Raw genomic sequence first — 286,787 nt, 5'->3', positions numbered from 1 at the left:
CCCCGCGCCCGGGCTCTGCTCTCTGCCATCCCTCCTGGACCGCCCTTCCCCAGGCGGAGCCCCAGGCGTCCCCTGTGTGCTTCCTGTCTCTGTTTAGTTGTCGTGTCCCCGGGAGAATGCTCTAGAGACCCTGATTAATAGCATTCTGTCACTCTCTAGCCCCTTACCACAATTTATTTTTTTAAAGACACTTGTCACTGCCTAGCATTGTATTATGTATGTCTTTGTCTACTTGATTACTTTCTGTCTCCGCCACTAAAATATTGGCTTTCTGAGAGCAGAGGGTGTGCCTAATTGTGTTCATCACCTGGTCGCTAGAGCCCAGAGCTGTGCCTGGCAGGATAGGAATGTGTTAGATAGTTTTTGAAAGAATGAGTGAGTGATTTAAACACTTGAGGGGGGGGGCTGGGATACAAAAGGTAATCTCTTAGAGGGGACCTCCTTCCACCCTCCTGACCACAAACTCAAACCACTGCAGCTGTGCGTCCCTCCCAGGTGACCGTGACCACCTGCTTAGCAGAACATCCGCCCTGACCAGCCTCCCCTGGGCGGGGCGAGCAGGCTTGCCCCAGGAGGCAGAGGCGGCCTCGGAGAGCTACACGAGTCACGGACTGCTTCTGCGCTGCAGGAACGGCTGTGGCACAAAAATGCTATATATTTTTTATTTTTTAAAAATTTTATTTACGTATTTTCAGAGAGAAAGGAGGGAAGGAGAGAGGGAAATATCGATGTGTGAAAGAAATAGCGACTGGCTGCCTCTTGCACGCCCCCAAGTCGGGGCCTGCCCTGCAACCCAGGCATGTGCCCTGACAGGGAACTGAACGGGCAACCTTGCGTTTGGTAGGCCTACTATGCTCAGTTCACTGAGCCACACCAGCCAGGGAGCTATATGGTGGTGTTTTTTTTTTTAAAGTAAGAGTTACGTATTGCGATTCTCTGTAAGCGGTTAGCAAAAAGAACTTCACCTGATGCCCTCCCTGGGCAGCAACTGAAAGAATGCAGCCACGCTGTGTGTGCTGCCCAGGCCCTGGCGGGGCGCCCGTGGGGTGCAGGCCCCGCACAGGCCTGCCTTCCACCTCAGACACTGCTCCACCAGCACAACCACCCCCTGGGGGAAACCCCCATCAACTAGAGACTCAATATAACATGTTAATAAACAAGGAAAAGTTCAGTGGTGAGCTTCAGTTTGAATTCCCAGTGTCTACGGCTGGCTGGGTATTCTTGGGGAGTCACGTATCGGAACTGTTCCCTTATCCATAAAATCAAATGTCTGTCCCCTGCCCCATTCTCGATTTTTCCTCCTTCCATCCATTACAGCCTGTGACCACCAAACTTGCTGCTCCCTGCTGCCTCCCAGCAGAACACTTCAGCCAGGTGGCCATGGCCTGTTGAGGAAAATGTTTCCTGGAGGGGACACACGGGCCACCTGCGAGGTCAGCCTGAGGACCCTGAGCCTGCGTGGCCGCTGAGGTACCCAAGGCCGGGCATTTGCAGGGCTTCCGATTTCTTTCCTGTCCCCTGAAGTCCTTACTCAAACTGCTGGTGATGCACATTTACCAAAGTTTTCATCAAGTAAAGACAGCAGTGAGACAGCCAATCTCTCAGGTCAAAGGCCACCCGCGTGGGCTTGCCTCTCTACCCCTTTGGCCTCCGGTCCTTCTCCCTCAAATATTTTTTGAAATATCATCTCTTCTGCTGAGCCCTTTGGATGCAGGACTCATTTCAAACCTGGGTGTGTGTCTTCAGCTGCTCCTCACCAGCAGGGTCACCCTCTGTGCCTCAGTTTCCTCCCCTGTAAAATGGGGTTACTGTGAAATCATGAGTCTGTACCTGTAAAGCACTTGCATAAATGTCTGGATCAAAGGAAACCCTTAGTTAATACTGTCTGGTTGTTGTTACTAGGAAGACTGACCTCTCCCCTTCTGAAGAGGAATGTACCGCGGGACTCCCTCTGCCCCATAATGCGTATTCCTCCCTTTTCCTGTCCATAACTGAGTGTACTCCAGCGCCCTGCCTAATGTAATCCTCTTCCCTCTTGGCTCTCTTTTGTCTGGTGGCCGCTGTCTGACTTAGGAAGAAGCTCCCAGCTGCTGGGGATGGGGGGACCGGACCTGGTTAACTCTCAGAGCCTACACTCCTCCTTGCCAAGTGGAGGTAATCCCAGACAACTAGTACTGCTTAAAGGATTAACCAAGTTGCATCATAGAATAAATGGTAGATAATACTGTAGCCCTTAGGCCTGATTCTCTGTCTGTAACCTGACTAGTATTAGGCTCACTCTAAGAAATAATCCATTTTAGTGTTCAAAAATAGTCCAATATCAGCCATTTCATATGGTTCAATCTTATAATATAGCAATAACTGTAATAAAACCAATAGCACCCAATATGTGTTTAATGCCTCCATACACCAGGGACCACTCTTTTTGGTTCCCGTGGATCATGAAACTTAATTCCGATGAACTACAAGGTCTGTGCCATCATGATTCCCACTTGTCAAATGAAGAAACCGAGGCCCCTAGAAGCTTAGTAAACGTCCAAAGCTAACACAGCTGGCGACGGGATACAGACCTACGGAGCTGAGCCCTGAGCCCACAGAGCACCCAGTGCCCTCTCTCCCTGCTGCTTGGCCCTCCGAGTCCAGGCTCTGCCGTGTTCTTGTCAACCCATCCTCAGGCCTCCGGGACTGGCACCCTGTCCTTGACACCTAGGCAGTGGCTAGGCTTCTGACACCTAATGAGAAATGCCCTGATTCTGCCTTTACCCACTTGAGTCCCTGAAGGTGGCTTTCTCCTAGTTTCTCCAACCCTGTGTTCTTTCTGTCCAAGGAACATGCACCAATTATCCCCGTTGGGCCTTCCTGATGAGAAGTGCTTTACTGAACAGCTCCCCACCACGTGCGCTGTCCTGTTAATCACGTGCCATGGTCTTCCATGGGACGGTACTTGCTCCCCATGACTTCACCTGAGTATCCCTCTCAATCCCTTCCCCTTTCCTGGGAGCCTTCTAGTGTCACATCCGTGTCCACCTCCTCTGTCCTTTACTGCTCTCAAGCAGATCGTACCTCATGCTGCTCTTGCATAGGACGCTATAGGGACATTCCCAGAGACACAGAGAGTGTGAGACCTCATTCTCGCATGCAGAGCTTGTGATCTCATTGGCAGACAGATTACAAAAAAAGAAATGCAAGGCAGTGCGGAGTGAGTGCTGAGTGAGGGGCACAAACTTTATGCAATGAAGGCTGAGCACTGGGGACAGAATGGTGGATGTGATCCAGACACAGTTCAAACCGTTCCTGCTCATCACCTGTGCCAAGCCCAGCATCCCAGTGTTCAAGGGGGCCCAGTGGGAGCATAAGAGGGGCTCCCCGAAGAGGGCAGGGTCGCGGCGTAGCTGCGGGGACGGTCCCTTCACCTTCAGCGCCTGTCGTGGAACGGCAGTAGTTGGATTTTGTTTCTGTGCCTCACTACCCATGATCGTGAATTAAGTTCTCCCCAGGGCCCGGGCTGGCTGGGTCAGAACGAATTGCAGCCTAAAGTCTCCTTGTTTATTTGTTTGTACGCACACAAAGCATGTATATTTAGAAGATTTTTTTCAACTTCTGCTCACTGAACAAGCCGCACGTATCTGTAGCCATTAGGTCTATCCACAAACAGATATCAGACAGGACCAGGAAATCAATATGAACTGCGAAACAAGATACTTCCTCCCTGTCTCACTCGTGCGAGTGGAGAAAGCCTCCAACGGTAATCAGAGAGCAGCCAGCTGCTCCGCACCCCTTTCGCTCTCCGTGCGTGGCAAACACAGATGTGATTTCCTGCCAAGAATATGGGCCAAGGCTTAACTCAGAGAGCTCCATAGTATCACAAAGTCAGCCTAGATCTCCTCTGCATCTTAGAAGCTCTTGCGGAATGTGTTCTGTAGAAGTGTGGGGAGCAGAGATGAGACAGTCAATGGGTGGAGTTGTATGCAACGATCAGGTCATCTATTTCCAGAGAGAACTGCTAACCATGCGCATTCACTGCTAAAAATCCTCCTGAACCTTTCGTTTCAAACCCCACTCTACAGTCTTGTCCATACACAGCGGGGCCTCTTTACTACGCCCAGGTTTTAGTCATCTGAGATTACTAATTACTGATGACACAGAGGTCGAGGGCACATGCTATGGTGTGGTGTCTCTTCTTGTAAAGACACTAGTCATGTGAGGAGGGGCCCCCTCTCATGACCTCATCCAACATCTCCCGAAGTGCCCATCTTCACATATCAACCCACTGGGGGTTCAGGGTTCAACATACTGTGAGGGGATTGGGGGGATCAGAGATTGTACTTTAGGTGTTCTCGGTCACCACATGGGCCCTCTTGCTCAGGGACACGGGCCCACTGGGTGCAGGCCCTCACTCTTCCGTGGCAGCATCTCGGCTGCGCTCTGCAGGCAGCTACGGCCGGTGTGATGCGGAGCGGTCTCTTTGCTGTGGTGTGCTCCACACTGGCGTTGCAATTAACAAAGTCTCATCACCTCATACCTATTAGAGTGGCTACATTAAAAACAGAACACTGTGTCCATGGAATGGAGAACCCTCAGGCAACGCTAGTGGGATTAGTAAATGGCGCAACCTCCATGTAAAACAACATGGCAGTTCCTCAAAAAAAATTAAAAGTAGAACTATCCCATGATCCAGCAAATGATACAGTGATTCTACTTCCAAAAAATTTACAGCAGGGTCTCCAAGAGGTAGTTGTATACTCATGTTCCTAGCAGCACTACTCACAATGGCCAAGATATGAAAGAAACCCAAACGTCCACCGACAGATGAATGGATAAACAAAGTGTTTATTTACATACAATGGAATACTATTCAGCCTTAAAAAGGAAAAAAATCTTGTTACATCCTATAACATAGATGAACTATGAGGGCATTATGCTAAGTGAAATAAGCCAGTCATAAAAAGCAAATACTGTGTGATTCTTTTATGAGATGTCTACGTCAAATTCATAGAAACGGAAAGCAGAACAGCAGTTACCAAGAGCTGGGAGAAGGAGAAAATGGGGAGTTATAAATAAAAAATCTTCTGGAGATCTGTGGCACTACAAAGTGAATAGAACCGTGACCTGTACACTTACAAATGACTGAGATGATAAATTTATGTCATGGGTTTTTTAACCACAAGTTTAAAAAAAGACAGGTGTCAAGTCCAACCTCAAGCGGGTACTGGCAATGAAAGAGTCATTTAAACTTTCTAAGCTTCAGTTCCTTCCCCTGCCGAACAGGGGGTAGTGATGTCTATCTCTGAGAGCTGGATAAAGTATGTGCAAGCGGTGGGGACAGCTCAGGGCAACACGGAAGCAGTGTGCGAGTACTGCTGCTGCTGGCAATAGCTCTGCTGCAATTCCAATAATAGCAGAGGAGTCAGTTACCTGGAAGCGTTTTAATTCTGCTTCTACTGGACGCTTGAGCACTGTCGCAACAGGAACCACCTGTCCTATCAATGCCCAGTTTTGGGGTATGGTCAAGATTTTAAGTGAAATTTTGAGAATGAGAATCATCTAGATGGAATAAAATAGAACAAGTTACTTGGGTCAAAAACATTCAGCTAAGATTTGTGAATGGTGACCTGGACTCCTGAGTGACTTCTACTACCAGAGCACGGGGGCAAAGACTAGCGCAGTCCCGGCTGCTCCTCCGGAAAGGGTAAGCTAGTGAAATCCGTCTGCAGGCTGTGAGATGCTTACCGCTCACTCGCACTGATGTCCTACCATAAAAGTTACTTGTAAAGCAGACAGCAAGCATCAGGAAGTAGCGTACAGTCACCCTGCCCTGCCTGGGCGCCTCCAGGAAGCTCCATTCCCAGGCTCCTGCGTTTTGGGTAAAAGACAGGATAGAACACAAGCTTCCTACAGGGCACCCAGGCTAGACAGAGGGACTTTTTCCTCAGTTCTCCTACTACAGAACAGTCGAAATCAGAACCCAGTTCCCCTCTGGACATTTTCAAAAGGGGTTAGAAGAAAGTACTTTGAGAGAGACAACCATTTGCAGTGTTCCTAGAAGTCCCTCGCCACTACACCAGCAGGTGGCGTGCTCAGACCACTGCCCTGGGTAGGTTTGCGAGGAGGAGGAATACAGTCCGTGCTGGGTGGTGCCAGAAGGTCAGAGACAAGGGCATAATGCATTTACACTGCAGTGAATGCTCTCCGATTCTGACATTAGGGGGCCATGAGCCGCAACGAAGCTGACCCCAACAAGTATGTAATATTTCTTTAAAGTTCCATTTGACTTTTGACTGTTGCTATTTTTTTTGGAAAGCTGGTTTGGTGGATGCAATTTGAGGGAAATTTTCTCTTTGCTTACGACCATGTGTCTTGGCATCTGAGGGGCCCAACCAAAAGTATTTTGCTGTTTGTCTAAGGGAGCCTTGGGTTACCATTCCAATTCATGTTACGGCAGGAATTCTGAGGGAGACAGGCAAACGAGGTACCCTGTCAAACAACGGCTACAGACGGACACAGAGCGAAACCTAGCCCCCCTTAGGGTGTAAGCTCGACGAGGAATGGGTTTTATGGGTTCTGTTCACTGCTTTATTCCCATCCCTTGGAAGAGTTCCGGGCACAGAGTGGTGCTGAATCAGTATTCTTCAAATGAGCAAATGAGCACTTGCTGACCGTTTACTCACACACAAACTTGCACATTGTAAGAACGGAGCAACCAATTTCTAATGCAAGGGAAACATGTACGCCATGTATGACTGAGTATGTGGCTGAATATGACTCATTTTCTCACTATGGTTCTGATAGTGTTTAATCTACAGCTGGAAAGAAATTATTGACCCTTGGACCTTATATCCAACCATCGTGTCCAGAATTCTGAAAATGTATTTAGTTTTAAGGAATCTTAAAATGTGATAAAACAAGCATGCAAATGATGGGAACTATAAAATTAACTGCCGTGATACTTAGACTGAGCAGAACTTATAACCAAAACTGCCAGAAAATCGAACTGTATGGAAGTCCAACAACCAAGCAGTTAAAGAAGAAACATTCATCCAGCCCAGTAGGAGGGGCGGAGACAGGCGGCTGGGCTGGAGGAGGCACAGGCAAGGTGGCTGCAGCTGGCAGAACAGGCGGTCCCGCATCTGCATGCGGGTAAGCCAGAGGAACAGCTGGGGAGCAAGACACACCACACAACCCAGGGTTCCAGGGAACGAAAAGGAAGCCTCAGAACCTCTGGCTGCAAAACCTGTGGGGGTTGCAACAGCAGGAGAAACTCCCAGCCTCACAGGAGAGTCTGATGGAGAGACCAACAGGGTCCTAGAATGCACACACACACACTCACCTGGCAATCAGCACCAGAAGGGCCCAATTTGCCCGTGAGAAGTGGGGGGGAAGTGACTGAAAGCCTGCCGAGAGCCAAGCAAGTGCCATTGTTCCCTCTCGGACCCCTCCCCCACACACAGCATCACAATGCAGCCACCTGGGCTGCCCCGCCCTACTGAATACCTAAGGCTCCGCCCCTTCCAAAGTAACAGGCGCTCTGAGACAAACAAATATGGCCCAAATGAAAGATCAAAGCTCCAAAAATAGAACTAAGCGATGAACAGATAGCCAACCCATCAGATGCACAGTTCAAAACACTGGTAATCTGGATGCTCACTGAATTGGTTGAGTATGGTCGTAAAATGGAGGGAAAAAGCGAAGGCTACGCAAAGTAAAATAAAGAAAAATATACAGGAAACCAACAGTAAAGGGAAGGAAACTGGGACTCCAATCAGCGACTGGGAGCAGAAGGAAGAGATAAACATTCAACCAGAACAGAAAAAAGAAACAAGAATTCAAGAAAATGAGGAGAGGCTTAGGAATCTCTGGGACAACTTTAAACGTTCCAACATCCAAATCTTAGGGGTGCCAGAAGGCGAAAAGGAAGAACAAGAAATTGAAAACTTATTAGAAAAATATGAAGGAGAACTTCCCCAATCTGGGCAAGGAAATAGACTTCCAGGAAGTCCAGGAAGCTCAGAGAGTCCCAAATAAATTGGACCCAAGGAAGCACATACCAAGGCACATCATAATTACATTACCCAAGATTAAAGATAAGGAAAGGATCTTAAAAGCAGTAAAAGAGAAGGAGACAGTTACCTACAAAGAAGTTCCCATGAGACTATCAGCTGCTGTCTCAAAAGAAACCTTGCAGTTAAGAAGGGACTGGCAAGAAGTATTCAAAGTCATGAGAGGCAAAGATCTACACCCAAGATTACTCTCTCCAGCAAAGCTATCATTTAGAATGGAAGGGCAGATAAAGTGCTTCCCAGATCAGGGGAAGTTGAAGTTCATTATCACCAAGCCCTTATTATATGAAATGTTAAAGGGACTGATCTAAGAAAAAGAAGGAGATCAAAAACTATGAACAGTAAAGTGACAACAAACTCACAACTATCAACAACTGAACCTGAAAAAACAAAAACAAACTAAGCAAACAACTAGAACAGGAATAGAATCATAGAAATGGAGATTGGGGGAGGGAAAAGGGGAAGAATGGGGGGGTAAGCAGTATAAATAGTAGGTACAAAATAGGCAGGGGGAGGTTAAGAATAGTATAGGAAATGGGGAAGCCAAAGAACTTATATGTACGACCCACGGACATGAACTAAGGAGATGGGCGGGGGGCGGGGCCTGGGGAATGTTAGCAGGAAGGGTGATACAGGGCGGAGGGGAATAAAGAGGAGAAAAAAATAGGTCAACTGTAATAGCATAATCAATATACATTTAAAAATACAAAATAAAATAAAACATCTACACGAAGGCTGAAAAAGATGAAATCTGTGAAGTTTAGGAGGTCTGAGAGATTATTCAGTTTAAATGCTTCCTCTCCCTTCCCAATCTGCCCTTAGCCTTTAAGATGCCCTGAAGCTTCCCTTTAGCACGAAGTAGGTAAATAAAGGAGATGGGGCAGAAGAGGCAGAACTGAGATTTCTAATCCCATGAGTCACTGAAATGAAGTTCTGGATATGAGAGCCCCCTAGTGTTTGTGAGGTCAGTAGTGGTTCAGAATAGAACTCAAAAGTAAAAATCAGGACCGTAGCAACAGTCCCAAGAACTTCATTTTCCCAAAGACAGGCATGGGCAAGCTTGCACAGAAATCAATGAGAGAGAGAGAGAGATGTTCATGGACTCACACGCCCCAAGCGTCGCCAGACTTCACTCAGAGCTCAGACGCTGCTGCCCAATACCGCCTCTGCCCGCAGCTGCTGCACTGCTGAGTCTCAACCCTGGTTACGCTTCAGAAAAGCCCATTAGTTACTGCATGTGCCCATCACAGAGATTCTCATTAATCTGATCTGGGGCAGGACCCAGGCACTAGCATTTTTCAGAGCTACACAGACAATCCTTATGCATAGCTAGAGTTGAGAACCACCATATCATGCATTGCCGCAGCCCGGAAGAAGTTAAGTAGATTTTACTACTGATGAAATCATTTGATCTTGAACCTAAAATATGTATAAATATCATCTTCTGGGCTTCAGAAAAGAAAAATGTCCTTGGGTTATAGGTAGGGAATGAACACGTGTTTATTTACATCCCATCCTGAGTTCCCACTAAAATAAGAGTAAAAGTGATAAACCCATAGGACAGATAGAACACAGAGGAGACACCAACAGACAAGAAGTATTTCCAAAGTTTTGGAAAATGGAGTGCAGAGGATTAGAATGGACTTCACAGGGCTGAAAAGTTGAAGCCCAAGTGTTAGTTGAGAGCAACACGGGGAGAGTCCGGTGGGTTCGTGGTCAAGCGCTCGGGAAATGGCGAGCACTGCAGGGCCCACACGCGCAGGTGGGAGAGGGGGCGCGGAAACCGGGAGGGTTAGGCTGAGCCTCAGCATAATGGGCAGCTGGTCCCTCAGGTCCTCTCCCGCAATGTGAGGAGTCAGGCGATTCCCTCCCTCTGTCTCAGAAGGAGCAAGGTTACCCTCTAGGAAAACCAAGGCAAGAGTCTGCAGACAGGGTATCATCCCGGGGGAGAACAGGAATGAGGCAGTGGGAAGCGGGGATTTGGGGGAGATCTAGGAAGCACCCTTGCCATCGAGCCCCGTTCAGCAGCTGGGCCTCAAGAGTGTTGAATGCCAAACAAATTCTCTCCAGGTGGACGACTAGTCAGATAGTCTTTCTCTGGAGAAACTGAAGCTCTAAGCGGGGGCAGGTGGGGGGGCCGGAGGGGGGAGAAACCCAAAAGACAAAAATGACATTTAAAATACACCTACAAAATACCAACCAGTTCTCTGCCAAATCACCGTGAGTGAAGGCAATGAGATGACAAGCCACGCCCATTATTTCTGGGATTCCAATCAGCTTTGCAGAGCCCTGCTCAGAAAATGGATAGCTGAGGGTATCTCTAGATACTTGAAGAAAGCTTCCACTCAACTACAAAAAAAATTAAAACAGAAGAGATGGAAGTCAAAGGAAATGGAGACCAAAAAAGATATTAAATGTATAATTAATATTCTCAGAGAGAGAAGAGAGGATACTGCACTCATGAAGCAAAAATGCAAGGCTATAAAAAACAAACCCTCAGAATACCACAAAGAGTTCTTGGGACCTGAAATGCGGCAGCTTCGGTGGCCAATCGCTAAATACGGACCCAACGGACTACGCTTCCCAGTGTCTGTGCTCTTGCTTCGCCCTCCCACGTGCAGCCCGGTTTGGCCCTGTGACTCCATCTAACCATCTGGCCCAGGAGCGCCGCTGAGCGCAGGCCTTAGGCGCATGTGGCAGCTTCTGCTTTGGGACGCCCTGAGTTGCCACATAAAAAGTCTGGGTTCTCTGTCGGGCAGGCCACACGGAGGTCATGCGGAGAGAGAGGCCCTGCGGCGGCATGGAGAGGGAGGGGCTCAGCCCACCCAGGGTCCGCGCTGAGCCCCCTCCAGCTGTCCGGCTGAGGGCGGATACAGGAATGCAGCTCGGCGGGCCACGCCAGCCCACCTGTCCTCAGCCTCGGGGGCAGAGCATGTGAGAGGCCCCTAATGACAGTGATGCACCCCAATCAACTCACAGAAGGATGAACAGAAATGTTGGCTGTTTTAAACCACTAAGTTACTTATGGTGTGGTATATAGCAATTGCTATCTAAAATAACTTCCAAAAAAAAAACAAACCCAAAAATGAATCTGAACGGCGCCAGACTTCTTAACAGCAACCCTGGACGCTAAAAGAAAGTGGGGCAATAGCTTCAAAAGCCAGGGAGGAGGGATGGGGTGCATGATTTCAATCTACAGTCTTAGGCAATAAAACTAGCAATCAAGCAAAAGGTTGGATTAAAGACATTTCATGCAAGGCCTCAAAAAACATATCCTATGTAACCCTTCTCGGGGAGCTATTGTCAGATGTGAGTCAAAGAAGGAAGGCTTAAACTGCAAGCTCTCAAGTAGGGGCAATTTTGCCCTTCAGGGACATGTAGAAATGTCTAGGGACATTTGGGTTGTCACAAGTGGAAGGGAATGTCACTGGCAGCTAGTGGGTTAAGCCATGGATGTTGCTGAACATCCTATAAGCACAGGGCCGCCTCCACAACAAAGAGCGATGGGCTCAAAATGTCAACAAGGGGGAGACTGAGGGGCCCCGGGTTAAACCAAGAAGGCAGGCGTTCTGTTGGGGAGGAAGATTTCTGGCAGCAGGTTTGCGACAGGAAGTCCAGCGCTGTAGCTGCATTTGAAGTTTAGAGAGTAGCTGGGAAACTCAGAAGGGATCATAATGGATTCCAGCAGAAATATATCCAAGATAAAGGGGGGGGGAGGGGGGGAACTGGAATAATACCTGATTATCTGAGACTGTATGGAAACATTATTGGAAGGGGAATTTATATTTCCTTTGAGGAGTGAGGAGGTTTAGTGTTGGGGTCATAAAAAAATAAACACATTTTTAAATGAGGCAATTACTAATTTCAGAAGAAATAAAAAGTTTACAAGGAAGGAAATATTACCATATTTTCTTGGCTCAGCAAGACAGTCTTATATGGGGGCCCAGAAAAGAACTTATCTATTAAAAAACTGTGTACTTATTCCTACATGTTTAAACTTTGGTCACCTTCAAAGCACTCTCCACTTGATGTAATACACCTATCAAGACATTTTTTTCCACTGCTCAAAGCAGTTTTCGAACTCATCGATTTTAACGCCTTTTAGCACTTACGCCGTTTTTTGTTTCATCTCTTCCACATTGGCCACATTTTTCCCTTTGAGGACTTTTTTTCATCCCGGAATACAAAAAATAAGTTACTTGGCTGAGATCAGGTGAATAGGGAGGATGGAGCACAGGTGTCGTACTGTTTTTAGTCAAAAACTGCTGAACACCCAGCGCAGTGTGGGCAGGTGCGCTTGTCAACCACCCATCATGAAATGGGAAACATTTTGAAAGTCTTCAAAATAAATTCACTGAAGCCAAATGCAGCATCTCACACACCACCAGGTGGCACACTGATGCAGATGGGTCCCTAGAACACTCACCTACAGGGGGAAGCCTGTACTACAGGGGGCCCGCCCTCCAGAAGGTAACTCCATTTTTCGGGGGGGGGGGGAAGTCCCCCTCATATAGTAGTAATAACGTAATCATAAAACAATAATCATAGGAAGCATGCATATGACTTATTATAGCACCATTCTAACTGCTCTACTGTATTTACTCATTTAACCCTCAGAAGAAATTCACAAGGCCGCCACTGTTATTATTCCCTCCAGAGGCACAGAGAATTAAACAAGTGGCTTCAGAGCACAGAGCTACCAGTAGCAGAAGCGGGACTTGAACTCAGGAAGTCTGAGTCCAGCATCCCAGCATGTTTCTGCTATTCTCGGCCATGTACTAATTTAAAAATAGAAAACAACACGATGGGATATTCGTCTACTGCGCGCTGGAGTGCTGAGCAGCCAGCGACTGGCCCGCCGTTCTCTAACGCTTGCTGAGTGCCTGGCGTGCCACCCCTGGAGCCCACGTGGGGGGCAGAGAGGGGGAATCAGAGTGGGACTGTGCTAAACCCTCGTCTGTGACAGGAAACTGGGATATATGAGAGACCGAGAAATGAAGACTTAGTGGCATAAGCATATTGTTTTGATATATGGAGGAAGAAGAAACAGCTAGAAGAGATTATATAATATCAGAAGAACCAGCTAAAAATGATTAAAGTGTTTTCCCCGAGGGGAAAGGACTGAGTACTACCTGACAGACTCCGCCAGGAGCAGGTCTGACTCAGGACGGCTGTCGCCTGTGGGTTCTTGACTTCATGCAGGAAAGACTTTACAATGAGTCCAGTGACTTGGAGAGTATGTTTATTAAAGCTGGAGACAGTGAAACAGGGAAGGGCTTAGAGCAGAAGCAGGAACAGGAGAGCCTAGGCTGGGCTCTGCTTTGGCTCCTAAAAATGTTATAAAAAGTAGTTAGCCGAGGTGGGGCTGCTGTGAGCTCACTGGGAAGTCGGAGAGAAGGGGGCCCTGTAGAAAGAATCGGGGGTGAGCCTGGGACAAGCTGCCGCTCCCCGCTGCTCCCCTGGCAGGAAGTCTCATGAGGACCTTCAGAGTTTAGGAGGAAGTGAAAAGTTCATGCCCAGGGCGGGGCATGGGTGTGCTCTAGAGCAAGCCCTCACCCAGTCCTGAGGGTTTTTACCTTTTTTACCTGCAGGCAAGAATCTTAGGGGAGGAACTTCCAGCCAAGATGGAGGCACAGGTAGATACACTTTGCCTCCTTGAACAACCAAAAGGACAACAAATATAAAAACAAAAAAATAACCAGAACGGCCAGAAAATCGAACTGTATGGAAGTCCAACAACCAAGCAGTTAAAGAAGAAACATTCATCCAGCCCAGTAGGAGGGGCGGAGACAGGCGGCTGGGCTGGAGGAGGCACAGGCAAGGTGGCTGCAGCTGGCAGAACAGGCGGTCCCGCATCTGCATGCGGGTAAGCCAGAGGAACAGCTGGGGAGCAAGACACACCACACAACCCAGGGTTCCAGGGAACGAAAAGGAAGCCTCAGAACCTCTGGCTGCAAAACCTGTGGGGGTTGCAACAGCAGGAGAAACTCCCAGCCTCACAGGAGAGTCTGATGGAGAGACCAACAGGGTCCTAGAATGCACACACACACACTCACCTGGCAATCAGCACCAGAAGGGCCCAATTTGCCCGTGAGAAGTGGGGGGAAGTGACTGAAAGCCTGCCGAGAGCCAAGCAAGTGCCACTGTTCCCTCTCGGACCCCTCCCCCACACACAGCATCACAATGCAGCCACCTGGGCTGCCCCGCCCTACTGAATACCTAAGGCTCCGCCCCTTCCAAAGTAACAGGCGCTCTGAGACAAACAAATACGGCCCAAATGAAAGATCAAAGCTCCAAAAATAGAACTAAGCGATGAACAGATAGCCAACCCATCAGATGCACAGTTCAAAACACTGGTAATCTGGATGCTCACTGAATTGGTTGAGTATGGTCGTAAAATGGAGAAAAAAAGCGAAGGCTATGCAAAGTAAAATAAAGAAAAATATACAGGAAACCAACAGTAAAGGGAAGGAAACTGGGATTCCAATCAGCGACTGGGAGCAGAAGGAAGAGATAAACATTCAACCAGAACAGAAAAAAGAAACAAGAATTCAAGAAAATGAGGAGAGGCTTAGGAATCTCTGGGACAACTTTAAATGTTCCAATATCCTAATCTTAGGGGTGCCGGAAGGAGAAGAGGAAGAGTAAGAAATTGAAAACTTATTAGAAAAAATATGAAGGAGAACTTCCCCAATCTGGGCAAGGAAATAGACTTCCTGGAAGTCCAGGAAGCTCAGAGAGTCCCAAGTAAGTTGGACCCAAGGAATATCATAATTACATTACCCAAGATGAAAGATAAGGAGAGAATCTTAAAAGCAGCAAGAGAGGTAGACAGTTACCTATGAAGGAGTTCCCATGAGACTATCAGCTGATATCTTGAGAGAAACCTTGCAGGTAAGAAGGGGCTGGTAAGAAATATTTGAAGTCATGAAAGGCAAGGACCTATATCCAAGATTACTCCTATATCCAAGCTATCATTTAAAATGGAAGGGCAGATAAAGTGCTTCCCAGATAAGGTCAAGTTAAAGGAGTTCATCATCACCAAGCACTTATTGTATAAAATGTTAAAGGGACTTAGCTAAGAAAAAGAAGATAAAAAAGTATCAACAGTAAAACAGAGGGGAAGGGGAGGAGGAGAATAAGGGAAAACACACAGGTAATAAACAGCATAAATAGTAGGTACAAAATAGGCAGGGGGAGGTTAAGAATAGTATAGGAAATGGAGAAGCCAGAGAACTTATATGTACGACCCATGGACATGAACTGAGTGGGGCGGAATGCTGGTGGGTGAGGTGGTATAGGGTGGAGAGGAAAAAAGGGAGAAAAAAAATGGGACAACTGTAATAGCATAATCAATAAAATATATATTAAAATAAAAGAATCTTCGGGGAGGATTTCAGCAGAATATTTATCAGTTTCCCAGGTGCGTTTTTAATATGCCAATTCATCAGAATGAGCCTATGGAGAGTTTGGGATTATTCTTTAGTTGCTTTGCTGTTTTATCTTAGGTCTGCCTGGCTCTAATCAGGTTTTTGTTATTTATTCCCTTTTCTCTTTCCTTGGGCTCAGCTGGTACAAATGGCAGTAATTGGGTCTCTGTTCTCTACCTCCCAGACCAGGGAGATTTAAGCTATGCATTCTCTGATCAGGGAGGAGAGGCAGTGACTATTTGCTCACAAGTGTCCTTGGTTAGGGGAGGTGAGGTCATGTGGATTCACTAGCTGGCTGTAACTTTTTCAAATCATTTGACTTTGTTTAATTCTTTTGTCTCAGGACTTTTCCTAGTTTCTTACTATAACTCTCATTAGGATTGGAGAGGGATAAAGCAGGGGATAACTTTTATTATTTTTAGAAAGAGGGGATGGGAAGGAGAAAGAGAGGAAAAAGGACACTGATGTGAGAGAGAAACATCAATCGGTGGCCTCTCACAGGCACCCTGACTGGGGACCAGAACCACAACCCAACATGTGTCCCAACGGAGAACTGAACTGGTGACATTTTGCTTTGTGGGACAACGCTCAACCCACTGAGCCACATGGGTCAGGGTAATAATCCCATGATTATTCTAGGTCAAGGACCATGGAAATAGAAATATTTAGTCTCAGGGAAAGACCTAAGCTGATTTTTCACCTGTAAGACAGGAAGATCATTCGGAGTAGACCCTTGTCTTGAGCCACATAAGACTCTAAATGATCCATTTGAGTCTGGAAGCACTGACTTCCTCTGCATGTAGCACTTCTATGACAGAGCATGTGTGATGTCCAGGGGAACTCCTCTCTGGAAAGGCATATGGAGTATCTTGGGTGGAAAGGAAAGAGAAAGAGGAAGATTGATAAACTCCACCCCTGGGTACCAAAAGTGGAGGTAAATTGTACCGAAGGAAGGAAGGTTGTATGAGAAAGTCAGCCCCCACTCTATTTACATTTCAAGCGAAGACTAAGTAAAAACATTAGGAGACTCTGAGATTTCCTGAAGCTAACCTAACTATTGGCTTATTTTTAAACCGTTTTTCCTTTTCAATGACATCAGATACCTCTTCTGCACCACTGAATAAATTCCCCCTCAGCCTCACCATCCCGGAGACCTTGGCGTGGTTCACCCAGCCCTGCTCGCCGGGACCCCCAGCTCTCCCAGGCTGACCAGCTCACGCAGCACGGCTCAGCTGGGCCCTCCTGCCATCTGAGTGGGTGCCACATGGCCCCTGTCCAGGAGGTGCCCCCTCGACGATGAGGTAAGACGCCGGGGGACTAGGTGGGCACTTTCACATGCTCTGCTCAGGAGCATGGGGGGGACATTAACTCAGGCCCGTGGAGGGCGGGCACCAGGGGGTCAGCTCTCCTCTCTTCCTCCCCGAGAGAAACCATCCTGAAAGCACCTCAGTAGCTGGGGACTCCGGTGCAATCAAGTACTTAGTCCTGCTTCATGCCAAGTGGCGGTGGACTCAGTAGCGCACTATTGTGTTGCTTCTTCCTCCTCCCCTTCCTGCCCTTCCCTCATTCCCTGGCCCAGGATTGTACCTTCTGGCCAAGTCATAGCCCACCCCCTCGGCTCTCTAATTCCGCTACATGGAACCCACATTTCAGACTTCAAAAATGTTAAAGGCCTCACCTAATAAAAAACAGATAACCTGAACAGTCCTATAACTATTAAAGAAACTGAGTCCATCATTGGAAAGCTTCCATGAAAGAACTCTTCAGGCCCAGATGTTTTCACTGGAGAATACTACCAAACATTTAAAAAAGAATTAGCGTCAAATCTACACAATCTCTATCAAAAATCAGAAAAATGGAAATAATTTGTCAACCCATTTTATGAGGCTAGTGTTACTCCATTACCAAAACCAGACAAATACTATATATTTTCAAAAAAGACCAAAACCATAAAACTTCTGGCTTATGTAACTTATGAACTTAGATGTGAAATTACTTTTAAAAAATGCTAGCGTATCAAATCCAGCAAAATATAAACATAATTATATACCAATCAGGTGGGGTAATGGCTGGAATTACCAGCTGGGCTGATTCAACTTTTTAAAATCAATTGATTCAGAAAAGGCATTTGAAATAACTCAACATCCGTTCATGGTAAAAACTCACAGGAAATTAGGAATGGAGGGAAACTTCCTCAAATTATTAAAAAGAACCTCTACAAATCAACAGTGGCCCTAACTGCTGTGGTTCAGTTGACTGGGCATCAATGTACAAAGTGAAAGTTTGCTGGTTCGATTCCCGCTCAGGGCACATGCCTGGGTTGCAGGTTCGGTCCCCAGTGTGGGCGCTTTCAAGAGGCAACCAATCGATGTTTCTCTTTCACATCGATGTTTCTATCCCTTTCTTCCTCCCTCCCTTCCCTTCTATAAATAAATAAATAAATAAATATCAACAGTGAACTTCATAGCTAAAACCAACAGTTTACTTTCATTTAACAATGAAGAACTGAAAACTCATCCTAGGATGAGGAAAAAAACAAGGATGTCCAGTCTGACTACTCTTACTGAACATAATAATGGAAGTTCTACCCAGAACAATAAGGCAAGAAAGAAAGAAATGACATGCTAATTGGAAAGAAAAAAATAAAAGTATCCAAATTTTCGGATGATATGATTATCTGTGTAGAAAAACCCAAGGAAGCAACAAAAAATTTACAGAACTAATGAGCGCGTTCAGCAAATTCACAGGATAAATGATCAACCACAAAAATTAATTGTATGCTGGCAACAAACATGTGGAAAACAGAAACTAAAAACACAGTACTGTTTACAATGACTCCTAAAGAATGAAATACATTAGAATAAATCTAAGAAAAACACATACAGATCCACTGCTAAAAAAAAAATAGAAAATGCTGATGAAAGAAATAAAAAAAAATCTAAATAGAGAGACGTATCATGTTCAAAGATCTGAAACCTAATACCATAAAATGTCAGTTGTTTCCCAATTGATCTATAGATTCAATGCCATACCTATCAAAATCCAAGCAAGAACTTCTGCAGATGTAGATAAGCTTCTTTATAAAATATATGTGAAAAAGCAAATAGCATAAATAATTTGGGGAGAGAAAAAAAAAGCAGGAAGAATCACTATACTTTAAGCTAAGACATTATGTGGGTACAGTAATCAATACAGTGGTTTTGGTGGAAGAAGAGTCATACAGATCAGTGGACGAGAACCAAGAACCTAGAAACCGGCGGGCACGGGCAAGGCTCCGCTGATTGCTGACATGGTGCAAAGGCTCTCAATGAAGGAAGCCTAGTCTTTTCAACAGAAGGTGATGGAACAATTAGACAGCTACCAACAAGGATAACACACCTCACACCATATGCAAAAATTAATTCAAAATATACTAAGGGTTTAAATGTAAATAAAACTATAAGACTTTCAAAAGAAACCCGGGAGAGAGTCTTTGGGCTAGACAAGGACGTTAAGCATGACTTCGAAAGCACAATCCATAAAAAGAAAAGCTGACAAACTGGACCTCCTCAGAGGTAAAAACTTTTTTGCCCTATGAAAAAACTTGTTAAAAGGATGAAGGTAAAAACTACAGACCAGGAGGAAATATTTGTAAATCACATATCTGACAAAGGTCTTGTATCTCGACTATATAAAGAACTCCCAAAATCCACGTTAATAAAATAGGCAGAACAAGTAAAAAATGTGCACAAGATAGGAGCAGACATTTAACCAAAAAGCAAATGCAGATGGCAAATGAGCACATGAAGATCTTCAACACTGCAGCCATTAATAATTTAAAATCACAGTGTAATATCACTACACACCTTTTAGAACAGCTAAAATAACAAAAATAGTGGCAATGAAAGAGAACCACTCGGGGTTTTATTGCCAGCCACCGAAAAACACGTGACTCCGCGGCTAGAGTCTTACGCAAGGAACCATTTATTCAAAAGTTACAGTTTCAGAAGAGGGGCAGAATTTTTCCATTAAAACCTACTCCCTTAAAACAAAAGAAACACCCACAAACACACACAGGGCTGCCTCCACTTACCAAACCAGGCCAGTCCGAGGTCCGTCAGTCTCCTCCGGAGAAGACCGGGAGTCCTCAGCGCGGCGTCGCCGCTCTCGGTCCCGCATCCCGGCTTCGGCCCTGCGGCGCGCTCAGCCAGCCTCCTGCGCTCAGTGCGGAGCCGCAGGGCCGCCCCTCAGGGTGGGCCCGTGGGGGTCCTTCGGCGCCCTCTCAACCTGCATGGCCAAGGCCACCTCCGTCCCAGGCCACACGGTTCAGAGGCCCTACGTGACGACGCGCGTGGCTGCCCCAAGTTCGGCTTTAAAGCCCAAAGCGGATCTTCCTCCATAACCCCACTTCCGACTCCTCCCACCAGCGGCCGCCTCTGCCCGTACTCCGGTCTCTGCTGCCTTTTCCTGGCTGCCATTTGTTGGTCTGGGCAGGCCTGGCCCCGGGATCCTGCTGTAGGAGAGCCACCTTCTTGCTCTCCCGCGGGCTCAGCGACGGGCTCCATCAAGGGCTAGCGTGACGCCCATCTCCCCGGTTCTCCGCTCGCCAGGCCCCGCTGTGAGCGTTGTTAAACTCCTGGCCAAGTCCCTTAGCTAGACCACGTAACTCGCAGTGGCCCATTCCTCCCCCCAGGCCAAGTTAGTGGGGACTTACCGTTCTGGGGCCCTTGATAGTCCCTGTGACAGCAACACCAGCGCTGGCAAAGATACTGAGAAAGCGGGTCACCCACAGTTTACCTGCGGAGGTGAACACGTTACAGCGCCAGCCAAAAACAGCGTAACGCGCAACCACCACTTGAGGCCTCAATTTCACTTTTGGGCATTTATCCCAAAGAAATGCAAACATAAATTCACGGAAAACCTATACAGGAATGTTATAGCTGCTTAATTCAAAATAGTATTTATCAATAAAAAGAGATGAACTATTGATACATAGCAACAACCTGGGTGCACCTTAAGGTATTATGCTTACTGAAAAAAAAGTCAATATCAAAAGATTATATACTGAATGATACCATTAATAGAACATTCGAGAAATGACAAAAAAAATAATAAGGATGAAGACCAAATTAACAGTTGCTTGGGGACAGGGCGAGGGGTCGAGTGGGGCGGGGCATTCACGGCTGTGACGATAGGTCAGTTCCGGGTCTTATTTGTAGGGGTGGTCCTACAAATCTCTACCTGGGGGAGCATTTCATACGGCTGTACACAAAAGCACATGAATGAATGAAAGTTATAAAAATGGTGAAAACTGAATGAGACCTGTAGTCTAGTGAACATCGAGGCTCCAACGTCAGACTCCTGGCTTTGCCACTGTTCTGCGGCTGTATATCATCCCACTATTGGAAACCAGTTGGAAAGCCCACAGGGCAACGTACACTATTTTTGCTACTTCATTTGGGTATATCATTACTTCATACAACATTAAAGAATGAAACGGGGAAACCTAAAAAATGAAAAATATATATATTTTTTAAAATGACCTTCCTCCTCCAATTTGTAAAGGCCTCTCAGCCTGCTTACGGCACAGAAAGCCTCTTCCTTCCGCGGAGGCTCCGCGTGGCCATGGAAAGGACGCGGAGGCCGAGGCCGAGGCGGTGGCTGGCGCGCGCGGCGGTGAGTAGGCCACACCTCTGGAACCTGCAGGAGAAGAATAACATGCCTGGGCGAAGGAGCAAGCTACAGAGGTGAAGCTAGAAAGAGGCTGTGTGTTCGTGGAGGCCGCAGCACAGAGGGAGGAACGGGCAGAGGGGCAGAGCAAGCCTGGGTTTGGGGAGCAGGGGGGGAAGAGAGCGTCTCTGTGAGCGAGGATGGAGTGGCGGGGTGGGGGGGCGGGGGGGGGGGGGGGGGCCGGAAATCACGCCGGGACGACGGCACAGAGACTGCTCCTGGGAGCCGCAGAGATGATGCAGCCTTGGGACCCCGCTCCTGGAGGTCTGCAGCCGCCCTGCCTCTGCGAGCAGGGCCGCGCTGCCCCCTCGGGCTCCCCGCCCCCTCCGCCCCAGGCATCTCCCAAGTAGCCACCATCACAACCCACATTTGCATAGACGCTTTTTACTTTTTTTAAAATGCTCCACATCTGTGATGACCTCATTTGAGCCTTACTGTTCTTTGCTAAGGTGGGCTGGGCCAGGGACGGTGTCTTTAAGGAAAGAGGATTAAGAAATACAGGGGTTTCGCGGACTGGAGCGGACGCAGGCTGCCCTCCTGGTCTCCGGGCTGCGGCAGTCAGCCCTCAGGTGGGAACTGTACCCGCTCTCTTCCTGCGGGCCCCTGTCACCTCCCAGCGCACAGACCCTTCTGCAGTGTGATGTGCAGGCAGAGAGGAAAGCTACCCGCAAAATTCAGCCTCAGAGATAGGTGTCCGCTTCCCAAGGAGTCATCAGTTCATTGGTCCATGGGTTTTTCTTGTTTTTAAGAAAGGAAAGGAAAATATGCAAATCTCACCTTGACTGGTTTTATGTTTCCAGGTAATTCCTCAGTCTTAGACATATGTGGGTCCTGGATTAATCAGAATTTATTTTTATCTCCTAACCTTTTAGCTGAAGCCTAGAGTGCTGTTCTTTGCCTGTGGAATGAGGTTGCCATAGAAACTCCTTTGGGGAAGCAGGCCTCTCTTTATGATGTGACTGCAAGCAAGGGCTGAAGGGACCAGCCACTCCCAGAGAAGAACAGGAGAACCCTCGGGCCGAGGACGTGCTCCCTCTCCTCCGCTCCGGGGTTTCTTGTGCCCAGAGATGGGAAGCTTTCCCCGCGGGGTCCAGGCCGCCTGGCCCGGAGCCGGGCCTTTCTCAGCCTCTCCGTGGAGAGTGCCCGGGAAACCCCGACGGGCGCCAGGAGCGCAGGCCGCAGAAGCGCTGTGACGCGGTGCTGACTTTGGTCGCGGGACCACGGTGTGTGCTTCCTCCCCAGGCCGAGCTCAGAGATGTCACATCAGTAACCTAAAATTAGCCCTGGCGGGGTGTTGACATGGCGGAGACTGGTAAATTCTAACACATCGGGGCTTTCCAGCTTTTTACCAGCTCACTGCTGAGAATTTATCTTTTACATGAACTCGGAGAAGTTTTAATACCTGATTTTTGAATACTTTATCTTCCAAATATTCCTGGGTGACAGGGATCTCTGAGTCCAGAAGAGAGATGTAACCCAGAATTTACATCTGAGGGTAGAGCCCAGGCCTCTGCTCCGCTTTGTAACACTCCTGAAGCTTTTCTGTGCCTCCGATGTCACACTGCAGTTTTATTTTAAATGCATGTCACCTTCAGGAGACCATGACTCTTCAAGAGCAGAGATGCCTTCTCACAAATGGTGCCCTGATGCCAAATATAGTGCCTGGTATGTAGCAAGTGTTCAACAGATATTTGGGGAATGAGTTATTGAAATAAATAAACACTAGAGCTGGGAGGGCCAATAAATAACCTAACAGTCATTTACAGTGGTAAGAAATGACTCCCAGGAAACTAATAGGAAGTTGCGGAAGGACATAGTCGCATTCATGGGAGAGCCAAGATAGGAACTCAGCTGATGCCTTTTTCAACTGTGGCGTATTGTCCCCTGGTTCTAAAACCCCGGAACTTGCAGTGAACACCATGTTTGGTTTGTGGCTCAACCTTTCCTATTACTTCTGAACGTTTCTTCCTGTAACCTTGTTAGGTAAGGAGCCCCCTACACTGGAATTTCTCCTCCTTTGCTGGACACTTCCACCCCCTGTTCCTGCCCTACTGGGGAATAACTATAAAGGAAGTTGTGCTGGGACATTCTTTTTCTCCTCCTTATTCTCCTCCTCTCCCTTCTCCTCTTCCACCCCCTCCTCCTTTTTCATAAAATAAAATGTAAACATTGAAAGTATAAAATAATGTGCTGAATGCTTAATAGAATATTCGTTTATCAAAATGCTGATATGTTAGGGGTAGTTTCTGCTAACAGGTATTAAGAAAAAAAATAAAAAGCGTTAACCCGATCAACGGCTGCCTACCGGGTCCGTACTGACGCTGATTCACTCCAGTAAAGAAACCGCACCTGAAGCAGCAGCCGCAAGAGAACTCACCGCTGAAGAAGCTCCCAGTGACCCACAATCATTCCTTAGCATCTGCCTGTCTTCTGCACGGGTGAAAAAGTCAGCCACCATTGCGAGCTATGAGAGCAACTCTCAGTCATCCAAGCTGAAACACTGAACACATCGTCTCTGGTCAGGGCACCTATATCAATACACTCACACTGATCCAACCATCCTCAGGGACTTTTTTTTCCCAGTAAAAACTGTCCAAATCTTGTACCTTTGGGGTAATCTTGTAAATGGGCAGTATTTTCTCAGTAGTCATGTCCCTGGGGCCTGCCAGAACTTGTATTTCAGTTCCTAAACATAGGGATCTAGAAGCCGTTGAGGGGTGGATCAAGTTGAGTCTTCAGGAGGATCAGCGCTCCCATCCAACTGCCTCTGGAGAAGCCATTAAAGCATCTTCAGGAAGGTAAGTCACAGGTCTTAGCTGGGGAGGGGAGGCCATTGCTACCAGCAAGGGAGGCTCGGCGGGATTGTTTCTGTTCTGTCGGGATCTGCCTGTATGTTCCCCAACCTCCTTTTCAAGGTCCCTGGTCCTCCCTATCCATGCCCTGACTTTATCATGAGACATCCTATAAGGCTGTGAATTCAATTTGTGTTGTCATTTAGCCTTTGAAGAATTAAACTTTGCCATTGATTTTCAGAAATGTAAATCTTGAGGCTACAGGAGGCAAAGGTTTATTTCAGGGAAGTAACAGAAACTCTCTGGTTTTTATCTGAATCTTGAGCTGAAAATTTAAGCGCTGATCTCTCTGTTTTCTTTTTCCAAGTTCCTCAGTGAATTTGGAAGGAACCAAACACCATCACGGTCCTTCTTATATTCTTAAGTGTTCTATGGCTGTATCTTCTTGGTCATCTGGAGCCTTCCCTTCCATAGACACTTTACTTCAGGTAACTTACAGGCAATAACTAAGTCATTGCTTTGCTCTCGTATGTCCTTGACTGCTTGTATCCCCTGTGGCAACATCATTGCTGGCTTTGAATGTAGCCAGATCAGAAAAGCAGTTCAGATTCTCATCCTCTGGACCCACATTTGGTTCCAATAAAGCATCAGTCCGAGAAAGAGAACCACTGTATTCTGGATATAAGATATTTCTTGTTATAAGAATTAGTTCTCTTTTGGACCTTAAACTTTATTATAGGAATTAGACACAAAAGTACAAGGAGCTAAAGAAATGAAGATCTGGAAGGAGGAGCTCGAGGATCGGGGAAAAAAAGAATAAGTAAACTGTCTCCCTGAAGTCCTGCCCAGCGGACCAGCCAGGGCTGGCCGGGAGTTCTGAGGAGCGGTCAGGCTGGGACCGCAGGGGAAGCTCACAGGGAGGCCCGTGGGGAGCCACCGCCTTTACGTCAGCACCGCCTCGTGGGTGCACAGCCTAGCCTGGGGCTGCTCTTGGGATCGGGCGCCAGCAGCTGCCTGGAAGGAGAGCTGGGTACGGAGCGGAGAAGAGCAAGAACGGCCCAGGGCCCACGGGGCACCTCGCTGTCTGTTTGACAGCTGTGAACTGCCGAGGACAATGGCTGCTGCTTCACTTTGACCTTCCAAATCTCATGCAAGCTCTTCTTTTGGTAAACTCTAACCATTCCACACAGAGTAGGGAATTCTGAGAAACAGAGTTCTCAGTTTGACGAAGCTGACACTGTCCAGTCTGACACCGTCCTTTCGGAGTGTGCAGGTGGAGGCAAGTGAGGGGACTACAAACCCAGAGGACGTGAAACACGCGATGAACCAGACAACCTGCTGAGAGGCGAGAACAAAGCGGCGATGGCAGTTGCATTGTGCTCAGGTCTTACTTGTCAGTCTGGTGCTGTTAAAGCTGGGAATTGAGAACAGAATTATCACATTGTTCCCTTTTTATTTTGACAGACTATTGAGTTAGGTGTTTCCCTACTCCATATTTTAAATACTTATTAATAAAAAAGCAAAGTAAATGGAAAGTTACAGCTTTGCTCATCCTCCAAAGAACCTACTCTCAGGGAATATATTCTCTAAACATTGACATTCTGAATGTTGATTATAAAATTCCATGGTTCTTTTCACTGGAAAGAACATTTAATATTAAGAAATTTTCTTCACTTTATTAATTTCCTCACCAAGGACATTTTTTATTGCTTCTAGAGAGAGAGGAAGGGAGAGAGAGAAATGTTAATGCAAGAGAGAAGCAACCATTGGTTGCCTTCCTGTACGCACCCCAACTGGGGATCAAACCCACAACCTAAGTATGTGCTTGACCAGGAATCAAACCTGCGACCTTTCAGTTACAGACCAATGCTCCAACCAGCTGAGCCACACCGGCCAGGGCTTCACGTTAAAAGTGCTGTCCAGGAGCTTCCTTTCTGGTTGACTTTGATAAATCTTCATGGAATGATAGAAACTGGTAGAAGTACTAAATTATTTGTCATTGTCCTTTCATTCCCCATTTATAATTTAACATACACCTAGAAACGCATTGCTATTTCCTAATAACATGAGCATCCAGGGTGGTTTAGGTGCTATCTGGGAAGACAGAGCACAGTTGTAACAATCTGACTCTATAAGGAATTTTGAAATGTATAAGGTACTTTCAAATATGTTTTTGTATGTGAGTCTCAAAACAACACAATGACACAAGCAAGGCGGATGGCACACCATCACGTTTGCAGGGGTGCAGGCTCCGTCTCCAGGCCTTTAAACAGCTCGCTCTTCCCAGAGGTCTCCCAGCTCATTACTCGGGATTCACAAAAATGAGGCGCCTGACCCCGGGGTCCAGGCCAGACGCCCGCTGCTCCCCGGGAGTGACGGCGCAGCGCTCTGCTTCGACCACACGTCAGTGCCTCGTCGCTTGTTTGACCAACCCATGAATTTTGAGGGAGAACTGAAAATAGAATGTGCTTTGGATAAAGCAAAGAAGAAGACCTGCGTGGAAGTGTGGCTCCATGGCGACGGCCAAGGGCAAGCTCCTTAGTTTCCCTGAGCTTTGGTTTTAAAAAGTAGAATAATTTTTGCAAGTGTGTAAAACTTACGTTATATAATACACATTGTTAAAACAGCACAATGCCGCGGTAGCAGGTTCTGGACAAATACCATTCTCCATTTGTAAAACTTACTTACTCCTCAGGGCTGAATGCTGTTCCACGTAAAGCCCTTCCCAGCCTCTCTTGTTTTCCAGCTGCACTTCACCTTCTGCCCCTTGGAGCTTCCCCCATTGTTCTTCTCAGACTGTTTTTCATTTGTTGGACACGTGTAGTATTAAATGCAAACTTTCCCGAAGGCGTGCTGACCTCTGGGTAGACGCTCAAGGAGCCCTCAGTGAGGTAAGGAGCCGGAGCCAGCCTCTTACCAGCGGACATGCAGAGAGGTGTTCGGTAACCAACGGCAACAAGTGTGCAGATGGCAAGACTAGACTGTGGCGTGGAAGACTGATCTCAGTTTGCATGGGGAACATGGTCTTTCAGTGACATTAAACAGGGACATGACAGATTAGAACAAGCTTCTCACGTAAGATAAAAAAATAATATCCACAGAGTGAGAACAGCTGGTATGGATACCTTGAATTGGGGGGAACACTTGGAAAGCTGGTGTCGCCAGAGAGCAGTGAGGGACAGAGTCGCGGCCTGAGGGACAGAGTCCTGGCCTGACTTGAGATCAGAGAGACAGGCCACAGAGAGGCCCAGACTTGGGCTGGGCTCTCCCAGAAGCAAGTCCTGAGACGCTGCTTTGAGACTTGCAGTTTGTCTAGGAGGCAGAGGAGGGGAAGGGAGAGAGGGAAGGAAATGAGGGCAGTAAGGGCTGTGTTATGAAACAGGTTCCCACTGGGGCACCTGGAGCTCTGCTCCCCTGGGGACTTCAGCACACAGGGTCCATCCGACACACACTCGGGGGGCCAGGGCGCTGAGCTCTGGAACAGTTTTTCTGTGCTCCTTACTCGTTAATTCTCACACACTTCTGGCTTACCATACACAGGGCTGGGACGTGGATGGCAGGAAGGGAGGGGAAGAGGGAGGGAGGCAGGGGAGGGGAAGGCCTGAACTCCTCCAAGAAGACGTAGCTCTCCTTTAGGTGCTCAGGAAGTTCCTCCTCAGCTCAAACCCCAATTTCTGTTACTGCCATTTAACCTCACCTCACGTTTACTTTCTCTGGCAGACGAAGCTGGTTGGTACAAAGCAAGGTGGTGCAGGATAGTGTGGTAACAAGCACTGTGCTCCTGGAGTCAGACACACTCGAGTGTGAATCCCGGTTCTCCACGGAGGAGCCATGTGACCCAGACTTTTCCTTGCCACTCTGCACCTCCGTTTCCTCAGAAGGAAGATGAGCGTAGTAGTGGCGCACAGCTATTAGGGTGGCTGAGGACTAAATGAGATTATATGTATAATGTTCCACAATTACAAGCTCAATGAACATCAGTTACAAATATAAAAGCAAACACTTAATGTGGCATTTGCAATGTACCCGCCACTAGAATATAATTTTTAAGCTGAGTATGAATTAGGCTCTTTAGTCCTCTCTCTCTCTTTAAGCCATTTTTTGTTTTCTTTATGGATTTTTTTTAGCTACTTCCTGATTATTCAAGTAGAATTTAAAAAATATAAGGTATCTGTGTTAATTTACTAAAAATCTCAAAACATCATCCCATACTTGGTCAGTCTCAGAAACGTGCCGGAACCCCCTTCGCTCTGTCCAGTCTGACCCAGAAGCTGGAAGCCTGGGTGGCGGACCGTTTGCAAGGAGATTTAAAGCAGCAGCACTTTCCTTCCTCCTCGTTTCCACTTCAGCTGCACATGAAAACAGGGCCAAGGATGCATGCCTTCCCTCCTGCCTAAGTACAAGAGGCGCTCCTCTCCCTCCTGAGATTTGACACCGCCCTCAAGGCCTTCAAGGTCTTGGGGACTGACCGCAATGCACAGTGGCTCATGGACCTGGGTTACATCTATGCATCATAAATGCCAGTAGCAGAAGGACTAGGATGTATTACAACTCAGCTTTCTCCTTTCATGAACAAACTTTCCCCGACTTTGGCTTTTCAGTCTTTCCCTTCATTAACGGAGTCTTTTCATCCTCCCTCCCTCAGCCCTGAACAATACTAACCCTCTGCCCGTCCTTTCCAAGGAGGCCATATGTCCCACTCACTTCTGCTCCCCTGGGGGCGAGGCATCCATCACCCCTGCCCCCCATGGCCACCCTCCGACCATCGTTTTGCCCGCAGTGCTCAACTGCCTCTTCCTTCTGGAGCTTGTGAAAGGCACTGTTGCTCTGTTGCTCTGTTGCGTCCTCCTCAAAGTGCTCTCCCACCTCCCCTATTCTTCGCCCATTTTTCTCAGTGACTGACCGCTCTTTCTGGAGAACGGTGGTTCTCTCTTATCCTCGTCATGCCCTGCGGAACTGTCAACGGTTCATGCTAAACTGCTTCTCGTGTGCCGGCCTCACGTGTTCTTTTTGTTGGTTTTAAGTCCCAGAGACCTACAACATACACCAGCTTTCAATCCAGTCCAGCTGAATATTTAGTGAATTCAGAAAAGAACTGCTGATTTCTTAACCTAGAAATGAACCTGAAATTTCTCTGTTTGTTCTTTTGAATAACTTTATTTGTTTTGACTTTATTATTTAAAAAAATTCAGGCAGTAATATTTACTTGTTGGAAAAATAATTCAAATTGGGACAGAAGTATATACATCGAAAAATTACTTATTCCTAATCTCCTGAACTCCAAGATGTCTTCTATTTGCAATGTACTCAGTCACTTAGCAGGCCTCCCAAAATACAGGTGTGCTTATGGAGATTCCATACAGAAGATGCCAATCCCCCAGAATCCTCTCTGATGATCATCCCTGCCCTTCCTTATCTCTCAAATACTTGCCACCCCTCCAATTGCTTCTTATACTTATCACCACCACATGTCTTTTCTGTGACATCTGTTAGACTTGGCATATCTCTAACCATTTCACAGACATATTTACTGCCGCTCCGGTTGCCTCAATACCCCAAGCTCCTCCTGTTCCACCTTGCCACACTCCGGCCTTCAAGGATGGTTGCCAAGTGTTACTGGAGAAAGCCTTGCAACTGTTTGGACTGGATTCACCACATATCCATTCTTTGTGGCATCTACTGATACATCTGCTTTTATTCAACTTTCATTAATTAATCATGCCACTTTCTAGAAATTTTTCAATCTCTCATTCTCCTCAAACTCCTGTTCTGCGAAGCTTCCCACTCATAGCAAATGACTTTATTGCTTATTTTACTGACATATAACCTCTCTCATTTGAGCAACTTCAAATTCCGGTCTTCCTATCTCACCTTCTCCGTGTATCCTTCCTCCTTCTCCTCCTTCTCATTCCCTAAATATGAGGTTGCACCGTCAGCCACTGTTCTTGGTCCAAGTTCTCCCTTCCTCTTTGGTACCGAGTTGCTCCATCAGTTATTACCCTTCTCCTGCATCTTAAGTCTTTCTCTGAGTTGACTACCCAGGGTTTGCTTATATGACCATCCCTATGAACCCTTATTTATCATCTCTCTGCCTGTACAGCCTCCTCTCAGTACTTTCCTATCCCTCTTTTATTCCTGTCATCAAATGCTTTGAAAGTCTAATCAAACCAATCAGATCCACTGGTTTTGCCTACTCTCCTTGCTTAACTTTTCCCATGACCTAATGCCCCCCTCCTCTCCACTGAAACCCCGCTCAAGGTCATTGCTGCTTTTCCCATCACCAAGTCTCCCAGCTGACTGATCTCCCCGTCAGCCAGCGCTGCCTGGCACTGTTGCGTGGCCTCGCCCCTCGCTTCGCTCCCTGACTCAGCGCTATTTTCACCTCCAGTCACTTTGATCACTCTTTTCCCCGCTCTGTTCCTGGTTCCACTGCTTCCCCTGCCCCCATGAATGTAGATTTTCTTAGATCTCCTGTCTTTTTAGATCTCTTTTCCAAACACCATCCACTTCCACTACTTTAATTGTCACTCTATAGGAATGACTCTCAGATCTTGGTTTCCAAACTATTGCCTTTTCCGAGGGCTAAGTTTAAATTTCCAGATGACTTACCAGCATTTGAAACACAAAGGAGACCAAATAGGAACAAGAACCCACCATTTTCCTTCCCCAAGTCACCACTCCTGCATTCTCCTCCATAACCGACTGTGGCATAAAGACTTCGCTTCTGCCATGACTGAGTGACCCCCCTTCCTTGCCCTGCGTCTGGTCACTTGCCAAATCCAATGCCACACCCTCACATTTCCCCCAGAATCAGACGTCTCGCCTTCACACTGCCCCGCATCAGCCCCACTCTCCTCTTCCTACACCTACTGCAATCATTTCTCCTCTTTTTCCCATTCCATGTCTCCCATTCTGCCGGATTAATTTTTCCAAACCTGTTTTTTTATTACCTATTCACACACTTTAAAATCCCCAATGGCTCCCTTCTCTCAAATGAAGTCTAGGCTCTTTAATAGTCATAAAGACTATTTACTCAACTTACCTTTCCAGCATTATCCACCACCATTTCCCTAAATGTGTCCGGTGACCAGATGAACTAAATCATTAAGTTCCCCCATCTCGGGTTGGAAACGTTCCCATTCCTACGCTTTTGTTCATGCCGCTTGCCTGTCAAGAATGCCCTGCTTCTCCGTCCCTCTCTACTGAAATCCTCTCTTGGCCTCAGAAAGGTTTTCAATGCTCCTGCATCACATACCTGTTACTGTTAAAGACGTAACCTGCCTTTCATCGGATGGATCCCCTATATCTTACTCTTAACCTCTTTTGTATCTTAACCATTTGGGAATGTGCCACCTTCTTACCACTGAGGTCTCATGCTCGCTATAGATTGTCCTTAAAACTATTTTCCAAGTACTTTGCTCATTTCTGCCAATTTAAAGGTGAACAAACATTTCCCTGGGAAATATTATAAAACCTCCTTACCCGAAGAAAACCTGTATTTAAGTTTCTCCTCCTCATTCTTGAGTGCAGTTTTCTCATTCACGCAGAAGGTGAGCGAGTTCCTATTACCACATCTTAAAGGATGGAGAACATAGAGAAAGCGGGCATCTTTACCGTTCTGGCAAGGGAGAGAGCATTCTCACACCCTTGCGCTGGAATTCAGAATGCAAATCTTTGCCCCAGGGGAAGAGCATAGATGAGTGAAGAAGACAGACCCCAAAACACCCAGTAACAAATTTACTTGAGCAAAGCTATGGCAGAAGCCTGTGAAGTGGGCACGGTGGGAGTCCCCGGAGTGGAAGCAGGGAAACGTCAGTCTGAAGGCAGGGGAAAGGACTTGGCAGCTACTCAGCTCCGTGAAGTTGTCTTGGCCTGATTTCACTAATTATTCTTAAACACAAATTTCCCAAACCCTTGACATAGAAACAGTCTCTTGCAAGTTCTTACAGAAGAGCAATCACTTTTAGAAGCTATGTTATGGTTCCGTGTGGCCTGGATACAGAGGCCCGTCCCCTTCCTCCTTTAAGTCCTGTAGCCAGGGTGTTGGGCTTCTCCTGGCCGCACCTGGCTGGCGGGGAAATCCAGGTCTGTCTGAGGGCTGAGTGAGGGGCAGCCAAGGATGAAAGGCAGAGAACAGGTGGTTCTGCCCCATAGCAGCCATGTGGTCAAGCTATTAAGCTTCTCTTGAATTGAGTTTCCTGAAGAAGAAGAAAAAAGGAGATAGTAATAGCGTCTAGTCCTTATTTATGGACAAATCAGAAGAAAATAGTATTTATTAAGCTTATGCTAAGGGCCAAGCATTGCGCCAGGTGACCTTTATGTTTAATTCATTTAATTCATATGAATAGCTACAAGGTAGGTAGTACTATTATTTTCATTTTAGGCTGAAGACACTGAGGCTCAGAAGAATTCAATAATGTGCCCACGGTTACAGAGGCGACAAGCAGAAGATCCAGAATAGACCGGTCTGATCCCAAAATGTCACCATTCTCCATCCCGCCATTCAGCCACCCCAAACCACACTCTTCCTAGAAGTGGCAGTGGCCTTCACGACAAAGGGCCCCACATTAAGAGCCGGAGAGTGACACTTGCCTCTACAAGGCAGGCCTCGCAAAACACCCATCACCCCCACCCTTTCCTCCTCTTTGGGAAATTCTACTTCACCTCGTCAAGGTCACTCAAGTGGGACCTCTTTCGGAACTTTCCCAGCTGTACCGCTCTGCACTAGCCCCAAAGCGTAGCCCGTGGCTCCATCTTGCAGGCCACTTGCGTACAATAGTCCTTGCCGCACAATTTCACAGTTTAAAGCCAGAGACTGGTAAGATACTTGGCAGAGAGTAAGCATCCAGTTAGCCTTTTCTAAACAAATTAATGAATAAATGAACTGTAACAGTATATCCGTTACTGAATCTCTCTATCAGTTTTTGTGATCTTTAAAACAGATGTCTAGCCCTTCATATCTCACAGATATGTCTTGAGAATGTAATGAAATTCATTGCATGTCTTAAAAACAAAATCATTAGATGAGGCCAAGCAGTGGTTCCTTTACAAAAAAAAAAAAAAAAACAGTTTAACAACAAGGAGGTTTTCATTCATGTGAATCCATGCGAAAGAGAAATATCAATCAATTGCCTCTCATATGCCCCCAACCAGGGACCAGGCCCACAACCCAGGCATGTGCCCTGACCGGGAATTGAACTGGTGACCTTTTGCTTTGTGGGACGTTACCCAACTCACTGAGCCACACCGGTCAGGGCACATGTGTATTTTGATGGTGCAGATCTGTAGGAAGAAAAGTCCTTAAAGCTTTGTAGACGAAGAGCCTTGAGCCTGAGAAAAAACCCTGCCATATAAAGGTGACTGTTGGGAGGATTAAATGAGTGAATCCATATAAAATGCATAGCATTATTCTGGGGGCAAAGATGCCCTCAAATATTATTATGGTCATGATGTTGATGAAGAAAATGATAATGAAGACAACTGTAAATCATGAAAGGCTGCTTATTTCTCATTATGCTGAGCATATCTTGTAAAATTTAAAGAAATAATCTAAACAGGAGCCTGCCATCTCTTGGTCTTATAGGACTTCACAAGATCGAAACCATATCTACACGCAGTACCTTGTTTGTGCTCCCAGAAGCCCGGGGAGACAGACAGAGAGCGAGTGAACTGGTTCGGAGAGGCCGGGGGGAGCGACGGGCCTGTCTCAGCAGAGCGGGCCCGGAGCTCGGCCTCTCCCGGCCAGGGCCGTGCCTTGTGGTTCCTTCCCCTCCTTCTTCAGCAGCGCCTGGTCTCCGATGAGCACTGAGGCCCTCAGGGCTCACCTGTTCCTCCTGCCCCAAACTGAAAGCCGTGGTATTTAGATCAGCAGCAAAGGTAATAATGATACCTATTTCCCAAGAGATGTTTTCGCTCTGCCTGGACTAAGAGCTCCAGCCACATGAATGCCAGAAATGCATTTTAAAAAATTATACCATGCTAACAGCAGTAATTGAAACATATTGTACTTTTTCTTTTCCTGAAGAGCTTGCAGTCCCTTGTCACCAGTTCTCCTTTTTTCTTATTCCCGTGCAAATGTTCGGATTGCCACCTGTGACAGCTTCCTCATGGAAGGGTAACATGGGCTTCCTGGAGGTCACTCAAGAGCAGCATGACAGTGACTTTCTGTGCACAGGGTGGTGGAAGTGGGCGGGGGCCCTCCTGGGCGGCAGGAGAGTTCCGGCACCCGATCGTTCGGGCAGAATTCAATTCAACGCATATTTTGGACCCCATCTTACCCGCCAGGTCCTCGGCTCCGCGCAGATACAGGAAAAGACCCCGCGGTCTGGTCACCACGCAACTGTTTCCTGTTCTAACCCCAAACTCCCCTCGGCAGGTGGCAGCGGCCACACAGCTGGCAGACAGGAGTAGAGGACAGCCTGGAGGAGCCCGCTCTCTCTCCGTCCCACACGTGTTCTTTGGCAGCAGTTTCACATAAACATGTCTCTTCCCTCCCTGTGTCCCACAGGGGGTGCGCTATTTTTCCAAACCCACTTAGAATAGCACAAGCAGGTCGCTTGACTTGCCGGCGTTAGGCTCTGATTTCTGCCTCCTGACTCAGCGCAGGTGTTGTTGATCTGGAGATGCTTCTCTTGGCTTTCGTTCTTCGCTGCATCAAGGGACCCACGGGGTGTGAGACCATCCGCTGGGCCTCAGTCCCCTGCCCGCACCCGCTGCGCTCAGTGGGTACCTTTGCTTTCCTGCTTTACCAAGATCTAGGTGTGCCTAAGGTTTTCATATGTGATCTTTACTCACAGCATCGCTGTCGCTATGGCTGTTTCTAATTCCTCTCACCCTTCTGAGTACAACAGATTTCTTTCCACAGGAAAACTAACTTCTCCCTGTGTGTCCCGGATGCCATTGCCTTTTCTCTCAGCAGAGTCATCCCCTCCCTCAAAACCTCTGAATACCTCAGTCCCCAAACTCCCCCTCCTGCCTCTCAGTCTCTGAGCATCATTAGTCTCTGAGCCCCCCACGTCTAGAGGTTCTCCCTCCCTGCGAAGTGTGGCGTTGCCCCTTCTGGGTCTTCTCCCATTTCTCTGACTATTCTCCTCCCGTTTCCTCCTATTGATTGTGGACTCAGCTCTTCTCTCGCCCCACACTGTCCTCACTCGCTCATCCATTCAGTCATTCGAGATTTACAGGGGACCTGCTCTCTGCCTGGTTCCCATCCAGCTACAGGAGCACAGCCGTGAGCAGGACACACAAGGCCGCTTCACAGAGCTTTCCTCTGATGGCACAGACAGACAATACGCAAGTACATACATTGTAGGTAAAATATTTGGGAGACTAAGAGAAAATATGAGGAACAAGAAATAGGGTAATGAGAGGGAGTAGCTGCAGGTGGGCTAAGGGGGAGGGTTAGGGCTTGGAAAGAGGCCCCAGGGAGGGCCGCTCTCAGGAGAAGTCATTTAACACCGGGCCTGAATACGACAGACCAGCCACAGCATGAAGAGGAGTCTGGGCAGGGCGATATTTGGCACAAAAGCTCTCTAATGCGGAAAAACACTTGGCCATCGCGAGGCGCATTTTAAAGAATTAAGCATGACTGGAACACTGGGGACCAGGCGGGATGGCAGGCTCGCAGGGCAGAGCGGGCCCGGGCTGCGGGGAGGCCTCGGCGGGCTGTGGCAAGGAGTCCGCGTTTGGCTTGGGTGCTACGAGGTGCCAAGAGAGGGCTTGAGGCGAGAAAGACACACGATTCCATGGGACACAGAGCATTCTGGCTGCGGTGAGGACTAAAATAGATGGTTTTGCCCATCGACAGCAAGGAGAAGATGAACGTCAAGCTGAAAAAAGTAAAAATAAAACAAAACAAAAACAGCGGCAAGGACTAAAGGCAAAATGACAGAAATAGAAAAGGAATAATAAAGAATTTAAATGGGTTAACAACTCTCAGAACAAGGCCAAATCCACTTCAAAGGCCTTAAGGTATTTGCAAAAGTGACAGAGAGCCACCGCCCAAACTCCGGGGAACCGCCAGAGCACTGAAAAGGCCAATGAGCCTGTGTTCAATAGATGAGAGGCAGCTTCATGGTTCCTAAAACCCCCTGTGAAATCCTCACGATGACTATTTAAATTGGGGTTGGTAAACATTTATAAAAGAACACTTACGCACACGTAGAAGCGAGAAGCGATGTTGTGAACCAAGCCGACTGTGGCTGTATCGGTGGCTGCGGTGGCGGCTGTGGAAGTGGAGGGTGACGGGCTTATCAGACAGAAAGTCTTGGTGACTCTGTGTGTTTGGACGAGCCTTGGAATAAAACCGTGGAATCTCAGAGATGACTGGAACTTTATCAATAATCTATTTCACACTTATAACCTATAGAAGAGTTTCTATTTCTACTATTCCAGTAATTGTCTGGGTAACAACTGCTTGAACATAACAAAAGGTAATTCTCTTCACTTTGGAATCTTTTAAAACATATTGCCAAAAATCTATTTGTACGTAAAGGTAAACCACTGATCCTACCTCTTTTCTCTGGATCATTATAAGACTAATTCTGCCCTGGCGGGTGTGGCTCAGTGGACTGAGTGCCGTCCTGTGAGCCAAAGGGTCACCGATTCGATGCCCAGTCAGGACCTGGGTTGCCTGGGTTGCGGACCCGTCCTCAGCAGTGGGTGTGTGAGAGGCAACCACACATTGATGTTTCTCTCCTTCCTTTCCCCTCTCTCTAAAAACAAATAAAATCTAAAAAATAAAGGACTAGTTCCTGTCACATATACTCTTTGAAATTTCCTGAATGTGTCATGCTATAAACATGGACATAGGGAGATACATCGGCTTGTTATTGGAGATTGGACAGCCATACCAGAGAAGCCTAATTCACAGCTCATTGTCAGGCTGAAGTGCGGTCTCTAAAATCATGCCAAAGGCCTCTTCCTTCTGGTTCTCCCTATTTTTTAACATCTATGTTTGGATCCTGTGATTGTCAAACCTAGAGGCGAAACAAAGCTGAATATATGTTAGATGACTTCATCTAGCTTTCATCAAAGCATTAACAGAATGTGATAATTGGTTGAAACTAATACATTTTTCGTCCTCACCTGAGGATGTATTTATTGATTTTAGAGAAAGAGGAAGGGAGGGAGAGAGAGAGAGAGAGGGAGAAACATCAGCTGGTTGCCCCCCATACACGCCCCAACCGGGCAGGGAGCACACAGCCTAGGCACGGGCCCTGACCAGGAACTGAACCCACAGCCTTTCAGTGCGCAGGACGGCGTTCCAACCAGCTGAGCCACCTGGCCAGGGCAAAACTAATACATTTTAACAGGAGTGAATACAGGGTTTCATATTAATTTTCCTAAAATTCCCTATAAAGTACAAAATGACTCTGCAACAGGTTAAGGAAAAAAAAATACTTAGGGATTTTAATTGACCATAAACTCGTTATGAGTGAGTTATGACTATAAACATATTTAAATAGACATACCCTCTAAAGCAAATGTGGCCACGATTCCCTTGGATTTATGGGGGTCTCAGCACGCAGGAAGCAGCCAGTTCCTGCTATGGATGTCACTTTTGAGAATCATGCTGACAAACTAAACACCCTCCCCAGAAAATGATCAGTGTGGAGGTTAAGGGTCGGAAACTACCAGGCAGTCCCCCCCCCCCCCGGAAGAAACTTACGAAGATCAGCCTCAGACAAAAAAGTCTGGGGTGGGACATGGGGAAGCTTGGCTCTTTCAAGGAAAACAGTGAAGACCACTTAACAGAGTCTGCGAAGGGAGGAGTGTACAGAATGCAACTGAATGAAGAGAAGAACTTCCTTAAACAATAAAAGGGACTGACCAACCAGCAGGAAGCTCTCATCCCTGAAAAAGGCCCAGCCTGTTCCTCAGGAGTGGTTGTGGGGAATTCCTAAGTTGAACAGAAGGTTGAATTAAATCAGCTTTAACTTCTCATCCAAGTCTAACATGCTGTGCTGCAAAGGCTGATCTTCAAAACAACGTACAGTTTACGGCCTGGTGGCTCTCTGTCTGAGAAGAGTCTGTCCTGGGGACGTTCTGTTGGTCTGTGACGTGCGAGGAGGGAGAATTTCCTGCGTGTGGCTCACTTACAGGCAGCTGTTGCTCCGACGGTCTTTTTTGGGACGCCAGGGAGAAGCTGCCCCTTTTGGAAAGGGAGCAGGATGGAATGGGGCGCGGGCGGGCTGATCTTGAATTAATCTTTCCCCTCAGTCCCAGGCATTCCTAACCTATTACTCAGTTTGGGTTCAGGCTTCCCTTCCAGGGGAAGCACTGGCGCAGCTGCTGGGTCGAGGGAGTGGCTGCTCATAGCTGGCAGAAGCCAACCTACAATCTACCTACTTTTACACTGAATGAATGACTAAATAAATGTAAGTAAATAAATAATAAACAAACACATAAATAAATGTATGCATGTGTGATTAGTGCAAGAGGGAGTTGCCGCCATCGTCAGCACCACTCTTGGGCTGACAGTCGACCGTCTCACTAGGTGAGGAGCCGAACAAGGGAACAGGTGCGCCTCATCCTTATGCCACTTCTCCTAAGCAGGGAGCACCTCGCCGCGGTCCGTGTACTCGGAACCAGTTAACCAAGGCTAGACAAAGGCTAGAACGGGAGGACAGGAGGGGACGGGGCGCGGTCCGGGGAGAGAGGCCGGGAGCCTGGAGCCCTTTGCACTGCAGCTGACGTCATTGTCTGAAAGACAGTTGTTCCTCCCCTTCCCGGAGAGGCAGGCAAATGGCTGTGCGGGGGCAGGAGAGGGGTTGCCTGGAGGGTGTGAACTGTGGGAGGAGGTGCCGGTGTGGGGAGAAGTGTGGAGAGAGGTGCGGAGATGTGAAACGGAGGCCTGGAGTCAGACGCCCCGCGGGAAAGCCGCCGGCGCTGGAGGTGTTTGCGCCGCTCCGAGCTCCGCCCCGCGCTCGGCGCAAGGCTCGGCCCGGGAGGGGCACGCCTGCTTGGGGGTGGGGAGTGTGTGCACCAGGGGGTGGGTCCATCGCGGCGGTGGGGGTGGAGAGCTGCCTGCGCATGTCAAGACCGACCAAGCGCACACGGTCAGGGGCGCCTGGAGAAGGGCAGCTGGTCACCCGCCACCCAGGGTGGGGGCCCCGGCAAGATCCAGGGGCGAGCTCCGGGAAAGGGGCCACCCTCCCTTCACCCCTACCCCATCTCTGAGATCGCCAGCAAACGGGAGCTTCCACCTTCTTCCTGGTCTTTCCAGGCCTCCCTGGAGAGGCAAGGGCGGGTGTGGGCGGCACCGGAGGGAAGGAATTTTGTAGCTCCGACGGCCCTGGTGGCGTCGGGCGTGGGGACACGCCCAGCTAGAGCTGCCGGTCACGGCGGATGAAGCCGGGGCTCCCGCGTCTTGGTGGATCTTGATCGGAGCGTAGCTGTTCCAAAGGGAGGCGAGGGGCGGATCAACATGGTCCCCTCCGACAGCCCGACCGCCTAGAGCCAGCTGTGCTGAGTGAGCCTTCACCGAGGCGCGAGGCCGAGAAGCCGCGGCGCAGCAGGACTTGAAGTTCCGGGGTGGGCGGGGAAGGTGCTGTCCGCGGTGCTGAGCCGGGTCCCCGCGGCGCGCTCGCGGGGAGCGTGCGGGTGCTGATCCTTCAGCGCGAGGCGAGGCGGTCTGTTCGGGCAGCTTCCAGCGGAAAGCGCGGCCCGCCCGACAGCCCCGCAGCGCCTCCCCAGGCACTGGCGCGTGGCCCTCCTTCCAGCCAGAAAGTCGCCCCCTTGGCGCAGATCGTCCCTAAGTGTTTCCTCCAAAGTATCCGAGAGGGCGCAATTCCTGACCGAGGGAATCTCTCCGTTTAGCCCCGGAAACCACTCGCCTAAGAAGATGCTTGCCTTCAACAGATTGTTTCTCCTACCGTCCTTCGTGCTCATCTTCTGGGGTAAGCACCAGCACCCTGCCCTGCGCGACGCAGAGGGCGGTAATGATGCTAACAATAGTAACTCTTATTGATGTCGTTGGTGACAAAAAGGATCCCTGGTTGGCTTCCCTCTGCGATGTCTGCCAGCCATGGAGCTGCATAGGGTTGTTCCATGAGGGCTGGGTTCAGAGACTGGAAAAACGCCTCTGCCCCCCACCCCCAGTTGCTTTATTCCTGAACCTCCCTGGGTGGTTGGTTCTTCCACCCCTCCTCCCATTTGCTAATTATTCCCAAGTATTTTCTCCCCTTTACTAAAAGGGAATGCAATCATTAAAAATTTTGATTGCACCTACGTTTCTCAGTGAGTGAGTTTGGAAACCTTATTGGATCTTCAAGTGAATTTCTACATATTAAAAATAGCTGGGTGCATGAATTCGGAGACAGAAAATCCTTTAGTTGTTGATCCATTGGCTCAATCTTAATAAGGAATGGGAGAAAACCGGCCCCAGTCATTTGCTGCCATGTGTGAGATCAGTGGGCACCTGCGAGTGCATCTATCTTTTCCCCCCATGAACATGGGAACTAGGGTATTTGATGTCTGGGCAGCTGGGTTTCTGCCTCCAAAGATGAATACACTCTTGCTTGTTGCTGTAAGGGACTGAGGTGACTTTCTCCCTCTGAGCAAGGGACGCTGCGCCTGCGGCAGGGAGGCCAAGCAGGGCGGCATCAGACCAGCTCGGAGCAGGCTGCCTGCATGTGCAGGGGCGTTCATGAGGCTGCATGACAATATCCGAGAATGTAGTTGAGAGACGCTTTCCTGTGTGTCGGTCAGGCACTCCTCAGTGGCTGGACGTGGGCCCCGTGCGTGCCTGCGCGTGAGAGTGTGGACATCTGAATGGGGTGGGGAGGACATGGCGGGGTGTGTGTGGATGTGTGTGTGCGTGCAGGTGGTTGTGCAATGCTGGGTATCTCTACCTTGGTGCCTCTTCCTAGATCCTCAGGGGAAAAACAGGTGCTTTCCCATGGCTATGTGGCTTGTACACATCTGAGTTCCCCTCCTCCACCCTAAAAATTAATAATGAGCATAATTAGAAGTGATCATGCCCATGAGCCCTGTTGAAACTCGGCATGTGGAGTTACGCCCCCACGGTTGGCATGAAACCCACTGTGCCTCTGCGGGGGCAGGCCCGCTCGTGGGCTTTCCTCTTTGTCTCAGCATCACTGACGAAGCCTCCAAGACCAACGAAGGCAGAGTTCCTCTTGGAGGCTTTCGGACTGCCGGCGTTATCTGGGTGTTGCGTGTGGCCAGACATGCAGAGGCGAGCTTCCTGTTGAACCAATTGCCTGATGAGACAGTCTGGGAAGAGTGGGGCTGGGGGGCAAACGCTGGTCCCAAGGACAGGCTCTCTCCATCTGTCCCCAGTAGAAGAGGCTGGACGTGGAGACGAAGCAGACAATGGTCTCAGCTGCCTGGAAGATCTAAGGCTGGGATTTTCTCAGGGGAAGCTAAGGCTGAGGACGTGGGAGAGGAAGACAGCGAGCAGGGCTGGGCTGGGGGTCTGCAGAGCCTTTCTTTTTAAATTGTCATCGAGGTTTTAGGGTCCCTGCCTGAATTCTGGTGGGGACAGAAAACAGTTTATAGACCAAAGACCTTTTGACTAGGACTTGCCAAGTTGAGGTTGGAGCCTTAGCTCTGCCACTAGCTTGCTATGTAAAACCTGAGAATATCTGGATCCTCATATGTGAAGTGTGGAAGTTGGCGCTGATGATATCTAACATCCCTTCCAGCTCCACACTGAATGGTAGGGAAAGATGTACAGAATATTTCTTGAATAGTCAGAGCCCCCTTTCCCCTCCCGACCCTCACTCTCCCCCCAAAACTCCTGTAGAAGAAATGTGCACATTTCACCCATTTTTGCTCATTCTTAGTTTATTTGTAACCTGAACATTGGTTCACTGAACTGGAAGATGCAGAAACAAAAGAGGGACAGTCCAGGAAACTTGGTCATTAAATGTAAGAGAAAGGGCCTGGCTTCACCCATGAAATTTTGTTTTATTTGCTTGTAATTTCAGTATTGGAAAGTACTTACCTTAGACACTGTCTCCCTGCCCAAGCTGATTTTTCTCATCATGCAAATATGAATACAAAGAATCTTTTCTATTCTTCTACTGTCTGCACATATTGAAGAAGGTTCCCTTATTTCTTTTAATAATTCATTTAATAATAATAATGAAGCAACCCTACACTTACCTGGGGCTTTATAGTTTACTTCACTACTTTTCAAGCCTTTCCTTTATTTGGTCCCCTATCAACCCTGTGGGCCAGTAGGAGAAGGAGTGTTATCTCTAATTCAGAGAAGAGAAAATGAGCTGAGAAAGGGGAAAGGACTTGCTAGAGAACTCTGTGTCCTGATCTGAGTCTTCCAGTGCTTGTTCCAGCGCTTCTCGTGGACACGTTGCTGCTATGCAGAGGTGCCAGGTGGACATCTACCTTCTCATCTCTTCCCTGAGCCACCCTTGCTTCCCTCCCCCATGCCATTGCCTTTTCTAGGTCCTCACTCATCCTTCAGTGTCCTGTGCCTTCTCTCTCCACTCTTCCTCTGCTGGTCTACTGTCCCGAATGTCTGCTGATGGTTGGGGCGGGGGGTGTTTTCCTCGCTTCCCCCAGTAGCTCATCTTGCATCCTGTTTTTTTCAAGGCTCTGCTAAGTGACTGGCTAATCTGATAGACCAAGTCATTACAGGGTATTAATATCTGCAAGCAACTTTATTTGTTACTCCTTTTGGGAAGCATTTACAATCCAATCAAAGCATTTTTTATCTTAGTGCAAAGGAAAGCATTCTAGAGCAAGCCCTGGAGGGACAGTGTAGCAATGCCCAAAGAAGAGAAAGATTTGAGGGTGTTAGAGGAGTTTATTCAGTATACACTACTGTCTGCCTCATAATAGATGGATGCTATTCCTTAGTTAAATATTATCATCATTGATATGTTATAGTCTTCCTTCTCATAAGTTTCCTCATTGTTTAATACTATGGAAATGGAAAAGGAGAGCAAAGGTCAAATATTTCATCCAGATTATTCGAGGAGCTTGTTTTGTGCAGTCGGCAATATGGGTGGCACACCACCCTTCCTGCACTGCACCAGGCACAGCCTTTTCCTGGACAGCTAGAGGAGTCCAAAGAAAGGGAAGCGGCGGTGCCCTGGAGGCTCACTGGCTGGAGAGCCGCACCCACCTCCTGATGACAGGGGCGGCCACTCGCAGTGCCAAGGGCGAGCAAACAGGGCGAAAGGACCTCAAGGCTGCTTCACAGTATGTTCCCTGGGGCCTCGTGAGGGGAGTCTCTGCCCCAAGAACCTTCAGGGAGCAGGGAGCAGCGGGACTTCCCTCTGAAGGCAGCTGTGGTCACTGTCCTCGGAGGGTCCTTACAGGGAAAAGGGGCCGCCATGCCGTGGTCCCTGCCCCGGTCCCCGTGCCAACTGCGCAGGTCCCGCCTTCCTCCTTTAACTTTAAATGAACTGTGCTCCTGTGTCGGGCCAGCTCGCCTTCTTTTCCACTAGAGCGCATCACCCCTCACCTACTCAAGGATGTTAATACCGCAGATTATTCCTTCCCAAACCCCAGCAGCTCCTCTGCCACCTTCACCCAAGCAAGGCTGTTGAGCGTCTCTCAGGCTGATCTCTGTACCAGCCTCTTACCTGTTATCCTTGCTCCCGCCCTTCGCTTCCTTGCCTCTTTAGTTTATTCTCCATGTAGTAGTCGTACCGTATACTTTTCTATAAATCAGGTAGATCATGTCATTCTTCCACTCGGGACCCGCCAGGCTCCCCCGTCACTGAGCAAAAGCCAACGTTCTAACCATGGTCTACAAGCCCAGCCTTGACCTGGCCCTGGCTTATGTCTCCTGCCTTGTCTCTGGCTAGTCTCACCTTGCTCGTTGCACTTCATTGTGCATTTTGCCTTCCGCAAACACACTCCGGCCCTCGTCCCCCTGAGCTGCCCTATCCTCTGTCCAGCACACCTCACCTCACAAAGGTAGTCACATACCTCGCTCCCTCGTTTCTTGCCCTCGGCGCCTGCTTGCTCCGCCCTTCTCAGGGAGGCGGCCTCCAATGACCTCCCGCACTCTCCCTCTCCTCTGTTCTGTTTTATTTCGTCTGTTAACACGCACTGCCATTCGAAGTTGCCGACTCTGTCCCTCTGCCTCCACTCTAATGTAGGCTCCGTGAATGCAGAGATGGCTTCTGTGTGGTCCCTGCTGTAGTCTCAGTGCCGCCGCACAGTAAGCACTCAACACATTTGCTGAGTTGCGAACAAATTAATGAAGGATAAAACATTAACAAGGAATGTTTGTATAAAGCACACTTGTATAAATTACTCCATAGAATTCTCATGACAGAGCTATTAGATAAATATTGTTTTCAAACCCAGTCCTTCAGTGGCCAGACACTATCTTCATCTTGCCTCTGTAAGTGTAACCGTACAATCCTTGGTACATTTTTCTATTCTACTTTTCAAGCCATCATAATCGAACTAACTTATCTTTGCCACATCTCATTAAATACGAGTACACACTCTTCACATCTCTACCTACTCCCAAACTTGTGTATCGACTACCCCTCCTTTTTCTCTTCCTTTTTTCCAACCAGGCCCGTAATCAAGGCTTCAAGCTCATCGCAGATCAGTTGTCCCCAGACACGTGCCCATTAAGAGGGGGGGTCCTTGAAGAGAAGCAGGGGAGCGTCTCGCCGACTACCCGAGAACACCAGTCACAGCTTGCCTGAGAGTTTTAAAACCGATTAAGCTTATTTTTCCCTAATATTTTAAACTGTATATTAGGCCACTAATTTTTAGGCTCTGTTTTTAAAAGTGAGATGTAATGCCTTCTTAGTCAGTCAAATATGATATTTCATGCTTCACTCAAAATTAATCCATCAGTCTCATTTTAAGCTCTAAATAAGGCTTTCCTCTGTTTTAAATTTTATTTATTTATTTATTGGAGAAAAGAGAGAGGAACATCGATGTGAGAGAGAAACGTCGATGGGCTACCCCCAGCACACACCTCTCGCACGCGCCCCCACTGGGGACCAAACCGGCAGCCTCGGCTTGTGCCCGGACCAGGAATCAGACCCAGGGCCCTTCACTGTGCAGGACGACACCCACCTAAGCCACACTGGTCAGGGTGCTTTCCTCTGCTTTCAGAAATAACCTTGTGCTGGAAGAGGAACAGACTAACCACTTACAGTGAACTAGTTTTCAAATATCAGCATGCATTGGCTTACAGTTTTAGGGGCTCTGTCTTTATTATGGTTACATGAGAAGGCAGCACCAGATGGGGCCTCCGCGTTCTTGATACAGGAATCTTTGGTGGCATTGAAGTGCCACTGTGAATCTTCCGTGCAATGAAGTGCAAACTCATTCACCAAATAGCTTTTGGCATTTGTGAACAGCTTCAGCTCCACAAAATTCCTTTTTTTTAAAAAAAAAAAAAAAATTGAGCTAAACTTAATCTCTTGTAACATTGGGACAGAATCTATTTTACCTTCCACAGAGGAGCTTTCAAATATTTGAAGACGAATAAGTTCTGTGTCCAAGCTCAGTGCCCTGTGCCCTCCCGGCTGCTCCTCACCAGACTCGGACCCCAGACCCTCTCACCTTGCTCCCCTCTGGGCGTGCCCTCGCTGACCACTTCCTTTTGGAGGGTCGGACACCCGGGACTGAAACTCAAGGTCCAGGTGTGCTCTGCTCTTCCCTTTCTCTCTGCACATTTTACACCTGCTCATGCGGCCGCGTGTGCGCTGGCCTTGCTGCCAGCCACAGCCCGCTGTGGACTCGCTCTCGGTTTGCAGTCTGATGTACTGGCCTTTTCCAATGGGCCGTGCGTTTCTAGGGGCAGGAACTGTGAGTGCAGGCCTCCGCGCGGTAGGCTGGCGTCCCCCGGTCCTCCCAATGTTCACATTTGTCTCCCTCTACTCTGCCTAAGGCAGTGCTGCAGCCTCATGGCCAGTCAGCTCGCTGCTGTCCTCCTTGCTGCCCCATCCGCCACTGTGCATAAGAATTACCCACATTTTTCTTAACACACAGATATCACTGCATCCCTCCATGGCTCTGAAACATCTGACCCCTCACAGTGAAGGACACACAGTGGTCTTCGCACCGCGAGTCCTTTTTCCACCTCAAGCCCCAGCATCCTTCTCCTTCTCTTTCCCCGGCCCGAGCAGGAATCACTTCCCCTCCTCTGGGACGAGCAGCCACTAGCCCGTCACTCACCAGGTCTGGGTCAGCAACACTTAGGAGCATGTGTTCCCGGCTGGATCACATCTGACTTTAGGGCATGGCCGGCGTCTGTTCATCTTTGTGTCTCAGCCTAGCGCCAGCCAGGCACACAGTGGATTTCAGTGGCGCTGGCTGAGGGGCGGGTGCGTGGATGGCCAGCGGGTGGGTGAGTCCAGCCCCGTCTCCCACCCAGACTAGATGCCTTGAAGGGCAGGGCTCAGTGGGCTCTGCATCTCATCCCCATTGCCTCCCGGGAGGCGTCCCCTGGGCCTTCCCCGATCCCCCTCCTTGTCTGTTGTGAGCATGCACACTCGGGGAGCACCGGGACAGGTATACACACTTGCCTATGGTATTTTCAAACTTATCTCACGATGCTTCCTCCTCTGTCCCTTCTCTCTCTCCTCTTGTTCTCCAATGCCGCTCTCCCGGTGTCCCTCCCCTGCCGCCCGGCCTCTCTGCAGCCAGCGTGTGCTTCCCCGTGTGCGTGGAGGTGCCCTCGGATACCGAGGCCGTCCAGGGCAGCCCCACGAAGCTGCGCTGCATCTCCTGCATGAAGCGGGAGAAGGTGGAGGCCACCACGGTGGTGGAGTGGTTCTACAGGCCCGAGGGCGGCAAGGACTTCCTGGTACGTCTCACTGCGACTCCGGCCTCCCTTCTGCCGTCTCTGTGCTGTGGGCCTGGCACCCGAGAGCCTGGGACCGATGATGCGACAAACACTGGCCCTTTCGCTTCCAAGCCCGGGCCGCTCCTCGGCAGAGGGCCAGCAGCCCACAGCCTTCGCCCATCCCAGCCTCCGAGAAGGTTCGGCGCTCCTGGTCCCAGTCCCGGTCACAGTCCCGGTCACAGCAGGAGAGGGAGAAAGAGGCAAACGGTATTCCAAGCCTACAGTGTGCTAGTCACCTGACGAGGCACTTTGTAGGGTTCTCATTTAACCTTCTTCACCGTCTTATTAGATAGATTAAATTAGTAGAAAAATTGAATCCTGCGGCCTGGCCCAGACTGCCCATGAACTCTCAGAGGGGAGCAGCCCCAAGTGTCAAGTTTGAGGCCGGGGCCTTCCGACGGCTTCATGACCAATGAGCCTGCCTCTCTCGGCGCCACGCCTTGCCCTCTCACTGGCTACCCCCGGGACACTCAGCAAGCATCATGTGTCAGGGCGCCCAGGGTCGCTAACTTAACCCCCCACCCCAGTGGAATGAGAATCACAGGGGCGACCAGGGCTGGCCGTCAGCGGGTACATGCAGTGCAGCCACCTCAGCGGGTGAAATAGCTACATAATTCTGTGGTGGGCACTTCCTGTGCCAAACGGCCCAAGCAGCCCCCCACCTTAAGGTCCCACTGGGAGCCCCCAAACCTCCCCATGATCTGGGACTGAAGGCAGCAGCACCTGACAGAGCAGGGTGTCTCCCAGACTCTGCCACTGTGCCAGCCAAGGTCAGCTCGGACTGGCTGGTGCCCGTGCCACGACGGTTGTTATAACCGTGGATTACCACCATGGGGAAGAACGTTATTTACACTTTCACCGTCTCTGGAGCCAGGCTGCCTGGGCGTATAACTTATTAGCTTTGTATTTCCTTGGACAAATTGCTGAACCTCTCTGTAACCCAGTTCATGCATCTCTAAAATGGGGGTGTAACCTATAGCTACGTCACAGGGTTGTTACCAGGAATCGTGAGCTTTAATTTTTTAGTGCATTTAGGAGAGTTCTAGAATATAGGAAGCACTGTATCAGTGTTTTCTAAAGAAAAAATTATATGTACCAATGAGGCACCTGGGGCTTAAAAAAGTTAAGACAGGAAGAGAGCTCCTATTTGAACCAGGACGTCGGATGGCAGACACAAAACCCTTGTTGCTGCACAGTCCCCTGTTCCGGCAGGCAGGCCCGCTCCACGAGGCTTTTCACAGAAACAGCGGCAGGGGAAGCTGGGTCCACGTCTCTTCTGCCCAGCTTTCCCAAAGTGGGCGTCATGTCTGCCTCTAGGCCGCACGTGCCATCCTGATGCAGGGTGGTGCCAATAGTGCGGCCAGTAGACCTCCCAGCATTGGCCTAGGGCTGACCATGACCGAGGCCAGTGCCCGGGTTTCAAGAACCTGGATGTCTCGGCCAGAGACAAAGGCACCCCTGGACGCAGGCCTGGCCCTGGGCCCGTGGCCTGCTCGGCTTCCAGGCCTGTCCAAGCTGAGGAGAAGGGGGCCCTGAGGGGGAGGAAACGTTTAACATCGTGCTGCAGACACAGAGTCGGGCTCACAGAAATTTCGTGAGGACGGTGATGCTCCGTGTCCCTGCTGTCCGGGAGCCACTCGCCGCGTGTGGCTATGAAGCCCTTCGAATGTGGACAGTGCAACTGAGGCATGGAATGTTAAATTTCATTAACGTTCTAGTAATTTAAATGTTAATGTAAGTAGCCACACGTGGCAGGTGGACACTAGAATGGAGAGCACAGCTGTACAGGAAAAAAAGTGTCAGAAGGTGGAGGTGTTTGAGAAAAGAATTTTAGAGACCATATTGCACTTATCATGCAGCCCAAAGCAAAAGACCTGATGTGCGCCTATCCGCTGACAGCCCTCTGCTTACTGGGACATTTTAACACCCCAGACTACCCTCCACCCCCATACACACACCGCTGCCGCGGCCTGGCCCAGATTGGCCACGTCCTCTCGGAGGCAGCGACCAGCTCAGAGAGTCAGGTTCGAGGCCAGGGCTCTCAGATGGCTTCAGGGCTAATGAGCCACACCCTCTCAGTCTCTGTGCCTGTCCTCGCACTGGCTGCCGCCATGACACGCCTTACTCTCTTTCTTGTTCTTTCATTCCCCTCCCAGTCCTTTGTCCCCCTCAGTTTACCCCCTGGTCTCCTGCATGCTTCCCTCACTCCCTGTGCTTTCTCTCCTTGCTGTGGCCTTATGCCCTGACACCTGTTTGCCTTTGCCCGTCTTCCCCGTCCTTACTCTCGCCCCCCTCCCTCGAGATCCCTCATGCCATCCCCACATCCTGGATCTCCTTGCGGCATCGCCTTCTTGCCTCCCGTGCTGCACAGGTGTGCTCTTCTCCCCTGGCCTCGCCCCAGCCCCGCTGTCCCGCCCCTTCCTCTCGGGGCCCTACCCTCCGCTTCTCTCCCGGCAGATCTATGAGTATCGGAATGGCCACCAGGAGGTGGAGAGCCCCTTCCTGGGACGGCTGCAGTGGAACGGGAGCAAGGACTTGCAGGATGTGTCCATCACTGTGCTCAACGTCACCCTGAATGACTCCGGGCTCTATACCTGCAACGTGTCCCGGGAGTTTGACTTTGAGGGACATCGCCCCTTTGTGAAGACCACACGGCTCATCCCCCTCCGAGTCACCGAGGAGGGTGAGGCTGGGGCGCAGGGTCTCTCGGGGCTCTTGCTCCTGGGGGAGGGCGGGCAGTGGGTTTCCACACCGATGACACCCTTGTAGAGCACAGCACCCATGCATTTTGGAGGGGTGGTTTCTAAAAGCATTGCCATTGACTTGTCTTCCCTCAGTGGCCAGGATGCAGGTTGCCCAGCCAGCCTTTCCTCTAAGCAGAATGGCGTGGCGACGGAGCAGGTGACCCCTTCCTAGGCCCTTGATTCCCCTCCCTGGAGACAGAGGACACCCTCCATGAAGCCCGAAGTTGCCAGATCAGCTCCACTGCCTTCTCTGGCCTACGCCAAACCCCTGACTCAGTGGGCTCAGAGAACCGTCCCTTCCTGTGCGTGAGCCACACACTCCTCTAAGCCAGTAGCTCTCAAACTTCAGTGAGCCTCAAAAGCCCCTCAGGGCTTCTTAAAACTCAGCCTTTCTGACTCCATAGGTGGAACCGGAGAGTGTGCATGTCTAACAGGTTGCCAGGAGGTGCTGCCGCGCTGGGGACTGCACTGCGAGAACCACTGCTCTAACCGGGGTTTGACGGGCTTTGTCGTCTTTCTGCGCAATGATTACCCCAGCAACCCTGTTCCCATTGTGGCCTCTCACATATATAACTCCTTCCTCAGCTGGGAGAAGGAGAAACATTGGTAGCACTCCCGTTTTTGATTTGGAATGTTCAGATTCCCCCCAGCTGGTTCCTGGTTCCAGTGGGAAGTCCTTTCACCCACCTGGCTCCCATATGCCTCTGCTGCAATCCGCCCAGAAATCGGCGGGCACTTCGAGAGTTCTCATGCACTGCTTTCGCTCTGCCTTCAACAGGCTCAGAGCTGCAGCTCCTAGCCCCTCCCAAATGTGCCTTTCCCAGGTCAGGACAGCGATATGTGCGTCATCCGTTAGCCAATGCCAGTTCACTTAGCCTCTCTCCATTTATTTCCAGCACATTCTTAGCATTGCTGCTACCCCCAGATGCAGTTTGGTGAGCAGGCAAAAGGTGTGGGGTGTGAAAGAAAGAAGAGGTGAAATTAAAGACAGGCCTCTTTCTAGAAAAGGATCCCCGGAATCCCAGGTTCTGGGCCACGCATTTATTTTTGGTCATGTTTTGTGGTAAAATTCATGGAACACGTTTGGATGCGAACGACAGAAGTCATTATTTAGATCGAAAGACTAGAACACAAAATAGGTCAATTCGGAAAGTGCGGAAGGACTCTCAGGCCACTTAAATCCAGACGTGATGAGCCACTTTCCCGCTCCTAACCCTCCTCTTGGGTAAAACGAAGAGTTTGGACCGCAAGTTCTCTAAGGCATGTTCAAAAGTTCCGCTGTCCTCATCTGTTCACGCACCCATCCTCCCTGGGGAAAGGACGCTTAGCGCCCTCTACCGCCACCATCAGGAACTGCTGGCTGGGGACTGCCCGGACACTAGGACGGGTTCTGTCTCCACCTCCTGCTCTCAGGATTTTGCCCCCACCCCCCACCCCCCGAGACACTTGTGGAGCCACTGGAGAGCACCGCGAAGCTGAGCCAGCGCCCCGCCAGGCACCAGACCAAGGCTCGAGTGAAAATAGAAGGAAAACAAGTTTGCTGTCAGCCACAGTGCCTCTCGGGACCTTAGGGCTGGGAGGAAGCGTGGCTCGCATTCAATGCAGGGGTTGTGGGGCCTTCTCTCTGCATCACTCTTACAGGTTGGGGTGCGCCTGGCGCAAGGGAGTTGAAATGACGACTCGGCGGGTCCGGATCGCAGGGTGCCACGCTGGTGCGGCTGGCTTTGGGGCTGGGAGAACGGAGCGCGGGAGAGCGGCCTCGCCGAAGGGCAGGAGGCGAGTGGGCCCCGGAAGCGATCCAGATCCCTCGCCGCCGATCGGGCCAGCTCTGTCTCCACCGCCTCCCGCCCTTGCACTGCCGCCCCACCGCCTGCCACTTGCGCTTCGTGCCTTCGTCTTCCTCCGTGACCCCGGGGCAGCCCTCCGTCCCGGCGCCAACCCTCACTGCTCTGCCACCGCCCAGAGCGCCGCACCCCACGTGGCCCGCCGCCCACTCCTCGTGCCAGTGCCGCGGCGGGCCATCCTGGCGCTCTGTTCCGGCTGGCCTCCTCCTGCTTTAGGCTCCCACCTGTTAGCTCTGAGACAGAAATCTGGGCCCCTGCACCTGGAGGTGACTGAAAATCCTGAGGACAGCTTCCTGCGGCACTACTGCTGGGTTCCTGCATTCACAAAGAGACGATGCGCACCGCCCCCTGGCCACCGCCGGCCTGTGAGGAGACATTGGCCATCCGGCAGGCATCCTTCTGGGCCTCAGGCTGCGCCTGTGGCTTCCCGCTCCGGTTAGAAAACCTGGAGGGCCCCGGAGCGGAGGTCATGCTGGCCACGTGTGCTTTTAAGGAGCAGGGTCTTGACGGTGGCTTGGGCTCTGTGAATACCCAGGACCAGGAACCTAATTAGCTGGGGGAGCTGGCAGGGGGAGACATGGCCACAACCTTCCTTCCCACTTGGAAGGAGTATGAATCGGAACATTCGCCATGTGCCATATGTCATGTTTTAATTCTCACTTGTATTGGTCATGAAGCAAAAAGATCAATGTTTATATTCATTCGTTCAACAAATACCTAGCGAATATTTTGAACATTCTAGGATTAGACAACAAGCTGATGGTTCAGAGATAAATGAGATATGCCCAGAGTAAGCACACAGTCAGCAGAGAAGAGAGATCAGCACAGCACAGCACAGTACAGCCGAGAAGGGCTGCAGTGGGGAGATGGACGAAGTGCCTGAGGAAGGGGGTGAACAACCCCGCGTGAGAGGCTGAGGAAGGTTTCACAACAGAGGGAGCTTCCGTGGAGTCTAAAACGACGATCAGGAGACAAGAAAGGAGGGAATGTTGGGACAGAGGGAGCAGTGGGATGTGAGATACAATCTAGGAAGAGGGAAGAGGAAGAAGAAATGTCCACAGATTCCAAGAGACCGCAATGTGTACGAGAAGAGAAGTTTTGCGGGGCAGCTGACTGGAAATTAGCTGAGAAAGGCTGGATCATGCAAGGCCTTGCAAGCTGCGTTAGTAGAAACTGGGCTTTACTCTGAGGGCCGGATGAAATACTGCAGGTTTTGAACAGGGAGCAGTAGGCTCAGCCCTGGGCTGCAGAAGCAGAACTTTGAGGATGGTCTGGTTCATACACGGAATCCTCCGACACTCACTTTTGTTTGGGTGTACGAGCTGGGGAGGTCCTCCTTCCTAATCCAGACTTGTAGAGAATACGTCCATGTCGCGGGGTGGGCTGAAGGCGTGGGCCCTGGACATGTGTCTGTCGGCCTCTCTTCCTTGACGCCACCCTCCCCCACCCTGCGCTCAGACAACATACCGGGTTGAAGCCTTACTTATAAGACATATCCCTTACATCTGTGTAGACATTTAAATTTCAGAAAACATTCTTAAATACATTAGGTAATGTAGTAATGTAAACTATTATTGTCACTTTGCAAATTAAGAAACTGAGACTCAAATAAAGGTTTGGGGCCTCGCTCTAGATGCCTCACTTGATTCTGAGACTCCTCCCACTGCTCTGCAACCCCTGCCACCATCGCTCTCCGCTCTCGCTCTCCCCTCCCTCCCAGCACCCGGTGACAGTCAGTGGGAAGCCAGCAGGCAGGGCAGTCAGAGGACAGAAACTTCCTTTGACATCCCCCTGAGGTTCTTCAGACCAGTGCTCCCTGAAGCCACACCTCAAACAGGCTCCACGTCACTCTGACGTCAGTGACAGCCCTGTGTTTACTGGACACGCACATTCTGAGTCTCCTTCCCCCTCTTGCAGCTGGAGAGGACTTCACCTCTGTCGTCTCAGAAATCATGATGTACATCCTCCTGGTCTTTCTCACCTTGTGGCTGCTCATCGAGATGATATATTGCTACCGGAAGGTCGCAAAGGCCGAAGAGGCAGCTCAAGAGAATGCGTAAGTCCAAAGATGCCAGAATAACAGCACCTTTTGAGCGCTTGCTCTCACAGGCAAAACGCTAGCTAAGCAATTGACATGATCATCTACTTTCCTCAAAGCCACCTTTGAGGTGTCAGCATCAACATAGTCATTTTGCAGGTGAGAAAACCATGCCTAGGAGGGTTTGCCCTAGGCCAGGATAAGCGGGGAGGGGAGGCTTGAATTCAGGCCTGCTAGCTCTCGGCCTGCACCTCAACCGCTCATGTAAAGCTCATCAGCTGCCGCCGAACCCCATGACGTGAGCACTGTTACGACCGCTTTATAGACTGCTCTCTAGCAGGCTCCTCGAGGGAAGGGGCTTGCAGAAGCCGCACAGGTGATGAGGGGGAGGCTGGGATTTGAGCCTTAGCCCCTCCATTCCCCATGGCCACGCTCTCGGGCCGCCTGCGCCCTTTCTTAGCTCCAAGCAACCCGTTCTTCCCTTGGAGCTCGGCAGCAGCCAGGCGCGCAGGGGAGGGGCTCTCCTTCCCCAGCGCGCACACTGCACCTCGGCCGCTCCTGTCGAGGGCCTAGTCACCACGGAGTGAGTCTGTGGGAGAAGTAATGGCGTCTGAGGGGTTTGGAGACTACGCTGGCCTATTATTTGGGGAGAGAAAAGACAGAAAAGCATTACGAGGCCAGCACAGATTTACGAGGCCAGCAACTTTGCTGAGGTAATAACCTAAAACCGCGAGGCTACTACCACCTAGAAATGTTGGACAAAATAAAGCATAATTTGCATGGTATCTATGATCTTAGTGAAAAAAAAAAAGACAATTGACCAGATATGGGGATAGACAGGATTGCTCTCCTGGGGGAGGCTGTCATTCCCGGTGACACGGGGGCTTGGATTTTAGTGCTTGGACAGGAAGTGCCCACACGTGGACAGGGAGTTCCCATGCTCGGGCACAAAGCACCTACAGTCGGGCTGCACAGCAGAGGGAGCTCGGGCTGAGGCCCCAGGAGATCTGGGGTCCTCAGAGAGCTAGGGTCCCCACCAAGGCCCAAGGATAGGTCAGAAAATAATCAGTCCACCAGCCCAGGGGAAGGCCGATGAAAGTTATCCATCTTGGCTTGACACCAAGTAGAAAAAAATAAAAGACTCTTGAGAATTAGTAACCACAAACCTGCTCCCACAATGCTTGGGATTTAAATTTATACGACCCAGATGATCCAGAAACCTCAAAGCTGAGAAATTCAATAATTAAAAAGAAATAAAAAAGATTCCTGAGCCAGTTATAACCGTGTAGAAGCAAGTGAAGACCATTCTGAAGGGCCCACCCTGAGCTGAGGTTGAAGAACAGGCCCCAGATAAGGCAACGCTGGGTCTGATTTCACAGCCTGATCCCAAACTAAAAGACACAGCAGGAAACAATGCACTGGGAGCAAGGGGTGGGATCAAATCCAAGAAACTTCAGACACAAGCGGGACCCGACAGAATATAGAAAATAAGTTTGTTCATATGAGTTGATGCAATAAAAGAAGGAACCTAAAGCATAAGAATAGAGTAAGTTGCTAAGAAAACAGAACAGGCAGATTTGAATAGGAATAAAAAAAAATGGGAAATGAAAAATACAGCCAAGAGGTGCAAGATGGCTATATAGAGAAGGCTGTACAGAACCCGCCCCTCCTGCGAGCGAACTCAAATTCACATTTTCAGATAGCAGTTACTCCTGCAAGACAGCTGAGGGCTGAGTTGCTGCTTCAGAACAACAGACAAGAGAGAGCCCCAACAGAGAAAGCTGAGAACTGAGGGAGCAGCGGGGGCTTTCTAGGCCAGAGGGGCAGGGAGCGCGCGCCATTGTCGACGCCCCCTCCACGTCTTCGGGGTGGGTGTGGGTTCTGTGGCCCACTTGCAAGAGGCCCTGCATCTCTGGGAGAAGGCAGGAACAGCTAGGTGTCCCCGCAAGCACCTGGCCTCCCTTTGGGGAGCTGCTCCAGCTGTGCAGGCCAGTGCTCTGGGCAGTGGAAGCCCAGCCTGGCTCCAGCAGGGCTTCCAAAACCCAGCTGGCACAGGCAGCGGAGAAAGAGGTGCCTTCTACACAAAGCCACTCTGTGCAACAAACGAGAGACTCTGTGTAGAGAAGGCGGGGAGCCGCAGTGCCGCCTGGGCCCTGTGGGAGTGCTCCGGCAGTGGCTGTGAGCACCGTGGGTTGCATCCCCCTACCTCTGTAGACGGTGGACGGGGCTCTGTCCAGGTGCTCCAGCCTACCTGCCAGGTTGCTGCAGTGCACACTGGCACCCATCGCTGGAGCCATTTCAGCCCGAACAAAGGAGCAAGTGGAATCATCAAGACAACATTACATGCATCTGGCCTCCCCACTCGGACATCTTGAGCACCCAGCCGGCCCCTGCGAGCCTGGCAAACCGCCTGGCGCACACAGCCTACACAGAGGCCGCTTTCCCAAGACTTAGAGAGATTTCTATCTAATTCACATAAACAAACAGAAAGTCAAACAAAATGATAGGACAGAAGAACGTCTCAAATGAAGAAACAAGAAAAATTCCCAGAAAAAAACCCTAAGGACATTGGAGATAAGTAATTTGCCTGATAAAGAGTTCAAAGAAACTTGAGCAGGGACTAGAAGAATTTAGGAAGAACTTCAACAAAGAGTTAGAAAGTATAGTAAAGAACCGAGCAGAGTTGAATGGGAGAAGATATTCGCCAATGATACATCCAATAAGTGGTTAATATCCAAAATACAGGGCGGGGCAAACGTAGGTTTAAAGTTGTATGTATGAAAAATAATACAATAATAAATAATAATACAAGAATAAACTATGTTTTTGTGTACTCATAACTGTAAACCTACTTTTGCCCCACCCTGTGTATAAAGAACTCATAAAACTTAACACCAAAAACAAAAAAGAAATAATTCAATTTAAAAATGGGCAAAGGATGAGGATAGATATTTCTCCAAAGAGGACCTACAGACAGCCAAGAGACATGAAAAGATGCTCAACAACACTAATTGTCAGAGAAATTCAAATTAAAACCACAGTGAGAGATCACCTCTCACCTGTCAGAATAGCTATCAGTATATCAACAAATAACAAGTGCTGGTGAGGATGTGGGGAAAAGGGAAGCCTTGTGCCCTGCTGAGACTGTAAATCATTGCAGCCACAATGGAGTGTCTTCAAAAAATTAAAAATTAAAGGTGCTGTACAATCCAGCAATTCCACTTCTGGGTATTTATCAAAAAAAAAAAAAAAAAAAAAAAAAGACCCCACTGACTCTAAAAGGTATATTCACCCTATGTTCATGGCAGCGTTGCTAGTAATAGCCAAGATATGGAAGCAACCCGGATGACCATCAGCTCATGAATGGATGAAGAAATTGTATCATGTGTAATGGAATATTAGTCAGCACTCAAAAACAATTAAATCTTGCCCTTTGTGACTATAGAGATGGGCCTAGGGAGTATTACATTAAGTGAAATAAGTCAGGCCGATTAAGTCAAATACCATATGATTTCATATGGGTTGCCAAAGGAGAGTGGTGAGGGAATGGGAATAAAAATAAATAAATAAAATTAAAATAAATAGTGACAACATTAAATGCTGGCAAAATGAAGGAGGAGGAGGAGAAGAAAAGAAATTGGAGTTAAGTGAAGGCAAGTGACATTGCCAAGGTCACCGTCAGCTGGGACAGGGCCCATCGCAAGGTCAGGTTCTTCTGGCTTCACCCGGCCCCTCCAGGGGACTTCAAGTGGCAGCTTTTCTTGGATAGCATTCAATGGTGGCCGTGACTCATCGGCAAAGGAAAGCAGTCAGTCCTGGCCTTTCTCTGTCTTCCCTCGTAAGTCACACCCAGCCCTGGAGCTGCTTCTAACCTCTTTTCTACTCCACCTGTTCTCAGCTACCAACTGCCTGGAATCCCCAGCCTTAAAAAAAGGTGTTTATTTGCACCTAAATTTCCCAGGGCCTGAGAGGCCAGTGTCTGCCTCTCCAGAGGCACAGCGCATAGTGGGCGGTCAGGAAGAGCTCAGTGTCGGGAAGCGGTAAGAAAAGACGGACACCAGAGCTCTCTGCGTCTGGGGAGCCAGGGAGCTCCGGGCTCGGGGTCTGGCAAGAAGTGCCCCAAAATGTATTTATATCTACTCGTACACACAGTCAGTAAAATTTAAGACTCAATGGATTGGCTCACCAGATACTGATAACCAGAAGATAAATGTAAGTGGTGTCATAAAGAATGAAGAAGAGAGATGTAAAAAGATGAAATATTACAAAGAAACATGAAGAAGAAAAATGAGGAGACCCACTAGAACAGAGAAAAAGGAGAAGCAGCCCCACTCAGATATGGTGGCTAAGGAAAGGCAGGACTCTTCAGACTTAGGGAGCACAGTACGTCCTGAGCAGGATACATACATGCAAACCTCAACCTAAACAGCAAGCATCTTTAAACCAATAAATGGCAGCTACCAAGATAATGTTCAGCCAATGTCATCTGTGGGTGACAGCTTTAGAAGAATGGCCTATAATATTAAAAACTTGTCAAGGATATCGTCTCTCCCTGCCTCTTTTCAATATTATATTGGAGATCCTAGGCCATGGACTAAGAAAAAAGAGGAAGAATTGGAAAGAAAAAAACTAAACTATCATTACTCATAGCCATTATCAATACCTACATAAAAAAGCTCAGGAAATCTAGAGTCGGCAAACTATTAGAACCAGTCGGAACATCCCATAAGCTTGTTGATATAAATAAAAATATAAAAATTACCTATATTCCAGCCAGAAAAATTTAGAAAAGCATTGACACATTTAAAACATTAATATTTGTTCAATTATAATAGCAGCAAATACTCTCCAGAACCTGGGAATAAATTGGGTAAAAACGTACAAGACCTTTAAGGACAAAATTAGAAAACTTTACTGACTTAAAAGATTTAAATAGAAAATAAAACCTTACTGTACAAACATAGCAGTTCTCTCCAAAATTAATCTGCAAATTTAATTAAATTCCAATCAAAGTATTTATTAAGTGGTTCAAGGGACTAGATAAGCTGATATTAACAGTCACATGGAAGGCCAAAGGGCCAAAACTAGTCCAAACCAAGGGACAGCCAGAGACTATTTTAGGTTTTTAGACTATACAGGGTCTCTCTTGCACATTGTTTTTTGGTTTTGCTTCTTTGCTTGCAACCTTTTAAGCAACAACCTTCCTTAGACCATGGGCCATATAGTTGGCTGATGTCAAAGAAAGAACAGTAAGTTTAGAGGAAGTGGCTGGTAGGACTTTTCCTATCGAATATGAAGATTCCTTATAGCACTATCAGAGTGAAGAGTTTGTGACACAGACGTAGGCATATAACACAGACAAAGAGAACAGAACAGAGAGCCCCCAAATACATCAGGAGGTATATAAAAACCAGTATGTGGCAGGCATGGCAGTGTAGTCATTGAAGGAAGAGTGAATTGTCCATTAAGTGGTAGGGGGACAATTCCTTATCCATATAGGAAAAAAAAATTAGATCCTCCATCTCTCACACTACCCAAAGATGAATTGTGAGTGGATTTAAACAAGGTAAATGAAAAACTTAAAAATTATATTAAGGAATATAAGAGAGTATCTTTATTCCCTTAGAATCAAGAGGATTTCTTCAAATACAAAGCAAAAGAAGGAAAAATGGTAATTGTGATTATACTATATAGAAGGGTGGGCAAAAGTAGGTTAATAATAATAATAAATAATACAATAATTAATAAGTAATAATACAACAATAAATTGTTTTGCATACTCACAACTGTAAACCTACTTATGCCAATCCCTGTATGTCAAAATTATTTTTTCATTATAACATCCATAAGCCAAGTTTAGAGGTAAACAAACTGGAAGAAGACATTTTCAATATACGAAATCAAGGAGAAGAAGGCTGTCTCAAAGTTAAAAATAGCAAAGCAAATGAACAAATTACAGAAGCAGAAACCAAAATAGCCTGTAAACTGATAAAAAGATGTTCAACTTTCCCAGTAATCAAGGAGGTGAATATTAAAGCAACTGTAAAATATAATTTCACCTATCAGTTGGCCAACATTTTAATCTAGCAATATTAAGTCCTGAGAGCAATGTGGATAAATGAACAGACTGATGGTAGAAGTAAAAAACAAAGAAAGAAGCAAACAAAAAGCTCCCATTATTCCAGTCCCCCTGAAAGGGCCATCCTCGTTTCCTGTTGGGAAACCCAGCCGGAAGGAAACGCAGAGCTGCTCTGTAGCCATCCTTGCTCCTGTGCCCTCGCTCCTTCCCTTTCCTTGCGTCCCCACCTCTGGGTACAAAAGCACTGATTCTCTTCCCCATTTGTCCTCCCGCAGGTCTGACTACCTTGCCATCCCATCAGAGAACAAAGAGAACTCTGTGGTGCCAGTAGAGGAGTAGAAGGGGTGTGACTCGAGGTGATGTACAGGCAAGGGGAGGGGAAGCTGGATAAGGATGGCAGGTGGCGCAAGTGACAAGTCACCCCTTATCAAAGTGACTTTAAATTTAGCCCCTTAGATTAATGTCTACCCTACCCAAGTTCCCACCCTCAGGAGGCTCCTTTAAGTTGATGCCCAAATCGCAAAGCTCTGTGTGACGTCAAGCCTGCAGAAGGTGATTTGGCCTGAGTGCTGGGGCAACTTGAACTCCTTACCTGTAGTGACAGAGGCATAGTAATCCACCCCCACCCTCCTCTATAAGGCTCGTGGATTTGGTCAGAGTCTTCGGCTGGGCTGGGCTGGAAGTTTTCAGTGAGTTGTTTTATCATTGACAGGTGACCAGAGCCCTGAGGGATTGGACACCCCGGGTTCAGTGACGTCCACAGCCTCAGGAGGTGCCCCAGAGGCCACATCGCTTCCCTTTGCGCATTCACCCTTCAGATCCCACGTCCCACGTCCACTTACCGCTGACTCCCTAACTCCATCCGACCTCGACACACCCAAAGACTTTGCCAGAACGGAGGAGCCAACATTTCTGCATAGGCTCAACCTCCCTCATCCTGGCTGTGGAGCAAGCAGCACCCACGCCTGCGGGACTTCTCCCCTGTGCTCCAAACGACTTTGAAGACGTGCTGGAGGCGGCACGCTCCTCTGCCCGTTGCTGTCTGGAGCCGGCTCACTCCACCGCTGCACGTGAATGGATATTTATAGTGGAAGGAAGCCACTCTAAGGAGTGACTAGGTTAAAGCAGGAGTGTCATGAGGTGGACTTTTTTGATGTCAGTTTTTTCCAAGCCCTTGGCCAACTGTAGTAGAGTGTCAGACAGAGTAAAGCATGCTTTTCTAGATTCGCTAGTGACAGGAAGCTCATTAAGCATGGACTAAAATGTCCTCTGGAGCTTCGTACCCCAGGGCTAGAACCCATGATTAGGTCTCCACGGCCTGCGTTAGTTTCAGTCCTTCAAGAAGCCAGGGACAAGAGACCTGGGAAGGATTCAACTATTTAAGTGGCTTTTCAAAGTCACACAGCACGTTCATGATCCTATTGGTATGTAATCTCCACCCCCCAAAGCGAGCAGACCACTTGAGATAGTTGGGAAGTATTATTTTCCTGCGGGCATTGGAACTGAAATTCCTAAGTTCTTCCTCTGAAAATCTGTGGATCAGTATTATTACTCATGTCATGGGAGACAGCTGAGACTTCGAGCTCAGCTTGACTTTGGAGGACGAACTGGAGCTGATGTAAGCCTTCGGTGTGGCCCAGATCAAACTTCCCAAGATGGGTAATTTTGGTTTTGAAGACTCTGACATTGAGATTGGCTATGACCATGCCTCTTCCACAAGCAGGCATTGGGTGGGTTGCCTGGCAGAGGCTAACTTGGATTCCGGTAACTAGAACTTGGCTGAAAAGGCAGAGAGAAAGACATGAAGCAGATTTGAAAAACTTCCTTAAGTGAAAGGATTTGTGAATCTGAAACATCCTGCAGAAGAATGTGTCTTGGAATGATATTTCAGAAACATGGATAACAAGCAAATGAGTGAAGTAACAAAGGAGGGATGAGTAGGTGGCTTTGAAATATTTTACCTGTGAACTCCTAATGTCCAGGTTCCCCCTGCCTCCTAGATTTTGGGAGAGCAGATGAACACTGGATAAACTTTAGTCAAAATCTTATGTCTCATTTTAATTGACTGATTGGTCCAAGTGTGATGTCCTTCAGCTCCCAGCGATGAGACGGGGGAAGGCTGCTTTAGGGAGTGTAAGATGAAGGTGACTGGGATTTGATGAATGTGAGGTCCCTTAGAGCTGGAGGAATTTATGGGGGAAGATCATATTCTGCTGGCTTTGGGCCTCACCTGACAAATTCATTTTTTCATCTCTTCCATCCCTGGGGAAGTACTTAAAACATGTCCTTGTCCACATCTTGAAGAAAATAGTCTCAATAAATTCAAGGCCCTTCTCATTGGTAATTTTCCGCATAATCTCTCAGAAATAGGGGACGGGATATAGATGTTCCTTACTTTACAGCTAGGAGAACAGGCCTGGCTAACTGAGGTCTTCCTGCTCATGTGGCTGATGGTAGAAGCAAGTTCCTTATTGCAACACTGTTTTCCTCTTGGTGCCGGTAGACTATGCGTCAAACTTGTAATCAAGAAATATGCATGACTGCTTTCTTTTCTTTTTTAAAAAACAAACTCAAATGTTTCCTGGGTGATTTTAATGAAGCTGATACCTATCATTTAAAAAAAAAAAAACACCCAAAACTATCCTTTGTAAGTAATCTTCCCTGTTTTCTTTTTTCTAACTTCTCATCTTTAATCCTTTCGTTAGAGCTATGTGGTTTGCAAAGCATTTTCACTTCAATTATCTTATTCCCCACAACTAGCCCTGTGAGGTAGATATTAACTGATACTTGTTACAAATGAAGAAACAGAGGCTAAGTAGCTTTATCATACCCTAAATTCATGCAGCTGGCTACTGGAATCCACGCCTTCCGAGTCCTAGCCCAGTTTTCTTTCCACTTAGATCATAGCGGCTTCCTCTCCTCTCATTTTCTTAATCTTTGCCTCTCTTGCTGTCCTGAGATATTCAGCACCTCCTCTCACCCCTAATCCCATCCAAGTGCTTCTCTACCACTTTGCTTCTTGACAGATGCTAGAAATGTACTTTAGAGTCAATCTCATTTTGGTTTTACCTTTCTAGTTGGTTTGCACATCACTATTTCCCCTGAACTGCAACTAAACTTCCTGGGAGACTTGATCATGACTATAAATCTGCAAGGCACTGTGATCACCAGCCTACTTCAAATCCTCCCCCACTCCGTTTCTCCCCAGAGTCCCACAGGGAACCCAGACTCAATGTGCATTGTTTTAGAAGCTTTATCTGCACGCTGTTCTTATTAAAGGGCTTAGAAATGTTCTCAAGGGCTATTATCACTTTAGGGCCCCAATCCATTGCCTTGGTGCTGGATACTTCCCATGACTGATCCTCAACAACACAATTCTCTAAAGGCCAAGCTAGGCTGGGTCTCACTGTTCTTTTCCAACTGCTTAACAGCCATGAACTTGATTGCTCAACTCAGTTGGCCGCTTGAGCACTCTGACCTAGTGACCTCCAATTGTTAGCCAGTACTGTTAGCTTGTAGATTACTGCCCCAACCCTGTGTGGAAACACCTCGGCAGCCAGTGCCTGTCCCCACCCCAAACTTCATTTCCAGTCTGTTTAAAAGCGTTATCCTTTCTAGTTTCCCTGTCCCCGCTTACACACCCAGATTTCTGATTCTCTGAGTTCCTGGTTTCTCCTCAGCCAAACTAGAAATGTTAGTAGGAAAGGAATTTTTCAAAGCAGGAATATGCTGGGAATACATGTAGAGCAGTGAATGGTTCAGAGACAGTAGCCCCTCCCCCAAAACTACTAGGTCAAATTGGAAAACACAGCCATCTCGGTTTGTGGACCCACCCGATGTGACCCAGAGGGCAAGGCTAAGTACTGTAAATTGCTTCTCTGCCGGAAGAGGCAAGGGCTAGACACACCTCAGATACTCTTATCTTGGTTCCCCTTTCTCAAGTTAATATAGAAATGGAAGAATAAAACAAACCAAAAAAAGCCTTCCTCTGACCACATTTTATAAATGAAAGCTCTCCAATGCAGTGAATGCATCTAGTCCCTGCACGCATATGCGAATAGTATCTGGTGTGGTCATCATGCTGGTCACCCATTCAACCCACTGTTGAATCACCCACTGTGTCTAACACCCGCCTAGACCCTCAGTGTGCTCCAGTCTTAGCCTACCCTCACCCAAGACTTTCCTAATCTCTGAGCCTTTACTGCCCGAGATAACTCCTTTGGTTTCCCCTTTCATGAGTTCATAGGAGGGCCCAGGAGATAAGCACTTTAAGCAAGTCCTGAGTTACACAGATCAGACTCCACCCCCATCACAGGCCAGCCGCGTCTCAAAGCCGGTAACGCCATCCTTTGTCCCCAAGTCTCCCAGTCGCAATGCGTGTGATGGGGGAGGCTACTGAAGGACGAGAGTTCGGTGTGTGAAACACCGTCAAACACAATTAGCAACCTTAGTGTCTCAACCGATGGAACTCTTCAAGACACATGTTGCTTCTTGATTTTGCACAGCCCATATTTTCCTGAACTCTAGAAATGTTGCTGACCGCCCAAGCTCTTGACAACTTAACACTAGTTATGTAGTATTTTTCAGAAAACTCCCTGTTCATGTCAATAAAGTCTCTCTAAACACGGGGTGCTCTGGTTTCCCTCTACTAGTCTAAAGTGTGTGTGTGTGTGTGTGTTAAGTCTACTACGGCCCCTTCATGCCTTGCCAGCCCGCATCAGTTCCTCAACTCACAGCCAGTGCATTTATGCCCATGGAATAAAAAATACATTCAGTAGTCTGGAATTAATCATACAATAAATGTGCGACCTGGCCTCGTATGTCCCCCTTTCTTCCCTACTCAAACACAAAGGAATCCAAGACTCACTTGTGTTCTCACCTGCCTGACATCGAGCAGGTGGCCAAGGGCTGACTACAAGGGGGGCCTAACGAAGGGAGGGCCGCACGCCCCTACCGCTCTCTGTAAACGGGGCCACGAAGCACAGCTGCCTCCCACTGCCCGTCTCCCCGGAAGTGCCAAGGCCCCGCGGGGAGTGTTCAGAAGACTGGCCTTGGGATTCATCCGTAGTCTGCCACACTGTCCTACAGTATCAAAAGTACTGACTGACAACGAAGTCAAAAATGATCTCAGTGTGGTACCAGCCACTACACTGAGAAACACACCCACACATTTTCTATTCTCTCTGAATACTGCTGCTTGGAGTGGTGAAGGGGGCCCACGCTCACACAGCTGGGCAACCGTGACGATGCACTTTGTACTCAGGTCTGACTGCAAAACCTCTCGCCCGTCCCAGGTTTCCCGGCTGCCGCCCTGCCCTGGACAGAAAGTCCTCGAAGCTGGGAGGATCCCGACGCTGTGTGGGCGGCCGTGCACACTGGTGTACGTGGGCCTCCCCACAAACGCTCCCACAGCTGGGGAGACCAGACTCACTCGGGACAACGGGCACCGAAGAATCAAGCAATAAACACACACACGCCCTTTATTATTTCAAGTTCAATACTTTTTTTCTTTTAATTCATACTGTCCTTCCGTGGCTCTAGCTACTTTACATTAAGATTTGGCTGGGAAGCCTTGCATGTTTCTAGGTACTAGCAGTAAGTTTTCAGACCTTGCGCACAGCGCCAGGCAAAGTACAGTTACAGAGCCAGGTCCAGGTGGCCAGAACACTCAGCTGCAGTCCACCCGTGTCCTTTCCCACACATGGCTGGTGCCGGAGTCAGGGCTGCTCCCTCTGCCTCACCCCACGCACCCCATGTCAGAACTCCCAGGGCCACGCGGCCTCTGCCCCATGCCCCCCCGCCGTGGCGTCTAGGCTGAGGGGTGGTCGGGGAGCAGCACCATGGGTTTGGGAAGAAGCTCTGGTCCATGCAGAGAGTGGTCTGGCCCCAGAGTGTAGCACAGGGAAATGTTCAGAGACACACACTATTGTTGGCAAAAATGGTTGCTTGTACTATGCAATCTCAGCACGTGGCACCCCAGCCCAGGGCCAGCTCCCCGACACAGCCAGCTGTCTTGCCCGGAACAGAGGCCACCGAGTTGCTTCTGCAGGGTCTCACTGTGTCGAGAAGCAAGGAGGCGCGGGGCACAGAAGACAATGCTCTTGATGCCTTCCCGTGTCGGGTGGACCAGGCAGACGCTCTGGCCTCCGCTCCTCCTGCCGGGCAGGCGCGTGCTCCTCGCCAGCAGCTGCGGTTCCCGCCGGGCTCCCAGGCTTGCTGAGGATCTCAAGTCACAGCAGAAAACAATGCCCACGGCCTCTGAGCTGTCTCACAGACCAAAACAGAGGGCTGGCTGGGCCCCGGCCCGCCGCGGCCGGGCAGGAGTGAGGTAACAAGGCTGGGCACAGAGGGAAGGGCGGCTCTCTACAGCATGCGCAAGCTCCTGCTCCACACCGGGGAAGCAGGGGCGTTACACGCTGGCCATCCAGAACATGCTCCTCTTGGACCCAAAACGCCTCTTCTGGAAGAAAACGTAGAGGTGGAGGAGAATGGGACCAGCCTGGTGCAGGTTGGGAATGAGGGTCAAAGATGTCAAGTGGTGGATGGGGCGATGTCCCACGGCCTACAGACAAGGGCGGGGTGGGGGAGGAGCCCGCTGGGAGCAGGGGTTCTCAAGTTTGCTACTGGAGTGGGCAGGCAGAGCTAGGCGGTACGAGGAGGGGGTCACAGCCCTTCCATCTGGGGGACCAGAGAGGAGTGCTCTTTCTTCTGGGGGTGGGGGGGCAGGGAGGAAGGGCTGGCTTTTTACTACCCTGCAGAGATAAAGCAACAGTCCAGTATGGCACAGAAAGAATCCTCCTCAGATCACACACAGTCGACAGAGACTCTTCCCCTCGTCCTTTCTCCAAGACTTCACCCGAGCGGTGCTACCAGCGACTATAGTAGACACGGTCCAAGCGTGGGTTGGGGACAGGGGCAGGGAGAGGATCCACTTCTGGCAAAGCATTTCTCTGGAGGTTTCTCGGTGCACCCCCACCCCACGCCCGTAATCCCAGGTTCTTAGTGCTATTGCTCTAAGGCAACCCAAGGGGACCGCCCAAGCTTTGCACTTCATCCAAATCCCAACAAGGTCTGGGTCGAGCCAAAAGAGAACTGCTAGAACCAGGAGTGAGTTCTCGCCACTGTTTTTTTCTAGCAAGGAGGAGGAGGACAGATGAAAGGCTTCACAGCCTAGGAACGGAAGACATGGCGCCCTTCCTGCTGTTACCCTTTTCTCCCAGCTTAAAGGACACCCCGCGGACGGCCCCTCCCCAATCTAAGATGAGGCAACAGAGGAGGAAACGCCGTCTTAGGTTCACACTGAGCAATGCAGTAAGCCTCATCTCTCTCTCTGCCTCCCCCCGCAGACCTCCCCCGTCCCCGTCCCCCACACTGCATCTTACTGGGTCTCCCCAACCCTCCAAGCTCATAAAAAAGAAAGTTGAACTACCCTTAATTTCCTGGGAACCCAGACACTGTCCTTCCACTCACCTAAACACCAGGAAATGTCTAGCCCAGAAGGGGACCTTCAAGTCTAAGAAAGCCCAGCCTTGCAGGGCCTGGTGGAGCCCCCAAGGCAATGCCAAGGCCAGGACCTACACTAGAGATTGGCTGGGCCATCCCTGTCCTGCTGCAGATGCGGACGCTGGAGCTCAGAGAGGCGCAGGGGCTTGTCCCACCGCGGAGCCGGGACACAGGCCCGTCTCCTGACTCTCGGCTCGGCGCTCTTACAAAGAGCTTCCAGTTGCCTAGGGTGCTTTCCCCTGTACCAGGCGGGTGGAAGGGGAAAGGGGAAAAGTTGCGGACCAGTCTTGGTCATTCCTCCACAGTGAGCCGGGGAGGCGGGGGGTGTAGGCCCTGCAGCGGTCCTTCGCCTGGGAGGAAACTCTGCAAAATCTCCGAAACTGAGGACCAGCTCTCAGGTGTTTCACCACCGGAATCCTCGCACAAAGACCACAAGTTCCTACATGAACAAAACCAAGAAGCAACGGCTGGAAGAGAAAACCTAAGGGGGATGGTGTGATGCTCCTTGCACAGCTACAGGTTGCTGAACGAGGTAGCAAAGCTTTGTTTGGGAACGAATAGAGTTGATTTTTGAAAACGGGAAAATAGAACAGTGGATCCCTGACGCTTAGAAACGAGGCGGGCCGAGGGGCGTTTCCCACGGGCACACACCCTCTCCTGGTTCGAATCCCCAGAAATTGCGGGGGTCCCTTGAGCAAACTGAGCACTGCTTCCCTGTCGCCTGCTCTTCCCTGGGACGGGCCTGACAAGTCAGGTAAAAGCACAACATCTGTGTAGCCAGGGCAGCTCCCGTCACTGGACTCCCAGGAAAGAACCCTTTTTCAGTCACACCGAAGCCCCGCCTGGGCCCTTTATTGATGGCATGATTTAAATAAATAAATAAATAAATACGCATGGAATAAATTAGAGAATTTACCACTTTTGTCTTTAAAAGTTTCTGGGAATAAGGTTGGCTTCTGGTTACTGCAACAGGAAGGGTTCTGCGGCCTGCACCGTCCCTCCTGCTCTGGCTCAGGCCCTGCGCCTGGACGTCCCGGGCCCCCCACGCCGAGGCCTGGGCGGGGCCGCTGCCCCGGGGCACTCGCACCTTTCGGCTCCTCCGCAGCCTTCATGCCCCGAGTGGGGTGATGACAGTCCAGCCCTCTCCTGGGGAGGGACACACTTTCCGCGGCTCCCACGAAGCCTCCTCGTACTACTCCCCGGGGCGTGCCCTGGGCACGGATGTCGTTGTTTTCTCATCCCGCCTGTGTGGCAATAGCAAGGCTGTGTTCTCAGAGAGACGGAAAAGTCAAAAGTGTGTCCTTGTCACAGAGGGATGCTCAGGCCATTCCAAGAGAATACACATGGCTCTTCCTTTGGGCTCCATCGGTGATAGACTTTCCCTTTCCTCCGCACCTTGCATCGAGGGCCCGACTAGAAGAGCACGTGCGCGGGAGGGGCTCCCCTCGCCAAGCGGGTGTGGCCCTTTCCCGATGGGGGAACCTCGGGGAGCTCCACCTGCGGCGGGCAGGAGTCCTTTGGTTACTAGATGGACAAACAGCAGTCAGTATATGAAGGACAGCAGGCGCGCCCAGGAGGGTCCCACAAAGTCAGATCAACGCACGGATCCCAGGGAGCCAGCCCTGGAAGGGCCCTGGATGACACACGCTTCTTTCTGAGGTCTTCTTTCTGCTCCTCGGTGATATACATCTGAGCGCTCTGGTACGGACCCTAACACTTCCGCTCCCTCTGCCAGAACTCCATGGCTGAGCAACGGCGGGTCTGCAACAGCCCGTGGGGGCAGGGACTCCATCGGGCTTCTTCAGGCCCCAACACGTGCACCTTGGCCAAACCCTTCCCTCCAAGGGCTGAGGTCCTCTTCCAGGGGCCAAGTGCCTGGCACAGTCGTCTCCCTTGCCTAACGTTGGCGCTTCACCGAGAGTAAACGTGGGGACCGGCGCCCGCTACGCTCACGGCCTTCTCCCTCAGACCCCACGGCCCTGCACTGCTAGGGCGCTCACTCCCCAACCCTGGAGCTCCTACCACACCCTGGGTTGCCCTGGGAATCCAGCTGGCAGCTCAAAGTGAGGAATTAGAGCCTAGACCTGACTGCTTCTAACCACTAGACCAGTTTAGCAACAAGATCAAAAATGCTTCCCCCTGGCTAAGAAACAATGTGCTCTTAGGGCACAGAGAAAAAAATAGGGCTTTAGGCACTAGAAAGTGACTGCCTCCCCCAGATCCAGCCTGGGGGAAGACCAGAGAGAAGGGGGTGGGGGAGGGAAGGTAAGAAATCCCCAGCCCTTATTGGTCCGCACCCTACACAGGTCAGAGGGAGGTGCGGGGCTGGTGGAGGAGAACGTCCTTCGTGCGCAAGTCCCAGGGAGCCAGCAGCCGCAGACCCCAAACCTGCCCGGGCGGCCCTTCGAGCTCCCAGCAGTCCTCTCCGCCTGCCCCGCGGCTGTGCTCACGAAGGGGCGGCCTCCCGGGGGTGGTTAGACTGGGCCCCTGCCCTTGCTCCTTCCTTCTTCCCAAGAGAACCCCTGCAGAAGCGTGAGGTGGGGAAGGAAAGGTTCTCTTCTACTTTGGAAACAAACCCAAAGGGGATTTGGGAATGAAGCACCTTAAGCAATGCCCCCCTAGAGACTTCTTTTTCAAGACCCCAGAGCCTTCACAGGCATGACTTTGGCTCAGCAACATTCCCCTTCTCAGAGCCAAGCATGGCAAGGGGAGGGGAGGGGACAGGAGGGGGGAGGGAGGCGGCGGGTCGGGGAGGGTGGTGCTGAGAGGCGGTCCCTGCCCCCCTTGGCCCTCCGCCGGCCAGCACAGGAGGCGATCCAGCTCCTTCTCCCTGGTACATAGGCATGATCTCTTTTTAAAATCTGTATATAATATATATATTTATATTCTGTATATATATATATTTATATATATATATATTTATATGGTCTATGTACACGTATTGCACAGGCCTCTTGCCGCCGCCCTGTTCCTGCCTTGTCAATGATAGCGGCTCCTCTTCTCTTCACTTTCTGATGTGTAGTCGCGGGTCCTGATGCCGTTCTGAAGATTGATGAGTGAGTCCTTCATCTGTAAGACAGGGAACCCGCCCCCCGCCGGGGGTGTGCCTTCAGTGGGCTTCTCTGTGCAGCAGCCCCCTCTATGCCCGGCTATGGCAGGGCCCCCCGCGCCAGGGCCCCCGAGGGGGCTCGGCTCCTAACCCAGGGGGGTTCTCTGGGGACACAGTCTTGTGCAGAGAGGCACGGCCAGTCGAGCGCTGAGGGCTCGCTGTGTCTCAATGACCGTGGCCCTTCTATCACTGAGGTTTAAGAACCCTCAAAGCGGTCCATTGCTACAAGGAGCCGCATCAGAGTGCCACGTACTTGGCCTTGTACTCATTCCACCTGGTTTCCCACGAACCCAACTGGACCGTAGTCCTTGTACCCTGCCTTTGTGCATTCTGCCCCAGCTCCCCTCCAGCCCGGGACTCGTCTCTCTTGCTATCCCACGCTGGCCCACCCGGGAAGGCCCAGGGCCGAACCCAAGCTCTCTCCGGCTCCCAGTCGTCCTTCTCCTCCTGGGCTCTCACACACACGCCACTCACTAAACCCGAGGCTACAGCGTGTCATACTCTTAGACACGCCGGGTGCCACGCAGAGAACGGAGTAGGCTTCTAGCTGTGTCTATACCACTGACTTAACCTTAACGAATCTCCTAAGCTCCTTTGAGAAACGGACACATCCACGTTGTTAGGCTATGGGACAGTCTGATGGGGCAGCCGTCGAACGGCCCGTTGCACGCAGCACGCCTCGGTGCCGTCCCTGAGCAAACCACGCCGTTGCAGCGCAGCCGAGCGGCACTTCGTGGGTGACCAGCTGCAGAACCTCTGGGTTCTCTGCCTAACTGATCACTTCCTTCCAGGTTATTCTCTATCCTTTGCTTAAGAGAGACACAGGGCTCATTGCTGTTCTTTTCAATGTTACTTTCAAAGGTATGAAAACAAAACACCTGTCGGAATCTGGCAGCTCCAACTCAAGGGGACCCGCCCTGAAACAGAATTGAACTGGGTCATCCATTCCAATTGCTCCCCCCCCCCACTTAATTCATAAGTTCCTTCCTGTGCCCCCGGAAGCACTTTTGGGGATGGGCTCTCAGGCCTTCGGAGCAGCGGGTCCATGGCTGAGGAGCTCTAACCGCAGTAGTCTGCTTTCATTTGATGACTCAGGTATCCAGTTCCCTCCAACGCCCAGCCCTCTGGAGCTGCGCGGGCAGGCTAGCCCATCGGACCTCAACGCCTGCGGCAGCTCTGCTCCCCTCGGCCCGGCCTCCCTGTCCTGAACACAGCTTCCGCCCCACCAGCCCCTCCTGATACGGCAGGGCTCCCACCCTCCTCGCTACGCTCTTTACTGGCTTTCGGTTTAAAATATCCCTCCTTAAATGTGGCTCCAAAGCCAAACATGATGCTCTAAAAACATTACATGAGCTCCCAATGGCAGCGTTGAAACACCCTCTTCTCAACTGAGAGCTATGGCCAAACTATGAAGGGAAAAGAAAAATTAGTATGGATGAGCGCCTCCCAACTGCCTCAAATCCTGACGGCAATTTCATGGAGCACAATTATAGCTCCCACATTGTAAGTGAGGAAGCTGAAGGTCATGACTATCAAATCCCTTGCTCACGGTCACAAAGCTCCTCAGGGGCAAGGTTAGGGTTCCACCTCTGGGCTGGCTGACTACAAACATCAGAGAGAAACCCCTCGGGGACAGCACTTCTACTGGAACTGAGCCAACCCTGGGGCTCCTGTCCTTCTCTTCCGCATCCGGCGGTCCCTTCCGCCATCTTGGCAACCACATGGGAGCTTTTCACACACGTTAAATTTTTCCGGGGAAGCAGAAGCTGCCTTCCTTGACAAAACCAAGCTGATTACTAATTTTGCCCCAGAACGATTTTTGCAGAGAGATGCATCTATTTTTTAGAAGGACTCAGGCAACAGCGCTGGGAAGAAGGTATTAGGAAAAGAAGACACAGCATGGCCGCCCTCCCAGGCTCTCAGCGCAGCCTGCAAGAGCGCCCCTTGGGGGCGCTGTGTTGGTGGGCAAGCGCTGAGTGTGGGGCGGCGGGGCGCATGTCACGAAGATTTAGCAAACATGCTCTCTGGGAAGACAGTTCTCTGCAAAAAGGGGGCTCTCTCTCCACATGCCTGTCATACGGCAACAGGTGGCCAAAAAAAAAAAAAAAATTCTCCCTCCACCTAACCTATAGCTTTCCTGCTACAAATCCAGGGTATTGTTCTATTATTGTGGGGGGACACACCTGTATTTCCAACAGCTCCCTCAAGGATGGCTTTAAAATCAGAAAAATGGGTGGCCTAAGGACAGAATGAACGGAGGGGGCGGGGCTGGCGAGCTCAGGGCACAAGGGAGGAGTTCCAGCTCCAGGTGAGCAGGACGGGGCGGCTGGGCGGAGTCTCACCTGGTCAAGAAGCATCACTGAGGATTTGATGATCTCCCTCCACTTCTGGAGCTCAGTGTCGTGGTACTTCTGCTGGGACTCTAGGAGCTGGGCCCATTCCGTGTGAGACTGGGGCAACCTATGGGGCGGCAGAGGGGGCAGCCCGGCAGCGGCAGTTAGGCTTGGCAGCCTGTCCCGTGCTCCCAGACCCCTGAAGGACAAAGAACCACATCAGGGCACTCTGCCCTCTGCGCACTGCCCCTGTGGTCTGTGCCCTGAACCAAAAGCAGACTAAGGCTACGTGCGCAGTTCTCAGAGCTCGTTCACGGACTCATCCCTAGGGGCTATGCCCCGGCCCAGGGCAGTGGGGCTGTTCCCGAGGTGACAGGGAGACAGGAGTGAGGGGGTGCCGGGGGGAGGGAGAGTGGGGGCAAGCGGGGGAAGAGGCCAGGATTACCTTTCTTGGAGCCTCAGGCCCTGCCAGGCAGTGAGGGTCTGGGTGGTGTACTCCAGCATCCAGAGCTTGTAGAAGAGCATCACGTTGAGCAGGACCAGCAGCACCAGGCTGGGGAGGAGACAGGGGTGGGCGGGCGACAGCGACGAGAGGCCGCCTGAGAAAGCGGGCTTCCTCGCGGAGCCAGAGCACCCCCACCCCGGCGCCGCTGTCCTTGACCAGCGGGTCACAGGAAACATTGCAATGAGCGAGCAAGTGAGCGGAGGGATGCAGCAGGGGCAGAGGGGGGGAGCGCTCTAATCTGCAGGGGTCAGACCAGGACAGGAGGGCTGTGGTCAGGGGTCGGGGCGAGGGCACCGGAAAGGAGAGACGCACAGAAGTCACCCAGACTCTGAGCGCCTGCGGGAAGCGAGGTTAAGATGGAGAGGAAACGAGATGAGTGTGTAAAAGAGCCAGTACCTGAAACAGATCCTAATGGGAGCAGGGAGGAAAAATGGGGAGGCGGCAGGTTAGAAAACAGACTCGTGGGGGGAGGGGCGAGCTGCACTTGAACTGAGCCAGGAGAGCCTCTGAGGAAGGAACACGGGGGCAGAGACACGCGGGCGGGGCCCAGCGAAGGAGCAGCAGAGACAGCTGTACAGGGCTCCCTGGGTCTCAAGGGCGACACACCGAGGTGAGAGTCCTCCACCAGCCCTCGCCCTGGCCGGTGTGGCTTGGCTGGTGGGAGCGCCGTCCCTTGAACCGAAAGGTCACTGGTTCGATCCCCAGTCAGAGCACGTGCCTGGGCTGAGGGTTCAGTCCCCAGTTGGGGCGCGTACGAGAGGCAACCCATTGATGTTTCTCTCCCTCTCTCCCCCCCTTCCTTCCTCTCTAAGCATGTCCTCAGAGGAGGATTTAAAAAAAAAAGATTCTTTCAGCAACCCCACATTAGGACACAACTGTAAGAGGAGCTCAGTGGGATTCCTAGCTCGGCCCTGGTGAGCCCTCCAGACATTGGCAGAGCCGCCCCGAAGATGCAGCCTCCTCCTTGCACCTGCCGCAGGCCCACAGGGCCACCAGGACCACCCAGGGCCGGAGGACCCGGGGGGGAATGGAGAGTCCCGGAGAGACGGGGAATTCTGTGCTCTCAGCCTCAGCGGCTGCCTGAACATCATTCTGTGGCAGTTCCCGGATGAGGAGAGGAAGACTCAGGTAAACAGAGGCTGCTACAAGTCCTGGCTCACCCCTTAGAAAGTTTAACTTCTGATCCAGTTTGCGAGCTTCTCTGAAACCCAGCTCGTGCCACTGGACAGTGAGAGGTAGCCTGAGACAGCGGGGCTGTTCCGTGGGTCACAGGGGTGCACATGACGCACCCCACACCCCGAGGCCCCCCGCAGCAGGCGGTTATCTCCTGCACAGAGTAACTGCTGAATCAACGCAGGAGGTTCAGGCACACATTGGGGGAAATGACAACGGGAAGGTAAAGGAATAGATGGAAAAAGACCAACAAAGAAAGAAAATCTTATGCTGTACCTTCGACCTTACAAAGTGTGTGTAGTGTAGTGTAGTGTGTGTGTGTGTGTGTGTGTGTGTGTGTGTGTGTGAGAGAGAGAGAGAGAGAGAGACAGAGAGAGATGCCGAACTTCTCACCTGTGCTTCTAATTGGCACCTGCACATCCCTGAGGCTACTCAGCGGTGGTCTCAGGGCACTCAGTTCTCCACAAGAATCTGTAAATTGTGTGCTGAATGCCAATGATTCTGTCTGCAATCCCAGCAGCCCACACTTTTAGCAGCTGCTTCTGGGTTTGTGTTAACAATCCTCTCTGTGCTCAGTGAGGTCAGGGGACACCTTGCCTCCTGCGTGAGCGAAGGCTCAGGAGTGGCCTACCCAGAGACAATGTGGTCACGGGCAGGCACGTGGTGGCTCGGGCCGGCCAGACGAGGGACAACGGACCCTTACAGTCCACCCGCACGCATGCATCAGCAGACACCCCTGGACCTGCTGGTGCTGACTGATGAGGCCTGACCACCGTACAGCAACAAAGCCCCGAAGCTCATTAATAGCACGTGGTGCAGCCGCTCCAGTGAGCGGGCCTTCTCTACTTAAACAACTGAAAATGCAGAAAGAGGTCAACACAGAACTAACCCGTGGTTGGCTTTCCACCTACCAAACCCAACCTCGGAGATTTAAATTTTAGCAACCACTTGAAAGTGAGGATGCCAAAAGTGAATTTTACTGGTTTTACAGTTGTCTTTATATTTAATTTTGTAAAAATAGTTGGGCTCCTTATGCCATATTCAGAAGAATTTTACACCTACTTCCTTGTTACATGGGTGGGCAAAAGTAGGCTTCCAGCTGTCCGTGGGGCAGGCAGGCAGGTTGGTTAGGATTGTTATAGGGCTTTTTCAACTCGAAGAACGTCCCAGGGCAGCTGCGAGCCTACTCTTGCCGCCCCTGCATCCTGAGTAAGGTAAAGCAGCAGGCCACCCTCCTTCCTCACGGGCTCCTGGGCTCCAGTGGCCCCAGGTCTGTCCGCGCCACACTGTCTTCTCACCCCTGTGCCTTCCCCTGGTGGCCTCACGCCCACAGCTTCCGTGCCCCCTGTAATTCACTCTGCCCCTGCAGCCTGCACTCTCCACAGCCCCAGGACCACACCAACAGCTGTCCCCACCGTGCCTGCGTTTGGATAACCTACAGCGACGCAGAGACACCTGCACTGACAGCGTCTTCTCTGACGACTTCTCACTGAGGTCCAGGTCTCTGTTCCTGACGCAAACCGTCTGCAGAGCCGGGAACCAGTAAGCCTTCCTCCTCCCCCACGTAACCAGAGGTCACGTCTCTGACTGGAGGCCCCTCACGGCAGCCCGGCAGCCGCTCTCGCCTGCTTCACGGCAGTTCACGCCTGCTCACGCCCTGCCTCCATGCCTTCCTCGTCGACTTCACACCCCATCGCGCCCCCGCGAGGCCGTGCCCAGAAGCTGCCAGCCGCGTTGCTGCAGGGCTCTTCCCGCGTGTCCTGAGGCTGGGCCGGGGGTGGGTCCCAGCAGCCCTGCTGATGCTCCCACAGGCGGGCGCCTGGGCGGCGCCTGCCCCCCGCCTGCCCGTGCCCCCCTTCTCACGTGCCCCGCTGTCCAGGGAGGGCTGGGCGGCAGGCAGGGGAAGTGGCTGCCCCCGGCCCACATATGCAGAAGTCCTGGGCAGCCTGTGGCCTCTCAAATCAGACGGGCGTGTCCTCCCGCCTCGTGCCTTTGTCGCTTTCAACGGGCTTTCTGCGCAGCCCAGCACCCTTCCGTGCACACTGCTGAGCCTGCAGCTCTACAGCATTATGGTAATTGTTATCAACCGTTTATGATAAAATAAGCATACACCTTTCCTGGGCTGTACTGATGGATTTTGCCTGGCTGCCCTGCAAGGAGGGGCCCATGAGGGCACAGTCCTCATTCCTGGCACAGAGCAGATGCCCAGAACGCCTTTCACAGACGAATGAATGGGCTCCTAAAATGCTCTGGAACATTTCTACGCTAGCCTCTGTGCACTGGTGTAGTAATTCTGGATTTCCTGTCTGGGTCACCCACACGAGGCTGAGTTCCTGAAGGGCCTGAACGCTGCATGCAGCACTTTCTTCTGAATCCTGGACACCTAGCACAGAGTAACTGCTGAATAAAACACAGCACACGAAGCAAAGAGGCGAGACAGACAGAGCACCTGGTTTGGAGAGAAGACTAGGGGACGACAGTAAGGGCGCTCGTACGCCTGGAGAGACCGGGAGCAGGCGCAGGCAGGAGCGGAAGGCGGGGGCAGGGTGGGGAGCAGAGCGCAGTCCCTTACACACAGCTGATGACCAGCAGCAGCTTGGACACGCTCTGCAGGTGAAAGCCGTTGGCGGTGTCCTCAGGGACATGCCGGGTCTGCGTGGAACCTGCGGGGAAAATACAGAGGCTGTTACCGCCAACGGCTGATGGGACACGGGTCATGCACAGAACCTCAGGGAATGACAGAGAACCGTCCACAGTGCTATCACGACACCAGTGTCATACCCAGCCTTCCCAAAGTGAAAGGCAAGATCCTCAAGGGCAAGGTCTTGGGTTGGGTCAGGCACGGGGAATATTAAAGTCCCCGGACAAGTAAGAAGTCAGACCTCCACAGCTAGAAGGGGAGCCACGCTGCGCTGGGAGCAGGTGCAGCTTTCAGCTCTGGCCCTCGCCACACCAGCGACAAGAGGCCGAGAGCCACCTAACGGCTCTGAGAGCCAGTTTATCCAGTGCACCATTGTCAGAAATCCTCTTGTGGGAGCTGCGGGAGGGACACCGAGTCCGGTGGCTGGCACTTCCTGCTCTGTTCCTGCCTCCTCTCCGGTCCCACCCAGCTCGGCGGACCCCCAGGTGCGGGCACGACACAGTGAGAAAAACATCGGATGGGCTGGCCCCTGAGGCCTCTTATCGCTGCCTCCATGACTGAGGAAGGACGTGAGGTGGTGAATGCCCGGATGGGAAGAGGGAGATACATCAAGGGACCCCACCACCACGAGAGCCGGCAGCGGGCGGAGGGAGGGGGCGGCTTTGGACTCCCTGATCTTTGTGCGCCAAGGAAATCTCTGGGGGCCGGGCTCCGGCTCCCCCAGTGCATTCCCCAAGAACTCGGAAGCTGCACACACGAGCCTGTCCAGGTGGACCTGGAGCTCAGGCGGTGCGGGGGCGTAGACCCCCAGGCAACATTTGCCCAGCGGGCACACAGCCGGGCTCCCCAGGGGCTGAGGAACTTAAAGGGCAAATGGAAACAGGAAGAGCACCCAGAGCCTCAGGTGTAGCGAGCCACGTGCGACTCACATGCACTCTACCTTGAAGCGTGCAACTAGCACAGGCCTGCGGCTCCAGCCCAAAGGCCCGGACACGCCCGTCGCCCCCACCTGACACCTGGCACACACCTGCCACGTGCTTGATCCTGCGGCCCACATCTTCATCAGTGGGGGTGGTGACGGGGCTCATCACCTCCTCCAGGTGCGGCCCCCGCAGGTGGGCGTGGGGGCGCTTCCTCCTCCGCACGGCTGGGGGCTTGCTGGCCTTCTCTTTGGGAGACTGCCTGTGCATCTCAGCCAGGTAGGTGCTCTCCACCTTGGTCAGCTCGCTCTCTGTCCGGGGCAGAAGGGCCGCATCAGAGGCTCCCCACCCGCCCCCCAACCCAACACCCTGGCCTCCAGGAGCTGTTCCGTCGCCTCCCAGCTGGGGTCTCCCTAAGGAGAGCACCTTCTGGGGTGCGCTCGGGGAGGCTGTCGGGGATGGCAGGGTCCCTGGGAGATGCCACGAGCCTCGGCAAGTCCCGCAGGGACCGGGCCAGCCCACGCCCGTCTTCCGGGCTGTCCACCGTTGTGCAGGAGCCTACGTTCTTGACCTCAGCATCCACGTGTACACAACTCAGGGCGCACCCGTTTCCTGCGGGACGCGTTCACAGCGGAGCCCTTTGCGTAGCACTTAACACCAGTGCGGGCAGAACTGAGGTTCATTCTGGGGGTCGGGGCGCGGGGGAGCCAGGGGTCCCCTAACACTCTTGTCAAAGTTACAGGCGCCGTGTCTGGAAAAATGCCCGCGTTCACATACGTGGCGAGTTTTGTCTCCACTGCTGGGGCGGACTCAGGGGCCCCCCGACACTCCTCCTGTCTCGGCCTCCCCCCAGGTCGTTCTCCCCAGCCCCACGGCCTGCCAGTGGCGAGGCCGAGGCTCACCTAAGTGCCGGAAGTAGTCCTCCAGCCCACTCCAGAAGTTCTTCTCGATGAAGGTCTTCACCAAGCCCCAGGGCTGCTTGCGATAGCGCAGCTCCGTGGAGACCCTGAGGAACAGGCCAGAAGCAAGGTCAGCCGGGCCACCCTCCTCTGCTGGGAGAAGGTAAATTCGGGTTCAGGCCCAAAGGGGCTCCGGTTGGCGCTGCCCTTCAGGAGGTAAGAAGTCCTTTCCCATCCATCTTATCCCCATCCCGTGTCCAAGGCCACCCTCTGAGGCCTATGGAAGTAGCGGGTTTGTCCTCATTTCCCACGTAGCAACCTGAGTTTTAGAGCACTTAAGCAGACCAAAGGCTGGCGACAAGGGCCTACAGTCATTTCACGACACCCCGCTGCCTCCTCCCAGCGGGGTCCCATGGTGCCAGGGGCCCACCCACCGCAGGGCCCTTCTCCTCTCCTCGAGAGGCCCCTGCGTCTACGTCCGGCCCTGGCTCTCATCACGCCCGCTTTGCGGAGCAGCGGCGGCTCCTGGTCCGGGCTCCCGCGGCTCCTGTGCCTGCTCCGCCCCCAGCTCCTGCCTTTTCCAAGCCTCCCCTCACAGCAAGGAGTCCCTCCTGCGCCGGTGTCAGCGGGTCCTTGCTCTCGGCCTCTCCGCAGTTCCCACTGGCCCGCCCGCCTTCCCGTTTGTGCTCCCCACGTCCAAGGCCAGCTGCCCCGCCCTCGCCTCCTTCCCCAGGGACACCCGCTCCACCGCCCCTCCCCCAACCCACCCCATCTCCCGCCCAACAACTGTTTGCTGGGCTGAGGGTGGGCACCCTCTGTCAGGGTCGATCTGAGTCAACAGGCCACCTCTGTGTGAAATGGACAGGAGGGGCACCCAAGCAGAAGCCCCTCCAGGGAAGCTGGAAATGAAAAACCCAACACTGTGGGCGGGAGGACGGGGCAGGAGGCAACGGGAGGGGTGGAAACTAAAGGAAGAGAAGAAGGCAGGAAGGGAGAGTAACCAAAAACAAAGTCTTTTCTGACAATGACAAAGATGCAGGTCCCCTTTGAGGTGTGGGCATTCAGCTCTTCCTGGTTCCCAAGAGAGCTCTCTGTAGCCTTTCACAAAACACCTATTTTACTTTATCTACATGAGTGAGTTCCGCTCCGTACCACCACAAGAACTTGGTCTAAGGTACAGGTATTCACACCAGTTCCTTCCAAATGGGTGGGATGTCCAGTGGATGTCTTGACTTTTCAGATTACAAGATTTTTTTTTTTTCCTTTCATTGATTTTAGAGAGAAGAGAGGAAGGGAGGAAGGGAGGGAGAAACATGGATTTGTTGTTCCACTTGTCCACGCATTCTACTGGTTGCTTCCTGCATATGCCCTGACCGGGGATTGAATCCACAACCTTGGCCTATCAGGATGGCGCTCTAACCAACTGAACTCCCTGGCCAGGGCTCAGATTAAAAGCTTCTTACAATTTCGGAGTCTAAGTTTCTTCCTTCCTTGAATGCACAGCACAGCGCCCAGGACAGGACTCTACCCACAAACAGAATCCAATCTTTCCTTTGCTCATTGAAACAGTGTCTGCCTCCGATGTGCACGGGCTTGTGCTGAGTGGTGAAAACAAGGTGGTGAGTGGGCGGGGCTTCCCACGCGCCAGGCGCGCACTAACAGGTGGATGAGCAGCAGTCACGACCCAGGAACCCAATGCACATGGTGTGGCGCAAAGAGCTCAGGCTTGCGTTTCTACACCTGGATGTCAGCCCTTGCTGGGGACATGACTCTCGGCCAAGTTCCTTAGCCTATACGACCCTCCGTTTTCTTATGTGAAAAATGAGGATTAGTACACCTCCTCCGGTCATTCTAAGGAATGTACTTTAAACACAGCACTGCATCAACTATAGACAATCAGTAAGTGGCAGAAGTTATAAAAGTGGTACCAAAGAGACGTGCAGAGCAGGAAAGAGGACACACGGCAAAGAGACTGTCAGGATACAGAGGCGGGGGCGGGGTGCCCAGGACGTCAGACAGAGAAGCGAGAGTGGGTCAGCAGGCCCATTTTCTAAGCTCCTCCTCCTTCCTCAGGAGCAAGTGTTCATTCCCAAGTGTAGGAGCCCCATGAACTTCCCTCCAGAAGCTTCCCACAAGCCCACCCAGCCCTGAGACACGGCACCTGAGCCGGCTCTTGTTCCGGGCCACGCGTGTGAGCGTGTAGCGGTTGATGGTGTAGAAGTAGTCGTGGTACGGCACGTCGTGGGTGAGGACCTCCGCGTCGATCACGTAACACTCACTCTCCTGGCTCGCCTTGTACATAGTCTGTGGGAGGAAATGCCGCTGGACACACGCGAAGAGAAGCCGACGGCAAGAGAACCTCCTTCCCCAGTTGCCCCACCCGACCCCCAGCTTTGGAAGGGAGGACCCAGAGCCACGTGAGACGCTACCGTTTCAGGGCTAAGCGACGCTTGCACCCAGAACCTTCCTCCTGGCTTCGGCCCCCACCCCGCCCCAGAACGAGGCTCGCCCGGCCCGCGCCACGCACCCCCGCCCCCGCCTCACCTGTGTCTCCCTGACAGTGGCAGTTTTGGGAGCCAGGGGGTTGGTGAGGGTGATGGTGTAAAGGATCACGCGGCTCTGGTTCCCATTCTCTTCCTTCTTCCACGGATGGAAGACGATATCTGAGGGTAGCGAGAGCCCTGGAATGAGCGGGGACAGAGGCGTGCCCTCCCCATGCCGCGCGTCCCCTCCAAGTGAACTTCTCGGGACTGTTCCGAGTGCCCACTGGCCTCCAAAAGGAAGCCAAGGGGGCCGGGGCCGGGGAGGGGGGCAGCTGAGGCAGAAAGAGGCTCATTGTGGCACTGCCGGCCGTCTACACAGGGCTCCTGAACACCGATTGTTCCTGGGCTGGGCAGGAGGTCTCGGGGCCACCTACAGGGTGCTGGCAACACTGGCGCTACTGTGACGAGGGCCTGGGATCCTCGAGAACAAGGGCTCTGCTCTGAGGCATGACCGCCCCGCGCCCTCGGCCTGCCCGCTCCTCCTGGCAGCAGGGGCCGCTGATGCCCAGATGCTCCTTCACAGGCTCAGGCGCTCAGCAGCCCGCGGGGCCAGAGCCACGGCGCCTGCTGGGCGGCGAACAGGGGCAAAGGGATGGGGCAGGGGCCCCGAGGTACAGAGCACGAACTCTGAGGTCCGCAGACCCGGGTCCTGGCCTCGCCCCTTCTCAGGTGCGCGACCTCGGGCCGGTGATCACAGCCTGAGCCCCCGTTTCCACTTGGGCACAGTGTGGGTCACAATGCTCACACACAGCACAGATTTGAGGATTAAATGAGATAATGTCATGTGCCTGGCATACAGCAGTCGCCCCACCAGCAAGTGGTGGCTGCGACTCGTTATTAGACAGTGAGTCCTGGAGGGACTTGGCCTCTGGGAGGCCTGGGCACCGCGGGCAAGCGCCGCCGCGCTGTGGCACTGGGGGAAGGGGCAGCTCGCAGAGCCCCGAGGGAGCCCTGGCACCGAGTGAGGCCTGAGAGAGGCTGCCCCGAGCCATCGGGGGGCCTGCACAGGGAGGGCGCTGGGGGAGAAGGGAGGGCGGCGCCCGCCCGGGGAGGGGCGAACCTGAGAAGCGCCGCTGCTCCATGAAGTCCCGCTGGAAGGGCGAGTCGGTGAACAGGAGGTCATAGAGCTTGTCCACGCTGAAGTTGAAAATTTCATTCACGTACTGCCGGCCACTCAGGTCCTCATAGAAGGCCTGGACTTCCCCTGCACGAGGATGAGGAGCAGGCAGTGACGCAGGGGGCAAGGGACCCTGGGGCAACCCCCCGAGCTCTGTGTCTCTGTGGCTCAGGTGGGAAGGGCCCAGGGAGGCCAGGGAGTGGGCGTGGGGGCCGCTGAGCCCCGTCCACCCTTCTGACAGGCTCACCGCTGACTCCAGAGGTGGGCCGCTCATGCAGCCTTCACAGAGTTTGCGGACGCGCTACCTGCTTTTCCACTCTCAGTCCTCCCTCGTTAAGGTGACCTTGGACTGAAATTTAAATAAATGACCACTTCCCGAGCTTGCCGAAACACAGAGGGTCGATTATATAGCGTCTCTCAGTTGACCGCAAGTGACAACAAATGGCACGTTACCCACGGCAAAGGAGTATTCAAGGACACCCGTCGACCTGCAGTGTGACCTGTTTTTCATAAACATTTCTGAGGTCAGGCTGCTCCGCAGGGCCACGATCTCTAGGTCTGCCCTCTTGCCGTAGAGCGGCCAACTCTCCCATGGTTTCAATAGCCTTTCATTGGCGGGGTTTCCATCCGCTGCAGAACATGCCTGAGGGTGCGGGTGAGTTGCCAGAGCCCCGGTGCTTCTCCCAATTCCCCGGCACCCCGCACTCCCTGATTGCTGCACCTGCAGGGGCTGGTGCGTGACCTCAGGCAGGAGACTCACATTTCTGCCCCCAGGCCCCGGGGAGGCCAGGGAGGACCTCGGGAGCATCCTGCAGGGCCACGCCCACGACTGCGCAGGGCGGGCACAGTGGGGAATCACTACTCTTCAGCTTGCTATTAGCACATACACCTCTTTTTCAGGTACTTACTCACACGAACCTCATCATTCTACGTGTGTCCTTTTTTTCTCAACATATAATGGCACGCCTGCTATCACGCAGGACCCGACCCGTACAGCCGTGGCACTGGCCCGGCACCCGGGACGGAAACCAATCAAAGGTGAGACAACCACTGCAGGGGACCCGCCGGGGAGCCTGTCCACAGATGGATGAAGGCGATCTGTCCACATTGAATCACGAGGTCGGAACCTACCGCCAATCAATGGAGGTAAACCAGCACCCAAATTCGTGAGTGCTGAGAGTCTGGCTGCTCACCCCGGGTCGTGCGGGCGGCACGTCCCTGGGCAGGGCCCTAGGAGTTAAGCCCCTGCAGGAGGAGGGAAGAGGCCGCCCTCTCGGAAACACTGCAGAGAAGGGCAGACTCGGACTCTGCCCGACCTTCCGCCTCGCCTGGTCTGAAACCCCTGCGCTGGGGTCTCCGAAGGAAGGTTGCAGCGAGCTGAGCGGCTCTTCCGGGGGGCACGTAAACATTGCCTGGCCTTGCCTCTGTGTGCAGGGCAGAGCGGCAAGGCCAGCCAGCATCTACAGGAGGGACACTTCGTGACAAGACTGGACAGCAGGACCAGGCATTATATGTTGAGAAAAAAAGGACACACATAGAATGATGAGGTTCGTGTGAGTAAGTACCTGAAAAAGAGGTGTATGTGCTAATAGCAAATAGCATAAACAAGGCTCTGCCACCCACCCAGCCTTCCGCTGGGAACCTGGAGACGGACTCCAGCGTCCACACAGGAGCCTCCTTCTAGCCTCTCCCGCCCCCAAACGCCCACCTCCATCATGGGTGTCGGAGGAGTCGCTGAGCTCGGTGGGGATGCCATCGCTGTCGTTGAAGTCCAGGGACGGGGCGTTCACAGGCGCCAGGAGCTCCATCTTCTCCTCGGCAACGCTGTCCACAGCGAGCTCCTTCTCGAGGGGCCCGGTGCCCTCCAGCACCTCCTCCTCCAGGGGCAGGCCATCGAACTGAGGGGAGACAGCACGGTCACCCAACAGGGAAGTTAGGGACCTGGCCTTGGGAGGCCGCGGGAGCCCCCGCAGTCCCACTCTGGGGGCCCCGCCACGGATACGAGGGCCCCGTGCAAGGCCGGAGCCTCCTCCGGCTCAGAGAGCACAGCAAGCCGCCGGGGGCAGGGTCGGCCCCGCGAGGCCACGGCATAAGGGGTGCACGTGAAGGGCTCGGCCCGTACCGAGACGGGGGCTTCGCTGCTCCCCGTGGATGTCAGCGTGCTGTTGGTGACGGACTTCTTGGGCAGCTGCGGACTGGCATCCGGCTTGGTCTCTATGCTGCTTTTGGAAGAGCTGTCGTTCACTTCATTCTCTTCCACAGGGATCTCTTCACAGTAGCTAGAAACAGACACCGTGAGCCGACGTCAGCCTCAGTGCACAACACGGTTCCCGTCCTGCACCTCGGCTTTGCATCTGATCTTCCGCTAACTACTCACCACCCCCCACTGCTTTCCTCAACCCTCCTCTCCACCTTATACCCCCAAACCCCGTGTAAAATGTCTGGCTCCACACTCACCTTTTCTAGACACCCTCCTTAGATTTGTCGCTACTAAAACAGGACCGTTATTTATCGTAAACTATTTTCCTTCCTCTGGTGTTCCATCCCATCCTGACTTGACCATTTGAACCAAACACCTGGGCTCTGGGCCCACATTTTCTTTCCCACGCTGCGCCGAGGACAGAACCCCAGACACGAGTGGCCTGGCGGGGGACTGCCCAAATTCTGTACTGTAACTAGCCACCTTCTCGGCATTGGAACCCTCCTTGAGCTGGAGGCGGGTGCCCTTCTAGGGACACTTCAGGGATGTCACTGCAGCCTCTAGTAAGGGAGACGTCATCGTTGTCGTCAACGCATATGACTTATACTTGACACATTACCTCTTCTGGGTGCAGCAGAGCATGTCACTGCGTGCGTCTTAGAGACCAGCAAACAGAGACCCACAGCAGTTAAGCGATGCCATTATCTGGTGTCAGGAGTCCTACCTGAGCCCAGGCACGTGCAGTCTGCACTACACAGTCGATGCTCTTCCCTTGTGCTCTGTTCCTCTGTGCCTCTCACGCTACCACCAAGCCTAACAGTGACACACCCTTCTCCTTAGAGTTTCCATCTCTCAGCTTCAAGGACGCGAAACTCCCGGTGGTCCTCCTGCCTCACTGAACATTCTTTCATGATTTCTTTTGCTGCCGCCGCCTCTTGCTGAATTCTTGGTGGCGGCAGCCAGTCGCATGGCTGTCCACGAAAAGCCCGCGTGCGCCTCCCCAGCTGACTCCCAGGTGAGCTCCCCGCTCGCACACACAGACGCCTGCACGGCATCTCCCCGGAAGATCAGTCATCTCAGACTCAAGTGGCCTAAAACCAACCTCCGGTCCTTCCCCCTGATGTCCGCTGTCATAGTATCATGTATCTCATTTTGGAACAACTCCATCCTCTCAGGGGGTAAATCCAAGAAAACCTTAAATCTACCTTTGGTTCCTTTCTGATCCCTCATCAAATCCTTCAACATACTTCTAGTTCTACCTTCAAAATATATTCAGAAACTACCCATTCACTGTCATTTCTTCTTCTATTTTTAAAATCTTTTTAACAAGTTTTATTTATTATTTTTTAGAGAGAGAGGAAGGGGGAGGAATATCGATGAGAGTAAAACATCGCTCATTTGTCTCTGGCTCACCCACCGCAGGGGACCCGGCCCACAGCCCTGACCAGGGCATGTGCTCTGACCAGGGATCGAACTGGCAGGCCCTGGGCTTGCAGGCCAGCGCTCCACCCACTGAGCCTCAGCAGCTCCTTCCCCTTTCTGCTGGTACCTTCCTGGTCCAAACCACCACCACCGCTCATCTAAACCATCTAAATTATTCAACAGCCTCTCAGCCAGTCTGCCCTTGCGCCCCTTCAGTCCACGGTCAACCCAGGAGCCAGAGTGATCCCGTCAAAACGTTAAGTCAGAGAGTATCAGTTGTCTTCTCAAAGCCTTCCCACAGCTTTCCATCCCTCTGAGAAAAAGCCAGTCATCACATCAGCCCAGAGGCCTTTAGGGTCTGCCTCCTGACATCCCTGACCTCTCCCCTCCGCACCTGCCCCTTTCCCTATGGCCGCTCACCGTCCCCTCTGCCTGGGAGGCCTTCCTGGAGGCTCCCTCGTGGCTTCCTCCCTCCCCGGCTCAGGCTGTACTCAGTGTTGCTCCCCTGCGGCCTCCACCGCGGTCCCGGCCCCCGGGCAGCCTGCCCCACCCTCTCACCCCATCGTGTTGAAGTCGTCATCAGGGGGCACGTAGTCCTCGTCGTCACTGGTCAGGCCCAGCTCGTTCCCGTAGCACTGGTGGACGAAGTGCCACAGCTCCTTGGGGCACAGGGGCTGCAGGCAACAACAGAAATTCGGACCCTGCCTTCCTCGGGACCTGCCCTACACAGGGGCGCCGCGTGGAGCTGGTCTCCCGTGAGGGTCGGAACAGCCAAACACCGCCCTCCCCACTGAACCGAGCAGGACCAACGCCTCCGTGACGACCTCAGGCACCCTGCCCGCCTCTCAGCGTCTCAACAAGACACCAAGCCTCTGCCTGAGAACATGTCTTTCAGCAAAGCCAGGAGCTTGGCCTGTGCACAACTCAGGTGTCCACGTGGACCAAGCGGCTCCCGAGGACGGTAACTGTCCATGTCCGCTCCTACGCATGAGGTCCAGTGTGAAGTGGCGACAAGCGATGCTACTGTGGGACAGGGGGTCACAGAGCCTCTGACCGGGACGAGGAGCGAGCACCAGAGAACCTTGAGCCAGTGTGGCTGACGAGGCAGGAAGCTCCTCAAACTAACAGAAGCCACGCGGGCCCTGCCCTATCGCATCCCAGCACAGGGGAGGCATGACCCCAAAGGCGGCCCGTTCCGTAGCCGGGCCGCTCCTGTGGCTGGAGGGAGGCCTGCGTCCTCAGCGGGGAAGAGCCCCCGGAAGTCACGGTCACAGCCCCTCGGGCTACGGCAGTGCTTCCTTCCTTATCCTTTATCCGGTTTGCTGACTGCTCGGTGTGTCAGTTCCGGGTTTTCTTATTTCACCGGGTGCCTACATTTCCTCCTCCAGAGCACTGTCCTAGGAAAAGTTAGCTCTCATGAAGATTGCTGAAGTTTTGGGAAAGAGGCAACAGAATGTCAAAGAACTAAGATCAGGGGTGGAGACCATGGACGTGTCTTGGGTGGGGAGGAGGGGAGAAGGCAGCAGGGATAAGTATATGAAAAAGAAGGGGAAGAGCGCCAGGAAAAACAAAAGCAGTCAATAGTGCTGAAAACATTTAAGCTTGCCAATCCTAAGTCTGCGTGGCCTGCCTACCCTGCCTCACCCGCTCCTTTCTGGGAAGAGCACCCAGGAGGCTCTTGCCCAAGCTTCCCCCAGGTCCCTGTGTCTCCCCTCGGGCCCCACATGGCGTGACGGGGGCCTGCTTCCAGAGGCAAACTTGAAGAATGATTCCCACCAACAGGCTTGAGGAAGAACTTGAGCACTCTCTGAGCCCATCCTCTGAAGGCAGAGGATAGGAGGCAGGAGCTGTCAGGTCGCCGTGAGCCAGGGTTCCAGGACAACACAGGCAGGGCTCTCTCTGAGCCGGTAGTGCCGGCCCAGGATGGCGGCGCCGGGATGGCGGCGCCGTGCGAGCCCTCACAGCCCAGAGGGAGGCTCTTCTGCCCTTTCCCCTGGGCCTCCTCCTCCGTCTCTGGCCTTGTGTGCGCCGCGAACCCGGCCTGGGCCCCATCCGCCTCTCCGCTGAACCGCTTCTTCCCCGTCTCAATAATCCGCCTTCTCCGAGCAGCCTTCCCTGACTGGTCCCTCCGGCTCAGTGTGTCTGACCAGCCAGGACAGGCAGCATCAGCAGTCGCCCTGTTCATCAGGCAGAACTCTCTCTGTCGTCTTGTTTGAACTTCTGTGAACCCGCAGGGACGGCCCCATCTTGAGTGGGAAGGGCAGTCGTCATGAGCTGCAACTTCACGCCTGCCAGGGGAGGCTCACGTGCATTATCCCTTCACCTTTATTGAGGCTAATGAAGGCAGAAGATCTTGGCCCAAAGAAGTTACCAGGATTTATGCCAGGGCCACACAGATGTGCAGACTGGGGGAAAAAAAACCTTCGTAACAAATCTACTTAACTTTCTTCAGGTCGTCCTATGTCTGGGCTAGAGTCAAGGTAAATACACTCACAGATAGAGCATTGCAATCACATTATTTAACTTCTTTTCTCGTGCCTCCTTCTTGGGCCTGGAGGCGGCTCGCAGCACCTCACGGCCTCTTAGAAGGATCCTCCAAGGGCTGCAGCAGTGACACCCGCGTCACTAACACCCCTTCACCGAGTCCTTCAAACACTGGAGCGGCCACGGTGCTGCCTCAACTCTCTCTCCCCGGGTTCTCCATCTCTGAAGCTCCGGCCGCGGGGCCTTGCTGGCTGGGAGCACCTGGCCCTCCCAGGGTCCGCGGGTTCCCGGAGCCGGAAAACTCACCTGAGACCGCACCTGCTGCGCGCAGCCCGCAGCCCCAGAGCGCATGCCCCCCCCCCCCCCCCCCCGTCTCACACTCCAGGCCCATGTGCCCCTGCCCCCACGGCCCCAGGGACAGGCGCCAGGCAACCAGAGACAGTCTCCACACCCCAGAGCCCTACTCAGTTGCTCTAACTAGCCAATCCTCTATCTGCGTGGCCCGCCCGCCCTGCCTCACCCCCACCTTCCTGGGAAAACCACACTGGAGGCTCTTGCCCAAGCTTCCCCCAAGTCCCGGCGCCTCCCGAGGGGTCCAGGTGCTCCCCCACGGGCCCTGCGTGGCCTATCTGTAAGGACAGGGACTTACAGAGTCATTTCCCCATCCGTGCGTCTCACCCCACCCGGTTAAAACGAGTCCGGGCGCATGGGAAACGGTGGCCCAAGGGCCCGGAGCCGACGAGAACCCCGTTCCCACGGAGACAGGACGCAGGGCCAGCCCCGCCGGTGAGAGGCCCATGAGGACGTCCAGAGCCCCCGGGGCTGGCCAGCGCCCCAGGGAGGCGCAGCCCCTCCCGCCCCGGCTGCCCCCAGGGCCGACGCCTCCGCCTCAGGCTGAAGAAGTGGCTGGGCCGCACCCACCTTCTCGAGGAGCGCGTTCTGCCACAGCCGGAACATCATCATGTACGTCCTGTCCCGCGCCCCGAATGAAGTGAAGAAGTGCTGGGTCAGAGGGGAAAAGGCAACAAGCGGCAGTTAAGACTGACAACGTCACGAAGGAAGTCACGCTGCTCCTCCCGCTACTGGTGTCACTGGCAGGTATGACCGACTCTCAGTCCCCGGTGACCGTGGCACAGGGGCGCCCGCGGTGAGGGCCACAGAGGTGCTGCGGCCTCCGGGTCCCCACTGGGCCCATGTCCTTCCACAGCCCCTGCTGTCCTCAGGGCTCCCTCCCCGCGTTTGAGCTGCTCACGGCCACAACACGCTTCCTTCCCTACCTGCTGGGGCTGGGCGTGTGGGGCTGAGCGCCAGCCCGAGGGGACAGGAGACGGCCCTCACCCACTCGCCCCTCCTTTCAATGATGCAGCAAGTATTTTAACATGGGCATGTGCGGGCACTGTTCGCCGTGTTTGGGCTGCAACAGCAAAGCAGATGCAAGGAGATCCCGACTCTCACTCCAGTCCGATGCCCCCCCCCCATAAGTGCAATCGAAGGGCAGAGATAACAGGTCGGGGATGGGGTTTAGGGGAGGGGGGGCAAGGCGCAAGACGAGACTCCGCTGACCTTTTCCGAGTCGGTGCAAACTTGGATGGCATTGGGAATGAGGCGTGCTGTTTTTTCTTTTGTCATGGAGCAGATGTCCTTTAAGCGGACGGTCAGCTGGCATTGCCACCGGCACGGAGAGGGGATTGGAAGCAAGAAGAGGTGTTAACACAGTCAGATGAAGAGCGTTCACGCAGACCAGTCCCGACAGAGGAATCAGGTCAGTCTACGTGTCTTTGAACCTCCTTAGAGATCAGTGGTTCAGCCCCTGACCTCAGAGGGCACAGGGAGGCGGTGCCCAAGCCCTGCCTGGAGCCCACAGGCACCTTGATTCTCGTCCGGGAGCTCCTTGCTCACTTCTACACCATCTGATAAAGGTGCAGAGGTCCTGCTACTGTGTCACTTACAGCAACACAGGACAGGAGCCCCGGACGGGACCATAAAATCACCTAGTTTATCTTTTCCCACTTCACCCTTCCCTCTACTCTCCTGCCTTCTGCTGCGACTCCTGCCAAATCTCTGCTTTTGGCAAATGCTCTCCTCACTCTTTTCTACACCCAAGCGTGTGGGAGGGGAAGACATGGTAGAGGGGATCTAGCCCTCAAGACTCAGGCATGTGCTTTTATTAATTACGCAAAGGCTGGGCGCGGCAGGAAGTCACCCAAGGGAAGAGGGCGGGAGGCCACAGCCAAGGGGACAGCCCACGGAGGCAGCCCGGGTCTTTACCAGGGTTTCCCAGCGGAAGATGTTGCTGTAGAAGCAGATCCAATTTTCAGAGAGGTAGAGTCGGCCCTGAAGAAGAATGTCTCTTTGGAGTGCACATGAATAATCTGTGGGGAGACGGGGGGCAGGGCTCAGAGACAGGAGCACCTGCTGCACAATCCCCCCGACACATCGGGGGCCGCCACCCCGCCCAGCAGCACCAGGGAGCCCAGCCACCGCCTGCGTGTGTGGGAGCCGTGGCCGAGGGCGCCCCAGCACCCCCCGCCCCCCGTCAGGAAAGTGACGGGTGCGAGACACATGGCTGCCCACAGGCAGAGGAGCGGCCGAGAGAGCAGAGGGGCCGGGAGGGCCTACAAAACCGTGGACTGCCCCTCCGCAGCGCACACCCGCCCCAGCCCGTCACGGCTGAGCCGTCTGCGGAGAGAAGAGCTGAGCGATAGACTGGGGCGAAGCAACCACACCCATGGTGGTGCGCGGCGGAGCCCCAGCCACCGGCTCAGAGCTGTGGGCGGCCTCTCTCCCTGTTCCCAGGCGCACCTTCTCACTTGGGGAACCCCCAGGCAGAAGAGGCCTGAGTGGCGCCCGGAACTCCCAGTCTCCCCTCTGGGCCCCGACCCCCCCGTCGTCCGGCTCACCTACGATGAGGCGCTCCGTGTCTGGAAGCTGTTTAAAGAGCTTTCTGAAGTCTTCATTTCTCTGTTTGTATGTGGGGCTTAACACCTGCAGGACAATGGCCAAGGTTAGCAGGGTGTTCCCCGGTCCGGGGGGTGGGGCGGGGGAGGCGCAGGAGCAGCGCCTGCCTGCCTGTGGAACAAGCGGAGGAGGGGCTCTGTTACCCCCCCGACCCTGGCAGGCCAGGGGAGGCAAAGGGGGCTTGGCACCAGAGAGTCACTGTGGAGAGAATGTGACTTTGACCAAGGCTTCGTGGCCAGTGCCCGCCAATGAGAGAAAGCCAGACATACTACTTAGTGGGCCCACATGAGAGCCCAAGAAGGCAAAGGAAGGGGGTCACCCCCGGGAAGCCTCCTGGGACCCCTCCGGGTCAGCTGTTGCTGGTCTGCCATCCACCAGCAGGTGCTCTTCCTTGACAGCGACGCAGGGGCCCAAGGGCTCTGCCCGCCCCCCAGCAGGACTCAGGATATCAGGGCGCCCGGCACGTGCCTCAGAAGAAGGTATCGTGACTAACAGTGAGCACTTGCTGCGTGTGAAGTTCATGATTGGGAAAAAAAATCATAAAACATAAGACTAACACAATGTTATATGTCAATCTTATTTCAGGGAGGAATTGCACTTTTCCAAAGACTGTATTAACAAAACTCACAAAACCAGTCCGGGGATAAACACACAGGAGAGAATTTAAGAGTACATCTGGCAGTGAGAGACACCCAAACTCCTTCCCTCACCATCCTTTATGAGATTATCTAATCCAGCCCTTCCATTATCAATGGGGAAACGAAGGCCAGGGAGAAGTCTCCCCTGCCCACGGTCCCCAGCTGGTCAACGGCCGGCCTCTTGGTCCCTGGTCCTGTGCCCACCTCCTTCCACCACCTGTGCCTCCAGAGGCTCCTGTGCCAGCCTCGCTTTTGAGGTGCCTCAGCACAGACTCATACACATAAATTACCCTCGCAAATCCTCCTTGGAAATAGTGGGCTGGCCAAAAAGCCCGTTTAGTTTTCTCCATAAGATAAAAGACATGTTTTTTATTTTCACCAATAACTTTGTAGATTTGGATATTCTGAGTATATTGGCTATCTCCCACGTGGTTTAACATTGATAGTTCTCAACGAATGCCTTCGATTTTATCACTATTAACTTCAACTGGTCTACCTGACCATGGAGCATCGTGCAGTGAGAAATCTCCAGCGTGAAATGTCACAAACCACTTTTGACACGTTTGATCAGTCACAGCACCTTCTCCACACACTACACAAATCTTTTTTTTTTTGCGTTTCAGTTGTATTTTTACCTTTCTTGAAATAATAAAGGATAATATGCCAAAAATGTTGCGTGTTTTCTCCCATCTTCAACAGTAAAATGGTTGCACCAAAATTCACCAATATTGATAACTTAAAAAATGCATGCTGATATGACAGCTGTCACTATACACTCTAACAACATTGTCTGAATGAAGTTAAAGCCAACTAAGCGCTACTAGACCCATCACACAGAAAAAAACCGAATGAACATTTTGGCCACCCCAACAACATGAACCAGCTGAATACACAAAAATCCTGCTCCTTCAAAACTCACAACCTTTAAAAAAGAAAGTGCTCTGTAGAGGAAACGCACCCAAGGATGACAACAGGGAAGGAAAGCCACGCATTGCGGCAGACAGGCGCCTGCACTCTGCCCGGCAAGCTGCTGACCCGCTTCTGCCAGGAGTGCGTGCGTGCAGGCAGGCTGTCCTGGAGCTGTGGACAGACGGGTGCTGGTCATTTACACTTTCCTGCCCACTTTCCCAGGTATCCCCTGACATACAGCTGTTGCAACGATGGCGTGAGCTTTCACCTATTCGGTTTCGTTTTCCTGCAAAGTGAAATGGCCCACAAGGAAGTGGAGGCTGCGGCCTGACCGGGGCAGCCGGACAGCTCCTGGCGGGCACAGGAGCGTCCCTGGAGCTTAGTGGAGAAAAAGGAGCGGCGTGACTCCAGTGTGGAGATGTTTTCCAGGAGAGAGGGAAGAGAATGCTTTCAACTGCTAATATTCAATTTGAATATTAAACTTTTGTTTTGGCTTGCTTATAAAATGAGTTTTACGGGCCATAGTGGACGCCCTGCTGCCTACCCCGAAGTGACCCTATGTTGCAGAATCCTACACTTTGAATACCACCTGCCATATGTTTTGAACCACGTATTAGGGAGTGACTCTCTGGAAGCCAGCCAATCCTGTTATTTCTGTGAGCAGAAAAGACCCCAGGCTACAACATGAGTCTGGCCCATATTTTACTTCCACCCTGATATTGAGATGCCCACTCTGAATGGCCGTCTGGCCTCGCAGAGCGGAGCCTACACATCAAAAACCCTGGCTTGACCCCCGCTCTGCTCCTGACTCTGTCTACATGACGTCTAGAGCCACAGCTCAGCTGCCATGGCATGAGGCGCTGCCAAGCGCCTCGCCCTGTTGCAGGCCCTCCATGGGCAGCGTTTCACTAACCTCAGGGCGTCTATTATCCCATCTTCCATGTGAGGAAGTCAAGGCATCAAGAGGGGAAAGCCCGGAGAGCTGTGGTCACTAGGTAGGCAGAGTGCGGACTCTGCCTCCAGGCAGCCTGACCCATCGCTCCGCCTGGCCTCAGGGTCCCTGTGCTGAGTAAGAGCTGGGCAACAGAGATGCCCCATCAGGACGCACTCTCTTGGGAATGAGACATCCCCTCAAGTAGTAGGGAAGGGAGACCTGCTCTGGGCCTCCCACAGCCTCCCCTGCCCAGAGGCAGGTCTTTTGATGGGCGGGAGGTGGGGGGTAGATTATCTAATCCAACCCTTCTATTACCAAGGAGGGAACTAAGTCAGATCTGGAGCCCTCAGGCGGCGAGGGCGAGGTGGGGAACGACAGGGTGCAGCGGGACGGCCACCGGGCACAGAGGGCCAAGGGCGCACACTCACGGCCGGGACGTCCTCAGGTCCATGCCAGCAGCGGAGCTCCGCCTCGGCAGGGGCCCCCGCAGCCTCCCTCAGGAACCACTGCGGAGGCTGGCTGTGCTGCTCCAGCAGGAGGCTCCGGATCACCCCAGATGCCGTCCAAGGTTCCATGGCCCTCAGGCCACGCCTCTCGCTGGAGCCCGGCACCTGGAGGCGACCTCTGACTCCTCGGCAGAGGGCCTGCGTGCCCCCGGCGGGCCCCCTGTTCTCCCTAGAGCTCTGTTCCCAGAACGTAGTTTCACAGGTGGGAGAGTGGTCAACACAGTTCTTGAGACGGGCTTGCTGGCCAGTCTCCCGTGGCTGGGTTCCGCTTCGCCCCGCTCAGCTCCCAGCGACCCAGAGCGGATGGAATGGAGCCCCTCCTCCTGGTCAGTGCGGACAGCGACTCCGAGACGCCCACGGAGGCCAGAAGAGTCGTCGACCCGGCAGGTGCACAGGGCCAGCCGAGGACTCTGAACGGCCGGCCCCTGGTAGACAGGCGAATTGCACAGGAAGGATGCGACCTCACAGCCAAGTCCACAGGCCCACCCCACCGGTTACTCGCTTACAGCAGAGTGGCTCACAGCTGCTGAGACTCCAGGCAGAGCGCGAACGCCGAGCCCTCCAGCTCTGCCTGGCCTGTCCCCTACGCGGTCCATTCAATGTGCAATCTCTACTCTGGGCGGACACGGGCCGCTGTGACTCACTGCCCTCACCCTGGCGGAGCAGCCACCAGTGGCTCTGGCGGCAGAGCCCGCGCTCACCCCCACCCCTGCACACACCCCTTTCCTCCCGGACCGTATTCCTCTTGGCTGACCAGCAGACAACTCCTTTGTTAGCCTCGCTGGAGGAGGGGATAGGGGCAGGCAGGACGGGTGGGCGGGCAGGGCCAGAGCCCTACACATGCCTCACGTTACAGGATCTGCGGAGGGTGCCGGCCAACGTCCTCCAGTAACCCTGGCCTGGCCTGGCCTCCCAGCAGATGTTTCCTGCAATGGAAAGTAGCTGGCCGCTGTGCCAAGTGGGGGAGGGGGTGAGAAGGTGCCGGGGCACTGCTGCTGTGATGACATCTGAAGTCTGAGACTCAAACAGCCAGGGACTCCTTAGGGACACGCTCTCCCCTCACTGATGCATGCAGTCACCAAACACCCTGCAGCAGCAGCAACAGATTTGGCAGTTTAACTCCTCCCAAGGCAGACGTGCTGATGGAGGTGAGGTCCACCGCTCCAGGCACTGTCTCACCTGAGGCCTCTCCTTCTTTTCCGGAGACCCTGCCCTGCCTGCAGCACCAGCAGGTGGCGGATCAAGGCCAGGAGGATTCCCAGGCAGATCGCAACCTGAGGCCAAGAAGCAGTGCTAAGAACAAAGAATTTGGCCCCAGGTCCAAAGGAGACAGCCCGCTGCAGGGAAGCTGAGGTCTCCTAGAGAGGAAGGGGACCAAGGCCAACGAGGGCGAGAGGAGCTCCACACAGAGAAGTGGGGTACGGGGGTGGGGGGGCGTGGGCAGTGTGCAGCGAGGGCCGGGAAGACTTTCCCTCCCAGGAGAGGCCAGGCCTTTGAAAGCAACGGGGCCCCTCCGGCGCCCTACCCTAGCGATGCCCACCTCGCCAGGAGGGTCCCACACCTGCCTAGGACGGTGCATGGCGCCTCTGTCCAGGGCTTTCGGCGATCTGAGGAGCAGCACTCAGACCACAGTGTGCTTCAACATGACCTAGTGGATGCATCCCAAGCGTAGACTCTTGACCCCCAAGCCCCAAGATTCGGATTCAGAGGAACCTGAGGACTCCCGGGGGAACAGTGTCGGAGAAAGTGGAGGAGAAGTCTGAATCCTTCGCAGACTCCTGTACCCCTCTCTGCGTACGCCCCCCGCCCCCAGGCCGGGCTGGGCCGGGGCCTCCCTCCATCACACGATACAGGCAATCCCTCCATCTCATCACCTCCTTCTCCAGGGGGATCGACGCCTCGAACGGCTTCAAATTGTCTACAGCACCTGGCATGATGTGTTTCGGGTGTCGGGTGCTCAAAAACAATTTACTAAACGAATGTGTTCCTCACTCACCTCTAAAACCATTGCCACTGACCGGCATCTCGTCGTAGGTGCCCACGCCCCCACAGCTCCCCAGCACCATGCGCCCGGGCTCCGGGTGCCCGTCCCCGCCACACTCCCCAGCCACACACCGGGGCCGCTCTCTGCCCTGCCCTCGGTGGTCCACTCCCCAGGTGACAGGGGCCGGTGCCCTGGGCCACGAGACCTAGGCCCATGAGGGCTCGTCCTACGGCACTTCCTTGGGAACATGTGACCACTGCTGTGGCCAAACGCGGAGATGACTGTCCGGGATGCACAGGGGTGACGCAGGTTTGGGATGAGTCTCCATGTGTCACCCTTTGTCCCCTACAGCCCCTCACACAGGCGGCCGGGCCGGGCCGGGCGGCAGCGCCCAGTCTGAGCAGAGGGAATTGGCCCTGAGCTAAACATTAACTCTGTGGCAAACACTGGGCGCTGGGACCAAGTGGTACCCCCTCCCGGGGCACAGCAGCGGGAGGAAGGGTGGGGAGGAGCCCAGGAGAAAACAGGTGGATTTGGGTGGAGAACTGGCCTCACCCAGGAAGATGCTAGTTAAGAGCCTCCAAGGAAGCGCTGGCCCTCCAACCCAACCAAGTCGGGCCGGAAGGAGCCGGTTGGGAGACGGAGAGACAGGCGCGGGGGCAGTGACTGCGCCAGGTGAGGGGAGCAGGGGGCGTGGTGTGAAAGCGGAAGGTGGAGAGAGGAGCGGGGGACTGCTCTCCCCCGGAAGACCACCCTGCAGGAGCTAAGAGTGGCTGTGGGGGGCAAACAACAGAGGGGAGATGCAGGGAGGTGGAGGCAACAGAGCCAGTCTCCAGAAAAATAACCCCTTTCCTCCCGGACCGTATTGCTCTTGGCTGAGCGGGCTACCAAGGGTGTCACCGGCAGCCCCCCTTTCTGTACTCCTGCATCATGGCCCCCAAATGTGCACATTTCACTCCTGCAAAGCTCTCTGCATCTCGTTCTCGATCTCAGGGCTGCCAGACACCTTGGCCTCGGCACATGACGGGCACCTCCCCTTCCTCGCCACCGAGGGCCAGCTTCTGGTCCCAGGTCCGGGAGTCAGGGAGCCGGGCTCTAAGCCTAGGGCAGCGGCCAGGCCTGGGTGCCTCTCCTTTGATTGCAGAAGTGATCCTCCCACGGGCGGCCGCGGAGGTGACGGACCCCCGGAGAGAGAGGTGAGGCCGGGGTGGGGGGGACGCACCTATGCCTGCCTGAGGCACCAGGGAGACCACCTCTGTGGCCGCCTGCCTCCTGCTGGGCGATGTGAGCCCACTGCGTCCCGCAGGGCCACCTTCAGGGACAGTCCGCAACCATTCGGCCTCCGGCTCTGCCCTTGGACCCCTGATGAAACCAAAGCCCCCTTCTGCTCATCCTCTATCTCACATCTGTTGGGGCTGCACCTCCCAAGCTGGGGGCCGTGATGGGTAAAACTGGGATGATCCAGTGGGGGAAGCAGATGCAATCGGGCCTGGGAGGGACTTGGTCAGCTGCAGATGACACCACCTTCAAACCCCGCCTCTTGCCCTAACAGCCCCGGCTGAAGGAGGGCTGCCCTCCTGCCTCAGCGTCTTCCCATCTGGGGATCCGCTCTCTAGGCCGAGCTGCTTTGTCATTGCGGCTACTCGAGCAGATAAAAGTAAATCGCAGAGGCAGATGGAGGCGGCGGCTGGGGAGTGGGCAGGGAGGTGCCGGGCGGCTTCGTCTCCTGTCAGACCCTGTCCACTAGCGGGCCGGCAGCCCTGCCCTGGCTCGTGCTGTCCTGGAGTCTGGCCAGGGCGTTTCCATGTGTCCCTCGGGGGGGGCTGCAGAGCCTCCACCTACGCGCAGGACTTCAGTGCCAGGACGGGGCCTCGGCTGCGGGGGGAGCTGCCCCTCCTCCGCCAGCGTCGGGAGGGAGGCTGTAAAGAGCGCCGTCCGCGGTGCCGAGAGCAGGAGACAGGCCAGAGTGCAGCCATCCCGGGCGACACGGGGGCCGGTACGAGGCCCGGGCAGACGGAGGGGAAACAGACGCGGGCCAGAGCCAGAGGCACAGCCAGGGCCTCCCGAAACCATGGAGACTCCGGGACGCAGCTTTGCAGATGCAGGGCAGGGGGGCGGCGGGGGGCGGGGGACGACACACGACACTGAACTGAGATTCCCTGGCGGGACACTTGCACACGGGAGCAGGCGCACAGCCCGCGCTGCGGGGCCGGCGGCCGCCCGAGGGCCCCGGCTCAGGGAGGACAGGTGCCGCCGCGCCCCCGTGCAACGCCCCAGGTGGCTCCGAGAAAGCACCCAGGCCACGGCTCCTGCACGGAGCCAGGCAACCGTGCTGGGGGGAGAGCCACACTCAGAGTGACGCAGGCGGGGCGGTGCCTGCCGCGTGGAAGAGTCCCCGAAGGGGCAGCCCAGAGCCAGGGCCCGCTCTGGGCCCAGGGAGGAGGGCCGTGTTTTCATTGGCCGGGGGGGCGGGGGGGGGCGCGCGGGCAGGGGGCCCTGGTGTTACTTGATGCAGCCTCTCCAGGGCTCTACCCGTCGTGACAGCTGCTGAGTACTCTTGGGATATAACAACACATGACAAAAGAATGAAGAGAGAAACTGGACCCAGCTGACACCGCAGCTCAGGCCAGCTGAGGTCCCTCGTCACCTCCCGGCCTCGGCCTCTTTCTCCCCATGTCTCCCTGCCAAGTCTGTCTCCCTCTGTGTTGTCTTGGTCTGCTCCCTGTCCCAGCCCGGGCCTGGCTGTGTGCCGGGGAGCGTGGCACAACCAGCAGAGGCGGCAGCGGGCCGTGGAGGGCAGATGCAGGAGCCACACCCGCCGGGCGACCCTAAAGTGGGGAGCACGGGAGGACATTCAGAGCTGGGTCCCGGGACCCCTGGCACCGCTGAGACGGCAGAAGGGCCCCCAGCGCGGCGGCCCCCTGTCCTCGCTGCAAGTGAGGATCTGTGAGGGGGCGGAGCCAGGAATGTTTCTGTAATTCAGTCGGGGTGGGCGTGGAAAGGGGGAGGGGCAGGGGAGGCCTGGGAACCACGTGTGTTCTGGGGACGGTTTGTAAGGCGTTGAGCGGAGTTAGCCAGAACCAACGGCCATGTCTCCCGCAGCCGGGGAATCAGCCCCGAAGCAGGTCTCCAGCCCTGCCCGGGTCCTCTGCTGTCCCTCACATATCTGCCGTCAAACCCCCAGCCCTCTGATGGTGGCTGGCCCTGCAGCCAAGGGGTCGCAGGTCCTTCTAGCTGTCCCTCTGCTGCGTGCTCAGATGCCAGCTCCTACGCATGGGGCCGAGGGAGAGGAAATCTGAGGCGAAGGGACAAGGGAAAGACAGGATAGAGTAAAGCCTGCAAGAACCAGAGAGAGCAAGCCAGCCAGGAAGACTGGAAACCAGAGGGAAGAGGAAAACTAGAGGCGGGAAAAGGACAAGGGCCATCAGCGCAGAAAAGGTAGAGGAGGATTCAAGGGAAGGGAAAGGAGGCGAAGCAGACAAGCCTGAATGTAAAGCGGAGAAGAGAGGGAGAGTCTCGCCGCGAGGGTGAGGACCTGCAGGTCTCCACGTGACCGTTTCTACTGTCTAACGGCCGGCTGGCCGGCGGCCATGCATTTCCAGCCCCCTTTGGGCACTCCCTGTCCCCCCACCGCCCGCCGGCACAGAAGCGCGTGCACTGTAAGCAGAGGCCAGGGGAGGCGGCAGGGGCTCGCAGGGGGCAGGACGGGAAAGAAGGGGTGAGGCTGCCTGCTCTCCCCCACCCCGGCAGGCCGCCTCAGCCCTCGCCGCCGCGCACCCGCACGGCCGCCCCCCCACCTCTGCCCTGCCGGGCTGCGCCGGGCAGGTCAATCAGTGCATGGAGCTGCCCAGTGACCGATGCGGGCTGCGGAGGGGCAGGTGGGCAGCCCCCGGGCTCACTGACACGTGCGGGGTTCAGGGGATCGCTGAGCTGTGTGGGAACACCCCTGTCCCCCTAGCCAGGTGACTCTGACCCAAGCCCCGACCTTAAACCCAAGCATCGCCCCTGTCCTATCCCCAGAGTATCTTCAACATCCGTCACCCACGGCCACCTTGTCCCACCCCTTGTCCACGCCCAGGTCACCTGCTGGAGCAGAGCCTGGGGCCCGGGAACAGGGGGCGATGGCGGCCGCGTGATCCCTCAGGATCGGGCGTGGGGACAGCGGAGCCAGGGGACAGGCCAGGGCATGGGGCCGGGCACGGCGGCACACGGCCAGCCCCTCCAGGGTGCAGTCCCAGAGGGCGGGCCAGCGGAGACGTTGGCCCCCGCTCCTCGCAGGAAAATTCAACACCCTGAGGCCCAGCCTGTGTGATGAAGGGGCTGCGGCCCCCCATGCGGTTTCTGGGTGCAGGGCGGTGGGCTGAACCGCCCCACGGACCACCCTGGGCTTCGGCTTCATCACAGGCCTGAGCGCAGAGATATCTTGTAGAAGGGGCTTCTGGGGTTCGCCCTGACCCGGGGCGGGGGGGTGCGTGGAACTCCAATTCCATTACATGGGACAATCTCTCTGTACTACCGGGGGAAAGTATTCTGGCTGCCTCTCTCCAAAACGGTCTTGGTTAAAGACACCACGCCCTCCGTTCGGTCCAGGCCTGTCTCCGTGGCAGGATTCTGCCCGGCCTTCCCCTGCTGGCCTCTTCCAGTGAGTCTGGAGGAGCCTGGCCAGGAGTCCAGGGAAGGATGAGGTGCACCCACCCCCTGGGGCGCCCCGGATCAAGCCCGCCCTGCCAGCAGTCCTGTCCTGCGACAGAGAAGCCCCGCTGTGCCTGGCTTTCGACGGAGGGCTGGTTGGGGCCAAGGCCCACCCGTCTGGGCCCCTCAGTCTGCTGCAGACCCCAGGCAGCCACCTGCACGCTACGCATCTCCATTCCCCAACCACGTCTGCGTCCCTCCCCCCACGCGCACCCACAAGAAGAGAAACGGGGATACTTACATTGTACCAGCTCTGGCTTTTCTGAAAGAACAAAATAAAAGAGAAAGTCACGTTAGTCAGGGAAGAGATGCTGGGCACAGCCAGGCACTCCTGGCTCCGGAGGGCAGGCGACACAGACAGCAGGGCGGCAGCGAGGAGTCCAAACGCAGCTGAACGCTTGCCCCGCGGCTGCTCGGCAGAGCCCTCCTTTCTCAAGGCAGCTCCGAAGGACGGCCGGGGGCAGCCCATGCTGGCAGCTCTGCCGCGCTGGGGGGACAGGCAGTGGCAGCACCAGCCAGAGCTCAACCGGAAGGGAGTCGGAGCCCCATCACAAGGTCCTTCTGATGGGGGGCGGGATGCGTGGCAGGCATCCGAGGCCCAGTCCCCAATGGGCCCTGACCAGAAGCAAAGTGCAGACGGAGACCGCCCCGCCCCGGCCCTGCGCTGCCAGCCAGCCCCTCTGCGGGGGGCAGGGCAGGACGCCTCGGTGGAGGGGGTGCGGGAAGGGACTGTGTGGGGAGCCTCCAACTGTGCTGTCAGCCAGCAGCTGAGCCCATTCCCACTGCTGCCTACAATCGGACTGGGGGCCTCCGCAGTGACACCGGGGCAGGCGGGGGCTGGGCACCAGGAGGCAGGCTGGAGCACGTAACAGCCAACTGACCCCCAAACTGCGGCGCCATAATTCAGTAACAGCAAAGCCAGACTCTGCCCCCGCTCCAGAATGCTCTCCACCTCAGCCCTGGAACCGAAAGGTCTTAGGGGCAAGGAGGGAGGGCCAAGGCTGTGCCTTGTCTCGCTGTGACCTCGTGGGCCAGGGGCCTTCGCTCACACCCCGCCGGGAAGGCAGACAGTAGAGAGGAACACACACGTGCGCGCGCGCACACACTCACACATGCACACACTCGCCTAGGCCTCATCCTTCAAGGTGCTACTCCAACATGTTCAGTCTGGGGCTGGAGTATCTCCAGTTTTAAAAAGCCAGCCAAGGGCGTCATTCGGGTGCAGAGTCACTAGGGAGAGGGAAACGCTGCCTGCCGGTCAGCCTCTTAATGGCAGGCCGAGGTTTGTCCCCTCCCCTGTCTTAGGGCCCACTGTCTCAGGACGTCCTCTGAGCGAGGCCGGTGGGCGCAGGGTGGGTGAGCGTGTCTGTGGTACGGACGGCGTGGCCATGCGACCTCCCTTCCCAGCTCTCCCATGCCAGCCAAAGGGCTCCACGGGGACTCTCCGCCCTCACCACAAAGGGGACTGTGTCAGCCAGGGGGACAGGTGTAGTTGCTGCTGCCCCTGACTGGCTTTGTTTCACCCTCACACCTGAACTCAGTGGCCAGAATATGGCCAGAGGGGCCGACGGCAAGGCAGGCCCTCCACCGCCCGGGCCACATGCTTTCTCGTCCCCACAGCCCCCCTGGAAGTCACATACTCCCACCACCGCCTCGCTCCTCCTGCAAACCAGAGGCCTTTGCAGGTAGAGGGGCCACATCCAAACACCCGACGCCAACCAGCTCATCATGGAGGGGACTTGCTGTCACACGGGAATCCTGAAGTGGAACTGAAAATTATCCTGCGAGCGTTTCCGCATTGGGGCACCGCATTCCTGGGCTCTGACGCTGTGCCCACAGGGCACGGGGCTGTGCGGGTGGTCAGGAGAGCAGGCCTCCCAGCAGGAGAAAGGCGGGCTCCGGGGGCTGCCTGCCTCAGCGCCCCGCAGTCTGCCTGCATTTCATCAAACCGAGGCCAGGCCATCAGACACCTGCTTCCCAGCCGAGATTCCTCGCTCTCACCCGCCCCCAGCTCCGCCCCCCACTGTCCTGCCTGCCGGTGGGGCCCTAGGAGCAGAGGGGCAGCAACCCAAGGTCCTTTCTGATGACTGCTGCACAGTGCCCTCCCTCCCGCCTCAGGCAAAAAGGAGTTGGTTTTCTTTTTCTTAGAAGGGACTGCCACACACATGCATGTCCCTTCTAAGTCTGTTTATGACAAAGAGTGACTGAGCTACAACTGGAACCGTGGCCTCTTCTCTCACTAGCCATGTGACACCTGAGTGTGAAACATTTGCTCTTTTGTAAAGGGGCTTAAAAATGTGTATTTTCAAGTACAAAAATGTGAAATACGGAGGGACCCCCCCCAGAAACTGGAATTTATTTATTAAAGAATTGTGTACTTATTCTTCCATGTTTAAACTTCAGTCACCTTCAAAGTGCCCTCCATTTGATGCAATGCACCTATCAAGATGTTTTTCCACTGCTCAAAACAGTTTTCGAACGTGCTGGTTTTTGTGCCTTTTTTGTGCTTCTGCTGTTTTTTGTTTCACCTCTTCCACGTGGGCAACTGTCTTTGAGGACTTTTATCAGACAGGTAAACAAAAAAAGTAGCTCAGGGCAAGATCAGGTGAATAGGGAGGGTGGGGCACAGGGGTCTTGCCTTTTTGGTCAAAACTGCTGAACACTCAGAGCCTCGGGAGGTCTCCTCTCTCTTCCTGCGCGCGCGCTCTCTCTCCCTCTCTCTCTCTCTCTCTCTCTCTCTCTCTCTCTCTCTCTCTCTCTCTCTCTCTCTCATAGGCATGCACTTTCGCCCTCCTGCTGAAGCGCTGGCCAGCAGCAGGTTCACACGCTCTCCCCAGAGCGCACCACCTTTGGGCCCTAGAAGCCACGCAGCCGGTGGCTGTGCAGACGCCACGCGCAGGCTTCTGCAGCGGATGGCAGCCTGGAATAAGCTAAACTACCGGGGCCGGGGCTGTGACCGCTCAGCAGTCGCCTGCAGGCTCCACAGGACTGTGCTTTACACTGGAGCAGGAGCGCTGGACGCTGGCTTTTTCTTGGCCTTGCTGAGGACACGGCTGGACGTTCTCCACGGTAGGGACAGGGAGCCCACCCTTCTCCCAGGTTATGTAGCACCTGAATAAAAACCTCCTTCCTTCTGCACCAGCAGCTGCCTCAGGAGTTTGGCTTTATGGTGGCAGGCAGCCGAACCTTGCTGTTGTTTGTTCAATGACAGAGGGAGTCAGGAAAGTACCCAAAGACAGAGGTGCCAGGGATGGGGAACTGAGCAGAGAACATTTCCAGTGCCTCCAGAACAGGTTGGAAGCGCAAGCACCTAAGGGCGCACAAGGCCCCTGGAGAGAGACCCCGTTCCCTAAACATACCTCCCCAGCGGGGGCTCCGGGGACTGGAAGACGGGGGCAGGGGACAGGAGAGGGTACGAGGAGCTCTACACCAATAGGAGTTTGGAGAAAATAACTTCTCACTTTGATCAGGTTAAGTCTGTCATACTGAAAAGAAAACCCACAAAAATTAGGAATGAAAAACAGGGGAAACCTCAAGAGTAAAAAGGGCCCAGAGACCCAGAGCCACGGTGGCACAGAGCACCCAGCGGCCATCCTAGATCGGGGAGCTGGTGGGAGGCGAGGGCTGCTGGCTCCCTCTAGTGGCCCCGAGCCGGCACTACAGGGCAGAAGCCGGCTGGTGCACGGACTCCAGGGAAGGGATAAGGAACCTTGCCGGTTCTAGTCCTGCTGCTCTGGGCTGGGCTGCCCCCAAGGCCAGCCCCAGCGGTGCAGGTCCAGATTCACACGGGAGGGGCGCTATTGATCTGCTAGTCCAGCCCCCACATGCGGGCCCGTGAAGACATGGAGGCCAGAGGAAGGAAGAGGACGCTGAGTGCGAGGCTCGCTCCAGGGGCTGTGTGCGCTCCCTCCAGCCTCCCTGAAGAATAAAGAGGTCGCCTCCTCTAGGAGGTGGACCGAGACAGGGAGTGTGGTGGCCTGGCTGGGACAGCAGTGACAGGGGCTCTCCCCACGACGCCAGCACACGCTGCTCCGCTCTTCACCTCGCCTCCGCAGCTTTCCCTCACTTCCTGCTCCCGCCCTGACCCGCGTAGAACCTAATGTCTAAAGTCTGTCTCCCACACACGCATTCCCCAGACCCAGGGTGCAGGGTGCCCCTCCCCCACAAGCTAGTCTCATTTTAATGCACTCAGAGGATGGTGATGTTGGTGGCGATGGTCGTGACCGGTGAGGGAGCGGGGTGGGGAGGCGGCCGTCCAAAGCCGGGCACTCAGAGTGTGTGTGTCCATCCGGGCAGGCACTGCCTCAGCCAAGCTCCGCGGAGAGAAGGAACACCTGAGTCCCTCGGCCACCTCTCGCCTTAGCTCCTTACAGACGGCGCCCAGATTAACGCTCAATTCAGGCTCAACTCGCGGGCCCTTCTCCACACCCCGCGCTGCCTTTCCACAACCTCAGAGCCGCAGCCGGACTCTGCCCTGGCTCCCTGACACACGCCCCAGCCGCTCCGCTCGTAAACCGGCCTCCCGCCCCTGACCCTCACGGGGCACCCCCACCTGGCCTGGGCTTCTCCTTTAAGCTTCAGTCTGTGGACAACCTAGGAGGATTCTTATCGGCCTTCTCAGGCTGCGTTCTGCCTGAGGGTGCGCAATCCAGTTTCACACTCCTTTTCCAAGACCTACGCGGGGGGTTTTAACAAATCCTTGTTACTGAAAACGCCCCTCAGTCGGCCACGGGACTACAAGAGGTGCTCCGAGAGTGGTGGTGACTAATGGCCATAAATGAGTGCCTCTCTGCTCACGGAGCGCCTTGCTGGGCAGAGGGGACGGAAGCTCAGAGCCTCGCGTTGGATGGCAAAGTGCACAAAGGCTGGACAGCCGCAGAGAGATGTAAGAACCTGATGCTCCTTCCGGCAACATCTGCTCTCCCCCCAGCCGGGGGTGCGAGGGGCTCGAGAAGGGAGACAGAGGCCATCTCAAAGCCCTGCCGCCACACACGCCTGCACCCGCGTGCCACCCGAACACACCGAGCTTGCCTCCTGGCGCCCCCACCCCAGCTGGAGTTCCTCCCCACCCACGGCCAGCACCAGTCACTGACCGTCCTCGGAACCCAGATGTGCTTTTAGCCTGAAGGTCACAGACGGTAGGATTAGACCTGTCACCTCTTGTTCCTTCCTCAGGAAAGACAACAGCTGTTCGCCCTCCTCCTCCCTCACTTACAGAGGCCTGAGACTGTTACTAAGCTATCCCTCAGCTTTCTCTTCTTGAGGCATAGCCACCCCTTTCCCCACGGGTATTACACCCTGACCCCGATACGCTAAGATGCCTGCTGCTCACCCTCCGCCCCCTCCCAGCTCTCCTCAGGCCTTGGGGATCCTGAGTCCTGGGCAGACTGGGGCACTGCCTGCTGGACCTGGCCGGACCTGGCCACGGCTCTGCAGAGCCTGACTGGGCTGCTACCAATGCCCACCGACCCCCAGGTGCGGTCCACGCCCCGCTGCGGGGAGATGCCCTCATGAGCTCTCTCCAACATCCTAGAAGCGCGAGGGGCCTCGGGCTAGCGATGGGTGGGAGGGGTACGGGTACTCAGGCTGGGTGGCTCTTGGGGGACAGGCAGAAGGAAGGTGGTGCCAGGTAAGGCCCCCAAGGTCGTTCTAGAGCACCACGGAACTCGCCTACAGGAATTCATGGCACTCCAGGGAATCAGGAATCACTCACCAAAGTAGATCTAAGGGGGTATCAGTACTGAGGCCCCCTGGATAGAGCCTCCCTCCCCCAAAGGCATGAAACCAAGCCCTGGCCAGACTCTGCTTCTAGCTGGCACCATGTAAGGAGGGAACAGATCCCCAGCCCCAGGCAGTGTTTGGGGAGCAGGCAGACATTGGGGGAGGGGGCGGGCAGGTCTGTTCTCCGACTCCAGGTGCAGTGGAAACGGTCGTCCCTCGGTAACTTCAAGCCAGCCCGCCAAGGGCAGTGGGGCCGGCCCTCCGGGAAAGGGGCCAAGCAAGACATGGGCCAGAGTGGGCGGGGGCAGAGGGAAGGGTGCAGCGCACTACAGACAATTCAACATCGGGGGAGACCACAGACAGAGACGAGAGATGGCTTACTTTTGAGAGGCGCTTGTGAGACTAAGACCATGCATGCAAAGGAGGTATTTGGGAAACGGTGGGGAAGAAGAGGAAGAACAAGAAATCAAAAGCCAAGTTCAGGTGGAGGCCCGCCCCGTGCCTCCCGGCCCGCCCGCGCCACCCCGGGGCCTGAGGTCCAGCGGTGAAGGAGCATCTGGACACACACTGTCCCGCTTCCCCCGGACCGAGGGAGAAGACACTCTGGGGCACTGTAGGTGGCCCAGGCCCGGGGCTACTTCATGCCTATGCTCAGGCCAGGGCAGTGGTGCTGACCACGTGGGAGGGGCGGAGAGCCTTGTCGCCATCCCCTGGGACAGGTGCGCACAGGTGGAGGCGGGGACAGGAAGGACGGGGGAAACAGCGTTCCCCCACGCTCCCTGACGACCCCGGTACTACAGTCATCCCAGCGAAGCCCCCTTCTGCCTCAACGGTGGGGCAGACCAAAGGGTTAAGCAGATAACCCCTCCTGATCCCCGGAGCTTCCCTCCTCCCGACATCAAGGCACCCGAGGCTCCTTTCACGGCGCCCGGCCCCTCTCTGGGCGCTTAGCCAGGAAGATGACATGTACCTGGGGCCCGCGGCCCACTCAGCCCCGCTTCACGGAGTGAAGATTGTATCTCTGGGGCACTAGGGTCCCTCCGGGATGGGCAGTCTCCCTGACGGTCCCCAACACCGCCTGCCCGGCCTCGGCCCAGACGCCGCCCCCGCAGGCTCACCTTGGAGTTCTTGCCCGCGCTGCGGCCGGACTGCGAGGAGCAGCTGCGCTGCACGCCCTGCTCGGGCGTGGACGGGGACTTGTCCGAGGAGTGGTCCGAGCCCTTTTCCACCATGGCGTCGCCGTCGGCGCTCTGCGGGGTGGGCGAGCGGGACCGCTTCCGCAGGATCGGGGAGCAGGCCGGCGTGCTGCGGTTGGAGTTACTGGCAGTGCTGTAGGGGCACATGGAACAGGGGGGAGGGGGAGGCGGAGAGACAGGCCGTGAGTGACCGAAGGCCGGACGGCCCAGAGGGCCGGCTCGGGAGAACGAGGGGGACGAGGGCCCAGCTACGCTCACTGCACCGTAGTACTGCTGCTGGCCAGGAGAGGGCGGTGGTGCCAACGTGAGGTGGAAGCCGGCCTGGGAAGGGGTAAGGACGGCAATTGGGCACTTAGATACACGTCCGTCCGTCCATCCATCTCCGTCCATCCGTCCTAATTATGTTAGAGGCCCAGTTATATGTCCAGAACTGTCCAGGAAAAAATAGAATTTAAGTGCCAGAGGACTCATTAGAGATCGTCCAATACTATCAGCTCATTTTACACTTGTAGCAAATTCAGTGTTTACATTTTGTTTCGGAGGTTTTGTCCATATAAGCAACAACAACCCTTCTTTTCAAAGCATTCACATACATATTATTTCACTAGGTTCTTAAATCAAACACCATAATCCCTATTCTAAAAATGAAGACCAGTGCATGGCGAAGAGGAGCTACGTGCCCTCTGATCACAGAGAGTTTACGAACAAACGGAGGTCTGACTGGCATCTCGCCTGTGCCGTACTCTCTCCTCGCAAACCACGTTGGTTCCTGCTCCCCTGCCCAGGCTACAGAGGGGCACAGCAGCGGCTCCCGCGTCCCATGCCGCCCGCCTCCCGAATGCCTGCCCAGCAGGTGCCCGGTACACCCCACAGCACCGAGTTCCCTTCCAGCGGCACTTACAGGGGGTACAAGTATTCACTATCACATACTAGCCTGTGTTCTTAATGGACTGGGTGGACAAGAGATAAAGAAAGAGGAGGCAAAATTAAATGCAGTGGAGGTCTGGTAGGTGTTTGCTTTGCTCTGAGAGAACGAAAGAAAGATGGAAAAAAGAAAAGGTGAAGCAGGAAAAGAAGACGGCAGAAATGGAAAAGGACAGCAAGTCCTGTGAGGCCAGAAAGGCAAAGGAGCACAAGGCGAGGGGGACGGAAAGCCAGGGCCCCCTCCCCACTCAGCGGCTGGAGAGCCCGACCGGCGCTGGAAACAGCGGAGCCCGGGCGGCCGGGCCGAGGACCCGCAGCGCCCCGACCTCCCCTGAGCCAGGGGAGGGTGTGTTGGCGGGGGGGGGGGGGAACGGGGCGGGGGGAAGAGGGAGAGCCCTGTCATTTGCATGAAGATCCAGCTGCAACCTCAGATGCCCCACTGGACCCATTTGCAATGAAAATCATGCCCCTTGCAGCAGAAACTTCCACCTGGGGATCCTTCACAGAGACAACGGGAGGGAAGCCCCAAAGCCCCAACCAGCAGGTGCAGGGGGGCAGGTGGGGGGAGAGCACAGTGCTCCAACCTCGAGAAGAAAACGGGTGGAGGGCGAGGAGGAGACCAGAGAAAGGGAAGGCAAATGTCGCCACAGGATGTGTGAAGACACAGAGGGCCCAACACGTCGCTCTACCCCAAAACAGAATTTACACTTCGAAACGCACTTATGAGACTGACATGAACTGTGATTTAGAAAACGAGGCTCTTAGGCTCTCCCGCTACCCACACCCCTATCCTCTGATTCTGAACTCGGTCATTACTATGAACCCTAGGAAAGAAAATGACGTTCCTTTTCCTCAGCTGGCAAAGCTGGGCTTTCGGACGGTGGCACGTAGACTTCCGCCCACGCCCTCGCGTGGGAGCTCCTGCAGAGCAGACGCAGGTGCTCACCTTTCCGGGCAGTCTCCTTTCTCTGGGGCCAACTGCAACCCACAGCCAAGTTTTAATCTGTCTTCTAGGATTACTTTGCTGGAAGAAAAGCCAGGAACTCCACCCCGACCTCTACTGGTTTTTTGAGAGCAGCACAGGAGGTGGCCGACACCCAGCACTTGCCTGTCTCAGACACGGTGAACCCACACCTTGGCGTCTGTCTTTCCATTAGATACGGGACATCTTCCCACAAGGCAAATCAGACTTAGGAGTGGAGAGGAGATCCCTCTATCCTTCCTCAACTCTGAATCCCTACTGATAGCAGGCTGAGGAGGAGGAACCCAAGCAAGGGGTGGGCAAAACATTCTTACCTAGAGGAAGCTCGGTCCAACTATCCAAAACCTGAGTAAATGCCAGGCACTTGATCAAAATGCCCATCACCTCTTCATCCTGTAGTGGCTCCATGCCAGCGGACCCTACATGCACCACCCCAGACAACCTACAAGACTGCTTTCGACACATCAGTCAATAAACAACTTAGATGTTGGGAACTGTCCCGTCTGGTTTCAGGGACTGTAGCCTTGCTGATAGGCAAGAGGGCCCCAAGGCTGGAGCTAATCAAGGAGGCCTTGGGAAAACAGGCCACTGAGGAGACAAAACCTGTCCCCCTGGGAAGGGCACAGCCCTTGCCTCCCTCATCTCACCCTGCTTGGTCCTGTGATGGTTGGTAGTCAATGATGGGTAAGATCTCGCAAGAGGGACAACCTAACCAGACACGGCCGGGACGGGCAGCAGGTCAAGGACTTGGGGGACATGGAGAAAGGGCAAAAAGGCCCGCACCCCTTGGCTCAGCTTGGACACAGCCGGAGTCCTCATTCTACCTGAAAGAAGCCCCTTATCTCTTGGTGGCTCTGTCCTGCCCACCTGGCTCAGGCTTGAAACAGGACTAAAGGCAGGTCAGTCCTAAACTGGATTGGGAGGGTCCCGGTAACAAATCTGGCCCAGAACTAAGTTCCTCGAAGCACGCTCTGTTCTTCCCTCAAAAGCTATGATAACTGGCTCATACTGGGAAGGAGATTTCCATTATTCGCAGACCCTGACCTGAGGCATATCTCTTGTGCTCCTCCAATTGTTATCTCTGATCTCTGTCTGTTTTCTGTAAACATAGCCTTTTGACATGGATTGATGAGCTTTGCATCCATACCCATGTGCAAACGGTTCTCAATAAAAGCCATCGAGCACAGGGGCTCAGGGCCTTTTCCCCTAGAGGGAAGAGCCCTGTCCCCTCTCCTGGAAAACAGAGAAGTAGTTGCGACAACTCGTGTTTATTCCCCCATCCGTGACAACCCCAGCGCGGGCTCTGCGGGATGCAGAGCCCCGCTTCCTCCTCGGCTGGCTCCGGACAATACTACTCAGGCCCAGAGGCCCCTGCCGTCCCGCATCCCTGCGACACTTAGAGTGTCATTTGTCACTCTGACCCCTGTGCTTGTAAGACTGTTAATCACCCATGTTGTTCTTGAAAATCTCCCCTCCCCGTGACATGACACACACCTGTCCTATTCTCCCTCCTGTCTCGGCCACGCCCTCCTCTCTTGCTGCTCCAAATGAAATGCAGTCCTTCTGCAAAGGTGAGTCCTTCTCCGCCCTGGCCACATCCCACTTTCTGTGACTTCAACTAGGCCGGCTCCCACCCTGCTCACACTGATTAGCGTCAGAGCAACAGTGCGGCCGCGAGGACTCTCCCCCAAGCAGATGTCTGGGGAGCACCTGAGCTGAAAACCCTCTCTCCTCCCTGGCTTATCCCACTTCCCATTCTCCATAGTGTTACCACTTCCTGGTCTCTCAGGCTGCAAACCTACCTCCTCAGTCTCACCCCAGAGAACGTGAGTCACTGAGTCCCGCCAAATCTATTCTGGTAAAGCGCCTTGGCCCACCCTTTCCTTCCTCCTCAGGGCAGTAATTCAGGTTCTTGGCGCCACTTGGCTCGTCCAATACCCTTCTATTAGGGGCGTCCAATCTTTTGGCATCTCTGGGCCACACATTAAATACAGAAACACTAATGAAAACTGATGAGCAAAAAAAAAGGTTTTAAGTAGATTGGCGATTTTGTGTTGGGCTGCATTCATTCATAGCCATCCCGGGACATGTGTGCCCCCTGGGCCGTGGGTGGGACACTCTAAGGTGTCTCCTCTGTCTCCTTTTTCTCTTCCATATTCATTCATGATTTTGTCATTAAATATAATTATAAGCCGATATTATCTTTTGCCACCTCCTGGGATTCATATTAAAGTCTAAAACCCTCAGAATGGAATTCAAAGTTCTCTACTGAAAATAATTTGACACTTACCTATATTTCAATACTTTATCTCTCCTTATACTTCCTTAAAGAGTTCCTGTATTTTAGTCCTGCGATCTTCCCCTGGTTTTCTTAATACGCGTTTTCATTCTGTTGCCTCCTGAGAGCCATGCCATTTGCTCACTGCTTGTACGTGGGGAGTCCTTGCCCTCCGTCCCTGCCTGCTGGGTGGAGTCTTGTCCATCCTCTAAGACCCATCTCAAACCCCACCTCCTCCAAACAAGTTTCCTGAGTCCCCACCACTGAACTGATTACAGCCCGGAACACACTCTGCCTGGAGGCACAGACCTCTGCCCTTCCCGTGTTGCCCAACAGGATGCCTGGGAGCTGTGCGTGTGTAGTAAATGGCGACTGGAATCTCATTGTTGTGAAGGTCTCGCGACCCACCCCCAGGACCGTGATGCCCCCCAAATCTGCACCTCCAACCTGTTAATAAATTAACACAGCGTTTATGAACGGTTAGTACTTCCTGGCAGGGCGCACAGCACTTACCACATACTATCTAATCTTCCCAACCAACTTAGGAAGCATCAATGGATATTATTGTTAGCCTTATTTTTCAGTTGATAAATTGAATTTTTGACTGAGTCAGTGGTCCCCAACCTTTCTGATACCAGGGACAGCTTTCATGGAAGACAATTTTTCCATGGACCATGGATGGGGGTGGGTGGCAGTGGGGGACAGGAAGCAGAATTCAGGCGGTAATGCAAGTGACGCTCTGCTTCTGGCCCACTGCTCACCCCCTGCTGTGTGGCTCAGTCCCTGACAGGCTACGGACAAGTGCCAGGCTGCAGCCTGGCGGTGGGGGACCCCTGGATGAAGCGATTCACCCAAAGTCGCACAGATGGGTAAGTGGCAGGACAGGATTGGAAACATCTGCCTATCTGATGACAGAGTTTGTTCTCAGAGTCAAGCATTCAAAAATATCTGTTTGCTGGGGGGGATGGGTAGCCAGGTGAATGGAAAAAAAGAAGCAATCAGCTCCCTGCCTCCAGTCTTCAATCCAGCCTCCACTTTGCTGTCAAAATGAACTTTCTAAAAAGAATTGTCCAACTTGGACCCTCCTCTTCCATGGCCAAAGCTCTCCACGGGCTCTGCCCACGCTCTCCCAGCCCCACGCTGCGCCCCCGCCTCCACTCCGACCCTTCAGTGCACAGAACGGTAGTTCCAACTCAGCAAAATCACTACTGGACTTGCTAGGTTCCTGAAGCTTTTTTTAAAGGCACCCCATTATCCTATAGATTTGGATGTCCTGCTGAGCAAATAAGTCCAATTCCTACATATGTCACGTGTCTTCCAAACAAACTCTTTAAGGTGTGCCTCATCTGATCCTGCCACCTTTACTAATAATAGTATTGCATAGTATTTCAAAATCTTGGGATTTTAAAGCTAAAGATGACCTCAGATTTGCTACAGAAAGGGAAGAGAGGCTTGTATTGAAGGGGCTAGTAGACTAAGATTCTCTTCCAGAGTTTAGAATTAATATACCCAACTCTTAACTTTACTTAACAAGAAACCTGAGAAACAGGGAGGTTAAGTGCCTGGCCAAGGTCATAGGACTTCCTGTCTGGATCTTCCGTTCTACAAGCATTTACTGAGCCTCTGGCATAGCGCTAGGGCGTTTGAGTTCACACTAGTGATTTAGAAAGGACCCTGTGCTTGGGACATGATAGTCAGGAAGAGCTGGACATGTGCTTTGCTCATTCCAATATAAGCAACGAGCGGTGTGAGGGGAAAGGGTAAGGAAATCGTAGCCACACTGGAGGGACCACGAAAGGCTGCCTTAAGGGTACGGCCCTTGAGACTTAAGCTAAGTTCTGAAAAATGTGTTAGCCAGCTGAGAGGGCATGACAGTAGGAGAGAATGTTCCCCAAAAGATATTAAAAAACCCCAGTATGAACAAAGGTATGAAGGCCTATGCAGCATGCAATACACAAAGCATGACAAGAAACTGTATGTTACTGAAGCATAACATGCTCAAACTCATGCTTAGGGCGGTCCTGTAATCAACTCTCCCCGGCAAGAGGTCCGCCGAGACCCCCCGCAGTTCCTTTAACCCATCACAAGGGGTCCTCACCACTTGCCCCTCCTCCAACTTGTCAGCTCTCCAGCAAACACTGTTTCCTTCAGTCCTGTCCTGGTTACCTTCCTATTCCTAACAAATAGTGCTGCCTTAAGTTTGGCTGCAATACCTCCTGCTACGATTTGATCCTACTTCCCACGGGGGGAGGTCTGGCTCAAGTCCTTGAAAAACAGGGACATATGGGATGAGGACAAAGGCTTCCTGGGCCTTCTGCAGCGACTCTCTGCAGCATCTCCCACTAGAGACATGGGAGCCGCCACACGGCTTTGCTTGGCTGTCTTGCCCCATCCTTATGCCCTACGGGCACAGGTAGATTTTGTCAGCAAGCCAGCTCCCTGGTCAGCCGCCCGTACATTGTTCAGAACCCTGAGCAGAGCAAAATGGTTAGAAGATGTTCCAGAGGTCCTCGTTCAAGTTAACTTGTCTTCAAAGAAACCAATTATTTCTGCCCCACGGATCGCAAAGTATGTACCTGTCGCCCGACACGCCCACGCCCCCCCCCCCCCCCCCCCGCTCTGCACGGCAGCAGCTCCTACGCACTCCGGCCACAGGGCCCCCCCGCCCTGGCGCTTCCCCAATCCGACCCCCCTCCACCAGCCCGGGCCCCTTCGTGTGCACTTCACTGCCCCCCCTAAGCCCGGCCCTGGGTCTGGACGGTCCCACGCACAGCTGTGCCAGGGTGCACGGGGCTCCAGGGAGACTGCCCGATACTTCCCAGGCACCCCACCCTAAGAGAAGGAGAGTTCAGTCGAAAATCTAGAAAGCCAATTTCGGATGACACCCTTGTTTGCCGAGGGCCCGCGTGGGCCCTGCCAGGCCGGGATTCGTTGTCCGTCTGCGGTGCCAGCAGGCTCAGGTTTGAGCCCCAGCTCTGCCACTTGCTCCATGGCCTTGGCCTCTAAGCCTCATTTTTTTAATTGGATGAATGAGAGAAACTAATACTTATCTCCTAGGGCTGCTGTGTTAAATGAAGTAACAGAGGTAAAATATTTACTGCAGTGCTTGATATATAATGAGTGCTCAATGAGTATCACCAAGGTGCTATTACTGCTGTTACAAAGGCTTTTGTTCCTTCTGTAAAATGTGGAATTAGGATTCTCGCCCTCTTTCCTCCCAAGCATTACTTCCCACAGTGGGGACCAGATACACCTGGGGTGGGTCCTTCACCACCAGTGCAGAATCCCAGCCCCACCCCCCAGCTGGTGACCACTTCCAGGGGACGGTCTTAGGAGCCTGCACTTTAAAGAAGCACCATCACTGACTCTGACGCACTCCACAATTTGAGAGCCGCTGTTCCCACGGGCTGATCTCACACACACCAAGGAACTCGTGACAGGTCTGCTCCCGATGACAGAAACCCGCATACATTTCTGAGTGTATCAGCTGCTCAGTGTCTACCAGGTGGGGGACTTGCTAGAGCAGAGAATCAGTTGAACTTGTCATATAAACTGCCCACGGCAAGAAACCTGGGGTTGATGGGGAGGGAGCAAGGCTACCACTCAGCACCTGGTGGGATACCGTCACCTCCTTTGGGGGTAAAGTCTCGACAGTTCCCACTAGCACCCACTCCCCCTGCCATATTACAGGTAGTCATCCCTCCTTGCCTTTGGCAGCACCTAGTTAAAGCTGATTCTGACACCTAGTGGCCCCTAATTCCTGACAGGTGACTATCCTGCTATCCAGCTACGCACCATCCACCCCCAAGCCAATTCCAAAGATGCGCCCGTGACCCTCACAGTTCTTTGTAACAGCCCTGCAAACATCCACGCACATTAGCCCGCTCCACTTTGAATCTTCCCAAGGAGCACTTGCCCAAGTGTCTGAGACTGAAAAACCCGCAGGTGTATTTGCATAACATTTGCATGAAATTTACATGCTCCCTGCAAATGCCTCCCTGAGGCTTGTCCACCTAAACAGGTTCTGAATTCAGAGTTTACTACGACTCCCTGAAGGTGGCTGTTTCTCAATTCCTTTGTATCTCTGCTTGTCACTTAGCAGTGTCTCTGTACCCTCCTAAGAGCACAGCACGGGAGGTGTTAAGGACAGACCCAACGAGAACTTTGTAGAGGGGAAAACAGCCCACACCCCAAATCCCAGCAGGGCCCCAAACGTCTTTGGACTGGCCTCCTCAGAGAGGAAAATACCAAGTCACTTAATAAAAACATCGTCCCAGGCCTGCTCCACCCCTTGTGATAACATCCTGGACCTCCTGGTCTTGGGTCCTTTACCCACGATAATAAAACCAGAGCCCCAGGACCCCAGGAGCTGACTGTGCAGAGAGTGCGGCAAGGGCTGGCCTGGCCCAGTGCTCTCACTGTCATGGGCGGGGGCACAGGTCCAGAGAGATGACCGGGCTGTCCCCCAGCTGCACAGTATCAGTCGCAGGGCTCCCCTTGTCCCCGCTTTCTAGGATGCAGGATGGGGTGGGGGTTTGAAAGGGGGAAAGGTACTCCTGCTCCCCCTGACCAGGTGTGGAACCCCCTCTTTGGGAGCCTGTCCCCTGGACGTGAAGCCTGGCAGCAAGTACCACGGGACCAGCTCCTCTCCTGCGGGAGATCAGGAGCTGCGCCTCCTGCGCCGAACCGCGGTTGCCTGGTCGAGGAAAGGGGCTGCGCAGCTTCCAGGAGAGACGCTTTCGGCTGTTGCTTTGTTTTTATTTGTTAGTTTGTTTCATGGTGCAGGGCAACGATTTTCAACCTTTTTCGTCTTATGGCACAAATAAACTAATTACTAAAATTCTGCAGCACACCAAGAATCACATAGTTTTTACTGATCTGACAAAAAAAGGTATAATTTTGGTTCATTTATACTAAATGGCTATTGTGTATTGGCTGTTGTCATTTTCTGACAAGCTAAGGGAAAAGAGGTCAGCACCCCAGACTAAATAATCAGGTTGTGCATGTTTTAAAAAGTCTCGCAGCACCCGTGGAAAGTCGGGGGCGTAGACGCTCTCTTCCGAACTCATGCTACAGCGGAGCCTCAGCCCAGTCCCAGAAGCCGCACGGAGGCCTGGATGCAGCCGCAGCTGCGTTTCAGCGCAGGGCAGGGAGGAGTGCGCTCCCGAAATCATGCCTTTCTCCCCGTTGCAGTTCACGCGAGGACAGCTGCAGGGCTCGGCACGGGAGGGGCCGCCCTCAAGGGCCACAGAGCAAGATTTTGGCAGAGATGAACATCTTGTACTCTCGATTTCGGTAGCTTGCTGAAATTCCCCGAGGGCTTCCCAAGTTGGGCCTTTGGGTGAAGTACACAAGGTGTTCAGGGACAGGTTCTGTCTGTCCTGAAATTTGTAACCAAGAAGTTGGAACGAGAACTCATTCTCATCCCGACCACCAGCAGAGAAGAGACATCTTACAGTGGAAGCTGGACAACTCTCTAGACTCACTGACAAGCCACCGGTCACCCAAACATCAGCTCACGAGGTCCACCCCAGCCCAGGCCTTACACTTGCGCAGCACTCGGTCCCGCAGGGTCCCCGTCTTGGTAAACACTGTGTGGATAATTCAAGGCACTTCTGTGGCCGACAAGCTCCGCTTACCCATTTCTCCTTCCCTACCTCACTCAAGTATCCACAGAAAGATTTAGAAAATTTTTTTATCTCTTGCAAGAGGAATGTGAGGTGACAGAACCCAGATAAAATGTTGCACCTGCTGACTAATTAATACCTAGACACACTCTCCTTAGGGGTCTATGTAAGCCTGCAATGAATAACTTGGTGTGGGGAAAGTCCTAGCTAGCAGTGACTTCAGCTGTTGATGAATTTATTGACCAGTTAACATAAGGGCAAGGTCCACAGAAAGTCTTCAGGCAAGCGGAGCAAAGCGGAACTTCAGTTACCCCTGGATTTGGTAATGGGTGGCAGGTGGAGGGCTGGAGCCTGGGTGGAGCCTGTTTGCCTCTCCTGCTTGAGCTGCAAGAAGTGGTCCCTCAGCACAGTGGCTGGAGCATCCGCCCATCCCGCTCCCTCACTCCTGGCTTTCCCTGCAGCGTCTGCTCAGCCCAGAGTTTGGAATTCAGTCCAGGAACAGGCATGACAAACACCAGTTTTCATCTCCATGGAGACCAGGGCCTGCATAGAACCAGGGCTCCATGCCTGAAATGCCCAAACAGCCTGATCCACTTTCCCCCTTCCGACCAAAACAAAGTAAGTTTGGCTGGGTCCTGCCAGCGCTGAGGAGAAGCCAGAGCTGCTGTTACCTCCAGGGACATTTTGAAGAGGAACAAATGATGACAACCTCTGAGTGCTCAGATGATGCCACCGAACCAGGGCGAGAAATCCCGCAGGAACCGTTTTGGCCCAAGGGCGCAGAGGCCGCAGCGGAGCCGTTGTGCGCCCTGCCTGAACCTCCTGGAGGGCGAGGGTCACAGCCTCAGCGGTGCGCTCATGGCCCAGCGGCCCAGCTCCTGGAGCGCAAATCGGGGGAACTGTTTCCTCAACTTCCCCTTGTGCCACTTTCTCCCTTGCTCTGTTCTGGCCCCTCAGGCCTTTCCATCCCTTGAACACACCGCGCACACCCCAGTCCCAGGATCTCCGCGCTTCTCGGTCCCCCTGCCTGGAACTCTTACTCTAGAATTTTGAATCCTGGTCTTTTCAACCTTCAGATCAAAGCTCAAATGTCAGCTCCGCAGAGCAGCCGGCCTTACAGGGCCGCTCTGTCTGAAGTGGCCGCCTGTCCCCAGGCAATCATTACGTGTGGTTCTCCGGTACGGGCACACGCGGGGATCACAGGGACGCGCCGTATGAACAAAGGAATGCACTTTTTAAAAAGCCGTCCACCCCATGTGCGTTTACTCTGTTAGGCGCTTCTTTCTAAGCCTGTCCCAAATCTGCCTTCTTGTAACACCAGCCCATGGGCTCTTATTATGACTTCCGGGTCCATGAAAACAAAAATATGAGATCACTCCCAGACTCTGCTGGCCCGGTCCCTTCACCCTGACCTTGTGAACGTGTCTGAGTTTAAATCCTGAGTTGTTTTGCGCCCTTGAGCAAAGCCACTTTCTCTTTCTGCACATATGTGTTCTTTGTCGAATGATCACGCCCACCTTACCAGGGTGAGAGGCCCAATTTTTTAAAATATATAGCCTAAGTAGGCAATGCGTCCCCATAGTCTTAAAAGACTTCCTCTAATTGCTCATGGAACAAAAATAAGGTGTTAGAAGTAGGAAATAAACTCCTAGTTAAGAAACTGAATCCTACTGCCAACCTTTGCCCTTTCTGCACGGCAAGGGCTGGGCATCCAGACCGCCGCTCTCCTCGCCCACAGCTGGTCCTTCCTTCCGCCCAGCTGAGAGGAAAGCGGTAACAGGAAGCAGAAGATGATGAAGTTAAACATAGGAACTTAGCAGTGGTGGAGGTTTCCTTTCCCTGAGGTTGTCTGCTCCAGGACAGACCCTAAGGCTGGGAAGACGGCCCTGCTGGGTCGGCGCGCAGCGTTGCCTGGACAGATCCGCCCCACCTGTGGGTAGCTCGGAAGGGGTCTCAGCAGTCACGTAGTCTGACCTCCCACCCGGTGCGGGAATTGCCTCCGCGAGGCCCGACGACAGCCCGCGGGCCTGCTGGCTTCCGATGAGAAAGCACTCACAGGCGGCTGCACACGTGTCCGAGCAGCTCTAGAGGGACTTTACGTGCCATGATCCTTACTTCTCCGTGTCTGTGGTCCTTATTTCTCCATAATTCTTGGTGACCGTTATCCATCCAGCTCTCTCTCAGCTTCACTGTCTCCAGAAACTAAGCCAACCTCGCTGACGGGATGTCATTAAGCATTTACTGAGCACTTACTACGTACCTCCAACTCTGCGACGTTCATCCCAGGGCCCCATTGGGAGCGTCCACGTAGCAACTGTGTCATGGCTCTTTGTGGATGCACAGAGATTAAATACACATTATTGAACATGTCAGGGGGCCCACAGTAGGGACCTCGGGCTGTTAAACGACTTGCTAACCAGCTCAGCCAAATCTACGTACCATCCCACCCCAAGTGTTTCAGGAGCCTCAGCGCTCAGGAAGACAGGCCCCGTGTAAGCAGAAAGGGGCCGAGCTAGGCCAGGGCGCCCTTTCCTTGGGAGGAACGTCCACTCCTCTGGAGGCCACAAGCCGCTGGAAGAGGGCGGAGTGGAGCCCAACTGAATGGAACCTCCAGCTTCCAGGCACCCCTCCCCCACCCTCAGCAAGAGAGGTGTTGCTACTAAAGCTGAAAGGGACGTGAGCAGCATCCATCCATCCAACAACAATGGAGGGGAACGTGTTTCCTGCCCGGTGACGTCCTGGGACAGGACCACGGCCCTGCCTCTGAGGATCTCCCAACATGCTGGGAGACAGGCATGGAACTAGCTAACGCCAAGCAACAGCAGCTGTTTAGAGTCAATCCAAACATCTCCCCTCGGCACCTGTTGGGGGCCAGGCCGCCCTGACTCAGCCCCTTCCCTTTGCATGATCTGGGGGCAAACAAATACTCTCTGAGCTTCAGCTCCTATTATGCGAGAACAACGAGCATGATGCGGCCCGACCCCCGGGAAGATGCCCGGGGAGGATGCCAGGGTAGAAAGGCGGCACCGTGAACGACCACGGAGAGCAGCAGTTTCTCTCAGGCAGAGGGACTCAGATCTAGACTCGGCGGAGGGTCCAGGCCGCCTGAGCTTCTAGTTAAGTCAGGGTCGCCAGCTTCCCGCCTGGTCAGGGTCTGCCCACCACGGGAACCAGAGGCTGATCCCAGCCAGCCAGCGAGGCGGAGGGCGTGCAGGGCGCGGGGGCGCCAGAGGCGAGCAGCGGCGTCTGGAGCCCCTTCCCCTCACAGCGCTCTCCCTGGCCGGCTTTAAGAGCCAAGTACAGGACTCATCCCTTCCAGACCCCTGTGGATTCAAACCCAACTCTGACTTCTCTGCTAGAGATCACGCAGAGACCTGCTGAAGAATATCCATTATGTTAAAACCGTAGACACTCTGGAACAAAGCGGGCTGAGAGGCGTCAGCCAACCTGCCTGGTTGCAGACAGGTACCGAAGTCACCCAACAGAGGCTTTACTCTAATTTCAAATATATTCAGGACCAAACCTAGGGCGTCCCTTTGTGATCCTAGTCACTGTCTCCTGCTACCTTCGGGGAGTTCTTTAGGATCGAAACAAAAACCTGCTGTAATGCACGTAATACCATTTTCTTTGATTCCAGCTTTGCCAGACTTGAAGTCACTCCATGAGCCATAACCCCTCATCCCTCCCCGTTCTCCTGTCTTATGTGAATGATTCTGATTCTTCAAACCTGTGTTTGGAAGTTAAAAATCATTTCTCCTACATCTCCACCAAATCTTCATTTAGATTATACTTCAAGTGACACGGATGTCAATAATCAATGACGTAATTCATTTTGTCTTTGGACAACTCTTTTAAGTTAAACTGTTTCTGAAGGCTGCCTACCAAACGTTCAATTTCTACCCCCTTGGCGGTGGCAGAATCAACCTAATTCCTCCTCCGTGTGCTGTGTAACACGGCTCTCAGGCCCCGCCGTCCCTCCCCCGCCGCCTGCTGGTGCCACAGCCACCCTGCACACGGCGTGGCTTTGGTGGTGGGTCCTTCAGCCATTGGGTTCACTGCCTCCTGAGTGAATTCCAGTCCACCTCAACCCCCCTTAAAGTGCGGAGCCCCGAACAGGCTGGAATGCTGCAGAGAAGTGCTCTGAGGAGCCCACAGTGGGGCAGCACCATGACCCCATGTGCTGTGGAAATCACAGGGCAAACATGTATTTGTGGAGTCATCTTCTGAAGCGGGGAAACCTGGGATGAGTCCCCGTTTTCCTCGGCGGCAGCCTGCTGGCGAAGGGGAATGCATGCAGGTGTGATGTATGTACGCCCGCCCCCACCAGAAACGGCGCCCGCCCGCTCCCCCAACCAGACAAACAACACACGCGAGTTCCCCGAGGAAGGCAAATCCACGCGGCCCTCACCCCAACTCCCCTTGGACTAGAATCCTGACTGTTGCACGGAGATGGGCCAGGCCAGAAGGAAAGCCACAGCTCTTAGAGGTTCTCTTATCTGGGGACGTGAGGTCCTTCGCCAGCATTTTCCCTCCTCTAGGCCAAACACTTGTTTCGTGGGCGCTTACTGCCTGATAAGCTGAGGTTTTGTCGGACTGGCTGCACGGGAGCAGCAGTGAGGCCCTGAGGTTGACAGGCAAACCGAACGCGGCCCTGCCCCGCCTGCATCCAGGAAGGGCAGGCCGGCCTTAGACAGGCGTGCGCAGGGCAGGCGCACGCTTCTCTGCGGGGCCTCGGGTGCTCCGCAGGACTTTCTAACCTGCGCTGTCTAGCTCAGGCCAACCCACCGGTTTTTGTATGACCCACGAACTAAAGATTAAGAATGCTTTTCACATTTTTTAATATATCCGAAGAACATCTGCGGCATGTGAAAATTACATGACGTGGAAATTTCAGAGTCCATAAATAAAGTTTTATTGGGAACACAGCCATGCTCATGAGTTTATATGTTGTCGGCAGCTACTTCCACTGTACGAGGCCAGACTGAGGCATCATAACAGAGACAGAGGCTCACGAAGCCTAAAATATTACTCTCTGGCCCTTTACAAAAGCAGCTGGCCACCCCAGTTCTCATGAGGTAAGACCGTGAAAATGTCTCTTCTGTGAGCCTGCTTCTTTTCTGCCCAGTTGGGGAGGAGGGTGTCTTGTGTCCCACAGACAGGGAACTGGGGCTTGGTGACTCCGCAGGTTGAGGGAAAGGGCCGCCAGCTTGCTCCCGCCTGCAGAGGAGACGTGAAGAGAGGAGGCGTGTTCTGCAGGCGAGCCACACAAGCTCCCGTTCCGCCATCCCGTCCCAGTGGGGTGCTGCTCTCCACGGTCTTGGCCCTGACCTGCTCCTGCCACAGGCAGCTGCCCAAAACGGTCACTTGCTCCTTCCCTTCTCCCTAGGCCGGCTCTGCCCGCCCTGGTGCTGAACTTGTGTGGCCAGTGGAGGGTGATCCAAGGCACAGGGGGAAACATGCCACTGCTCAAGGCCAGCTGGAGGGAAGAGGGGCGGGCAGCCGAGGAGCCGGGGGCCACAGAGCAGGTAAGAGGCAAGGAGCCCTGGCCTGGCTGGGGGTTTGGCTGCGTCCTCAGGGACGCGGAGAGCTTCAAGGCCTCCCCCACTCTTCTACTTGCCTCAATCGAGCAAATAACTAACAATGCAAGGAGGTGTGGGGGAGTGAGGCCCAGCCCCTGACTATCTGTTTTCTGAAAACACATGGCAAACCTCTGAGCCAAAAGCCGCTAAGCCAAAGAATAAACAAACCCTTTATCTCCCCTAGAGGGGAGCTTTGCACTTCTCTCCTCCTCTCCTTCCGGAAGCCTGTCCCAAGGCTCTCTCCCTGGGGGAGAGGCAGCATCTGTCCATCTTGGAGAGGGCCGCCTGCCTCCCCTCTGCCCACCAGGGGCCCCCCCGGAGCGAGGTGGGGGGTGCAGGACAGGCGCACAGGCCCTGTCCGCACCTGTCTCAGGGGCTCCAGCCAGCGCTCCGTGACGCACGCTGCCAATTCAGTCCTTCCTCTGCCCTCCTTCCTCCAAGTCACAGGGTCCCCAGTGAGGCTTGTGGCCAGGAAGACCCCATCAGCCCAACCCCAGCCCCGCCTCCACTGGGCCGGGCCCACCCCTCAGCACTCCAAAGCCCTGCTCAAGTGGCGCTGCTGTGAAGGACAGGAGGAAGGGGGAAGGAGAGAAAAGCCAAGACGGGAGAGAAAAGAACGTGGCATCTCTGCAGCATGATGTCACAGTGCTGCTCTCAGATCCCTCAACCCAGCACAGAAGCAAACAACATGGACTCCGATTTGCTCTGCCTTCACAGGTCCGTGTTTGCGGCAGCTCTGGAGCAGCCTGCCCCCGCGGGAACGAGCACGCAGCCAGACACGCAGGTCCTCACTGCAGCCCCAGGGCTCTGAGCCGACCCCTGGGCACGGCCACCCCTTCCAAAAGCCCCCAGGAAACAAAGATGCACACACACGTGCATGCACACGCACGCGCGCGCGCGCACATACACACACACACACACACACACACACACACAAGCGTCAGCGGGTGAGCACTAACCTGGAAGCCATTAGGAACGGGAGCAGAGTGCAGTGCAGAGAGGCCCTCATTCATTCATGCACTGGGCAGTGGGGCGGGGCGGGGAGGGGGGCCTGAGGACCCTGGAGGGCACTCACCTCCATGCCCACCCCACAGCCCCGTTTCTAGAGGGGAAGGGAGGGGGGGCAGGGTTCTCAGGAGCTGGGGGAGCTTCCTTTCTCTGCTGTTTCACACTGCTCTGGAATTTTAAACATGACTCCCCTTTCTTTTCTCCCCCCCCACCTCCCTCCGCAGCTATGTGGTGTGGTCATGCAGGCTGACTGAGTCCCTCTCTCCCTCACCCTTGCTCCCTTTCTCTCTCTCCCCCTCTGACTCGCTCACAGACAGCTGTTCTCCACGCACGCGCACAGGCACACTCAGACACGCGCGCACACGGGCGCACACGCACCCTGCCGCCTGCCGCTTTACATAATGCAACTCCGTGGGCTGTCGGCTTGCCAGCTCTCAATTATTCATACCAGCTCGGAGGACAGAGCCACCGGGGCTGCAGGCGTCATTTCCTCTTTGTCCCCAAGTCGGAAAAAACACTACATGATGCTCCCGAGAGATTTTGCTCCCTTTGCTGCCAGCAATTATTTCCCAGGTTGCCCATTAGGTCAACCTTCATCAAAGAGGTGACATGAAATCAAAACACAGGCGCCTGGCTCAAAACAGAGGCTTCTGCATCTTTCAAAGGCTGACAGCTGCTCCCCCTGCCTGAGCTCCGGGGAGAGAGGGAAGGAGGACAGCAGCAGAGGAAAGCAGTGGAGGGCTCTTCCGGTGGCTCCCCCAGCCGGCCCAGGAGCCGACCGCGACACTGGCTTCCTGAGCAGGTCAGGCTCTTAGAGACAAGCAGAACAGCACTCAAGTCAGGCACTTACATTCGTGACAAAGCAGGGTCGCCTGAGCTTTCAAACTCTAAGCTGCACCTCTTAAAACTGTCTCTTCTCCTGCCCATTCAATGAAATGCAGTATTGGTCCTGAAACAGCCCCAGAAGAGTGTGGTCCGACAAGAGGTGTTTTATTCAACGACAACATCAATGAGCACTGGAAAGACGCATACGGCTTCCACAGCACGGCCACTCGTGTTTGAGCTACAGAGGGCTGTGGAGGGAATCAAACACACAAACATCAACAAAAACAACAACGACGGTTAGCTCGGTGTCTCTCAATCTGTCATTGCCTGAGGGTCTTGTCAAACCACAAGTTCTGATGTAGTAAGTCTAGGGACAAGTGCCCAGCGATGCCCACATTGCTATTCCACGGGCCATGCTCTGAGTAGCAGAGGATTGGCGTGTGCTTCTCACTCTTCGAATATTCCTCAGGGGTGGACAGAACTCTGTTGCAGCTGCACAGGACAGCATGCTGGAGGCGAACTATAATCACAGTCCCTTGATGTCACCTGGGTCCTGCACGCCGGACTCAGGCCAGGAGCTAATGCTGCTTGGGCGCCTGGTGGCCAAGTCTCCTTCTGGGGTTGCCTGCTGGCTCATCATGACTGGTCTTTACAGGACGGCTCTGTCTACCACCTGCTGAGGGAAGAGCAGCCGTGTGTCTCTGTGAAGCACATGGGTTTGGGCTGTCTAGTTCCCATCTCGCTTACCCAGAGGAATTTCAGCTCCAAAGACGGTGTCCTGGTAGTGCCCTGGGACACAAGCACCGCCCCATTTCCACCCTCTTGTCTGGCTCAAGCTCCACCTCTTCTAGAAAAGTGTCTCCCTTGCTTCTGACAACCCACCGGCCCCTTCTTGTTACTCCACGGAAAGGTCTAAAGATCTTGGCCTTTGGAGTTAGATCCGCACTCAAAGCCAAGTTTCGCTGCTTTCTGGCCCTGTGACCCTGAGCAAGTCACCCACCCACCTCCAACTCAAACTCAGTGTCTTCATCTGAAAAAGTCAGCAGTGCATATTTCCTCTTATACACTGTTGAAGCAATGATGGAATTTTAAAATGGCATGGAAAAGCACCCAAGAGAAGGTGGCTACCTCCCCCTTCTTTGTCCTTGTAAACCACAGTACACAGTTTAGAACTTAATTACAGATTCTGTTGTTCACTCCGTTGGTTTTATCTCTGCTAAGAAGATTGTAGGCTATTCCCTTCATGTCCTTCCAGCACGTAGGCGTGCAGGGTGCAGCCCAGGCCTTCAGTGAACAACTGCACACACCGCCCCGTCCTCCGCTAAACCCAGGGGCTGGGGGACGCGACCAGCCAGCACCCCGCCCGGCCGCCACGCTCGCTCACTGCGTGACCGCGGGCAAATCACACAGACTTTGCCGAGGCTGAGCTTCCTCCACGCCACAATGCACAGGTGCATCTTTCCTCCCAATCGGCCCCACGGTGCCGGTGTCTCCATGGCACGGGAGGGCAGGCGCACCCGCCCGCAGATGCCGCTTCTCCTAACCACCAACTTCGTGGCTTTGGGAAAGTTAGCCTCCCTGAAGTCCAGACTTTTTAATCTTTAAAGCAGTCACAAAAAATAACAAATCTTACTGAACTGTGTGAGAATTAAATGAGGTAAATTCATGTGACAAGCTTTTCCCTGTCTCTGACCAATAACTGAAAACTATTACCAGCTTAGGTCAAAACAATAGCTATTTTTGAAAAACACAAAGATGTCTTCTAGCAGTGAGACAGGTGTTCACAAGCCTTCAGCTGAGTCTGATCTTAGAAAACCTCAGTTCCGTAAAGTGCATAAGGTATGTGTGTGTTATTTCCTCAGTCACCCGTAAATTCCTTGCCATCACCTCCCAGATTAGAGTTTATGAAATAATGAGACAGTTACAGAGAAAGCCAACCAGAGACTCTGAGCTATGTCTACGATTGTAAAATGTCTTTCTTTCATGATCAGAAGCGACTCATTTGAGTTATATAAAACCTAATCCTAAATAGAGAGTATTTTCTATGTTCAATGTAATCTGCTAAGTCTCTAATGTGGATGATCTCATGTAATCCTACCAGCAAGGTTATAAAACAGGAACTTACTGCCCCCATTTTTATGATAAGGAAACTAAGGGGTAGAGGGTTTAAGAAACTTCTTAGGGTATATGATTAGTACACAGGGGAGTGGGTGTCTGAAACCCAGACTGTCTTACCGGGTCCTGCCCTCGACCATCCCATTGTACAGGAGGCGGAGGGGCGGCTGACGCGTGGCCGTTAAGGCGGGTGGGGCCCTTTTTCCCACCAGTGCCTACAGACCTGCCCTGCTCTCCTGTCTCAGACTCGGAGAGGCCCGCTGGGTCGAGAGCACATGCTGTGCTTGTGACAGGCCGAACTGGACTTCCACCGGCAGAGGTTAGGCCCCTGGACTCTGTCTCCACAGTTTAACAGCTGCACTCTCTGGTGCCTAAATTCCCTCACTACTTTCCTGTAAATCAATTTAGGAAATTGAGGGAGAAGTAGGTATTGTCTTCTGATTTAAACCTTTCCCTTAGAGATATGGAAAACCGACATCCGTTTCTATTTTTGAAAGGAGAAGAGGTTCCTGAGAATCCGGTGCCGCATCAGGAGCACTTTCTAGACAGCGCCCTAGAGGCCTGGGGAGGAAGGGGGTCAAGGGGAGCCCGCGCCCTGGCTGAGCCAGAGCCCCATTCACCAGGCCTGCGCAGTCGTATTCTGGAAGAGCAAGTCCACCTACAGCACACCTGGTTCACCCCGGGGGCTCCCTAACCGCTGTTGGCTAGGAGGGGCGGTAGCGATGACAGGGACTAGGTCTTCTATCTTTGAATCCTACTCCCATCCCAACAAAAACAAAAGACTTTTAGGTGGTAAGGACTTGAAACACTTACGTAAATCGAGCTTGAATGTGTTAAATTGTGGGGAATGACAGACAAAAGCGAACCTGGTTACATTACTGTCATCATCCAAGCCTCAGGCGCTTTTATAAAGTGTGAACACCTGGGAGATACCTCAAGTGTGTGGGGCAAGTCAAGAAAAGGAACAGATACCTACTATTTACTGAGAATCAGCGCTGTGCTAGGCGTACATTCAAACACTTACTAAGTAAAACGCGCTTCAAACAGGTCACTGCATTAAGGATGACAAGCTACAATCATAACACTGGGTCGAACCCTCCAAACAACCTTGCAAGGTTAAGTTCCATGGTTCCTGCTGAGGCCAGCGGTCCACGTGCCGCCCCTCACCCCCAGCTCCCCGCTGCCCTGCCCTGCCCTGCCCGCCGAGGCGCAAGCCACCCCGCGAGCACCTCCCCAGCCTCCTGTGAGCCTCGCCGGCACCCCGGCGGGCCGTTTCCGGGGCACCTGCCCCGGCCTGCAGTGCCCCCCGTGCCCCCTGCGGGGCCGCGGCCATTCGCTTTCCCATGGGCTCCGAATCTCAGCCTCGTGTAGGGAGCCCCTTGCCAGGACGCTCCTTCACTGGGTGCTCTGCTGGACCCCGGGGGGGTGGCTGCCCCTTGCCTCTGTGCACCCTGCCTCCTTGAGAGTCCTCTGTACCCCCGTACTTGTTAGTGAGGCCTAACGTGAAACTTTCCCTGTTCAAATTGTTGGTGTGGTTTCTACTTCCAATGCTCGCTGCTATGCGCTGTAGGGATGAGCCCAAGGCAGCTCAGATGAGTGAGAGATCATCCCTGCGCTCAGGTGACTTACTAGTGACAAAATGACTGAGAGCTCTTAGAACCTTCGGAGGAGCCAGACATAGTTTTTCATACGTTAATATGCATCCCCTCATTTAATCTTCACGGGATCTCTGCTTCAGAGATGAGGAGGCTGAGGTATCTCAGAGAGTAAATCATTTCCCCAAATCATACAGGAGACGGAGACACCAGGTCTGTCTCCCAGCCCGGACCCCAGGGTCCGCGCTCAGCCACGCCGCGGGGCTGTCTCCGCCAACTGGCTGAGCCAGAGTCAGTCTTTCACGGCGTTTGGAAGGGAAAAGAAGTTAAGCTGTTAGCCAGAGAAGCCCATATATTTCTAAAGAATTCAAAGGATGAGAAGGGCCATTAAAGGTCTTTTAAGTCCATCCTTGTAGCATAAAAAGCTGCCATACCTGGTTATCAGGTAGACAAGAGACCCTAGTAAATAACTCTTCCCAGAAATAGTGCTCAGGACACCATCACGTGTTATGAGCCACTAATGCGAGAAAACTGACGATCCACAGATCCCCACTCTGCCCTCTCTCCGCTCCCCAAGCCATACTTTAATCCACGGTAGCCAGGTCAGGGGTGTCCGAATGGGTCTGCTGATTGCCTCTGACCCAGCTGTAACCCAAGAGCTCTCATGAATACTGCATCTCTCACATGAGGAGCAGCGCTGCCCCTGTAATTAAAACCTGAAGCAAGAAGTGGCCAGACGTGCGCGGGGAATGGGGGCTGAGGGCTCCCAGAGCTCTAACCCCAGTCCTGCTCTGTGGCGCCCAGCCGCGCCGCCCAGCCAGCGTTGGCCCTGCGGGTCAAACCTCAGCAGGGGCAAGGGCTTTCCCTGCAGCCGAGTGCAGCCCCGCAGGAGGAAGAGGCCCAGCCTGGGAAGGGAGCTCGCTGGCGGAGGGCTCCGGCACGTTTCCCGAAGCTGGTTTCCGCACACCCGCCAACGCACTGTCCCAACGTACTTCCGGCCCAATCCAAAGAGAGTCATGAGCTCCTGGGAATCGCCTTCTCCTTTTCTTTGTCTCTTTTCAACAGCATTTATTTATTTATTTATTTATTTATTTTTAGAGAGAGGGGAAGAGAGGCAGAGAAACATTGATGTGAAAGAGAAACATCGATCGGTTGCCTCTCGTATGCACCTTGACTGGGGGATCGAACCCGCAGCCCAGGCATGTGCCCAACAGGGAACTGAACCGACGACCTTTTGGTAGGTGGGACGATGCCCAACCCACCGAGCCACACAGGTCAGGGCACCTTCCTCTTTTCCAAATGGTCCGAGCTACCCAGTCTACCTGTCCAGCCTCGATCCATTCTGAGCCCGCTGAATGGTCTGCGTGTGGGCATCGCCTAGGAGTTTGCCCACACCCCACTGTCGGGTCGCACCCCCACCAATAAAATCAGAGCGTCCAGGTGAGAGGCAGCAGCAGAGTTTTTAAAGGTCCCCATGTGACTGCAACGTGCAGCGAAAATCAGGAATCATCGGTGTTCACAAGCGCACCTCAGTTCTCTAGCAACGTCACACAAAAATTACTTCTGAAACTGAAGTCAGGCGAGCTGTATTTTCTAGAAGTCAAACTGTTTTCTTAATCAAAGTCACTTTTCCTCTTTTTAAAATAATTTTGCATGTTAATAATCAGAGCTAACCTCATTGTGAACTACGTGCCAGGCCTTGTTCTAGGCACTTTATAATAGGTACATGGGGTTATATCTCGCTTAATCTTATTATTACAATTTTACGGAAGAATTGAGTCACAGAGCCCATGAGCACCTGTACAAATATATTCAGCATGGCTGAGGCTAGTACATCTGGGACTAGAGGTGTTAACAGATTTAAAACGGTCGTATCCTCTCATGTTATCTTCCCCCTCCTTGATCTTTAGGTTTTAATTCCACCCAATTACATTTTCTCTTGAAAGCCACTTTCTCTCTACAAGGGAAGATAACCTCATGTAGATAAGTTTGCTGATATTCTGAAATGCATTGAAAAGAGAGTGAAAATCACACTCTCCCCGCATCTTCAGAACTCGAGTGGGTGCATGGCGGCCACAGCAAGAGTCTGCACTAGACGTGCTTGGCCGCAGAGAGAAGGCGGCTCGACACACAAGGTGGGCAGCGCGCCCTGTGTGCGCGGAGGTCTGCCCAAGGAGCTGGGTAGAGTTGGTTCCTGGGGAGGAAAAAATTAGATTGAGGAAGATGAGGATGAGTTACAGTAAATGACCTATGGGAAGCAGGTGGTAGCAGGAGCTTACGCGGAAGCCGTCGACCACAGCGAGGCACAGAGAAGGGAAAGTAGACAAAAGGAAAGCACAGAGAATGACAGATGCGACCCATAACCCCCGGGCAGGACTCGGAAACTCACTTACTGGAAGGAGGCAGGTGGTCCTCTTTCTAGGCAACCCTCATGCCCCAGCTGGAAGGCCGGGAGGTATCTGCCAACGGGTCCGGAGAACTCTAAAACCCGGGCACAGATCTAATCTAATTATTTAAATGCAAATTAAAGCAGTTTAACTTGCCCACAATGCCAGGGTCACCATAAGTGAACACGGAAGAGGATAAAATAATAACTCAAACCACTTAATCTAATGTCCTTTTCACCACCTAAGAGCCACCCAGCTCTGAACACGATCTGCCACTAGTGACCTTTGACCTTCACCTGTGACTTCTCCTCTGTCATAGGGAGCTAGCACCCCTCTGTATGAGAAAGAAAAGATGCAAGGCAAAGCACCATGTCCTGGAGTCTGTGACATGTGTCCAAACCAGCGTGGAGAGCGCCTGCCCGGTGTGTGGCTCCCTTCAGAAGGAGGCACTCCTACCCCAGCTGCGGGGCTAGGGTGGGGGGAGCCGCGGGGGGTCACAGCCGAGCTCCTCTCTGGGGACAGCCTGACCACACCTAATGGCTACAAATACAAAACAAAAAACAAAAACAAAAACAAAAAACTCCCAAACTGTCCCTTGGCCTCAGTTTGGAGTAACTCTGCAGGGCCATTCCAGAACCAGGGCCTTGCCTGGGATCGGCCACGGCCTCCGGCTGCGCACCCAGGCTCCCCTCGCCCCTCTGCCCAGCCCTGGTTCCCTCCTCACACAGGGGCGCGTCCCAAGAGCACCTCTCAGAAGCCTCCTGCACACAAGTCTGGCCCCAAGCCCCTTCCAAGGCCTCCGCCCTCCCCTGGCATCCACGAATTCCTGCGAAGGAATGTGTGTAAGTCGGGAGTGACAAGACATGCTGCTGAAGGTCAGGGACAAAGACCAGTGCTGGGCTCAGGAATCAGAGCCAGCCTGGGGCTCCCAGAGGGTCCTGCCCCCAGGGCAGGCCAACGGTCATGCTATGGCTCCCACCTCTGTCCGCTTCAGGGCATTAGAGACACTAAGCCCCTTTCCACATCACCTCGTGGCAGAGGCAGCCGACCTCTCCTTAATCCTGGATTAAGGTCTGCAGGGGGAAGCCTGCCTGCGGTGCCCTGGGCAGATGCTGACTTGCTGTACTAACAACAGACCTTAGTCCCTCTGGCCTCTGGCCTGGGCGTGGGCCGCGGGCCGCAGGACCTCCTCCCCCCTGCACCCCATGCCCGCCCCTCCTTTAACCCAGAGAGCCGACCAGCTTTGGCACTAACGGGGCGCACGTCCTGAAACGCCAAGGCAGGCCCCTGTGCTGGGAGCCGGTGGGGAAGAGCGATACAGAGCGCTGTGCTGGGGGGCTGGGTGCAGTGTGGTCGTGATGAATTAGGGAGGCGTGAGGCCCTGCGGCAGTTGCGGGTCCTCGGTGTCTCCCCCTGGCCCCGCATCTCAGGGTTCAGGTGGTCAGCGGGGCCAACCAGGAGAGAAAACCCAGGTGAGAGGCAAAGTGCCAGAGCTCAGTGTCCACGCTTCCTGCCCCAGCCCCTCTTGGACTGAGCCCAGATTCTGCAGCGGTGACGGGGAGGGTCCTTCCCCAGGCTCCCTTTCCGTGGGGGGCGCTGGGCTCCCGGACGTGCCGTCTAGCGCCTGGCTGTCTGCCCAAGTGCCCGGGCGCTGGGAGAGCCTACCAGTCCCCGCTCGGCCTCCCGACCACGTGGATGTCCACACGATGTCCTCCCGCTGTCCCGCGGTGGCGGTCGGCCTGCTCGGCCGTCCCCCCAGGGCCAGCACCTGGGCTGCTGTGCAGATGCTCCCCAGACGGCCTCCTCCTGGCCAGGGACGCACACGTACCTCATTCATGATGAAGACACTCGAGCCTAACGGCAGAGCGCGGACACGCCACACCCCAAAGCTCCCATTCTAGGACAGCAGATGCCACTGGGGTGTGATCTTGGAATATCCCCCCTTCTGGGCCTCCGTGTCCCCCGGTGTTCAGAAGGGGTTGGTCCAGATGGCCCCCTCCGTTACTTCCTGCGGTAACGGCCGGCCCAGGGTCACTCTTGCCCTCACACATCCCCACGTGCTGGTAAGAAGAAAGACAGATGAGCTCTGCGCGCAGAGAGCGAGGCAGAGAAAGGGCAGCGCTGGCCCGGGACGCGGGGCCCAGGCCGTGAACCCTCTCTGTTCACTTTCTCTCTTCCGGCCACAGCACTGCCTCGAACTGCCAGCACTGCCTCCCCTACCTGGCGTGTTCTGTGTCCCCCGGGAAGAAGAGCTGCGCAGCCATCGGCGCGGCTGCGCTGGGCAGCGGGGCAGCCCCTCTGCGCTCTGAACTGATCCTCCTCAAGGGTCTTAGCACAGCCTGACTCTTCCCCTCAAAAGCGAAGGGCTGCTGGGAGGGAGCAGGGGAGGACGGGGGGGGGGGAGAGGCGATCAAGGAGAGAAGGGCAAGCTGGGGCTCCGCCCCCCCGCGGACACAGGCTGCGCCACCCTGGCCGCACCACAGCCTCCCGTCAGACCAGACTCCCTCCCCACAACCCCCAGGCCGCGGCCTGTCTGCCGAGAGCCTGCCTGTGTGCGGGGTCCTGCAGACTGAGCCCCAGCCGTTGGCAAGGGCCTTTCTTCTGCAACGCTGGCAGGGGTGTGAGAGCCTAGGTGCCAGTGGGCAAAGACCACAGTGCTCGGCATGGACCAAAACTGCCATGCGGCTGCGAGAATAACTAAAGTGTATCTGGGCCGCAGCAACAGAAGTATCTGATGGAGGAAAGCAACACCAATGGGCGCAAACCAGAGAGAGCACCACCGCCCGTGCACAGTGCTGTGTGCGGTCTACCATCCGGGTGGGCTAACCGAGGCAGCGCGGCCTGGAAACCTGCCCCAGGGGAGAGTGTGAGGTAGGAGGGATGTCGAGGCTGAACGAGGGACAATGTAAATCCATACCAAATATTTGAAGAGACGAAGACAGAGACTCAAGCCAAAGCAGCGAAGAGTCTTAAGTTTTTGTTTCTCCAACGGGACGTTCTCAGGTAGCAGAGTTGAGCTTGAAATAACAGGGAATGTTCTAAGACTGTAGGCAGCCACGCATGGCAGGGGGGCAGCTCACAGACCGGGAGCTCTGGCCGGGAGGCTGGTCTCACACCCTTATCCCCAGGCGGGTCCAGACAGCCTCACACGGCTTCCCCACTCTGTGACGTCACCTGCGGCCGAGCAGTGCCCGGGCGTTCGGGCCCCGAGCAAGGCTCAGTGCTGGGCTGAGCACAGGGCTTTCTGATTCTTGTGCCAAAACCCACCAGGGATCTCCACCAGCTTCCGCTCTATAGATCCTTCTTCCCTGGAGTGAAAGGTAACATCTGTCTTGCCTCCGCTGTGAGGGGCCAAGAATACACTCAGACCGCACGGGTTTCCAAAGCAGAAAGGCCTTTGGGTCTTACTCAGCCCCATTTCCACCCCAAAGCAGCGATCTCCTCTGTAGCTGCTCCGAGGAGAAGGAAAAGAAACCAAAATAATGCCATTAATGTTCTTAAGTAATGGGGCAGGAGGCCAAATCCTTCTTCCGAGAGAGGCCCACCAGATTCGTCTCTGAAGCCAGGGAGGTGCCGCTCCTTCCCATCACTGTGTGTCTCAGAGCCGCCAAAGGTAGTAAAACCCCCACCAAGAACAGAAGCGCCGCTGTGAAGCTTCCTGGAAGTCTTGTGAAATATGCTCAGTGGGAGTGAGTGGCCGCTGGGAGAGCCCTGCCCACCGCTGGGCCCCTGCATGCTGACATTCACAGTCAGGACGGGAAACGCCCGCGAGACGTGCCCTCCAGGGCGGGCTTGTTTTCTCACGAATAATCCAGCATTTGGCCCACCAAAAACCCTTGTATGAGGATCTATTAAATACCACTGCCCGGGTGTACGGCATTAAAATTCCCTCTCTGACCAATGACCTTTTGTCCAGCTTTGATTATTTCCCAGAACACCCTGGGGGGCAGGTAGGTTCAGAGCAGCCCAGCCCTCCCAGGCTGGGTGTCCCTCCCAACCTCCTCTCACCTCACGCCATGTCCGTAAGCAGCTGACTAAATGTGACTGCAGAGCCATGAGTGCGAAGGGAAATTAGAGAGCAGAGGACGAAAGAGGCCTTCAGCTGGATGCTAAACACGGAAAGATTTAGTCCAACAGGATCATTTTCAGAAAAGTAATGGCTGAGCAAAACCAAGCAGTTACAATAAAAACTTAGAAGCAGGCTAAACCGTGGTGCCCACCGCGGCTCAGCAGCATTCCTGAGGGCATGCCACCCACGTACCCTTGGTTACCCCCCCGCCCCACGTCCCCGCAGACACTTCTGTCCCTTCTCCTTCCCTGAGGTCAGGGAGGCTGTGCAGAGGGATGGAGCTGGGTGTGCACGGTAATTATGGGACCTTGTATTTATGGCTGGCTATTTCTGGCCTCTAGCTTGTTTTCCCTCCCTTGAGCTCCCTCTGAAGAGATCAGCCAGGCTTTACAGATGTGGCTTCCGGCCCCCCTGCGATAGCACGGAGGGCACGGCGGCCCGTCCGCGTCACCTCGCCCGGGGCCAGAGGTCAGGCGGGGACGCCCCCCTCACTCTGCAGGCCGGCAGGAAGGCCGGCCAATGGCGGGCCGCCTCCTCCGAGCCAGTCACACAGACACGCACCCGCTAAAGCGCAAGGCCTTCCCTCTCCAAGGCCAGTCTCGCCGAAGGACCTGCCACCAAGACTATTCAAACTGTGAGCTGCACAGCAGTCTACCAAAAAAAAGTTTCATGAAACAATTAGCACCACTGTGTCATTCCTGACGTGCTCGTTCTGCTGTAAGAACTTTACAAATACAAACTCCTTTACTTCTCATGACCACCCTATGCAGTAGGTACCAAATTATCCCTGTCTTACAGGTAAGAAAAACTGGGGCACAGAGAGCTTGAGAAACTTACCCAAGATCATAAAGACAGTAGCTGGGGGGACCAGGGGTCATTGCCCAGTGGGCCAGCGCCAGGGCATCTGCTTGCAGCCCTGGTGGAGAAGCTGCCTCGCCCAAGTTCCTGGGCCCGGCGCAGATACCCTGACTCAGTATGTCCCCACATGATTCTGACAAGCAGCCAGGCTGGGGGCTGTGAATTCAGGCAGCGGTTCCCCAGCTATGGCGTGTGTGCTTCAGACTCAGACTCGTGGGCTTCAGAAGTTCCAGAACTGGAACCAAGAACCTCTGGTTTTCACAGGCCCCTCAGATGACTCTCGTGCAGGTCATCCGGCAAAGGCACCTGCGCAAAGCCACTCCTATCGCCTCAATCCACTCATGGGGAAAAGCGAGCGACTCCCAGGGGCGCCTCACCAGCCTGCCCAGGCCACGCAGCCCCCCACCATGGCTGGTGCCCTGGGGAGGGAGCCGGGGGCTGTGTGAGCGCCACTCTGCTCTTCAGCCCTGGTGACAAGGCTGCCTTCAGACTGGGGAGGAGGTGGGCACGTGGGGGGCGACTGGAGAGAGCTCACCGTCCCTCTACACCCAGCAAGCTGCACATCGGAGAGGGACATGCGGTTGGCAACGGGAAAGGAGAGAAAGACGGGGCGGTCTGAGCCCCCGTCTCCTGTCACCAGAACAATGGCCTCTTCAAACCCCTGGCATCTCAACTGGCAGTCGGCCACCAGGAAAGAAAAGAGCTCACTGTCCCTTTAAGGACGCCCTCTCTCCACAAAGGTCAGAAATGCCAGCTCAGCCAGCCCAGCAGCTGCCATGCGTGCAGCCAGGCCACTCCAGTGCCCCAGGGCCCTGGGCCCTGCTCCCCCTTCCAGCTGGTTCCGCGGCCCCTGCTGCCTTCCCAAGAAGACAGGGCACCGGGGTGACCGCTGCCACTCCAGGGGATGGGGCAGGAACCGCTCATGTGGCCGGAACCTAGGATCTCATTTGTTTTTCAAACTCCTCCTCCTCCCAGGGAGAGTCAGAGGAGTTGGGGTGGTGGGGAGGAATGAGAAAGATGATGCAAGAGGCGGGGAGAGGTGAAAAGAAAACTGGGCCAGGGATGGACTCTCCTCCGTGGGAGACGCATTTCACCCAGAAGAGCAAAGGCTGGGGGGCCCCCTGACCCCCAATCACAGAGCGGCGGGACTAGGGCACGGAGGATGCGGGAAGGGCGAGGGCAATGGCCGGAGGTCCAGGGCAGTGGTCCGTGCAAGGGCACTCTCCTCCCACGGAATGGGTTCAAACCCGGCCGCGTTACGTAGCTGGGGACACCTTTGCGAACTTCCCTGAACCTCTGTTCATCTGTCAGCCTGGCACATGCTGAGCAGTAAAGAGCACTGGAAACTGGCAATGTCCATGATCAGGGTCCTAGGCGCCCCATGCGGGTCTCAAAGGGCAGTGCAGACGGTCAGAGAGTGTTTTCAGAGCCTGAATCCCAGACTGCGCCGCTGGTTCCAGTAAGTCATCTTGTAAATACGCCCCATGAAAAAATGGGGCGTTCATTTAGAAAATTGCATGGGGCGGTGCAAATCGTTATTCTCATAAAAAACAACTCAAAGTTAGTCATCTGTTTATAACATAAAGCCGGCGTTGGCAAACGTTTTCTGTAAAGGGCCAGAGGGTCCATATTTCGGGCTTTGCATACCCTCTGATGGTCCATCCCCACCACTGAACTCCAGCTGTAGCGTTAACACAGCCATAAACAACACGTAAATGGGAGAATGTGGCTGTGTCCCAATAAAACTTTATTTACAGAAACAGGCAGTGGGCCAAGGCTTGCTGATCCCTGAAATAAAGGACAGCGTTAATGGAGGTCACAGCGCATCCCATGGGAAGTGTAAGAAAAACATGGCGGCAGAAGCCTATTTCTTGCCCTTCCACCTTGGGACTGGGAGCATTTTACCCAATTACTTGACTTCTAAGCGAAGAGTTTCTGGCAAACCCCAGCCAACTGCAGGGACCCCTTCCTGCTGGTTTCTTCAGCACCTGTGTCCAGAATTTGCCCAGCATCTCCCTACACTTCAAAGCCTTCTTCTTCTTGGTCTGCACATCCTCTGACATTGAGATTGGGAGCTCACAGAGGGACAGTCTCCTTCCTCAGCAAACGTAGTGACACACTGACCGAACGGCCACCCATCACGGTGTCCTCCCCACTCCGCGGCCCTCACAGCAAATAGCCCACCCCCCAGCCAGCTTCCCAGGAAACAGCAGGTTGGGATCCAGTGAGTCTCTTCACCAGCTTCCTGAACAGCCGGGCATCTCAGGAAACCCGTGCATGTTTTCACTCATTCACCGATTCACTGAAAGAGGGGAGGACCCGCTGTGCTGGATAAATCACAGAAAACACCACGTTTACCTCCGCCTGGAGCGGAGTCAGGAAGAGGCAGCTGCGACTGGGGTCCCCTCACAAGGCTGCTAGTCTTTCTTCCTGCTCCCTGGTGTCTTTCTACCTGAGAGCTCAGGCCCTTGAAAAATAACTCTCTCAACTTTACTAACAACTTTCATCATAGCAATTTCTCAAGGGTACTCAATGAAGGAAGGACATGAAAAGCTAATAACGAGGAAACAGTGAGATCAAAAGCAAAGGAGGTGGAAAGAGAAGCAAAAATAAATAAATAAATAAATAAATAAAATCATCATTGCAAATATAAAACAAGTACTGCTTGCTTACACCATTCTTTCTGCCTCTTTCCACAGATCCACCCTGTACGGCCCCAGCCTTCCTTCAAAGCTCTGCTCCCAATGCATTCTCCCCAGGGAGACTTCCCTGACCCATTCCCCCAATTCCAAGGTCCAGCCTCCCTTGGAATTCTCCAGGATGGCTCACACTTGTGTATGAGCCTTCTGTGTGGTGTGCGAGAGCCTCTGGGCTCTGTCTTGACCCTTAGACTGTCACCTTCTTAAAACCCACATCCCACCCCCCTTGCTTCTTCCGCACTCCCCACGGCACACGGTAGCTGGCAAGTGCTTTCCCTGCACCGCTGCGTGGCCAAGGCCGGGCTTCCATGGAAGAGCTGCTGCTACTTCACACGGGCCTCAGTGTCCTGCTATCCCTGTTCACACCCCCATTCGCTCACTCACTCACTCACTCACTCACTCAACAACACACATGGGGAATGTCCAAGTGCCAGGCAGTGTGCTGCAAACTGCCGTCTGTCTCAATTGCAAATTCATTTAATCCTCCAACCAGCCTGTTGATGGACAGTATTAATATGTAACTTGCACATAATGACAGAGGTGATTTCAGAAAGGATTATGAAACGTTGGTGACTGATGGGGAAGTGGTAGGCTACCATACTCATCTACCTTGGCTGATGCTGGAAAAACGGACATGACTTATCACAGTCCCTTCTAGAGCCATGACTGAAAACTCAGTCACCTGGGTCTTATAAAAGTACAGTTTTGTATCAAAATGGATCCATGTATTCAATTAAAAAAAAAAACACAACACAGAAGCAGGCAAAGAAAGCGTAGGTGAGTATGTATATTCTTGAGGTTGGGAAGAAATTCCTATGAATACCAAACACAGAAACCATAAACGCAAGGAGGGATTGATTCGATCCATTCCAGCCAAGAAACAAACTTCTTTGTGCCCAAAACTCAGCCTGAAGTAAAAAATTCTAGGGAAAATAGTCATAATGTGTACGACTATGGGTTAATATCTTTATGTTAAACACTCCTGAGCAATAAAGAAGACAAACACATCAACAGAAAGGTGGATGGAGGAAAAAAAGACATTAATTCATAAGAAGAAATGTGAATGTGTAATGAGAAAATTAAAAGCATGTCACCAATGATCAAATTAATGCACCTCTGAGATCCACTGAGGAATATCAGTTTGGCAAAGGCTAAAAGGATGGGCGACCCAGAGCAGGCAAGGATCGGGGAGAGGCAGCAGTCCCTCAGCGCGCTGCCTCGCGCGGGTGCCGGAACGGCCCTTCCGGAGGGTGACTTGGCACTACGCATTAAAAGCTGTGGACCTAGAGATCTGGCTTCTCAGTGTTCAGCTCCAGAATGTTAGTATGACGTCATGTTTAATCTGGAAGTATTAGAAATAACCTAAATGTCAAATGTGAAAATGGGCAAACTTGTATATTTGTAATGCTACCCTTAAAAGTAATTACAGAAATCAGTATTTATTATTATAGAGATCAAATATTAAACTATTTCAGAATGGTACACAAAATAAGTTATAAACTTTATCTACCCATATCTTTACGTATAACATATATAGAAAAAAATCACTCAAAGGATATAAACCATAATGTTAATGGTGATTATCTCTGAGAGGTGGTATTATAACTAATCTCTTTTTCTTTTGACATTATATTTTCTAATTTTTCTACAATGCCCACAGATATTCAAACAAGTTAAAACTACTGATATTTTTTCTTTCAAGAGCAATTTAAAAGATAAACATATGAAAGAACTTTGAAAAACAAAAAGGATTATACAAATTCAAGAGGGCAATCAATTACCCACCAAATATTTTTTAAGTGTCGATTATGTGTAAAGCCTTGAGAAAGTACTAGAATATAAAACATAAATTAGAATAACTCTCTACTCTCAGAGAAGATTTAATGTTACATGAGACAGAATGACATCTATGTCAAGACAATGAGTTAATTTGGGAGCCAAAACAAAGTGCTCAGAGAATGAAAAAGAACTAATTAATTCTTATTTGGGGATAAGATAAATCTGGGATGACTTCCTCAAGGAAGTCATAGCGAAGGTAAACTATGAGGATACATACGATTTCCACAGGCCGAGGAAGGAGAAGCATAAGGGGAAAAAAGCAGCGACGCCCAAGACTAGCGACATGAAAAGGTACGTGACATCCTCTGCGGAGTGTGCTGGGGTGGTGGGGACGGAAGCCGCGGGAGGGTCAGTGGCTGCGGGAGAGTCAGGACGGAGCCAGGTGGAGGGGGCCTTGAGCGCCAGGAGCCCTGCAACCAGGAGCCCACGTCAGTTTTTAGAGAAGGGCTGGAGAGCTGACCCGCGGGACAGCTGAAGGAGAGGCGCCCCCGACGGTTCCGAGAAGCCATGAGGTTCCTCAGCCGTAAAAAAGGGACGAGATGCTGGCGCATGCCACGCCTCGGAGGAACCTTGAAGACACTATTCCAAGTGCAAGAAGCCAGTCACAAAAGCCCGCATATATGAGGGGGGACCCCAAAAAGCCCCGGAATTATGTTCTGGAGGGCAGGCCCCCTGTAGTACAGACTTCCCTGACAGGGGAGTGTTCTGGGAACCCACCTGTATCAGCGCACCAGCCGGTGCTGCTGTGAGAGGCTGCGTTCTGCTTCAGCGAATTTTTTCTGAAGACTCCGTCAACGCGTGTGCCCCCTTCATGACGGGTGGTTTAGGAGCGCGCCTGCCCCCACCGTGCTGAGCGTCCAGCAGTGTTGGACCCAAAACAGCACGACCCCCAGGCCCCACCCTTCTTATCACCCAATTTCACCCCAGAGACTTTTTTTGTTTCCCTGGATGAAAAAAGTCCTCAAAGGGAAACATTTTGACAATGTGGAAGAGTTGAAACAAACAAACAAAAAAATGGCAGAAGCACTAAAAGGCATCAAAATCGATGAGTTCAAAAACTTGTGCACATTGAAAAACTCTCGATCGAATGGAGAGTACTTTGAAGGTGGCTGGAGTTTAAACATGTAAGAATACGCAATATTTTATAAGTAAATTCAGGGTTTTCTGCCCCCATCCTCAACTGTATGTATAGATACATGATTCCATTCATGGAAGTCCAGAACAGGGGAATATACAGAGACAGAAAGGAGACTAGCAGCTGCCTAGGGTCGGGCTGGGCTGGGAGGGTTGGCGGTCGGCCCCTAAAGGTATGGGGCTTCTTTTCACGGTGATGAAAATGCTGTAAAATGGACTGCGCTGATGGTTGCACGTATCGGTGAATGTGCTCAAAACCATTGAATTGTACACTTTAAATGAGTTCGCTGTATGGTACATGAATTCTATCTCAATAAAGTTGTTACAAGAAAAAAAAGACAAAGACGAAGAAATTAGCCAGGTGGCTCTTGCAACGGGCCGATCAAGACATGCAAAGGTTATGAACTGAGACAGAAGCAGGGGTCATGGGGGGCCGCGAGGGGAGAAGTCAGAGAGACACCGCCCAGACAGAGCTCACCTCATGGGGCACGAGGAAGAGCAAACGAAAATAGCTCAGCGCTTCCGATGAGAATGATGCGGAGGGGACACTGTGAAGAGAGGGTTGGGTGGAAAGCTCTATTAAGGTGCTTTACACGCAGCGAGTCTGAGGAGCTGAGCCCATGCCAGCAAGTGAGGGGGCAGAGGCAGGTTCTGGCGGCGCTGGACACGGGTCTTTTGCGGCTAGTGAGGACAATCATTATCTTTAGCTCTACCGACCAGCTCAAAAGTGGTCCTAACTTGTGTCTAGGCCAGCGATGTTCAACCGGTGTGCTGCAAGAACCTTCGAAACGTGCAGTACCTGTTAGTCAGGGCACTGACCTCTTTCCCCTTAGATGGTCTGACAACAGCCAACACAACAGCCGTCCGGTGTGAATGAATCAAAATTATCCCTTTTTTAAAAAAATCAGATTGGCAAAGAATACATTTTTGGTGTGCCGCAGAATTTTAGTAATTATAGTTTATGTGTTCCGTGCGATGGAAAAGGTTGAAAATCGCTGTCCTCGGCAGATACAGAGAACTCTGACCATCTTTCTTGAGTAGCCAGGAAAAATCGTGTCAGGCCACTCTCGGCTAGTTTTAGCTCTTCCTTCAAGTTAACAGCCTGTCAAATCCTGTGCCTTAGTGTCATTGCTGGAACTCTGTCCTCTGTCCTGTGTGGGTATGGTCCCTTGGTCCCTTGGTCCCTTGGCTGGAGGCTGGAACTTGTCCCACCACTGCTGCCGTGACCAGTGAACTCACCTCTAGGATGACAGGCGGTTAGAGTAGCAGAGTTTCTCTCTTATGGATCCTCACCGATTTAAGGCTCAGGATCTCTGAAGTAAGAGGCTCTTTTAATATTCTCCCCCAGTTCCCACCGGATTCGTCCCATCCTCTCTTTAGTTTACACACTCATTTGTTTACCTGAGGGACCTCTGCTGAGTGCTCACTGGGCTGGGGGGCTGGCGCCCATGAGTGGGACTGGTCCGCCCCCTGTAGCGGGGGAGCCAGAGGTGGACCCCCTTCCGGGCCGGGTCTCTCCGGGGCCTGCCTATTGAGGAAAATTCCACAGCCAGCTCAGGTGGCAGTGTACACAGATTTATCTTCCAGTTAAGATCTTTTCTGACCCTTTCTCCTGAGAAGGGGAGCCTCCTTGTGTCATAATAGCTTCCCTGCAGCGACCTCAACTTTTCATCCCTACTGAATGGTCTCCAGGGGCATTGGGACTTGACATGCAAAAACTCTGTGTTTCCAGAGGCTTCCCCTGACAAGCCTCAGGGCGCAAATTTGGGGGCTGTACCACTGGCTTAAGGCGCCTGCTCTGCTGGCCGCACGCTGTTTTCCTGAGCCATCCTCTGGTCTCAAAGGGACATTTCATTTTTATTTTTTTAAGATTTTATTTATTTATTTTTAAAGAGAGAGGAAGGGAGGGAGAAAGAGAAAGAGAAACATGGATATGCCAGAGATAGATATTGGCTGCCTCTCACACCCCCCCCCCACTGGGGACCTGGCCCCCAATCCAGGCATGTGCCCTGACTGGGAATCGAACCAGTGACCTTTTGGCTCACAGGCTGGCACTCAATCCACTGACCCACACCAGCCAGGGCTAAAATGTACCTTTTAAATATATTTATTATTCTGCCTCTGCTGACTCTGGCATGTTCAGATAATTTTTTTGACCCGCTGATTTCATGGACCAGCAATTTCTACTTTTGCCTTCTTTGATATAAACAAGCAAACGAAATTTTTACCGCTGTGGGTCCCATTAGTAATAAGAGCTAAGCGCTGCCATTCCGCCACCAGGCAGTCTGCAGAAGCCATTACATTTGTGGCCGCAACGACAGCCCTCCTTTCTATAAAATTCTGCACTCGGATTTTCATAGTGAACTCTGAGATCCTGAATGCTGGCAGTGTTGTGTGCGCAGCTACAGAGCGTTTCTCACGTTGGCTTCAATCTTCTCTTTCTGGTCAAACTGTCCTAAGCGCACCTCTAGAGCAGCAACTGTCAACCTCTTCTATCTCACGGTACACGTAAACTAATTCCTAAAATTCTGCAACCCAGCAAAAAAATTGTTTTTTTGCCAATCTGACCCCCAAAGAAGACATAATTTTGATTCATTCACCCTGGATGGCTGCTGTTGTCATTTTCTTACTTGAGAATCTAAGGAAAAGGAGGTCCGTGGCCCCAAAAACAATCAGGTGCTGCACGTGTTAAAAATTCTCGCGGCGCACGGGGCGGGGGCGGAGGGGGGGGACCGCTGGTCTGAAGCATGAGAAGCAACGGTGGGTGTCCGGTGTGTGGAGCGCGAGGACCGCGCTCTCTTTGAACAGCGCCAGAAGGGAAACAGCAAGGCTGTGACCGCAGCCTCACGCTTCCAAGGGGGCTGTGTGTGCCAGGAGTCCTCCCGGCGCATTAACAGGGACTATCTCCTTTGGGCCTCCCAGTTCTTACCAGGAACGGCGACGTGCGCCATTCTATGGAAGAGAAAGACGGGGCTGGGAGAGGAAGCTGCTGGCCTAGCGGCCCACAGCCAGGAAGCAGCAGGAGCACCTGCAGCTGGACGGAGGGAGCCGGACATCTCGGAGCAGCCACCTGCCGGTGTCAGAACAAAGAGGCACTTGGCTGAGAAGCAGCACCTGCCCTCGGCGGGGCAGGGGTGGGGGGGTGGTCAGCTCTCAGCCGAGACTCAGGAGCCCGGTCAGCGCTCAGCTCCCCAAATTTGGATCTGGGTGGGGGGGCTTGTCCTCTCAGTCTTGAATATTTTCGTAGAGGTTATGAAATAAACAAAACAACTGAGCAGCTTTCAAAGGTTTAGATAATGTTCTAATGCTGAACTGGGAGGCGCTCAGACACTATTTAATTACACTTGACCCTGGAGCAACATGGAGGCTCAGGGCAGAGAGCCCCGTGCAGAGGAAAACCCAGATGTAACTTCGGACTCCCACAGAAAGGAAACTACTAACGGCCTTTATGGATAACGTAAGCAGTCCATTCACATACATTGTGTGTGTTATATGCATTATATACTCTAATCATACAGTTAAAAAAGCGAGAGGAAGAAAATATTAAGAAAATCATAAGGAAGAGAAAACACATTTACAGTATTTACTGAGAAAAATCCACATATAAGTGGGCCCCCAAAGTTCAAACTGGTGTTGCTCAAAGGTAAACCGTGTTTCTTTAAGCTGTGCAAATACATTAATATTTTCATTTGTATGCATAATACATTTCACAAATTAAAAAACAAACAAACACCTTATTTAAATAAGCCCTGACCCAGCCCCGATGGCGCAACCTCTCACCGGCAGGGCCTGGGGCTGTGGCGCAGCAGGAGGAGAGAGCACTGGCAAAACGATTCCACCGAAAGGCCAACTGATAAAGGGCGCCGCTGGCCAGAAGGACCGCCCACCTCCTCGGCAAACTTTTTCAAAATTGTTAAGTTTAAAGCTCCAGATTTCCACCCAATAAGCACTCTTTTCTCACCAACTCCAAGACGAGAGTACAGAGGACCAGAGCACAGGCTTTCGATTTTGCACCCACTGGGTCTGCTAGTTAAACCCCTTTGAGACTCAGTTTCCTTATCTGTCAAATGGGATGGATACCACCTTTCCTGTAGGGCTGAGAAAGGGTTGTATGAGACTTTAAAAACACACTCAGAGGAGCACTGTTACGATGCTTAATGCTGTCATTCACCCCCCCACCCCCACCAAACCGTGCGCTCACCCCCAGCCCTCGGACCCAGAGCCCCTTGCCCAGGGCGTTGGGAAGAACATGGCCGTGTTCTCTGCAGGCCTGAGCCTGAAGGCTTCCCGGGGCCTCTGCCTCACGCCGGAGGCCGTCTGTCTCCAGGGGGCCCTGCGCTGCCTCACGGACTTGCCCGTGGTGCCCCACTCAGCCCTCGCTCGCTGGGACCAGGCCGCTCAGCTCGCTCCCTGCCCCCAGACCCCCATTCCACCCGAGGCCCGTTCCGGCTTCTTCCCTGCCCGAGACCGCTCGGCTCTTACCTGCTCAGGGAGCGCCGCCCTTCAAGGCCAGTCCGCACCCCACCCGCTCCATTCGGCCCTCCCCCGTTCACGCTGCCCATTACTTCTCTCCCCGCTCTCTGTTTTTGTACATCTTGGCAGTTATAATTCATAGCATTAAATGTCTTCGTAAGTTACCTTAGGATACTTCTCTAACTTTCCACGGGCATTAGTCTTCTCCCTTCTCACGGGCAAAGACCTACTTCCAACTGCTTTGTCACGGCAGCACTGAAGGGCCCGCCTGCCAGCTCCACAGCGTTTGGGACGGGTGACCTTGGGCAGATTACTTACCTTCTTTGTGCTTTAGTTTTACTGATTTAGAAAATCTGCATCACAATAGTACATAGCTCAGAAAACTGCTGAGTTAACATACGGAAAACACTTAAAATATTTCATACAGTATTAGCTTTTAATATTATTAATATCCTTATCATGGTCACTGCTACAATTCCAGTGACTACAACAAGACTGCTAGCGGGGACGTAGCCAGCAAAAGCCTAGCACTTTGTTGCACTGGAGAGGAAGCAAACTTTGTGTAAAAGGTCAGGCGGTAAAGAGTTCAGCTCTGTGGGCCACCGCTCCCCGCACAACCGCTCACCTGGGATGTCGCGGGACGATGCGGAAACAAAAACGAACACGGCCGCACTCCAATACAACGTTATAGACACTGGAATCTGAGTTTCATACTGTTTTCCCGTGCCATTAAATAATAGTCTTCACCTGATTTTTTTTCAACCACTTAAAAATGTAAAATAAACATCCTTAGCTTGCAAGCTATACAAAAATAGGCAGCAGGCTGAATTTGGCCCGCAGCTGTGGCACGCTGACCCCTGGTCGAAGGTCAGGCGAGGTCCTCAAGGATATCTCAGGTTAAGGCCTTTGTTCCCCCGGCAGCCAGAAACCACGGTGGCTTCAGGCAGGGGCCTGAGCGCCTGCTGCACTTCCACAGCGGCAGCTCCGGGGGCACAGCTTGCGTGCCTGGTCCCCGCCACCCTGCAGTTCAGACGCTTGCGCCCTGCACTCAGGCAGGGCCCTGAATTCACTTCCAAGGAGAAGCACTGAAGAGCCACGCTCTCCACCCGTCTAGTGACCTGGACGGGGCCTCGGGATGCTACAGCCTGGATCACTGAGCTTCCAAGGGCAGGACAACTTCCCGGGGGCGGGGGTTTCCAGAGCCCAGGGGTGGGGGGAGGGGTGGGCTAGACACAGTCAAGGACTAACTCACGGTGGGCATGGGGGGGTGTTTGTTATTACAGAGTAGCCTGGCCTGTCCAGTCCCAGCCAGCATCTGTCGTCCTAAACCAAAGAACAGCATTAGGGAGAGGTAAGCATGAAGGCATCTAGCAATATCTGGTCTATCACCTCCTTTCACCTTAACAACTCATTTAGGAAGCAAATGTCCAGTCTACTTGTCAATTTAGCAGACCAGAAGTGTTCTCTTCAGGTTCTATCATGAGGAACCCTAAACCCTCTCTTCCAGCTACGAAATTCAATGGCAACAGTTACAATGACCAGCAGCAAAGAACCTCAAGTGCCCAGGATCTGATTTGTTGGACACAGTCCCTGCCATTCTGAAGCTTACATTCCAGTGGAGTTAATCTCCTTAAAGTAATAATGAGGACAGCAGAAAACAAAAACCAAACAAACAAAAACACAGAGCAAGTGATGTTCACTGCTGCTTATTTCAAGGCAGAGGGGAAAGCTGGGTGAGAGGTGGGAAAGGCCTGTTCTTTTAAGAAATCCACAGCCAGAAGATGCAGTCATTGCCCTGACCTGTACTGATCACTCGAGGACTTCAAATGCTTAGGTGACCAGCGCTCAGTGCCCAGGATGTTCCTGAGGGGGGAGACTCCCGATTTGCATCCCAACAAAAATAAAGTAAATCTTACACTGTTTGCAAGAGGCTTGCCTGCTGGGGGATATTTGTAAATGAATACTTAGGATGTTCAAACCAAGGTCTATTTTAGTGTCTCCTGGTGGCTAAGAGAGCGCACCACGGGCCGCAACACAAGTGGGCCCTCTATCAGGACTCTGGCCTTTTTTAAACCACCAGTAAAGGGAAGCCGAGGGATGGACCCGTCTGACCAGCATGGTCATTCAATCCCATTTTCCAAATGGCGACCCCCGACCAGGCGCCTGCCCAAGGCAAACGGAAGCCCCCTACAAGGCCACACAGCAGCTCAAAAGGCGGTTTCAAGATTCTGTTCAGAGGTGGCTCTCCAGAATCTCAAGCCGCTGAGTGGCCGCAGCTTCCCTGCAGCGCACCTGCTGGCAGACGTGTGGGCAGTGGGTTCCAGGACAGGTGCGCAGAGGCCGCAGCCAGGCTTCCTCCTCCCCTCAAATCAGCTTTTCACAGAACAAACCTCAAAAGACAACGCTGTGTCGCATCTGAACACTCCAGAGACAGCTTCTTTATGTCCAATTTAAGTTCCCCCTGCTGCAGCCTCCCCCTTCTCCTCTCATGGCCTTAAACCTGGGCTGAAGAAGGAACCGTGCTCCGTTCATTAACAGACTGGAAGGAAAAAAGCACATCGGACCACTGACCTTCAGTATTAAAAGGCCACCCGTCTCCGAGGAATACCGAGGCATGCAAAAATGGCTTTCTGCCCCGGGCACCTGGGGAGAGCGTGAGCGTGCGGTTCCTGCACAGGGCACTCGCGTTCCTAGTGAGCGGTGCAGACATGCACCATCGATCAAGGCCTCACAGCCGCGCAAACAGGAAGCGGCGCTCCAGGTCCCCCTCACCTGCAGACCTGGCCACAGATGTGCCCCCTGCTACGTGGCAAGAGCCACGCTATCTCCGTGTTTCCACAGAATCAGCTCCTTCCAGCACACTAACTTTCCCGAAGGCCTGTTACAGCCTCTACGCTCTGAGGAGACTCCACTACCAACCCCAACAGATGTGAGGACCAGGAACGTGAACCCCGAGAATCCAGGCCAATGTCACCACAGCCTGCCGAGGCCTGTGGGGGCCAAAACCGTCTGTGTGGGGCACCCCCCCGAGACTGGAGATGCTCTTGGTGACTGAGGTTGCGCCGCTCCATAGGAACTAGGAAGAGCTTCACAGCACACATACATACAGAGAACCTTCACTACGTAGCAGCTAAGGTCGTCATGGGTGGTTGTTGCTTTAAAAAGTTACATGGCTTCCAAGCCTCCTGTGCCCACAGCTCTGCCCGGGCCCGGCCTGCCTGTGTGTGAGTGCCCCCCACCATCCCTGCGGCCCGCGCCTCGCTCACCACAGAATCGGGAGACAGGATCACAGAATCGGCTCTGAGGGAGCCTAAAGCCCCGGCCTAATGAGGGGGAGGGTGGGTTGGAGGGAGGATTTCTCTCCCACAACCCAGCCACTTGTCAATCGCAGACACAGGTCCCCGTCAGCTTCATCCCCGAGCACCCCCAGGCATAACGTCCTAACTCCGAGAGGTCATCCAGCCTTCGCTGCCCCACTCCAGCGCCCACGCCTCCAAGAAGCTCCTCTGCTACACGGCTGCGGTGCAGTCCGGTCTCCTTCGAATTTTTAGAGAGCTTGCTGTTCACTGCATGTACCCGCCCCTCAGCACTTAACTGACTCGCTTTATAGGTTTTGTGTGAGTGTGGAAGAGAGTTGGGTCCCATTCCATCTGTCAGGCTGCCCTAGAAGCCAGAGGCCATGTCCTTTCCACTTCACCCCCATAATTCTAGGCACAGAGCTGTGAAAGTAACACGTGGTAGAACGAAGGATTGGACAACCCTTGACCCTGCAGACCCTGGGAAAACAGGTCCACCCCGTACTGTTGCTGTGGTCGTCACAAAACTGCCAGCCACGGTTTGCACCCTGGGTTTTTCACTGATTAGTTGCATGAATTTGTTTAAAATACTTTATTTACTACTCTGTACCCTCAGTTTCTGTAGCTCTCAAATGCAGATACCCAGCTTCATGGGATTACAGTAAGGATGGGATGAGACAATGTACTTCCATACGCTCTTAAAAGTCTAATGAACTAACAGAATACAGTTAAGGCAAAGAGACAGCAAAGCAGAGAAAAGGTCAATCTACAGTGTGCTGTCACACACAGAGGAAGGTGCCCCTACAGGAGAGCAACAAAGAACGGGCGAACCACCGCGGAGCAGTACCTGCAAATCCAAAGCCCGAGTCCCACCTGTGTGCCCTCTAACAGGTTACGTCACCTGTCTGGGTCTATTTCCTCACTCGTCCACGGGGCGCTTACCCACAATGCTGCAGGCACCACGGGACTCAACACAGGTAAAGCACTCGGTACAGTGCTTGGCACGTGATAAGCATTCCATACGTGTTAGTTGCCATTATAATTGTTATTATCAGCATTATCCTTTTTATACCGCTAACGTATAGTAGGCATTCCAGAAATGTTTCTAGAAATAACGCAAACATTACGAAGGCAATTAGTTCCATCCCCCTCCACAGGCAGTGTTGTTATCCAGAACAAAGTAGCCAATGTATTTGGTCATCTTGTTTCTACTAGTTCTCCCTGTTGGGACAGTAGAGTACCCTGAAAGAGGATCCCAAGCCCAGACGTCCACAGCACAACTACAAGATAGCTCCCAGGCTCTAACAGCATCCAGGCAGACGTAAGTGGCAAAATCTTCCCATCTTGTATCATTTTATTTGGCTGAAAAGATAAGGTTACACCAATTACAGTCCCCAGCTTAACACGGCTTTCCTGGTGAAAAGCATCAAGAGATACTCAAGACAGATTTCCCAAGGCAAACATCTCTGTGAGGCCCAGAGGCACCCGCCGGGGCTGAGCACAGGAGCACCCTGCGCGACAGCCACGTCTCCTCCTGAAGGGCAGGCAGCGCGCAAGCACCCCTCAGCCTGGCCTGGCCGAGCCTGCGGCCGGGGGGGGTCCCAGGGACGCCTGAGGACAAGCCGGCCACTCTCCCAGCAGCACCAGGGCTCCCCTTGGAGGCCTCAGCCGAGGCACAGGCCCAGCTCTGCTCCGCTGAGGAAGAAAGGGGCAGCTCGGACACCACCGGGGCCGGCGTTGCCAGTGCCAACGGCCTCTGCTAATGGCCTCCAACTCAGGAACAGGGACCCGGACCCAGGAAAGAGGGCCTTTCAGCACAAGAGCCACACAGAAGAGCAAGAGAGAGCAAACCTGGAGCAGAAGCAACGACAGGCAGGTGGTCAGCGATGCTCCCCACCGAGGACATCACGGTTTGTGGGAGCAGGCACAAAGCTTGCAGGAATGAAGCCTCCCCTTTCCTTCTGCAAAGTACCTCTTCACGGCCCCTACAAGGCACTCCTGCCTCGGGCAGGGAGGCTGGTGGGCTAGACTAAAGCTGCCGGGTTTCACCCAGAGTAAGAGCTTCTGCAGAGCCAGGCATGGCCTCCATGCGTACACCACTCAGTGCCCACCCCCGATGAGGAAAACCAAGCTCCAGTTCAGAGAGGTGACCCCGCCACCACCCTGCTTTGGGCTGCTTTGGCTTTAAGGAGGGCAGGACGCATGCCTGCAGGGAGCTCTCCCCAGCTCTTTCTCCCCCTCCATCGCCCCCACCTTCAGAGAGAGAGGGCTCCATCCTCAGCCCAGGACCCTGTCTCCTGAAGCTGACCCTGGCCTGACAAAGTTTTCCAAGCAAAACCTCATTTCTGAAGCAGAGAGAAAGCCAACTCACCTACCTATCTGATTCGAAGGAGAAGAGGGAGAAGTAAAGGTTTTACCTTTAACATGAAAGGTAAATGTGTCCCGACTAATAGTGTGGCTAGAATACAGCCACCCCGCATGTCAAGCACGACGTGGCTCTCATTTTCAACATCAAGCCCAGGAAGCGGTGCCCGCACCGCCCCAACCCGTGGTGCGCGCAGGTGGTGGGCGTGCGGCGGGGGGGCCGCCCCGCTCTCCTTCGCACATCGGCCAAGCGGCAGGTTGCAGCCTGGCCCTTCAAGACTCTCTGCTCAGACGGTAGCTTCAGATTCGTCAGCAACTGCCCACAGGGGTGAAGGTGCCCCCAGAAGTCGGCTGGGAGAGGCCCCTCTGTGGGATCAGGGACCCCCGGCCTGGGGGGACACACAGGACGGCCCAGGAGCGCTCTCTCTTTATCCAGTTCCCTCCGCGGGCACCGTCCCATGCCCCTCAAAGTTAGAGACCTTTAGGGGCAGTTAGGTTCTCTGCACAGCCCTCCTACTTCCACAACCCCCAGGGGGATGCTGGTGGGAGATACTGTGGGGCAGAAAGCTGGGGGGAGCCAGAGAAAGGAACTTAACTTTGTAGCATGTGGCCCCCTCAACACCAGTCTAGGGAGCCCGCCCGGCCTGAAGGAGACGCTGAGGGTGCTGCGGGAACACGGGTCCGAGGACAGCGCCCTCTCCCGCCCCCACTTACCAGGAGAGCTTGAATCCTTTCATTAGCACAGCCTTGGCAATCCACCGACCGTGTCCTTGGCACCCCTGGTACCGCTCCAGAGGTCCCAGGACATATTGGAAAAGATGACGAAGTCCCAAAAGAACAGAATCCCATGTAATGTGACTTGTACACGGAAAGAAAGAAAAGAGAAAAAGAGAGAGAAAGCGGCAGCCAGAACTGCTGCTGCGTCCCCTTCTTCCCCCTTTCCCAGCGGAACGCCGCCTGCCCGCCCGGCTTGGAGGCCAAGGGCAGCTTCTTCAAACCCAGCCGGGGCCGGAGCCGCCTGGCTAAGCTGCCGCTGCCGCTGCCACTGCCAAATTCTGATGAGGATGGGTAATGTTGGCAGGGCTGCCAGAGAGCCCTGGAGTTGCTGTGCACAGGCCGGCCAGCGGCCACCCACCCTCACCGCGTGCCAGCTCACAGAGCCCAAGGAGAGCCCCCACCCTGGGGGAGAGCGAAAACCTAGCAGAAGCTGCACCTCTCTTCCCCCAGGCGGCAGCTCCCGCAGCTCCATGTAATCTCCTAATCAATGCAGTACCCAAGCAAAGCACTGCCAGCCACTTCCGCCCACTTAAAGACATAGCACATGTTTTGTCCCAGGATGGGACAGAAAGTCAGGGGGAGGGTAGGTGAGCAATGCAGTTCCGGGGAAGGAAGGGGAGAGGGACAGGAATATCTGAAGATAAGCGCTTCCATAGGCACCCACCAAAGGGTTAAAAGCCCACGGTGGGGGGCGGGGGGGGGCATCCACCCAGGGAGGAGGGGAGCCTCATCCTAGGCCCTCAGCAAACCTGGGAATCCAAAGCTGAGCAGAGCAGCAAGGCTGGGTGGGGGATGTCTAGGTGTGAGGAGGCAGGCAAGCTGCACAAGACCACCTTAAACAGAGCCCTCGCCGCCTGGGCAGGGCGGGGCCAGCGCCACTGCGTTGCAGTTCACAGCACACGGCACACAGCTCTCTTCCCCCATTGGGGAGATTACCTGGCCGACTTCTGGAGTGTGCGATGAGGCAGCAACTTATGGTGGCAAAGCAGCTCCCCCCACCTCCATCCCCGCCCCCCAGTCACCTGAGGCCAGGGATCCTTTTAAGGTGGCCACAAAGGCCCGGTGTAGGACTTAAACGTTTTATCTCCAGAAGATGCAGGCCAGGCACAGCATCACGTCAGGAGGGACTAGACTCTCAGCTTCGACTCAAACATACAATTCACGGGGAAAGTGGGAACGGCTCCCTCTTATTCCTCCAGCTTGGGGCCCGGAAGGAGTTCCAGCCCCAACAACTTCCCGGGCTGTGTGATTGCTTTTGTCTGTCCTCCCCTGGATTACGGACTATCTGGGTCAGTAATGCGGATGGGTGAGAAGGAACAAAGAGGGGATTAATTATGAAATAGCAACCTTCAGCTGAACCGTAGTGAGCCTTGGCCCTGCAACGTGTCCCAAAGCGACCTGGAGGCAAGCGCGTGGTCTGCCTGCCTGGCGTCGATACCAGACCCTCTAAAACGACGCTCTTAAGAACCCGGAGCGCGAATCCCACGTGGCGACACTCATTGTACCTGTAATCCCTTGCCTATCACCTGCCTTCCTCTTTACAGACGGCAAACTCCATGAAGGCAGGGCCTCTGTATGCCGGTCAGCTCCATCTCCCTGCTGACCAGGAAGGCTGCATACAGCACGGGTACCGTAAGCAAGTGCTTCACTGAAGTGACCGTACTCAAACCTAATTAAAACACTGCAGCTTCTCTCCAGCATTCAGCGGGTCCAGCAGAAATACTCTTTAAGGTGTCCTGAGCTTTCGGAGACATACCCCCTCAGCAGGGCGGGGCCGCGGAATTTCCCTTCATCCCCAGCCCGCACGGGAGAAAACACGGGAACACTTGCAAGACTTCTAAACACATCTGTGGTCACGTTTCCAGAGCTCCCTGAGCCTAGAGCCAGGCCCTGCTTTCCGCACAGGGACTGTAAAGATGTAATAGATATAGGAAGTGCAGAGCTCTCCTCTGTGACCGAGACAAGCCCCACCCCAGGTCCTGCGATCCAGCCACTAGAACAGGGGTGTCCAACCTTTCGGCGTCCTGGGCCGCACTGGAAGAAGACTTGTCTCGGGCCACACGTTAAATACATTGCAACATGCAATCACAAAACAGTCTCATCATATTTTAAGTAAATTCACAATTTTGTGTGGGGCCGCAATCATAGCCCTCCTGGGCTGCGTGAGGACCCCAGGCCGGGGGTTGGGTGCCCCTGGTAGACAAGTGTTCCTGGGGGTACTCAAGGGGGCGAGGACATTCTCGCCCTGCCCACCAGCCGGTCTGGTCACAGGGACCACATGGAACCCGGATCCAAGCTTTCCGACGATCACATTAGAAACACAGTGTGGTAAATATTAAAGTTCTTTACCTTTTACTCTACCGGTTCTTAAAACAAACAAACAAACAAACAAACTCTCCTTTGTAACTATTAGTAAGAATCTGTTGTAAGCTTTTTCTGCATCATGCTAAGTCTTGTACTTGCATTATCGCATTTAATCCACACCTCAACATTATGAAATAGCGACCATTGTTATCTGCAGGTGAAAACTAAAGAGCATAGTGTCTTGATTTGCCTAATGCCAAAGAGCCAGCAAGCTGCAAGATCAGGATTTGAATGCAAGCATGTCCCACCCCAACCAATGCATGCGTGGTTCATCAGCACGTACACCTACCAAAACATGTTCTCTACCAGCAAGCAGATTTATAAGGAAGGACTCACGTGCTCCCACGACAAGAAGAATCCAGGCAACAGGGACAGAGGCTACATCAAGCCGGCTGCTGCTTCCATCCCCGATGAGTGAGCTGGCCAAAGTGTCAGCATGTGGATGTGACGTGAGACACAAGGAAGGGAAGGAAAAGGAGGAGCCAGCCTCCTTGGGTGGGAGACAATTATCTACCTTGAACTCCGCTTAGCTCTCGTTTCTGCGCCCAGGGTTTCACAAGCTCTAGAACCTGGCTGCATTCGGGGTCCACAAAGAAAAACTCAAAATACAATCCAAACACAGCTTTGAAGAGTCAAGGGATCACTGTCTCTCCCTGAAGCAAATAAAGAGTAAGACCAAGCAAAGTGAAGAAACGGTCCCTGTCTAATGTATTGTCCCTCTTTCATTGCTCACAGCGGGGAGCATGCTCTGTGCTGTTCGGAAGTTCCCCCGGCAGGTACACGGTCAGTACTGACAGAATTCTAGATTGCTCTGGGGGGACACAGGCTAATGACCAGGCAAGTGCATTCAATGCTCCTGCTTCTGCCTGACTCTGGAATCTGGCTGCTCCTTGATCTTCATCTTTTAGGAAGGGCAAGAATTTTTAGAAAAAAACTAAATTCTGAAGTCTTCCATTTTTCTGGCAATATGGCAGATGAGACATCCTGATGGACCCTCTTGTTACAACCAACTAGAAATGCTGAATAGAACACTTCGAAAAACATCTTTTCAAATGTTTGGTGAGCTATCAAAATCCTATCTAAATAAGCGGTACACAGAGGCCACCCATTTAGTGAGGGCAGAAATTCAGTGCCTTTTCTGGAGAGGGCTGTGCCGCGCACAGGACACAGGACACGTTAGGCGAGGATGACGCCCCAGGCCGCTGACGTGGCAGGGCTAAGGGGCAGCCCCAGACAGCAGGCCCGGCCGCTGCTATTAGCCTAAGAACACACTTGAAAGAAACTCACAGATGCCGCTGAGGGCCTGAAAGGAAATCCGCCTGTCTAAGACCTCGGCAGTGAAGGGAAGAGGAAAAAACAATCTCCCCCAATAAATCACAATCATAAACTAATCCTCACACAGATCGCTGCCTGATGATTTACCAAAAATTGACAAAAATAAAAAACATTGTACGGAAGGAGAAGACTGATTAATGAAAGCCGTCTGATCATCAAAATCGATCATAAACAGAAAAGACAGGGCTTTTCTGGGAGAAGATATTTGTAACATACGTAATTGGAAAAGCTATTGTTCATAAACTATACTTTAAAATTCTAAAAATCAATAAGAAAAGGGGAGAAAATTAGAAAAATAGACAGATGATTTGGATCAGCACTTTCTGAAGAGAAAATGATCAATAAGTATATTAAAAGGTACTTAACCACTGGTACTCAGGAAACTGCACATTTAAATTCCAAGATGCCATCTCATCCTAGCCATCTAGCACGCACTAATTAGAAAGTCTTACAACACCAAAGCTGGAAAGGAGCTTGGGGAGGTGTATCCGGTTCAACTGCCTAAGAAAGCTATTTGGTATCGAGTAGTAACGGTTATGAACTACATCCCCTGACACCTAACAGGCTGTTCCTCACTGACTGCAAATCAAAGCATGCATGCAGTATGATCCCACACACAGAACCAACAGGAAATGAAAGATTAGATCATGTGGAAGAAAAGGGGCCACACGCTACGCCTGACAGGCTCGGGGAGGCTGCGTGGAGGCCTGACAAACCCAGAGACCAGAGGAACCACACAGGACGGTCTGAAACAAAAAGTTTTTAACTAAAAGTTGTTCATGGCGGGCAGTCATGTCCTAGTGTGGTATTTTTCCCTGACAAAGGTCAGTCTTCAACTAACGAAACCTATCTGTTGTCTTCTTGCATCTAGGATAACATACCAGATAAACTAGCCTATTTACAATTAACCAAGTAAATTTCCTTTCTCTGGACCCCACCAGGCGCAATCAGCAGAGCAGAGACCGCAAGTGTGTGCTTCCTATCGTGTGCTAATTGTTGACCATTAACAGTGCTGTGCCTACTGTGTGTCTACCAGTTTACTTTTCATCCAATCCCAGAGGTTTCCCCCGTCGCTTCCTCCCGCCTCCCTAGTCTATCCCCAATGGGTTCCATCTAACCCCCTTATGCCTTCTCCTTTGATTGTAATGTATAAAATAAGGTGCCTAACTGCCATTTTCTGGAGCATTTTCTCAGTTTGCTGTGGTTTTGCTTCCCAGCAATTGCTGTCAGTTTGGCTCAAACTCACAAAAATTCTCTGCACGTTTGACTGTTTCTTACATTGACAACAGATAGATAATTTCATGTCCATACAGATACAGTGGTGCCTTATCCAGTTTCACTTTCTGCGGCTCAGTTACCCTGGGTCACCTGCGGTCCAAAAATATTAAATGGAGAAGTCCAGAAAGAAACAATTCCTAAGTTTAAGTTACATGCCACTCTGAGCTCTCCTACCACCCCGCCCTGAGCCGGCCGTGCCGAGGACCCGCCCCTGCCCAGTACATCCACACTGTCTGCGCTGCCGGCCCCGTGTGCCGCTCGGCATCACCGGGGACTGCCACGGTGCTGCAGTGGTGCATTCCAGTCGTCTGTATTGTACCGGCTAATGGCCCCGAAGCACAAGAGCAAGGATGCCAGCAACGCGGATAGGGCAGAGAGAGGCCGTAAAATGGAAGGATACGTATTCAAAGCAAAAACCACAGTACATACAGGGTTCGGAGCTATTCGCAATTTTGGGTATCCATGGTGGGGGGGGGGATCCTAGAACGTACTGCCATGGATAAGGGGGGCATTACTGCATTCTGTATGCATAAAATGAAAAATCAAGGGGACAACAAGCTCCCCCTCCAGAAAGGGCGCCTTTGGCGGGTGGGGAGACAGGGGGTCCGCAGGACAGGTAGGAAGCGCTCTGTGTTTGTTGTTTCTTCTTTCAGTATACTTTACACATTTTTGACATTTTATAAACAACCTTGTATCTATTTAGCAGAAACAATTTAAAGATAAACCTCCTACTTAGGAAACGCCCGGCGCCGGCCCCTTTGGGCTCTGCGAGCAGACCCGCGGAAAGCACAGGGTGGCGGCAGCTCCCCAGACCCGGGGGCGCTCCAACGCCCTCCTGTAGACAAGGCTGCGTTTCCCCAAGTTGGGTCTGCAGGGCTTCCAGCTTCTTGTTACAATGGCTTCTTCCCTAGGCCACTGGGTTTGGAATGGACGTTGGAAAAAGTTCCTTTTCGATTTTAGCTGCTTTGACCCTCTCTGAGCTCCGCGGTCTGACCAGCCAGGAGCTTTTCCTCTCCCAATCCACGGAGAGCAGGGTGCTGCCTCCTCCGCAAGCAGGGACTAGAGTGGGCAGAGAGGCTTTCCAAGTGGGCTCCCTGCTGGGGGCCTCCTACAGGCCCGGCCCTGACCCCGGGCAGGAGCAGCCCTCCTCACTCCCACCTCCCGCTTCCCACACCAGCTCCAGCCTCCTCTTGACCTTGGGCGGTCACTGGGAACAGATCTGGAGAGAAAACTGAAGAGGACGCGATGCCCGAGGCTGGCGCGCGCACTCGCCGCCCCCCAGGTTCCCGGGTCCTGTGCCCACCCTCTGCCCAGCTCCCGAGGAGAGGAGGAGAGGAGGAGAGGAGCGAGCCGCAGCACCCGAGCCGGAGCCGAGCCGCAAACTGGGCCAGAGCAGTGCTGCAGTCACGCTGGGGACTCGGAGCTCCCAGCCCGGGCGGGAGGGGAGCGGCAGGCGCGAGTGTTATATTTAAGGAGCATTTTGGAGGTCAGGAAGCTCCAGCGGGCAGCGGGGGAGGGAGCAGCCTCCTAAACACTCCGTTTTAGCAACAAGCCTCCTCTTCGTCCTCCAGCCAGAATCCGCTCCCAAATTCCCAACTGCAGTCAAGAGAGCCTGTGTGCGCGGTCGGCAGATGGCCCGAGCCCCGGAGCCAGGACCGCTCAGGTGCGCCCCACCCTCCAGTCTCCCCCCCCCCCCCCCGACTCAGCACCTCCCTACCCTCTGCCACTATTGGTCACTGGCTCTGAGGTGACAGTGTGGGCCGCGGGCACCGGCCTTGCCTTCTGGTCTGTGCATCTGTGTCGGCCCCAGCTGGAACCCCCCCAATCCCCCAGCCCACCCCAACCTCAGGGACCACTGCACACTGCGCCCTCCAGCCCCACAGCAGGATCTGCGGCCCAGAGGCAGAGGCAAGCGAGGGAACGGGAGGGGCGGGGAGAGAAAGGGGCAGGCGGAGGCTGCAGAGCAGCAGAGGCTCGCAGGCCTGTGTGCAAGCCTGCGGGATGGCTCTGCTCCTCTCAAGAAAGCTGCTTCTGCCTCTGTGACGCCAGGGGTTTACTCAGGGTGCACCGTTGACGGCCATACCACCGCCACCCTTCTTTGCCCTCCTTCACAACCTGCTAATCCAGAATGTTTGTTCCTTCAGGCGACCAACAAGATGGGCAAGGTCAAAGCCAACCTCCAGTAGGCTTCGTCCACCCCCAGTTATTTTAGTGCCACAGACCGGAGGTGGCTGGGGGCTTCCTCAGGCAGCTGTCTGTCCTCCCTAGAGTTGCAAGGGGTCTTCTGTACGTTATCATGTGATTCTCACAGCCACCAGTGAGGCATCACGAGCCCACACTCCACGGCTACTGGGGCTGCCCCTAGCCCGACCGGAGGCGGGAGCTGGAGGAAAGAGGAAGGGCCCCAAGGCCAAGCCCTCCGCCTGCCGCGTACCAGGAAGCCCTCGCCGGGCTCTGGCCTGTGAGCCAGGATGGAGTTACCTCCCTCGCTCACCTGTGGCTGAAGCCAGCTGAGCTCCCCCTTTCTCCCTGTTGAAGGAGCTCCGGGCACCCCTTCTTCATCAAGGCTTCCATCGCTTGGCAATGAAAACCCCAAAGAAGACACCCCGCCAGCATCCCACCTTCCCTTTCGTCTCCAAAAGCACCCCCCGAGCCCTGACAGGGGTGGCTCCGGCGGCTGGGCATCCGCCTGCAAACCCAGAGGTCACTGGCTCCCGGTCAGGGCACGCGCCTGTGTTGCAGGTTCGGTCCCCGGATGGGGTGCGTGTGAGAGGCAACCTACCGATGTTTTTCTCATACATTGATGTTTCTCTCATTCCTGTCCCCTCTCTCTAAAAATAAATCAATACATTTTTTTAAACAATGACTCCTGGCTCCCTGAACACTTGACCACCTGACTCAGAACTGACTTGTCTGTCTGTCTCCGCGCCCACGTGTCCTGGATCGCAACTCTTTGCTAGACAGAGAGAGGGTGGCTCCTGGGAGGTGAAAGCTCTCCTGTCAGGAAAGGAAGACACACCTCAGAGAAACCCCCGTGACCCGGAGAGGGGGATACCCCGTTTTCACTCATTCTAACGACTTGCACAACAAAAGGACCGTCTCTCCGCCAGAGGGAAGCACAAGGCAGACTTCTAACACCCCCGCCGCTCCTCCTGGTGGGTTCTCAGGAGAAAATCAGGGAGATGAGTGGTGCTGGGGACCCAGGAGGGTCCCTATAAACTCAGGTTCTCGGGGGGGGGGCACGCAGCCACCACAGCCAGCTGCTTCCTCTCGCTCTGCTCTCCTCCCACCAAGCGCAGTTCTTTCTCAGTGAAGTTACAGAGAAGAATCACCATCGACAAACAGGTGAACTGAGCACTGAGGACGCGACAAGAATCGGTTGCTGGCACAGAAAGTGCTTGTTAATGTGACAAGGCTAGAGCGGCTGCATTCTCAACTGGCAAGGGTCTGACCCCGGCCCGGCCCGGAGGGTGTGCCGCGCGGCAGCACCGGCATTCTGCAGTCAGACTCGGGTTCGAATCCCTGCTTCGCAGCTGCGCAACCTTGAGCAAGGCGCTGCGTTTCTCTAGGCCTGCGCCCCACCTGTGAAAGGGTGACAATGACAGCGACTCATGAGGCCGCCAGCAGGAGTTAATGGTCCAGCACAGGATGCAGCATGGAGCACGTGCCCCGTACATTTAACCTTTATTACGAATATGCCCAAGCAGTGTCCACAGACCGCCTCTCTACTGTGGGACAACAGGCTCCGATTCTATGCCTCCTGGTCCACGCTTTCTCCTTCACCTGAATAACATTTCCAACGCTTCCTGTTTTGTTGGGGAAATTTTTGTAATTTTATTTGGCAATATTTCTGTTAAATCAATCAGCTATTTATTTACCCACCCATAACTCCCCTAATTGAGTGCCTAATATGTTCATGCCCCATCCACGCACATCATGGTATTTCAACAACTCCAACATCCTCCCTGATCTCTAGGAGCTTAGTCTAGTAGGAACAGGAAGATATGGACAGTATGTAGTTAGACTGAATAATGCAAACATAGAGCTGAAAGCCCCAAGCCCATTAAGGAGAGGCACAGATAAGCCAGACAGAGCGCTTCTGCTTTCCAAAATGAGCATGGGTGGTAATCACCGTGCCAATTTTTCAAGCGACTAACAAGTACGGTGAAGATTCTCAGCTAACCTATACTAAGTCTGTCTGTGATCATTATGTTTTATTATTCTGGTCTTAACACAAAAGAGTGAGCCAGAAACAGGAACCAATATTTGTCATCCTTTATGGTGACAAGAACTTCCTGTTTGCACGACAGGTGGGCCAACATGGTGCCTGCGGAACATATTGCTACTATCACTGCCAGCAGACGCGGGTTCCTTTGGACGGAGCGGACTGCATCTAACTGAGTGGATTTTGATGTCTCGCTGCCTATCATCAGGACCTATTCTCACTGGCATCCTAAGGGTGAGAAAAAAAGCTCAGAGATATCCCTGTACCCACTATATTCTCTTAACATCACAACGAACATGACAAGACTGGCATAATCATGAGTAAACCTGAGAGCCCAGGTACCCCCTTTCTGTGATGAGGGCTCCTCAGTAAATGTTCCGGGGGCCTTCCACACTAAGCCAGCAGCTACCTTTGTGGATGTGGAGACAGCCACGTGCTGCTGTGTACCATGATGAAGTTTTTACATGGGTCTGAGATCAGTTAAGAAAAATGAGGGCAACCTGGTAAGTTTCAAAAACTAAATATCCGAATTTTTAATTTTTGATAACGTCCTTTTAAATTTTGTGTTAAAATATTCTTTAAATACAAATAACAGTGGTGGTAAGTGTATAGTTTAGTTTAGTTTAGTTTAGTTACATTTTATAGGTAAAATACTTATCTGGCAATTCTGTTGCCGTTTACCAACTGTTTCCAATTTCTGTACAAAACCCACAGGCTTAGGCCCTCCCCCGCACGAGGAAGGCCTGCTCAGTCCTGCCACCGCACATCCCTGACCGGGAGCCTCCGCCCCCACGGCTGCCAGGGGCTCCCTGCAGCTCCTCGCCCTTGTCAGCAGGGCGTCACCTGGGTTGCAGGGGTTCTGGACCTCGTCTTTATTTTCAATTGAGATATAATTGACATATACAACACTATATTAGTTTAGGTGTACAGCACAGTGATTCGACGTATGTAAAGAGCTATGGGTTTAAACTGTACAGTCCACTTAAATGTGAATTTTGGAATATATATATACACACAATACCATAAATGTATCTCTCCCTTATATTCTTCTTCTTCCTTTAATAACATTTTCTTTTCTGTAGTTTACATTATTGTAAGAATACTGTATACAATACATATAAGATACAAAACATGTGTTAATCAACTGTTACCAGTAAGGATGCCTTCTGGTCGGTATTAGGCATTTCAGAAGTCATGATCTGGGGGAGTGAGGAGTTATACGCAGATTTTCAACTCTGCAGGGTGAGGTGGGGGTCGTGTTGACACCCTCACTCCCAGTTGCTCAAGGGTCAACTGCGTATTGCAAAATGGTCACTGCAATAAATCTAGTTAACCTCCGGCCCCACACAGTTACAATTTTTTTCTGACAATGACCTAGATTAGACTCAATGCTGTAACAATGCCTTGGAGAGATGCCTGTGCCTCCCAAATGCACACGTACGGCTCTTACCACTCGCCTAACCTCAGACCCGGGCTTCCAGCTGTTCCTGAACCCCTTTACCGAGGTGCCTCCTGGGCCCCTCCCCGCTGGCAGGAACACCCGAGCTCGTCATTGCCCCTCTACGCGTCTCCTTCCACCTCTGACCTCCTGTGCCCGTCTCAATAAATGGCACCGCCAACAACCAAGTCGCCCGGTCAGACACCTGGAATTCCTCCCTCACCCCTCCCCTGCCTGCACCTCCAACTGAATGACAGAAAAGGTCATGTCAACTCCAGCTCCCTAAATATAAGTAGAGTCTGTTTCCTGCTATCAGCTTTCACATGCCATTCAAGTCTAATCTTTAGGATTGCAGTTGTAATTACCTCTCCTGTTTGTTCATTTACCAAATACTTATTGAGCATCTATTATATGCCAACTAATATGCTAGATGCTGGAGGTTTTGTAGCTTAAAAAGCAAAAACACATGACCCCTGTCCTTAAAAAGCTTATAGTCTAATGGGAAAAGACAGACATGTAAAAAAAAAAAAGTATCAAAGATGGCACAAAATGAGAATATGATAAATTATTTGCCTACTTTGTAGCCAGTGTGCACGAACCTGTGCTCTCTACAGCAAGGAATTTTTTTTTTTTGAGAACTACTTTTCCTGCACAAGGCTGTCCCGGAAAGCCCATTCCTGCTTACACCGGCAGTTTCACCCCGTCTCCCACATGCGTCTTACTTGCAAGTCAGGCCCAACGACTTGTAGTGACCCGTCACCCCCTTCTCCTGCCAAGCTCCCGTTCAGTGAGCCCTGTGGTGTGCCAGGCACTTTCACCTAAGTTCTTTCCTTTAATCCTCACAACAATCGTATAGGGTCGATAGTATCACCCTTATTTACAGAAGGACAAACTGAGGCTAAGAAAGGCCAAGATAACACTCGAGTTCACGATGTCAGAGAGGGAGGGGCAGTGCCAACATTTGAACCCAGGTATGTCCCCTCCAAATCATAACTAGATCACCCCTCTTCCCTGTCCACCTGATCAACTCCCGCCCACCCTTCAGTTCCCATGTCACATGTCACTTCCTTGAGAAAGCCCTCTTGCCTGTGTGGGCGGCATCAGACCTTTTGTGCATCCATGACGACTTGATCTGTGACACCCTTGCGGCCTGGCGCCTTCATAACGTGTGCACTCACCAGGCTCCCCGGAGATCCCATGAGCACTTTGTTCACAGTGATTGCGTGCTGTCCATGTAAAACCTCCACATGGCTGCCCTGGCTGCTGTGGCTCAGTGGGTTGAGCACTGGCCTGGGAACCGAAAAGTTGCAGGTTTGATTCCCAGTCAGGGCACATGCCTGGGGTGTGGGCCAGGTCCTTGGTTGGGGGCACGTGAGAGGCAACTGTTCCTCTCTCACACAACAATGTTTCTCTCCCTGTCTGCCTCCTTTGCTTCCCCTCTCTCTAAAAATAAATAAATAAAATATTTTAAATAAATAAATAAATAAAACCTCCAAATGGGAATATATTCGCTAAATGAGTGAATTAATGAATACTATCAAACTCTTTCTTGAGGTTGAAACAGAAACTGTCAGGACATAATTTATCACCTATATATCTTTTCTTAAAAAAGATTTTACATATTTCTTTTTAGAGAGAAGAGAAGAGAGGGAGACAGAGAGAAACATCCACGTGCAAGAGAAACTTCAATCGGTTGCCTCTTGCACGTAACCTAACCAGGGACCAAACCCGCAACCCAGGCACGTGCCCTGACCAGGAATTGAACCGGAGACCTTACGGTGTGTGGGACGACACCCAACGCACTGAGCCCCATCAGCCAGGGCTTCAGCTACATAGCTTAACACAGTCATGTCAGGACATCAGATGGACCCAAGTCTGGAACTGCAACCTTAAAAAAAAAAGGGCACAGTGGCAGTGCCGTCCCAGACTCCAGAGGTGAAGTCCCTGCCTACAGCCCTGCTCCTTGCACTGAGCGTCTGAAGGGGCAGCGTCGCCCTCCAGTGGCCAAACCTCGACCCAAAGCTACTTCCTTCCAGGTAACCGAACTTGGCTCACGGGGTTTAAGAGGAATCCTGGGAACAGTACCTCGGAAATAAAGGAGAAAGGCTTAGGTAAGGGGGATGCGTTCCCATGTATTTGGACGTAAAAAAAATTATATCCAAATCATATGCCAATGACTTACCAATGAGTCACAATAAGATTGTTTACTCAACAGTTCCACTGCATTTACACATGATCAGATTCAGTCCATCAGCCACACACATACGTTCTCTTTCTACCTGGGCGGCAAAATACAAACGGGTTCTTGTCGCAGCATCTCGGTCACTTAACGGAGATCTAATGAGAGCCGTGACTACTCTTCCCAGAAAAATGCGCAGATACATAACTCTGCCTACAAGTGACAGAGGCTTGCGGACCGTCTCCTAAAGTTCGCCCAAGGCCCTAGACGGTCCACGGCCCCGGGCCGGAACACCCGGACTAAACTCCCTCCCAAGGGCTTGGGCTAGAGAAGGTCAAAGGAAAAGAATGACAGTGCTGGGGTTCAGTGCCCCTGTTTCCATGGCCAACCAGACCCACTCTGGGGTCGAGGTCCGAGGAGCCAACGCTGGCCTCAGGAGCTGGCCTTAGGGAAGGTCCGGCTCCGGGGTGGGGCTCCACACCCGGTCAGGGAGCCTGCAGTCTGGACTGAGGGGTGGCAAGGGCCAAGAAAAAGAAAGCCGCCTCTGTTTCTACTCCACGGGCAAATGCAAACATAAACACGCATCCAAACTCACTGCAGAATAGCCCCCCCAACTGCCCCCCCAATGCACCCAAACCGCTCTTTCCCAGTGCGCTCGTCACCGCCTCCCCTTGAGAGCCATTGGGTTGATCTCAACCCACTTAGAACTTCGAGAGCCAGCTGAGTAGCAGCTTTGCAAGACGGTAAGGAAGCCTGGTGAGAAATGACACTCAACGTCGCAGGCAGCAGCATGACAGCCAGAGAGGCCCTGGAGCCACCGGCCCGGGATCCCCCAGCCGCTCCCAGGGCCGCCTCCGCGCACGGCCAAGGGGCACAGCACCTGGTGCTGCCTGTCCTCAGAGCTGGTACTCAAATGTCTGGAGAGACTGAAAAGAGAGGGCAAGTGGGAGTCGAGGCAGGACGGAGGGAGTGAGTCAGGGAGTCTAGGAGTCCAGGGAGGCCTGTTCTCCTTTGATTTGTCTCTCCCCAGTTCCTTTCTGCACATTTGACAATCTAAGCTAATTAAAACAACAAATGCATGTAATTTTCACCCATGTGCAGACTAGGTGATGAAAGCCCAGAGAGATTAAGTAACTTGGATCAAATCACACAGCATGTGGGAGTAGGAGGGGCCAAGAACCTAGCTCTGTGATTCTCAGCAACAGGTCCCACAGCCCCATTGCTTTTCTGGCTCCCTACCTCATCTTCCCTTCCACACACGCACAGGATATCCAGCCTGCTCCAGAAGTCTCAGCATCTCTGAGAGAAAGGACACCCAGCCTCCTGACCCAAAAGGAAGGCCCCCAACCAAAGGGCTGAATATTCTGGAAAAACTACAGGTCTCTCCCTGCATACAGGGGCTGGAGTTGGGGCTTATACAAAGGTCATCCTTAGCTACACCATCCACTCCCAGTGGCTCAAGCTTCTTATTCGGAAAAAAAATGAACAGAAAAACAAATCGCAAATTGCAAGCAGGATTCCGGAGAGATTAGAAACCTATCTCAGGAACGCCCTCTAGCGAGCCTCCGGGGTCCCCGCAACGCAGCGCCCCAGCCCCATTCCCAGGAGGCGCCCAGATCCGCGCTTCCATTGGGGCATCAGATGAGCGGTGGGAGGGAACAGCAGCAGCACCTGCCACTCAGAGGCACACTCCTCACCAATCCCAAGGCCAGCAGCTGCTGCGGGATGAGAGGCAGTCTGTGCTCTCAGGACAGTCCAGCCCACACCGACCCCACCTATTGCTTACAAAACAATCAGAGGGAAAAGAGAATCCCAGAAGGTGAAAAGAAAGTGTGGAGATGGCACCCGTGGGCTAAGAAAGCACCGCGGTGCGGGGAAGAGGCAGAGAAAGGGGGTGGGGCGGGTAAAGGAAAGGGGTGGCTAAAAAGAGGATAAAGAGAAATGAAAAACAAGGCAAAGCTAAGAGAAAGAGACAGGTTAAGTCTGCCCAGACAAAGCTCCAGATCACCCCCACACCCGCTCAGCCTTCAGGCCCAGGAAGCTGAGGGCGCTGGGGGGACCCAGCCCTGCCTCCCTCTCCTGAGCTCCTCCTGCTCACGCCTTCCCCTTCGCTCTCTGCACAGCCCCTGGATGCTCAGGAGTGGTGAGCTGAGGGACGGGGGACAGAAAAGTGAACCAAAGGCAGAACTTGCCAAGCGAAGCCACTTACGCACAGTGCGGCCGGCAGCATTTCCATCCTACCTTTGCTGTCGCCATATCAGCCGGCTCCATGATTTCTGCTTGGCCTGGGGGCAGTGGCACCGTCCAGAGAGAAAAGGCAGAGTCACAAACATCCACCAGAAAGAATAAACCACCCCTCTGGAAGGTCAGGGAGAATAAGAGACTCATTTCTACTCTCTGGCCCCCTGGGACCTCCTCTGCTGGGGGGAGGAACAAGCCTTGGGGCCACCAGAAAGTTGGGGGCCCCTACATGTTCCCACAGATGCCCATATCAGGCTGAGTCAGGGGGCATCTCCCCTTGCCTGGTACTTCTTGCCGGGAGTAAAGTGTCGGGGCTCAAGAGGGCGCCCCCTGCTGGGAGAGCACGCACAGGGACGGAGGCCCTACCCTCCCATCACCCCACCAAGGGGTCCCCATGGGTCAGGAACGGGGGAGCGTGTGGAAAAGGCCAACTGAGCCGGCGCCGAGGGTAGCAGGAAGGGAGGAGGCTGAGGGTCAGGTGTGAGAACCTCAAGAAGAAGGTGCAGCGGAAGGTGCTGTGCAAGGAGGTGCTGGAGCCACCCAGCGGGAGCCAGCACGGCAAGGTGCGGGATGCAGAGGGACAGGAATTCGCCCCGTGTAGTCACTCACCTTGCAGTAACATTCAGACTGACTGAGGCCTACACAGGAGCCAAGAGCGGGCGGCTCACAGCCCCCACTGCCCTCCCAGAGACTCGGCCTCTGTCTACAGATACATTGAGAGCCGCGCAGCCAGCCGGGCTGGGTCTGCAGAGGCCCCGGCTTGCTCGGAGCGGCCTGATTGGAGGAGCGGGATGACTTCATCCGGCCCCATTCATCACTCTAGGTTTCCTGCCCAGCAGGGACAGCGCTCCGCTCGCAGCGACTACAGCTTCCTCCCCGGCCCACTCCACTCCGGCAGCCTGGGATAGGCTGTGCGCACGGGCGGCCAGGGCAAACGCTCCCGAGAGCCCCAGGCCCGAGAGGGAAGAGGGGAGCACGCCGCTCACATCTCTACGTAAAACGCAGCGCGTGTGCTCACTGCATGCACTTGCTGGAGCTGCGACCAGCAGAAAGGCAAAGAAACAAAAAGTGAAACACATTCCACTCTTTGGAAATGCTTCTCCCAGTCAGAGAGGATAAACCACGGAAAAGCAGGCAGACCGATATCCTCGGGCGTCCCTGAGCGCACAGCTTCCCCCAGCATCTCCCCTGTCGACTCCAGCCCCACCAGCTCCTCTCCCGCGCTAACCCAGGCTCGCTGTTCCAGCGTCATTCTCCTCCAACACGGTGAGCTCCTGAGAGAAAGGATGCGCCCGATTCCGCCTCCCTCCTTCTCCCCACCCCCACTCCCAACCCCACCCCGGGAACATAAAGCCCCCCACGTACATTTTCCTGCCTTGTTTTCTGTAACCCTGCTTCTGTTCACACCCGACCTCACAATGAAGCCACACAGGCAGGCAGCCCCGAGGGAGGAGCCCTCCACAGGAATGACAACACTTCTACCAGTTTATTTCACCAGCATCTGTGTGTCTGGCTCAACATTTAAGAGAAGCAACAACTCGCCTTTGTACAGCACTCCACAACCTGCAATGCATGTCCAATGTGTTACCTCATTTGGAAAATACAGGAACCCTGTGAGGTCAGTACTGTTTTCCCCATTTCAAAGATAATGACACTGAGGTTTAAGTGACGGGCCCACGGTCACAGCGCAGCAGAACTGGGCCGCACACCGGTGCTCACTGACTTCACCCTCTGCCACTAAGTATCGTTCTGGCAAACATCCCAACACTTCGCTCCCCCCCCAACCTGCCCCCAGCTCCTGTTCCCCATTATTATGGAGATCTTTAAATCTCAGTCAGTTTGATATTTTCTTTTGGCAACTCCCCTTTTTTAGAGATGGTGAAATGATAATTAAAATGATAAGAAAATACATTATCAAATATAGGGGGGGAAATCTTAGGCCTATCCAGAGGCTAGTGCATACATTGAACATATCTGTGTTCAATGGAAAAAAGAAGCATCAAACAGACACTCATGTTCACTTTTTAGGCAGAAGAGTAGAACAAGACAGCTGACCAAATTGGCCAACCATCAAGATTAAAATTAAGCGGGGAAATGGATGTGTACCCTAGTTTCTAAAGGTACGTTAGCTTCCAGACAACACAAACAGGGAACACATCACCTCTCCCTTTCCTCTCGCATCTCCCACTATTGGCGATGGGTGCCAAGTTCCATAAACCCATATATAAAAGGACGGACACGGATGAGATTAATAGAGCATCACTGCAGCCTATGCGCGTTTTCTCTTGTTTGGTTTCTGTAAGCCTAGACAGCGGTCACAGATGCAATCAACTTGGAAAGGACAGGAGTCGTCACCACTACTACAATAGAGGTGCTCTATCACCCCCCGCCGCCTCCCACGCACACACACCACAAAGGTGTGGGGGCCGTGCCATTCCACACACGGCCTCCCTGCTCGCAGGCCTGGAAGCGTCCCTTCTGGCTGTCGCTGTGGCCTGCAGTCCTCTCCACTCCTGGGCTGGCAGTCAAGTGTACAAACAGATGGAGAGCAGGAGGCTCGTCCCCATGAATGAGAATGCTGTTTCCTCAAAGCCGCACCAGAATCAGACTCGAGTTCGTGGGACTCTACCCAGTCTCCCAGACGACAGAACACGTTGGCCCACTCCGGCTCCCCAAGCCCCCGCCTGCCGTGTGGCCCTGAGTGGCAAGCACAGAGGACAGGGTTCCGGGGGGCTGCCCAGCCAGGGCCTCCCTGTTGACATCACAGAGCGACTTGTGTCTTGAACTCAAAGCAGCAGGGAGAACGTGGGAGCTCCGGCAGAGAGCGCCTAGACGGCAGGGCATCACGCGAGGCTTCAGTGACAGAGGAGGGAGGGGGTTTGTCCCAGGGTCCAAAGGGAATGTCAGGAAGACAGAAAAGAGAATGACCCAGAGGGGAAAAGGGAAGATAAACTGATGCAGAATGTCTAATTGAGAAGCCATTGAACCGACACCTCGGCTACTTGCCTGAAAGGAATCAGTCTAAGTAAGTCCTCATAGGAGAAATAACTCCCCCATTCCATGCATTTGCTTTTTGAACTAGAGACCAGAAACCCTTCTCCTCAGTTTCATCTCAGTCCCTTTCGCCTATCATTTAATGAACAGAGAAGTAACTGGACAGACACTAGGTATTATATTCTAACACTTTAATCACTGTGCTTGTCTACCAAGTGAAGGAAGGGGAGGAGGGGGACCAGGCGCCTGAAGAGAGGCTAGAGCGGGCTTTCTCACGGCGGCTAAGGCGCGGGGGGACAGGACGCGAAGGCCCCCAGTCCCCTGCAGACCGCTCCAAGGCTGGACGCTGCACCTGCTTCTTTAGGAAAAGCCGCCTCTAGGCAGCTGCCTCGTGGTGGGAGGCGCTGCAAGCAAACCTAGGAGGGCGACGCCCCCACCCCTCCCACCGCAGACCCATGCCCTGCTGCACCATGGGACATGTAGTCCTCTGCGTCGGGGCAGGGCACGGCCACACGGCACTGCCTGTGCTGTGCGCAGCTCCTGTCCGTCAGGCTACAGACATGGGTCAGACGTCTTAGCCAAGAAGGTGAAACTCCTTTCCTCTCCTGTCTGAGCGCTGACTGTGGGCTCCAAGGATGACAGGGAAACAGGGAGACACAGAACCACAGGAGACTAGAAATATGACAGACTTTGGGAGGTCACTTGGTGTCCCCCCCCCCCCACAGAAAATGGCAGTTTCTCTTGAGAGGAGAGACAGAAGAAGAAAGAGGAAGGGAGCAGAGAGGGAGCATGAAGGACAAAAAGGACAGTGTGTGTGGGTCCCCATGACTGTGTGTCTGATGGTTTGGAAGGTGACTTCTCATCTCTTTTGCTTATTCACCATCAACTCTTCAGAGAACCCAGTGAGCAGGAAGAACAGGCCTCTCAATCCATGTGCTTAGGTCTCAGTTCTGACTCAACAGCTCGCCCTGTGTGTGGCCTGGGGCAAGGCACTTCGCCTCTCTGGGCCCATTTCCTCATCTCTAAGATGGGGATGATAATATATCTTCCCTCAGGGCCGCGATGAAGGTTACATGAGATCACATGTGTAAGGGGCTGGCACGATGACAGTAAAACTACCTGTGTTAGGTAGTTAGTTAGTTTGTTTGTTTGAATTCAGTGGTTCACCTCTTGTCTTCCCCAATCCACATGATACTCTCTGCACTCGCGTGAATTCCCTGCCCCATGAAACTTAAGAACCCTGTAGAGCTGGTGATGGTGGAAGTAGACTGGACAGAAAACAAACAGACCGGCTGTTTGTTGTTGTTGTTTTTTAACCATAAGACGGTTATTTAGAAAGTCACAGAGGTAGAAGAGGTGAGTCATAGAAGAGATGGGCTCAGGAAACAATTACAGAGAGGGGGGAAAACCCTTGGAGCTTAGGAGGAAGAGAGAGACAGGAAAACCAGCGGGGGGGGGGGGGGCAGGGCGAGAAGGGGACAGGGAAAGGCGTGGGTGGCTCCCGAGAGCAGCAAACCCACCTGCTTTCTCAGGTGAATAAGAAAAGAGCAAAGTAAACAGTGTTTAGAATAAGAAAAAGGCAGAAAAGGAGTGAGGAAAAGTACAACAGCAGGAGACACTTTCAGGTAGTGCTGAATGGCCGTGGGCAGTGGACGTTAAGGGGAATCGGGGGAAAGGCCACCAGGGACCCATGGAGGAGTCCACAGGAAAATAAAGAAGGGAAAAGAAGACTTGCAAAGAAATTCAGGGGAAGTGATCAAGTTGGAGGTGGGAGGAGAACGGAGACTGAGCAATTATAAACGCGAAGTGGAAATTTCCATGCAAGGATCTCACTGAAGCATCTGAGAGGGGACATGGATGGAGAGAAGCTGCCTAGCATGCGCTGGCAGAAACTGGAGAGAAGGCAGCCGATGCTGCCAAGCTGGAGTCTGATGGTCTTGCAAAGCTGAATGCTCTCTGGGCAAGTCGAGGGTGTGGCAGGGCAGGGCCGGCAGGACAGGGAGGCAGTGAGACGGGTGGTAAGAAGAATTAAGGTTCCAGGAGGAAAGGACCCAGTCACCTCTACCTCGGCACCCGACCCGGGAGGGAGGTGCCAGGAGCAGGGAGGAGGGAGGAGGGAGGAGGGAGGCGGCAGGAGGGACTCTTCCAGCGCAAGTCCCAGCTGGCTGGGGAGCCGCCCCGCAGAGCTGCTCACCTAGGGCAGCTCAGACCTCAGGCAAGGCTCCAAGGGCCTTTGGTGCTCTTGGTGCAGTTTTACATTGAAGTTCCTTATGGTTTGGGGAAAAAAAAATGTAGGCAACGGGGAGACCAGCCTGCCTTAGCCACTAGCCGTTTGTGAGGCCTCCCACGCACTGGGACAGCCGCGGGCTTCGCCTCGGGTCCGCCTCTAGAACAGGACAGGGCGGCGTAGGAGAGGGTCGAACCCACAAGTCACAGCGCCTGGATCCAAGCCCAGCCCATCATGTAATCACTGCGCAGTTGCATTTAAGCTAGGAAACCTCGCCAAGCCTCTGTTTTCTTTCCTATAAAACGGAGGTAATAGTGATACTATTTATTAAATGTTGAAATTTAAATGAGAATTGTGATTGGGCCCTGCCTGGTGTGGCTCAGTGGATTGAGCGCTGGCCTGCGAACCAAAGGGTCTCAAGTTCGATTCCCAGCCAGGGTACACGCCTGCATTGCAGGCCAGGTTGCCAGTAGGGGGCGCACAAGAGGCAAGCACACATTGCTGTTTCCCTCTCTCCCTCCCTTCCCCTCTGTCTAGAAATAAATAAAATCTTTTAAAAATAAAAGTGAGTATTGTGATTGACACATAATAGGCACACTCAGTAAATGTCAACCAAAATAATGTTCTTACAACCGCAACCTGAAGGGGACTCGGGGGGGCCGGGAATGATGGGAGCTCCATGAGTTCCCCCAAACTTCCGACCTGCACTTGGAGCCAATGCAGATCTGGCACAGGTCCATTTACACAATTCTTTCCCTTCCTTAGCGACCCCTCACCCAATCATGCCACCTCCAGCCAGCAGTCCCTGTACTGTACTTTCAAATGACAAATTTGTGCAAGTGCATCAAATCTGGCAAGAGTCACAAACGCATGAGGCAGATCATCTGCCCACTCCCTGCCCTGGAGGTTCATTCCTTGCCTGCGCCAGGCTGCAGAGGGGTTCGGAGCCCCTCACACAGGGGTTCAGGGCGAGGAGGTAGCAGGAAGCCCCGATCACCTGGGTGGGGGTCAGCAGGAAGGCGGGAGGAAAGGCCGGTAACACCGCTTGACCCTTTTGTGGTGCGTGGTAAGTGGGAGCCACACACGCTTCCACTGCACAACCAACACTGCACTGAGGAACTGAGAGGCGGGGGCTGGTGGAAGAGGTCGGAAGGAGGACGTAAGCGTTGTCCACATGCCACGGGGACATCACTGGATGCAGGACACTGGAGAGATACTTTAGACTGCAGCTGGAGCTGAGAGAAAAACAAGGTAAGGCGTCAGACTGTGGGTGCAGATCCACGGACTGAGCCTTGAGGAGTCTCTGTGGAAGGAGCGGGCTTCCCTCTCCCACCTTCCTGGGCGGCTGTCAGAACAGGCCGGCAGGGAGGTGCGTGGGAACTGAGGGAGGGCCCCAGCGTGCGTGGAGTCCTGTCTTTAGCAACCGGGTTTCACCTAGGGGACAAAGAGGAAAGACGCAGTCCCAGGCGTCCCCCAAGTCCTGGACCAGGGGCTGGGGAGGAGATGCAACGCCAGCAGCACACAGGAAAACGTGGAGGGCTGTGTGCTCCCTCCCACCCTCTCCAGCCTGTCCGAGGCGTCCTTCCGAAGGACACTGGCTCCGACGTGGCCTACGGCTGCAGCTCTTGCGTCCCCAAAACGTTAAGCCAAGGGAGCTGGGTGGGGCTGAAAGGAAAAGAAGGACCATGGAACATGCTGTGTAAATATCCAAGGAGGAGTTACTGGCCCGAGAGGAATCTTAGTAGAGGGTCTAAAAAGAGCACACAAACCCATCAGCACAGCAGCCCCAGCCAGTACTTCGGCACTGAACTCGCTTCTGAAGAGGCGGAGCCGTAGGGCCAGGCAGACGCCCAGCCCCGCCTCTCCTCTGGCCTTCTGCCTGCTTACTCCCGGCAGAGCTCACTCCCGGAGCCTTCAAACGGCCCTGCCCACCCTCCGCTCGCCCGGCAAAGTGGGGTGGGCGGAGGGCAGGAGCGCTGGTGGGTCCAGTGCGGAAAGAGAGGGAAGGCGAAGGGGTCCACAGGCTTCCTACAGGGGCTTCCGTTGGTATCTGTGGCCAATTAAGAGTAACAGTTCTTTTCTGCCGTTTAGGAATTGTGAAACTGAAAAGTGCATCAGAAAGCATGTCCAAGAGATGTATGTATACGTGAACTTGCTCACATGTAACTTTTTTAGTTAAAATTCTGAGGCTCTTCTCAAAATCAACAAGGCTTTGGAAACATACTTTTAAAAGGTTTTTTAAAAAATGATTTGGCCCTCAGGCATATTTAACTGGATGATTCAGAATCAACGGTCCGGTCCGTTCCCTCCTTGTCGCTTTGCTTCCTGTCCTGTCTGGTCTTGAAGCCCTCCCAGAGATAACGTCGCTAATCGACTCCTTCACTGGCCTCCAGATGAGGCGCCCTTCCATTCTAGGAAGCTGGTAAAGAAGGATCCATCAGACGGAAGGAGAGCAGTGGGTCGGGCACAGCCCCGAGGACGCCTGGAGCCACCAGTATCCTTTCCGAGGGAAGGTCAAGGGCTGCGTGTCAAGGGTCACACCCTCTAGAGCGACACTCGGCTCTGCCACATACGAGGAATGACAGTGGACAACCTAAGTCTCAGTATGCTTACCTGGTCTCCTTAGAGCCACTACTACTATTACAAATAACAACAACTAATCCCTCAGAACGTACACTATGCCCCCACAAACTAAGCGCACAGGCGCGGTGTTGTCTCGGGTTCGCTTTCTCATTTGCAGACCTGCAGCTGCTTCCAGTAAGTGACAGGTTTGTTTCCTGCAAGAGACCCCGACTACTACCCTTTGCAAATTTCCCATTATAGACGTTATTCACAGAAAGGCAGATAACCACTTGACGTAGGTGTTGAGGAGGAAATTCATGAATCAGGAAGAAATGGAGAGTGTTGGTACCCCCTTAATCCCTTCCTGAGGGCTCCTTACTCTCTGATGCAGATCTCCCTTCCATGCCTCATCGGTATGAACTAGGACGTAGAGTCTTGTGGACATCTGGGAGCCCACCAAGGAATCCACCAAGTTAAGAGACTGAGAGTTCCAAAGGTCCCACCCTGAAATCTACTCACTCACTCAGCAGGCGCACAGAAAGACCAACACGTGGGGGCTTTTGTGTTTGCCCACGGAAGGGAGGGGGTGCTCAGACGTTCTGCACCCTCCCCCGCCCTCTCCAGCCCCAGAGCCCTCAGAACCAGGGCCACAGCGGGTTTCTCTTCACATGGGTTGGAAGAGTGTCACTTCAGACAGTGAGAACGGCAGAGAGGAGGGAGCCCAGCAGTTAACTGCTTGCCACTCACATGCTGGAGAGAAGAAGGAACGATGCTTGAGGAACCTAAAGCTGGTGGCAGGTGAGATGAAATGATTAATTTAAATACACACTCCCCCCTCAGCCCCGCTTCTCCTTGCTGCAGAACGGTGATTCCTGGGCTACGCACCAGGCAGGTCAGGGAAAACAGAAGCCATGCGCTGATACCAGAGCCCCAGGCTGGGGGTAGGAAGACGCCAAGGGTCTGCGAGAGGCTCCCTAAAACTGATGTTACAGGCCAGGAATGGGACACATGGCCCTCCCTGTCCCATCCTTATTAAATTGTGGGCTCGAGACTAGCTAGAGCCAGGGTAACAGGAGGCTTCGGATCACAGGGCAAGTCTCCCCAAGTGTGGCCCAAGACTACCTGGGTCAGCGTCACTTGGGACCCGTGTTAACTGCAAATTCCTGGGCCCGCCCAAGTCCACATGACTCAGAGTCGAAGAGAAGGGCCCAGGACTCTGCATACAGAATCAGCCCGTGGGATTCTGAAAGCCCTGAAAAGGCTGCGGACCAACGTCTTAGAACACTGGGCTCCCCGTGAACCCTCATCGTCAAAGGGACATGAGCACCTACCCTGGCAGGACAGGAAGAAAACATTAGGGGAGAGAGAGAGAGATACTTTCATCTTTATTTATTGATTTTTAGAGGGAGAGAGATTTGTTGTTCCACTTACTCATGCATTCATTCATTGATTCTTGTGTGTGCCCTGGCCGGGGATGAACCCACAGCCTTGGCGTATCAGCACAACGCTCTAACCAGCTGAGCAACCTAATCTCATCCCTTTAAATTTTCTGCTTACTTATATAATAAACAAAATATTTTGTACAGTAGTGCGCATATCGGATTGATATAAATACACTTACACATTCTATAAGTGGTACATGCTCAGAAATTTTTTCTGACACAGGTCTGCAACCAAGCTGGAGTCCAGGTGACTCCTGGTGCAATGACATTTTCACCGCGTGGATGTAAAAGCAGTGAGTGGTCCGCAAAAACTCCACTGAGCTTCCACCAGCAAACAGGACACGCCAAGAAGAGAACCCACGGGTTCGGGTCTCCAGCTGCACCTCAACAGTGAGGCACAAGGGAGGCAAAGAGACGGCCAGCGTGGGAGAGGCCTGCCGTGGGGTCTGCTGGAGAGCGCCACCGCCTTGCCACGGAGACACCGCCACTAGCGCCTCCCTCAGCCTGGCTCGTGGGAGGTGGGACTGCTCCCAGCAGGAAGCAGAGAAGCTAGGACACAAAACCGACCGCCCGTCCTGCCAGTTGCCCAAGTCGACAGCTCAGCTATATGGCGTCAGCGGAGACAGAGCCGTCTGCTGAGCTCTCATTCTTGACCTGCTTTGTGGGGCAGAAGGGAGAAGTGCAGCCGCAGAAGAAACACAGGGCAGGTGACGGCTACACCTGCCGACAGTTGTGCTGACAGAAACAAAAGCAGCCAGAGGCCAGAGAGGAGCTGCGGTGGGGAACTGCGGAAGGAGGGGAGGCGGGCCCCCTGGCGTCTCCGCCCTGTCCCCCCGAGTCAGAGCCTAGCCGAGAGCCAGACCTCAGAGAAGGTCACCGCCCTCCTATCCCACTCCACGCGTGCTGTCTTTCCCAAGCCCTACACCAGCGATTTTCAACCTTTTCATCTCACGGCACACACAAACTAATTACTAAAATTCTGCGGCACACCAAAAAATATCTTTTTTGCCGATCTGACAAAAAAAAAAGTAGGTATAATTTTGATTCATTTACACCAGATGGCTACTGGTGTGTTGGCTGTTGTCATTTTCTTATTTGACAATCTAAGGGAAAAGAGGTCAGTGCCCCTGACTAAGTAGTCAGGTACTGCATGTTTTAGAAATTCTTCAGTGCACCGGTGGAAAATCGCTGCCCTAAGCAAATGAGTGTGTGAGTCAGAGAAAGGAGGAAGCATGAGGGGGAGGTCACAGATTGAACCATTTCCACGACCAGGAAAATGTCAGAGATTAACAGAGGCATAAGGGCTAGTCAGTGGCCCTCAGTCTGGGGCGCAGTTACAGAATCGCATGATCATACCACATCAGAGCTAGCAAAAAGCCTGAGAGTTATTCAAACGTTCCCCTACTCATTTAACAAATATGTCTTGAGCACGTACCATGTGCTGGGCACACAGTAGTGAATAAAACGAAGGCGGTACCTGCTCTCATGAAGTTTAGGGACTAGTGGGGGAGGCAGACAACAACCAAGTCAACAAATAGAAACAATTATACCATGATTAGTGATAAGATGGAAAAATAAGCTGGGAAAGTGAGAACCGGCGTTTACGTGACTGGCTTCCCTTGGCAATTAAGGAGTCGGCAAACGACACCTCTCAGGGACTCATTCATGGCTTAACCAAACCAAGTTCTCCAACCTACAATTCTCTAGTTGCTTAAAAGTCACCTTCCACTTACTCCACAGGTTTAGCTCAAGTCTACTGCTTGCTCACAGTAATAATGACAACAGCGCCCTGGCGGGGTAGCTCAGCTGGTTACAGCATTGACCCGATACACCAAGGTTGCGGGTTCGATCCGCGTCAGGGCACGTACAAGAAACAACCAACGAATGCATAAATAATTGGAACAACAAGTCAGTGTTTCTCTCTCTTGCTCCCTTTAAAAATCGATAAACATTTTTTATAATAATAACAAAAGCTATCATTTATTGTCAGACACGGTGCTAAGTGCTTTTCCCATTTTATGTTATTTTGATCCCCACAATCGCCAAAGTAGATGCTATTACCTCCATTTTTAAGGAAGGAAACAGGCTTGGGGTAAGATGATTTGTGAAAGCACCACAGGCAGGAGGCAGTGGAGCCAGGATTTAAACAAAGGTCACGGGTCCTTAAAGGGTCCCTGAGTCCCATCTGACTGCAGAGGGCCACCAGCACGGCCCCTCAGGGCCCGAGGGCTCCGCCTCGCCCCCGCCTGCCCGCGGTCCCCTGCGTGGGAGGCACGGGGCGGGGCAGCGGCCCCCCTCCGAGAGGTCAGGACTCAGTTTCTGTTCAGGGCCCTAAAACTCCTGCCACGAGACCACCCGGGACAAAGCTCTTGCTATTAGATGGCTCCTTACTCATGGGCATCGATGCCTGTGTGCACATGCGCACGTGTGTATGCGTGTGCGCATGTGTGTAAGACCAGAGTGAGTGACAGGGAGAATTAAGATCAAGTCGCCTCCTACCTCTAGCCCCCTACCGGCCTTTGAAGTCCATTTCGGCTCTCACTCCCTTTGTGCCATCTCATCTTTCCCTTTTGGTACAGCTGTTTCTCTTCACCTTGTCACTAATCATGTTGTAATTGTCCTGTTTGTTGACCTGGGTGTTGTCTGTCTGCCCCAGTAGTCCCCAAACTTCGAGAGCAGGCACTGCTGTTGTTTCATTCACTACCGTGTGCCCAGCACTTAGTAAAGAGCCTCACACCTGGTAGGTGCCCAAGAAATATTTGTTAAATGAGTAAATGAACATGTGAATAACTGGAATATTTATTTATTTATTTGTAAGTAAATAAATAAATAACACGATCTGCCCATAAGTTAGCCCCTCTCTCTCCAGGGCCCGCCCACCTCTTCCTCCTCCAGGGCACCTCCTCCCCTCTACTTGTCACGGAGGCCAAGAGACAGCACTTTGAGCAAGGAGCCACCGTGCCACAGCCCTCCCGGGGGCAGGGCCCGCAGGAGAAAAGCCCGGCCTGCCGTGTGTGCTCCGACGCCCCAGCCCTGAGGAGCGGATGTAGGAGGGGAACAGAGTTTCCACCCCCAGTGCCTCACTCCTCGGTCCCTGTCCCCGAAGGGAAGTGTCAGCACCCCCCGGAGACACCAGGGCACCCCAACTCAGGCGGAATACACCACTCTCTACAGCACCTTTCTCTTAGGACCTTCGAGTTCTTTACCAACTTAGTTAATTCAGCATGAAAGAGGAAAATAATGATCCCAGCCAGCTAAGAAGTCACCTCCTTGGGAGACACACAGACAAGAGTCTATCCACACCGAAAGCCATACCACACCTAGCCTGCACCTTCGGCCTCTTGCAACAAATCAGGACTGTCTCCCTTTTGGGACCCTGTCACTTGGTGAGGGGCTACCATATCCCCAGACGGGGAGCCGACCCCCGAAGCGCCCCGTCTCACAGGGGCCCCTGCCACCTACTTGGCTCGTAGAAAGAACAGCTTCTTCCTCAGGGAAGAGACGCGGTGGTGACAGGCCTGCCTCACAGCTGTGCTGCAAGACACAGTCTCGGAGCGCAGGGTGTGCACCATGCTGGGCTCAGGGGGCCCGCCACATGGCGGCCGGGACCCCGGAGGCTGGGGCTCGCTCCGGAGCTGCCTGCACAGGCTGCCCCCGTGGCTCCTTCAGCGGTCCGGTCCGCCGTGGCTCCCCCCGCCCCCGCCCCCCGACGATGCTCAACACGAGACAGGCAGGCGGAGAGCGGGGAACCGGAGGCTCTGTGTCACCAAGATCCCCTCTGCCTTCAGCCCAGGCCACAGTTCCAAGCAGAGCCCGCCTCCGTTTGTCAACACCTGGCAGCACTCTGGGCTCCTGGCGAGCTTCCTCTCCTCCTCTGTGCTCGGAGAGGAGGATGGAGCCGGACTCGCATGTGATGTCGGCTGCCGTGCGAGGAGGAGGGGCGGGCTGGCGGGCACTGCTCCCCGAGGGTCTGCTGCTCGGCGCCTTCCTCCTGGAGGGATCACCTGAGTGTCCAGGGACCATGGCCAAGCAGGTAGATGGAGCTAGAGTGCTCTGCAAATGTGCTATTTTGGGACGATTTCTGGGACAGAATAAGCAGAATTGAAAACATCTTCCCCTTTAATAGGAAGACGTTAGCTGGGCCTGTGTTGGGAGCGGTGAGCCTGCATCTTGGCCTCGCTTCAACTCCAGGGGCCTGCCCTTTGGCTCAAATCCCATTACCTTGGTTTCCCCGTTTGCTCATTCATGAGTTCCACAGACATCTGCTGAGCACTTACTGTGTGCCAAGCAAAGCACGTCCAGTCCCTGTCCTCCAGGGTCTCAGGGGCTAGTGGGAAGACAGGGAAGTACACCAAAGAGCGCAGGCTGCGGAGCACGTGCTGGGCAGAATGAACCACAGCCTCTACGCCTGCACCTACAAAACAGGCGCGATTGCAGCGCATCGCCTGGGAGAGATGCGGGTGAGTTCTGGTAACACATGGTAAGCTACTCAGAGAAAAGGCGATACAAGAAGTTGCCAACGTGAGTACACCCCAACCTCACACCACCCCATTCCACCTTCCGTGACCTAAGAAGGCAGCCTTATTTCCCGCCACACAGAGAAAACAGATCCTGCGGCTGGTGACCTGATCACCTTCCTCCGCCTACAGTCCCCCTGCAGCCACACCCATTATCCTGTCCTGTGCGAAGCTAACCCTTTCACCTGGGATCTAGATCTATCTTGTCTGGCCTCATCTGGAAACGTTGCTTCCTCATCTTTCCACGGGGGACGCCACCCAGCTGAGCAAGCTGGAATCTCAGGACTAACTCTGGAGGCCTCCTTTCTCACACCTTATGTCCAATCCATCGCCAAGTTCTGGGTATTTGATCCCTTAAATATATCTCAAATTCATCTCCTTTTCCTCTCCTCATGACCACCATCTCAAGTCCAAGTTACCAACATCCTCTGCCTGGACTACGTAAAGGTCTCCCAGCTGCCCAAGCTGGTATCTCCGCCCGGGGCTGCCTCCACCCTTTCTACGCACTGCCATCTTTCCGGAACGCAAATCCGATTCTGCTGTCGTAGGCAGCGAGACAGACGTGGGCAGAGCAAGGATGGTGGGCCACGTACGTAAGGTCACCAGGGCAGAGCGCCCCGGGTGCCTAACAACAGGCAAAACTGGAAAAGCAGGGATGTCACTCGAGGGTGACCTTTCCTTCCCCAGCACATTGCTTGTCATGCAGTTTAACCCCCCGGACTTTCATATGGCTGAGTGCACCATTTAGACCTTTTCTTGACCTTTCATGTCACTGGTTGTGTGGTTCGGACCCTCCCCTGACCTTCCCCCTGGCATAGCGCTGTCTTGTTTCTCCTCAGAGGAGGAACGCGGGGGCTGGAGAACAGCCTCACATGATTCCCATACAAGCCCTTGCACGACCACTCCTTTCGGCATTGGGCCCTGAGGACAATGAAGTTCTGACCCGCATCAAATACTCTTAGGAACAAAGCCTCGGGTCTGTTGACCACAGAGACGTAGTTTTGGTCAAGCTAGAGATGACATTTAGGGCTCAGTTGTGTTTCAGCTCCAGGCCCAGAACAGCAGCTAAACTAGGTGGAGCAAAGCCATGGCCGACCTCAGGACCAGCTGCGTTGGTTAATGACCCCCTGCCCTGGCACCAACCAATCAGTGGAAGCCAGGACTCTGAAAGGACACCCCTGGAAAGCTGATGCACAGTCTATGGAGATCCTCTCCTGAGACCTCCCTAAAATGCCCTGCCCATTAGAAAACACAGAGGATCCCTCAAGATAAAGCGAGTAGACATGGGCTCCCTCTGGAGCATGTCTATGCTTTTCTTCCCCCTTTTTCTGCTGTGTTCCTCCTAAGCTCTTAAGGTCCTGACAAGATTGGCAACCATGGAAGCAGCAGGCAGCGGCAGCTCATCCTGGGCTCACCCCATGAACCTGTCTCTAAGGCTCCCTTTTCTCTGACTTTTCAGTGAGCCAACAGCGGCCCCTCCTTGGCTCCCTTTTGTCACTGTGGCTTTTACTTCTCAGTGAGTCCACACAGCCTGGCATGGCTCACTTCTTTCCCATGACGTGTCTAGGGAGCCAAAGCAGCCCCACCTAGGCTCTGTCTGGTTGCTTCTTCTATCCTAAGCCCTTCCCTGTTTCACTGTCCCCAGCTTTAATAAGCATACTTTCAAAATCAACTGGACTTGTGCGGTGAAATCTTATCTGCACAAAGTCAAGGACCCATAAGCTGGTCCAAGGCAGACCCCCTCTGGGCACAGTGCTTTCTGGTGACACTGTTACCTTCCCTCTTAAAGATGCACAATGGCTTCCTAATGCTCTTAGCTTTAAGACTCAAGTCCTCATCTTGGCCAACCAAGCTCCTGCCCATCTTATGCCATTTCACAACATTTCACTGCTTCCTTCTCACCTCACATTCATCCTTTTGGTCTCAGCTCAACTATTACAAACTCACCCCTGCCCACTTCTGTCCTGGTCCAGCTTCTTTGATACACTCTTTCATAGAACCATGTTCCCTTCCTTTAATGCACATATCCAGGTTTGTGTTTTGTTTTCTGTCATACACTCAGTTGTGTTAATACTGTCACCTCATCAGACTGGAAACTCAATGAGAACATGTGCATAATTGGTGGTTTGTTGAGTGAATGAATGAACGATGTCCTCTCTGAAAGTCTCATCCTTCACCTACAGGTTTCTGCTTCAGAGACTTAAAAAGTGCTCGAGTGTCCTGTATTAAAATGAAAATTCTCCCCAGTCCCTTCGTCATTCTCCTCTGGTCATCATCTCTAGTTCTCTTCACCCAGGCAAACACCTAGCGTGAATTGAATTCTCCATGCCCAGTCCCTTCTTACTGTCCTCAAAACTGCTCTTGAGTCACCGAGGACCTCCTAATTGCCACGGCAGAAGGTCCTTTCTGGTTCTCATCCGACCTATCTCTACCCTCTCTTTTCTTCCTTCTATGATATTTTGGCCTCTTCATTCTCTTGGCTTCAGTCTATTGTAAATTCTTCCTTCCTTTGCCTCTGCTTAAACTTTGCTAATCCCAAGACTCTTAACTACACTCTCATGTCCAAACAAGCAGTTTTAGTCCTGTCTCCTGAGCTCCACGCAGGTATAGCCAACTGCTTAGCAGTGTAAGGCAGGCGTCTCCAACCTCTGGGCTTCAGACCGATCCTGGTCCGTGGCCTGTTAGGAATGGGGCCACGCGGCACGAGGTGAGCAGCAGGCCAGTGAGCGAAGCTTCTTCTGTATTTACAGCCACTCCCCATGGCTCCCATTACTGGCTGAGCTCCGCCTCCTGTCAGATCAGCGGCGGCTTTAGATTCTCATAAGAGCACAAACCCTTCCTACTATGAACTGCACCTGCGAGGGAACTAGGTTCCGTGTTCCTTAGGAGAATCCAATGCCTGATGATCTGAGGTGGAACTGAGGCGGTGGTGATAGCGCTGGGGAGTGGCTGCGAGGTTTGACTGCACGGAGACCATAATAAATCAATTGCTTGCAGACTCAGAGCAAAACCTTATCAGTGGGCAGCAAGTGACAATTAAGCTGCATCTGGTGGCAGGCTTTATAGTGGCAAGTGAGTTGATGCACTTCAATTATATAGCTGCATCAGGTGGCAGGCTTTAAGTCAGAATCCAACACTTATTTTAGTTCATGTGTGGCCAGCCCACTATTTTATTGACCACTTCCATCCATGCCTCTTTCCCACACTGCACACTTGTCTCAGTCACAGCTTTGGTAAGGCCACGCGCTAACCCTAGCCATAATAACTAAAAAACAAATGTCGCTGGGGAGCTTCTTTGAAAAGGGGGGAAAGACCCAGGGATGAGATAGCAGAAGACTCTAAGACTGCCAATGAGAACAAAGCTGCATTTAACAGAAAATCTCAAGAGTCCTACTTAAATGGCAAGTTGATTGCAAGAGTTGATTCTCATTCTCCAAGCCCGCTTTATGTAACACGGCAACCGACTATCCCACAAAGCCATGAAACCGTCAAAACTGCTTCAACAGGAAGACCAAGCACCCTGCATTAAAAGACAAGCGTTTGGAATTTTTCACAAGAAACAAGTGTAAACGCAAAGAACAGAAGCAATTATTGAAGGCCACTACTTCATCAGATATGTCTGCACTGATAGCATCATTCTTGGTGGCTGACCACATCGCTAAAGCTAGGAGCCCCTTTACTACTGGTGAAGAGTTGATTCTGCTGCTAAGGACATTTGTCGTGAACTTTTAGGAGAGGCTGCAGTTCAAAAGGTGGCACGTGTTCCTCTTTCAGCTAGCACCATAACTAGACAAATTGGTTAAATACAACTGTTAGAGGATTAATGAGTCACTGTGGTACACAATCCAGGTTGAGTGTCTACCGATGCTGACGAGTCTACCGATGTTAACAAGGCAACAATGCTTGTTCTTGTGCAATATATCTTTTAGGAGGATGTGCATGAGGATATGTCATATGCACTTTTGTTGCCAACTAACACCACAGCTGCAGAACTAGTCAAGTCTTTGCATGATTACATATCAGGAAAACGGAATTGGTCATTTTGTGTCAGTATGTGCATGATGGAGCAGCTGCCATGACTGGATGGCTTTCTGGTTTCATGATGCGGGTCAAAGGGGTCTCTTCGGAATGTGCGTTTGTGTACTGTGTCATCCACAGAGAAATGCTAGCTAGCCGAAAACTCTCACCTGAACTTCACAGCGTTTTGCAGGATGTGATTAAAATGATCAGTCACACTGGAGTACCTGCCCTTACTTAACCCATGTCTGTCTGTTCATCTCTGTGAGAAGATGGACCAGAGCACACACGTCTTCTCTTACACACGGAAGTGAGGTGGCTTTCTAAAGGCAGGTCGCTGGCCGGAGACTTTGAGTTACGAGAGACGGTCCAGAGATTTCTTTCAGAAAAACAGTCACCACTGGCAGCACACTTCAGTGACAGAATGGGTCGCAAAACTTGCTTACTTGTGTGACGTATATAACTTGCTTAGCGAACTCAGTCTGTCACTTCAGAGGAGCACAACAAACGTTTTCAAGTCGGCAGATAAAGCGGCTGCATTCAAAGCCAAACTGGATTCATGAGGGCGACGACTGAACACTGGGATTTTTGACGTGTTTCAAACGTTGGTAGAGATTTTGAAAGCGACTGACCCAGGGCCTTCTCTCTCCCAGCTGGTGCCTGATTGCCTATCTCAGCTTTCAGAAGGGTTTGAGCATTACTTCCCAACCACAAAAGGCCCTGAACTGGGAAGGGTTCGATCCGCAACCCATTTGTGAACAAGACAGGTGAACTCTGTCCGTACTAGAAGCGGATCAGCTGCTTGAGATCGCAAATGACAGTGGTGATACCTTAAAAGTATGTTTGAGACAACTTCCAGTCCCTGTATGCTCTGGATTAAAGCCAAGGCAGAATATCCTGCGAAAGCACTGGGAAGCTGCTTCCGTTTCCAACATCGTATCTTTGCGAAGCAGGGTTTTCTGCAGTGACTGCAACCAAAACAAGATTACGGAGTAGCCTGGACAGAAGCAACACTTTGGGTGTCACTGTCTCCCATCACCCCTGGGGGGACCATCTAGTTGCAGGAAAACAAGCTCAGGGTTCCCACCGACTCTGCATTATGGTGATTTGGGTATTTCAATATATTTCAATGTAATAATGATAGAAATAAAGTTCATAATAAACATAATGCGCTAAATCACCCCGAAACCATTCCTCCTCCCACCCTACCCGTGGAAAAACTGTCTTCCGTGAAACCAGTCCCCGGTGCCCAAAAGGCTGGGGACTGCTGGTTAGGTAACCAAAGTCTAGCCCCCCTGAAGCTGCCTTTTGAGAGATTTATTTTAAACTACTTAACAAGAAATAAAAGATCCTTTTTCCTTTCCTGCCCAAGAGATTCAGAGAGAGAAGCCCACTTCAGAAAGGAAATCTTAGGATGTCCCCTTCGCCTGACTTCAGCATGGTGGACAAGAGGGCCCCCGGCAGGGGGCTGTCCGCCAGACGCCCACTGGGCCCCACTGTTTCCCGGCTGCCCGGGCAGCATCGGCCCGCCGTGCGTGTCCCTGCTCTTCCTCAACTCCCACCAACCACCCATTCTCACTTCTGAAATCTCGTGCCCTGCTCCCTCCTTTTCTCCTCTGTCCAAAACGCCTCTGTACTCCGCGTTGCCTCACTGCCTTCGGGATTTTCATGCCTAGGCAAGCCCCCCATGTGCAGTTATTAACATTTGATGTTCTCCTCTCAATCTGTCTCTGCCAATTTATTAGCCCAGCTAGAAGTTAGAAGATGGGAGAAAATGTATTAATTTTTGTTTAGCCCCCACACTAGCATTGCCCCCACTTACATGCTCCGCGGGTAGTTCAGACTCTAAGGGTCTAAATTAAACTCACCACTGTCCCTGCTCTTCCATTCCTCCACCTTTATCTAATATTTTAATAATAAATAATACAATATAACAATAATAGCAAGCACATACATAATACAATCCATGTGCCAGGCACTAGTCCTCTTCTAATCATCATACACACACTCAATCCTCAACAACCCCAGGAGGTGTGAACTCTATTTAAACCCACTTTATAGATGAGGAAGTGATGTGCCCAAGATCACACAGCATGCAGTGGAAGCGCAATCACAGCCCAGGCAGGCACTTAACGTCTGGACACTATGCTGCCTTTAATTTGCTGCCCCAACGGGAAACCTTAGGTTCCCACTAAATGCCCTTCCTCAACCCAGACGCAAGTCTTGTGAAACCTGTTGAATACGTTTCTTCGATTCGTTCTGCCTTTGCTATCCTTACTATCATACCGCAATTCAGAAATCTGCCCATGTGGTCTCAGCTGAAATGTCACCGCATCTAGCCATCCCTTCCCACCCAGTGTCGTCCCAAAACACTTGGGTCCAAGGCGTCATCCTTTTTCATTTTTAAAAAAAGATTTATTTATTTTTACAAAGAGTGGAAAGGAGAAAGAAAGAGGTAGAAAAACATCGATGTGTGAGAAAAACATCGATGGGCTGCCTCTCACAGGCCTCCAACAGGGGACCTGGCCCGCAACCCGGGCCTGCGCCCTGACCAGGAATCGAACAGGTGACCCTTTGGTTCACAGGCCAGCACTCAGTCCACGGAGCCACACCAGCCAGGGCTTATTTTCTTTATAGCACTTATTACTACTTGATGTTTCCTTGTTTCTCTATCTCCCCTCACTAGAAAGTAAGCACCATGAAAGGAGGACAGTGGTTACCTTGTTCACAGCTGTACCCGCAAGGCCTGCAAGAGGACGCACTCAACGAGCACTTGTTAACTGTGGGAAAAAGGGGTCAACAACTGCCACAGGCTCCTTCCTTTCCTCTCTGTGGCTGGAGTTTGCCCCTGAAATTCATCTTCCACATGAGGCCGAAAGCAATTTTTCCCACGGGACTAGCCGGGAGGGACCCGGGCACCTCCTTCCTCAGAACCCCTCGGTGACACTGAAGCGCCTGCAGTTCCTGAGTGAGCCACGCTGTCTCGGCCTCCCTGCACCCGCCGCAGGCTGCTCCCTCGCCCAGTGGGGCTGCCGCCCACAGGACAGACCACCACTCACCCCGCAACTCTCAGCAGAGACACCGCCCGGTCCCCCGGGTCTTTCAGGGAACCACCCTCCCCCCAGCCCCACCCCACGCAGAGTACCTGTGTTTCTCTTGGGCAAGTTTTTTAATTATAATTAAATTGTTTATTAAATTTTTTCATTAGTAACATAATACACACCATTCCAACAAATAGGCTAAGAGATATGTAAAAAACAACCTAATAAAACTCTGGTTTTCTCCTGATATAGGTCAATATATCAATCACTTTATTATTTTTCTGCTCTCTGCCTTATTTTATCTAGGAAGTTACGTCCTACCCTAAAGGCTTACTAAAAAACACAACTAAATATTCAAGAACCGGGCAATTCCCCATATTATGCGTGCTCACACACACAAATGGGCAAACTTCTTAACTCCACTAAGCTTCTGTTTCCTAAATTCTAAGACAAAGATAATAATAGCATCTATTTGACTGAGCTGCTGAGAAGACTGTATTTAAAAGTGTACACAAGACTCATTGCACCGGCTGAGGCACCGTAGTAAGCAAATGCCTCAGTTTTATTCATCCATGTCATGACTACATAATATTTTACTTGCTTACTTGAGGAGAAACACCATGTCTCATCCAGGTGTCCTTAGTAGCGATGTATGACAGTTGGCAGGTGCTCCGTGTTCTGTCTGTCTCTGCTTCTTCAAGGGCAGAGAGCAGTGCAGGTCTGCTCTGCTGAGAAACTGAGAGCAAACCTCATGAGAGCCAAAAGCATCGACTGCTCAGCAGCAAGCGGTAGATGGCTACCAGCTACCACTTACTAAGTACCAGGCACCTTCCACCCACCATCTCACGGATTCTTTACAAGAAGAGACTTCTACAAGGGAGGGACCTATGGTTAAGGAAAACTAAGGATGTTGCTTTTTAAAACGCACAGTAAAAAAAGAAGGTAGTCAAAACAAAGTTGGTCTGTCTTTAGGGCTTTCTTTCGCTCTCTCCAAGCCACCACAGTGCCCACCAGTGGACAGTGAGCTCCTGCCCACCTTGCAGCCTGGACCCCCGCAGGCTCCCCAGGGTGTCGTAAACGCTGCACAAAGGTGTGCTGCACATGCCTGCGTGCGGGAGTGAAGCTTGATGCCAGTGGCCCTGCCGCGCACTCCGGGACATCCCAGCCCTGCACAAGTCTCCATTTTCCTACACAAACAGGCTTCCTGGGTAACTGAGACAGTGTTCTTCTGAAACTAATATTGTTACATTAACTGACAGTGTTCTGTTGAAACTAATTTTTGTTACATAAATGGTCCTTAGTAAACAGCTCCTTTTCCTGCAGTTCTCTGGCTTTGTGTGAAAGTTCCTGCTATTGAGAAACCCTAACAATTGCTCCAGTTTGAGCTGAACCTGGGAACTAGTGTTTTTTATGTGAATCCTTGACTTCACCTAGAAGGATAAAAATGGATCCCACACACACATATACACACATACCTTGGGAAGTTAGATCTACTTTTCTTTCTGCTGGAAACCTGGGGGGATCATTCCTCTCTCTGAGACAATCCCCACACCTCAAAAAGTGATTATTGTCCTAAAATCCACCCTCCTCCCTGACCCGCACCTGCTCGGGAAATGACTATCCTCTGCCCTCGTTATGGTCCCAAAGGGTCTTTTCCTTCAGGACAGAAACTGAGGTGAAAGGAAAAAAGCTCTCGGAAGCCCTCAGGCTTGGACACTACGTGGAGGTTTATTTCCTCCTAGGCTGCCATGCACACCGTTTTTCAAGACTACAGCAGGGTGCGCTTAGGGGGTGCCTGGCACACACTCAGGGAAGCGAGTTGTGCGAGGGGAGCCCTAGGTCCCTTCTCTTTTCGACAGCATGGTTGTTGAAACCCAGAAAGCTTCGAGAAGACAGTGTAGCCACCCGAGAGGCTGAGGGAACAAACTGACTGAGTAGCTTAACAAGAGTAAAATAGTCTTTGCCCCTGGACCGCCGCCCTCCCCTTCCGGACACTGTCGTTGAAACTGATGAGCTGAGCTGTTCAGTTCTGGTTACCAATGAACATAAAACAACTGAGAGCCAGGGCAGAGCCCACAGAACCTGTCATCTGAAGCAAGAAGGGTTCCAGAGGCCTCAGCCTCTGGCCCAGGGCGAGCCCTTTTTAGACACTCCGCCTAGTGCGGCTGGAACACACCTGTGGAGGGGACAGGTCGGGGACAGGTCGCAGCTTTGCTACGCCCTTCCACTATGGCGTGGCTCTGATCTCATGATCTTGTCATGGAAAAGCCCCTCCTTATCCTGGGCTGAAACCCTTCTCCCTGCAACTCCCAGCTCTGTGGCTCCAGCTCCCAGGCTTTCAGACACTTAACAAGTGCTCTCCTTAGTCGCCCGCACCCTTCTCCTCCGCAGCCCCTTTCCCTCACCCGCCCTCCTAGTGACATCGCTGTTGCCCTCGTCACTTTTTTCTGGGCTCTAATCTCTCAATACCCATTGCCACAGAACTGGATGGAATACACCAGATACGGTCAAACTAGGACAGGCCACAGTGAAACTGGCTTTTTCTTTTTACTCTCTTCCCCTCCACTTCCATTTATAAATTCAGACTTTCAAGGACCATTTGATACTTGTGCCTCGTTATTGGCTCGTATTTGGCTAGTAAATAAAACCCGCAAACCCTTTTCCCCATGAAATCTGTCGATGCTGTCACGAGGCTGCACTGCTGGGTGCCGCTGGCCCCCAGGGATATCCCGACACTCAGGCAATATTCTCATATAAATATGCAATATAAATGTTTTATGAACGTATAATAGCACATTTACTTTAAACATAAAAGTCTCCTTGTTTCTACCCATAGTTCTATTCCCTCTCAGCTGTGTGTCTGCCGCAAATTTGATAAACGAAGTAAAAGTACCTTCTAGTTTTCCTCCAGTTTGTTGATATAAGTGGTAATCCGAGCTAGACCAAAAGCAGAGCCGCGTGGGACACCGGGGAGACCTCCAGTACGGCCGGCTTTCCCTGCACAAGGCTCAACCTGCGGCCGCAGAGCTCAGTCCATGGGCCGGCACCACGTGGCGCAGTGCTGGCTGCTCTCCGCGAGACAGGCCAGGCCACGGACAGCGGGACAGGGAAGCAGCGACCAAGAAGCAGATTGCAGCCGTCGGTGAGCCCTATCCTCCTCCCTAACCAAGGGCACTTGAGAGTAAGTGGTTTGTCCGTCTCCTCCCCAACCAGAGGGTGAATAGCTTAAACCACGCTCCTCAGGGAGCTGGATCACAGAAATCCTATCAGTGCCATTTGCCAGTCACACCCAAGGACGGGTGAAGTTTAGGGAATGAATCTCATTTTGGCACATCAGCAAAAGGCCGTCGGTATTATATCGAAATCCTCCCCTAGACTCCCAGCCTTTAAAACCCCTCAAAACAAAGGTCCCAGTACTCGCTCTCCCTCCCGGGAGCACGTCCACATCGTTCCCCTCCCCCTCTTCTTTCCCGTCTCCCTCTCCCTCTTCTTCCCGCCTTCCTCCCTCTCTTCTTCCCCCACCGCTGTGCGTCTCCTAAACTCTAAGGGTCCCCACAAGACTTGTAACCAGGGGAGCAGCGCGCAGCGGCCGCTCGGCCGGGCTCACCCTCTGATTCGTCTCCAAGGCGCCCTTTCCTCTGACTTCCCGGCCAGCCGACAGCAGCCCTGCCTTGGCTCGCTCCTTTGCCATCACATTTCTGGAGTCAAAGCAGCCCCGCCCGGGCTCCCCTGTTGCTTCTTGTACCCTAAGCCCTTCACTGTGTCACTGTCCCCAGACTTCATAAGCGCACTCGGCCACCTGGCTCGTGTTGTAAGACCTTGCTGGCAGGAAGTCAAGGACCCACACACGACAGCTGGCCCGGGGCAGACCCTCTCCGGCCAGGCCCCTTTTCGGTAACACTCACAGCCTGAGGGCTGAACGAATCGCACCTCGGACCTGCGGAGGGGCGCTGGGGAACCTCTCTGCTCACTGCACGCCTACCCCCATCTCAGTCCGCACTATGCTCTGACCCCTGCGACCGGCCAGCCTCGGGGGCCACTGCCGCGGGAGCCACGCGCGCAGCTTTCCTCAGGCACGAGACACCCACCCGCCCGGCCCACACTGCGCCAGCCCTTCAGGGGCCTCAAGTCCCCGGGCCGCTCCGACGTCCTGCCCACGCACCTGGTGTGCCCACTGTGCCGTCGCCCACCAGGAGCCCGGAGGCGCCGTCCCTTCCCGTGGCCCCCGCGCGTGTAAGCAGCCTCTGAGCTGCCTCCCACTTCTCTTCCCAGCTCCGCTCGCTCACGGAGGACGCACAGCCTTCCGCCACCGGTCACCCCACCCCTTCACCGACCTCACCTTTCCTCCTGCGCCCGCGGACTCAGGAACCTGCTGGAGTCATCGTCGTGGCTGCTCTGCTGGCTGCTCTGCAGGCTGCTCTGCTGGCTGCTGCGGAAACACAGGGCAAGGACCGTTAGCGCCCAGCTTCTTTCTCAACCCGGCGAGGTCGCCGAGGCTCCACCTGACAAAGGAACAGGCTTACAGAACTTTCAAAACGCAAGTTCCCGTGTCATGGCAGTTTGCACAAAGAGTGCACAGGCCTCCGTGGATCTGAGAAATGACACACATTTGGCCAATACGCCCCCGACACACCTAACGCCGAGGAGGAAGAGCCTGGCCGTGTTCTTCCCCGGCTCGCCCAGCAGCCGAGCGAGCAGGCGCCTCCAGGGCCCTCTGCGCCTGGGCCTCCCGTCTCTACGCCAGGACCAGGACCAGGACCAGGACGGCAGCCCCATTCCTCACCCGCACCCGCACCCGCACCCGCACCCGCCGCGCAGGGACCCGATACAGACTGGAGGCGGGCAGGCTGGGGCAGGGCGGAGAGGCTTGGAGGCGGGATCTTCCAGGACTAAGGATCGTGTAGGGTGAGGGGCAGCGGACCTGCTCCCGCGCCTGCAGGGAAGGCGGCGGAGGGTTGCAGGGCGGAGCTCCGGCCCCTACAGCCCGCAGGCGGCAGCCCTGGTCCCACTCCAGACCCGGAAAAGCTGCTCACAGCCTCAGGAGACTGAACACAGAGCTCAGGAGCACATCGCTTTTATTAATTGCTAACTATTAACTACTCTAGGCATCCAATCAGGAGCCCCGAACTACGGCCCCCAAGGCCAAGCTCACAGCCGCTAGTCTGATGAGCCTCCTGAGTTGGAAGTGGCGTTCGCCTTTTGGTTGGCTTTTTTCTTTTTTTCTTCGTGGTGTTTGCCTTTTTAAATAGTTGGGGGGAAAAAACATTTCATGACGTGAAAATTATATGAAATTCGAACTGCGGAGTTATAAACCCATTCATCACGTGCTATTTATGGCTGCTGCTTCGCTGTTAGGGCAGAGGGAAGGCTGAGCCGAAGGGGCGAAACCGCGACACCCACGAGGCCTAAAATATTCCCCCCGCCCCCCTCCCCGGCCTCTGAAAGAAAAAGGTAGCAAACCCCTGCTTGGCACAGATTTTAATCATGAACTCCCATCACCGTATGTGTCACCATAACCCAGGCTCCAGTAAAGCCAAAACTGTTTCCTTGTTCTGATAGAATCGTCCACCGCAGCAAAGGCACTGAGCTCGCAGAGCGCGTCCTGAGGCCGGAGCCCTGCGCGGTAGGCGGGGGCCTCGCGGGGGCCGCGCGCTGCCAGTCAGAGGAGCACCGGGGTTTTGTGGTCACGGTTATAACCATGCACGTCTGTTCCTTTAGCAAGAAGTAAGTGCAGTTAGAAGCAAATTTATTTCAAAATTTCAAACAAGAAACCAGAACAGTCCACATACAAAACCCTCAGTTGTGTGGCAAGAACTAAGAGTGTACACAGTCCCGTTCTCCACATTTTCTCTACCGGGGGTGTCTACCGGCTGTGAACGAAGCCCAGCACAAAACTGTAGATTTACTTAAAACATTGTGAGACGCTTTTCGTGATTACGTGTCGCAATGTATTTAATGTGCAGCCCAAGGCAACTCTTTTTCCAGTGTGGCCCAGAGACACCAAGAGGTTGGACACCCCTGCCACAGAGTCGACACAGAGCAGTTCTTCGCCTCTTGTTGGCGATGGTGTGGCTACTGATCATCTCCCCTGCGCCAGGGCTCACACACTTGCATACCCAAAGGCCCTGATGACAAAATGACACGACCATGTTGCTGTCCCGTGGGATTTCGCACGGAGGCACTGGCCTCTTCCATGCGTCAAGCACCCTCTTCTACGCAACGTGGGATATGTGTCACACTACAGCAGGCAACCCAAAGAAAATGGGACTCAAATTTCAAAACAGACGCAGCTCCAGAGGCCAGCATCCAGAGAGGAAGAGCGGTCTCAACTGCGGACCGCGTGCGTGAGAAGTTGGGGGCGGGGGCGGGGCGGGGCGGGGCGGGGGGCGGAGTCGGGAGCCCGCCAACTGGGCTTCACCAGCCCGAAACACCAGATCAGCATGTGGACTCTCCAAGGATGAAACCAAACCCGACCTCCCAGGGGTGTCCCACCTTCTGGCGTCTCTGGGCCACACTGGAAGAAGGGTTGTCTTGGGGCACACATTAAATACACAAATGCTAGCGAAAACCGATATGTAAAAAAAAGATTTTAAGTAAATTTACGATTTTGTGTCAGGCCGCATGGCGCCCGCAGGCTGAGGGCCGGACACGCCGACACGGGCTGGTTCTTTCTCCTCCCCTGCCCTCTCTCTGGCAGTCAGAACTGAAAGTGGAGCTAATAAAGAGGGTCCCAGAACGGAAGGACAGCCTAGCAGGGTTTCAGAAAAATAATTCTGAACTGGTATTAGCCAATTATCCCACTAGATGGCACTACTGACTTCCAAATCAGAACCTCGGGAGGCCAACCCATCCAGCACTTCCGGAAGGAAAACTAGAACCAGCCAACCTCTGGCACCCCCTTCTGGCCTCCGCGTTGCTTAGAAGACAGTTCAGGTGGTAGAGGTCACCTTCAACTGCTGATTGTTTCTAAGTAACTGAGAAACATCAGCCTGCATGCATTCCACAGGTATTCATGGAACGCCCTCCAGGCGCACACAGGCCAACAGGAGGAGCATCGAGGCCGCGGACAAGTCTTAGCCTCTGCCTCGTGCTGCTGCACTGCTTACTCCAAGACCCTGCGCGATGCACTTAGCGTGGTTCTCCTTAGCCACGAAACGGAGACAAGTCCACGGCAGTTCTTCCCTTGTAAAGCCACTGTGGGGATTAAAGAATGAGCACGTGTGAGGCAGGAAGAACAGTGCCTTGTACGTGTTAACTCCTGTAGAAAGGCCAGGTGGTGCTACTGTGTGCGGGCATTGCTTTGTGGGTCATGGAATATAAAAACACGAGTCGGACACGGGTCCTTCTCTCAAGGTGTTTACAGTCCGGAAACTAAGACAATGTTCATCACTACATGTAAAAAAGAAGAAAATGATAGCTCTTAGAGGTAAATATGAAATGTTACAGAAACGTAGAGCAGAGAGCACTTCCCTCTGGGGTGGATGAGAGAAGAGTGTCTCAACAAGGAGCTTTTGTGCTGACACTTGAAATTCGGAGAGGTTCAGGACAGGAGGCGGGAGAGGAGAAGGCATTTCCGCTCAGCCCCACCCACTGCCCAGCCGGCTGGAGCCGGCCCTGTGCTAAAAGAGGGGGATGGGAAGAGCCCCCCGCCCTGGGGGGCACCGGGGGCCCAGCGTTCACTGCACCCTGCAGGCTGCTGACAGGGGACTGCTGCTGGGGCGCTGCCAGGAGCACGCTGAGGGGCGAACACTGACCAGGGACCACAGGTCCCTGACGGCAACAGACGTCGGTGTCCCGGATTCTCCCTCCCGTGGAGCCCCCAGGAGGGGCCGGGTCCTTGTTATTTTCAAGTCATAAATCAGGGAGGGGGATGCCAACCACTCCTCCACTCGATCCCATGAAACAAATATGGTTCAGCAGAATCTCCAGAGATTCAGGCATTGCCTCATCCTTCCCCATAAACTTTTTTTTTTAAAGATTTTATTTATTTATTTTTAGAGAGAAGGGGAGGGAGGGAGAAAGAAGGAGAGAGACATTGATATGAGAGAGAAACACTGATCAGTTGCCTCTCACACACGCCCCAGCTGGGGAGCAAACCTGCAACCCAGGCATGTGCCCTGCCTGGGAATCAAACAGGCGACCTTTCGCTTTGCAGGACAACGCCCAACCCACTGAGCCACAGCTGTCAGCGCTCACGTAAACTCTTACAGGAGCCTTTTCAGATGACACAGACCACTTGGATATCAGGAGGCTCATCACGCTCCCTAAACGAATCTGTAAGTCTCCTGAGGTTATGGAAAAAGCAACCACCATACTCGGGCATTTGCAGAGGAGAATGGAACTCCAGAAGGTCAAGGCCACCTCCCCAACCACTCCACGCCAGCTGAGGCCTGGCCCATCCGGGCTCTACAGCCTATGGAAGCTGAGCAGAACTGGGACGAAGTCCAGCGGCAGGTACTAAGAGATGAAAAAAACCTCTAAACAAGAATGTGGAATGACTTGGCTTGGGCGCCACATGACTGAATGTTGGCTATCACTGCAAGGAAGGGAACCTCTGTGAGCAACCACTGCGTTCCCCCAGCACAGCGAAAGGTGACGTGGGATGACTTAGATCCCTCCTGTTGTGAATTCAAGCTTCAGGTAAAAATTACGGTATAGGTTAAATTCTGTTACCTAGGGGGAGAAAGTGCTTCTTCCAATTTCAGAATGTTCCTGTGGGAAGCCAGCTGAAATGAAGCGAATCTGGAATCCCAGTTTTGTTCTTTTCCAGCGAGCTGGTGCTTAGAGCTTACCCTCTAGGGTCGCATGAACTCGGAGCATTGTAGAGGATGAACTGGGCTCTGAGCCAAGGCACACCTCACGGAGCAGAAGCCCACAGGCTACCCCAGAAAGCTCAGCCGTGCGGGCTGCGGAACCCACGATGCCATGCACCGAGTCCCTCCTCCTACCCAGGACACTTGCAGAAAGGACAGGAAGGTCCTTCTGCCCTCTGGACAGTGCAGGGTCCCTGCCATGGAGATGGAGTTAGCGCTCCCTAGGTAGGAAGAGCTCTTTTTCTCATGGACAACAGCAAAGGGGCCACAGCCTTCTAGGCCCACAAGGGGTTCTGAGAGAGTCAGAGGATTCCAAACAGCTATGGGGATGTGCGAGCCACAGGTTCCTATTTCCTGAGTCTAATGAAAACTGTGCATTTATCCCCACAAATTTAAATATGCAAACGAACTTATCACGTGCCTTTGCTTTTGGTTGAATCTGAGCAACCTAGTGCATTAGCACCAATGAATTATCTCATGCTCACGAGAAGCTTCAGAAGCCTCAGAGTTGCTTTGATTGATACGTGTCTTTGAAGAATAAAAATGAGGAAATGAATCCTTTTAGGCAGTGGGTGTAACAGAAACCGCACGGGGACAGAAGGAGACAGCCGTGCCCAGCGCTGGCTCTCCGCGGCCCTGCAGCCTTGGCCAGGGTGTTGGTGTCCTTTAGGCAGTTCCCCGCGGGCTGGGGAACATTGGAGCATTGTAGAGGATGAGCTGGGCTCTCACACTGCCTCAGGGCTGCGGGGCACGTTGTCAGGGATCAGTCACAATAACCGGACGCGGAATCTGGAGTCAGAAAGACAGAAGCTCTAGTCCTGACTGTGCCACTCAGGGTGACAATGGGCAAATATATAGTTAACTTTCCTAAGTGTCAGATGTGGGAATACCACAGGCTTTTGACGGCTGCCGTGAGGATTCGAAGTGGTAGAAATCATCTCCAGAGAGGGTCTGCGCCTCAGTAGGCCCGCCATGGATGGCAGACATGCACTGTCCTTAAGACTCACTGATAGTTTGGCACATAACTCTTTTAAAGCATCGAATGCTTGGAAGGAAGACAATAGGACAGACCCTTGTGGTGGAAACATCGAGAGCCCCCGCCCTGAAAAGCAGGCTCAGTCACGCCCTCTCCAACGAGAGAGGGGCTGCATTTTCAGGCTGAATTGCACGCACCTGTGGGATGACTGCACCCGCTCAGTTTAAGCAGAAAAGGTGTGTGGGAAGAGAAAGCCAGGTAGCACAGATGCTGAGAATAAAAGGGAATAGTTTCTGTTTGTCATCTGGCGAGTGTGGGACAGGCTAAGAATAGAAAATAAGTAAACAGATGTGATTTGGGGCACTGCCAATGACTGCCAGCTTCTTACACAACGCGCCTGAGTATTTCAAAAACTAATTAGAAAAGAGTACGCTTTGGGTGAAAACTGAGTATTTGTCTACACCATCGGCAGGACGTTCTGCTTAACGGCTCCACGGAAACCTGCAAGGTGCCTACTGGGTCAATGATTCAGGGATTCGGGTTCCAGTTAAACATGTATCTTTTAAAACGGATCACAACTCATAAACACTTCTGTACTTAATAGTTTTTTACTTGTACACATGATTATGTCTCTGTCTTGGAAGGAAGGAGAGAAAGAAGGAGGGAGGGAGGGTTTTTTTTTACAAAGGGTAAAGGATCCCTCACCCAAAATAAAAGTCTAGGCCCCCCAGCACACACAGTTAAGAGGATTATACTAACCCCATTACGTTCTCAAATGGGGTCTGAGAGAGGGGGTGAGGAGAACTTGTGTCGGCTTAATCTCTCTTCATTTCCTCTTAGCTAAAGGAACACACTGCTTTTTTCTAGTCTCCCACATTCTAGTAGTTTCCATGGCTCCCATCACTACTTAGCTTCACAGGGAAATCTTAGGCCCTCTTACAGGAGAAAATACAAATTAGCCAGGCCACTTAGCGGTAACATGAGCAGCTAAGGTGCCTCCCAGAGCTTGAAGTCCTAAGGACCCACTGGGACCGTGGACGGTGCGGTCTCAGAGGCCAGACTTCCACGCCCCGCCCCCCATGCCCCTCCTGCCTGTAGGAAACCCCTTGCTTCCCGACCCAGAGCCTTAACTTTGGAGACGGAGGAAAATGCTAGGAAGCTGCCAGGTTCTCAAACGCCGCACACTCACCAGGAGGCACCCCGTCCATCGATAACCCCAAAGCCTCAGTTTGGATGATCATCTTGATCCAGGTCCCTTTCCCCAAACTGCTTGAAATGAGCAGTTCACGTTCCCTTCCCACTGTTTCCATCTCTCAGGGCAAGTCGGGGCCTCTCCAGACACAGTGGGGGCCGCTGCTTGTGTTCACCATGGGTCCCTACTCCCTCCACAGCGGCGACCCTTCCAGGGTGTCCAACCTTTGGGCGTCTCTGGGCCACACTGGAAGAAAGTTGTCTTGGGTCACACATGAAATACACTGCCACATGTAATCACAAAAAAAAAACACCTCCTAACGTTTTAAGTAAATTTACGATTTCTGTGTTGGGCCGCATTCACAGCCATCCTGAGCCACATGTGGCCTGTGGGCCACGGGTTGGACACCCCTGAAACTATACTCTCAACTATCATGTTTTCAAAGAGGCCATGGACGAAACACACTGCGCCTCCTAGCTAAGGGGTGTGTGTTGTGTGTGTTCAATCAGAGGCACACAACCACCCGCAGAGCCTCAGGTCGGCTTCCAGTCTCATCCTCCCCACACTGGGTTGACAGAATTCAAGCCAAGCAAACTTAATGTTTTATGTCGTCTTAATACGGAAAAACGCACATGTGGTTTCTGTTGGGCTTTCTGGAATTTCTGGAAACCCCTAAAGGAACCCCTCCTTCCAAGGAACCGCTAACTTCAATAAATGTAGACAAACTGCCATTTGCTTCAGCTCTTCTTGGCTTTTCTTCTTCTACCAACCTCCGAAAAGTTGCTCCTAGAGTTTTGACCACAGTCCCCTTCTCTTCTCAATACACTGTCCCTAAACGGTCTCATCCAGATCCGTCGGCTTCAACAACCCGCATGTTGCCTCCCTGATCTCCACCACCAGCGCCCCGAATCCTCCCCTTCGCAGGCATCGCCAAAACCCTGCCGCCCCGGGCTCCGCAAACAGGTGTCCAAAACCACCGCCGCCCCTTCCCCACGCTTACTCTCACCTCTTCTACCAAGTCACTTGTCATCTGTGCCTTCCTCAGTCCGGCCACCCACGTCACCATCCGTGGGCTTAGCGGCCCCGACAAGGAAATTCTCCTCCGCACTCTGCCTCCAACCCGTCCCCAAGTGCTGTTGCTCCTACTCAGAACCACCTTTTACCTGCGTCCCTTTCTCTCTCTCCCCGCTGTCCCTGCTCCGGTCCAAAGGCCAGGACCAGACAGGCTACATAAGAGTCACCGGAAAACTTTAAAAGAAAATAGGTTCCCACTCCCTCACTTGCCCTAGATTCTGATTAATGGGGTCTGGGATGGGGCCTGACAGATTTTTTAACACACAACCCAGGCGTGCTAACTAGTGAAGTCCTACCCCATTAAAATGGCCCCTTGACTGTGCTGATAAATTTTAACCACCAGCTGGGGGAGAGAGGGGACTGATTTATAGCTTGTGCTGAATTCCAGGCTGTAAATACTCTCACCACAGTCGGTTTCAAGTTGCCGACATGACGCCACTGAAGTCACAACGGGGAAGCGACGTGGACACCTGGCGCATGCCAGCGGCCCCGGGACACGGCTGGGCCTGAACCACACGGTATCTTCTAAAACAGCTCTACACTTGCCTCTTCCTGGGTAGAAATTCTTTGACGGCTCCCTCTAATATCACAGGTTATGGTCCAAAGATCTTTGCCTCACACAAGGCCTTACAACGCAAAACCTACTTCCTCCTCCCAGCTCCTCCACTCCCTCCGCAGAGTGTGGCCCACCCCCCAGCGTTCTGTCTGCACGGACCCGCCGTGCTTCCCAATGAACATGTGCACTCGTTCCTCCCGGCTCTGCTCGCGCTGTTCCCTCCGCTTTAAACGTCTCTCCCGTCTGACCCCGCGGACCCCACCTCAATAATTGCATCTTCCACTTGGGCCACCTGAGCCCCCTGTCACACGGAAGCCTGGCTGTCTCTGCCCTCAGATGTGTTCATGGCCCAATTCAGTGACTTTCTTTTTTTCCTGCCTGACCCAGAGCTCTGCTCCCTTTGAGCTGTGACAAATCCAACCAGCAGTGATAATGGCAGCTCTGCCCAAGCCTTGAAAATGTATGGGCGACATCGGAGAAAACCTCCTCTGCTGCAAACACGGGCTGCTTATGTTTCCAGCGTACACTGTATTCAGGATACTGCAAACGAGTATGTTGTATTTAATTCTAACAACAGACCTTCACATTCAAACAGCGCTTCCCAGTCTACAAGTGCTCCCATGAACATTCTTCCATCTGCTCTTTCCAAAGTCACAAAGTAAATAAGAAATATACATACATATTTATTTATATATTCGGATCCCCATTTTAAAGATGACGAGCATGACTTGTCTAAGAGCAGAGCATTGGTAAACTAAAGGATGACAATTTCAATCCAGGTTTCCTGCCCTTGAAATCTGTTCCTTCTTTTGAAGTAAATTTTATTGATTAGGCTCTAACAGCGGCCCCGTTTTTTCCTCCCCTGTACTCCCCTCCACCCTGCACCGCCCCTCCCCCGCACGGGCACCCCCGCCCCCTAGTTCATGCGCGTGGGTGGTACATAGAAGTTCTTTGGCTTCTCCATTTCCTGTACTATTCTTAACCTCCCCCTGTCTATTTTGTACCTACCAATTAAGCTTCTTATTCCCTGTGCCTTTGCCTCCATTCTTCCCCTTCCCCCTCCCTGCTGATAAGCCTCCACGGGATCTCCATTTCTGCAATTCTGTTCCTGTTCTAGTTGTTTGCTTAGTTTGTTTTTATTTTAGGTTCAGTTGTTGACAGTTGTGAGTTTGTCATCATTTTACTGTTCATAGTTTTGATCTTCTTCTTTTTCTTAGATAAGCCCCTTTAAGATTTCACGTAATAAGGGCTTGGTGATGATGAACTCCTTTAACTTGACCTTATCTGGGAAGCAGTTTATCTGCCCTTCCATTCTAAATGATGGCTTTGCTGGAGATAGTAACCTTGGATGCAGGTCCTTGCCTTTCATGACTTTGAATCCTTCTTTCTAGCCCCTTCTTGTCTGTAAGTTTTCTTTGGAGAAATCAGCTGATAGTCTTATGGGAACTCCTTTGTAGGTAACTGTCTCCTTTTTTCTTGCTGCTTTTAAGATCCTTTCCTTATCTTTTGATCTTGGGTAATTTCATTATGATGTGTCCTGGTGTGCTCCTCCTTGGGTCCAATTTATTTGGGACTCTCTGAGCTTCCTGGACTTCCTAGAAGTCTGTTTCCTTTGCCAGATTGGGGGATTTTTCCTTCATTATTTTTTCAAATAAATTTTCAGTTTCTTGCTCTCAAGAGAAATTGACAATTTTGCGCAAGAAATTGAAGTCTTTGTTCTCCCACTTGGACCTGCAGAGGGGTGGGTGGCAGGAAAGACCTCGGTGGCAGGAGGGAGAGAGGCCTGGGTCCGGGGAAGAGCTGGGGAAAGCTTCGGAGCTCACTCTGCTGGAGCCGCCTTTCCTCTCTGCCTGTGGGAGGCAGCCTGCAGCCAGAGAGCAAGAGCATCTGCAGAGTCCAGTGCAGCAAAAACCCTGACAGAGAAAGCGACCCGTTGGCTCTGACCAGTCCATGGCACTGATGTGAGATGAGACAGTTTGCAAATAATGGCACTTACTATAAGGTCACAGGAGCACTTGTGAAACCATAAAAATAAACAAGTTTTTGACCACACCTAAGAAAAACAACTTATGCCTAAGAGTCGAGCCGTCGCAACAGCCTGTTGGTGAACGGCCACAGGCAAGCCCGCTAAGGCAGAGCGATGTGCCAGGGAGAGGGCAGCCCTTCCCAGAGCCAAGCCAGGCCTACAGAGACTTCCAGGAGGCAGTGACCAGTTGGCCCGAAGCCCGAGCCGGAGTCTTTGGTGACCAAATGGGCCAGCGCCACCTCAGCCAGGCACAGGCGGGACTCAGGAGGGCGGCCAGTTGCAGGGAGCAACGCAGGTGCTCTGGGGGCCTGGTCCCAGAAGGAAGTTTAGAAAGCCATCCAGTGGCCGGGGCTGTGAGATCCTGCGGCCAGTTGCAGCAGGAGCAGCCTGGCTCAGGAGCCCACACGGAGGAGACAAACCCCACACCTCTAGAGGGTCAGCGATTCTCTAGAAACAGATGGGGGAATTCCCATAGGAACACTTTAGAAGCCCAAGAAAAAGTGGCAAGAATCTATTTTACATATGACTGAAGATCAAAGTCAGGAATAAGTATGTTTTCAAGATGTTTTATGACTATGGTTTCCCAGCTGATAATTTTGTCACCACCTGTCTGTCCCTGTCTTGTGAGCAGACAGCAAACCCCTGAAACAGAGTGTGTGAGTCCTAGAGGTAAAAGGAAGGGAAGATCCAGGGGCCTTGCCTTGTGCTCCACAGAGCCAAGGAGTGCAGAGGCCGATGTATCTGGAGAGAAAGACGAATCCTAGAGTCTTAAAGTGCAAGGACACCTTGGGGAGGGGCATTTCACAGAAACCCAATCACAGATAAACTGCCAGAGGGAAGGACCACCGAGCCCCAGGACAGGCCGTGAGCCCTGCGGGCCCAGCAGAGCCCTTTCAGCTTCCTGGCCCCTCCCCGCCCCACCTCACTCCGGTCCCCATCCCCCACCCAACTTTATTGCCCTTAAGCCCAGGAAAAACTGGTTTATGGTAAAACTGCACCTTGCGTGCGTGCGTGCGTGTTTCCACTTAGAAGAAATAAAAACAGTCCGAACCAAGAACTTTGGTTATTTACCAACTCACAGAAGCTGCTCCAGGACATGCGGTCAACGGTGTGCTCAGTTCCTGCCCTGCCGTTTCCCACACAGGAGGAAAGACCAGGTGTGTGTTCTCTGCCAAGCACCCTGTCACCTTTCCGCCAAGGCTTATCCCACTCATGGTCACTTTTCATTAGCAAAAAGGTGAGAGGACTGGATAATTCAGAGTACTGAACAACAACAATAAGGAAAAACAGGAGTTGAATGATCTACAGACTGTTTATTTTTGATTCCAGAATGTTAACAAAACAAACACACACGTTCACTCTCTTGCCCAATATCCAATGGAGCCTCTTCTAGCTCAGCTCTGGAACTCACCCCCATAGACGAGGGTGTAAAAATGATTCTAATGATACACAAAGTAGATCATCATTTGGTCATTTGGTCAAAATTTATTCAAAGAATAACATGAACAGCAGCCTGTAATCAGAGAAAAGGAGAGAAAGCATTGGATAGGCCAGGTACGAGCAAGCAGGCGGCAGAGGCAAAGTACCTTTAGACCTTGGCCTGCCCTCAAGAATCTTAATGTGTGCTTAGAAATGGGCTTGAAGTCTAAAAATAATTAACTATAAATAACTTGAAGTTTGTAACGCAGAAGAAGGGGAAACTAACATGTACTGTGTGCCTACTGTATATATGTGTCACATTCTATCTCATTTAAAGATTTTATTTATTGTTAGAGAGAGGGGAAAGGAGGGGAAAAGAGAGGGAAACATCGATGTACGAAAAAAACATCAATCGGTTGCCTCTTATACCAGGGACCTGGCCCGCAAACCAAGCACATGCCCCGACTGGGAATCAAACCTGCAAACTTGTGGTTTGTGGGATGATGCCCAACCCACTGAGCCACACCATACTATCTCATTTAAAACTCAGTATTTGAGGAAAATAATATTCTTCTTTCTTTTTTTTTTTAAATTCAAACTCCATTCTGTTCTTCCCTATAAATTTCTTTATAGGGAAAAGTTAAAGGAGTGCAAAGGACTAGTCCCATAAGAACCTCCACTTCTATTCTGTAATTGCCCGTCTGCAGAGTTAACTGTGTGTGTGTGCCTGCGTGCGTGCTTGTGTGTGTGTGTGTGTGTACCCTGTGTGTTCTTATCACTCAAAGTCCTCCTGTTCTCCTCTGTCTTTTCTGTTCACTACTCACGTTTGAGCAGTGAAGGGCTGGGAGGTTATGAGGAGCAGGAAACAACCCTGGTCCTTCATTGTTTCTTAATCTGGGGTCCGTTAGATCCAAAAAAACAATCTGCTTCACACTCTTCCCTATGGCCACTGTCTCCTCAGGGAGATTTTGGTGAGAGGATAATAAATGAAATTGCAATGGACAGGTTCCACACCTGAGCTCATTTTGATGAGATACGTTGGCATTTGTGATGCCCAGTTGCCCCAAGAAGGCAAATACACAAAATGGGCTCAGACTACTACTATTTCATCATATTTAAGTACTGAATTCATCCTTCTCGTTTGCTTTCCTTCCATTCCTGCTCTCCTCTACCTGGTGCTCTCCCCTAGCTGCATCTACTTCCTCTCAACTCTCTCCTCACGTCCTGCAATCAAGCTTCCCTCTGTATTGCTTGATACCACCTGTGCTCTTAGCAAAGGTCTCACCCAAGACTGCCTAATGGCCTTTAGTCCTACCCCAATTCTTTCAGACATTTCTATACCATTTGAAGTGATTCTTCTTCTCAGCAGAGCACAGAGGACGAAGACTTGCGCTGAGGGAGTGGAAGGGTGATAGAGAGATCTGGGAGGGGACTGACTGCAGGCGATAGGAGAAGGCGAGGGGAAAACCTAGGGTGTCCTTCTTAGAAAGAAACAACAGGCCCAAAATGGGGTCACTTGGGCTAAGCTCCACCAATACTTAATATCTAACCTAACTGCAGTTTCAATTTCTCCTAGGAGTTGAATTAAAAAAAAAAAGTATTGCATTTTTCCATTACCCTTTATCCCGCTTGTACCGGACCTGCAGGAGTTGAATTTTTTAAAAGATTTTATTCATTTCCCCAGAGAGAGGGGAAAGGAAGGAGGAAAAGAAGAGGAGAAACATCAATCAGTTGCCTCTCACACACCCCCAACCAGGGACCAGGTGTGCAACCCAGGCATGTGCCCCGACTAGGAATAGAACCAGTGACCTTCTGGTTCAGAGGCTGGCACCCAACCCGCTGATCCACACCAGCCAGGGTTGAATTTTAAACAGCTCAGTCTGCAGTCTCAGCCCCGTGGGCCATGGTAAGGGGTCAGCACTGCCATTTGCATAACACATGCTATAAATGACTGACCAATTGGATGTGAATGCACACAGCCAGCCGGTCTCCGTGCATTTTTAATTTGAAAGGAACTCAGAGGGAAATTCTAGTGAATTTGTTTAATTTCAGTTCATCCTAATGCATCTCTGGGCAGTCATAAGGAAACCATAGCTTAAGTTTAATCAAATATTTTCTTCTTTCATTTTATATCTCTAATAAGACCAAAATAAACTTAAATGTTTGCTTTCCTACTTTCCTAAATAGTAAACATGGCTCTTACACATTACCCATCCAAATGATATTTATTGTTGGTATCGATGGGGATAAAACAGATCACAACACTCTAATATAAGACTAAGTGCTCACAAGATATTCAGATATAACAAGTTAAAGTGGTTCTCAAAATAAGAGAATCGCATGAACCTAGGCCCATAAACACAGGCTCGGAAAGATGGCCTGAGCTCCGCAGAGCAGACCCGGAACCAACCCTAACCTCGCAGAGGCCTTGCCCCTCTTCAAGGCCATCTTTACATCTTACCTGGGCTCTTTTCACACGCTATTCTCATTTTTCCTTTTTTAAAAAATGTCTTATTTGTTGATTTGAGAGACAGAGAGAAAAACATTGACCTGTTGTTTCATCTCTTTATGCATTCATTGGTTGATTCTTGTATGTGCCCTGACCAGGGATCAAACCTGCTACCTTGGTGTATCAGGATGACATTCTAACCAACTGAGCTACCTCGCCAGAGCTTTTCATTTTTCTGAAAGTACTCACTCTCTATCTCCTCTCCTAATTACACCTGGTATGGCAGAAGGTCAGGCATTTCACACTCGGCAGGCAGTCCTGCCCTCCATTCACTCGGATTCCCTCCCAGAGCCTGATGGGGGCAGTAGTGAGTAAGCTGCAATGAAAGCTTCATGGAGCCAGATCACAGGATGTTCAGACACGCACAGCACCCCCATGGCTGGTTACTGGCCCCCTTCCCTTACCTGCAAGAAGGAGCTCAGGTTCCAGAGGCCGCCAGGAAATCCTACGAGACAGTGCAGGCTGTCTTAGCTGTTCACACACAGCCCTAACCACCCTCTGGACCACCGCTTTCCCCCTGGCCTGCCAACCCCAAATGATTCAGCAAAGGTGCCACAATGACAAACAACCGCAGCCCCAGTGCGGGCCCTTCAGCCCTGACGAATGGGCCCTAAATAACACTACCGGTATGAATACACATCTTTCCCTAAATGTACAGGAAGGGTAAGAAAAGGAAGTCCGCAGACAGTGAGAACCTACTGTGCTCAGGCACCTTGAGAGACGCTTCATGGTTATTATCTCATCTTCAAGCCAGGCCACAGGTAGGTGCCCCCCGCCCCCGCCCCCGCCCCCTATGCACTGGTCCTGCAGAGCAGCCCCGGGCAGGGGGCTTGCTCCAGGCTGGGATTCTTCTCCCCGAACGCAGCCTGGAAATTGCTACTGGGAAAAAGTCACCACAGTCGCTGGGAAATCCCCTGCTGGTGAGGAAAAGTGTCCGCCTGGGCTGTTATCAACGGTATGTTTCAAAGATAACCCTGGAAGAGGTAGAAACACACTGGATTCCCAGCTGTCCCGAATCCTTCTCAAGTTCGCAATCGGTAGCCACCTGTGTCTTCGGATACGCCGTCACTCAGCCCCAGCTGGGCTCCTCTTGTCCTCACCTAGAACAGGGCAGACCAAGTCTCTGAGTCTCCCTGGGGTAGATGGATCTAACATAACTGTTGACACGAAGGCAAGTATCATATTCAACATGCAAATGAAAATTTATCGCTGATAATAATTGAGTCATCATCCCATGGCCAAAGAGCAACTTAGCTGTCCTGGGGTTTAAAACACACACACACACACACACACACACACACACGTAATATTTATATATATTAAATGTACGTTTATTTTCAATGATTCATTCATTCATTTACTCATTCATTCATTCATATTCTTAGCTACCTACCCAGCTAAACTCAATGAGTATGTCTGGAGTCCTCTGCATGGTGCCAGCTGTCCCTTACTCTAAGGATACTGCTAACCTGTTTGAGACAGTGAAAGTGAACTATTTTAACAGCACCTGTCACCCAAAGGGGCCTTAACATGGGGGGCAAAAGGGGTAGGTGCTCCAGGGCTCTAGATTCTCCATGGCTCTAAGGAATAAAGTCAGAAATACACACAGATAATAACCTGAAAGCACCTAACTTTTGAATCCTTTGCATTAATGGTGCTGGTAAAAAACAAAGCAAAAACTGTTTTTTCCACTGCCCACCCTCTCCTGGAAAAACCGAAGGGAAGTTCAATGGTCCTTCATCTACCAGAAAGAAGAGAAGCAGAAAGGCCTGGTGACCCCATGCCATGGCCAGGATTCCCTGTCAACGCAGCACAGCCATCCTGGCCTGTTCTGTGGAATGAAGAGACCAGTTACTCAGGACCGCCTTCTGCTAGAGAGGGTGGTCTTCACAGCAAGACCTGGCCAACGACCGGGACACCACACGGAACTGTCACTGCGTCTCTCCTTGGGTGCCCCTGTCGCGCTTTTAAATTTTACACGCATTGGTATGATTTACATCGCCACCTCATAGATGTGTAATAAAACTCTGTTGCACAAATGAATGAATGGACACTAAATAAACTACACGAAGTCCTTGAAGAGCATAGGCCAGACTCAGTGGGCCAGCTCGTGGCAGCCAAGCTGGAAGTGTACGTGGAATCTGGACATTCCTCACTGTGGGAACCTGAAGAGTGACAGTGTCCCTCCACGAGGGAAGGGGACCAAGGGGAGAACGCAGTCGCAGCTTTTCACGGGGCGGCTGCTTCCAAGGAGTGAACGCATGCTCAATCAGCTGCTTACGACATTCGGTCTTTACCTTCCATTTCCTGTGTATTTCAATAACCCACATTGTCAGCCCGCGTATGTAACCTCCTGTGTCATGTCAGATACATTATGCACAACATATAAAAAGGCCTGAATTAAAAGTGACACAACACAACCTCAGTACTTAGCTGTATGAATGTAGGCACGTTTCAAGAGTTTCAGTTTCCCGCGTGCCAAGTGGATGTGCTCATTCATTTGCCCCACAGGTCGCAGGAACGAATGAAGCAATGGGCTCCAGGATACTGGGCCAGGCAACGTGTTGAGAGCTGGGCAAGTGCACAGAATAAGTACACTCTGCGCCGCCTTCCCGGAGCCTGTGGCCTGGTCGATCACTTCGAGAGGGTTACAGACGATGATAAATCACTATTGCCCACTTTGCTCTCATTTGTGCCCATGCGGACACCACTCTCTGCCCCTATAAGTCCCAACGACAAGTGTCAGGGTCCCCTCCTTCCTCTGCACCCCCTCCCTGGGCTCCAAGTTCAAGGCTCCACAGTCTGTGGCGGCTCAGTGAATGGCATTTGGGGACTGCCTTGGAGGCTCTCGTACATGGCGTCAGAGCGGGCCGTTTCTGTTGGCGACCCTCTGGCTCTCAGCTTCCACGAGGGCCAAGGGGAGGAAAGCATCCATGCACCAGAACAACTGCTCTGGCATCTGACAGCTGCAGAGAGTGCCCCAGCTAATTCCATCCTCTCCCGGGTTCTTGTCAGAGCGACAAATGCGTCTGCATTCCAGAACGCCCTCACTGATTAAGTGAAGCCCCACTCTCCACGGGAGAGGAGGCAGTGGCCCCCAGCTCCTCCCCCATTCCCTCCTCTCTTCGAATCAGGGTGCGAGACATTACTTTCACAACTCCTGATGTCCACATTTTAGAAAATAAACCAATTCCCTGTCGGCAAGGTGCCCAAGTAACTAGAGTTTCAAAGGTGGGAAAAGGCTAACCACTATCTGCAGATTTTACCCGGGCCCCAGGTTGACCATCAGCCCAAATACTGCTCCTAATGCAACCCTGCGGTCCGAGGCCTTGTTTTGAGACAGATCAACCACTCTCCTTCTAACTGTGCCAAATCCGACTCTCAAATAGAGACCACCCTTAGAAGAATAGTAGTCTCAGACCCCTGGGCATTTGCAATCTGATGGAAGGCACGGACAAAGAAAAAAATATGAAAGAAGCCCGCAGTCTTAAAACACACAAATAAACCAATACAAAAAATCTAGATTTATAGAAATGGTATATGAGGTAGTAATTATTCAGTTTCAACAGAACTTTTTGCTTTGCAAAATGATTTATAATAGAATTTCATGATAATAGAATGTCCTTATAGTCCTTCATTCATTTGATTATTTGTTCATCAGGCACCAAATAGAACAAACACTGAGGCCCTGACTAGGTAGCTCATTTGGTTAGAGCGTTGTCTCAATATGCCAAGGTTGTGGGTTCGATACCCGGTCAGGGCACATACAAGAATCAACCAATGAATACATAAATAATAGAAGAACAAGTCGATGTTTCTCTCTCTCCCTCTCTCTCTCCCTCCTTCCCTTCCTCTCTCTCTAAAATCAATAAATAAACATTTTAAAAATCAATAAATAAAACCAACACTGAATAAAATGGCTCTGCCTCACATCTTATGATCTAGTAAAGGATTCAACATGACCAAGTAATCACAATTCAGAAACACAAATGTAATAAATACCTGAGTCAGACACACGTCCTAGAGGAAAGGATAACTAAGCTAAGATCCAAAGGAGACAGGCTGGGGGTGGCAAATTGGGTCAGTGTCACCAAAGAGGACTTCTATCCGACGAGCAACATTTCTGAAGACCTGGAAATAGAAGGCCCTGAAAGGTTACTTTGGCTGGAGGCAGAGTCCTGGGTGCAGCTGTACAAGAAGCAGGAGGCGGAGCAGATGTGAGATCACGAAGAGCCCTCGGGCTGCAGAATTAAAGGGGAGAAGCACCCTGCCGGGTGTGGCTCAGTGGGTTGGGCGTCGTCCAGAAAACCAAAAGGTCGTCGGTTCGATTCCCAGTCAGGGCACGTGCCTGGGTTGAGGGCCGGGTCCCTGGTTGAGGGAGTAGGGAGGGGAGGAGCTGCAAGGTGGTCACCGAGCCAGGTAGGAGGGGGCGTGAACAACACCCGAGAGGTGCCCATGGCCTGGGCAGGTGCACCAGTGGTGGAGGCAGACAGGCTGAAGAGCATGCTCTCCCACGGCCAGGAAGCCGTGGGACGCTGAGGGGAGCCAATCCTCAGTGCAAGGAACGGAGCGGGACTGGTCGGAGGGAAAGACAACGGGTCCAAGTAGAGATGCACCAGCTGAGTTTTGAAGAACATCCCTGTGGAAATGTCTTGTGCATGAGCCTAAAGCTCAGAAAAGAGATGAGGTCTGAGATATAAATGTATAAATGTGAGAGTCAGCATCACATAGGAATAACCAAAGCCAAGAGAATGGATGAAATAGCCCAGGAGAGCATGTGGGTTTAGGGGGAGGAGCAGGAGGGAGCGGGAAGGAGGACGAGCAAGAGGAGGAAGAATTAGAAGCCTGGAATTAGAGCCTTAAGCGCACCGACATTGAAAAGACAGACAAGAGTAGCCCGTAGATGACAAAAACTCATCTATCAGATCGGAAAGTGACATCTTATAAATAATCAAAGACACAAAGAATGACTCTTCCAGCTGACACTCACCAGAGGAGCCGACTCCAAGGCCTCCAAAAATCACATTTTTATTCACTAACGGTAACGACACAAGCCTTCATAGCCATCCACTTAGTTTTGTCTTACAAGACAAAGAAGAAATGTATACTGTCCACCTGAGAAATGAGAAAGACACCAAAGCTCCGAGAGTGAGCAGCCCGCCCAGGGCCATCCAGAGAGGGAGCGAGCGGCGGAGCCCGCACCCCCGCGGCCGCAGAGGGCCCGTCGCGGACCAGTGCCGGGCAGCTGCCCGCGGAAACACCGGCACCCTGCCCGTCCGCAGCGACACCCAGGCCTGTCTGCGTTCTCCGGCTGCACTGGCGAAGACACGGCGCCGCCCTGGGCACAGGCGCGCTCCCCGCGGCAGGGGGTGCCCTGAGCGTCGGGCGGGGCTGTGGGAGTCCTGTGCTCTAGTGCCGCTTCGTGGTTTGGGGCTGCTCTGTTTGCTCCAAGTTGAAGTGACCCCACGAATTCCACCCACCACGAAGGCTTGGTTTTCTGAGAGGCGCAGGAACCATGGTGGTGAAATCTAGGTCCTAGGACCCTCCTCTCTCCTCTCGCGCCCAGCAGATCTTTTCCTCAGACCTTTTTTTTTTCTCTTCACTTTAGTCCAAATTCCATATTGTACCCAAATTACCTTCTGCATGTTGATCTCCCACTCAGGCTGCGAGCTCCTCCCTCTTTGTATCCCAGCACATAGCGCGGCTCCCGGTTCCCTGGAAGCACCCAATAAATGTTGCAGAACTGCGAAATTCACTTCTCCTGGGGTAACTACGTCATCAGCCTAACGCCTCTGAATGCTAACCAAAGGCATGCCAACGAAAGGACTACAGAGGCACTTAGGAAAACAGTTCAAGCAAGGAGATGCCACTTCAGAAAGACAGGACGCTCTCTGTTCCTGAGAACTGTCTGAATGGGCGGCCCACCTTCTACTCGGCTCACCTCTAAGGCCGGCCCGGTCGCCTGGCACGTGTGGCTGCCAATCCCCCCAAGGAGTCCGCAGGGCTGCCCCGCCCCCCGCGCAGGGCCAGGGCGGTCCACGCAGGTAGAACAAAGCCAGGGCCGCCCTCAGAATCTGGAAGGGACAGCCTAAGTCACTAACATTGAGGAATATTCTCAAAGGACAAGGACCAGAAATTCTCTCATCTTCACTGAGGACGAAGCAAAAGAAAATGAGTTTGAAGTGCACCGTGCAGATTTCAGTCACATCCTAGGCAAAGTGTCTCAGTTGTACGGTTTGAAGCCACAAAGAAGCAACTGAGAGAGGTGGCACAACCCTCCTTCCGAGGAGGCTTTTATTTTTTAAATGACATCTTCACAAGTCCGGAGGATGTGGGTCATCACAGACATAGCTGGAGAAAATTCATTATCACCCAGCTGAGGGCACACTGTTTTCTGGGGAAGCCAGAAAACACCCTGTTCAGAGTAACCCTGCTTCTGCCGCTCCATCCCACCCTGAGGGTCAGCAAAGAGGTCAGAACGAGCTTCAGAGGGGAACGACCCGGCGGGCAAACAGAGCCCGGCGGACCAAGGCTGGCCGCTCTGGGCGGTCAGGCTGGCGCCGACATCCCAGCGTGGGGCCCGGAGACCACGAGGACGGGCTAAGTGGCCTCCTCTCCGGTGAGAAGACTCCCCGCATCGGAGAGGTGTCCCCGGGAATGGCCGCTCCAGAAGGGGTGCTTCAGAAATTCCTTTTTCCCTTATTTCACAGACTTACCCATCCTCGCCCCTGGACCCATGTTCTCCCTCACCTTCTACAGGTACCAGGTAGAGAAGGGAGGATGAAAGAGAAAGGAAGGTCTTCAACTGAGAAGGCCGGAGTGAGAACACACCCAGGGAGATAGGAGTGCCCAGCATGCTGCTGTCGGTTGGGTTAGCATGATAAATGATCAACTATTTCCCTCTTCCCCACTACTCCAAATTTTTATATGAACTCACATGCAATATTCGTTGACTTTTATACCATAAAAGTTTACTTTAAGGCAATAAGCTGGAAGACCCTTGGAGAGATGCAAAAAACGTGTCACTAAGCTAACTGTCCACTGTCTTTCAGTATTTTCCTTATTGCTGGGCAAATATTACAAGAATTACCGCACTCCCCACCCCCTACACCAGGCCCCCACGCAAATGCTGGTGCCATAGTGGCAAAAGAAAGGGGGAAACCAAGTGGGTTGTTATTTGCGTTTTCTGGTCCCTTTACTCAGTGCCCTCACCTCCTGACTAGACCAGCTGAGCAGAAGCAGCAAGACTGGGGACGTCTGGGGTCGCCGCGGAGGTGAGAGGCCGCGGCCGGGAACAGAGGTATCTCAGCAGTTTGTTGAGGCAGGGACGCCTGAGAGAGAATGGGGAAGCTCCAGGGACCTGAGAGAAACGGGCCCAGGCTTCAGGGGGGAGGCCTGTGCCATTCCTTTATCTTGGCCACACACCAGGAGGGAACGACCATCCTCACCCCAGTCAGAGCGGGATGGAGATGCAGAGGACTGACTGGCTTGCCGTCCTTCCGTGCCTCGGGGGAGGGCCTGGACCGGGAAGGCGGCACTTCCCCATCCCTCGCCTCTCCCACCACCAGCCGTAGCTGAGACACGGCCACGCTGTTCTGTGAGGACGTTGAACGGTATCCTGTGAGCGTCTGAAAACGGAGGAGAATCTGACAGCAGGGCTGTCTTTGAGAGATGGCACGTGGCTACCCACAGTGTCACCGGGGCTGGGAGGCCACAGCCAGACGTCCCTTCACCGGCGCGGAGCGCCCCGGGCCTGCCCCCCTCCCCGCACATGGGGGGCCCTTTGCTTGCCCCCTGTCACCCTGATGGAAGCTCTCCCATCTCCCCCGACAGACGGAAGGCTCCTCGGGCTCTAGAGCCACGAGGTGAGAGCACACAGACCCCGCCACCCCGGCATGTTTAAAGGCCGCACCTTCCTCCACACCAGGTGCGGCAGCCCCTTGGGAAGTCACCACCGATTTGGCTGCGGAGGAAGGAACTGCAACAGAGCAAAGGCTCCAGGAAAAGCCCTCAGACTCCATAAAGCCCTTGTACACACAGCAACCTGGCAACCATGGCTCTCGGCTCCCGGGAGGCCAGGGCTTGCCCAGGGGACAGGCAGGAAATTCCCCTCCGGCAGCTTAGTCATTCAGACGCCTCAATGATAACTTCAGAGCTGCCCTAGAAACCAGCATCCGTGCCGGGCACAGCAACTGGTGCATAGCTAATACCTGGGAGAAAGTAACCAAGCAGGGCAGAATCATCACCTGTTAATCTGCCCCAGGTTCCTCCCGGTCTCTTGCCTGACGTGTAATTGGCACCCCCAGTGCATAGCCACCGTGGAAACTCTCGCGGCACCAGCTGCCAGAGAGGAGCCTTGCCAGCGTGAACCAACCCACGGGGCTGGAATCTGGGAACCGCATCGACACCCAGAGGTCGGCTGTGCCTCACGGGCCAGGTCGCCCAGGCCGGGGGGCACCAGCCTCACACAGGCCGTGCTTGCCCACGACCCCTCTGCTTCTCTCCTCAACGGCCTCCCTATCCTTCCAACCTCGTTCTACCTTCTGACCTGCAGCACCGCCCCCTCCACCTGTGCGCCTCTCAAAGCCACGTGGGCGACTGTTTCCAGGCCCTGGGCAAACCGTACAAAGTCGGGATCAAGTCTCACTCTCACTTCTGTTCAGCAGGAGCAAGTTAACCTCTGAACCTCAGGATCCTCGGCCCTAAACCTCACCTGGGGGGTTGTTTTGAGGATACAACAGGATTGTGCGTTCAAGGAGCTAAGCAGAACTTGGCACAAAGTGAGGCAGTCCCCACCCTCAAGGAACTATAGGTCTGGTGGACATTTCTCTAGTTTCGCCTAATCTAGTTCTCATTAATGACTTAATCTGCTGACACATTGCTGGTTTCCGGTGCGTCTGTTTGATGTTTCCTGTGCACTGGTTTGATGTTTTGTGTTAAGAGTTTTTCTCTCCCACACTCCCCATGTTTCTCAGACCAGGCCCCTGTGCACAGAGCTGAGGGGTGGAGCATTTGGATTACCCGCCCCCCGGAAACCCGAACTGAAACCAGAAGAGAGACAAGCCCTAAAGGTAAGAGGAAGGGGTTGAAGAATCAAGATAAACATACCAGCAACGTGCACTCCTCACCGGCAAACCCACACTCCAGCTAGGCTGGCACCACGTAGGTACCATGGCCATCCAGGCCGGGCAGAATCTGTGAGAGGCTGCGCCCGGGGTCAGGGGGCAGCTGAGCAAAATCCCAGAGACCCCAGGGCGACAAGACTCTGGCTGCCAGCCGGCTGGACTGTGAGCAGCCACAGCTAGTAGGTATGTCAGACAGAAGAGGGGACAGAGCCTCCGAGGGCACGATGGTGCACATGGCGACACTAAAGAGGGCGGCCCGGGGAGCGAGGGGCGGAGAAGCGCTTCTGTGCCTCAGTCGGCCACCCTCGCCTGCTTACCGGGCCCTGGCCAGCTCCCCTTCCTCTCCAGGGAACGACAGGGTGCCATCCTGGACGACGTGGCTCCACCGAATTTCTGACCTGGCCATCACCCAGCAGGTCAGAGAAGGGCTCTGATGCTCACGCTGGGTTTTGAACAATGCCCACAGGCAGCTGCGGTCACTGGGCTTTGGGAGACGCGCGGCGTGCATTCTCAGAGCTTGCCTCACCAACTTCAGCTGCGTCATGCAGAGAGCTCGGCGGGCAACCGGGCGCGCACAGCAACCCGGAGCCATCCTAGGTCAAATGCTGGACCCCTGGAAGGACGACGTGCAAGGCTCTGGCCTCCACCTCACCACCCCGTTCACACTGAACAGCAAGAATGAGCTCAGATTAGGTGCCTCCCAGGGTTCAGAACCTCCAATGGTTCCCTATTGAGTCAAATCCTCTGTGTATAAAGCATCCTGTCTATAGAATCTCAACACATCTTTGTAGGCTGGCTGATTCATTGAAATTCAAACTCTTCGCATAAATCAGTTTGCCGGCCCATTGCCTCCCCACCCTCACTTTTCCACACCCTCATCAAGGCCACACTTGGCCATCCATCCTCACCTTAAAGCTAACACTCCCAAACTGCCTTCAGCAACAGGCTGTGGTCCCTATTCCAACAGCCTCCACAGAAAGTAGGGTCCAGGTCGCTTAGGGCTGGAGGGATGAGGAATATGGGGATTAAGGGTAATATATAAAGGGTCCATGTTTGTTCTCAAGGTCATGAAAACGTTCTAAGATTCACCGTGGTAATAGCTGCACATATTTGTGAATGTAACAAAAACCACTGAATTGCACAATGTAAAAATGAGCGAATTGCATGGTATGTAAATTGTATCTCAATTTAAAAACAAAACAAAACAAAAACCTCAGCTCTGGACCCATTCCCTCAAGGAAATTTCCCTGACTCATGAATAAAGAGAATGCCATTCCAAACAGTAAGGAAAAAGGAATCATTCATTCACTTACTAGTATTGTATTCATCAGCAGGTATCTGGGGATCCTATGAAAGGCCAAGCACAGTGCCTGGCGTGAAGATACAAAGATGAGCCAGACAAAATTGGACCTGGTATATTTCTGTGCTAAACTCCTGGTCCTCGGACCCCAAACCATGCCAATACATCCCCATTTTCTCCACTCCCTCCTCCCCAGGGCTGGGGAGAAGGGGACTCCGGTTCCTCATCGTATTTTCAGCTTAGCGGTTAAAATCCGCAAGCACCCTCCCCCTGCCCGCCCCCCACCCCAGCCCCCTGCCTTCTACCACATCAGAGAGAATGCAGGGCAGGCCTAATGTGCTTTTCTGGGTGCGTTTCTGTGCGTGTGGGGACCGGCCGGGGTGGGAATGTGAAGGTGTCATGCTGGGGCTGGTGTGCTGGATGCCCCTCATCCCAGCCACAGCAGTCACTTTCCAGTCGCTGGGCCCAAGCCCTGCCTCGTGCGAGCAGCCCCAGGTGGGACTCCAGGCCCCAGAGAGTATGTAACTTCCTTCTCTCAAGCATACACCCACTCATGTGAGACGCTCAGAAGGGGGGCACCGGGCCTTCGCCCCTGCACAGCAGGGGGAAGTTACAAAGCATTTTCACGTGTATTACTCTTAAGGCCTCCCATTAACCCACAGGGGTCCCTTCCACAGACGGAGGAGGTGAGACACACAGAGTTCATGTGAGAGGCCCAAGACTCCACAGCTAATCAGTGATGGAGCTCAAATGTAAATCTAAGCCTCCTGGTTTTAACACCAATATTCTTTGTATTCTAATGCCTCTGAATGCCGCCTCCCTCTCAGGGAATCTTGTTGGGCACCTACACTTGGTTGCTTCTTTTCTTTCCAAGGAGCCTTCCGTTTCCATTCTGGGACTAACAGTGATGGGGTTTTGTTTTAGCCACAATCCAGACAGACTCCAACAGGAGGCAGTACAACTGTGGTTAAGAGCAGAGATTGGAGTAGCACAAATTTGGGCTTGAATCTGGAGTCTGCCTTTTTATACAAATATGTATATATTCTTCTAATGCAACAAGCCACCATTGAACAGAGCTGTCTTAAATCCTTCCTGATTTTTTTAAGAGTATGTTCCCTACTCCAACAAAAATGAAGGTTCCACTGCACCCTTAGACAATTCTCAAAACCAGGGAAGTCTTCCTTAAATCTAACCAAATCCACCCCTCCCACACTGGCCAGCAACGCAGGACTCCTTTCCCCATATTTTGTCCTCAGCCTGCGTGACAGAATCTCAAGATCAAAACGGGGTCTCTTTTGGGGTGTCTCTCCTTGCAAGAGAAAGCCCACAAACCATACTGAACTATTTCATTTTAAGATTAGCTCCCACCACAAGTGTCTGTTTCCCTCTGCGCCACGGAAAGGCAGCAGGACATACAACGGGGGCAAAAAGGGTTGTTCTCCCAGGTCCGCACGAGCCCCAGCACAAAGCTCTCCCCCTGCGCCTGCGGTGACAACCGCACCAGTGGCCATGCCCAGGAAAAGGGCGACCCTGGGGAGGCTCAGGATACCCATCCATCCTCGGTGTGACCCGGCGGTTCCCACACCATCTCCCAGAGACAGAAGGCTCTCCCTGTTCTTTTTTAGTACGTTATTATTATTTTTCATTTTTTAAAATTACAGTTCACATGCAATTTGTATTAGTTTCACACGTATACCCCAGTGATGAGATATTAAATAACTTACTAAGGGACCATCTCAATACATCTCGCGCCCGCCTGGCACCGTGCAGAGTTGTTAGAACAGCGCTGACTAGTCCCTGCGCTGCGCTTCTCAGCCGGCGGCTCCCTCCAACCACGAATTTGCACTCCCAACCCCCGCGCCCCGCAACTGTCTGAATGTTCTCTGTATCTCTGAGTCTGTTTCTGCTCTGCGTGTTCATTTATTTTGTTTTCTGGATCCATTTGCTGATAGATATGTATTTATTGCCATTTTATTATTCATATTTTTTATTTTTTATTTTTATATTTTTTGGCTTGCCCTGCTCTTAGGCCTTTGTCTGGAGTGCCTCCCTCTCCGGATGGGGCCTGACCTCACACTTCGCCTCCTGGCTTGTGCTATCTGTCTGGGTTCGGAACGGTCTGAGTCTCTTCCTTCCACAGCCTGTCTCCCCTTTTCTCGCACAGTCAGTGCCACGTGACACAGAGACTGTCTTCCAGTGGTTCCATCACTTCAGTATCAGTGAAACTCACATCTTAATTTCGGGTCCAAGTCACCTCCCATCCCTCCTCTCAACTTCCCCATCCCCTCATTCTATCCAGTCCCATCTCCCCGCCCCCAACAGTCACCATGAGCTGGTACCAGGCTGGGCTCCCAAGAACATTCAGCAAGTACTTGTTGAGTTGAAGTGAATGAGATTGATCAGATTGGGGAGGAGAAGCCCCAAGGAAGGTGGCCAGTTGCTCAGTTACCCGCCCACCCAAGGGCATGAACCGCTGTTAAGGGACAGGGTCCTACAGTCTCAACATAAATGGATGAGGTTCTCCACAAGGCCATGCCCTTGGCTCCAACACCACTCCTGGCCCAGGCTGCGTAGAGCTGCCCATGGTTTTCTACACCGGTTCTCCATATAGGGAAAGCGAACTTCCCGCACTATTCAAATGCCGCCTTTACCCAGGCCAAAAAATTGCGGGCCTCCAGATTCAGAAGAGGCAACCTGGTGCTGCCAAAAATAAAATAACAAAAATTGAAATGGAGTATTTAGAAATCTAAGTCTAAGTGGCAAAGCCCCTTAGCGTCTCTCCCCTTCCGCTATCTCCCCCTGTAAAGTGGAAACAGCACTAGTGCCCACCTTAAAGAGTTTTTGCAAGGATTATATTTAGAGCTAGACAGTGAAGTGCTCACTTATGACTGGCACATGACAGGGGAGCAAAAACTATTACCTGGTATGGTTTTTATTATTCATTGTGCAGTAGGATCAGAGAGGAAATGCGTGTGAAGCCCCTGGCCAATGTGTAAGATGTTCTTACTTTATTAAAGTCACTGGCCCCTCGCCCTGGGTTGCCAGGAAACTGAAGTGCCACTAACCCCGTGCCAGGCGCCTCGGTGCCTGTAGCGTACTGGGGCGAAGGGCTTCTGCGCTCCTCCCGAGTTTCCGCTGGGGTGCCCTGGCGGCCCCCGACGGCCCTGGGGATCTGGGGAGAGGGAGAAGGCTGGGCACAATGGCCGGGGCAGAACAGAGACCTACCTGCTTTCACTGCACTCCTTCCGCTCCCTCACCCTCAGCCACTTGCGGAGGAGGAAGCGTTTTCGGCGCGGGGAAGCGCTGGGTGTCGAGCAGTTGGACCATGGGGTGTCCTCGTCGCTGGAGGGCGTGATCTCGATGGCCGGCAGCTGCAGGAACTCCTTGCCAGGGGCCAAGACGCCCGGCAGGTCCCGGGCCAGCCCGGCCTCTAGGCTCTGCTCGTGCACGTTCTTCGTGCGGTGCATCTTGAAGCGCCGGCGGCGGAGCGTGGGGGTCGACGAGCTGGACCGGACCGGGCTGCCCTCGGGCGCGCCCTGCGGCCCGGGCACCTGCAAGGCGGGCAGCTGCAGGTTCTCCATCAGGTTGGCCGCCGGCATGGGTCCGCGTCGCCGCCGCGCTCTTGCCGGCCGCGTTCTGCTCCCCGCTCGCCCGGCGCGCTCGGCCCTCTCGCGCTGGGCGCCGCTCGCGGCTCGAGCTGCAGGAAGACCGAGCTCCTCTCCGAAGGGCCGCGGGCGCGGAGCGCCGGGACCAGCGCGGCCAGGCGCGCGGCCGCCGGAGTCTAACTTTTGCGCGCGCCGGTCCGCCGCCGTCCGCGCCCGCCGGCCACCGGCCGCCCTCCCGGGGCTCCCGCGCGCGCCCGCTTGTTTTTCTTCCGCGGCTCTCGCTCGCCTGCTGGCGTCGGTGCGTTAGCGGGACTCGGCAGCCCGGGCCCCAGGAGGCGGCTCGGCCAGCTCTCGGCGGTTTGCGTGCGGCAGACCTGGTTGCGGGGCCGGTGTGGCGCTGCAGGGAGGCAGAGGGCAGGGGAAGAGGCAGAGGTGGGAGAAGGAAAGAGAGAGAGGAAGCGAGACGCTGGATAAAAATAAGGAAGGAGGAGGAGCGGGGGAAGAGGGGGTGAGGGGAGGTCACATCTGTCCAGAAAGGGCAGGCGCTGGCGGTGACAGCGAGTGTAACTGTACGTGGACTCCCTCGGGAGGGACTCTACCTGCGGCTGAAGGCTGCTCCAATCAGCCTAATGAAATAGGATCACAAACCAAACTTTCTCTCAGCGACAGTTGGCCAGGCAGCGCTCATTAATCTCACTCCCGGATTTTCCTGGGGGAAGAGGGCGGGCCAGCAGAAGGGGGAAACCAAGGGATTCAGTCCTCACTCTTCAAGGCCACACGTGACACCCGTGAGGGAAAACTAGGTGGGAGGGGGGCTTCTCCCGCTGGCTCCCTGCTCCTAAGGCAAGTGATTTCTTTGAATTACTTGGGGCGCGGGTGAGGGCAGAGGAAGCCTGGCGTAGTCAAAGGGAGAGCAGCAGTTTCCCGGAGGCTGCTTCCGAAATGACAGGCTGAGGAGAGGACAGCTCTGTAGGGTAAGCCGAGGCAGCAGACATGACATACCAAGGAAGGACAGACAGAGGATCTCAAGAAGCAGAATGCGCAGGAGCGCGAAGGAAAAGGGACGGATCCCTGCACATCTTGAGCTACGCCGGCAACACTACAGCCCCGTCCTGAGCAAAGAATCCAGTTAGAGGGTGCGCACCCAGAGGCGCAGCACCCCCCAAAGCCCTGGGGGGGCCGGGGAGCTGGGGGCGCGCCCTTTGCATTCCTGGGGGATGATTCACTTCCGCTTCAACCTGCAAGGGGCATGGACCGGGTCACAAAAACGTCTGATATGTCCTCATTCATGGGACCTGGAAAGTTCGGGCCAGTCCTGCCGTGTCCCAAGCTGTGCGGACCGCTCGCTCCCTAGGCCCAGGAACAACCTGAGAGTGGCTCTGGAAGTGACCCGCCCTATTGAGGGCTCTGTCAAGCCTTCGTCTAAAGCGTTCGGCCCAGTTTTCAGAGCAGCAGCTCCCTGGCCCGCTCTCCGCGTTTCCCTCTGCAGAAAGCCGGGCACATGAGAACCCACGCAGAGACCAGGTGGAACACAAAAGAATGCGCCCTTGAGTCCACACTAATCTTCCCTGTTCCTGTGTAAGTCCAGCTCCTTTCTGGTTGGGAGTTGGTGCCCACTTTCTCTGCCAGCGTGAAGTTCATGGGAACATTTCACAAGTGTCCCAAAGCCAAGGGAAAATCACATCCCTAAAGGTCACAAGAACTCACTGCAAGAAAATATGTCCCTGCCGTTCAGCAAGACGTCAAGTGTGACAGGTGGCCCTGGGTCCATCGTGCTCTGCAATGGCACGCGGAGGGGAGTTCAAGGCCCCGTGACATTGCACAACTTCCCGAAGGCAGCGGGAAACAGGGGAGTACTTTTTGCTCAGGGGGGAGAGATACTGCGGCCAAAGAAGCAAAGGCCAGGCCCACCCATAGATGACCCAGAGAATCAGCTCCATCTTATTTCTGTGTCTCCACATCCGGCCACTGGCTCACTCGAGGGTGGTTTCCTGTTACTCTATTTTAACTCCCGGAGGTAGCACAGAAAGGAGAAACCCCTCCCCATCGGGTGTCAGGCCTGGCAAGAAGCAGGACACTTCCTCCGGCTCTGGCTCCAGCGATGACGACGCTGAGCTGTAACTCCACACTTTGAGACCCGGAGCTACACCAAGGCACCACAGATTTGTGCAATGCCTTGGGTTTCCTCCAAGGACAAGCGCTTTGAAGGGATCTGATAACTGCCCAGTTCAAGGAACCTACCTCTTGAGGAGACTGGGGTCTCAGGTATTTAAGGAGAGAAGGGAAGCTGGGCTACTACCATTCACTTGGAAGCCGAAAACAAACAAACAAAACACAAGGGTCCACAACAGAGGGGCCGAACGATTGGAAGGGTATTTTGGGGAAAGGGAGGTTCTGGGGGAGCACCCCAGTGAGTCCATGGCCAGCACTCTGGATTTAAATGTATGTATCTTACAGGAACAACGGTACCAGCTCCCTCCTCCTACACACTTCAGCCACTCTGTCCACCCTCAATAGACTCCAGACCTAAAATCTAAAGTCCTATAGATTTCATGAAAGCCTTGGGCACAGCGGGAGTTGAGAATGGTCATTTGCCTTTCTGCTGGCCGGAGGAAAAACCTCCCCCGCACTGAACCGGAAATGCCTTCCCTTGGCTGAGAGGCTGCACCCAGAGCACCTCAAGTCTCTCCCACTGCGCTTGCTCGCTTCCACCTGCGGGGCCCTCTTTGCTTCCTGCCCTAACTTTTTCATCCATTAAAACCCTGTTCAGAACGCATCCTCTGCCCACCCACCCCACCCCACCCCCCGCCGCCCCAGCTGTTTCTGTTTACTTTTTACTATGGCACTGTCCAGTCAGATGAGACAAGGGACACCGCTCTGGAAAGTGGAATGTCCTGCGACTGTGAGCCATCACTGCTGTTCAGACTAAAAGCACCTTAAGGGAAGAACCACGTTTCTCCTTCCTTTGACTCTCTCCAGTGTCCTGTATGTTTGGTATAATAATCTTTACACTTTTGTAAATGGCTTTCCCACATAATATTTTATCTTCCCAGCAACCTAGGAGTAAGATAGAACTTCATCCAAGGATAGGGATAAATAACAATAACAGCTCTCAAAGACAAAGTCAGAACTTGAACCCAGGTCTTCTGAAGCCCCTTAGAAGCTCCCCCAAATCTTAACAAACGCATGAGCTCTTGGAAAGCAGGTCCCTGGTAGCCCCAGCATTTTTACAGCCCAGATTTTAGTCGGATAGATCACGAAACAACATGTCAGTTTTTTTACCGTGAAAATGGAAGGGGGAAGTTTTGAAAACCCATTTCCCAGAGCATCTAGGGTCCACGACGTGCTTCAGACCTCAGCCCCTGGGGTCCTCTCCACGCCTCTCCCTCCCCACCTGTCTCCCACATCTGGCTCTCAGCCCTCTCAGCCGACTCTGTGGTTCTCGGGGAGACTGACCTCAGCTCTGGCCTCCCAGGCACGTGGCGGCAGCACAAGCTGGTGTCCCCTTCCCCACCCTTTGCCAGGCCTCTGGCTTTAAATGCAAGGAGCTCATATTACCAAGCAGCTGTTGTTTGTTCTCGGTGGTTCAGGCTCCCTTTTCTACCGACACAAGACACCTAACACCTGTCTATTACTTCTGGAGACCCACAAACCGCACAGGCCATTGTTCAGCTGAAACTTCCAGGAGGAAAGGTAAGTGAGAGACAGCTGCTGTGACGCTTGCTGTCTGCTGGGCGCACATCTGAGCGAGCGAGAGCGGTAAAGGGCAGGCCCCACCACCGCACCTGCCCGGGGAGGCCTGGGCAGGCATTTCCTAAGAGCGCAGACGGGGGAATATGCCCTCCAGTTCCGGTGCCACGTTCCAAATGGGCAGAGTGAGGTCTGGCCCAGGGGCAAGGGAAAGAAGCCGGCAGTGGGCAGACGGGCAGTGGGGCTTGGTGCTGTCGGGGACGTGGGAGGTACTGACAGCAACGAGAGGGACACCTTGAGAGCAGTGTTGTTGACTGTCTTCAGCTACAGAAGGAAGGGTGGCCAGACCTTATTCCCTGGCTCTCCTGCTGCTGCTGAGCAAGAGGAAGTGAGTTGGTGTGGCGCTCAGTGTGGGAGATTCAGGTTAGATGAGGAACATTTACTGAGAGTCAGGCCAGGTAAGGACGGGACTGTGCGACCAAGGATGGGTAGAGAGCGGCTTCCTCTGCACACCTTTACAGGCAGCTAGAGCCCAGTTAGAGGCAGTGACAGGTTTCTGTCTTAAAGGCCAGTCCCCGCCCCGCCCTTTCATTGTGGTCTGTAAACTCCGGATTTTCTCTCTCTCAAAAAAAAAAAAAAAAAAAAAAAGGCAAATCACTTATGCCCAAAATAAAAGTTCCTTTGAACGGACACATTTCTGGCCCCAGGCATTTTGGTTGTTGGATACTGTGCACCTCAGTGAATCCCACGAGCAGGTTTGATGCCTTGCATAGTAAGAGAGCAATACAGGGATCAACGAGTAGGGAGATGGGGTTTGGGGACGAAGGAACGAGAGAACTCAGTAGAGAGAGGACGCTTTGCCCCTCCACGTAGTGTCTCATTTCTGTCACTTTCACAGGTCCCTCCCTCATCCCCCCCCCCACCCCCGCGGAGAAGCTGGCCACTGAAGACAGCAGAGGAAAGCACCCCGGAGTCTGCGTGGCTGGAGAAGGGTGCAGGGTGCTGGCCAACGCAATCTACATTGAACACATTTCACATCCAGCCTCTCCTTCTGAGGACGCGGGAGAAAAGGCTGCAGGACGTGTACACAGTCTCAGTCCCCGAGGACAGAGGGCTGCTGAAGCCTCTCAGCCGCGGGAATGCACACGGTTGGCCTTCAGCAGGGGCCACGGGGAGCAGTGACGTCACCGCAGGAGGACTGTCACCAGATAAGCCTCCTGGTTTAATTGCTCATCCAAAGGCTAAGAAGGATGTTTGCACAACATTTGGCTGCCCCTGTTCCTGACACCAGGATACCAAGGCACAGACCAGCATCATCCCGCGTCCTCCAGATCGTACAAGGACGGTCTTTGTGCAAAGCCAGGCGGGAACAGGCTTCCTGAGGTTGCTCCATCCGGCTCCTTGCCACCCACCCCTAGGGAGGCAGCTGGCCTGCTTCTGCTGCTGTCCCAGGGAGGTCTCCCAAATACTGTCTGTACTACCCAGTACTCATTAAGCGCACAGACCCAAAGGTAGGCTGTCTGAGTTCTAGACCCCTTTCCTCCACTTACTAGCTGTGTGATTTGGGGATAAGCTATTTAACTTGTCTGTATCTCAGTTTCTCATTTGTAAAATCTCCCTCCCAGGGTTACTGTGAGCGTGAGAACAGTGCTTGGCACATAGGAAGTGCTCTATAAACGTTACTCTTTGTTACGTCTAATTAAGTCTCCTTTATAATACCCTTGTTAGGAAACAGGACTATTCATGTTGATATTCAATTGAGTTTAATTCCATAAGGAACTAAGCTAGAGCATCGTGTGTACCTCCCTACTGAGTGAGTGCCAGCGATACAAGATGAGTAAGACAACAGGTGTGACCCTAGCCTCGTAGCTCAGTTGGTTAGAGAATTGTCCCCATATGCCAAGATTCCAGGTTTGATCCCCAGTCAGGGCACACACAAGAATCAACCAATGAGCGCATAAATAAGTGGAACATCAAGTCAATGTTTCTCTCTTTCTCTCTCTCCTCCACTTCCTTTCTCTAAAATCAATCAATAAAATTTTTTTTAAAAGACACAGTGTGTGCACTAGAACATACATTCTAGCAAGGCAGAATTAATAAGTGCAAAATATAAGTGCAAATAAGGTGTAAGTGGAAAGATACATTTTAACTAGAGGGGAAGAGGTGATCTAGGCAGGCTGCATGGAGGAGTTGGCATGTAAGACTTACAGTATGAATGTCACTGGAAAAGAGGAATAAGCATTCTGGAATAAAGGAACAGTTTGTGTAAAGGCACTGAGGAACAAAAACCCACGGAGAGTCTGAAAACAGGGAGAGAAGTCAGGGCATATCAAGGATGCAAGAGGAGACGAGGCTGGGCAACCAGGGCGGGCAGAGCGCGGTGAGTGTTAGAGTTTAGAGTTTATTCCCTAGGCAATGGGATGCTACCCAAGTGGTTTTTTTAGGGGAATGTAGGGCCAGTGACATAATCGAAGAACATCAGTGCTGGTGACAGAGTGAACCATGTATGGGAGAAGCAAAAGACAGGACATACAGAGGCCAATTCACGGACTATTATTCAATCAGCCCATGTTTTTGAATATCAACTTTATACATGGCAAACAGTTCAGGTGAGAGAAGAGAAAATCTGAAATTGGGCAGGAGAAAAACGTGGAATGAGCCAGGTGGGCGGGGCAAAGAAAAGCCCTATGAAGACTTCTTCAGAGGTGTAAACTGGAAGAAAACCAAGAACAAGAGAAGATCCAGAAGTCAAGGGAGACAGGAGCTGCCATTTGTAGTATAGCGACTGCTTGCCAGGTCCCGGGCTCAGCCTTCACACACACAACCCCGCCTGACTCCCCGCCACCCAAAACAGGTGACATCTGAGGTCAATCAAAGCGCCATTTGAGGAGGGTGACAGGTTCTAAAAGGTAGCCAACCCAAAGTTCATGCAGGTGGCAAGTGGAAGGTGTGCACGAACCTAAACAGGGCCTTTAAAACTCAGGCTTTCCAATTATGTTGCATTTCAAGAAGAGAGAAGGTGCTGCGTGCTGTCACGAAGTCAGGCGGGAGGAAGACTGCCGTCATTCTGTTAGACTGCCTCCTTGGGTCATTGCCAAAGCCTGAGAGAGTGCTTTCAGGGAGGGACACAGCTGCTCCGTGATAAAGGGGAGCAGGGAGTGAATAAACGCAGGCCGCACGACTACGCTGCTCTCTCCAGAAATCAGGGGGTAAAAGCGACGAGAGACGTCTATTTTCTACCAAGCAGTCTGTGTTAAACACTCTTCTGGGATCTGGAGTGAGAATGTAAAAGGCAACGTGTGTGTGTGTGTGTGTGTGTGTGTGTGTGTGTGTGTGTGTGTGTCTTTTATTGTTGGTAAATGTACGTTTCAAAGGAACAAAATGTGACGGTGCGATTTTGCCATTTAAAACAAAATCCTGCCTGTACCTGCTAAGAAAATTGAAGCTTGGTAGTACCTGGTAATCTAGCAAATCAATCAAAAAGTATTTAATACGCCCAAACTCTAAACATACTATAATACTGGGTACAGTAAAGGGTTTCTGAAAGTTTCTGTAAAGCTACTCATTTATTCCAAGAAATAATCCCCAAATGCTCATCAAAGATGACCCTGGCCTCAGTTGCTTCAAATCTGGGGGGAGGGGGAAGCAGAGAGCCCACTCGAGAACTACAGTTTGGTACGAAAATCCACTTCAGTAGAAGCCTGTACCAAATGCGATGGGAGCCGCAGGATCAAGGAGGTCTTGATCCAGAGGGAGCTTCGCGGAGGAGGCAGCACCTGCCCAAGGTTTTCCCGTGTAGATGGCAGGGGGCGCGTTTCCAGGCAGAGGCACCGTCGCTGGTGGCAATCGGGCTCTTCTGCAGGAGTGCCCGGGAAGCATTCCCAGGACTCGCGCAGAAACTGCGGTGTGGCAGGATGGTTTTTTCGTGTGGAAGGCTGCCTGTGTCCCCTCTGTCGCGCTGTGGAAAAAGTCCAACTGTGTCCTCAGCAAAGCCCTTTCGGTTCACATTAAAGCTTAGTCCTTGGGAGCCCACGCAGTCTGCTGCGGGCCGCAGCAGCTGCCAGACCCACACGGTCCTGTGCTCCCAGGTGAGAGGGAAGGAGGGAGGGAGGGGGTGGTGGGGGAGAGAGAGCGGAGGTACGTGCTTTTCCAGTCCCCTGGGATTATATTAGTTTGGGTTTGGGATGGACCAGGTACCTTTTCAAAATAGCCAATCAATTTCCCGAGTTTTTGCAGGCTTTTGATAGGTTCCCCCCTAGTGAGACTAACAGGCCTCTAGGGTCAAGGGTCAAGGGTCAAGCACCTTCCCCTACGACCCCTCCCCCCCAGCCCCCCACCCCCAACAATCCAGTACCAGAGCCGGGAAGGCAGGAATGTTAATCTTCTTGGCGGAAAAATGCTATGATCCCCTGGGGAGGGAGGCTGAAGCTTCCGGGTGAAGCAAGCAGGCTTATGCTCCCCAGTTTATTAAACTCAGTGTCTAATTCCCTTTGCTCTCTTTACTATTAATAACTAGTTAACTACCTATCACAACAGGACCACATGTGCAAAGGCACTGCCGTGTCAAAGACGGCATGGTGCATTCTTGGAATTACAAAAAGAGCAGCTGACTGGATCATAATGTTCAGTTGGATGACGGATAATATCTACTATCAATCTTCTTTCTTCAGCCATTCAACATATATTTATCGAGCAAGCTATGTTCTGGGTGCTCGGAAACGGGGTCCCCAAAGGCACGTCGGTGCCCAGGAGTTTTTATCCTGGTGGTTACGAAATCCCAGAGTGGTGGGACAGAGATTTCCAAGATCTAGTCTGATCATCACTTTATCTCTACTGTTCATTCTGTTTTTGAAATTAGAAAAGGGAGACACTGGGGCTTTTTCTTTCTTTTTTTTTTTAAACAGATATTCACTAAAATCACGTATCAGAAAGGCAAGGCCTCACAGATGATACAGGGCTTTGAATGCACAGACCAAGATTCAAAGAGCAGGCAGCTTAACCCACTCAAAGAGAGGCCCAGGAGCTGATTCTTCCAAGTGCTCTGGCCACTACCTAAGCGTTTCTTTCTGACCGGACGCACCTCCCTTGCAGTAGAAGAGTAGGCCCCTTTTGCAGGCAAGCAAACCAAGACCCGGAGAGGCTGAGCTGCTTTGAGCAGCATGCTCCTAATTGCTTCTGGGATTGAGCAGAACGGTGCTATCTTTCTACCCAAAGATATAACGCTGAAACTGTAAAAATTGCCCAGCTAGTTCTGATGAGATAAAACAGCATGTTTGCCAAGGGCCAGGGAGATAATAATTTTTTACACACCGTTTCAAACAAGAAATGGGAATTGTTGGTCACGACGCAGAAAGGAGCTGAAGAAGGCTGGGCTCAGTGGCGCATTTTCCTTAGCGGCCCCTGTAACCCAGCTCTGGACAACCACTCCCTCTGCGCCTGAGTTGTTTATCTTTCTGCGAGGAAAGCATCTGGAGGGAGCAACTGTAAGTAATTCGTTCCCGTAAAATTCTGCCCTGGGCGAGAGTCCCTGCGTTGATGCCAGACCCACGGCTGGATGTCCCATTTTTCGAGGGCAGTCCCTCCGCCTCCACCCTGGCTGTGCTCTGAGCGGCCCTTACTCACAAGGGCCAGCGCGCACACCCCGACCCCTCGTCTGGACCGTTGACCTGGCAGCTGGCCTCGATCCAGCGGCTGCAGGGCATTTTAATCCCCGGAATTGGGATTTGGGGATTGGTTATGCTGCGTGAGCCCTGAGGTCTCCATTGGAGCTCTGAGTTTATGAACTGGAAAGGTTTGAGCAATTTGCTTTAAGTAATCCTGGTGTATGAAAATACAGATTTTTAAAAATGTATGACTTGGAATGATCATATAATACAAATAATTTGTTTTACAAAAAGGATCTATTAATAGATTGTTCCTTTAGATGTATGAACATTTTTATTCAATTAATCAACTTCAATAAGTCACATTCTGAGGAAGACCCCTGTTGAATAACTTAGAGCATCCAAATAAACATGAAATATAACTAAACATTACGTATTTTCAGGAAAAGAAAGCATTCCATTTCCCCCACCTTTAACCACCCCGATATAAGCTGGTACTTTTGGAAGACCAAGAGTTGGAAAATTTTATGAGCAATAGACCTTCCTTAGCTGACAGAAGTCGAGGCCTGAAAGAAACTTTAGATGTTAGTAAAATGCCCATCCTTTCCCCACCCTGCCCCACTCATGTTCACAGATGAGAAACTGAGGCACCAGCAGGGGATCTCTTGGACCAAGGTCATAAGAGTGGAACGCAAACTGCTTTCTGTAAATCAAACGTCTGTCGGTCACATTCTCCCTCAATTACTTCCAGCGTTGCTTTGGAAGTAGTAGTTTTGTTATCAAGCCACTTCTGCACGGTTGGGGACCTTCCAGGTGGGGCCACCTCGTCCTTGACTCGCGGGGAAAGATTTCAAGGACGAATGGGAGTGAGAATAAATCAAGTTTTATTCAAGTAGAGAGAGAGGGAGAGAGAGAGAAGGGGCCAGGGCCGCGCCACTGTGACAGAAGCGAACAGCACTGCGCACCCAGCCCCCTCCCACGGTTAGGTAATTCCTGGGGTTGCGCGTTTCCCGGACGGAGGGGTTGTCCCCCAGCTTTGTGGCGCCAAGTTCTGACTCCGCCTTCCGCTTGGGAGGGGGTCTTGTTGTTGTCACTTCCAGGACCACCGCAGGGGTTTCCTGCCGAGAACCGAGTTTCCCTTTGACTGTGCTGCGAGGTGAGGGGGGTCGGGGAAGGGGGAGGGGGGCGGGGCGGGGGCCTCGGGGGAGAGAGGTCTGTTTCCACCTCCTCATTCCACTCGTCCCATTTTTCCCTTTTTCCTATCCTGCCTCCTTTCAACCTCAAAGAATAATATGGCACCAAGGAGTCCAAACACTCATTGTTTTCTTCTGAACACATTCTTTACACATTTAATTCCCTCATAGACTCACTCAAAGCTAGAAGTTAAATCAAACACACGTACTTCACCAGAACGAATCCCAACATGTGAACGTGGAGATTTGCACAAAAGCTGTAACAGAATCGTTATTTGCTTTTGGAAAGACCTTTTTGTTTTACATGCATAGAATTCCTTTATGTGGGGAATTTCCCTGACGCATTTTCAGTATTACTTGATTTAGACACAACTTTGCAACACCACTGCTTAGTAAAATGTGTCTGTCAATATCAGCCCGCCTGCTCTCACCCTTTCCGTTCAAAGCTAATAGAGAATAGCCAGGCCTCGGACCAAATGAAAACCCTGCCTCAGTCAAGCATCGGTTAGAAACGTTCCATTGTCCTGAGGACTGTCCGCGACACCTAAGGTTTCTTAAGCCACGCACGGCATTTTCTCGTTGAAGCCTCACAAAAATCCTGCGAGGTAAGGGCCATTTTTCCCATTTTAGAGATGAGGAAACAGGCCCAGCTTGATTAAGAGCTTTAAGCATCGAGATGTGATTCAAACCCAGGTATTCTGAATCCAAAACCAGTGTTTTCTCCACTTCACTGTATCGCCCTATTTCAACTTCCTGTCAAACAATTTTTTAGTCAAACTGGTTCTCTCTCTCACTTTTTGTGAAGAATTTTATTTGATTTGCAATTTGGTAAATTAATATGTGGAATTACAATTCCGCAAATTTGATGCACTTCATTTCCCTGTTTAATTCAGTTTTCAACTTTCTTGGGGGTTTCTACTGAATTCTAAATACTATTTGAAAAAGAAACGTTATCCCTATTATTTAGCAGAACTTGCTTGTTAGAAATACTTGCAAAAAATACTTTCTATGGCATGTCCGGGCTATAGTTTCTCATTTGCAACAGGTAATGTCAGCGTGGCCCTGGTCCCTAAGTTTACCCACGTGTCTCTGATACCCCTTACCTGTGAAGGAGGCAACCCGTAGGTCTGAGGGAGACGGCAGGGCTCGGCACCTGCTGGTGCCTGGTGGAAGCTCCTGCTGTTCAGGATTGTCCACACACGGCTGCCAGCAGGCCCTGCCAGCGCACAAAGGAGGAACCGCGGCCTCTTACAAGTGGGGCAGCTCAGGCGACACTGAGTTCATTTGCTTGAAATAGTAGCTCAGCAGTCACCAAAAGACCTTTAAAAGTGGCTTCTTTACAGCCATCCGGTTCTAAGTTAGCTTCCCAGGTAGCTCTAACTGGTGTCCGGGATGTGGCAAGGCAAAGGCTTAAATCTTGCTGGACAGAGCAAAGTCTGCTCTTGAAGGCATACTCTCGTGATCTTAGTGCAAGTTCTCTCCTGAATCCCCGGACCTTGGAACCAGAACACTGAGCTCCATCCCCACTGTAATCACATCTCCCCAAAGAACCACCAGTTGGCACACGTTGGTCCCACTGTCCTTCAGGCAGAGCCTGCTAGCATATGGAAAACCTAGGCTCCCGCCCTGCCTCTTTCTCCCTCGCCCTCTTGCTCCCCCACCCCCTCTGTCTCACACACAATATTCTTAGAGACATCCACGTTCTTCAGTGACCAGACGCTGCTAACCCCAAGCAAACGGAGAGCCCCCGTCCGCAGAGACCGAACCTGCTGGGCACGTTCTCACAGTGCGACTGAGAGCAAATGGCTTCGCAGGGCATCTCCAGGTCTGAAGTTCTGGAGTATTCCCTGGGTTCCGCGGTCTGTCACACCTCCACACATCCTCTTGCTTTGCTCCTTATCCTTGCATGACTTCTCTTTCCTTCCTCCTTTGAGGGTGTCCTCTCTTTCTTTCTGAGCCTCATTTTTTTTTTTCATTTGAAAATGGGGGATAATGACTAATTCATTCGACTGAAGGTTAATTGAGATCACACCTGATTCATACCTGAGGCGCACGGGAGACGGGGATGCCCTTGGCCAGGAGCGTGCATTCCCGAGCACCGAAACGCTCAGGTTTCCTAGGTTCGCGTGTTTGGACTGTGGCTCTTTGGGGAGCAATTAAACGAAGGAGCAAGAATGCACTTGGAAACAGCTGCTTATCTATCCACCCTTAGGAAAGCAGGGGGTTCACCAGCGTTCTTGCTCGTACTGGTGAGGGCCCCCGCTTCACCGCTCCTGGGAGAAGGGACGTCGCTCACTGCCTTTCAAAGCCCCCAGATCGGCAAAGTCCCAGCAGGCCCAGCGCTCCCCGCGGAAGAGCCGGTTCTCCCCCATAGGCTCCTGCCCGCGGGGCGTCTGCCAACCCTGATTATAAGGCCGACGTTAAGCCGCAATTTAATTCCCCCTAAATGTCCGTTCATTCCATTTGGGTTTCAAAGTGGAAAAACACCTTAGAGGAAGCTAACCCTGCGTTTTCTAGACAAGAAAACTAGGCGCAACATGTGCCTGCTCGGCGGCCGCCTCTGTCGGCCTGTTTGCTGCGCTGCCAAGAGGACGCTACTTCATCAATGACGAAGAGCTGGGTAGAGAAACACGGTATCCTGTGCTTCTTAAAATACACTTTATTTTAAGAACAGCTGTATCACTTCATTGTAGATCCGACACTAACATGAAATTGTATGTCACCTGGAATTGAAAAATAAATTTAAAAAAAGAACAGTCTCAGATTTACAGGAGTTAAGACCTAGGCAACCCACTTGCTGAACGGCGGCACCCCTCTGTTACTGTTTCACTAACTGTCCACTCAGGGCTGCAGCGCCGAGTCCAAGCAACTGGTTTTCCATTCTGCCGGCACTAAGGACCTTATATGGGCTAGTGTTTGGCCCAGGTTCAGGAATTTTGCTTATTTCTGAGTGGAAATGTTACAAAGAGCAACTTTTATACACAGGTTCTATGCTGAGGGTAAAAAGAAAGTTTCATTTAAATAAGACCAATGTCCAAATTATAATCAGGAAAACATTAGCTAACATTTCCTGCATACTTGCTATGAATCAGGTATGATCTCAATTAATCTTCAACGAATGAATTAGTCATTATCCCCCATTTTCAAATGAAAAAAAATGAGGCTCAGAAAGATTACCTGGAGTCGCAGGTAGTCAGCAGCGGCCCCGGGGTTTACACTGAGCACTCAGCTGCCAGCGGTCATGGTCTCCCCCGGTCAGCTTGGTCCCCCCTGGTCTAGAATGATCTTGACCTTTAGTGGCAGCTTCTTGGTCCTGATTTGATAAGTCATACACCCATGCTACACAATTATTGTATGTGCCTTGTACAAAATATATGAATTCTTAATATCCATCATGTGACCTGTTTGAGATCAATATAAATATGGTAGGGGCAGGTACATTGTTGGACATATGGATGCCCAAAGTTTGGCAAACATATTTGCATAACTGTGAATTTATAGCACACCTTCCAATTATATTAAGCTTATCATATTCATTTATTTCCTCAAGGGAAATAGTAGGACTAGCAATTAAGAAGAGTTCTGGAATTAAAATGGCTGGGTTCAAGTCCTGGATTCACCATGTATTACCACGTCAATTAATTTCTCGGGAGCTCAGTTAACCCACGGGAAAAATCCGATGGATAACCACAGTGCTTATTTCATGGCTGGTGAGAAATAAACAAGATAATACCCATAAAGCATTTAGCATAGCCCCTCATATATACTAAATGCTAGGCAAAGTCCAGGATTATATTATTGTGTCTGCAACTGTGTGTATGGCATGGCATATCCATCGCTAATGTAATAAAGCACATCGGGGAGCAAGGGATGCCTGACTGCACAGACACATCATCACTCGCCACAGAGCACTACAAAAACCGACTTACACGCTGCCACACAGGCTGCATGTGTGAAATCCATTGATCATTTCAGTAGCTCGCCACGCGCCAAAAAGAAAAAAAAATTGCATAAAGACTGAGGTCAACTTAATAGCTTAAAATACAGGTATATTTATTTTAAGGCCTGAGGAGAAGAGGGACATGGGAAATGGTAACGATTGGTACCATTTGTTACCATTGCTAAGTATGATCGTTGTTATCGTTATTATAGTTACCACTGTGAACAGAACTCCGGCTTTCAGCACCTCCGGTTTCTGTAGGAAGCAACAGGAGAGTGTGTCATCGCTTCCTGACAATGAGAGTGGTTTTGCCATTTAGTTGTTATCTCCATCACACTCTGTGGAAGTTAAAGATGGTATTTGGGTCTTCTTTTGAAATGGGTGATCTTTCTCTTTCATTACAGGAGAAACAACTGGTAACATGAACGCAATGTGCTGCAACGCAGGCCTTGGAAATGCCCAAAGCCCAACAGCCCTAATCTACTTTGAGACTAAGTGCATTCAGAACACGACATTTTATATTAAGCTATATATTATAGTAAAATCAGCTGCAGGGGAAAATCCTCTGTGAAGTAGAGATAAACCATTTTCATTTCTTTCTAAAGCTTACAAGAGCCTGGTGCAAGAGAAAAAAAAAAAAACCCTCAGTAATAAGATACCAATTTAACCATTGGCTGAGCTATAGCAATGGCAGCTATGTGGGTTTTGCACAAAGGCTATTGTATATGTGCATATGTAGAACCCTCATGGGGATCACGGGGCCAAAAAGTGAGACTGTTTTAATGGGCAACACTAAGAGCAAGCCTCAAAGTCACTGTTTGACCAATGAAGCATAATGGGAAAAGTCAGTAATTAAAGGAACCTCACCCGCCGAGCGTGTTCTGCAGCCCTTCAGAAAGAAACCAGTAGAAGGAAGCCCCATGTTTTCTCTCTGATCCCTTTTTCCATGCACTTAATGAAACATTAAATTCATCCTGAATTTCAAAAGAGAAGAGTGGAATATGTAAGTGGTCCCTGAGTCTGTGGCAGTTTCCAATATCCCCCTCCCATAATTACATTTCCTAACGATTGGTGATCACTTCTCTGCTCAAGACGTGTTACCCCAGCGCCGCCATTAATGCAATGAGGCAAACAGGAAGGATGGAGTGCCCGAGCCTCTCATTGCACGGAGCGCGCTTTGCTCCATTTCTCAGAGGGATGAGGGAATGAAAAGGGGGTGATAATAAATTTTTTCAAAGATTTAATTTATTTATTTTTAGAGAGAGGGGAAGAGAGGGAGATGAAAAGGGAGAGAAACATCAGTGTGTGGTTGCCTGTTGCGTGTCCCCTACTGGGGACCTTGCCTACAACCCAGGCCTGTGTCCTGAGTGGGAATCAAACCGGCAACCCTTTGGTTGGCAGGACAGCACTCAATCCACTGAGCCACACCAGCCAGGGCAATAAAAAGGGGGTGATAATAAATTTTTAAAAAGGAAGTGTAATTCTCCACTGCCAGTTTGGAGGGCATGAAACTGCAAGTGTCTCACCTTTGAGGAGAGGTGACAACCCAGACTAGGTGAGCTCCGGGCAGACTGCAATATAATTGGTGCTCCATTCTAGGTACGTAACATGCAAGTTTAAGACGGATTCAGTCCAAAAGCAATACTTATAGAGGAATAAAAAGGTAGTGGATGTGGGTCTTTGAATTTCTTAGCTTAAAAAATGAAGTCAGGCCTTGGCCGGGTGTTTCAGTTGGTTAAGAGCATCCTCCCCACATGCCAAGGTGGTGGGGCGGATCCCTGGTCAGAGCACAAGCAAGAATCAACCAATGAGTGCATGAATAAGTAGAATAACAAATCAATGTCTCTCTCTCTCCCTCTCTCGAAATCAATTTAAAAAAAAAAATGAAGCTGGACAAAATTATGGGGAAAATAGTATACTCAGGGAGTGGGCCTTTATATAATAGCACAAAACTTTTGGAAAGCAGCATGGAAAAATGATGTTAGAGCCATAAGCTAGTAATACTTTTTGACCTTACAATCCTGCTCCTCAGAGATTTGGGTTTGGAAGAATAGGGGTTTGGAAGTTAAGCAGATCTGAGTGCAAACCCTAGCTCTATATTCACCTGCCATGTGACTTAGCAAAGCTATTTACTTCTCCAGATTTCAGTCTACTCCTGTGCAAGAGGGGAAGAACAATAAACACTTCATGGGTTGTAAAAATGTAGTGATACACTACAAATAAAGTGCCTGGCACATACCATAATCAACAAGTTGCTTTAGATCTTTTAACAATAATAATAGTTCTTTATTATGCAAGGGAATATTTATTTAACAGTAAAATGTTGGTAACAATTAACATCTCAAACAACAGAACGACTAAGGAAATCATAGTATTTTCACTCAAAGGAGAAATGCAGCTATTTAAAAATATAAACGTACACCTACTATATATTTAAATTGTTTATGGTTATTTTTGTATCCCTTTGTATACATTTGCTGGAAGTGGAAAGCTACTGCACATACATTAAAATTACAACATTGCATGAGTGTGTAATTTTCTTTGTTATATTAAGTGGTATTGGGGGGCAGTATTTTGCTATTATGCCACACCAAAATATGTATCTTTGGCATAATGATTACTTTAGGTTGATTATTTTTAGGAAACAAAAGACTCAGGAAGAAAGTCTGACCTTCCCCTTAACTTCCTAAAAGAATTTGGATAGGGCACCTTTTCCAAGAAGGGACCTATCACCACAGATAACAATAATATAATGTGAATCAGGTGTATCAGACAAGGAGGAACCCAGAAAGGGCCCATCTGATCAAGTCTTCCCTGTGCCCCACGGTCTTTGCATCACCCAGCAAACATTTTTTTTACTAAACTTTTTTCTATGTCAATATGTATTGCCTTCCTCCCCTTTGAAGTCCCAGCTTCCTACCTCTTCTTAGTTAATAATGGTATATAAGCCCCAATTTCCTGCTCTGCTTTGGGCCCCCATATTCTTGTGGAACCCCTGAATGTATGAAATTAAATTTGATTTTCTCCAGTTAACTCATCTCATGTCAATTTGATTCTTAATCCAGCCAGAAGAACCTAGAAGGGTAGAGTAGAAATTTTTCTTCCCTGACAGGGGTATCATTATAGATTTCATTTGCTTCTTAGTTTTAAGATAATGAAATGTGTTTAATCTAAAAAGTGTTTCAATTGAATTTAATCCTTAATTTAAAATGAAAAAATTAGGGATGTGCCAAGGCATTCTTCAATCTCTAAGAAAGTATAACTTAAGCCAGCAACACCAAACTCACACTTGCCACATGAAGCCTAAATGGTAGAATATCAGTTCCTGAACTAACATTATGATTTCCAGAGATCTACCTACAGAATTGCTTTAAAAAAAAAAACCATTATCTTCTTTGTTTATTTAACTATTAGATATCTGTTGCAGATATTTGTTATACCTGCTATATTCTAGGTTCCATGCTAGGTAATGACTGCGTATCTTGGTCTGGATGGGCACGTAAAGAAGATAAGCTACTCAAACAGTGAAACACAAGGCAGTGGGAAGTGCCATGAAGGATAACCAAGGCACTTTAGGCTTTGCATCCGTTATCTCAATAAACCTTAGGTAAGCATGAAGATGGAGATATGTTTTATAGGTTAAAAAAAAAATTAAGCATTGCCTAGAAGCAACTCAGCAATTAAGGGGCAGAGCCAGGGAACCCAAACTCTTGTCTTCTAACGACACGGTCACTGCTCGCATCATCTCTCCCAGACTCTCCCTACATGAAAGGACCTGGAAGTTCTCTTCACCAGCATCTTTCCAGGTCTTCCTTGTCCTTCCTCACGCCCTGAGTAGGCATGTGATGCCCTAGATCTCAAGAAGGGAAAATGGCTACACTGCTTTAAGCGATGTGGGCGCACCTGCCCATGCCAGTTGGAACAGGGACCAGTGGTGCTTGGGTTCTTGTGTTAGTGGAGAACTGGGGACTACAAAGTTGTGACTCTTTGGCAACCTTAGAGTCACACATGGAGCATCTAAGGTACACCTAGGCACAGCCGATTTTGCTCTAAGATACTTGTTTCTGCTCTGTTTCAGTAGGAGGTTGGAGCAAAGAAGTCTTCCCCTTGGACCCTTATATCCCTCCCTGCCACCCCACCCTGACTCCTGCACTCCCCCTTTCCTCCCGCATTTTTTTTCTTGTTTTCTCCGTAAGATACCCTTCCTCCCCCTTTCCCATATCGTCTTCTGCTTTTATTAACTCTTTTTCCTTGTCCCCAAAGCTTCCGTGCAGTGACTCTTGAGGGCCTGAGCTCATTGCCCTGACCCTCCCTCTGTGGCCTCCTGCCGGCCTCCCTGAACTCATTGGAATCAGAGGTGGCCGTTGCGGAGTCAAACAGGGAAAAGTGGGGACAGAGAGCCCAGTTCTAAAACCTGACCGTGGGACTCTGTGATTCTAACTCCTCCGCAGCTCAAAACAAATTGGAACTCGGAGACAGTGTGCCAGGTGCCTGTTATTGGCCACTGACGGAGGATGCAGAGAGCCCAACCTTTGGAGAAAGAAGATTGCCAATATTGTCAAGTCACTTGCTTTGCTGGTTTTTTAAAAAAAATAAAGATTGTATTTATTTATTTTTAGAGAGAGGAGAAGGGAGGGAGAAAGAGAGAGAGACAAACATCGATGTGTGGTTGCCTCTTGCACACCCCTTGCCAGGGGCCTGGCCTGCAACCCGGGCATATGTTGTGCCTGGGAATCGGACCAGGAATCCTTTGGTTCACAGGCCGGCACTCAATTCGCTGAGCCATGCCAGCCAGGGCTGCTGTTTGCTTATTGTGGGTTTTGTTACTGTTGTTAGCTTGTTCTTTGAGAACCATACTTTCAGGTACCTATGTTCCCAACTTTGAAGGCAGAAATAAGGCCCATGTCTCATAGGTACACTGTTCATAGGGAGCCAGTTGGCTGCAGGCAAAGTCCTTCAGTTTCAGGCCACCACGTCCACCAGTAGGTATTTAGGCTCTTTTGGTAACTCAGCACCAAAAGGTCCTGCATAATGGGCACATTTTAAAAACCAAAAACAAACAACTAACAAAAGGGATCATGTTTTCGGAAACCCCTGTCTAGTTGTTAGGGCAGAGGGGGCAGGTAAAACAGATGGGACCAGAAGTGCCCCAAGCCAAGATGTGTAAACACCCAGTAGTGTCAAGGGGGCAAGAATGGGCAGTTTCAGAGACCAGGGGAGACACTGGGGCGTAGCTGCCAAAATAAAACCCACATCTGCACAGATCTTTGTAATCGAAACGTTTCTACCCAAATAAACAGAATGATTTTACAACACCCCAGTAAGAGATATAGAATAGGTATAATGTTACTTTATAGATGAGAGAACAGGATCAGGAAATTATAAGAGTTCCACAGGGGGAGGAAAAGGAAGGATTCCCAGCGCAGGTGTGCCCTTTGCAAATTACCGTAATTATCCAATGCGCTTGCTTGTTAGTTATGCCGTGAAGTAAGACAATGACAGTGTTGGGAACCGTGGTCTTTTTGCTAACCCTCAAATGTCTAGGTAACTTAATCATGCAACCAAACTTCTTTTTCCTCCAGCTCTCGATAAAGAGGACTCTAATCAGTGCTGCCTCTGGGCAAATACCAGAAAGGATTAAAAGGAGGACAAGCCTCTCAGACCAGCTCAGCCTCATCATATTACCCCAGCCTTCCAAAGCAACACACATTGCTCGCCATCTGGGTGGTAGAGAAGCAGCATTCTACTTTCAGCTACAGCGGGCTTTTGACGACAGAGTACTTCTAGTCTTCAGAGGTCTGGCACCGGAAAGGACAAGAATTTAAAGGCTGCCCACCTGGATCAGCGTCGGTGTTAGGAGGCAGAGTTCTCCTGCATGAATTCATGCGCAACAAGTTAGCGAGGGTCCAAATTATCCTAGCGCTGTACGTCCCGGTTATCCCATTGATTATAAAGTTCACTACCTGCCAGTGCTTTAATGAGTGGGTAATGCTGCCAGACTTTTTTCAGTTGGTCCAATGGACAACACCCCCATGGCTCAAAGGTCGGGGTTGGGGGGCGGGGGCCGGGTCCCACCATTCTTCCCCCGTTGCAGTCTATTTCCCTGGAAAGCAGCGAACTGTAACAGCACAGATTTACACGCTCAGCCAAATTATTGTGAGAAATACAGTAAAATCTTATCTTTTGGTTGGACAATTTTTGCCTTTCGGGTTACAATACTAGTTTTAACATAACCTTGACCCCGTGTTTACACAAAATAAGAGAAGTGGCAGGGAATCCATGCAAACAAACAGCTAGCTCTACAGCGATGACAAAGGCTCCCAAGGTCCTAGCTGGGCTTCTGCACTGGGGCAATGTCTGTAATATGATTCTCTCCCATGTCACTTAGTTTTCCATGAGTGTCCTGGCCTTTTCTGAGAGAATCGGAGAAAACTTGGATCCAGAAGGACTACTCACTACTTCAAGTTTACACAGGAAAACAGTGATTCCTGGCTTAGGCCTCACAGGTCCAACTGGTAGTCCAAAGTTCAGCTCTAACACCGAAGGCATCAAAAATTCACTTTCTTAATTCCTATTCACAGAGATCTATATGCTCTCATTTGAAATAGCTAAGATCGTGATCCTAACTTCGCCTCACTGTAGAAAGCTTCATAACTTTGGGTTCAGGGTCAGTTGGAACCACCCTGGGGGCAAGAAGACATTTTCCTGTTGTCTATAGAAAAACCTAGACCATGGGCTCCCAGAGAGCAGGGCTCTGCCTTGATAAAGGTTGGATTCACAGCATCTAGCTCAGAGCTCAGTGTGTAAACAGCACTCAAAAGATGCCTGTTGAGTGAGCGAATGGACCTGAACATTTAATTTTGGGTGATGAGAGAGGAAAGTATCAGCCTATCAATTTGCTCGTAGGCCTGGCATTCAGAGGCTCTGCCTTGGCCCAGCTTACTTTGAAAAGGTCATTTTACCAACCTGTTTAAAACTGCCAGGCTATAACTAGACATAAATGGCAAATCACTGGGTGGTGTGGAACAATGAGGTCTTACACCCTATGGAGGCCAGGGTGATTTCAGGTTCCAAAGTCGCCACAGCACTACTGATGTTTTTAATTTAAGCATTCTGGTAGCCAAGAGTCTGCAGGTTTCATTTTAACCAACACTTCCTGCAAACAAGGTGTTCACTGTTCACATAGGTAGCTAAATATTAATAAAGAAAGGGTGCAAAGAGAATCAGATGTTACTAAGCATAAAAACTAAGGAGCATAAGCCTGCTTGCTTCACCGGGAAGTTACAGCGTTACACCCCCGACCCTCCCCGCAGAAACACCCGTCAGTTCCCACAGTTCACTGCAGGGAGGGATAGAGCAATAAAGGGGGAGGTGAGCACATGTGCAGTAGGAGCCAAGATGGTGACCTAAGAAAGCTCTTGGTCTAGTCTGGGAAAAGGATCAGGTTGTAGAAGAGACACAACCCTGGAAGATCTAGGAAATAGATTGGTTAGCGGATGGACCGATCAGAAGCCCGCAAAAGCTTGGGAATTCGATTGGCTATTTTGATAGAGTGCCTGCTTCAGCCCAAGTACAGGATAATAGCTCCCTCTGCCTCTGTCTTCCTCTCCCTCTCTCTCCATGACATGCACTTGCCCCATTCGTTCACACATTCTCTCCATGGCAGCCATGTGGCCTCAGCAGCTGCCTGGGGCCCAAGGCAGGCCACACAGGCTCCAAGTGCAGGCCTGGACGCAGCGCCAGCTGAAGCGCAGCCAAGGACACAGACGAAGCTGGCCAGATGGGGACAAAGGCTGGACTGGACTAGCATTGGCATGGTACGCAATCTGGACACTGGCCCTAACTCTGGGCCCGATGAAGGCAAGATTGGACTTTTTCGGTGGTGGGACGGAAGCCCAGGGGAACTCCTTTGATTTTGCACCTGGCGCCACAAATAAATCTTATCACCAGACCTCATTCTCCCTTGTGGGTCTCCTGGAATGCTTTCCTGTGACACCGCAAGAATCCCACTTTCAACAGCGACATCAGGAGTCATTGGCCTATGGGCCAGAGAGATGTGACCCCATTTCTGGAGTCCTCGAAGGAGTCTTCTCCTCTCTGTGCTGAAAGCGGATGAATAGGTCAAAAGCTGAAATTGAAACTTTTAAAGGAATTGCCTTTCAGAGAATGGCCTGTGGTTTCAAGAGCTCCCAGAAAAGGGGAAAAAAAAAAAAAAAAACATTCAAAGAAAATAATTTCCAGTTTGGAACATTCAGATTTCTATCTATTTGAGGTTATCAGGTCAGGTTACCCTTCTGATATAAAAGACCTTCAGAAGCCCTTTCAAACCTTCACAGTAGGTCCTGAAATAACGTTGTTTCATTCAAGTCATTGCGTCATAAAGTGAATGGCATGCTGTAGGAGATGAACTCTTGTTCATGCCAGTTAGACTGTGGTAAAATCGATTTTGTCATATGGTGATTCACTTAAAGTCACAGAACCTATCGACAATGTTAAGTGAGGACTTACTGTGCTGCTAGAAGTCCATGACTACATTCCCACATCATAGAAGGAAAAACTAAGAACCCAGCCAATTACTGAAAAATAATAACTATCCTCTTAAGCCTACAGGAGGTTTTCAGTTTTAGTTTTATTTTTTAAATGTGAGATAAGTGAAAAAAACCATAAATTGCTTCATAGATTCTTCAGATAAGTGCCACGTGCACTGGAGTTTTGTGTTATGAGTGTTGATTCCCTAGTACCTGGAACAGTGCCTGACACAACAACCCATTCCTGGTGAACTGATGAGTGGACTACGCCTAACGGAAAAGACGTTCTTCTTAGCGGAAATTATTGCACACCAGAGAGGATGCCATCTCCTTCCAGAGAACCTGTGAACACAGGTTGAATTCTCATCTGTCTTACAAATGATAGAATTTGACAGCTGGAAGGGCCTTAGAAATCATCAGTCTTATCTCATCCTTCGTTTCTCTCATTCATTCACGTCACAGATGAGGAAGTGAAGGTCAGAGAGGTTGAACAACTGACCACGGACCACACAACAATTTCATGGCAGAGCCTACAGTGAATCCAAGCCTTCCTCCCTAATATTTTCTAAAATAGCATTGCTATTCGAAGTTTCTGGCTGCAACTTACAATAAAAAGTACATTATAACCCAGGACACACATGCAACATTAAAAAAGGTTTCATGAAACAATATGGACCTTCTTCGTGTAATGTGCACTGGCCTGTTGTCTATTTTATTTCATTTTTTATAATATGCTGATCACAACTCACTGAATTAAGTCCACAACTTGACATTTTAAAAAAATTCCACTGTACAATGTTGCCTACTATACCCTTTCCTCTTGCATAGGCTGAGTCCTCCAGAATCTTCTGCCAAGAAAAACTAGAGCGACCAGCTTCTTGGCACCCCTTGGCCCAAAGATCCCAGTTTGACGACACAGTGTCTCCCACTGCCGAGCTTCATTTCACTTCCACGAGTGCGGTCCCAGCAGCCCCCCTCCGCGGCCAGGGCAAACGCGGCAGTGTGCTTCCGAACACAGCCCAGGGCCCTCGGCAGCAGCCTTGTCCTTGTCCTTGACCGGCTCTCTAGCCCACAAGTGAGCAGGAATTTGCCTCCTTACATAAAAGAGCAAGTTCTTATCTCTCCCTAGCCTCGCTCTGCTGCCGTCACTCTCCCCCAGCCTAGCAGCCAGGGAAGGGGGCTGGGGAGGGGAGAGGAGGACACGTGGGAGGGTCTGAGGTCATCAGCTACCTAAGTAGGTGTGAACAGATGGGCTGCTGGTCAGTCTTCAGGGGGTAGGCAGTCTCTCTCCACCCCCCTCCCGTGTGGGCACACGCACACAGGGTTACAACATACTATCCCTTCTCCTGTTTGATTTGCTCCTTCCTCTCTTTCTCAAACCTCTATTACCAAATATTCTCTCTCTCTCTCTCTCTCTCACTAGGATAGTTGACATGGTGGGGAGATGATGTCTCCCACTATTTCTCTTCTAACTGACAGGTTGGAACTTTCTACTCTGACTTCCCATTTTCCTGCTGAGAATCAGCAAGACAGGATTTGGCAGTGGGGTGCTCCTTGGCCGCCAGGGCTGAAAACCTCCCCGCAGCAACCCGGGCACATTCCCACGACTCGCTGACACCGGGCGGGATGTCCAGGGCTGGCAGCTCCCGCCTCTCAGAAGCAGCTCACAAGCGGCAGGCGTCCCTGGCCCTGGCCCATGAGCCTCAGCCTGGCTGCAGGGAATCAGAGTGAAGGCCGGGAGCCAGCGGGGGGAAGCCGGGCAATGCTTTGAATCCTTACCGGCCATTGCACATATTCTCAGGGAGAGCCTGTGAGCCTAGGGCTCCGGGCTTGGGGTCCTGTTTCCAAAGGGGGGAAATTTAAGTGAACCGAGAGGCAGGAGTGCTCTCCTCTACCCGCCGCTGTGGCCCGTGTGCCACGTGGTAAACCAGTGACTGAATCTCTCTGGCTCTCGGTCACCTCGCTTTTAAAATGGGAGATTCAATTTTTAAAACAACAAAATTAATCGGTCACCTTCAATGGTCCCTTCAACATTTCAAGTAATTAATTCATTATATTGAAAACTGGCAAATAAAGGGAAGGAATCAAGCATTTATCCTCTTTCCCCTTATATCAGCTACAACACCAGGTAAGCAAATAGTTGTTAAGAGTAAGCACTTCTCTTGAAAAGTATTCCAACAAATAAGTGAAAAAGAAATGATGGACTATCGCCATATCGCAACACCCAGTGAATTGACAAATTTGAGACACTGAGCCAACAATGCGTCACAAAAAGAGAGACAATCAGACATTACAGGCTTCCGGAGGAGAAAACAATACCACCCACAATCTTGCCAAAATGACCTACTCACATCAAACTCCTGAGTCCAGAAACCAATTTGTAGAAACGGAGAAGGACAAAAAACATGTGAACTGAATTAAGAGCGAGCAAGCAGCCCAAGCCAGACGGCGAGAAGCTCACAGGTTAGACGCCCAGAGTTCTTCAAAAACTAAAGTTTAAGGAGAAGAAACAGATGAAAGGTGAACCTGGAGACTAACGAAGACTTTTAAGACATGCGATTTTTTTAAATGCACATTGTAAAAACTGCACTAGAATGTCAAGGGATTTGCAGTTGGCTGAGAAAAGTATAAGGCAACAAGAGTCAGGAGGGCGAGACCTGGCGAGGCTGGCCGGGTGGGGGGGGGAGGAGGGGTGCGGTGGGCGGAGGGGAGCGGAGCAGCTGTAATTAAATCAGGGCACATAGAAGGGCTTCTGAAATAGCCAGCAGAGCTTTAGTGCTCGTGTGTCACGACCTGTGTCTGCATTTTATTTTATAACAAGTTGTTTGTTTATTTGTTTTTTAATTGAGAGAGTAGGAAAAGCACCTTTAATTCCTCACAGGCCCAGAACATTGTGTTCTGGGAGGCTAGCTCTGGAAAGCTCCGGGGGCTGTGATGGGGGAGGGTGTTTGTCTTCCGAGCACTATTCGGCAGGAGGCAGCTGGGCAGACTGGGTCTGGAGTCCTGACCGCCTCCCACCGGCTGTGGCACTGGGAGATTCAGCTAACCTCTCTCACCCCACTTTCCTGACCTGCTGAGTGGAGGCAACAGGTCCTGCCTGATCACGGTGACAGCTGAGTAAGTCACCAGAGCTCTCAGTGCGGCATCGGGCACACGGTATGCACTCAATGCAGGTTGGTTACTAACAGTTGTTATTATCTGTCTGGTTATTAGGATGCTCCGAATGTGGGTAGAAGTAAACCAGAAGGGAGATTTCCTTTCTTTCTTTTTTTAAAAACCTTTATTTAATTTTATTTTTTAAATTAAAAAAAAAACTTCTTACTGTTTATACTATTGCAGTTGTCCCAGTTTTCCGCCCTTCACACCCCCCACCCCGCCCACCCCTCACCCCCACAGCCAGTCCCCCCACCGTTGTTTATGTCCATGGGTCCTTCATGTATGTTCTTTGACTAATCCATTCACCTTTTTTCAAACAGTCGCCAACTCCTTCCTCACCCCCCTTTTTTATCCTCACCTGAGGACATACTCATTTAGTTTTAGAGAGAGGAAGGGCGGGAGGAGAAGAGAGAGATCTGTTGCCTCCTGTACACGCCCCATCCGAGACTAGGAACCAAAACCAAGAACTTTTGTTGCACGGGAAGATGATCCAATGCTCAAACCAACTGAGCCACACTGGCCAGGGCCAGGTTTCCTCTCTAAGGGTGGAACACAAGAACTTGGCCCCTCTGGGACACTTGTCACAAGGGTGGCTGTAGAAAGTGGGGCTTCCCAAACCCCCGGCTAGCTCTCCCTGGTGTGACTCCCAAGGGACATGTTGACGTCTTGATTCACTCTTCTTTCTCCCCCGAATGGCCAAACCGAAGCCATTCTCATCACCAGCCGCGCTCATCAAGTCGGTCCGTGGTCTGTCTGCTCCAGGTGGAGGAAGCCCCAGGGACGAGCCTGCCCCTGGGAGGCCGGAGCACCGGGTGGTTAAGGACGTGAGTTCCGCACAGGATGGATGCCGCGCATTCGCCTCCCGCGGCAGCTGTGGGGCGGAGGCCCTGAGTGGGCCACACAGCCTTTGGGGGCCAGGAAGCCGCACGCCCTTGTCAGGAGCCGCTGCGATGCCTCCGGCAGAAGGGCCAGCTGTCTTCTGCTTTTCTTGCTTTGGCTTCTGGAAGGGTAGGGGATATAAAAAAATCCCACGCAGCTTAGTCAGCCTTCCTTCGTTACTGCCCAAACAGTTTCATCATACCTGTGTGACCATGGGCGGGTCACTTAATCTCAATGTGCTCTCATTTCTTTGTTTATAAAATGAAGGTAAGAGACTCTGCTTCATATGGTTGTCAGAGATTAAATGAGTTAAAAAAAATACAAATTGTTTTCAACAATGCCTGGCACACTGCCTACTAAAAAGCCCTGTTTTCAGACTTTCTGGGTTCACATCTTTGTTCCTTCCCTCAATAGTTCAGCAACTATTTGCTGAACTGGAGATGTTGCTTTGCCTCTGTACATTCCTGCTTGTTCATCTACAAAATGGGTATGATAATAAAACCCAGCTTGCTGGACTTGTGTGACTATGATAAGGTTATGCATGTAAAGATCCTGGCTCACACATAATATTTCATAAATACTCGCTAGTCTTATCTCCACAATGCCAGACAATGAGGAAAGTTTTGTTTTTCCTCTCTGTCCAAAGGACAGCAAATCCTGGCACTAGCTATTCTTGCAGACCATGAACTAGAACCTCTAGGGTCAAGGACAGGCAATCCTCTGTGGATCCATCACATCTTGGGGGGCAGGAGAGCAGTAAGACACATGGTGAAGCCTCTCTAAGCCACAGAAAATGGAGACAGATAAAGGGCAAGTAGACTTCTCCGTGAAATGGTGGTGAAAAAGAGCAAAAGGAGTGGTAAAGAGGAAAGGAGCTTTTATCTCCGTCATAGTGAGGGACAGCCATCAACCCGGTCTCACTTTCCCAAAGAATGGCCAAGCCGTTAGTAGTGCGGAATGGCAGCTAGAGCCTCCTGGGGCAACAGAATTCTCAGGGTCTTTATTTCCAGTTGCCTTTCCTCTCTGATAGTTCATTTGATTCTCTCAACAGCAGAGCAGACAGAAAATAAAATTGAATGGGAAACCCTCATTCACAGAGGGACTATGGTCAAAAGAGACAGAGAAACTTACTCAAGGTCATGAACAGCTGCGGCCCTTCATCACCGAACCAGGGCCATTTGGCTGAACACAGGGTTTCCCATCCCAGGCTTCTCCTTGGAATCACCTGAGGAGCTTTGGTATCATGCCTGGGTCTCTCCCACAGAGATCCTGATACATTCAGTCTGGGGTAGAGCCGGGACATCGGAATTGCCAAACAATCCTCAGGGCTCTAAAGTGCAGCCAAGGTTGAAAATCACTATTTGAACATATTTGACTTCCTGGGTAATAAGTAATACCCACATTTCACCTAGGGAAACTCTAATATTTCTCTTTTTTAGCATATTTTATTCATTATGCTATTACAGTTGTCCCTTTTTATCCTCCCCTTTATCTCTCCCTGCCCTGCACCGCCCCTCCCACCAGCGTTCCTCCCCCTCAGTCCATGTCCATGGGTCGTACATATAAGTTCTTTGGCTTCCCCGTTTCCTATAATATTCTTAATCTCCACCTGTCTATTTTGTACCTACCATTTATGCTTCTTGTTACCTGTACCTTTTCCCCTATTCTCCCCTCTCCCCCTCCATGACGATAACCCTCATGTGATCTCCATTTCTGTGATTCTGTTCCCGTTCTAGCTGTTTGCTTAGTTTGTTTTTGTTTTTGTTTTTTAGGTTCAGTTGCTGATAGTTATGAGTTTGTTGTCATTTTACTGTTCATAGTTTTGATCTTCTTTTTCTTAGATAAGTTCCTTTAACATTTCATATAATAAGGGCTTGGAGATGATGAACCTGAACTTTCCCTTATCTGGAAAGCACTTTTTCTGCCCTTCCATTCTAAAGGATAGCTTTGCTGGATAGAGTACTCTTGGATGTAGGTCCTTGCTTTTCATGACTTTGAATACTTCTTTCCAGCCCCTTCCTGTCTATAAGTTTTCTTTTGAGAAATCACCTAATAGTCTTATGGGAAGTCCTTTGTAGGTAACTGTCTTCTTTTAAGAGTCCTTATTTTTAATCTTTGGCAATTTAATTATGATATCTGTTGGTGTGTTCTTCCTTGGGTCCAACTTCTTTGTGATTCTCTGAGCTCCCTGGACTTGCATGTCCATTTTCTTTGCCATATTGGGGAAGTTCTCCTTCATTATTTTTTCAATTTCTTGCTCTTCCTCGTCTCCTTCTGGCACCCCTATGATTCATCTGTTGGATTGTTTAAAGTTGCCCCAGAGGTTCCTAGGTCTCTCCTCATTTTTTTGAATTCTTGTTTCTTTATTCTGTTCCAGCTGAATTGTTATTCTTCCTTCTGTTCCAAATCATTGATCTGAGTCCCGGTTTCCTTCCCTTCATTGTTGGTTCCCTGTATATTTTCTTTATTTCACTTTGTACAGCCTTCACTTCTTCCTTTATTTTTCATCTGTACATAGTCATTTCTCTGAGCATCCCGATTACAGTGTTTTGAACTTTGCATCTGATAGGCTGGTTATCTTCTCATTGCTTAGTTCTTTTGCGGGGGTGTGATTTGTCCTTACATTTGGGTCATATTTCTTTGTTTTGGTGCACCTGTTAAGTTGTAAGGGAGGGAGCCTTAGGTATTCACCAGGGCGGGGCAACCCCTTCACCGTGTTGCCCGCTCTGTGTGGGGGAGGGGTCAGAGAGGGAACAATCCCACTTGCTCAGCTCCTGGGCACTTTCAGTCACTTCCCCCATTACCCACAAGCAAATTGGGCCCTTCTGGTGCTGATTCCCAGGGGGGTGGGTTTGTGTACAGACATTCCAACAGACTCTCCTGTGAGACTGAGAGGTTCTCCAGCTGTCACAACCCGCAGAGGTTTTTATAGCCAGATGTTTTGAGGCTTTATTTCCCTGTCTGGAATCCTGGGTTGTTGCACGGTGTGTCTCGCTTCCCAGTTGCTCCTCCTGGTTTATCTGCACGCGAGTGTGGGACCACCCAGTCCACCAGTTGCTGCCTTGCCACGAGTCCTCTCTGCTCTGGCTGCCCGTCTCCGCCCCTGTTTCTGGTCTGGATGAATGTTTCTTCTTTAACTCCTTGGTTGTCGGACTTCTATACAGTTTGATTTCCTGGCAGTTCTTGTTTTTTGTTTTTAAATTGGTTGTTGTCTTTCTTTTTCTTGTGCAAGGAAATGAAGTTTATTTCCTACACCTCCATCTTGGCCCGAAGTCTGGGCAACTCTATTATTTCCATTGTCTTTTTGGGTAGGCAGGCATTAGTGGAAAGAAACAATGTAAAAATTAACTCTTCCCTTGAGAAATGAGTCCAGACATCATATAGTTGTGTACCAACAGCAGATGTATCTGAGGACTTCAAAAGAAAGAAGGATCCACTCTTTTCCTCCATACATTTCCAAAATTTTACTATTTAATTTTATTTGTGTTACAGCAGAGAAAGAAAACCACTTTGAATGGAAAAAGCCCTTAGTATGAAGATCAAAATCTTCTATATTTCTTTTCCAGAACCTGTCTGATTACATGAAATTAAAATTTATTAAGGATCTACAATGTCTAATGGTTTATTCAACATTTACTGAGATTTTGCATAAATACATATTATATAGCCTTATATTCCCGGGATTATAAACTCATAGGGCACAAGATGGCTGAATATGAAAACACTTAGCTTGCCTCTTCCCCAGCCACATCAGAATTACAGTTAAAGTACAGAACCACCACCACTGAGAGCCGCCTGAAGTCTAGCTGAACAGAAGCTCTATTACTAAGGACACCCAGAAGAAAACAAGTGGAGACTCGTAGGAGGGACAGAGACACAGAATGAGCAAGTCACATTGTCACCATGTGGTGGTTAAAAATCTGGAGAAATATCTTAGCTGTGGAGCTCTGCTCTGAGGAGCAAGGGGTCCCAGCCCCACACCAGGCCCTCAGCCCAGGGTTCCAGGGCCGGGAAGAGATGTCCTCATAACTTCTGACTGTGAAAAACAGCAGGGATCATGGCTGAGTGAGACAAAGAGCTTCCAGAGTCCCAGGCATTCCTCTGAAAGGGCCCACCATGGATTTACTCCAACTCACTTGCTCTGAGCTCCGGCACCGGGGCGTCAGCTCGTAAGTCTCTAGGGACATATGCAGAGGAACTGAATTGTCCAGGGAGGGATGGAGGAGCAGCTCTCTCTGAGGCAGCAGTGCTGGCAGAGGCCATTGTTCCTTTGTTGAGCCCTTCCCCCACAGAGCCAGAAGGCCTCTACCACCTTGGCTCACAGTGTTTGACCAGCCCTGGTGATTCCCTGAGACCCAGCTTGTGGGCTCACCCAAGCTGCTTCCAGTGGCCTTTCTTGGCTCATGCTGCGAGCTTTCCTAAAAACTCTCAAAGGTTCACAAACCCCAGACAAGCAGCATCTCACTTCAGCATGCCCTGTACCTCTTACTAAGTGGCCCCAAGCCCAGCACTAGTGGCAGCCAGCCTCAGTTCACAGCTTGGCCTCTCCTGAGCACCTCCAAGCCCAGCACAAGCCGCAAACCATCAGCGCATCCCTTTGTAGCTCACACTGGGAGGCCTCAGGCAAGGCTTAGGGAGCAGCTGACTTTACTCTGCACCTCCTGGGAGGCCCAGGCACCAGCGTGCTCAGTGGTCAGCTCTAGGCCATGATGGAGCATCTCCCAGCCGCCTCCACGAGCGACACTCTCAACGGGCAGACTTGGCGGGCACAAGAGCCCCTGCGCAGCTGATTCTCAGCTGTGGTCTCAGCCAGTCCTCACAGAAAATCTGCTCAGTGATAAATCTCTCCCACTGACATGCTAGTAGCACCAAAGCTCAACTACAGTAGGAGAGTGCGCAAGCCCACCAGAGGGGTGCACTTGGAACATCCAGCTAAGGTGACTGGGGAGGCTCTGCCACTGGGCCCTACAGGACACCTACTACATTAGGCCACTTTGCCAAGACCAAGAGACAAAGCAGCTCTAATACACAAAAACAAACACAGGAAGGCAGCCAAATGAGGAGACAAAGAAACATGTTCCAAATGAAAGAACAAAACAGAACTGCAGGAAAAGAACTAAATAAAAAGGAGACAAATGATCTACTGGATACATAGTTCCAAACGCTACTTATAGGAATGCTCAATGAACTTAGGGGAAGAGTAGAGGCATTTAGTGAGAAAAAAAAAAGTTCAAACTTAAAAATTGAGGTGGAAACATAAAAAAGAACCAGACAGAAATGAAGAATACATTAACCGAAATAAAGAATACCCTGCAGGGAATCAACAGATGAAGCAGAAGATCAGATCAGAAATTTTGGAAGATAGGAAAGCAGAAAATACCCAAGCAAAACAGCAAAAAGAAAAAAGAATCCCAAAAATGAGGATAATGTAAGGAGCCTCAGGGACAACTTTAAGCATTCCATGGAGGTACTATAAGGAGAAGACAGAGAGCAAGGAATTGAAAACCCATGTGAAAAAATTGAGAGAAAGTTTCTATAACCTGGTAAAGGAAATAGACATACAAGCCCAGGAAGGACAGAGAGTCCCAAACAAGATTAATTCAAAGAGTCCCACCCCAAACAAGACACATCATAATTAAAATGTCATATTTTAAAGACAAAGAGAGAAACTTAAAAGCAGAAAGGTAGACTTAAATGTTCAACCTGAAACCATAAAAACCCTGGAAGAAAACATAGACAGTAAAATCTCAGACATTACTCATAGCAATATTTTACCTGATATACCTTCTCAGGCAAGGGACAAAAGAAAAGAAATAAACAAATGGGATCACATCAAACTAAAATGATTTTGCACAGCAAAGGAAATCATCCACAAAATATAAAGACAACCCATGGAATGGGAGAACATACTGATACCTGTGATAAGAGGTTAATACCCAAATTTATAAAGAACTTATACATCTCAACAATAAAAAAAAATCCAATTAAAATACAGGCAATGAACTTGAATAGACACTTCTCCAAAAAGGACATACAGATGACCAATAGACATTTGAAAAGATGCTCAACATCACTACCCATCAAAGAAATGCAAATTAAAACTACAATGAGATATTGCCTCATACCAGTCAGCATGCCTATCATCAATATATCAACAAACAACAAGTGCTGGTGAGGATGAGGAGGAAGGGGAACTCTCATGCACTGTTGGTGGGAATGCAGGCTGGTGCAGCCACTGTGGAAAGCAGTATGCTGATAGGTCAAAAAACTGAAAAGGGAACTGCCTTATGATGCAGTGATTCCACATCTGGGAATTTATACAATGAAACATGAAACCTAATTCAAAAGAATATAAGCACCCTTATGTTCATTGCAGCATTATTTACAATTGCCAAGATTTGGAAGCAGCCCAAGTGTCCATCAGTAGATGAGTTGATAAACAACTATGGGACATTTACACAATGGAATACTACTCAGCCATTAAAAAGAAGATTTTACCCTTTGCAACAGAATGGATGGACCTAGAGAACATTATGGTAAGTGAAATAAGCCAGTCAAATACCATATGATATCACTCATATGTGGAATCTAATGAACAAACTGAACTAACAAGCAACATCGAGACCAACTCATACAAAGAGAGCAGGCTGGCAGCTCCGGCGGGGAGTAGGGGTGAAGGGACTCAAAAAAGGAAAAGGACTCACGGACACGGACAGAAGTGTGGTGATTGCAGAGGGGAGGGGACTAAGGGGATACACACTAATGAAAAAATACATAAAAAATAAATCTAAAAAATGAATAAAAGCAGCAAGAAAAAAGCAGTTAGTTACCTACAAAGGAGCTCCCATAAGAGAGTCAGCTGATTTCTCAACAGAAACCTTCCAGGCCAGAAGGGACTGACAAGAAATAACCAAAGTGATAAAAAGCAAAGACCCACATCAAGATTACTCCACCCAGCAAAGTTATTGTGTTGAATTGAAGGAGAGATAAAGAGCTTCCCAAGCAAGAAAAAGTTAACGGAGTTCATCACCCCCTAACCAGTATTCCAAAAAATGTTAAAAGAGTCTTCTTTAAGAAAAAGAAGAAAGATAAAAAAATGTGAATAATAAAATTGCAATAAATACATCTTTAGCAACAATTACTTTTTTCTTTAAAGATTTATTTTTTTTATTTTTAGAGAGGGGAAGGGAGGGAGAAATAGAGGGAAACATCAATGTGTGGTTGCATCTCGTGAGCCCCCTGCTGGGGACCTGGCCTGACACCCAGGTGTGTGCCTTACACTGGGAATCCACCAGACGACCCTTTGCTTTGCAGGCCGGCGCTCAATCCACTGATCCACACCAGCTGGGCTCAGCAATTACTTTAAATGTAAACGGATTAAATGCTCCAATCAAAAGACATACAGTAGCTGAACAAAAAACAAAACAAGACCCTTATATGTGCTGTCTACAAGAGACTCACTTCAAATAGAAAGACACACACAAACTTAAAAGTAAAAGGATGAAAAAAGGGATTTCATAAAAATGAAAAGAAACAAAAAGCTGAAGTAGTAAGACTTATGCCAGACAAAATAAACTCAAAATAAAGGGTATAACAAGAGACAAAGAAGGACCCAGCAAATCCCCTTTGGGTATTTATCTGAAGAAACTCAGAACTCAAATAATTCACTGCAGCATTATTTACAATAGCCAAGATATGGAAGCAACCTAAGTGTCCATCAATAAATAAATGCATAAAGAAGAAGTAGTGCATACATACAATGAAATATGACTCAGCCATTTAAAAATAAAAATGAAGTCTTGCCATCTGCAACAACATGGACAGACCTAGAAGGTATTATGATAATAAGTCAGACAAAGGTAAATGCCATGTAGTTTCACTTATATGTGGAACCTAAAAAACAAAATAAACAATGAAGAAGAACAATAACAGGGTCACAGATACAGAAAACATTTTGACAGTTGCCAGATGGGAGGGAAGTTCGGGGGATGGTTGAAAAAGGGGAAGGGATTAAGAAATACAAATTGGTATTTACAGAATAGTCATGGGGATGTAAAGTACAGCACAGAAAATATAGTCATTAATATTGTAATAATTATGCACGGTGCCAGGTGGGTACTGCATTTATTGGAATGGTCATTTCCTAAGTTTTATAATGTCTAATCGCTGGGCTGTACCCATGAAACTAATAATATTGTGTATTGACTGTAATCGAAAAATAAAAATGTATTTCAAAACTTGCAGGGCAGACAAAATAGTTCCACAAATACCACAAGAGAAAAATTATACTAAGTGCACAGATACTTAGCACTTGGCACACAGAGGACACCGAGTAATTATATGGAAAAGGACAAAGGAAGAGCAGTAGGAGGAAGAAAGGGAAGGACAGAAGAAATAAAGAAAGTCCTCTGCAGGTTTCGAGATGAAAGAGCACAGGGTGTGGGGGGTGGTTGCACCTGCACCCTCTCCTGGAAGAGGCTGTGGTCCAGGAGACAGGGAAGTGGAGAGGCAACTGCGTTTGGAAGAAGTAGTGTATGCAAAAGCGGGAAGAAGGTATTGAAGCCTGACTATGTTTGGGAAACACAGAAACAGTATCATTGGATAGAGAAGAAATATCAACACTGACAGAAAGAAAAATGATGAAAGAGAAAGTGGTTGTCACTAAAAAAAAAAAATGGAGAGAATAATGTTCTTATTTTTAATGGGTAGGCAATAGATGACTATAAATCCTGGTTTTCTCCAGACAGTATTATTAATTTACATCTCTGGTTCATGCATAATTGCTAAGAGCACCCTGTTTCACTCTCACAAGTCCTATAGTTTGAATAATAAATTATATGGTCATCTTAGCAACAACCAGCTTTTCAACTCTTAAAAAAAAAAAAACAGAGGGAAAAGGAGAGGAGTAAGAATGATATTATCAGGGTTGAATTTTACCAAGACTCATCAGGCAGTTCTATGAGATGTTCACTTAAAAGGGAAAAAATAATTAGAGATGGGAAGATCATTCAGAAGCTATAATTTTACTCTGGGCAAAAATAAAGAGCCTCCACTGGGGTGCTGGCCAAATGTGGTAGGCAGTCTGTAAGGTACCCCTCGATTCCCACCCCGTGGTATTCACCCCGAATAGTCCTGAATAGGGTTGAACTGTGTAACCAACAGGACATGACAGAAATGACAAGTGTGGCTTCTGAGGCCAGCTCACAAAAGACGATGTGGCTTCTTCCCTGCTCTCCCTTTCTTGGATCGCTTGGTCTGAGAGAAGTCATGTGGTATGTTGTAAGGACCCTCAAATGGCCCCATGGCAAGGTGCATGTGTGAGTAACTGAGACCTGTCATCTTCAGCACAAATTTTTGGGCCCTTCTAGTGAGCCATCTTGTGACTGAATCCTGCAGCCCAGCCACTGCTTCAGACAACTGCAGTTGTCATCTAAGTACAATCCCTTGGGAGATCCTAAGCAAGAACCATCCCTCCAAGCTTCTGAGTTCCTAAGCCAAAGAAACTGTGAGATAAAAATGTTTGTCATTGTTTTAAGCTGCTAGGTTTGCGGTAATTTGTTACTCGGCAACAATTAGTAGACTATAGAAATAGAAAGGAAAGAATAAAAATGAATCGCACATGGAAACCTAGAGTAAATGGCATTTGGTTCCTCATCCCAGTTCCTCTGTTAATGAGCCATGTGACATTGCTGAAATTACTTAATATCTAAAAGCTGTGGTTTCCTCATCTGCAAAGTACACAGGTCTGACTAATGATATTCAATGTTCCTTCTGGCTTCCTAATCAAATGATTTGATTATTGTAAAAGGACACTTATTAGTCATAGTGCATGGTTTAAAATTTATATTATTGGGAGACGGGGGCGTAGGTTAACACTGCTCGCCTCCTCGCACAACCACATCAAAATTGCAACTAAAATATAGAACAACCATCATTCAGAACTGTCAGATATTGAGTTGAATGGTAGTCTGACAATGACAGAATTAAAGAAACCACATCCACCTAGACTGGTAGGAGGGGTTGAGACACTGAACTGGCTGGTCCCCCAACCACGTGTGGTGGGTAAAAATTCAGGAGGGATATCTCAGGAGTGAGGAGTCCCAGCCCCACACCAGTCCCCCCACCCAGGATTACAGTGCCAGAAAAATAAGTCCCCATAACTTCTATCTGTGAAAACCAGCAGGCATTGAGTTGGTGGAAGAAATTTCTAGAGTCCCAAACAGTTCCTCATAAAGAGCCCACACACGGACTTATTCAGACTCACTCCTATTGTGCTCCAGAACCTGGGTACCAGTTTGAAATGGACCAGTGGCGTATAGGGAGGAAATGAAGTATCTAGCATCAAGGCAAGACCTAGGGAGCAACTTTCTCCTGGACAGAAATGTGGGCAGAGGCCACTGTCCCTTTTCTGAACCCTCCCCCGACAAAGCCAGAGAGCCAGCATATCTGAGACTCCAACAACCTGGCTAACACTGTTTGTACCCCCTAGAGATCCCCTGAGGCTCCATCCCACCCAATTTATGGGCTCTCCCAAGCTGTTAGCAATGACTTTTCTATATGTATGGGTAGTCTTGGCTCATGCTTCACAACTTCCTAAAACCTCAAACAAGTAACAGCCAGCCTCATTGAGCTCCCAGCCCAGGTACCTCTTGCTAAATGGCTCCATACACAGGACTAGCAGCAGCCAGCTTAGATTCACAGCTTGGCTTCCCCTGGGAATCTCCAAGCACAGTGCAAGTAGGAGCCATCTCAGATTGCTTGATGGCTCATGCGGGGTGGTCCCTGGCTGAACACAGGTGGGGGCTGACCTTGGCCTGTACCATCTGGGGAACCCCAGAGCCTGCACACCCAGTGGAGGGCTGCAGACATATTGGAGCACAACCACGTGGTCCCTGCACCACTGATTCTCCACAGAGGTTGGAGGTTGGTGATTAGTGGTCACAGCCAGTCCCTGCAGATGACTGGCCTGGGTAAATCCCTCCCATTGACTTGCCAACAACAATCAAGGCTCAACTACAAGAGGAGGGTGTACTAAGCTCATATGAAGGGTACACTTCAAATACCTAGCTTGGGTGATAGGGGAGGCTGTGCCACTGGACCCTACAGTCCACCTGCTACATTAGGCCACACCACCAAGACAAGGAGTCATAGCAGCTCTACCTAACATATAGAAACAAACATAGGGAGGCTGACAAAATGAGGAGATAAAGGAACGTGGCCCAAATGAAAGAACAGATCAAAACTCCAGAGAAAGAACCTAATCAAAATGGAGAAAAACAATCTATCAGATGCAGAGTTCACACTGGTTATACTGATGCTCAGGAAACTTAGTGAGGACCTCAACAGCATAAAAAGATCCAGTCAGAAATGTCTTCATTTCTATACTAATTGAAAAAAAGAACAATTTATAGGGAAACAACAGTAGAGTCAACAAAGCCAAGAATCAAATCAATGATTTGGAACATAAGGAAGCAAAAAACAAAAAAGAAAATCAGAACAACAAAAAGAAAAAAGAACTTTAAAAAATGAGGGTAGTGTAAGCAGCCTCTGGGACAACTTCAAGCATTTCAACATTCACTTCGTAAGGGTGCCAGAAGGAGAAGAGAAAGAGCAAGAAATTCGAAATCTATTTGAAAAAATAGTGAAAGAAAACTTCCCTAATTTGGTTGAAGGAATAGACATGTAAGTCCAGGAAGCACAGAGAGTCCCAAACAAAATGGATGCAAAGGGGCCCACTCCAAGACACAACATAACTAAAATGCCAAAGGTTAAAGATAAAGATAGAATCTTAAAAGTAGTGAGAGATAAGAAGTTAGTAACCTACAGGGGAGTTCTCACAAGAGTGTCAGCTGACTTCTCAAAAGAAACTTTTCAGGCTAGATGGGATTGGCGAGAAATATTCAAAGTCATGAAAAGCAAGGACCTACAGCCAAGATTTCTCTACCCAACAAAGATATTAAGAATTAATTTCAATATCATTAAGAATTGAAGGGCAGATAAAGAGCTTCTCATACAAGAAAAAACCAAAGGAGTCCATCATTACCAAGCCCTTATTATATGAAATGTTAAGAAAAAGAAGATCAAAGCTAGGAACAATAAATGGCAATAAATACATATCTATCAACAATTGAATCTAAAAAACAAACTAAGCAAACAAGAAGAACTAAGGCAGAATCATGGATACGGAGAACATTTTGATATTTGCCAGATGGGAGGGGGTGTGGGGGATGGGCGAAGAGGTGAGGGGATTAAGAAGTACAAACGGGTAGTTACAGACTAGCCCTGGGGGTGTGAAGTGCAGGACAGGACACGGAGCCGCCAGAGAACTGACACGCGTGACCCATGGACGTGGACAATGGCGGGACTCCCCGAGGGAGCGGGGCTGCTGGGTAGAGGGGGCAAAGGGGGGGTAATTGGGACATTTGTGGCATAATCAATAAAATATAATTTGGGAATAAATTAAATTTTTAAAAGATAAACTATCACATTATCTGGAGGATTCTCTGTGTCTCCAGACTCACCTCTTTCAGGATTATCAATGACTAAATTGAAGATATAAAAGGTATTGTCAAAATCAGAGGAAAAGGGGTCATAGGGACTGAAGCAAAATGCCTACATATCTTGAAATCCTGGAATAGGGGCCGAATATAACAGGAAAAGATGTAACACAGACACAGGTAGCCTGTGAAGGTCTGAAAATTTACCTCTAGGAACATAAGGGTGTGGTAAGAGTAACAGTCATTATCAATCAATACTATGAACCAGGTGCCAACAAATGAATTCTGCCTTTCTTCATGGGACTCATGCATTCATTCTACAATCAGCCATGCGCCATCCTAGGCCTTGGGGCTATTGCAGTGAGTAAGACACAGGCGTAGCCTGCGTTTTTAAAATTACAGGACCTAAAAATAATGGAGGAGAGACTCCCAGTGTCATCCTTGCTTGGTCAGATTATATATGAACATTGAGCCACATTGGTCTGAGAAGATTTAACGGAATGGACATGGAACTCAAAGTATTCAGAGTAACATAACCTTTATTAAGTGGCTGCCCTGTACTGTCTAGCAACAGTATGTCTGGAGAGAAGAGAGGATGGCTTCAGATGGAATGTTGCCAAATACCAGTAAATCAAGAACCAGCAGGGAAAAAGATCTGCAAAAGAGACTAAGCAGGAATAGCAAGAAAAGTCAGAGAAAAATCTGGAAGCTACACCAAAAATGTGTGCTAAACTTCAAAGGTATGCGAATTGGCACCTCTCCTTCCAATCTCCTCTCTATCCTTCTTACTTGCTCCCTCTGATCCAAATACATGATCTTCTGGTCAGTCTTCCAATATACCTCCTCATTCCTAACTCGGGGTCACGGTCTTGCTTTTCCCACCAGCTCTCACGCTCTTCCTCGGGTCCAGGAGCGGTCCAGTCTTCCTTTCCTTCAGATCTCAGCTCAGATGCCACGTCCTCAGAGAGGACTTCTCTGATCACTCCCGCTAAAATAATAACCCTCCTTCTTACCCTGACTCATTTCTCAGCTCTGCAGTTATCACATCCCCTGACATTTTATACATTTACATGGTTATTTATGTATTATCTCTGCCCCAAGTCCCCAGCCCCAGATACAAACACGGATCCCAGCTGCCCTTTCACTGGTGTATCCGCGCTGCCTACTGCAGTGCCTGGACATTGTAGGTGCTTTGTAAATATTTGCTAAAAGAATGAATTAGGTAAAATCAAAATGCCAAGAAGGACTTTGATGATCTTGACAAGAGCAATTTCAGTGAGGGCACAGCTACATAGGGGACAGTGGAGTAACAAGGTCTGAGAAAGCAGGAGGGGATAAGATCTGAAACCCTGACGGTAAAATGAGCCTGAGGCAGGCGAGGGGTGCCCGGGGGGAGGAGAAGGCGCCGAGCAGGGCTGCAGCGGGGCGCTGAGGCGCGGGGTAAGGAGTTGAGGGGTTCCTCATCCCATGACTTCTACTTTATTTTTAAAGTAGTACTAAGGACTGATCGGCTGAGATAAAGCGGGGCCAGCGGTGGGATTATGGGTCTGGGGAAAGTGGAGCCAGGAGACTTGGAATAGCTCGTGTGAAAAAAGCCAGGCCGCAGGGTAGGTTGGACAAAAAGGTGACGGGCGTGAGAGCTATGGGTGCCGGGAAGGAATGGGTGGAGAAAAGGCTCCTCAAATCAAGTGGAACGGGGAGGAAAGTAAAGCCGAGAGGGAGTTTACAGATGGGGTCACGTGGAAAAGTCAAGAGGTTGGCCCGCACGGGGACAAGGAACAATGGCATGCCACCCTGTCAATAACACGCAGCTGAGTGGACAGGGAATATCTTTGCTGTGTAAGAGCTGAGCCATGGGGGTATGGAGAGGAAAAGGATCTATCTTCTAAAAATAAAAAAATCACCATGAAAAACTTTATTTGACATTTATTCTGTATGAGACTGAAACCAAGATAGAACTTGTAAACGGGGTTGACCCAACGTTGAAAAAATGCAAGGCATCATAACCGTCATAAAAATATCAACAGCTGATTTCCTGCGGGGGGGCACCCATTTGTAGAGGTGGTTAGGGATGGGGGGCAGGACCAAGGGGAGGGCAGGCAGTGCCGGGGGTCTTCCCCAGTGCGGCTTCGGGGGCAGGCAGTCGGGGGGCGGGCCACGCTGGAGGGGCGCAGGGAGCCCTCCGTTCAGCCACCGCAAAGCTACATGTATTTGTAAATAGTTGAACTTCTGCCTGATGTTTTGTTTAAACAAAATGGGTTTTTAAAATAAAGTGCTTTTTGTGTGGAAAAAAACCATTAAAAAAACACTTGGACTAGGTGGTTTTTAAGGTTCCTACCAAACCAGAGGGCCTCACTTTCTTTTTTTTAATGAATTGATTTGAGCACAGCTATTTTTAAAGTAAATTTTTAAATTTTAGAATAGTTTTAGATTTACAAAAAAGTTGTGAAGACAATACACAGAGTTCATATATACTTCATATCAACTTTCCCCTATTGTTAACATTTTATATCCATATGGTTCATTGGTCACAGTCGTTGAGCCAATATTGATACATTATTATTAACCAAAGTCCATACTTCATTCAGGCTTCCTCAGTGTTTGCTAAGGTCCTTTTTTCCACCATAGGATCCCATCCAGGGCACGTCATTACATTTATTCCTCATGTCTTCCTAGGCTCCTCTTGACTGACAGTTTCTCAAACTTTCCTAAGTTTTGATGACCTTGACAATTTTGAGGAGTCCTGAGTTAGGTATCTTATGGAATGTCTCTCAACTGGACCTTTCTCTGATCTTTCTCTCATGATTATCCTGGGCTTATGGCTTTCGGGGAGAAATGGCACAGAGGCACAGCGCCATGCTGACCACGTCGTGCGAAGAGCACGTTCTACCAACATGACATGACCGATAACGTTGACCTTAATCAGCTGGCTGAGGTAGTATGTGTCAAGTTTCTCCATTGCAAAGTTACTGTTTTTCCTCCTTTCCATACTGACCTTATTTATTTTTAAATTATCCGTCTCCAGCTGCCCTTCGTCATCGGTGCTCCCGGTTCCCAGGCCTGAACTGGGGCACGTACCACAGGCTCCCCCGGCTCTCAGACCTTCAGGCCGGGACCGAGCTACACCACCAGCTTCCTGGTCTCCGGCTTCTGAACAGCAGAACCCCATAAGCCAGGCCTCCGTCTTTCCTTCCTGGCCCCACCGATCACAGGGAGCAGCTCATGCGGCTGTAGACTCAGGCTGCGAGGCACAGGGCAGCGCAACAGGAGCAGGGACCACAGCCACCTGAGCCGTTCTTCACGTAACTTGTGCCTGCAGGACCTGCTGGGACCTGATCCCGAATATTCCGTTTGGTGGTGGCTGTGCACGCCTGACTTCATGGCTTGTAGGTCAGATGACACTAGCGGATGGCGGGTGGCTCGTGTTGCAGGGTGACCTGGTGTCCTAGGGGCAGTGCTCAGTCTCTGTGAAGGCCCAGCAGCAGGCCAAGAGCTCTTGCTTAAAAGGAGAGTAGTTCTCTGTGGAAGACGGCAGGGCCTTCCTCCAAAATCCTAAAGGCCTGCACTAGGGGTTGTCAGAGGCTCCCGATGACATCGCTCCCTGCCACCGACACGTTACGCCCCATCGGACCTGCTGGGCCAGGTGGCCCCATCAGAGCAGTTTGCACAGCAGCCTGGGCCTGCTGAAGAGCCTCCTCTGGTTCTGAGCCCCACGGAGAACATCTTCGCTTTTCAGGTCACTCAGTGAATAGGCTGGGGTGACGCATGCAAATTAGGAACACGCTGCCTCCAAAATCCAAAGAGACCCATGAGGCGATCTGCCTCTCTCTTGGTGGTGGGGGGTGGGGGGGTCAGGAGCAACGGCTTATCCTTCACCTTAGAAAGAAGGTCTCGACATACCGCATTCCCGCTACCAATTCCTGCCTTAGTCCTCTCGGGCGGCTATAACAGAAATATCATAGGCTGGTGGCTCACAAAAAACAGAAATGTATTTCTCACAGTCATAGTAAGGTGCCAGCAGATTCCGTGCCTGGGGAGGGCCTGCTTCTTCGTTCTCAGACAGCCGGCTTCGCCCTGTGTCCGCACATGGCGGGGGGTGGGGGGGGGTGAGTGAGCTCTCTGAGTCTCCTCTATAAGGGCACAAATCTCACTCATTAGAGCTTCACCTTCACGGCCAACTCACCGCCCAGAGTCCCCATCCCCTACCAGCATCCCACTGGGGACTGGGTTTCAACACATGCATCTGGATGGGGCACAAACACTCAGTCCGTGGCACTATGTCAGACAGGGCACCTGGGCGGTACTAGCAGGCTGGCGCTGGTTTTCATGCACACAGAAGGCCAGAAAACAAAGCTTTGAGACCTCGGGGGATGCTAGAGTCTGAATCCAAGAAGTCAAGGATTTTGTCACAATCCTTTTGTAGAATAGAAGTGGAGGGCAGAGGTTGGGCTGGGTGCTCTGAACCGTCCACCACACCCCCTAGGATGACCATCTTCCATCTGCCACACGGCAAATGCTAACGCAGGGACTTTGAAGAGTTTTTGTTCCTCCTTTCCTACTAAATACAGTCTGTCTGTGATGGTAAACACTGGACCTCGTGTGTATGCGTGTAGGCCCGTGTGTCAGCAAACACGCTGCCTTTCTGAAGGGTGTTGCAATCCACTCCGAGCTGTGACTCCATGCGCGGGCTGTGCCAGATTAGTCCTTTTTGGAAAAATCTTCCTGGGGATACTTCACATTTAGAGCCATTACTCATAAAGCCAGATGATGCTTCTTAAAAGGCCCACATCTTGATAGTCAACAGCTTTGCACACCCCAACAGAGGTGATTTGTAACTCTTTTGGGGGGGCTCTGAGACTGCCCCCAGCCAGTTCAGACTTTCTCATCCCACCTGCTTCCTTGAAAGGAGCACAGACACAAAACACCTCAACCACAAGGCCCTCCAAGCACCTAACAAAGGGCCACAACGTTGTCCAACAGGCCCTCAACAAACATGGGGTGCATGGGTTCGGTGTGCACAGAATGGGCTGGCATACTGCCTGTTTCCCTCACAAGTGTCAGGAGCTGATGTTGCCACCCTCCACTTGCAGATGAGCCCGGGGGCAGAGCGCTGGGTAAAGGGTCGGCTAGACATCGTCCAGCCACTGAAAGGGGCTCCTTGGTTAACGCGCTCTGTTTAGCTGCGGCGCTACTTCTCATTCACGGCAGCCAGGAAAGACTGGGCCGCTTTCTGTTGCTTAAGACAGAAGTACATTGTGAGTCACATTCAAAGGGAAATTCTAAGACTCTGAGGTTGGGGGAGATTGAGTACCTTGAAAGTGCAAAGAGATAGAACGCTGGGAATCACCCCTGCAAACAAGTCTGCAGAAACCACGAAAATACAGCAGAAAGAAGGCATTTCCCTTCTCTATCTGCCTTCCTTCTGTCACATTTTCTTTATTGTTAAGAATATATATATATATTTTTTAATCCTCACCTGAGGATATGTTTATTTATGAGGGGGGGGGAGAGAGAGAGAGAGAGACATCAATCATTTGCCCACTGTACGTGCCCTGACCATGGATTGAACCCACAACTTGGGGGACTGAACCCACAGCCTTTTGGTATATGGGATGACATTCTAACTAACTAAGCCAGCTGACCAGAATATATATATTCTTAACTTAATCCTCATAACAACCCTATAAATTTGGTATTAGGATCCCACTTTAAAAATGGTAAAATAAGCAGGTTTAAGAATCTACGCAAAGTTAGCTAGGTCAAAAACTACAAATCCAAAACGAGGTCAAAAATTAGAATTCCAATTCAGGTTTGTCAAATTTCAAAGCCTATATAATTTCCTGATATTCCAGGTAGTCAGCTTGACAGAGAAGGACAAAGAAACCGAGACAGTGTTTTCCCAGACCGACAGTGGACACTCCTCAAAGCATCATGGTGAAGACAGAACGGAAACGACAGAGGCACAGGGAGGGACAGTGTAACTGGACTCACACACAGACACAGCACTAGAGCCAAGGGCCTATGACATCCACCAACCAGTAGGACTCATCCCACGATCCCAGCAGTTTTTTGGCTCAAGACGTACTTCACCTCAACAAACAATACCTCAGTGTGCAAGGCTTTACATTAAATTTGAATCTATGAGGATGAATGGGCTATGGCTCCTGCCCTCAAAAGCCTGCAGCACTCAGGAGGAGAGATGGGTGTGGACAGCCAGCCACACCACAAGGCAGGATGGGAGCACAGTGGGATAGGGAGTTCCCTCGGGGCTCGGAGGCTGAGGAGGCCTCCAGGTAAGTGGCATTGTATCTGGATCCTGAAGAATAAAGACCTTCATGGGCAGTGGAGGCAGGAAGGATATTCCAGAATGAAAGGAAAGAAAGAACAAAGGCATGAAGGAACGAGTGGAAGCCAAGAAGAGGGAGAAGAGGCTTGAAACAACGTTAATAAGCTTAAAGTACATTTAGTAGGCAACAGAAAACTAAGAGAGGTATGAGAGGGTGAGGAGAGTGGCTCACTCTGACCTGCTCAAGAGCAGCAGGAATTCGTGATGAGGAGGTGAATGCAGACCTCAAGTGCACAAGAGGTTCCGGTCAAGACAGCGACGTAGGTAAATGTTGGACTTGCATCCTCCCACAACCACATCGGAGTTACAACTGAGCTACAGAAGAACCACCATTCAGAACTACCTGAAATCTAGCAGAACTCAGTCCTACAGTTAGATATAAAAAATAAGCCACATCGAAATGGGTAGGAGGTGTGGAGACATGGAACAGGCTGATCCCACACTCAGGTATGGCAGATAAAAATCAGTTTCAGAGGTGCATCCCGAGGAACCAGGGGTCTAAGCCCCACACCAGGCCCCCCAGCTCAGGGTTCCAGTGCCAGGAAGAGAAGCCCCTATAGCTTCTGGCTGTGAGAACCAGCGGGGATTGAAGCTGAGTGAGGCTTCAGGAAGCCACGTGTTCCTCTTAAAGGGCACGCATGGATTTATTTAGTTCTGAGCTCCAGTGCTGTGGCAGAAGCTTGAAAGGCGCCAGTTACATGCAGGGAGGAACTGAGGATCTGGCTTGGGAGGGAGAGTTGGAGGGGCAGCTTTTTCCCAGATGGAAGTGCTGGCAGAGGCCATTGCTCCCTTACTGAGGCCTCTCCACACAGGGCCAGCAGGCAGACACTATATCTGAGTCTCCACTGATGTGGCTCACACTGTTCGCTAATGCTCTGGGGATGCCCTGAGACTCCACCCCACCAACTTTCTGGCCCACCCAGAGCATTTCCAGTGGCTTTTCCATATGAATGGCTTGGCTCATGCTTTGCACTTTGCTAAAACCTCTCAATCAGGCAGCACCTGGCCTCAGGGTGCCCTATACCTCTCCCTAAGTGGCCGCAGACCCAGCACTAATGGCAGCTGGCCTTGCTCTGCAGCTTGCTCCTGGGCACAAGTAGCAGCCATCTGCAGATCACTTTGCAGCTCATGCCAGGTAGCTCCAGGCAGGGCACAGGTGGTGGCTGATTTTGGCCTGCAGCTTCTGCAATGCCTCACAGCCAGCACACCTGGTGGACAGCTTCAGACAACAACGAAGCACCACCCAACCACCGCTACAAGAGACAAATTCAAGGGGCAGACTCAGGGGACACCGGAGCCCTGCTGAAGTAAGTCCTGCTCCATGGGGTATCCCCCTGCACGACTGATTCTCCACATGGTCTCAGCCAGTCCTTGCAGCTGATCAGCCTGGGGATAAATCCCTCCCATTGAGATCCCAGCAGCCACCATAGCTTAACTACAACAGGAGTGCACACAGCCTACAGGAGCGGTGCACCTGGATGCCCAGCTCAGGTGATAGGGGAGGCTGTGCCACTGGACCCTACATGACACCTTCTACGTTAGGCCACTCTACCAAGCCTGGGAGACATAGCTGCTCTACCTGATACATAGAAACAAACATAGGAGGCAGCAAAAATTAAGAAACAATGAAACATGTCCCCAAATGAAAGAACAGAACAAAACTCCAGACAAAGCACTAAACAAAATGGAGACAAACAATCTGCAGTTGCAGAGTTCTAAACACTGGTTATGTGCTGACCAGTGCGGCTCGGTGGGGTGGGCATTGTCCCACAAACCAAAAGATCACCAGTTTGGTTCCCAGTCAGGGCACATGCCTGAGTGGCAGGTTCAGCCTCCGGTTGGAGCGTTTATGAGAGGCAACCAATTGATGTTTCTCTCTCATATCGATGTTTCTCACCTCTTTCCCCCTCCCTCCCCCTCTCTAAAAATAAATAAATAAAATATTTAAAAACCCCACTGGTTATATAAATGCTCAATAAACTTAGGGGAAGAGTAAGTGAACTTAGTGAGAACTTCAACAAAGAGATAGGAAACATAAAAGTGAAGATAGAAAACATAAAGAAAGAACTAATCAGAGCCCTAGTCAGGTGGCTCAAATGGTTGGGGCATCATCCCATACACAAAAAGGTTGTGGGTTGGATCTCCAGTCAGGGCACATGCCTAGGTTGCAGGTTTGGTCCCTGGTTAGGGCACATACAGAAGGCAACAAATCGGTGTTTTTCTCTCACATCAATGTTTCTTTCTCTCTCTCCCCTCCATCTCTCTCTCATCAATAAAAACATAATCTTGGGTGATGATTTAAAAAAAAACCTTAAAAAAAGAACCAGTCAGAAATGAAGAATATGTTAACTGAAATGAAGAATATACTACAGGGAATCAACGGTGGAGTAGGTGAAGCAGAGGATCAGATCAGAGATTTGGAAGATAAAGAAGCAGAAAATGCCCAATCAGAACAGCAAAAATGAAAAGGAATATTAAAAAATGAGGATTGCATAAGAAGCCTCTGGGACAACTTCAAGCATTCCAGGGAGGTGCCAGAAGAAAAAGAGAGAGAGAGCAAGGAATTGAAAATCTATGTGAAAAATAATGACAGAAAATTTCCCTAACTTGGTGAAAAAATAGACATACAAGTCCAGGAAGCACAGAGAGTCCCAAACAAGATTAACTCAAAGAACCCCACACCAAGACACATGATAATTAAAATGCCAAAAGTTTTAAAGGCAAAGAGAGAATCTTAAAAGCAGCAAGCAAGATTCTCAAAGATAGCAGCCTAGGTAAAAAATGCCTTGCCTCCTCACACAACTGCATCAAAATTACAACTAAACTATAGAACAACCATCAACTACAGAATTAAAGAAGAAACCACATCCATCCAGACTGGTAGGAGGGGCAGGGACATGGAGACACGGAACGGGCTGGTCCCACACCTACGTGTGGTGAATAAAAATCAGGAGGGGTATCTCACAAGTGGGGGATCCCAGCCCCACAATAGCCACCCCACCCCCTGCCCAGGGTTCTAGTGCCAAAAAGATACATCCCCATAACTTCTGGCTGCAAAAACCAGTGGGGACTGAGTCGGTGGAAGAAACTTCTGGATTCCCAAGCAGTTTCTCCTAAAGAACCCACACATGGACTTAATCAGACTCACTTTTTATGAGCTCCAGCACAAAGGCAGCAGCTTGGAAGGCACCAGAGACATATGGGGAGGAAATGAAGTGTCTGCATTAGGGCAACAGCTTGGGGACAGCTTTTTCCTGGACAGAACTGCTGGCAGAGGCCGTTGTGCCTTTTCTGAGCCCTCTGCCCACAGAGCCACAGAATGGTGGGAACCATATCTGCGAATCCATCAAACTGGCTTGCACTGTTTGACCTGTCCTGTTGATTCCCTGCAGCTCCACCACACCCAAATTATGGGCCATCCACGCTGTTAACAGCAGCTTTTCTATATGAATGGCTTGTCTTGGCTCAAGCTTCAAATTTTCCTAAACCCTCTCAACCAAGAAGAAGCCTTTGGCCTCAGAGAGCTGCCAGCCCCTGTACCTCTTGCTAAGAGGTCCCAGGCCCAGCACGAGCAGCAGCTGTCCTTGGTTCACAGCCTGGCCATGCTTGGGCTCCTGCAAACCCAGCATAAGAAGGAGCTATTGGTGGTCACTTTCTAGCTTACGTCAAGTGGGCCCAGATAGAACACAGGAAGAGTCTGACCTGGGCCTGCACCTCCTGGGAAACCCCAGAGCCTGTGCACCCACTGAACAGCTACAGACCACATCAGAGCACCAACACCCAACTACCTCCACAAGCAACACACTTAAGTGACAGACTCAGCGGGCACCAGAGCTCTGCTAAAGGAAGTCCTTCTCTGTGAAGTGGCCTCCATCACAGCTGATCATGCACAGAGGGAGGAGTCACAGCCAGTCCTTGCAGATGACTGGCCTGGGTAAATCCCTCCTGTTGACCAGCCAACAACAATCAAGGCTCAACTACAATAGGAGGGTATACTCAGCCTACATGGAGGGTGCACCTCAAGTACACAGCTTGGGTGACAGAAGAGTCTGGACCCTACAGAACAACTACTATATTAGGCTATGCTACCAAGACAGGGAGTCATAGCAGCTCTCTGTAATATATAAAAACAAACACAGGGAGGCTGCCAAAATGAGGAGACAAAGGAGCATAGTTCAGATTAAAGAACAGATCAAAACTCCAGAAAAAGAACTAAACAAAATGGAAACAAACAATCTATCAGATGCAGGGTTCAAAACACTGGTTATAAGGATGCTCAAGGAACTTAGTGAGGACCTCAAAAGCATAAAAAAGATCCAGTCGGAAATGAAGGATACACTAAGTGAAAAAAAAGGGACAATTTATAAGGAATCAACAGTAGAGTCAACAAAGCCAAGAGTCAAATCAATGATTTGGAACATAAGGAAGCGAAAAACAAAGAAGAAAATCAGAACAACAAAAAGAAAAAAGAATTTAAAAAAATAAGTATAGTATAAGCAACCTCTGGGACAACTTCAAGCGTACCAACATTCACTTCATAAGGGTGCCAGAAGGAGAAGAGAAAGAGCAAGAAATTGGAAACCTATTTGAAAAAAATATTGGAAAAAAACTAATTTGGTGAAGAAAATAGACCTACAAGTTCAGGAAGCACAGAGTCCCAAACAAGATGGATACAAAGAGACCCATACCAAGACACATCAGAATTAAAACATTAGAGGTTAAAGATAAAGAGAGAATCTTAAAAGCAGCAAGAGGAAAACAGTTAGTTACCTACAGGGGAGTTCCCATGAGAGTGTCAGCTGATTTCTCAGAAGAAACTTTTCAGGCTAGATGGGATTGGCAAGAAATATTTAAAGTCATGAAAAGCAAGGACCTACAACTAAGATTACTCTCCCCAGCAAAGCTATCATTTAGAATTGAAGGACAGATAAAGTGCTTCCCAGTCAATGTAAAGCTAAAGGAGTCCATCATCACCAAGCTCTTATTATAGGAAATGTTAAAGGGGACTATATAAGAAAAAGATCAAAACTATGAACAGTAAAATGGCAATAAATACATATCTATCAACGATCGAATCTAAAAAACAAACTAAGCAAACAAGCAGAACAGAAACAGAAGCATGGACACAAAAAACACTTTGATGGTTGCCAGAAGGAAGGGAGATCTGGGGGAATGGGTGAAGAGATGAAGGGATTAAGAAGTAAAATAGGTAGTTACAGACTAGCCATGGGGATGTAACGTACAGTATAGTAAATGGAGTAGCCAAAGAACTTATACACATGACCCACGGACGTGAACAATGGTGTGGGAATGGGGAGTGCTGGGTGGAGATGGGCGAAGGGGGAAAATTGGAACAACTGTAATAGCCTAATCAATAAAATATAATTAAAAAATAAAAAATAAAAAAGGAGCAAGAGAAAAGTAGTTAGTTACCTACAAGGGAGCTCCTATAACATTGTCACCTGATTTCTCAACACAGACTTTGCAGGCCAGAAAGGATAGACAAGAAATATTTAAATTGATGAGAGACAAGAACCAAGATTACTCCATCCAGCAAAGCTAAAATTTAGAATTGAAGGACAGATAAAGAGCTTCCTAGACTAGAAATGCTAAAGCAGTTCATCACCACCAAACCAGTATTACATGAAATGTTAAGGGTTTTCTTTATGAAGAAAAAAACCAAAAGATAAAAATATGAATAATAAGATGGCAATAAATACACGTTATCCACAGTCACTTTAAATGCAAATGGATTACATGCTCCAATCAAAAGTCATGAATGAACAAAACAAGACCCTTACATACGCTGTCTACAAGAGTCTCACTTCAGATTGAGAAATACACACAGGCTGAAAAGTAAAGGGACGGAAAAAGATATTTCATAATAGTGGAAACAAACAAAAAAATGGGGTGGTAATACTTATATCAAACAAAATAGACTTTAACACAAAGCCTATATAACAAGATGCAAAAAGGACCCAGCAATTCCAATTCTGGGTATTTATCCAAACAATAATTCAAAAAGACATGTGCATCAGTATGTTCATTGCAGCATTACGTAAAATAGCCAAGATATGGAAGCTACCTAAGCGTCCATCAATAGATGAATGGTTAAAGAAAAAGTGGTGCATATATACAGTGGAATATGACTCAGACATAGAAAAGAATGAAATCTTGGTATCTGCAATTACATGGATGGACACAGAGGGTGTTATGCGGAATGAAATAAGTCAGACAGAGGAAGACAAATGCCACATGATTTCACTTATAACTGGAATCTAAAAAAAATAAAATAAATGAACAAGCAGAACAGAAACAGACTCATAGAAACAGAGACCATTTTGACATTTACCAGATAGGAGGAATGTTGGGGGGATGGGTGGAAAAAGGTGAAGGGGTTTGGAAGTACAAATTGGCAGTTACAGAATAGTCATGGGGATGTAAAGTACAGCACAGGGAATATAGTCAATAATATTGTAACTGCTATGTATGGTGTCAGATGGGTATTTGATTTATTAGAGTGATCATTCAGTAAATTATATAATGTCTAATCACTGGGTTGTACACCTAAAACTAATATAATATTGTATGTCAACTGTAATTAAATAATAAAAATATTTAAAGTAAAAAATTGATAAAATTCATGAAAGCTTGAGCTACAGCCGTGATTGAGTGACAAAAAATGCAGAAATGCGTTAGGGAGAATTTGGTCAGTGATTGCAGAGGGAGAAGGAGGGCGTAAAGATGAGCTAACTCAGGTTTCTGTCCTGGATAACTAGAATAGAGATAATAGAAACTGAGCTAAATACCACAGCTAGTGGATAGGCTTTTGGAGAATCAAGAAAGAGGAGATAATTTCGGGTCCTCTGAATTGAACTGGAGGTGGCATAAAGTCAATCAAGTGACAATATCCACTGATTAGAAACGTCACTGAGCAAAGAGGTCGTCAATTATGGCCTGGAGGCAGGGTGCTTTTGCAAATAAAGTTTTCCTGTTACACAGGCACACCTGTAAGTTTACTGCCAATGGCTGCTTTTGCTCTACAGCACTAGAGTTGCTTTGTGAAAAAGTTTGCTGACTCCAGTTCTAGAGTCCAAAAGAGAGGTCAGAAATGTTCATCTGGAGAGCATATAGTTGAAAAGAAGGCTAAGAAAGAAACATTGGAGGAATATTATAATCCATCCTTCATTCAGCCAGCATTTGTGGAACACTTACTCTTATCTCGAGCACTGGGATACTGGGCCAGGCCGTGAGACTAGCAAAATCAACAGGACAGACAAGGTCCCGCCCTCCTGAATGTCACAGTAGAAACAATAGGAGAAAAAAAACTGGATGATAGCCAATTGCTAAAAAAAAAAAAAAGAGAAAAGAAGAAACCCCCAAAACAAACACCAGTGTATTTCAAGAAGAAAGACAAGATAAGTCCAATGCTGTAAAGCAGCCACATCTATATATTGTGGGTGAGAAAGAAAAGAGAAATAAGTGGGAGAGAGGAATCCCAGACAGGAATATTGAGATAGACCACCAGGAAACCAAGAAAGTACACCAGTACGGAAACCAAAGATGAAGTGTATTTCAAGAAGAAAGACAAGATAAGTCCAATGCTGTAAAGCAGGCTGAGGCCAGGAATGAGGTTATTGGATTTCGCATTTGGGAGTTAGACACTTCCGAGATAATTTTTGGTACAGTGGTGGAACACAAACCAGCCTGAAGTGAAGTCAAGGGGCAGTGAAGAACTTGGGGAAATAAGTGTATGCTGACTTTTAAAGAAAATCAGAACAATAGAAGAAGAGAACCATAACCAAGCTACGGCAGATTCAAGGGGTAGTAAGTCTGAGAGAGAGGTTTCTTTTTTAATGTCAGGAGGATGTGAGTGTATTTCTAGAGAGAAAGAACCACTAGAGAGCAAGATAGGAAAGAGTTAGGAAAGAGTAAATAGTTCATTACCCAGAGCAGATGTTGAGGATTCACGAGAACAGCCAGCATTTATTAGGCACTTAGCAGAAGCCAGCCATCATACTGGGAGAAATAGACATTATGTAGATAGAGAAAAGTTGTGTTTGATTGTCAGACCAACCCTGACAGTTTACTATTCCCTACCTTTTATTGATGAGGAAACTGGAACTTGGGAGTTTAGCAATTGCCCAAGACCCATATTTAATTAGTGGAGCTGAGATTTCAAGCTTATATTATTTAGCGCCAGAGTCCATCTATTTTCCACTTAATCAAAATGCCACACTTTGGACATAAGGTTCTTCCTGCCATATAGGAGGAAAAAAACAGATGGGAGAGAAAAGAGATTCTGAAGGAGAAACATGTAGGCGCAAGTACAGGTGAGCCCGGGTGTTCTCGGAAAACAGTCTCAATTCCACCTTTGACTCTGGCCAAGTGCAGATAGTTCCCATTTGCCTCCAAATCTACTCTCTTCTTCTCTCCATCTTGCTCTGTGACCCAGGAAGTCGACCCTCATGAACAACGTAAGTGGCTCCCTTGCCCTCTGGCTCCTGGTGGTGTCTGGCCAAGGGAGGCAGTGGCTGGAGAGAACGGGACGTGGACGGGACCTGGCCCCGGGACGTACCACAGGGGCCTGGGCGCATCCTGGGCTAAGGCCCCAGCTCCGACACACAGCCCTTCCGATCCTTCGACAGCGCTGCCAGCCTCCAGGGTGCTTTGTCACTGTTCTGGGACTTTCCTTAGCTCCACCCACATCTTTGAAAAGAGTCTCTTTATTAACCTCTCTGCATTACCTGAAGTGCGGGGTCTGTGCCCTGCGAAGCCTGAGAAGCCACATGGTCTCATATGTTCCTGGATGTTTTTCATGATGCCTAACAGTCACCCCACAGATACCCATTTCCCACACACTTAAAGGTCACATTCACACACGTACATCAGCCCACCGCCAGGTCTTCATGATGGACAGAGTGAGGCATTTTTCAAAATATAAGAGAGTACTGAGTTGAAACTTGGAGATCACTATCAGTTTAAACCTCACACCAAAAACAATGTAAGAATCAATGATGCTTAATCACGGACTTAAACATCCCCTAAAGAAACAAATTCTGGATTTGACTGATCCAGTTCAGAAGTAGAGAGAAATGCGCCAGATCTGAAGCTACAATTAGGCTCAAAGCTCTTCCCAGTTCTGGACTTGAAAGTGAAAGTGAAGCTAGCCGGTCTTTCTGTTATGACTCACACTCTGTGATAGAAACTTAATTTAAATATAAATTTGCTTTTGAAAAAGGTAGTGAATAAATGGAAACCCTCTGAACTGCTGTTTCCTTGTTCGCCCCTCACTAGACCCTACCCTCCTCCCCCAAACCCCTATAGTTTTAAAATGGATGTCATTCACTTATTCTGGGAGGATGAAACCACCCACGCTCTATCTGTAATGCCTGGTTTCTCAGGCTCTGCGTGCACCCTACTAGGCACTGGTCAGAGGAGGCCTCTGGGCACGGGACACAGTGTCTTCCACAGGGCGGCCAGTGCAGCACCGGGCGCTGGCAGTCACGTGTGCCCCATCTGAAGCCCCCGGTCCCGGCTGTGACTTCAAGCCCAACACCACCTCACTCTTTTTCTCTACCTGGGTCCCTGTTTACTTCATCTGTAAGATGACGGGTTTACCATAAATCAGTAGTTGGCCATTACTTTGTATCATGAAAAAAGAAGAGCCTAGTCCTAGGAGACAGAGACTTTGTTCATTACTCTGGTCCTAAGGTCGTCCTCAGGCATGCATGGCTTTTTGGAGTCTTTGCAGTAACACCAGATTTCCCTGGGAACCTTTAAGACATGTTTCATACATGTTAGAACTTCTGGACTCCAAAATCCCTTCTCGTTCCAGCATTTGAGGATTTTCCATGAATGTCTGAGAACTGGCCTGTGAGAACCTCAGCGTCTGCCCAGCTGGGGCTGGCCCAGAGCACAACAAGGAATGGCTGAAATCTCAGGGGTCTAAGCCTTATTTTGAGTCAGACCTAATCTCCTCAAGAATCAGGGGTCAGATTTTCCTCACTTTGGACCCCAGATCTAACCACAGCTTAGACTTGAATTTCTGAGGCAGTATGAGATTTTAGGGAGGAGCGTCGTGGACAGCCTCCAAGCAAGGAGGAGGCCCCTGCACATCCATCCCTGAATCTGTCCTAGATCTCCAGGAAGTTAGTGGGACTGGGGAGCTACCTAAATGTTTCCCACTCAAAATACCTCATTTCAAAAAAAAAAAAAAAAATCCTCGTTGCATTGGACTAGATTTTTAAGGTATGATGGACCCAGGTGTGATCAACCCAGGTGTCATCCCCAAAGCCCTGAGTCCGAGAATAGCTTTGCCCAACATTGAGAAAGGCACCTGGATTAGTTAGTTAAAGTGTCAGATTAAATGCAGTGTCATCAAGGAGTACAAGACTGGCCTTCCATTTCTGTCCAATAACATGAACACGATCGTAGTGATTTGGGACCCAAATCAGTAGCCGGGGTTTGCCTCAGGACATAATGGCGAGGACAAGGATCACCACAGAGAACTTTCCCTGAAACTGCCAGACAAGCACCTGGCGGGAGCCTCCTCTGAGAGCGGCAGCTCTCGGGGTCATTGTCACCACCACTTGCTCAGTCCTAAGCCCGAACAGACTCAGGGGCTCCTACAGTATTGTACAAAAACAGATGCAAGAGCTGCCCAAAGAAGGGCTGGGAGGGAGTGGAGGGGGGTGAGGAATGAGGGAGATACCCCCAGAGCCCCACAGAAATGAGTGAAGCTTGATCATCTCACCCCTGTTCAAAAGTCTCCTGCCTCTGGCCAGGGGTTTCCATGGAAACCTCCTAAGTTCTATCTATAGCAAGAGGGAAAATTAAAAAGAAGAAGCATCTTGAGATATGTATGAATTAGCTCCAAGGAAGGCAGGCAGAGGAGGAGGGAGTGGGGCTCACGTGGGAAGAAACAGAGCTGATCATTATCCTGAGACATCTTTCAAAGGCCCTGTGCAAATCAAGCTGCCTTCAGTCATAGAGTCAAGAGAGCGGTGGGGTGGACAGGTAGGCGTGAGGCGCTAGGGGCCTGAGGTAGAGGCGCTCTACATGTGTGAGTAACTACGAGGACAAGAGGGGATCTCGGGCCGAAGGTTCTTTCCGGAGGAGGAAGGACAGGATTGTAGGCAGAGAGCTAGCTCATCTGGGGGGTGGTGTTCAGTGGGGACAGGCAGCAGCCTCCTACACTTTTCATCACCTTGAGCCAAGTACAGAGTTAATCAGTCTATCACCCACATTTCCGCATTTGAACTTCAAAATCAAGCCTTACACTAGTAACAAAATCTCTGCAGCTTTCTTGTAAATCTTTGTCTTGTAAAACCGCAGCACTCTGGGTCACCTGAAAGAAAGGATTTTGCCGAATGCTTTTCTTCCTCATCTTGATGTCGTGTAAAGTTTGAGTGAGAAACGAGTACCCGAGTCTTAAATGTGAGGCAATTTGTTTTTTAAAAACAGGCCACAAGGATCAAAAACTAACTGTAAGAGCTACAACTATAAAACTCAAAAGAAAACATAAGCACAAATCTTTGTGGCCTTGGGTTAGGCAATGGTTTCTTCCATGTGACACCGAAAAGTACAAGCAATGAAAGACAAATGAGTTAATATAATCAAAACTTAAAACTTTTGTGCTTCAAAGAACACAAAATCAAGAAAGGGAAAAGACAATTCCAAGAATCAGAGGGATGTTTGTAAATCGTACGATGAGTGACTTGCATCTAGGATACAGTGAGTACTCATTTAACATCGTTGTTAAGGCTCTGTGATAGAATAATATATAATTTGACATAAACAATAGTTAAGTTCCTACAGTATCTCATCCACATTATAACAAAATGACATGGAAAGAAACGACGTTATTTGAGGACCTGCTATATATAAAGTACTGTTATAACAACAATAAAAAGACAAAAAAGAAAGGATATTTAAATGGGAAAGGATCTGAATAGACATATCTCCAAGTAAGATATACAAATGGCCAGAAATTACATTAAAAAATACTCAACATCATCTGCCATCAGGGAAATACGAATCAAAACCACAATGAGATACCACTTCACACCCACTAGGATGGTTATAGTAAACAAGACAGATGATAGGTATCGGTAATGCAGATAAGTAACGGTAGTGGAGAAATGGAACACTCGTTCATTGCTGGTGGGAATATAAAACGGTGTGGCCACTTTGGAAAACAGTGCAGCAGTCCTTCAAGAGATTTTCCACAGTCCACATGTGATCCCGCAATTCCACTCCCAGGTGTATACCCAGGAGAAATGCAAACACCCGTATTGATAGCCCCATTATTCTTACCAGCTAAAAGTAGAAACCACCCAAATGCTCATCAACTGATGGTTGGACAAATAAAGTGGGGCATAACCATACAATGAAATATTATTCACTGATAAAAAGAAACAGGACATTGATATGTGCCACGCATGGATGAATCTAAAAAACACCATGCAAAGTGAAAGAAGCCAGTCACAAAATATTATGTATTGCATGATTCCCATTGTAAGAAGTGCCCAGAATAAGCAAATCCATAGAGACAGAAAATAAATTACGGTAGTAGTTGCCTACGGTTGGGGAGATTGGGGGGAATCAGGGAGTGACTATTATTGGGTACAGGACTTCTTTTTGGGGTGATAAAATGTTTTAAAACTGATGTGTGATGACAGTTGCAGAAGGCGGTGGAAAGACTAAAAACTGTAACAGACCGACCCTGCCTTTATTTCAAGTTTTGATATTTTGTTCACCGTGGATGTTTTGCATTCTTATTGCTCCTTCGCATACACAATGCGTTAGTATTTATCTTGATTGCTGAGCTTTCTGCCACCTGCTTAGAGGTCTGCGCCTGAGGAAGTTGCTTTGCTTCTATCCCCCAGCCCTGGCCCCAAAGGGGGTGCGGTGACACATTCTGACCTAAAGAGCCCTTTGCTGAGGGCTTCCTCCCAGCGTTGGCCTTTGGCTTTGCTCCCCTGAGCTGCTGATGGCAGGCGTCACCATGACCTCTCCTGACGTCGCTTTGCTGTTCCTTATTACACACTTCCTCCCACTGGCTTTGTGTGTGAGTGTAATTATGAAAAATAACAAAGATTATGTAAAACTGAAAGTGGACAACTATCTCAATTTTCAAAAAAAAAAAAAAAAAAAAAAAAAAAAAGGGAGGCGGAGAGAAAAGAAAGCAGAGACTACAAATTACAGACCAGTGAGCATGAAATGGATCTCTAGCAGAATTCCAAAACTGTATTATTTCACAGGATGGTTTTAAAAACATTCAGAAACCAAAGTGGTTACCAACAGCTACTAGTAAAGTTTCACTAAAACCAAGGAATGTCAAATGAACCTCATTGCTTTTTCGGGTACAGTTGTTAGACTACAATGATAGATTAGGGAGATGTAAAACACAGTGAATATCTAGATTTTAGTAATGGATCCAACAGTATCTTTATGTCATTGTTAACAGGATAAAGAAATATAAGCAAAATGATTGTATGCGAAGATGAGTTGTAGCTATTTGATGGAAGGTGCACGACTCTAGTTTAAGTTCGATATATGACAATAGAGTAAAGCAGCTGCAAAAACTCCAACTTGATCTGGGGCTCCATCCAAGTCCAAGTCTCTGGAGTCTGCTCTACTCTCCAACCAACCATCCGGGAGCACTGTGCTTAGTTCTGGGGGTGCCACTTTTGAGGGGACACTAACCAATGGAGGTGCTTACAGAGGAGGACAATGCGGCTGGAGTAGAGAATCAAGATTACAAAACATTGTTTTATGAAAAAATTGAGGTCAGGAATTTAGTTCATAGTAGTGAAGCCATAGAGAAATATGGTGGTTCCTTTTAATTATTGGAAGGACTCAAAGGAAGAAAAAGGCAGGGGGCGGGGAAACGAGAAGGGGGGAGGGGAAGGGGCAAAAAGAAGAAAGAAAGAAAAACTAAATTGAGTCCCTAGAATGAGAGTCAGACAATAGAAGTTACGCTTTAAAAAGTCAGCTCAATTCCAGCGAGTGCTCTGTCCACAGCCTGAGCTGTCCCAGAGTCGCATGGCCTTTAATGGCAGCGTTCAAGTTAGAAAGCTCTGTTGGGAAGCTTTGGATGGGATTTAGATAATTAGATGAGGTTGGAGCCCCTGTCTTACTGGGTCCCTTCCAAATCAGAGATACTGTGAATCTGTGTTTCTTTCTTTGTCTTCCTTCTAGCCTTTCATACACTGTCGGCTTCAGTAAGTCCTTGGAAGACATTAAGCTACAATCCACTACCTTCACCTTCCCACCCCTCTAACTGGCCTCCAGCCCTCCTCCCGCCCTCCCTACTTCCTTGCACCCTCTCCCCTTGTTTCTCTTTAGGCTGACACAGTCCAATGCTTCATATTCTTTCTATAACCCCCTACTGAAACTGGGTCATGAGGGAAAAAGGAGTAACAGAAAGGAAAGGAAAGAATAATAGGAAAGAAGACTGAACCGCGGAGGCGTACTGTGGCTGTTAAGCTCTGATGTTGGATCCCTACTGCTTGCTCGCTCTGGGACACGCGCAGATGTTCACTGAACTGACTGACCTGGGTTCACATGAATTAGCCTATGAAGCGTCTGCATAAGCTGTTATCTTTCCGCATAACACTCAGTGCTTCTGCTATAGTCACTGTCTGTTTTCCCTTCTCTACAGGTAAGTTCCAAAGGCCAGTCCATGAAGATCTGGTCTCCGCTGTATCCCCAGGGAGGCACTCAATACAGACTAATTAAATTAAGTAAGAATTTCTCTTATCCTTTCCCCATATATTCCAAACTGATTTAGATTATGCTGATGAAAATTCTGTTTAAGAATAAGCATTAGAACTTAAGCGCTAGTAGGAATGTCAGACAACGCCTAGCAAAACCCCCTCATGTGACCAGTAAATAAACGGAGCCATGACATGCTCCGCTAGGAAGTAGCAGAGCTGGGAATCAAAACCAGCTCTTCTGGTTTCCAGGAGATACAATGTCACAGGAGTAAAATGTCATAGGAATAAATACCCACAGGTTTTGCAATCAGGTGAAACTGCGTTCCGATGCCAAGTTTTCCTCCAATGAATTCCATGATCTTGGGCAAATTAAACTGTCTTCAGAAGAAAATGGGAAAGAAAATACCTTCACCTGCATCTTTGGCCCAGAGAGTGTGCTCAGTAAGTGGTAGCTTTGATAACTATTACAAAGTCTAGCACTCTGTCCAACACAACACTCAGGCCCTTGGTTTTGTGCTTGGAGGAAAAGAAATACATCCATGCCGAGAGGAACAAAGGGTGGGAATAAACATACATCACGTGCCTGCCATGGGCCGAGCACTTTGCCACAGTCACTCAGAAGCACACAGGGGCCGTGTGCAAAACGGCAGAACAACTGCCATTCACGCAGACGCTGTCTTTCCTCGGGGAGCATGTGGCCGTGAAAGGCGGTCGTTTCAATCAAGTTCAATGTCTTTTGTGAGGCTTTTCTTTGGATAGCTTGCCTTTTTCATCAAGTTCCTACTTTAGGGCCTTGAATACACAGAGTAGCGTAAAGCCACTGGAACTTCTAGGAGTATATTTGCTTCCAGCTACTCTGGATGGTACTTGAGGCCAGAGGGCAGAGAGCATGTCCGGTTCAGAGATTTGTCACTGTGGGAGATTCACTGAAGCTGGAGCAGATAAAATGGGCATGATGATGACCTATCCTTTCCCTTCGAGCTTGCCCGCCTGCCTCCTCATCACCAGGCACAGCCCCAGCTACCTTGGTGAAGTGTCACCTTCTTCTCTTTTCTGATGGTGCAACTGTGGAGCAGTTACACGGGAGAAGCTCCTTGACTCAGGTCTTCCAAGGGAACGTCCCTCTTCCCTGCACCCAGCACACACGTTGCCCTCTTAACACTAATGCTTTGTCTGCCTGGGAAGTCTCATCAAACTGGAGGTTGATCATTTGGTTGGCATGAGAGATAAATTCTGCAATTAATTTGGTTGCTGATGTTTCGAAGCATTTATCTTTGATTTTTATGATAGCTCCCATCATGGTGCGAGGTATACAGACAAGACAGAGGAGATGTTTCCCGGGATAAATCTGTCTAAAGGAAATGAATGTAATAATTTAGTCTTATTGGCCCTATTTATTAGCTTGTCAGAGAAATTCAGGAGCTAAGAGGAGAAATGGTTAGAGGAATATGTGGTTTGTTTGTCAAAGCAGAAACTTGTGTCCTTTTAGAGCAGTTCTTGGAATGATTCAAGAATGGATGGAGAGAAAAAAAGGGTAATGCTGGTTAATATAGGTGGAACTCCATGTCAACCTTGGATTTAAGACTTGCAGAACTGAACTACAAGAATTGTGAACTACAACAATTCCATGTGTGCTACTTTAGTTAACCAGCAGTTACTGAGTTTCCAAAATTCCATGGCAATTCTGAAATCTAGCAACTTCTTGAATCACAGAGTGAGTAGAGATAGCAACCTAGACACAATCCATGTGGGAGGAGAGAGCTCATATTCCAAGGACTCAGTCAACTTTCTCCATTTCCCTCAAAGAAAGTTCCTGTTCCTTGAGTCGCTGGTGGGCAAAAGAGCAAGAATTGGGTAAAGAGAAACAAAAAGAGAATATGGATGTTTTTGCCCTTAAAATGATTCTTTTGCAGTCCTAGCCAGAGCAATTGGACAAGAAGAAGAAATAAAAGGCATCCAAATTGGAAAGGAAGAAGTAAAACTGTCTTTATCTGCAGATGACATGATACTGTACATAGAGAACCCTAAAGATTCCACCAAGAAACTACTAGAACTGATACATGAATTCCGCAAAGCAGCAGGATACAAAATTTATATCCAGAAATCAGTTACATTTTTATATGCCAATAACAAATTATCAGAAAACAATCCCATTCATGATTGTTTAAAAAAGAATAAAATACCCAGGAATAAGTCTCACCAAGGATGCATAAGACCTGTACTCAGAAAATGATAAGACCTTAAAGAAAAAAAATGAAGAAGATATGAATAAGTGGAAGTACATACCATGTTCATGGACAGGAAGAATTAGCATCATTAAAATGTCCGTGCTACCCAAAACAATCCATAGATTCAACACAATTTCTATCAAGATTCCAATGACGTATTTCACAGAACTAAAACAAATATTTCAAAAACTGATATGGAACCACAAAAGGTCCCACATAGCAACAGTGATCCTGAGAAAAAAGAACATAGTTGGAAGAATCATGCTGCCTAATATCGAACTAAACTATAAGGCTGTAGTAATCAAAACAACATGGTACTGGCATAGAAGCAGACAAATAAATCAATGGAGCAGAATAGAGGGCCCCAAAATAAACGTTTATAGTCAATTAATATTCAACAGTGGAAACAAGCACATACAATGGGCTAAAGACAGTCTATTCAATAAATGGTGTTGGGACAATTGGACAGATACATGCAGAAAAATGAAACTAGACCACCTTCTTACAGCACATGCAAGATAAATTCAAAATGGATTAAAGACTTAAATGTTAGACTCAAAACCATAAAAACCCTGATAGAAAACATAGACAGTAAATCTCAGACATTACTCATAACAATATTTTTTCTTATATACCCCACCCCCCCCAGGCAAGGGAAAGAAAAGGAAAAACAAAGAAATGGGAATACATCAAACTAAAGAAGTTTTTGCACAGTAAAGGAAACCATCAACAAAATGAAAAGACAACCCACAAAATGGGAGAACATATTTGCCAATACATCTGATAAGGGGTTAATATCCAAAATTTATACAGAACTTCTGAAACTCAACAACAAAAACAAACAAACAATCCAATGAAAAAATGGGCAAAGGACCTGTATAGACACTTCTCCAAAGAGGACATACCAATGGCCAAAAGCCATATGAAAAGATGTTCAACATCACTAATCATCAGAGAAATGCAAAATAAAACCACAATGAGATATCACATCACACCTATCACAATGGCTATCGTCAGTAAATCAATGAACAAGCGCTGGGGAAAGGGGAACTCTTTTGCACTGTAGGAACGCAGACTGGTACAGCCACTATGGAAAGCAATATGGAGATATCTCAACAAATAAGAATGGATCTGCCTTTTGACCCAGCAATCCCAATTCTGGGAATAAACCAGCAGAAAACCAAAACACCAATTCGAAAAAACATAAGCACCCCTATGTACATTGCTGCATTATCACCAAAATATGGAAGCAGCCCAAGTATCCATGAGTAGATGAGTGGAAAAAACAACTATGGGACATCTATACAATGGAATACTACTTGGCCATAAAAAAGAAGAAAATTTTACCCTTTGCGGCAGCATGGATGGACCTAGAGGACATTATGCCCAGTGAAATAAGCCAGTCAGAGAGAGACATACACCGTATGCTTTCACTCATATGTGGAATCTAATGAGCAAACTGAACTAACCAGGAACATGGGGACAGACTCAGATGGAGAGCAGGCGGACAGCTCTGGGAGGGGGTTGGGGAGGAGGGATCAAGCAAAAAGGAAAAAGGACTAAGACATGGACAACAGTGTGGTGGTTGCCGGGGGTGTGGGGGGTAAAGGGGGGTTAAATGGCAATGGAAAAAAATACAATAAAAAATTTCTGTAAATGATTCCCCGTAGGGATGAGTGGCGTTACAGTGGTCCTGGTCTCACTCCTGCCCACCCGGAGTCCGATCCTCCTTATGTCTCCTGATCCCATGCTAAGGTATCGCCTGTTGTCTGTATTAGGCCTCAAAAGCTGCACCTTAAAAACAGTGTGCCCAATGATCTCACTGTCCCATCTCCATTCACGTAGGCAAAATGGAAAACGATTTCTAGTAACAACAATGAGAATGAGGTTGTGCATCTTGTTCTTACGAAGACTGTGCATCAACATGCATTTACTCCGCACCTGTTCATGAGCTCTAATTCCACGAACAATGCAGGATGAAGATTGAGCACACGCTCTGATAACAAGCACACGTACAAAAAGCGTTATTTCTGTGGTAAAAACTACAAGAGATTATATGCTGGATTATCAGAGAGTTGGGATTATGGATGATTGCCCATTTTTGAAAAACTTTTTATAACACTGCCCTATTGCTTTAATGTTTTTCAAATTTAGAAACAAGTCAATAAGATGGATGTGCCAGGGCTGTTCCCTTTCCTTCTGACACACCGGACAGGGAAGAGGGACTGGAGACAGGACGCACCCCAGCCCGTGTGTGTACCGTGGAGGTAAGCAGGGGCGGGGCTTCTGACCAAGCGCTGCTTCCTGACATGTCTGCAGGAGGCAGACCAGCCAGACAACTTCTCAAAGCAGTACTGAGAAAGGTACAATGCTGACATTTGACCTTGAGTCACTGAAACCCAGTCTGTAGGAGACATGCTCAGGGCTTGGTACAGACACAGTGGGTCTGTTCATGCAGGAGCATTTGCTCCTACCTTCTTTTACCCAGTGTTTTAATTGTTCCATGTAGAGAACACAAGCTACTTGAAGATAACATGGTCCTTATTCTTGTTCTGTGACCTCCTAGGCTCTGCCCTGCATGTCCTCCCACAACATCTAAAATTATTCCAGCCTTGGAGTAAACGCTTATTACAGCTTGGTGAGACAGTCAAAAGGGTCAACGAGAAGTCAGTCCTGTGGCAGGAAGCGGGACTGGTCAGTTTTCAGCAACCCAACCTGGGGGTGAACCAGAGAAGCTTCTGCGAAAGCCTGTGCCTCCTTGAAAAGAGACAGGCGATGCTGGCACCACCACATTCCTCTGCGTCTCCCCCGAACACGAACATGA

The 286,787-nt window shown here is 51.2% G+C and overlaps 2 protein-coding genes across 5 annotated transcripts; one reads left to right on the top strand and one right to left on the bottom strand.

Annotated features, from left to right (window-relative positions):
- Nucleotides 1-39,754: 39,754 nt before the first annotated feature.
- Nucleotides 39,755-59,848, top strand: SCN3B (sodium voltage-gated channel beta subunit 3). Its single transcript, XM_054579426.1, has 5 exons — nt 39,755-39,887; nt 46,602-46,765; nt 49,262-49,487; nt 53,310-53,448; nt 59,785-59,848. Exons 1-5 carry the CDS (start codon nt 39,833-39,835, stop codon nt 59,846-59,848), a joined length of 648 nt encoding a protein of 215 aa, XP_054435401.1. The 5' UTR covers nt 39,755-39,832.
- Nucleotides 59,849-66,904: 7,056 nt separating this feature from the next.
- GRAMD1B (GRAM domain containing 1B) lies at nt 66,905-221,200 on the bottom strand. 4 transcript variants are annotated; one of them, XM_054579482.1, is made up of 21 exons: nt 220,801-221,200; nt 192,925-193,014; nt 107,819-108,029; nt 107,082-107,102; nt 101,221-101,241; nt 91,259-91,343; nt 90,627-90,730; nt 89,922-90,017; nt 89,280-89,360; nt 86,433-86,548; nt 84,375-84,531; nt 83,961-84,150; nt 82,196-82,339; nt 81,137-81,255; nt 80,754-80,896; nt 78,596-78,699; nt 77,801-78,004; nt 76,705-76,795; nt 72,900-73,007; nt 72,464-72,581; nt 66,905-70,081 (listed from the first exon to the last, which is right to left on the bottom strand). In XM_054579482.1, exons 1-21 carry the CDS (start codon nt 221,172-221,174, stop codon nt 69,992-69,994), a joined length of 2,667 nt encoding a protein of 888 aa, XP_054435457.1. In that variant the 5' UTR covers nt 221,175-221,200; the 3' UTR covers nt 66,905-69,991. The 4 variants fall into 4 exon arrangements, with proteins under 4 accessions (XP_054435457.1, XP_054435458.1, XP_054435459.1 ...); XM_054579483.1 differs by lacking the exon at nt 107,082-107,102; XM_054579484.1 differs by lacking the exons at nt 192,925-193,014; nt 220,801-221,200 and adding an exon at nt 151,436-151,527.
- Between the last annotated feature and the right edge of the window lie 65,587 nt (nt 221,201-286,787).

This window comes from Pteronotus mesoamericanus, unplaced genomic scaffold (assembly GCF_021234165.1).
Source record: "Pteronotus mesoamericanus isolate MK-2021 breed Mesoamerican mustached bat unplaced genomic scaffold, CSHL_Meso_final contig_53, whole genome shotgun sequence".
Taxonomy (NCBI): domain Eukaryota; kingdom Metazoa; phylum Chordata; class Mammalia; order Chiroptera; family Mormoopidae; genus Pteronotus; species Pteronotus mesoamericanus.
This window is presented reverse-complemented; position numbering and strand designations above follow the sequence as displayed.

Excerpts from the sequence above, each read along its gene's own strand:
- SCN3B (XM_054579426.1), top strand. The coding sequence starts at position 39,833 with ATGCTTGCCTTCAACAGATTGTTTCTCCTACCGTCCTTCGTGCTCATC. Across the intron at positions 46,766-49,261 it reads AGGGCGGCAAGGACTTCCTG|ATCTATGAGTATCGGAATGG; the intron begins GTACGTCTCACT and ends CTCTCCCGGCAG. Across the intron at positions 49,488-53,309 it reads CCTCCGAGTCACCGAGGAGG|CTGGAGAGGACTTCACCTCT; the intron begins GTGAGGCTGGGG and ends CCCCTCTTGCAG.
- GRAMD1B (XM_054579482.1), bottom strand. The coding sequence starts at position 221,174 with ATGCCGGCGGCCAACCTGATGGAGAACCTGCAGCTGCCCGCCTTGCAG. Across the intron at positions 193,015-220,800 it reads AAGGAGTGCAGTGAAAGCAG|CAGCCAGCAGAGCAGCCTGC; the intron begins GTAGGTCTCTGT and ends GTGTTTCCGCAG. Across the intron at positions 80,897-81,136 it reads CCACTGTCAGGGAGACACAG|ACTATGTACAAGGCGAGCCA; the intron begins GTGAGGCGGGGG and ends TTCCTCCCACAG.